This window comes from Rhineura floridana, chromosome 10 (assembly GCF_030035675.1).
Source record: "Rhineura floridana isolate rRhiFlo1 chromosome 10, rRhiFlo1.hap2, whole genome shotgun sequence".
Taxonomy (NCBI): Eukaryota; Metazoa; Chordata; class Lepidosauria; order Squamata; family Rhineuridae; genus Rhineura; species Rhineura floridana.
Genome location: NC_084489.1, coordinates 59,458,215 through 59,746,572, shown reverse-complemented (window position 1 = coordinate 59,746,572; position 288,358 = coordinate 59,458,215). Strand labels below are relative to the sequence as shown.

At 41.6% G+C, this 288,358-nt stretch overlaps 3 protein-coding genes and 1 long non-coding RNA gene across 18 annotated transcripts; 2 read left to right on the top strand and 2 right to left on the bottom strand.

Annotated features, from left to right (window-relative positions):
- Nucleotides 1-55,488: 55,488 nt before the first annotated feature.
- ARL5B (ADP ribosylation factor like GTPase 5B) lies at nucleotides 55,489-65,999 on the bottom strand. Of its 3 annotated transcripts, none has more exons than XM_061586359.1 (6): nucleotides 65,875-65,999; nucleotides 60,911-60,971; nucleotides 59,940-60,087; nucleotides 59,380-59,463; nucleotides 58,554-58,705; nucleotides 55,489-56,546 (listed from the first exon to the last, which is right to left on the bottom strand). In XM_061586359.1, exons 1-6 carry the CDS (start codon nucleotides 65,966-65,968, stop codon nucleotides 56,498-56,500), a joined length of 588 nt encoding a protein of 195 aa, XP_061442343.1. In that variant the 5' UTR covers nucleotides 65,969-65,999; the 3' UTR covers nucleotides 55,489-56,497. The 3 variants fall into 3 exon arrangements, with proteins under 3 accessions (XP_061442343.1, XP_061442344.1, XP_061442345.1); XM_061586360.1 differs by lacking the exon at nucleotides 65,875-65,999 and adding an exon at nucleotides 63,679-64,009; XM_061586361.1 differs by lacking the exon at nucleotides 65,875-65,999 and adding an exon at nucleotides 62,194-62,300.
- NSUN6 (NOP2/Sun RNA methyltransferase 6) lies at nucleotides 64,453-106,999 on the top strand. 9 transcript variants are annotated; one of them, XM_061586351.1, is made up of 12 exons: nucleotides 64,453-64,561; nucleotides 69,394-69,492; nucleotides 71,938-72,093; nucleotides 73,151-73,230; nucleotides 74,354-74,463; nucleotides 76,074-76,227; nucleotides 81,786-81,867; nucleotides 84,940-85,059; nucleotides 92,566-92,710; nucleotides 100,165-100,313; nucleotides 102,548-102,673; nucleotides 106,334-106,999. In XM_061586351.1, the coding sequence occupies exons 2-12, from the start codon at nucleotides 69,418-69,420 to the stop codon at nucleotides 106,535-106,537; spliced, it is 1,401 nt and encodes a 466-aa protein (XP_061442335.1). In that variant the 5' UTR covers nucleotides 64,453-64,561; nucleotides 69,394-69,417; the 3' UTR covers nucleotides 106,538-106,999. The 9 variants fall into 9 exon arrangements, with proteins under 9 accessions (XP_061442335.1, XP_061442336.1, XP_061442337.1 ...); XM_061586352.1 differs by lacking the exon at nucleotides 64,453-64,561 and adding an exon at nucleotides 64,635-64,698; XM_061586353.1 differs by lacking the exon at nucleotides 64,453-64,561 and adding an exon at nucleotides 65,955-65,976.
- Nucleotides 107,000-121,540: 14,541 nt separating this feature from the next.
- On the bottom strand, nucleotides 121,541-284,899 carry CACNB2 (calcium voltage-gated channel auxiliary subunit beta 2). 5 transcript variants are annotated; one of them, XM_061587867.1, is made up of 13 exons: nucleotides 284,806-284,899; nucleotides 241,100-241,219; nucleotides 183,731-183,853; nucleotides 181,426-181,562; nucleotides 179,598-179,674; nucleotides 163,941-164,074; nucleotides 160,234-160,314; nucleotides 159,900-159,958; nucleotides 138,928-139,037; nucleotides 127,736-127,887; nucleotides 125,960-126,055; nucleotides 125,017-125,202; nucleotides 121,541-123,635 (listed from the first exon to the last, which is right to left on the bottom strand). In XM_061587867.1, exons 1-13 carry the CDS (start codon nucleotides 284,836-284,838, stop codon nucleotides 123,150-123,152), a joined length of 1,794 nt encoding a protein of 597 aa, XP_061443851.1. In that variant the 5' UTR covers nucleotides 284,839-284,899; the 3' UTR covers nucleotides 121,541-123,149. The 5 variants fall into 5 exon arrangements, with proteins under 5 accessions (XP_061443851.1, XP_061443850.1, XP_061443853.1 ...); XM_061587866.1 differs by lacking the exon at nucleotides 284,806-284,899 and adding an exon at nucleotides 242,047-242,182; XM_061587869.1 differs by lacking the exons at nucleotides 163,941-164,074; nucleotides 284,806-284,899 and adding exons at nucleotides 163,775-163,794; nucleotides 242,047-242,180.
- LOC133365626 (uncharacterized) lies at nucleotides 126,624-128,639 on the top strand. Its single transcript, XR_009758263.1, has 2 exons — nucleotides 126,624-126,717; nucleotides 128,205-128,639. It is a non-coding gene; the product is annotated as an uncharacterized LOC133365626 (long non-coding RNA).
- Nucleotides 284,900-288,358: the final 3,459 nt, after the last annotated feature.

Below are 288,358 nucleotides of genomic sequence, written 5' to 3'. Positions count from 1 at the left end.
CTACTGCTGGGAGGAAGGGAGGGATATAAATCAAATAATAAATAAATAAATAAAGGAAAGAGGCTTCCCTTCTGCCCAGTACCCACCCACCCAATCTCCTCCCCCTCCCCCTCCCCATGCCCCTCCCCCAGGTCAGTGTTGGACTACGACCTGGGAGACCAGGATTTGAATCCACACACAGCCATGAAGCTCACTGGGTGGCCTTGGGCCAGTCACTGCCTCTCAGCCTCAGAGGAACACAATGGTAAAACCACGTCTGAATACCATTTACCATGAAAACCCTATTCATAGGGTCAACATAAGTCAGGATTGACTTGAAGGCAGTCCATTTCCATTTTCAAACAACACGGCACAGAAATAAATCCCATTGAACTCAAAAAGTATGCAAATAATCAAACCCACCCTCCCTTCTCCTCCCTCCTATTCCCTCCCTCTTGCTTCTTCCTTTCCCCTTCCTTTGCTCCTCCCCCCATCCCCAACCCCTTCAATCCCCTCCTTCCCCTTCCCCCTCCTCCCCCTCCCCTTCCTCCTCCTCATGGTCAGTTTTACCTATCTTAAGCATGATTGCACGGAAGTAAATACCATTGAACTCTATAAGCCTGAAACTGATCAAACTTGCCCTCCCCTCCCCCTTCCTTTGCCCCCTCCAATATGGTCCTTTCCCCTCCCCCTCACCCGTGGTCAGTTTTTCCTATCCTAACCATGATTGCATAGGAGTAAATCCCATTGAACTCAATAAGCATGCAAGTGATCAGACCTGCTTTTTTCCCTCCTTCCCCTCTCCTCTACCTTCCTCCTCCCCTCCCCTCTTCCTTCTTCCTCCTCCCCTGCCCACTACAGCCCTCCCTCCCTCCCCCCTGGTCAGTTTTACTATTCTAAGTATGATTGCATGGGAGTAAATCGCACTGAATTCAATAAACATGCAAATGATCAAACCTGTCCTTCTCCCCTCCCCATCCTGCCTGCTCCCATCCCAGTCCTCCCCTCTGTGTTTCCTCCCCTCATCCCCTGTGGTCAATTTCACCTATCCTAAGCATGATTGCAGGGCAGTAAATCCCACTGAACTCAATAAGCATGCAAATGATCAATCCATTCTCAGCAAACTTGGAAAGGATCCCATTTCTTACCTCCCAGATTAAAAAGCAGGGAAATTCACTAATAGGCAAAAAACCTTGCGGTTTAAGAACGTACCTACAGCCCACAGATATTTCTATCAAACTTTAAAAAGCAGGGAAATTGGGCAGCTATAGTGAATGCACCAGGGGAGCAGGAGACCTGAACTCCTCTCTGAGATATTGGACTGCCCTACAAATTTGTCAGAATGCAAACACAATTTGGGTTGGTTTTTCACAGTCCAATCCACTTGCTGTGTAGCTTGCAAGAATTTGGTAACGTGTGCTTCTGAGCATATGGTGAGTGATGGCAACACCTGCCATCTCCAAAGAATTATATTTGTGTATGTTGGTGTTCTTCTTACTTTGTGTCTTTCTTGTGTTACTAATGTTTCTACAGAGAATCTAAACTAGAAATTTTATTTCTCTCATTATTCATCCAGAAATCTGTGTCAAATTACTAGGATGTATAATATTCTAGACATGAGGTATGTGTATTCTATACCCGTATATACATTATAAAGACTCCAAGATGGGAAATTTACATACATTAGACATGGGGCCAGCCCATAACAAGTATTAGGTAGTCTAATGGATGTGGGGCATGAGCCCATTGGTGCTTCAGTGATGGCAGAGTATCTTATATGTGCATGCATGACAGCAATCCTTTATACGTGGGTTATAATATTGCTGAGTGGTTGGTTGATAGAGATGGTGTATAAGGCCATGAATGATTGTAGTGGTTGTGTGAAATGAATGAAGAGTGAGGTGGCTGAATGAATATGTGTTATGTTACGTTGGTTGGAATTTTACATCATGATGATTTATAATGCTCTCAGACATATTTGTTTTCTGTTTTTATGTAAATCATTTGACATGGTTTTTATTGTACTTATTGTGTTCATATTTATGTATTTTTGGTGTAAACTTCTTTGAGATATTTGGATAGTAAGGGGTCTATAAGTAGAAATCATAATAATCCAGGGTCCTAGGGAATCTTTGACCTCTTACTTCTTTGGGTGCAGGGTCCCTCTGTCTCTAACATCCTTTCCTGCTGATTGGAGCCAAACAGAGTGAAAGAAGGTGAGTCAGCCACTGAGAAGACTGTTCTCAGTAACTAACACACTTTCTTTTTATGCTGATTGGCTCCTGGGGACGAAGTGGGACAAAGAGTGCGCAGGAAAGACTGAGGAGTGTGGAGATGGCAGGCAAGCAAGAGAAAGTGGAAAATGAGGGGGAGCTTCTCCAACACTCTCTGTTGCATGGCCTACAGTTTGTTTAACAAGGATCTTATTCTCAACCCAGCAGCAAAAAAGGGGGAGGAGGGGAAGATGTGTGGCTTTGTTCGAGTACAAAGCTGGGAGGAGGAGGGAAAGAGAAAATATATGATCGGGGGGGGAGTGTGTGTGTGAGGGTATTTTAGCTTTTAACGATATACTGTGTGTGTGTCATGCAGATGAATACTCTGGACAGAGAAGGGGCATGGTGTGCCTTCTGAATTTGCCACTACGCTACTGATTAAAGATCATTGCCTATCTGGGTCTGTTTAAACAACTGTTTGCCAGGCAAGAGGGGTGGCAAAACAGATGGTTAGTCTGACTATGGAGGAAGTGTTTAATTTGTTCTGGATGGGATCACACTCTCTGCTAAGGAATTAAGTTCACAATTTCGGGGTATTTATAGATCCTGTGTTGTCACTGGATGCATCATGGCACATGCTAGTCCTACTCAGAGTAGACCCATTGAAATTACTAGACCTGACTAACTTGGATTCATTCATTTCAGTGTGTGTACTTTAAATTGGATTACCATTGGCTACAACCCTTTGGTGTGATCTAAATTGCTGTTTCTAATCTGTCATCATTTCAAGGGAGTGACAGAGTCTAAAACAGTTGTACTGTTTTGGAATCAAAGCACATGTTCTTATGTTTCCTTAATGTTTACATTTACATAAATGTTTAGACAAAATTAGTGCACATTGTCTTGTATCCAGAAATATGTTGTACGTACTTTCATGCATTCAATGAGACTTTGAAGTTATATTCCTCAGACAGAATTTGCCACATGGCAAATATATTTTGAAACTATGGGATTGTTAAAAGCAGACTGCAATATGACACAGAAATAAACCGTTGAAACAAAAGGATATCAACTTTTTGGTTGGTCAAGAATGCCATTCCACTAGACATGACAGTACATGATGCTGAAGTTAAACAGGCCTGGGTTTGGTTGGTGCCTGGATGGGAGACTTGTCTGTGAACCCTCTGTATGTTGCTTTTTCACATGCCGTTCAATGATGGGGAAAAAAGATAAACTGGAGTGTACCTAAAGTACCTAAACTAGCTTAGCATTTTTTCAGATAAATGGGAAATTGTTGACACTTCAATACGTCATCACTGAAATAATTTAAGCTAGTATTGGTATCATTAGTTATCAGGTTTGATCAGGGGGAAAGGTGGTCTTGGTTTTGTAATAAGAGGAAACGGTATAAATCATATTGCTCCAAATTTACAGTATTTTTCAGCAGGGAATAAATCTGCATGTCCTTTATGAAAGCATAACTCTTTTTCTTTTGCATTTCAAACACCAACACCATCCTCAGTTGGACATTTTTATGAGTCAAACACCATTAACAACATTCCAGATTCCCTCATTTATCTCTACATTAATGAAGAAGAAGACGAAGAAGCTTGAATTTTTGAACTAGAAATGGAAAACTGTCATGTAGCATTTCTAATCACATAAAGAGTTTAGGTTTAGTAACAGAATAGTTCCATTGCTTTATGCAGAAAACACAAACAAGCCATTTAATTATCAAATTAGTGAAAAAGCTTTTTGACTAATAACGGGTAAAATGTTATAACATAAAATAGCTAGAGAAAGTTATAAATGCAAGCAGCTGAGTCTGTTACATAAATGGATGCACTGAGCAAGATATTTTAAGGATATGTTACACTAAACATTAATCAAATTGATATTATATAGAAAACATCCATTTTATGTAAGGTCAGTCCTATTCATGCTATATATTATTCACTAATAGGCAAAAAACAAACAGCCCTGCGGTTTAAGAACGTATCTATAGCCAACAGATATTTCTATCAAACTTTAAAAAGCAGAGAAATTGGGCAGCTATAGTGAATGCACCAGGGGAGCCGGAGACCTGACCTCCTCTCTGAGATATTGTACTGCCCTACAAATTTGTCAAAATGCAAACACAATTTGGGTTGGTCTTTCACAGTCCAATCCACTTCCTGTGAAGCTTGCAAGAATTTGGTAACGTGCCTTGGTATGTTCTTAAACTGCAAGGGGTTTTTTTGCCTATTAGTGAATTTCTCTGCTTTTTAATCCGGGAGGTGAGAAATGGGATCCAGTGCAAGTTTGCTGAGAATGGGTTGATCATTTGCATGCTTATTGAGTTCAATGGGATTTACTCCCCTGCAATCATGCTTAGGATAGGTGAAACTGACCACAGGGGCATGGGGAAAGGAAGAGGAGGAAGGGTGGGGGAGAGGGGAGGACGGAAGGCAGAGAGGAGGAGGGGGATGGGAGCAGGAGGGAAGGGTACGGGTAAGAGGGCAGGTTTGATCATTTGCATGTTCATTGATTTCAATGGGATTTACTCCCATGCAATCATGCTCAGGATAGGTGAAACTGACCACAGGGGCATGGGGAAGGAAAGAAGGCAGGGTAGGGGAGAGGAGGGAGGGCAGACAGGAGGAGGGGATGAGAGCAGGAGGGAAGGGTACGGGTAGGAGGGCAGGTTTGATCATTAGCATGTTCATTGATTTCAGTGGGATTTACTCCCATGAAATCACGCTCAGGATATGTGAAACTGACCATGGGGGAGGAGGAGGATGAAGGGAAAGCTGGAGTGGGCAGGGATGAGGAAGAAGGAAGAAGGGAGGAGAGGGATAGAGGAAGGAAGATGAGTGGGAAAAGCTAACAGATCTGCCAACTCTTCCATTTAGTAATTAAATTCAGAACGTTTGTTTGAAAAGGAAGAATGGAGCCAAGTAGTTTCGTGGCTGAAAGTATACGAGAGGCAAAGGCAGATGGCATGATGAGTCAATGATGAGCGAACAGAGAGGTGAGAGAAGACAGTGATCACTGGAGAGATGAAGACTGACAAGTCCATTACCAAAATCTAGTCTAATTTGAAAGTAGGAAGATTTAGCATGACAAATTGGGGGCAAGGGGGAGGGAAGTTGGAAAATGCAGCTATCTGGAGAAGAAAATACTGTACAGACATTAAAAACCTGCTATAATACAATGAAGTTACTAAGTTAAATGCTGGACAACAGAACATTTCAAGGGTGTGGAATCTGGTCCTTCAGATGTTGCTGGACTCCAACTCCCATCAGCCCCAGCCAGCATGGCCAATGGCCAGGGATGATGGGAGTCGTGGTCCAGGATTCATTCAGAAGGCCACAGGTGTCCTATCCCTGCTTTAATTTGTAGGTATTGCACCTGACTTAACTTTTTAAATATGCACATCTATGTAAATAGACTTTCATATGAAACACCTGTTTACATTGTATTGGAAAAGTACAATCCTAACCATGTCTATTCAGATGTAAGTCCTACTGATATAAGTGGGGCTTACTCCCAGTTAAGTGGGATTAGAATTGCCACCTAAGTAAATTAGGTCCCATTTATATCAATGGGGTAAGTTAGCTGAGACTCAAGTCCCATTGATTTCAATGGGAACTAAATTAAACTAGCTTAGGCTGCAATCCTGTACACATTTACTTCGAAGTCTCATTGAACTCAGTGGGTCTTACCTCTGAGTAGACATATATAGGACTGTACTATTAGTCAGGATCTACCCATTATCAGATTAAAATAACAGCTCCTTAATTTAGCTTCAGCCCCTGTTTCAAGGGGTGGATCAGAAAATGAAGTAAGCTGAAAAGGATATATATGATCCCTGGCAAGGTCAATAGTTCTTAGCATATGTGGGCTTATAATTGATATCAGGTCTCTAAATTTTGATAAGAAGAGTTCACAGTTCCATAATGACCTATGAATGGCCCTAGAGGCTGTGATGTCATGCTTGTTTAGGTGCATAAAATTGATCTAAAACATGTTGATTGTAAAGACAAGCCTTTTCTGATATTTGTATTCACAATCTTCAGGAATATTGCCAAGTTACCTAAATATTTGGTCATCCTGTTGCACCTTGAAAAATAAGCACTTTGTTAGCAAGACAGATAATGGCCATGTGCATAGGTTTAATTATCACAGAGCATGGAAGTCTCTTTAGTGGAAAAAAATACCAATTAAATATGTAGGCTGATATCCACCTGTTCTTCTCTGTGGGTGGCTATAAGAAAGGAAAGATCTCATATTCTTATGGAACTTGCCCAGCATAAGCCTCTGGTGCATGTGAAGCTCTGGAACAAAAGCACTGGGTACATACAGGTCCTACTAAATTAATCTAAACTAAAACATTTCCTTGCAGTGAGACCCACAGGCTAATGGTTCACCATGGACTCTGGGGTGTTCCTTCATGCCTTAGAACTTGTCCCAAATGTGTATACTTTAAAGGCATACAAACATTTTGTTGTGATTTGTAGTCTAAAGAAGATACCATATATGACATACTGGAACTGTGGACATATATTTTATAGATTAGCAATGTCAGATTTTATAGTGGGATTTGATGTACATATTCCTGAAGATCAGTTTGACAATAATGCAATTAAATATTGCAACAAAGTAGTAAAGTTTTATAGGCAGTAGCAAATAAATTTCCTTTTTAAAGGCCAAAGGCATTGCGGAAAGCAATTCTGAAAAACAAGTTTGGCTGATATGATAGTTAAGAAGAGAATGTTCACTTTTAAGCAAAACAGGCTTTAGATCAGGATAGGAAAACTGAGAGATTAGAGCAGACTTTCCCAACCAGTGTGCCTCCAGATGTTGTTGGACCACAACTCCCATCAGCATCAGCCATTGGCAATGCTGGCTGAGGCTGATGGGAGTTGTGGTCCAACAACATCTGGAGGCACACTGGTTGGGAAAGGCTGGATTAGAGTGTTGCAATTAATATTTCTATTAATTATCATATATTTATTAGGAATATTTATAAACCACACTAATTATCACAATAATACAACAGTGGAATACTCATCCTTCTGGGAAAATCTGTAAAAATAAAAAAAGCTTTTCGCATCTGATGAAATATATATAATGCAGCAGCCTGTCTAACTTCAGTGGGCAGTGTGTTTCTCAGAGTAGGGGCCACCATGCTGAAGAACCTAGTCTGAGCCACCTTGAAATGAACTTCCAGCACATGTGGCCCCACAAGACCTCTGTAGATAACCGCAGTGAACGGGCAGATATATAGGGAGTAAGGGGATCCTGCTCCCAAGTTGTTAAGGGCTTTGTATACTAATTGTAAAACCTAAAATTTGATATGGTAGTACATTGGAAGCCTACACAACTTCTTTCAACTATATTTTACAATTAATGGGTGGTTCAGGGCTTGTTCACATGTATTATATTGCCTGACAGTGAGTCAGACCATGACTCCATCTAGCTCAGTGTTGCCTTCTAGGGATGGAAAGATCTGTCCATTTCGGTTCTCTCAGTTTCTCATTTTTCCAATGTTAAATTAAGTTTTCTACATTTCTACAGCGATCTGCAATTTTTTTAAAAAAAATCCTCATGAAAATTCTCCACCATTTTAGTGTGAATTTCTCCAAATAAACACAGTTTTGTAGGCAGTTTTGACAAAGGTACACATTTTTGCAAGCCATTTCTTATCATTTCATGCCTTTTTGCATGCTACTTTCACTCATGTATTCACTTCTATGCACACTTCCCCCTAATATATGCATTAGCATTTTTGCAAATGTTTAGTTGGTGAACTGCATCCCAAAATTGTAATAATGTGAATTTCAAAGGATGGCTGTGTTTCAGTTCTCATATTGTTCTGGAAATTGCAAATTTGATAAATTCTGCTTGCAATGTGAGCTGAATGGAAATTCTCACCCATCCCTATTGCCTACATAGGCTAGTAGCGGCTTTCCAGGGTTTCAGATGGGAGTCTTTTCCCAATCCCAACCTGAGATCTTCTGCAGGCAAATCAGATGCAAATCAGATGTGGCTACTGAGCCACAGCCCATCCCCACCATTCAGTCAATTTCAGAAGCTTTTGTGTCTGTTGCTTTGGGAATTCCTCCAATGTTTCAACATGTCCAATATAGAAGTGACAGTCCTGTGACAGCTCTGACCACTCTCAATTAAAAATGACATTGATGGAGTCATTCCATAACTGAATGTGTCTTTCTTTTTTTATGTGAATGTATATTTTCATAAAGAGTGTTAAAAAGTGACATAGTCATTGATGGAGGCAGCAGGGGAAAAGCCAGTCAACAAAGATTTGCCCTCACCAAAGCAACTGTGTGTCATGTTTTATGAATTCTGAAATGCATACTACCTGCTAAGAATCCTGTAAGCAAAAATATAAATTAAAAAAACTTCTAAGTGTTGTTAACATTGTCATATCCATGGTTTATGTCACAGAGGGCCTACACCATAGCTCCTGCTTTGTCAAGGCAAACTATCTTGTTTTATTTCTTTGTAGAAAATAATAAATACAAAATCATAGCAATAAGAATATGGCTTCATGTTACCTGACTGCTGCCTAAAAGACCACTTCTCCTTGTATAGACCTAAGTGTGAGATCATTTAGATCATCTGAAGAAATTCTAATTGTGGTAATGCTCCCTACAGAATATATTAACATGGTGACCTGAAAACGTGCATTATTCACTATTGGCCCTTTATTATAGAATTTCCTTTCTTCTGCCATAAGTGAATCAGCAACCATCAGTTGCTTTCAGGTGTCTTCTGAAGACACATCTTTCTGGTGAGGCTGTCCCTGATTTGACCCTGTCTTCATTTGTCTGAATTCCCTGGATTTTTGTTTTTGTTTGCTTTTATACTGCTGTTTTACTGGTTTTGTGTTGTATTTTTGTTTTAATTATGTATTTTATTTTTATGTTGTACACTAGAGATTTTTTAATATTAATAGGTTGTATTCAACTAAGTCCTACTGAGAGTAGTACACACATTGAAATTAATGAGCCTAAGTTAGCCATGTTATTAACTTCAGTGGGTCTACTCTAACTAGCATTGAATACCATTCAATATGTCTAATATCAATTGGTTTATAATTTAGAAAACAGATTACATACCAATATTAATAAGTATTATTATCATTTTAAAACCCATAGGTTAAGCCAGAGATGGGAAAGCTGTACCCCTCCAGATGCTGCTGCTGCTATTTATTAATTTGTGTATGTACCACTTAATGCCAAAATAGACTTCTAAATGGTTTACAAGCTGTGCTTCTTCAGTAATGCTGTTAGACTGTAGCTTCCATCATCCCTGACCATTGGCTATGCTGGTTGTGTCAATATCTGGAGGGCCACAGGTTTCCCACCTCTAGTTTCATATGGTGCTTATAATAAAGCCCAATTTTTTCTGCTTCATAAGGGCCAATATCAGATTGTTAAGAGAATAGGTCAGATTCTTTCCCCATATCTCAAAAGGCCAAGCCATGTTACCTGAATTCTCAACTTCTGTGTTGACTCTGCTGGTCAAGCAATACCTGTGGTCTACTTTATGGACTAGCAGAGGGGTTGTGTGGCAGTGACTTGTAGATATTAGATGTACTGTTGTGGTGTCACAGGGTCACAGAATTTTTAATGCTAAAGCATTCATGTGCTGATTTTCAGAACCTAATCATGATTCTTTGAGGCATCCTTCTTGGGCATCTAAAGGAATAAGAGCTTATTCTGATTGCCAGCCAAATGTGCACATTTGGTGGCAGTCCTTCTTCTCGCATTCCAAGGGGAACTTGCACGTTATGCAGATGGAGAGAGACTACACAAAGGTCCCATTCAAAGAAGAAATACCATATGCTGGCTGAAGACATGACTATACATTTGATGAGCAGCACTTCTGCAGCAATGTCTGAAACTACAGATTACTACTCTTCTCCTTACCCCTCATGCCTACAATGAATGCCAACCCACTGACTGCATTCCTTAAGTAATTGTAAATGGTGGTTTGGTGCAGAGTGCAGAACCACAGGCTCCCGGGATTGATCAGGCCCACAGAGTCTTCTGATCCAATGTAGGCTGCAATTTCCAGCAAAACAATCATTTGCTTTGTAAGTGCACCTCAGCTCCTTTCTCCCAAACCAAGAAAATTGTTATCCAGCTATTGACGTTGATTTATGCTGGAGCCATTCATTGTATGAACCACCACTTCCCTCCCTATGCTCTGAAAAGCAGAAAGAGAGTCAGTCAGTCAGTCAAGGTTATCCTTATCTATGCCCATCTTTAAACTCTGTCCACTTTTGTCTCTGCCCATTTTTGGCTTGGGCCCCGTTTGCTGCTGGAATATGACCAAGGGTGTAGTTGTCCAGAGCTGCTGGGGGTCTTCGACTCATTACTTTTTGGGGAGCAGGGTCCCAGCCAGGTCCCTATATACTGTATGAGCCAATCAGCATGAAAAAGAGAGCATGTTAGCCACTGAGAAGAGTCCTTGTCCTTTAATGGTGATTGGAGCCAAGCAGAGTAAAAGGAGGAGAGTCAGCCATTGAGAACCCTCAGCCTCCCTTTTCATGCTGATTGGCTCCTAGGGGTGTCTGTTGCAGTGGACTGTGGACTCGCAAGATGACACCTAGAGCAAGGGAGACAAGGGAAAGTGGGAAAAGGGGTGTGGCTATGACAGGGGCGTAGCATGACTATCATGAAGGAACCCTATGCTTCTGAATTTGCTAGTACACTACTGCATGTGACACTCAGAAGGTTACTGACAAAGGAATGTGGCCCCAGGACTGTGAAAGTTTACCGATACCTGGTTTTCGCATTATGAGAATTAGTCTCAGGTGTTCACGCATCTACATCCTCCTCCAACATTGCAGTAAGGAGATTGGAAGCTTCCACTTCCAGTTTTGATTAATCACAGTTTAGCATTACATTCAAATCCTAAACTGTGGCTTAATTATACTTTACTACAACAGGCCAGCTTCATACATATACCATGCTTTGAAGCTGGCTTATTATAGCAAATCGTTAATATAAAGACATTTCTATTAATTTAGTTTATTAACTCTTAGCTGTGGTCAGTTAAAAAAAAATAATTGTGAAAGTTTCCAACTTTCTCTTCATGTCTGTGCCAGAAGACAGGGAGGCATGCAAGCCCAGAGATCACACAGGCTCATTCTCATAACACAAAACCACAGTTTGACATTACATCTGAAAAAGGCCAGTGCGTATTTATCTGAACTGTTGACACTTCTCTGACACTTAAGGAAACCTCTACAGTACCCGAAGATTCACTATTGTTGCTACTACATCTGCCCATTTTTAATTAGAGGCAGCAGAAACATGAATAATTAAATATTAGCTTCCTTGTAAAGGAACAGAATAAAAATTAGAAGCCAATTAATTGCCACTAATAAGGTGACTATAATTTATTAACACAAATCTTGTAGCATGGGCTATTTCGTTAATTGCCTCCGACCTGGAAAGGCAATTGCAGACTGGGGAAGATTATATGTATAACTAGTAATAATTAGTTTCAAAGGCTTTCATTATTGAGCTGAACAATAAGATGAGTAGTTTAATAGTCTTACAGCAAATATACAAAACAGCAAAGATCTTGCAACTTGGATGTTCATAATATTTGGCACTGTGAAAAATATCCTGGGACAAAGAGAAAAATCCATATTTTGCATCTAAGTATTCCAAAATTCTGTGCCAATAAAACTAATCAATTATTTATTTATTTATTTATTTATTTATTTATTGTATTTGTATACTGCCCCATAGCCAAAGCTCTCTGGGCGGTTTACAGTAACTAATTATGTGATCAAAATTAGCTTAATTAAGCATTATTTTCATTTGGGGTCATTTGCATACTTGATTCTGCTTCTATGAGGCGGGGTAGAACATATTCTTATATACACCAACAGCAATATCAACAGCTTCCAAGACTGGACCCCTGCTGACAACCCCTGAAAAGACAAAAATCCTTGGTTTTACTTCCAAGCCCTTTCCCAGTTTAATCCCCTTCTGTTCTTTTACAGTAGCCTAACTGGTCTGAACTGGCTAGCTCATTTGTAAAGGAAGTTCAAAACCATTAAGATCAGGTCATTATTTAAATAAATGTCTGTTTGGGTACCTGGACCATTTGTACCAGGGATGGAACTTCCTTTACCACTGATTCATAAAACAGTCTAAAGCCGGCTTTTACTGGTCTCAGATAACCATAAATATGTGTACTCTCTGGGCTTTAGGAAAGTAAATCTAAAGCACCTTTCTTTTTTTCTAGAGCTGGGCTGTAGGGAGGGGTCCTTATGGCTTAGAAACCCCTTCCTCAACAGCTGGAGAGCTCAGAGTTTGTCATGCTAGATTTAATCTGACTGGTGGCAGCCTATCATTATAGGATGATGTCCCCTGCCCTGGCAAGTAACCAGATACAGGCTGCATACACACTTACCCATTTGCAGTGCAAAAATGCAGCTTTCCTCAGTATGGAATCATTCACACTCATCCTCAACATCCTGCTTTCAGTCTAGATTTATTATAGATCCTGCTGTCCACACGGGGTAAATCCAGAACACTGAGCATGTGTGTGGATATGCTCCCCATTGTTGGGACCACCTCCTTTTGTTTTCAGATGGACACACTGTGGGTTAGTGCAGAATCAATCAATGAACTTTTGTTTTTGGAATGAAGCCAGTGTGTCAAGAAGCGCTTTTCAGGGGCAAAAAATATGCAATAGGTCTAGACTATGTGTGGACTAGGCAGAAAAAACAAGAACTCAGTTTCCTTGATTCTAGAATAAAAGGTCATGTGTACGTAGCCACCAGAGCTGTGGAGTTGGTACGCCAAACCTTCGACTCCGACTCCTCTATTTTTCTACTGTCCAACTCCGACTCCGACTCCACCCAAAATTGCTTCCAACTCCACAGCCCTGGAAAGGGCTGTAAATGTCTTTAAATTGGAAGCTCTCATAGGAGCATTTTTATCGCTGACTGAATATGCGCTGATCTTGGCATCACAGCATTTGTCTTCATCTGGGTCCTGTGTCATACACTGACACACAAAATGTTTTCCATCTTGAGTTATGGTGAAATACTCAACTACAGCTGACTTCATGGGAAGCTTCTTTGACATTTTGAATTTATATTTTTAAAAAATTGTCAAAATTTATTTTGAAGCCAGAGTCGGAGTCAGTACATTTCTACCGACTCTGACTCCGACTCCACCCAAAATTGCTTCCGACTCCGACTCCACAACTCCGACTCCGACTCCACAGCCCTGGTAGCCACAAAGGGCAGAGAGCGGAACAAAGCACTAAAGATGCACTTCTTGCTGTCTAGAAGCTTAGCCCCTGAGGCATTGTGGTCAAATGTTTTTGATCTTATCTCTGCATTTGTAAGGACTAGAAACCTGGGTAAAAATGAAAACCCTGTGTTCAATACATATACTACATTTGTAACTGAGAAATCAAAGTCTATGAAAACCCTTCCTGTTTACCAATTTAATCCAGTCCTCTGTAGTGTAGGAATACTAAATATGGTGGTGGTTGTTTTTAAAAACACTATTTGAAACAAAAAACTGCCTGTTTTTAAAACCACTTTTAAGACTTAGTAAACCAAAGGTTTTATGCAACCCTAAGGTTTCCACCATAGAATGAGTGCAATATTATATGTACTGTTATCATAGGCCTCATCTGCACTATACATTTAAAGCAGTATCATATCACTTTAAACAGTCACAGCTTCTCCCAAAGAATCATGGGAACTGTAGTTTATGAAGGGTGCTGAGAGTTGTTAGGAGACCCCCCCGGTTCCCCTCACAGAAGTACAATTTTCAGAGTTTCCTGGGAAGAGGGACTGACTGTTAAACCACTCTGAGAACTGTAGTTCTGTGAGGGGAATAGGGGTCTCCTAACTAACAACTCCCTGCAGACTTAACAAATTACAGTTCCCATGACTGTTTGGGAGAAGCCATGCCTGTTTAAAGTGGTAGAGTACCGCTTTAAATATATAGTGCTGATGGGCCCATAGTGTTTTAAAAAATATAGGTAAGCATCCTTCTTCCTGGTTTTGCACACAGAGTGAGGCTGAACATTTTGCAGACTTATTGCCAGGGCAGATCAGTAGCAGTTTATGAACTCAGCCATTTTTTTAAAAAGATGCTAACACTTTGCAAATCAGTTCTTGGTTCTCTTATTCCTTAAGAGGCAGCCAAGCAGCCAGTGCCAGTGCCAAAGGGCTGCTAGGCTGAGCCCTGGCCAAGGGCCCCTGAAGGTCCCTCCTTAGGACGTGGGGGTAGCACTCCCCTTCAGTGATCCTTAGCAGGGTCGACTCCCAACCTTGCTGCAGATAGCAAAAATGGATCTCCCAGCTCCCTTCTACAAACCGTGCGGGCCCATGGCACCCACCTGCTCCACCTACCTCTCTTTCCTTTTTGTGAATGCGCTGCACGCTGTGTGCACAGCTGCCATCAACCAAGATGGAAGTAGAGGCTTCTCTAAGGGGCTGATGCTTCTCAATGCAGAACTTTTCAGCTCTGGAATGATTCTACTCACCCAGACTGGTTATTGGATCCTCCTGGGCAGGAACAAGCATAAAGGGCTTCCTGTTTCAATGGAGCCTTATTTGGGCAATAAGGCCTTCCTGAGCTCTGATGTGGTCTTCCACCCTTGGCTATTCTTTAGCTTTCTCCTCGACTCCGCTTCCCACTGTATTTATTTCTTTTTATTTAATATATTTCTAGCCCTAGCTCTTTATCAGAATTGATCTCAGGACAAGTTACAATTCCATTACAAATCCCAAAATTCCAATTAAAACCATCACAAATCAGAAATCTATTAACTGCAAGAGTAGGTAAAAAACAACCAGACTAAAAACTGCAAGTACTTAAAAGCTACAAAACAGGCTACATACATTCTGCTAAAATAAAATGGCAGCCTATGAAAGTCTGGACAAACACTGATCTTGGCACTGAAATGAAAGAAGAGTCAGCACCAAGCATACCTCTAAAGCAGAGATGGGGAACCTCTGTTCTGGGGGTGGAAGTGGTCCTCTAGGTATCTGTGTCTGTCTGCCACATAAGACTATCTCTGAGCCACATCCCCTCCTCAGCTGTACCCCACCTTTGCCCTACTTTGCATTGTTCTTGAATGTGTTTGCCTGGCTGGAGTGTGTCCTTGAACTGTGATAATGCCTCTTGCATGCCTGGATGGAGGACAGAGAGGAGTGTGTGTAGAAACTAGCCTACTATACCCAGAGCTTGGAAAAGTTACTTTTTTGAACGACAACTCCCAGCAGCCCCAGCCAGCATGGCCACTGGATTGGGCTGATGGGAGTTGTCGTTCAAAAAAGTAACTTTTCCAAGCTCTGACTATACCAAAGTAATATTTACATTCATTGCCCCACCCACTTTTGCCTTTGGCTCAACCCATCACTGCCATGTGGCTGTTGGACTGAAAAAGGATCCCCTTACTGCTCTAAGGGGATGGCATTCCACAAGTAAGGTGCCACCACCCAGAAGGCGTTTTGATGAATTACCACTTATTGGAAATTTCCCAGTAGTGGGGTGCCAAGAAAGACTTCCTCTGAAAATCTCAGGACTCCTCTGAAGGTGTTCGTTTTGGCCTTTAGTCCTGAGTTGCTCTTTGGTCTTGACTTCTGGCTTGTTCCTCAACCTTACTTTCTGGTTTATCCTTGAGTCCTGACTACTGCCTGATTCCATAGATCCTGTTGGTAAGAAGTGATGTCCCTCAAGGATATGTGTCAGGGCCAGTGCTTCCTAACTTATTCATAAATGGAGTTAGGGGTTAGCAATAAAATGATCCGGTTTACTGACAACACCCAATGTTCAGGGTGGTAAAAACAAAAAAGGGATTGGAAGGAGCTCCAAAAGGATCTCTCCAGACTGTGTGAATGAACAGGAATATGATAAATGTGGTTCAATGTAAGGAACTGTTAAGGGATGCACATTGAGACACAAGTCCTAATGTCACATATATACTAACAATGTACTTTACATATGCACTGGTAGTGACTGACCGGCATGGTCAATGGTTAAAGACAATGGGAGCTGTAGTCCAGCAACATCTGGAGGGTCTCAGGTTCTGTAAGGAGTTGTATCCAATGGTGGATGTGAAAAGCACTTCCACTAGGGTAAGGCTGGGCACCCAATTTCACCAGTACCTCCTATATGCTTAATCTCTGTGCATCCCCTCAAAAGTTGTTCTTAAGGGCTGGGGGACCCCCCGGGATAGAATGGGAGTTGAAGGAAGAGCTTTAGTAGGTAACACATGAATGGAAGCACTTTCTATTAGTGGAATTCACCACTGAATACAACCCAATGACATTTTTTTAAAACAACAACGCTGCTTTATTTACATTGCTTTCTTGACAATTCAAAATCACACCGTAATATGCAAGTTTAATAATAAATGTATTTTATTAAGCTGTCTGAGTAATTCTAATTTGCTGCCTCTTGTCTCTTTGGACTCTTGTGGAGAATTAACATCTTGACCACTTCCCTGCTGGCCTCCATAATTATTATAGCATTTTCTTATTTTAATTCCCCATGTCTTACTGCCAGACTCCATTGCCACCTGCTAAAATGAGTGAGGTGGGCCAGCTGAGAGCTGTTTTATTATGTTTTTTTAGACTGAAAGCATCCAGGAGTGCTATCTGTATATTTGTTATCATTATCATCCTGACATCACTTTCCTGGTACAAGGGCTAAGGCAGCCTCTTCAGAAAATGTCTCTGAGGCAGCTTTGCCTCACAGGAAACCAGTGCCAATTAAAAAGTGACAGTCCTCTCCATCTCTCTGAAATGAGCTTGTTTCTCATCCCCCGCTTCCATTCTCCTCTTTTCGCTCATTCCAGATAATTGAAAACTTAATTGAACTTATTAAAAATAAAACATCTGGGTTACAGGTCAGGAATTACAGTACTCTGTGCAAGTGATCATTGCAGCACTCAACAGCACTTTAAAATAGTAACATCTACTTCTCTTCGATCATTAGGCCCCTTTAGGAGAAGCCTTTTGATATCCAGCAGTGCTTTCTTGATGCTAGCACCAGAGAGGGTGAATTCGGACTGACACGGTCATCTGCTGCTGTTACTCTCAGGATTATTTATTTATGTAAGTCATTTTGTTTTTTACCCGCTCTTCAGCAAATAAAGCTCCCAGAGAAGGTTACATAAAACAAATACAAGTCACAGTAACAATTAAAACAACATTTTAAAACAAGTGGTGAACTGCTGGTCCATGGGCAGGGTACACCCTCCAGAAATTTCTATGCCTCCTCCACCCCCCAAAAATGATGCAGCAATGGTGAGTAATTTAGGAGTGCTGAGCTGGGTGGAGAGCTTTCAACCTTTCCGCCCAGCCCAGCACCGGGACAGGTTTCCCCTTGTCAGCAAAACTGCCTGGATTAACTGAGCAGCAGGAGGGTTTTGTGCATCTCTCTCTCTCTCCCCGTGTGTGTGTGTGTGTGTGTGTGTGTGTGTGTGTGTATGTTAGGGATGGGTGAGAAATTCAATTCACGTTTGAGGCCGAATCTATCAAATTCGCAGTTCCCGAAATAATGTGAGAACCAAAGCGCAGCCAATCCTTTGAAATTCACACTTTCTTTGCAAATCAACCAATGTTTACAAAAACGCATATGTTAGGGGAATGGGTGCATAAAAATGAATATATGAGTGATTATACAAAGATGCATTATATGACAAGGAATTGCTTGCAAAAATGTATACATTAGTCAAAACTGCCAATAAAAAATGTGTTGAGAAGAAATGCCCACTAAAATGCTGGAGAATTTTCATGAAATTGCTACAGAAATGTGGAGAACCGAATTTAAAATTGGAAAAATGAGAAATGGAGAGAATCAAAATTGATGGATTTTCCCATCCCGTGTGTGTGTGCATGTGAGTGTGTATGCTCTGATGTTTGCATTCATGTGTGCGAGTGTGTTGGTTGCCATGTCCAGTTGTTGGCCGCCCCTGCTGCTATCGTGCACCCCCTTCCTCCAAAGGAGTGCCAACAGAGCAACGTCGACCGAGGCCCTTCAAAAGATTAGCCACACCTGTTTTAAAATAACAAATGATGGGATCCAATTGGTGGCCTTGGTTTTATGGAACAGTTTTTGATCCAACAGATGTGCCTGCTAGAGAAGAGGAAGCCATGCTTTCCAATTTCCCCTTCCCCCTGGACTCTTCCACTCCACCTTCTACCCTATTCTGGCTTGTGCCCCAACTCTCCAGAGTGGATTGTCAGGAGGGAGGCACTGGTGACTGCAGGGGGAGGGGAAATCAGTCAAAATTGCCTCCCTTCCTCTTCCATGACCCAGTGTGGTGTAGTAGTTAAGGTGTTGGACTACGACCTGGGAGACCAGGGTTCAAATCCCCACACAGCCATGAAGCTCACTGGCTGACCTTGGGCCATTCACTGCCTCTCAGCCTCAGAGGAAGACAATGGTAAACCCCCTCTGAACCCCGCTTACCATGAAAACCCTATTCGTAGGGTCGCCATAAGTCGGGATCGACTTGAAGGCATTTCCATTTACCCCCCTCTTCCTTTAGCAGATGCCTGTGCTGTGTCAAAAGCCCTTCTGTGAGCAATACGAGCATCAACTGGATTCAACCTAATTTATTTATACCCTGCCTTTTCTCATACAGTTCAAGATAGCTAAAAAAAATATAGCAAATTACAACACTAGGAAAAACACCAATTTATAAAAGGAACAAACAACAAGATAAGCTAGCAATAAAGCAATTTAAAAGCAACTGTAGAGAGAAACATAATAAAAATTAGAGTGAAAAAATAGAGTATAAACAACCAGAGGTACTGTACATAATTATGGTTGGCAAACCATAAATTCAGCCTCTGAATGGCCTTCCTTAACAGGGGGGTCTTAACGCTGCTGTGGAAGGAGGAGGTTTTAAAGTGAGAACGTCTTGGAGTTCCTGGGAGTTTCAAAGGTTGGGTGTGGCAGGAGTGAAGGTCCACTATGTTATCCCAAGCAAACATACAGTGACATGGGAAAAGGTGTGCTGTCAGTAGGGATGGGGGACAAATTCGATTTCGTTTGCATTTCAAGGTGAGGCTATCTAATTTGCATTTTCTGAAACAATACAAAAGCTGAAACACAGCCTTCCTTCAAAATTGCACTTTTCAGAATTTTACAGTGTACTTCTCTAGCCACGTAATATGTACAAAAGGGCATATACTGGGGCAAAGTGTGCATGGAAATCCAAGTATTAGTAAATAAAAATGTGTACATGAGGAGAAATTTGCACTGAAATGCTGATGCATTTTCATAAGGAGGTTCTTTTTTAAAATAAATAAATTGCAAGCTGATTGGGAAATATAGAGAAGTGAATTTAATATAGGAAAAATTAGAAACTGAGTGCAACTGAAATTCTCAGATTCGCCCATCCCTAGCTATCAAATGTCCAGGCCATGTAAACCATGTCAAGCAGGGATGGGGAAACTTGTCCAGCTGACAGATTGGATCCTGACCTTCCCCACACCTTGAAGGTCACTTGGACAGGTAGATGGGTTTATCTTCAAAGGGGCCTGCTGTCAGTATCAAACAGGATTCAAATCACAGCTGCAAATGGACATATTTCTGCTGATGGTTGAAGAATGCAGTTTATACTTCTTCACCAGGTGGTACACCACCTTAGTGTGCATGGCGCAACACTGCATTATTGGCCATGGCCACCTTAAGCTCCTTGGAGGAAAGGTGGGATATAAACAAACAAACAAATTAAGAGTTGGGGCTGCTTCTGAAATTCTCCTCATCTGAATTTCTCTTCTTATTTTGGAATTTTGATTTACCTAGACTTGTAGACTTCCATTCCAATCCATGTTTGCCACATGCAGCATTGTTTCTATTCCTCTGCAGTTCAGCTTCCAACAAAAACAATGTTATTTGTCTTGCTGTCTGCTGTGGTGGAATTTTATGTAATTAATTATGTAATTAATTGTGTTATTACATTATCCCACACCATTCTTTCAATGCAAAGAAAAGACAGTGCTCATGGTGGGGTGGGGATAATAAATTATGTAATGTTTGTAGAATGAATACCAATTGTATTCGTTGGACTAATTTATGTTCTGGACATTGTTTGAATAAACAAACAATGGCAATTTCCACTCCTATTCCCATTCAGGTTGGGATTTCTCAACATCCCTTCCAAAGCCTTAAGAATTCTCCATTTTTCTGCTTGCTTGTATATGTTTGGTTTTAATTTACGGGTGTTTTACAGAGTGTTGCAGCTTTGATTTCCATCAGTTCCCCCTCTATATTACCAATACACATCTGCTCACTGATATAACATTGTGTATCATTCTCCTTGTTTTGAACTCTCCTGCAGAGGAGAACAACCAATTTATGAATGCTCTCAGAGCCCCACAAAACTCATATTTCCTTCAGAGAGAACTTGGTGAGTCCTTGGGTCCTACCATAGGAGAAGAGTTGGGACTCTTCTCATCATTGAGCTCTCCTTGGGGGCATTGTGTGCATTTCCTTCTCGCTACCCTTATTTCTCAACAAGCACTGGAGGCTGGTTCATTAGGGCAAACAGGGCACTGCCCCACCATCCTTGGTATTCCCTTAGCCAGCCCTCATCTGCCTGCTCAGTCTCAGAGTTTCCACTACAGAACTCAGTAGGGGAAAAACTAGAATTCATAGGCTCCACCTATCATTGGCTTTGGCTCCACCTACTGTTGGGCTCTCTGCTTTCTGCCCTGCCAGTCTCTATGGTCACCAGCCACCACTGTTAACAAGTAAACCTGTAAGGAGTTAACTTTTCTGGCTCACGATTGGTTGTAATGCAGAAATATTTCCCTATCAGTTCCTGCTGCATCTCCCACGGTAAGGCCACATGCTTCACTTTTTAAGTATCCTTTCCTTTAAAGAATATGCTGCTGCTGTGTCTGCTCTTCTCTTTGTAGCATGCCAGTGGGGGAGACAGCATCTCACAGAGCTGTGAGGCTGCATAGAGACAAGGTTCAGGTGCATCAAGCCTCTGACAAGTCCCAGCTGCAGCCAGCTTCTGACAGACTGCAAAAAGCAATCTGAATAGGACTGTATCAAGATTTTTGTTAATGTGTGTTTTTACTAGTGCTCAGGGTTACACATGTGCTAATGCACTGAAAGTTGTGGCAAAATGGTCATGCTCCAATTCCAGAATTAAGTTTGGAACCTCTGTTAGTTAAACTGGAATTTGGGAGAAGTGGAACTCTGAGACCCAAATGGTAAACACATGAAACAATAAAGGAATGTAACAGTGGAAACACAATCACTCCCTAATCATAGCTACCAAAGAAGAAGAAAAAGGCCCCTGGACTAGTATGTAAACCTAAGCAGAATTTTAGATCTTGTTCTATGGAACTATGTTGGTGGAGAGGAAGGGTCATAGGGATGGGATTAATTAAACTGGCCTGTATAGCAACGAAAGCGTGTAACAAGTTGTGTATTTTAAAGTATGAGAAATAGGTGATTCAAAAATCTTCAAGGTTTGCTTGCAATTTTGGGATGAAAGTTCCTCACACACTAACAGTATCACTCACTATTTTGGATGCAGACAGGTGATAATTGACCTTGTGAGTTGGAAATAACTTTGTCTCTTTCTTGCAATGTTTAACTTGCAGATACACTCAATTACCTTATGGTAATGGCCGCTTCAAGGTTTTTATTGCTTGGCTCCTTTGGAACAAGCCGCATATATTAGCCTAAATTAGGAGTGTTGTGTCTGAGTTCCCATGGTCTCTGTCTGCAGAATTATTGCAATCTTAGAATTTTTATTCAGACTGCTATTTCACTACATTAGCTTCTTTTTTTTAAAAAACCCTTTAAATTTAGTTAATTTCTGCATTACACTTTCAAGCAGACCCAGCCAAAACAAAAACAAAAAACCCACCCTGGCCATCTTTGGGGAATATCTGTACTACAATGAGATTTCCAATGAAAGGATGGGTAACTTTGTCCCCCAGAAACCGTTTTTGTCTGTGTTGTCAGCACAAGTGTGCTTGACAATACCAAAGCAGCTGGGGGGGAAAAACACTTATCCAGAGGAGGCAGAATTTTTCTGAGCAGTAAACACTGGCAACACAATTTCTGGTCCTTAAAAACTTTTTTATTTTCAATTTATTTTCAATTGCAAACAATAAAAGCTATGTTTTAAAGTAAAAAAAAGTCAAAATGTTATGAAAACACTGTAAACTGTGTAGAAAAAACTTTATTAAGCATAAACTGCTACAGTTATCATATTGCTCTGAAATAGTGTGCATTCATTCCTGAAAGTGAAACATGCTCAACAAGAAAATATTTGCCATGTTTATACCTATTTTAGTAATTTATTTCACAGGGCAGAAGTTACTCAGATACATTTACAGTAAGTATCCTGCTGTGGATACAGGAGGCATCCAATGTCATTACTTATAGCTGTTATAGAACATTTGTATGTCAGATTTTGTAGCTTTAGGGAACAATTTCAATACTGATTCTCTTCTAAGGAACTTCTATAAATCTGTCTGGAAGCATTTCAGGACACTCGTGTAGGGTGTTGATCAGGCCTGTTAAGGCCACATTCACACCATACATTTATTCCACTATTATTCTACTTTAAACAGTCGTGACGTTCCCCAAAGAATCCTGGGAAGTGTAGTTTGCGATGGGTGCTGAGCGTTGTTAGGAGACCCCTATTCTCCTCACAGAGCTACAGTTCTCAGATTAGTTTAACAACCAATTCCTCTTCCCAGGGAACTCTGGGAATTGCAGGTCTGTGAGGGGAATAGGGGTCTCCTAACAACTCTCAGCATCTTTCATATTTCTCAGGATTCTTTAGGGGAAGTCATGACTGTTTAAAGAGGAATAATAGTGGAATAACTGTATGGCGTGAATATGGTTTAAGTCTCACTGTGCTAATGCACCTTAGAACTCAAACTCACTCAATGCTGTGTTTTTAGGAGGAAGGGCCATAGCTCAGCAGCAGAGCAGCTGTTTCGCCCCTGGTTCAATCTCTGACAGCACCTGAAAGCCTGGAGAGCCACTACCAGTCCATGTCAATGATACAGGGCTAGATGGGCCTATGGTCTAATTCAATATATGGCAGCTACTTATCTTCCTGCTTCCCCTGCTCCTGGAGGAGAAGACCAGTAATGGTGTGCAAGCTGCCTTTCAAGAAAACTTATCTGTCCTTCAGAACCCAGTCTGAAAACACTAACCTAAAGGAAATTTGGCTCATGTAGGAAAAAAATACCAAAATCTGGAGAGGTAAAAGCAGAACTATGAAAACATGTTTCCTTGTCCATATCGGGTGCCAGATATCCAACTGGTGTCCCTTTGCTTATGGAAAATATCTGTCAGCAGAATGGAAGGAGAGGCAATTTTCTGAGATTCTCCTTCCTTCTTGCAGCCTCCATCCCTAAATCTGCTCTGGGAAGTTGGGGGACCCACTGGAACAGATTTAGGAGGGTAAAAGGGAAGGAAGAGTCACCAAAAATGGGCTTTTCCCATTTCCACTGATAGATGTTGAGCATCTGCGAAAGGACACTACAGGTCTCATGCAGCAGAATGAGATGGGAACAACTATGGTAGAGTGCTGAGGTGACAGACTGGGCTAGTACCACTCCAGACTGCAGTGGGGTGGAAATCACATTTCTGAATGCTCCTCTGTGTGAAAAACTCCCTCGTGGTAGAAAAACTAGAACAACAAAATGAACTGTACTAGAACCTATCTCTCTAATATTCTCATTTTACTTAGACGGAGTTGGGTTTTGAAACTAGTGCCCCCAGTCCACTCTACTGCCACTGTGGAACAGTCCACTGTACCACATCAGGATTCTTACTACCCTGTTCTGTTGCATGTGTAAACAGGCCTTACTGGAATCACTCAGATGTACAGAAAGGCTCCCTGTAAACAACAGGAACAGCAGACAGCGAAGAGGTTCTGCAGTGTTTATTATCATATTTGTTCATACATTTATTAAATATCCTTATCCCTTTCCATCTGTGTATCTCTCTGTGTAGCTAAGCCATCTGTCATAAAGAAACACTATAATGACAATAAAAATATATTAACATTGCAGTAAAACAACACAAGCGAGCAGTAATCAAAAAGGAGCAACAGAAGCAGAACTGCATAAAAAGGCCAGCCAATAATCAGTAACCATCCAGATAAGAGGAACGTTAAAACAGCCCTGTCTTGATATGGTGTCTACAACCAGAGGGGAGGGAGGGAGGGAGGTAACTGTATATCCTAGAACAGCCTTTCTCAACCTTTGGGTCCCCAGATGTTGCTGGACTACAATTCCCATCATTCATGGCTATTGGCCATGCTGACTGGGGCTGATGGGAACTGTAGTCCAACAACATGTGGGGACCCAAAGGTTGGGAAAGGCTTTCCTAGAACAAGGAAAAATGAGTTAGAGCCAGACAGTAGGCATGTTCATGTGTTCATCTGAACATACAAAAGTACAAAGTATGGATTGGAACAGGGGCAAACATGCAAGCCTTGCCCCAAAGTCCTTATGTACATCCCCATGTTTCATGAGAAAGGTATGCAGGGGGCTTCCATTCACACTTACTTGAATATGAGAAGAATCCTCCATGCAGTCAGGGATCCTAGTAAAGAACAGTCCTCAACTATGTGGGGAGTTTTCAGCTTGCTGATCTAGATCTGCATCTATCTGATGTGGCCCCTAACAAGTATAGAGCTAATATTAGAAGTGAGCTTGACCAAGATAAAGATGTTGGGGGTGAGGGGGGGAGAAGTTACAAGGCAGTAGGGAGCAGGAGAGAGAAGAATTCCACTTCCTTCATCCAGGTGCTTCATATGCTCTTTCCCAACCTGGTGACCTCCAAACGTTGCTCGACTCCAACTCCCATCAGCCCCAGTCTGCATGGCTAATGGTTGGGGATGATGGAAGTTGTAGTCCAACTGCATCTGGAAGGCACTAGGTTGGGGAAGGCTGCTTTAGAATGTAGACATGCCCCTTTATATATGACTGGTGCTGACCTGGGTTTAAAGGAACAAGTCTGCCTCTCTCATATCAACTTTGCCCCTTAATTTTACAGCATCAACAAGTAGTCTGATCACTGCATAATACAGAGCTTGCAGAATAGTTGGTCTAGAGAACCCTGGCTCAGTACTTAAAGAACTTATTCTTTTATTGTGAGAGGAAAAATCTGCATTTGGTTAATCATTATGATAAGTGCAGCACTTTGGAGGCTTTGCAAAAATCAATGGCTACTATTTACTTTATCTATCTGACTGGATGAAATGATTACAGAAGCAAATGAATTAATAGGAAAGCAATTGTCTTCTATTATTAAGGATCACAGTACATATAATCCATATAAGTACAAGATTTTTCTTTAGTTGAAGTCCAAGGGAAGGAAGTGAAAACCAAAAGAAACTGGATGAATTAATGCAGAGAGAAAGAGAGAAAACACTTGGCAAAGTATGTGGAACATCACCAGTACATGGAACTGCAAGCCAAGGTTGTTCTCATTTATGATGCAATCCTGTGCATGTTTACCCAGAAGTGAGTCCTATTGTATTCAATGGGACTTTATGCCATGCAAGTGTGCATAGGATTACAGCCTTACAGAGCAGTCCTATGCATATTTACTCAGGAGTAAGCCCTACTGTGTTCAATGGTGCTTACGAATTTCACGGCAGCCCTAATTTCTGTTACAAGGCATAATTACAGAATCAGTTCTGATGGGCTACTGTTTCCAACATTCCACCCCTCCTCTGTGTTTTTTTGAAGAGACCAAAGGAACTGATTATACAACAAACACTGCACATTTTACCCCTAATAAAAAAAGCCCATGTTGCCTCTTGCTGGAAAAAAATCATAAAGGAAATCATTGAGTTGGATTTAACTTGATTTCAATGGGTCAACTCCAAGTATGATTACACTGGGATCCCACCCAAAAGCTGTAGCTTGGTTCTTTGTCAAAATGTAAACTGAAGTCTTGCCTCAGATTGAGAAAGTTGTTGAAAAATGTCAAGTACATTTGGTTAATTTACAAATATATCAATCAACATCATTACTACCTTGTGCATCCTTCAGTTCATTTTTAAAAAAATCATCTATAAAAATATTTATAGACTGGAGATCTCTCACCTTTTGGAGACTGGGGTGGGGTGCAACAATATGAAAATTTTCTTCTTTCTGTTCAGTAGAAAAGATAATAATGCTGGGGAAAACAGAAGGGAGTAGAAAAAGAGGAAGGCCAAACAAGAGATGGATTGATTCCATAAAGGAAGCCACAGACCTGAACTTACAAGATCTGAACAGGGTGGTTCGTGACAGATGCTCTTGGAGGTCGCTGATTCATAGGGTCGCCATAAGTCTCAGTCGACTTGGAGGCACATAACAACAATAAATTCTTACTTTGTTGTTTTGTGCATTTGCTTCTCCTAGTTGGTGCCATTCAACAACATTTCACTGAAGGGACACATCTGAGTGACACAGAACTCAGCAAGGGTTTCTCCTAAATCTATGTAAGCTTTCAGTTGATGCCACCTGAAAGAGATATTCATAAATGTCCACCCAGCCATATGTCACCATCTGGGTAAAATGCAATGTTCTATGTAATAGTTTATCTTTTCACTACTAACCATAGAAATCTTGAGAGGTACTTATCTGTGTCGAACAAGAGATAAACTCCAGAATTACAGGGCAGCTTCAAACATTACAATTTTCTACACAGAGATCAATTTCTATGTAGGAAAAACAATGTGCACCATATCATTTCAAATATGACATAAGTGTTTTTTTTCCATCATAGAAAACAAGCTGGTTTACACATGATGCTTATAGGAAAATCTTTATTTAGGGGGAATGCATAAGCCATCACTTAGGAAGTGCAGCAGAAATCTTTTATATATTATTTATTTATTATTTATTACTTTTATAGCGCATCTTTCCTCCAAGAATCTGAGGGTGGCTTATCCTCTCAGTGTTATTACAACAAGGCTTTGAGGTATGTTAGGCTGAGAGTTGTCATTGGCCCATGGTCACTCAGTTACCTTCTTGGCCAAATGGGGATTTGGACCCTGGTCTCCTAGGTCATAATGCAACACTCTAACCATGAGAGCACATTGGCTCCCAGCCACATTGCTACAAGCACATGGATAGCTATGGCCATGATTTAAAGAATAGCCCATCCAGTTCAGTTTGCCTAAAGAGGCTTTGGGCTTATATTTTTCAGACATGCCCTATACCTTATGACAAATCTTATATGGTATGAAAAAGACTGCTGTTCAAAGAAAACTAAAAAGCTTAAAAAAAAAACTAATTGGGCATGCCCAAGTATTTAGGTGTGTGCCTGAAGTAGACAACCAATATACTTACAGCAAAAAATAAAAATAAAATAGTCATGTCATACTTCACAGCCAGGTGGGAGGAAAATGGAATGGAGTATTGTGGAGGAAAGCATGGCTGGCTGGCTTGCACAATGAACAAGAGCACTCTACACTGTACTTCTATTTGCAGGTGTTATTTTTTCTCCTTTGCATCCCAGTCATTATGGAAGTGTTGAATCAGTGCCCAACAAAAATAAAACAAAAAACAATAATAGTAAAATAACAACAAAATGATAATCAGCAGCAGCTTAAAAATATATTTTTTAAAAAAGCACACTGAAATAACATTGGACTGCGTGAATGTTTTCTGCAGTGTCCACACATTCGCATCATCAAAGTACCAACCCCATATTTTGTCTTCTTTTAATCCAGATTCACCTTTACCTCAGAAAATCTGAAAAGTAAAAATAACCCATTATACATCTGCAGTCATTGCTGGTGTGGAAGCTCCTTAGCACACTTTTATATTTTTGGTGAGCAGTTTGTCGCATGTGGGGATATTTCAGTGAATGGCCTCTATTGCCCCACCCCCTTCCAATTGCTCCTTGCATGGGCAGATGTGAACAAAATTAAATGTTTTGGGGTGCTTCATGCTCTGGTTGGAGGTGGTACATGACTGTGCTTCAGTGGTAGAGCATCTGCTTTGCATGCAGAAAGTCACAGGTCCATTCCTTGGCCTCTGCAGAAAGGACTGGGAAATGGCTCCTGTCTGAAATCCTGGAGAATTGCTGCCAGTCAGTGTCAACAGTACTGAGCTAGATGGACCAGTGGTCTGAATCACGATAAGGCAGCTTCCTGTATTTGCCAATCTCTCTGTAAATTAAGATAATTCCTCTCTCCCAGCCTTCTCCAACTGACATTCAACTTCGGGTTAAAGCACCTCTGGATCTGATTGTGGTGCTAAGAGGGAAAGCAAATCAAGCCTGAGCCTCTTCTCACTGTCTTTGGATGTAGGGGAACGGTCTTTGACCAGGAGCCTTATTTCTGGTGGAAACTGATGGTATAATTGATCCAATATCATGAGGTTTTTCACCTCCTCCACAGACTGAGCTTTTGCACTTGTCAGCCATTTCCCAAATATGTCCATCAGTTTTGCCCCCAGCTCCACGAAAGACCTCCCTGTCTGTATCTGGCAATTTCTGAAAAGCTTTCTAAAATAATCAGGCCCCAGTCTGAATCTTTTAAACACTGCTTCTTTGAATTCAGCATAGGTGACGGGCCTGTCTGAGGGGAAATATTGGTATACCTCAGCCAATTCCCCTTTAATCAGGTTTGATAAATACTGCATGTATTTATCTTCAGGTAGCCCCCACAACTGAGCTGCCTTTTCAAAGGTGCTGAGGTAAATTTGAGGATCTTGACCAGGCTCATAGACAGCAAAGTCCTTTTGGAGTAATTTTTATTTTTGCTCCATCTCTGTCCTTTCTTGTTTCATCAGAATGAAACTTCTCTCTTTCAAATTTTAACTTTTCTACTTGTAATTCGGCATCCACTGCTCGTTGCTTCTCCCTCTCCTCAAACCCCATTCTCATTCTCTCAGTTTCCATCTTCAACTTCTCAGTTTCCAACTCCCTCTGCTTGTCTTTCCCATCAGCTTCCATCCTCAATCTCTCAGCTTCCAACTCCCTCTGCTTGTCTTTTTCCTCAGCCTCCCATCTTAACTTCTCTCTCAAGTACTCTATATAAGCGGGATTGCTTAAATATCCTTCTGGGGTCTCTTCTCTGACAGGTTGTTTTTGCTGGGCAGTAGCAAATCCTATAAGTGCTACCCTCAATTCATCTACCCCTTTACCCTCGTGAGGTAAATTGAATGTTATGCACTTCTCCACCAGCTCCTCTCTTTTCATTTTTATGTATTCAGCCATGGTGTTTGAGTTCACTCACTCTTTGCCACACACTCTTTGCCAGTCACTCTCACAAGAAATCTTGTTTTGTTATTTCTGTTTGCCACATCACTGTTCTGGATTCTCTAGTATTCGTATCTGGATTCTCTGTTGTTTGTATCCCACCGCTACTGCCACCACGTGTGGCGCCCTTCCCTGGCTCTCCCTGTCAGGTTCCTACCTGCTCGTGGTTACTGCCTGTCTCTAGGCACCACCAGGGACTCCACCAGTCCGGACTGTCCTTTATTTTATTTTTTCTCTCCCCGCTCTAGCACAGATCTCAACAGATCCCCCTGCTAGGCAACCACCAGTCACGTCCTAATACTAGTATTCCCAGAGACTCTGAATACTGGTATTGTTATTCTCTTCACCGCTGCCACCATTTGTTACAGTTCCCCTTCAGCCTTGGTCATTACCTTACCCTCCCTTCTGGTCTGTGAAACCCCAGCCAAGGATCAGGCCTTTGGTAAACCAAATTAAGTATTTATTAAAGATAACAAAGCTAACAAGATTAACAAGATTTCTTCTTAAGGCACATAAGCATATGGTTTTACTCAATACTAATCCGAACTCCACCTCCCTCCTTCTCCACTCTCTCCTGGCAAACAACTCTCTCAAACCCCACCAAGCAACCCACTCTTTCTCTTCTCCCCCCAGATTCCACTCTCACGCTTCCTTTTATATGTTCAGCCATTTTAAACACTCAGTCAATCATCTAGCATTCTACTGCCCATTCACTCCCCCTCCTCTTTCACTCCACTTACCATGTATCTTCTAAACAACCAACACTTACCATATATACATTAATATAGGGACATCACATTTCCCCCCCCCTTAAACAACGGCAGAGTATTATTCCTGTTCCAGGATTTATACGTCGCGTTAACAAATAAAAGTCTCTATGGGGAAAATGTCTTTCTTTGTTCCTCCGTCTGGTCACGTCACTGCAGTCCCGGCCACTTGCCTGGAAAGTCCATCGGCCAGTACATTGTCCTTGCCTTTTATGAACTGGAAGTCCACTTGATAGTCCTGTGGGGCCCAGGACCACCTCTGCAGCATAGTGTTATGGTTTTTCATAGTCTGCAACCATAACAAGGCCCGATGATCCGTAGTCACTGTGAATCTTCATCCCCACACGTATGGGTGCAACTTGTTCAGTCCCCACATGACCGCTAGGCACTCCTTCTGGACCGACGAATAGTTTTTCTCCCTCGGCGTCAGCTTGCGACTCAGGTACGCCACTGGATGTCTGGTGCCTTCTCTCTCCTGCAGCAAGACGACTCCCAGCGCGAGGTCTGACGCATCTGTAGCCACGATGAATGGTTTCTCATAGTCTGGTGCTATTAATATGGGTCCTTGGCACAAGGCTTGCTTCAGTAGATCAAAAGCCTTCTGACATTCATCCTTCCATACCACACGCTGAGAACACTTTTTCTTTGTTAATTCATGCAAGGGGGTTGCTATTTCCCCAAAATTTCTCACAAACTTCCTATAAAATCCAGCCACACCCAGAAATGCCCTTACTTGTTTTTTGGTTAAGGGGATAGGCCACGCTTGTATTGCCTCCACCTTGCTCCATAAGGGGGTGATTTTCCCACTCCCCACCTTATGTCCTAAATAGATTACTTCCTTTAGTCCAAACTGGCATTTCTTAGCTTTTATTGTGAGGCCTGCTTTTCTTAAGGCCTCCAATACTGTTGTCAGGTGTTGGACATGCTCAGGCACCGACTTGCTAAAAATGGCCACGTCATCAATATAGGCCACTGCAAAATCTGACATGCCTCGCAACACAGTATTGATTAGCCTCTGAAATGAACTTGGTGAGTTCCTTAGTCCCATGGGTAAGGTCACAAACTCATATAACCCATCTGGTGTACTGAAGGCAGTTTTGGCTCTGGATTGCTCGTCTAGTTCCATTTGCCAAAATCCTTTACAGAGATCTAGTGTAGAGATAATGGTTGCTGCCCCCAATAACTCTAACATTGCGTCTACCCTAGGCATAGGATACGCATCTGGGACAGTAATTTTATTGATTAGCCGATAATCAATGCAAAACCTGGTCGTTCCATCTTTTTTCGGAACCAGGACAATACTTGAGGCCCAGGGACTGATGGATTCCCTGATCACTCCTAATTCCAGCATATCTTCCACCTCCTTTTTGATCTCATTCAAAACTTTCCCATTCACACGGTACGGAACAGATCTGATTGGGGCATGATCTCCAGTATCAATGGAATGTATAACTATACTGGTTCGGCCAGGTTTGTTGCTAAAAAGATTCCTATAGGTTTTCAAAACTCTCTGAATCTCTTCTTTTACTTTCTCCTTCACCTCCTCTGACCATTCCACTTGATCTACCCCTCCTTTGTCTTTGCTTTCCTGTACCAAATCTGGAAGTTCAGGCCCACTTCCCTCAGGGAATAAGGTAACTTGCAACACCTGTGCATCCCTGGTATGGTAAGGCTTCAACATATTTACATGAACCACTTTGCTTTTGTTTAATTGGTCTGTGGTGATTACATATGTCACTGTGTCAAGCCTTTCTCTGATGGTATATGGTCCTTCCCAGTTAGCCTGAGCCTCTTCTCACTGTCTTTTTGGTTTTTTTTACAACTTCTCCAAGAGTTTCCTGCAGCAGGAGGAAGCCCGGCTGCATGGAGCTATCTGAGATATTTCGAGGAGGAGGAGAAGAAAACAGGAAGAGGCAAGCATCTCTGCGCAACAAGAAATCTACTTGCTGTCTCTTGCTGTTGCAGGAAACTCTTGGAGAGGTTTGAAAAAACAGTGCAAAGAAGCTCAGGAATGATTTGATTCCCCCTCTCAGAAACATGATTGGATCCCAAGATGCTTTAAGCTGAAGTTGAACATCAGTTGGAGAAGGCTGTGAGAGAGGAATTAATTTACAGAAAGATGGGCACACATAGGAACACAGGGAGCTTTCTTATACCCACTCAGACTATTGGTCCATCTAAGTCACTGTGTATCCTTCTCGCATGCAGTTGTGCATGTGCTGCATATGGCAATGTGCAAAAATCTGCAGGTTTGGGGCCAACATTCTTGACATTGAGGGCTTGTTCACACGGCGACTTACTGTGAGATTGGTGCTACTTGCATCTCTGTTTAATTTGCATGGTTCACATGACGTTACAGGGAATCAGCAGCTATCACATGGTTTTCCCGTATCAACTCAATCCAATTATAATGCGAAAAGGAAAGGAAAAACTGCCTCAGGTTTGCTGCGCTCCTCTGTGTAGGCGCTTTGTCTCAATGTTTTTTTAGTGGGTGGGCTCTCTTATGCCCTATCGCCAGCTCTCTCTCTCTCTCTGCTGTTTGCAAAAGCTGCAGCAGCTGCTGCCTACTTTACCTTTCACTCACTCCTCCCTCTAGTCATTTCATGTCAGTTGCACCCCCATGCTCTCCTGGCTTCAGGAGGGGGTTTGACAGAGTGGATCCAGGGTGTGGTTAACGCATCATTGCAAGAGGGAGTGGTTTCAGCTGCCCTGAAAGAGGCGGTGATCCAACCGCTCCTGAAAAAGTCCACCCTGGACTCATTGGTTTGCGACAATTACCAACCGGTTGCAAAAAATCCCTTCTTAGGGAAGATGATTGATAGGGTTATGATGCAGCAATTGCAAGTACTCTTGGATGAAACATATTATCTTGACCCATCCCAGTCTGGGTTCAGGCCTGGTTATGGGACTGAATCGGACTTGGTCGCCCTGATGGATGACCTTTATCGGGAGAAGGACAGGGGGAGTGCGACCCTGTTTCTCTTACATCATCTCTCAGTGGCTTTTGATACCATTGACCATGGTATCCTTCTTGGCTGATTTGGTTAGATGGGTATTGTTTTACAGTGGTTCTGATCCTATCTCCAAGGTTGTTTTCAGAGATGAGCATTGGGTGATTGTCTTTCGGGCCCCTGGCAGTTGTGTTGTGGGGTGCCACAGGGTACCATCTTGTCCCCCATGCTGTTTAACATCTATATGAAGCCCTTGGGAGCAATCACCAGTAGATTTGGGGCAAGGTGTCAGTAGTACACTGACAATACCCAGCTCTATTTCTCTGTAACATCTTAATCAGGAGATGCCATGCAAGCCCTGGACTGCTGGACTTAGTGGTGGGCTGGATGAAGGTCAATAAACTGAGTCTGAATCCTAGCAAGATGGAGATGCTGTGAGTTGGTGGTTCCTGAGTTCGGATAATGGGTCAGTTGCCTGCTTTGGATGGAGTCGTACACCCTCTGAAAGAGCAGGTCCATAGTCTGGGGCTTCTCCTGGATCCATCTTTGTCACTAGAGGCCGAGGTGACCTCAGTGGCTAGGAGTGCCTTTCACCAGCTTCGGCTGATAAGACAGCTGTGGCCATTTCTGGACCGGGATAGCCTGACCGCTGTTGTCCATGCACTGGTAACCTCCAGGCTGGATTAATGTAATGCTCTCTATGTGGGGCTCCCCTTGAGGTTGGTCCGGAAGCTGCAGCTGGTGCAAAATGCAGCGGTGAGACTGCTCACTTTTTAGTATCGCCAACATGTCATCCCACTGCTGAAAAACATGCACTGGCTGCCCATTTGAGAGCTAGTGTGGTGTAGTGGTTAAGGTACTGGACTACGACCTGGGAGACCAGGGTTCGAATCCCCACACAGCCATGAAGCTCACTGGGTGACCTTGGGCCAGTCACTGCCTCTTAGCCTCAGAGGAATGCAATGGTAAATCCCCTCTGAATACTGTTTACCATGAAAACCCTATTCATAGGGTCGCCATAAGTCGGGATCGACTTGAAGGCAGTCCCATTGCTACCGGCCCAAGTTCAGGGTTCTAGTTTGGGTGTACAAAGCTCTATGCAGCTTCGGACCAGGATACTTGAAAGACTGTCTTATCCCTTATATATTTAGTCAATCACTGCACTCTGCAGGTGAGGGCCTACTGCAGATACCATCTTATCAGGAGGTCCGTTCTGCACAACATAGGAAATGGACCTTTAGTGTGGCGGCACCTACCCTGTGGAACTCCCTCCCCTTAAATATTAGACAGGCTCTGTTATCTTTTCAGCACCTATTGAAGACCTTCCTCTTTCAACAAGCCTTTTAAGTTGAGACCATGTCCAAGTCTGCATCTGTGTTGGAATTGCTTTTTAATATGTTTTTAAACCTTCTTTTTAATAAATAAATAAATAAATATGTTTTTAACCTTTTTAAAAAAAAAAAATGTTTTGAAAGCTTTTTAAAAAATGTTTTGAAAGATGTTTTGTTTTAATGTATTTTAAAATCTGTTTTTATGAAGTTTTAAGTGTTTTTAGTACTTTTGTTTGCTGCCCTGGGCTCCTGCTGGGAGGAAGCATGGGATATAAATCAAATCATAAATAAATAAATAAGAAACAATGCAACTGACAAAAAACCCTCCCCTTAAGTATGTAAAATTAGGGGTGTGGCCACAAGGAAAGGAAGACAGTGGATTTGAAGGTAGGAAGTGTGAACCTTGCAAATCTATAATAATAATAATAATTGCAATGGCAAAAGCTGCATCTTTACTGCTAAGTTTAGCTCCCATGTGAATGAGCCGCTGACAGTCAGTGGGGCCAAAATAAAACACTTCTGACACACACAGATCATATGGAGTGATGTGCCCCAGGAAAAATATTAGCAGCACTAGGCAAATTAGATTGGGATGATGCAGCATGCAGGAGAACAGATGCCTGTGGAAATCCAAGGTGAAGATCCTCTGCTAGAGTGCTTTCAACCCACCCATAGGAACATAGGCAGCTGTTGTATACTGAGTCAGACCATTTGTCCATCTAGCTCAGAACTGTCTAAAATGACTGTCAGTGCTCCCCTAGGTTTTCTGATTAGGGTGAGGAAGCATTCCCAGCCCACCCTGAGATTTCCAGGACTGAATCTGCACCCTTCTGCATGCAAAGCAGATGCTCTACCACTGCGCTATGGCCCTTTTAAAGCACTGGTATGGTGCTACATGATGTTGGCTCCAAAATTAGGGGAGGCACTGGGCAAGATGTCTTTTTGGGGGGCTTCCTAAGTGAGCCCATCTTCTTGCCACTCTCAGCACAGCCTACTTGCTTGCCTTTTTCTATATGTCCCTTCCCCACATCTTGTCGGATAGGAGGAGGAAGGCCTGCCTCAGGAGTGTATCCCTCTGTAGAACTTTGGGCATCCCCCTTCCAGGTGTGACTCCAGCCCTCCACTTCAACGCCAGCAACAAAGGCATAAGACAAACAGTAGATGCCTGCTCTTTGTCCACATCACATGTGCACATTTATCCTCTTCCTATCATTAATATTGGAACTACTGAGGAGTGGCAAGTGAGGAAATATTATGATAGAATTTTTCAGGGAACTTCCATTAAGAGAAACTACACAGGGGCGAAATGGCACAGAAAAGACAGTTGTGATTTAGAAACATCTTCCAGTAGGACCACAACACGTCTAGGACCAAAACATTTTTATTGCATGTATTTTATTGTACTTTTGGGGTTGGGCAGGGAGGTGCATGGGCGGCATTTTGCAGCAATTCCCTGCTTCAAAGCAGTTCATGTTGAAGAAGAGATTTTAAAATATGTGAATGGCAAAAAATAAAAAAGAATTATGGATGTTTATTTACATTTATATTGTGTTTTTCTTGTGTGGTTGCCGAACAATTTATACATATGTTTTCTAGCTAAGAACAGAAAACCATCTGTAATTACAAATGTCATTTGTAAAGCCAATAGGGAAAATTAGCCACTGAAATCTCTAAACTAGAGACACCCCCTCTATGCACCTCAAGCTCTGGGACCAGTTCACTTGCCCCTGCATGTTGACAGTAGGCACGAGTCTTTGCCATATTGTTTTAAACGCCTGCTGGAAACATTTTTTTTAATTGAAGCAAACCTACCTAGAGATATAATTTAGTTATGTATATTTGTTTTTAAAAGTTTTGCTGATTTTATCTTTTATTGCCCACCGCTTAGAAATTTTTCTGAATAAGCAGTCTATACTGTTGCTTGCAACCTAGTCTCTGAGCAATAGACTTCCAGGGGTTCCTGCACTTACCCAAGGTTTCCTTCTTTGAAAAGGTCAGCAGAGACTGTGGTATCATTATGATATTTGTTTTGTTTTTACATAGATACAGCTTGAGTGTAAGATGGGGGTGGTGGTTTTTTTCTCAGTATTAACACTCCAACAGATCTTGCTTCCTTTGAGAATCCCCCAAAGTCATAGCTTTGGGATTGAGCAGAGAGAACAGGCCTCTCTCTTTGTCTTTTCAGTTGCCAGCTTTACACCAGACTAATACTGACACAGACCCCCTTCTTGGCTTCAAGATGAGGGGGGTCTCCAGCCAGATGAGGGGGAAGGAGGGCCCCTCTCCTGAACAGGGCGACCATATTTTTATATGCAGATCAGCCCATCACACCATCAAAGAAACTAACATGGCCAGGACTATTAACTTATGGAAGGGACTAGTATGACTAGCTCAGCAGCTTCTTCTACTAAAAACTGCATGCTTCATGTCAGGGAGGCTTGGCTGCTATCTCTGTTTGAATCCCAAACCATGGCTGTGGGGTGCCCCCCTACAAGCCCGATAGGGAAGCAGGATCTGTGAATGCTACAAACCCCTCCTGCTTTCACTCAGATTATATATATGTGGAAATAAACTATATATCCTATAAGATACCACAGTTTCTGCTGACCTTCATTCCAAGGAAACCAAACCCTGGGTAAGCGCAATAACCCCTGGAAGTCTCGCACCACTTGGAGATTGGAGTGTGCACAACAATACATTTTCTAAATAAATAAATATTATGTTCTAGTGCTGGAGTGGGGAACATTTGGCCCTCCAGATGTTGCAGAACAACAACTCCCATAATCCCTGGCAATGGCTATGCTTGCTGTGGCTGACAGGAGTTGTCATTCAGCAACATCTGGAGGGCCAGAGGTTTCCCTACCCCTGGGCTAGCCCATTGAAGCACTGGCCCTCAATCACTATTTTCTTATCTCATCCACCAGCTTTGAACTTCTCACCTATACAACCTGATCAATTCTGCTGCTCGCAGAGCAAAGGATAATTGTTTTAATTTGAGAGAACAATGCAGATTCTAGAGCGGTGGGAGCAAAGCCAGGTGTACTCTACAGAAAAAGAGACAAGGTCAGGGGGGAAGAGAGTGATGGAAGAGATACAAAGAGAAATAAGATGTGAGGCTGGATAGGAAGAAGTCAGACATGAATGGCAAGAGATACAATGGGTTAGGTGTTGCTACTTTCATACAGCTCTCTAAGGGGAAGCTCCACATTAAGTGTTTTAGAATCAGGAAAAATGGAAAATAGGAAGAGGCCTTATACCCAGGTTAAGTTATATTATTACTAGAGTTGTCCATCTAGCCCAGTGTTGTCTACTCTGACTGACAGCATCTCTCCAGCATCACTTGGGAATGTTGTGCCTAGAATTGTACAGTAGTCCAAATGCGGCTACTTTCCCAAAATATCAAGGATTCTCTCTTCTCCAGCCCACATTGACAGAGCTCTCGTGGATGATTTGCATTGCCCAGGGGTTGTGCATTCTAGCTGCTGGAATTCCACTTGACACTGCTGTGCTTTGGCTCCTTGCCCATAGTCAGTCAGCAGCTCACATGCAGACATCACCATGCACAGAGCTGGGGGTTTTGCATGCTGCCACAAACTACCCTAAAAAATAGAGGCATGATAAAAATGTATGCCTGAATGTGACAAAACTAGGATGTCGTCAGAGAACAACTGGCAGGGAGCCAATTCCTGCAGAAAAGCCAAGGTATGGTGTCCTCTCACGTGCCATTTTATGAATAAGTCCTATGAGAGCTGCTATGGCATACCTGCATATCCTGAATCAAATCTAGTTATTACAACTTGTGTATATCCAACATCTCACCTGTGAACTATTTGCTTTCCCCATTCATCCAAAGGGGATAACTTGCATTTTCTTCCCCAGCCTCCACTTTTTTCATGTCTACACAAACAGAGAATCAAAATTGCTTTGGAAGACAATGTCATAGAACTACAGCAGATGCCATTACACGAATTACAAATCAGTTTATGCTGAATTTTCCATTTTAAATGCTGGTAGAAAGTTCATCTCTCTTTCCATCCTTTGTTCCTTCCTTCCTTCCTTGTTTGTTTGTTATGATGTTTGTTTGCCAACTCTGTGAAGAATGTGCAACAAATTTCTTCCTGAACCCTAATACACACACATCAGTACATTTTTTGTGCTTCTTGTGCACCAGGAATCAGCTCAAATAGATATAGAAATGGGAGAATCTGTCAATTTCGATTTCTCAATTTTCCAATCTTACATTTAGTTCTCCACATTTCCACATCAGTTTGTGATTTAAAAAAAAAAAAGTCATTATGGAAATTCATCATCATTTTTGTGTGAATTTCTCCTAGTATACACATTTTTGTATGCATTTTTCTCTAATATGCACATGTTCGCAAAGCATATTTTCTGTACTATAAAGCAATGTATATGTTATTTTTACTAAAATGTGAATTGTTTCACTTTAATTTTAATTTTTTAAACAGTAGGATGGCCATTTTTATACACACTTTACCTTAGCGTATGAATATTTATACATTTGACTTGGCTGGAGAACTGCATTGCAAGATTTGGAGAATGCAAATTTCAAAGGAATTCTGTGTTTTGGTTTGGATATTGTCTTGGAAAATGCAAATTAGGCAGATTTGCCTTTAAATGCAAACTGAATCAAATTTCTCCACCATACCTAAGCAGCTCACATACGAGGTGGCTATGGAACAGAGGAACACTTTTGTTTCCTGCAAATATATCCAAGGAAACCACTGAGCCCAGAGATCTGGGTTTATCTATAATCCCAAGTGAGCACATGCCAACAGCACTCCAACAGGAGATAATTAACAGATGTTTAGTTCTACTGCACATCAAGACTGGTGCTATTCCAGGGCATTCATTTCTTAGCATTTGGTACGAAATGCAAGCATTTTGTCCCCCTAACCAAGTGATGGGTTTCAGACATTGATCCAGCAGGTAACCACACAGGTGTGTGAAGTCACTGGCCTTGTGACAAGTTATATCTGAGACATCTCATACCTATCTGGGAATCTTTTGGCTCATCCCCCGTCTAGTCCCGATACATCCCTGGAATTAAGCCAAAGTATGTCTAATTGAAATAGCTCCATGTTCTTCTCCTGCCAGAAAGGGGATACAACTTGCTGGCTAGATCCTGAGCAGGAGCGCTCCATACTCTAACATGTTTTTGTAAGCCCCACTTATTCTCATGGACTGTCTATTGGAAGTATCTGCACTAACTAGCAATTTATCTATGGGAATAATTCAAAGTGCTGGTTCTTACATCTAAAGCCCTGATTCCATATGAATACCTTCCATCTTCTGATGGGTTCCTTCTCTGGATTCTATTTTATGGAAAGACCAGATTAGCATCCACTAAGAAACAGGGTCTTTCTGGCAGCAGCCTTGATGCTCGGAAACCCTGCTGAGACAAGTCCATACAGCAGAAGAGGGGCATCAGGTGGCCCTCAAACTACAACCCCCACCCTCTCCTACTACGTAAGAAGCTGCTTTATACCAACTGAGACCATTGGTCCACCTAGTTCATCATTGTCTACTCAGACTGGCAACATTTCTCCAGGGTTTGGGAGGAACCTGCCACAGCCCTAGCTGAAGACACCAGGGTTTGAACCCAGTGGTGGCTGGTGCCTACTGGGATTGGTAGGACGGAAGGTAGGGAGACAAACAACAAGGTGAGTCAGAACCAACGACAGGCAGAGCCCACTAATTCTAGTTTTGCTCTCATCCTCTTCCCTGTTGAGATACGTGATGAGGCTAAGAGGAGGAAGCTGGGACCCAGTGCCAGCCCCTGGACTGAACAGAAGAACTCAGACAGATGAGGATGGCTTAGGGCAGACTGAAGCTGAGACTTTCACCCTAATGGACCAGCCTACACTAGTAGAGCAGATGCTGTACCACTGATTTATGGTTCTTCCTATATGTCCTTCCTGATGCTGCAGCATGGAGTCCAATGTCCTCTGGAGGGCACCAAGTTCCCCATCTCGGCTGCACAGCCTCCTCCCTGTGATCTTTCCAAAGACCTATATAACTCTTCCTTTTCCAGTTAGCTTTGACTGGCCACTGCCATGCACCTGTGCCCTGGATTCTCATATTGACTTTCTTCTAACACCATTTCATCCATGTTTTGGCATATTGCATGACATTGGAAAAAAGACCCTTCAAGGGGGGCCAAACATGCCCCCCACATGCTTACTTGAGAGCTGTGCATGTGTGTCCACACCCTTCCTCTGCTCTGTGATCATTTGGATTTCCCCCTGCTTCCACAAGGAGGTGGGAGGTGGCATCCAGGTCTGCTGTGCTCCACCAGGCAGAGGCTGGCGGCTTTCTGCGGCTGGCCAGGTTCACCTGAAAACCCATCTAGGTCTCAGCTTGGTGCCCACTTGCACAAGGTCTTGTTTAACTATGGCAGTGTTGGTTGCCAGAATCTCAGGCTACACCCTCATAATTAGGGCCAGCAGATCTTAGTTTTCCTCGATAGCCCCATCCAAGCTTTTGCCTTCAGTGCTGTTAGCTGGACAGAATAAAGAGCAGAAATTGCTCCATAGGCATTCCTTGGTTAATGGTGGGTTTGTGCCTTCTCCAGTTATTCTCTGCTTGTATTTAACTTTTAGGTATACCTGTTTAAAGTTTCGCTCCCCACCCTTAAAAAAAAAAGATACACAGAATTCTTATCTTGAAATGTTGACTCTCAAACCGTCCCTCTCCCTGCAGTAAAATAAGTGTTTCAGTTTCTCTTCCCTCCTTCAAAAAATGACAGTCCAGATGTAATCACTTTTAAGTCCTGTTCTGGAAATCTAAAGCACATTTACCAATGCGTGTTTGTTTATTTTTAATAGATATGTCCCACTTTTTACCCTCTAGGTCTCAAAGTGGCTTACAATGATAAAAAATTATCCCAAATGATCTCCGCCATGCCCCCTCTATGATGAGCTGCTGCCGGGCCTTGAAGACCTGGCTCTTCAGGCAGGCTTTTGGGGTGGGTTAGGTTTTATTATTGTTGTTGAGATTTGCAATGTTTTAATGTATTTGTATGTTTTTATTTTGTACGTCTCCCAGAGTGGCTGGACAGCCAGCCAGATGGGCGACTAATAAATTTAATAAATAAATAAATAAAATAAAAAATATACAATATGCAAAGTTTAAAATATAAATTGCCTCCAAAATTTAAACACTCCAAAATTTAAAATCTTAAAACAAATTAAACAAAAAAAGTTTAAAAAATCAGAGAAGCATTATTGATGCATTGGCCTCCCAAATTAAAATGGTTTTAACCAGGTGTTTGAAACTCAGCAGGGTGCCTGTCTAACTTGTAGTTGGGGGGAGTTCCATAGAGTTGGACCGACAATACTGAAGGCACAACTCCTTGTTGACATCAGTCATGCTTCCAGGTCATCGGGGACTGCTAATACTGCTTCCCTAGACTATCTCAGTAAACTGGGGACGTATAAGGTAAGATGGTGTTTAAGCTATCTTGATCCTAAGTTATTCAGGGCTTTGTGTACTAGTATAAGAATCTTGAACCTGGCCAGGTAGCAGACAGGAAACTAATGCAGTTCTTTTAACACTGATGTCATGTATTACAATAGTCTGTTCTCATCACCAGTCTAGCCACAACATTCTACACTAGCTGAAGCTTCCAGACCAGACTCAAGGGCAATCCCATGTTGCAGTAATCCAGACTTGAGGCTACCAATGCGTGAACTACAGTGATCAGGTGATTCCTATTCTGGAACAGCCGTAGCTCATGTGCCAGCAAAAGTGATAAAAGGCACTCCAGCCACAGAAGCCACCTATGACTTAAGTGACAATGATGGTTGAAGGAGTACCCCCAAACTATGTACCTGCTTCTTCAGAAGGAGTGCAACCCCATCCAGGGCAGGCAACTGGCTTGTCTCCTAGATTTGACAGTCACTCACCCACAAAACCTGTCTTTCCTGTGTTCAGTCTCAGTTTATTGACCCTCATCCAGTCCACCATTGTGTCCAGGCACCAGTCCCAGTCTTTCACATATGAACACACCTGGCAATCAATTGCAACATTTTGCTGCTGGCAGATCCTATTTGTATATTATACATACACGTAAGCCATTTTGAAAAGCCAGCTATAAATTATGTTAAATCAAAACCACTGAATATTGGCATGAGCGCTCCAATAATCTCTCCCCCTCCTTAAATTACAATCTTGCCCACTGACATTTTCTTAATTCTGAATTTAAGGGGGCTTCCCGGAAGTGAGTGCTCAGCTGGTGACTGTCTCTGAGAGATCTCTGCCTCAGAGGAAGCTTTTTTCAGTTAAAAGCCAGCCAAGAGGAAACTTTGACTGGCTTAAATGTTCTCCAAGGTATAGGAGAACCGATCAGATTTTTCACAGGACTTCGTTGAGCTGTCGGCGGCTGGAATTGATCAGGAAATCCCTGAGATAAGAAGGCATGCCGATCGGCTGAAGACAGAGTCAGGACTTCCATGCAAGCTGTACTGGAAAAAAGCGAAGTGTTTTTTTTTCTTCTTAAAAACGTTCTTAAATAGCGAGCCTACTTCTGTCTAAATCTTATCATTTGGCTTAAATTACTACAATAAAAGGGATTTGTTTACGAATCAGCAATTGAGAAATCTGGGTGAGTCATACTTTTTCTCTTTTAAATATAATTAAGGAAGAAAGAAAATGTAAACAATTTATATATTTTTTACGACAAAAAGCTGGCCTGAATTTGGAGTTTTAAAGTTTAAAAACGGATGAGAGGTAATTATTATTTGATGGAAATATATTTTGGACTATTTTTCTCCTTGGACTATTTCTTTTTGGATGAATCTGCTGTTCGTATATGTTACTAATCGCTTGGTGTTGTGAACCAGAATTGTTTTGCATTCCTGGACGTAGATAAGAACTGTGCTGGCCGGACCATAATAACAGGCCTGGAATATTAACTCTTCTGTTGGTGGAGGAAAAAAAAAAGAAATAGACTGCATCTAGGTTTTGGAACAGTGGTTAATATCAGAAATTAAAGGCTTCTTATGAGAATGATAACTAGAAAAACAGCTAAGGCTCAGGAGCGAAGAGGTTCAATTGATCCACAGGAAGGGGCTATACCCCCAGATATGTTTCAAAAAATAATGGAAGGACTTAGTGATCTAAAACAGAAAATGAAAACTGAATTGATAAATATAAAAGACTATATTAAAACACAAGTGGATGAGATTAAAGGGACAATTGGGCAAATAAAGGAGGATGCAAAAAATACTAAAGAAAAGGTACAAATCTTGGAGAACAGAATAGATATATTAAATCTGGAATTAGAAAAAAATTTGGACTACATGGCTGTGATTGAATTGAGAAATAAAGAACATTGTTTGAGATTCCGTGCAATCCCTGAGGAAACAGGTGAAGACATCAGAGATAAAATTGTTAATGCTTTAGTAAAACTTCTGGATTTGAAGGAAGATCAGATGAAATTTGAAATAGATAAAGTTTATAGAATTAATTCCAGATATGCTACAATGAAAAAAATTCCAAGAGATGTGCTTGTTCACTTTATAAAGAAGATGACCAGAGATATGGTATTACAACAACATTTTAACAATACCTTTAAAATTGATGGTAAGGAAATACTGGTGATGAAAGAAATTCCTATTAGACTTTTACGAAAGAGAAAAGAATATGCTTTCCTTACAGAAAAACTTAAGCAATGCAAAATTCAATTTAGATGGGATGTTCCAGAAGGAGTGATTTTTACATTCAGACAACAGAAATATCGATTGAATACTGTTCAAAAAGCAAGGGACTTCTTGAGAAAAGCTTCAAAAGACATGGAAGAAGATAAACTCAAAGGTATGGATATAATTTCTGGGAAACAAAGTCAACAAGAACATGCAGAGGAGGGGAAGGAAGATGATGGATTAAAGGGAGCATCAGGCACATTTTAAAATACACGCTTAAAGATGGATTACAAATATCTAACTTGGAATATAAATGGAGCCAACACGGCGCAGAAGAGAAAGAAAGTGTTTCATTATTTGAAAAAATTAAAATTGGATATAATTTGTTTACAAGAAACTCATATTAAGAAGAAAGATTCCAAATATTTGATTTGTAAAAATTTGGGTGAAGAATTTATTTCGGCTGGACCAAAAAAAAAAAATGGAGTTGTTCTTTACATTAACCCACAATTGCTTCCTAAATTGGTATTACTGGATGATAGTGGTAGATTTTTGGGGGTTGAAATTACTTTACAGGGCACAAACATTTTGATAGTGGGTATTTATGCCCCCAATGAAGATAAAACAAAGGTTTTACACAGGACTTATGGAAAAATTGTCAGAGTTTTCATATGATCATTGGTGCGTCATGGGTAATTGGAATGGGGTAATCTCACCAAAAATTGATAGACTTTCTGAAAAAAATATTAAAGAGACACAGGGTAAATTACCGAAGATTTGCTTTGAACTGATCGAAAATTTAGAATTGGTGGATACCTGGAGATATATAAATGGTAACGCAAAGGAATTTACTTACTTTTCAGAAAGACATAAAACATTCTCGAGGATTGATATGATTTGGATGTCTAAAATTCTAGCGAAGGATATTTTTAAAATGGATATATTACCAAAAACTTTTTCGGACCACAATCCTGTGATATTAACTTTTTTAAAAAAAATCTTGGATTTAGATGGAGACTAAATGAATCTTTATTACAGAATGACAAAGTAGTACAAGAATGTAAGAAGAAATTAAAAGAGTTTTTTGAACATAATTTACATAAAGGAACAAATGAAAATATCGTTTGGGATACAAGTAAGGCATTTATGAGGGGATATTTTATTAAATGTAACTCTGAATTAAAAAAAAAGAAACGACAGAAAATGCAATTAATTTTGGAAGAAATAAAACAAAAAGAGGAAGAATTGAAAAAGAATCCAACTAAAGTTTCTATTGTAAATCAAATTAAAATGTTACAGAATCAAGTATCAACGCTGACAGTTAGAGAAATTGAAAGGAAACTGAATTTTGCTAAACAAAGGACTTTTGAATTTGCAAATAAACCAGGGAAATGGTTAGCATATAAATTAAGAAAAGAACGTCAAAAAAATCTTATATTAAAGATACAAGAAGGAGATGAGATGCTGACAGATAATGTAAAAATCAAAAAGATTTTTCATCAATATTATTCAACATTGTACAAGTGTCAGGAAATCCCATCTGAAAAAATAGAAGAGTATATATCTAAACAGAATTTGCCTAAAAGTACAGACTTTCAGAGACAAGCTATTAATGGCCCTATCACGTCAAGAGAGATATCTGAAGCTATAAACAAAATTAAATTAGGAAAGGCGCCAGGACCAGATGGGTTATCTGCAATGTACTATAAATGTTTGGAGGAAGAACTCTTGGTACCTTTACAGTATACAATGAATTCTATCCTGCAAGAGGGAAAGATACCGGATAGTTGGAAAAATGCTAACATAACATTAATACCGAAAGAGGAGCAAGATTTAACTAAAACAAAAAATTATCGGCCAATATCTCTATTGAATAATGACTATAAAATTTTTACAATGATCTTGGCAGAAAGAATGAAAATAATATTGCAAGAATTTATCCAGGAAGATCAATCAGGGTTTTTACCTAAAAGACAATTACGTGACAACGTCAGGAATGTTTTGAATGTGTTGGAATATTTAGAACAACGAAATGATAAACAAGCAGCTTTGATTTTTTTAGATGCTGAAAAAGCATTTGATAATTTGAATTGGAAATTTATGTTTCAGGTTTTGGAGCAAATGGATTTTGGAGACAATTTTATAAAATGGATTAGATCGATTTATACATCTCAGAAGGCTCAGATAATTGTTAATGGAGATTTAACGGATTCATGTGAAATACAAAAGGGTACAAGACAGGGATGTCCATTATCTCCCCTTTTATTTATTCTGGTGTTAGAAGTGCTGCTTAGAGATATAAGGCAAGATAAAAGGATTTCGGGATTAAAGATAAAAAAAGAAGAATATAAACTGAGAGCATTTGCTGATGATTTGATAATTGTATTAGAAAACCCTTTGGAAGGAATTAATGTATTGATGGACAAATTAAAAGAATTTGGACCGTTAGCAGGATTTAAGATCAACAAGCAAAAAACAAAGAAGTTGGTGAAAAATTTAACTTTAAGGGAACAGAAAGAGTTAATGGACAAGACAGATTTTACAACAGAGAAAAAGTTGAAATATTTAGGTATCATTATGACAAATAAAAATTCAAAGTTGTTTCATAATAATTATGAAAAATTATGGACAGAGATTAAGAAAGATCTGCTAAGATGGGATAAACTACAATTGTCATTAATGGGTAGAATATCTGTAATAAAAATGAATGTATTACCGAGAATGATGTTTTTGTTTCAAACAATACCTGTAATATCCTCTGATTTACCTTTTAAACAATGGCAAAAAGATATCTCTAAATTTGTATGGCAAGGAAAAAAACCAAGAGTTAAATTTAAACTACTACAAGACGCCAAAGAAAGAGGAGGACTGGGATTACCAAATCTGAGACTTTATTTTGCTGCCTGCTGTCTAGTCTGGATAAAGGAATGGATTTTATTGAGGAATAAAAGACTATTGGATTTGGAGGGCCATAATCTGAAGTGGGGATGGCATGGATATCTATGGTACGACAAAGTAAAAGTTAATGTAGACTTTAATAATCATTTTATAAGACGTCCTCTGTTGAAAATATGGAATAGATATAAACCAAGGTTTTATTTGAAAATACCATTATGTGTCAAGTCAAGAAGCGTTTTACAGAAGAGAAATGGCTGGAAAAGAGAAATGGTTAACTTATCAAGAACTATTAGAAAATGTACATGGAGAATATATAATGAAAGAGAGAGAACAACTGACAAAGGAAGGATATAGTTCTCAATGGTTTGCCTATTTACAATTGTTAGAAAGATATAAAATGGACAAGAAAATGTATGGGTTTGAAATAAATAAATCTGATTTTGAAATAGGTTTGTGTACAAATGATGAAAATATAATTGCGAAAATGTATAAACTCTCACTGAAAATGGATATGGAGGAAGAACAAGTAAAAGAGTGTATGGTAAAGTGGGCAAAAAATTTTGGTTATAACATACAAATGGATCAATGGGAAAATATGTGGAAAAAAGGCTTGAGATTTACACTATGCTATAATCTTAAAGAAAATTTCTATAAAATGATGTACCGTTGGTACATGACTCCAGAAAAGTTGTCAAAAATGTATAGTAATGTTTCTAATGTTTGTTGGAAATGTAAACAACAAGAAGGATCATTTTATCATATGTGGTGGCTGTGTAAAAAGGCAAAATCATTTTGGGCACAGATAGGTAGGATGATGCAAAATTTTTTAAAGATAAATATTCAGTCAAAACCAGAATTTTTTTTATTGGGTTTTATGGATAAACAAATAGAAAAGAAATATGGAAGAATAATATTATATATGATTACGGCAGCAAGATTATTATATGCACAAAAGTGGAAAATGGAATCAACACCAACAACGGAAGAATGGCTATTGAAATTAATGGACTTAGTAGAGATGGATAAATTAACATGTTTACTTAGAGAAAAATCGACAGATACATTTCTTAAGGAATGGAAGCCTCTCTTAGACTTTTTGTTGAAAGATCAAAATAAAATGATGATATTGGGATTTGACGATTAACTAAGACAGCCTATGGAGAAAAGTGATTCTGTATGTATACATTAAGGGACAGGTTTGATGTATATTATATACTTATAGCTGATCTGCGACAAATCGGAAGTCAACTATTTTATTTTTTTATTTCCTTTTTGTTTGTTTGTTTGGTTTTTTTGTTTGTTGTATTGTTATGTTTTTTTTTACTTTGTTTTGTTTGTCTTTTGAAAAATTTGAATAAAAAAAAATTATAAAAAAAAAATTTCTGAATTTAAGGGGAAGGATTGCCCCCCCCAAGCCGCCTTTAAATCAGTGCTGTGTAATTCGAATATTGCATAGCTAAGTCCTTTAATGCCATCTAGAGGTCACAGCCAAAGTAACAGGGTATATACAATTCACACACAAAAAAGCAACATTCAAACCATGTAGAAGCTGCTAAAATACTCCTGCCACAAGGCAATGACCTACCAGTTCACTTGGAACAATTTTGACATTAAACTGATGAGAAGAGAACAGGCATTCAAGGCAGCTGCTTTATACCCAGTTGGACCAACTAGGATAGTATTTTTTATTCTGACAGTCATCGGCATTCCAGGGCTTCAAACAGTCCCCCATCAGCTGCTACCTGATCCTTTTAGCTGGAGGTGCCAGGGACCGAACCCAAGAGCTCCTGCATTCAAAAGCATGTGCACTGGCACTGAGCCATGGGCCCTCCCTGCACGCATCACACTTACTGTTTCTCCATGCTGTTTCAGTGTCCAAAATACATGTTTCATGTTTCTCAGCTTGCCTGAATGTCCAGCCATGAATGTTAACGCCCATCTGCTCCTGACCGCTGGAGAGAAGGGCTCCTATGTTCAAAGCACTTGTCCCAAGCCAGAAACAATGGAGATAATGTGAGCATCCTTCCAGGTGGTCTGTTCACAGTGGTGTCATCAAGGCAGGACTTTGGGGCAGATGTGTCAGACCACACTTAGCAAAAACAGCAGGAGGGCCCCCAAATGCAGCAGGGCTGTCATCACATTTTGAAGTGAAACATATTACCAGTGCTTTTTTTGTGATGAACTCACCTGTATAAAGTATTGGCACTAGGGATGGAAGGATGTGTCAGTTTGGGTTCTCTCTGTTTCTCATTTTTCCAATCTCAAATTCAGTTCTTCACATTTCTGCAGCAATTTGTGATTTTTTTAAAAAAAATCCTAATGAAATTTCTCCAGCATTTTAGTGCAGGTTTCTCCTAATAAATGCATTTTTATAGGCAGTTTTGACCAGCGTGCACATTTTTGCAAGCAATTTCCCATCATATAATGCATGTTTGTATGTTATTTTTACCTGTATATTCATTTTTTGCACTTTACTCTAACATATGCATTTTTGTAAACATTGGTAGTTGGTGAACTGCACTGCAAAATTCAAATAAGTGCAGATTTCAAAGGATGGCTGTGTTTCAGTTCTCATCGTTTCAGAAAGTGAAAATCTGATAGATTCAGCCTGAAATGTGAACTGAATTTCTCACCCATCCCTAACTGGCACCTGGTTTTTTTGATGCCCACGGTAACCATTTTGTGCTGGCATTCACAGCACTTTTATGAAGGTATGAGTACTAGCATCTCATTTTTTTAACAAAAAAACCCATTGCATATTAACATCAAAAGAGCTCCCTCTCTCAAGTTCAAAGTCTACAACAGAGATAGGAAACTGGTGGCCCTCCAGCTATTGTTGGTCGCCAGCTCCCACCTTCCCTCTCTAGCAAGTTCGCCTCACTCCTTCTCTTTAAAGCTTTCAAGTTTGATTATAACTTTTTAAAGAGTTTTTTAAATACTGTGATGGTGTTTACTTCCTTAATGGAGTTTTTGTGCTTTTTTATTCTACTAATCGGTTAGCTTTGGTTGTGGTTGTTTTGATTCATTTTTTAAAAAAAACCTAAAGACAAAAATACAGTGTTTTGAGCCACCTTGTGGATCGTCATATCAAAAAGTGTGATATTCTATAGCAAGCACATTCTGTGTGTACTGATCATGTAGCCAAAACAGTATCATGCACACAGGAGGAGGTGGTAACAGTGTGCTTTGGGGAATGCCAAAATTTACAGAAGGAATAATAAGATCCCTTCAGGGGAAAAAAGCCTAAGGGATGGAAAACTCAGAACAGCCAATGGGGCTTAACGATCTCAGAATGTCTTAGAGTCTTCTGAGGCATAAAGGTGTGTGTGAAAGAGAAAGAGAAAATATGGAATGGAGTATCCTGGAAAGGGGCATGATTCATTAGCTTAAACCCTGAACAGGAGCAGTCCACACTACAAATTTTTTTAAATGATTTTTAAAAAAAAGTTATTTATGTTAAAATATTGTAAATATTAAAAATAGGCTTAGGTATGTACAGCATGCAGGGCTGAAAGCATGGCTGCTTCACGCATCCCTGTTCCTGCTACACTGGCAGAAGCTAAGCAATAGTTTGGCTGAGCTTTACACCACAACCTGGGCTCATGATTCATTTACTCACAAACCACAGGTGACAAGCCAAGAACAAACTTTGATTACAGTTCATGGCTTGTTTGGTGACGGACAAACCACAAACCCAGATACAACACAAAGCCAACCCAGTCGGAAGAGCAAATCGACCACAATTTTAGTTGTGTTGGACTATGACCTGGGAGACCAGGGTTTGAATTCTCACACAGCCATGAAGCTCACAAGCTGACCTTGGGCCAGTCACTGCCTCTCAGCCTCAGAGGATGGCAATGGTAAACCCCCTCTGAATACCACTTACCATGAAAACCCTATTCATAGGGTCGCCATAAATCGGAATCGACTTGAAGGCAGTCCATTTCCATTTCACTAGCATACTGCAATTGTTCATTTTTAAAAGACAGGAAAGCTTAACTATGGTTTAAAAGTGACGTGCAAACTGAGGTACTGCCTTCTTGCAGAAAGTGAAATTAATTCTCCCAGAAAGTTAGATAAATGTGCCCACACAGAATGAGTACAGGCTGTGGGGTTGGTGTGCAACTGATTGCCCCAAGCAAATGAAGAAATCCATGTATATCTATTTGTTACAAAAAACCATTCACATGAAATAGGTCCCCTCATCCCTGTGTCACCAACTGTCTCCTTCTGCAGCTTAGAATGATTGCTTCGAGTTTCAGCCTCTGTGCTTTTATTTGGTTTATTTGCCTTAATCTTGACTGATTATGAACATAATGTCCAACACGATTTTGTAGAATAATTTTTATTTAGAATTATGAGAGTTGTACAAGCCCCCAACACAGGGTTGGAACTTGTGTGTTTTATTTCTGTTCTATACACCTGGTTTTTGTAACAGCAGTAAAGCTTTCTCTCGAAGAAAGAAATTGAACCTAGACCATTTCTTACCACCAAGTGAGTTTTATTGCTCTCCACTCCTGGATTTGAAGCCCCGTTTCTCCAACAAGCACATACATGCAAATGGCCAACTTGTATTCCTTCTCTAGCCGACATTGACCAGTGTCACCCCAGGCTCCTTTGAAATGGACTTTTGCTTTATTTCCTAAGTCAACAAAATTATCATTTTGGAAAGACATCTACCTGGCCTTATGTTAGAAAAAAGCTGTAATGTTCATTCATATACTCTTAAAACAAGTTTACTTATTAATCCTTTTTAGTTGTGTCATGCATTTGCACTGCAGCAGGTTTTTGTAAAGGCTGCAACACACTTAACCTTTGCCGCCTTCTCAAAAAAGAAAGTTTGATGTTTACAAAATGGGTCATTCCAGAGTGTAGGACACAGAACCTTTTCCAGCCCGAGGTCCATATTCCCACATGGGCAATTGGCTAGAGGCATAAAAATGTATGGAACAACAGAGGCAACTTCACCTTTATGCTGTAGGCTACATTCCAGCCAGCCAGAAATCAAGAGATTCCCATGTACAACCTCCCCCTGCCTCACCTCTCTGATGTTCCTTATCTCTGATTTTGGATCTATAGGAGTTAAAGCAATGGTGGGGAACCTGTGGCCCTTCAGATGTTGTTGGACCCCAACTCCCATCAGCCCCAGTCAGCATGTTCAATGGTCAAGGATGATGTGAATCATAGTCCAGCATCATGTGGAGGGCCACACATTCCATAGCTTTGAATTAAAGATAAGCCACTAAGCAGCAGGTAGCTTGTTGTAAACCACTTAACCTGGTGCTCAGCATGTTAGAAACTACTTGGTTGAAAATAAAAGGGTTTTCCTTAATTCCTTGCCCTGGTAGTCCTCAAGATAGGGAAAAAATCCACCTTGGATGATTCTAAATCATGTATTTAAAGCTTAAGAAAGAGTATCACAGTACATAGGTAGGAAGATGAAATAAATTTACTTATACACACACATATAGCAGAATGATATCCATAGTGTGATAACAACCTTTCCAACTTGCTTCCATTTCTTTCGGGGGGGAAAGTTGCTTGAAGATGTAGAATTATCAAAGGTTACTTCACAAGTGATTTATTTTCTATCACTGAAATAGCTTCAGTGTAGGAAGGGCACATCTCAGTATGAAATGCAGCACAAGCAGCCATTTCACCACCAGTATAATAACTAAAGCTGCAGTTCACACACATTTACCTGAGGGTACATTTCACTGAACTCAGTGGGAGTAGCTTCTGAAAAAGACATGCCTGGAATTGTGTAGTCAGTTAACTGGTGCTTATAAAGGTAAAGGTGTCCCCGCACTTAGAGTGTGAGTTGTTTCCGACTCTTAGGGTGAAGTCTTGCGACATTTACAAGGCAGACCATATATATGGGGTGGGATTGCCAGTTCCTTCCCTGGCCTTTCTTTACCCCCCAGCATATGCCGGGTACTCATTTTACCAACCATGGATGGATAGAAGGCTGAGTGGACCTTGACCCCATTTACCGGAGATTCGACTTCCTCCTTTCGTTGGAATCGAACTCCGGCCATGAGCAGAGCTTCGACTACGTTACCGCCGCTTACCACTCTGCGCCAAGGAGAGTCTTAACTGGTGTTTATAGTAGCTGGTAAATTCATGGTCTCTTGCTGGAATGAAAGATTATGTCTTTGTTGGTGTCAAACAAAGCTACTCCAAACCTTAAACTTTACAACATTTTGTTTCAGCAACAACAAAAAACAGCTGAGTGCTGCACCCTCCCACTCACACACCCCTCAGCATAGTTTGCATAGGGAGGGAGTTGGAAACAAATCTCAGTTTCATACCCCAAATCCATTTTGCTTAATATTCAAAAGACAGATATGACACATTTTGGCTATAGCAACTCTCCAACTTTATTTTTTGTTCCCTCCTCCAAATCATGCCATATCTCTGGAAGACACTTTCTGACATACTATGCAAAATAAAACAATGCAAATTTATGAATAATAAGGCTGTTTGAGCCAGTATGCCTCTGAATACCAGTTCCTGGGAATTGGAAGCGAGGAGACTGCTGTTGTGCTCCGATTCTGCTTGTGGGCTTTGCATGGGCATCTGGTTGGCCACTGTGAGAACAGGATACTAGACTAGATTTTGGCCTGAGCCAGCAAGGCCCTTCTTATGCTTTTAGAAGTTAGCCCTCCAACTAGCGGACAGCAGCTGGGGCATGGTGACACAGGAACACTCTCCCTCATTGTGTTTTATTTTCTGCGCAGGCTCTGTGTTGTTTTATTTGGACAGAAATGGAAACAATTTTTTACTACAGAAATATCCAAACCGCAGTACACCCAAGTTAAAATGAATAGATGGGAACCAGTTTATATGCATGCAAAATGATTGCACATGCCCGACAGTGCTCTTTTACTGGCACATCAGCCCTCACTTTCCTTCTTGCCTCTTTCATAGTCAATAGTGCACTGCCAGCTGTTTTGCAAGTGTAAAAAAAGGTAAGTCTTGTTTTACATAGCCAAGCACGTTTAATTCCCCCAACAAAATAATTACAATGCAATACCATGCTGATCATTGTTATAAAAAGTGTGTAATTCCGGTAAGCCTCATGACCATATGCATGATCAAATGACATTGTTACCTTGACCAAAATGGGCCAGGTTTTTCCAACCCTGTGCCGTCATAAGAGCTACAGCTTAAAACACTGAATGCTCCCCCCCCTTTAGAAAAAGCTAATGGCAAATTCAGTTACTGTGTGGACTTTGAGTAAAGCCAAGAGGGAGAAGGGAAGGCAAAGTGGAGAATGGCCTCCTTCATTGAAACCAAGGTTTTCTCAATAGATACACTGTATCAGATTAAGAAAAACCTCCCAGTTTAGCAGACACTTCCCTGCAGAATTTTTTTTTAAAAAATGACAAGGGACTATGATCAGAAATAGGCTTTGGTTGAAATGTGTTTGTTAAAATATTAAAAAAACAGTTTCAAAGAAGGACCACAGCTAAACAGCGTAATATATGCCCTGCATGCAGAAGATCCCAAGGCCAGCCCATGGCATCTCAAGTTTAAAAGAGGATGAGGATGCAGGATGATAAGAAAGATCCATGCCTGAAACCCCAGAATGGATAGTACTGGGCTAAATGGACAAGTAAGATGATATGGGCAAGGCAGCCTTGTAGGCATCTACTTAAGCATATCCCAACAAAGGTCTTGAGTCTAATGCTTAGTTTATACCTCTTAACTCTTTTATCTGCTAAGGTCTACATGCTACAACAGCATGCATCAAATTTTACAGAAATATATGCTTGCATTCAACATTGTCAGTCAAAGGAGTTGACACCATTGAGAAAAAAAGTCAGATCTCACTGCATTTTTGTGGGGGGGGGGGAGACAAGCCATTGATGAAAGCTACCATTAACTTGCATGACATGCTAGGGCTGAACAAGAAGAGGGAGAACTTTCACCCATACAAATTTTGGCAACAGGGACAAACGATTTGCTTTCTTTCAAGTAGCTTTGCCGAGGGAGAGATCACATTTTCACAGTGAAAGTTGTTCTTGTCTAACAGAACATGGCTGTTTCTGGAGAAAACTTTGTCCCTCACTGAAGTATGTCACCTCCAGTGGGAGAAAATAAGCCTTATGAAAATTCAGTTTCAGCCCCAATTACAGTGTAACCTTTCTCCCCACCCCCATAAATCAAGCCATAAAGGGCAGCTGATATGTAGTCTCTAAAGTTGTTTGGCATTTCAGGAAATTGCTGAATACAAGAGCGTTCCTTTAGAGTTTTCATGTAATGCTAAGTGTCAGATCACATACATTACCAGCACTGCCTTAAGACAGGAAATCAACCAAGGAAAAATTGATTGACATTATTGAAGGCAGACAAATGGTATTTTAAACACACTACCGAACACTGTTATTGAAAAATAAATAGTGATTTTTTTTGGGGGGGAAAGCAAGCCAGTTTAATGCATTACTCAATGGTTTCTATAGAAAGGTTAAGCCAATTTGACAGTTATTTTCAAGTATACTTTTCAGTATGATTTTCTCCAATGGAGAAGTAATTAGGCCTCGCTTTTCAAGGTGTGTGTGTATTTTACATAGATCAGTTGTTTTCGAAGAACTAATTTCTGTGTTGCAATGATTCAGAATCAGATTGTAGAACCTCATTGGGTAGAAACACAATATCCAGGAGAGTTTGGCTTTCCCATGATCTCCCATCAGACAGTTTGGCTTTCACATAATGTTACCACACAATAATGTTAGAGAAGATATACCCCAATATATTTGAATAATTTTCCCTATTAAACTTGCATTGTTAAAATACAGTGCAATAAATTTGTTCTCCTTGCAGACATGCAGCATATTCACTGTTAATTTACAAAAAAGTTTTTCCAGGAAAACCCAATATATAAAACAGCAGTCAAATTAAGTTTTTACAAAGGTATATGTTCACCAAGACAAAAATATATAAACAAAAAGGCAACAACAACAACAACAAATAAATAACTGTTTCAGTGTTAGAGAACACCTGTAGTACGTATCAATATTTTAACTACCATCACCTTGACTTTAATACCCACAATCCTAGGATTCTTAAAGCTGTTGCAGCATAGAAATGGAAAGGAAGGAAACTGACCTACGTTAGAGGCTATTAAGCAGCTAATATAAAGAGCTTTTTTGATAGCAAATGTTGTTACAAGGCAGTCATTTAGCTTAGATAGGAGAACTTTCATATAGTCCCACTTGTTCATCCATCCAAGATTAGTGCATTTTAAAAAGGTTAAAAAAATACTTTTGAGTTTCACTTCAGCTGCACTTGATTCAAGTGTTGCTTGTGGAGGTTTCAGAAGTTTTAAGTTAAACATGTTGCTACCTCAGTAGCCAAGTGTACCACAAAAGACTTTGTCCATAGGATAAGTGTTACTTTGAATCCAGGAAAAAGGTTATCTTACTCCAATTCGGGAAGTCATCCATTCCAGACCTTGACACAATCTGAAGAGGGAAGAAAACCCAAGGCTTAACAAAAAATATTCATGTTGTCAAAACACTATCCTAAATATAATTAACTGTGCAGAGTTTGCTTTCCCCACTTTTATCTTGCCAAAATATTTAAAGCAAGTAACAAAGTATTTTTAAAAAAATAAAAACATTTGAATCAGATAAACTGAAATTTATAGCTGAAGAGACACTTGTGTATTCAAATGCATGCTAGTAACAAGGAAAATTATACTGGAGGCCTATATGAAAGCAGTAACAGCAAGGCAATTTTGCATAGGAATGCTGGTATAGAATGTATCCCAATATTGGCTTTAATCCAAGCAGATAGTTGTACAAGTGGAAGATACTTCTAGTGTGTGCGTAGTCTCTTGATTTTTGGAAATTCTTCTTCATGTTGCTACCTTTTCTCCCCACCATCAGGAGTAGATTTTCACAGGGGTGGGCAGGAAATTTCCAGAAACAGAAGCTGGAATCCAAGCCACTGAAGTTAAACTACTATAAGAATTCAGAGGTTAAAAAAGGGGCTCCTAAAACTGTGGTCCATGGAATTGTAATACAATATAAGAAATAAAAGATTGATACAAATGCAATTAATGATATCTAGCACCAAGCACTGCAATTGCTACAACTGACAGAAAAATCATTAAGTGGCTTTCCAAGACCCTCAGCAATTTTCAGTTGGTCAGTGGGCAAAGTTTCAGAACCACTGGTTTAAAGAATACACGCACACTCAAGTTCCACCCCTCCCCCAATTTCTCCCCTGAAATCTTCACTCCAGTATTCATGCACAGAAAACAATGACACCTCACTGGCACAGCACAATATTTTTAAGATATCCTGCCAATTCAGGATAGGCAACAACAGTTAGCTGTGGAAAGAGAGCCAAATGAGTGATTATTATAAATAGCAAGAAACTCAGTTTTTCCCCTTTCCAGAAAACAATTGCTGCTAGCCCTTTTGCTTATGAGGAAAAGTGTGATGGTAAGTTTTACAGAAAAGAGAAGACTGCTCCCCCCCCCCACGGTTTTCCAGTTATGCGGTCATTATTTTGAAGCCCATCTCTTGACTGCGGACTGATTACTTTTCAACATTTAGGTCCCGCAACACTTGGGGCCCAGAAAACAGAACAGCACAGCTGGTCAAAAGGGACTTGTTACTGTTCCCAGACCAGCAGGATTTGCTCTACATAGATCAGGCTTGAGACTGTGCCCTGACCATGTAACAGAACCCAGGGGCAATAGAATAAACTGTGCCTCTTCAGATTGCAGGAAGGGAATGCCATTTTTGAATGCTTCATAATATAAATTCTGCAAGTAAAAAACTACAACATGAGGGGGAGGGAGGGAAAGGGTCGTTTCCTGCTGTGCTGGATTCTTTTAGGGAAGCATTCAGAAACATGACCTACTCTCCATTCTATCACTATAGGATTTTATCATCACATTCTGATGCATGGGTAGACCAGGCCCCAATAACACAACAGATGAAGTTAAAAACCACTCTAAATTTGAAGATAATTTACTGGAGAGATTTACTAATTATGCAGGAAGGACTGCACATTAGGCAGACACAGACTAGGGGGTTAACAAACCCCACTGAACAAAAGAGTCTTCATTTGTGGATCACAGTTTATCACAAACTCTCATCAGTTTCAGAACAATCCAATGTCAAGCCATAGATTATGAAGGTGGTTTATATAACTAACCAGAATACGTTAGTATACAATACTTGGTTTGTGTACAACAAACCAAGATTAGAGAAAAATTAAACTAAATGTAGGCAGTCCTCCCAGCTGTGCAGGAGGAGGGGTGCATGAGCCTGAGGAATAACTTGTGCTCATTCTATCATTTACATCTCTGGAGGGCACCACATTGGCTATCCCTGTGCTAAACCATGGTTTACTGTTATGTGTGAACACAGACAATGTTAAATTTCCAGAAAGAGAAAACAACAAGTTGCCAGTTTCCCTACACATAGATTTTATTTAATATTAGGAATACCTACCCCTCTCCTGTTAGTGCACAACAAGACTGAATATGCCACGGGTGATCCTTTATGGAACTTAGGGTGAGGTACTTGGAAATTTCAGCCGCTGTCATACAGCCTTTCATATCTTGCTTGTTTGCAAAGATGAGAACTGCAGCTTTCCGCAAATCCTGTAAACGTGCATTTAGAAAACTTTTGTTACTAAGGTCGCAACAGCAGCTACATTATCCTTGATATTAAAAAAAATAATGTTATACATTTTGCAATATATTTCAGGTTGCTTTGGTTGTAATTCTGCATTGCTTAAGCTTGGATTGTAGATTTGTTCCTGCCAAATCAGACTCTATTGTAATGTACACAGAAAGAAGCACTAGATTAAAAAAAAGAACAATCCTATATAAGTTTCACTGAAGTCAATACAACTTCTAATGACTTCAGTGAGACTTACTCCCAGGTAAATGGCACTTACTTCTGAGTAAGCATGCTTATGATTGTAGCATTTAGCTGCTACTCTTTATTTCTGTGGGTTTTTTTTTAAAAAAAGAATAGCTTGGACCCAAAGGTGCTGCTGCACAAGCAAAAAGCACTAGGCTTACACAAGGCAAGGCTCCTTTTGTCTGTCAATTCCGCTTCTATTGCGGCCACCTGCACTTCCAGAAGGGCTATGACTGAGGGGTGAGGAACTTTCCACAACTGTCCGAGATGTGGTGAAAACAGGGGTTCTGACAGTTTCCACTTGTGTAACACTCTGTGTAACTTTCTACTTGTGTAACACTTTGTGTCCCAGCCAACATCTGCATTTCTAGAATATGCACAAAATATAGAAGAGCACAATGCAAAGTACCTCGTGTGCCAACATTCTGCACAGTTCTTCTTTTGTGATAGACAGTCTCTCTCGATCAACACTGTCAACTACTAGGATAATAAACTGTGGAAAGATAGAAAATAGTGTCTAATGATACATTTGTGTTGCAACAAAATGCCAAAACACTGAATTTCCTACTTATGCCTGAGGCAGGAGAGGGCAGGGGAATTGTGTTTAATCCAACAAGATGACAACAGCAGTGAGAGTGGTGTCTAGACCCTAGCTGCTTCCCCACATGAACTCTAGGAAGGGTCAAGAATGCCTCCCTGTGCAACCCTGCCATGCATATCTACCAGAGATGAACATCAAAAGCTCGTTCTTACAGTGGAACTAAAAAGAAAAGGGGTCACTTCCTATCACCTGAAAAGCCTTTCAGAGGCTTAAAGCAAAGAACTTTACTACTGCTTTCTCCTCAGCTACTTCCCTTCATCTTTCTCTGCTTTAAGCCATGTTGGCCAGAGTGATTGGTGCCCTCACACAACTGCCAGCGAAGCCACAAATCTCTTGACTTGCCTGAATTAGGAAGAATATCCACATACCTCTGTATTTGAATAATAGGTATTCCAGGATGATCGTAAGGACTCCTGTCCTCCAATATCCCACATGAGAAAATGGGTATTTTTTACTACTATTTCTTCAACGTTGCTCCCTATAGTGGGAGAAGTGTGAACCACCTCGTTCATTAGGCTAAAGGAGGTGAAAAGTGGCGTGTTTAGCAAGATAATCAGTTCACAAGTGCATCATAGAATGACTTCTGCCTTCTGGATTAAAATTAGAGTATCTAATAAGATTGATCAGGAAAGAACACTCATTTAGAGTTCATATTAAACAACTTGCCTTTAAGTTTTTTTAAAAAAATGCAAAATCAAGCATGTTTCTGGTTTCCACATGATCACAGAAAGTGTGCTCATAACTGTTGAGGAAGGTTCATATGAACTGGAACATAGAGTGAGCTCATAGCTTCATGAAAAGGGGTCAAAGAGCTGCCAGCTCACTGTGATAGCAACCCTACCTTTTATTAACATAGCTGCATATCCATGGACACAATCATGTGGAGAAGTTTAGAAGCAGAAGCTATCCTTTTCAGAAGGGCTCTGATTTGCAGCTTGCACCAGCCACAGTCTGACAGTTATAACAGCTATTGCACCATAATGAAGTAATACTCTCAAAGACATTTTGTATTGCCTACATTATACAATAAGCCACGGAGGTGATACAGCATAGGTCAGCAATAAGATTTTATCCCACCAATGGTAATAGCTAGACTAACCAATGGCTGATGAGCTCTGCATTTATGAACAACTCACAATTAGAGAAAGTCTGAGAACATATGAAAGCTTCCTTGGACAGATCAAGACTGGAAAACATAGTTTCAAGCTTCCAGAACATCATGATACCTAGATAACTGATGCTGAATAATTTATTTTTTAGTTCTAGACAGATTTCCCCAATTATCCAGGTATCAGCTTGATATCACGAAAACAGAATGTCATCTGGCTGAAATACTTACAACTGGTATAGAATGGTGGTTTTTCCAGCATTGTCAAGTCCCACAATTATCACTTTGTGTTCTACAATACAGAAAGGTGAACAGTTGTGAGCTGCTGCAAGCTTGAGGTTATCTCATACAATCAATAATCTGAAATTCTAATACAATTATTTATTTAGAGGGTTATCTAGTTGGTCACTTGAGATATCAGCAAACATTTTCCTTGCACTGCTACATAATACAAGCTCCTCTACCTATCCTTTCAAGAACTAATTTCTTCCCCAAAGCCTTTTCTGGTTTGCCATAGATTTGTTTTTATGTGTTCTTCCACTACTTCCCTCCCACATCCTTGCTACTCCAAACATGCCAAGAATCCTCTCCCCCCCCCAGTAAAGACTAGAAGATGTATCTAGCATAGAAGAGAACACCACTGATATTTTAAAGCCAATAATCCCTCTATAGCTGTTTTACATCAACAAGATCCGTTGGAAAGCAAAGATGAATTGCTTAGAAGCCCATCAGCTTATTACCAGCCAAGGCAAACACAACCTGGGGCCTACCTCCTTTGAAAGCCACCTTTCTAAATGTTAGTAACCAATAACAAAGATAAGATTGTGAGCTCACTATCAAGCACAGTGGTCTCCCCCCTTCCCCACTGCAACTATTGCAAAGTTGCGTCAACATCTCACGTGCTAACATTGCCAAGCCAACCTATCAATGCCACTCACCCCTTCATGTCACCTATTCTGACACAGAGCCAGCCTGTTGTTGTTTTTGTCAATAAGTTAGGATTGATGCTTACATTAGGTCTGCATATGGAAGCTGTTGAATGCTTTCATGTCGTGGCAAATGAAGCAGCAGCTCTCAGGTGAGAAATTAACCAGGACAGTGGTGAAGTTCCTACACCAGCATCACACACTGGTGGCTGACAATGGCTGTGGGAGAGTTTTGCACACATCTTTGTAATGAGCAGGAGAGCCAGTGTGGTGTAGTAGTTAAAGTGTTGGCCAGGACCTGGGAGACCAGGGTTTGAATCCCCACACAGCCATGAAGCTCACTGGGTGACCTTGGGCCAGTCACTGCCTCTCAGCCTCAGAGGAAGGCAATGGTAAACCCCCTCTGAATATGGCTTACTATGAAAACCCTATTCATAGGGTCGCCATAAGTCAGAATCGACTTGAAGGCAGTACACTTATATTTTGTAATGAGCAAGTCTTGCATGATAGCTGTTGCTACATGCTAGCATTTTTTGTTTCTTCAGCTCCGAGACCCAACATCAGCACCAAGATATTCAAAATGTATACCTGTGTGAATTCTTTGTGTAGTGCTTTCAAGGTAGCAGAATTATTGATTATGCCTCATAAAAGGTTAGCAGATATTCCATTAAGAAAGGAATGCACTAAGGCAACTTCACATGACTTCACCTCACAAGAGACTACATCAGAATGGCTTCATCATGCATGTATCTGGTAAGCTGTTTTAGATTAAAGGAGAATGAAAGCATACTTGCAAGGCAGATGTTGCATTGCCTAAGTTTTAAATTAAAATAGATGAGCTATATTAGAACAGCAATATCCAATATGCCTTGGAGAACACAGATGTATTTAGCTTGCAGGCAAAGCTTTTAAAATCCAAGAAAACTATGTCGGTATTTCCATTTTTAATAGTGAGAAGGAAAAACAATCAGCTGGCAAAATAACTGTTCCATGAAAAGGCATTCAACAGGGTGTCTTCCCAAACACCACAAAAGAAAAGTGACAGAATAATCTTCCCAAGTTGTTACAGACATGGCAACATTTTAGAACAGTATCAAGTTCTTGCAAAACATTTTACCAAGAGCTAAGGCCACTGGACACAGGGATATTTCCCTGCATTTTGGAAGCGGCCCTCCAACCCCAAACTTTAACTAAAGCTCCAACACACTCCTATTCACACGTTCTGTTCATTATGAGCTGAAATTTGCTGGCATGTAGCATTATATAATGACAGGCCAGGGCTTCCTGGCCTCTCCATTACTCATTCTTCTCAGCACACCTATTTCTTCACCTCATCATCTCAGCTGGCTCACAAACAGCCCTTGTTCCTCAGTTTAACTACAGATGTTTATCAGGCAGATAGTCCTATCAGCAACAGCTTTCTCTGCCCCAACTTTATTAACTTTTTTCACTTTGTTCCTTTTTCAGCCCACTATTTCTTCTACCTTGCTATGAAGGCACTCCATGACCCCTCCCTGCCACAAAAAACGACCCTGTGGAATGCCACTCTTGCCAGCTCAGTGACTTGTTCGCACTCCCCTAGAACACGGAGATTTAAGTCTCAGGTTCAGGTCCACTGAGTGACTAGTGGCCAGTCACTCACTCTCACAGCCTAACCTACCTCACAAGGCTGTTGTGAGGCCAACATAGGCAAGGAAAGAGAACCATAAACGACATCCCGGCTTCCTTAGGAGAATCGACCAAATAAATGCCCCAACAACCCAATACAAAGCCCGTCTTGTTACAGAAAATGAGGTCGTGGGAGAGGACAAGACCCAGTCAGCATTCCTCAGGTCTCTTATTATCATAACCCTCCCTCCCTCTTCTACCATACCACTCCCCTCCCTCAACACAGATCCCGTTAAACGTGAGCCCAGTGAATTCCCTCCACCAGGGAAGCGTTCCCCCAGATGAGCCCCTTCTCGCAAAAAATGCCACTAGAAGTAGTAGCAGCCCTAGTAGCGGAGGTGGTGGTGCTACTGCTGTCTGCTGCTGCTGCTGCTACTGCAACCGCCCTCTCCCCGTTCCACTCACCCTGGTTACAGAACAGACTCCACAGCTTGGCAAAAATTAAACCCATCCCGAACCGAGCAGAACTGCTTCTCTGCTGCTGACGAAAGACTTTCCTCCCTGCCGTTCGTCTTTCTCTTAGCCAACGCGGCGGATAAAGTGGGAGGGACCGAAACCAGCCCCGCCCCCTCTTCCTCCTTGCTTTCGACAACGGTAGCAGCAATCAAGAGTCCTTTCCCCATCCTTCCTTCGCCCGGCATCTCAACGTCACGACGTCCGCTAGACGCACGTTCCATGACTAGCACTGACGCAAGCCCGAAACTAGCATGAGTTTGTTTGTTTGTCTCCCTGCCTCCCTCCCGCATCGCTACCTAGAGATAGAAAGCTTATATAGAAACTTTCACTTCCTGTTTTCATTTGAACGCCGGCACGTGGAAAGCTTGCAGTTGGCGAGAATCGCTCTGCTTTTTGGCAGCGGTTCAATAAGGAATCGGAAGTGGCTGTTTCATTGCAGACTGTGTCGCTTTCCCTTTGAATGAGGGCGGTGGCCCCGGCAGGTCATCGTCATCTTTTAGTCTCGTTGTGAGTGACCGCGGGAGAATTGCTTTTCCCACGCCGTAGTGAATAGCTTTCCTCTTTTAGAAGTTTCCTTCCGGGCTCAGCAGGTTTCTGCCCAGAGTTAGGTAAAAAAACCAGTCTCGCGCATTAAATTTGATTTTCCATTCTAATTTCCAGAGTAACGTATTACAGGAATATCGCCATAGGGATACTGTACTAACGACACCTCTTTAGTCTCCTAAACCTACAGAATTTTGTTGTTATGTGTCTTTAAGCGGATCACGACTTATGGCGACCCTATGAATCAGCGACCTCCAATAGAACGTCATGGACCACCCGTTCAGATCTTGTAAGTTCCGGTCTGTGGCTTCCTTTATGGAATCAATCCATCTCGTTTGGCCTTTCTCTTTTTCTACTCCCTTCTTTTTCCCAGCATTCATTCACAGCGCTACTCGTACTTGTCAGTTGTTCTTCCCCAGTAGCTCGGTGAGTGCCTTCTGACCTGGGGAGTCTCATCTTCCAGCACTGTCTCGTGTTGCCTTTTGGATACTCTGTTCATAGGGTTTTCGTGGTAAGAGGTATTCAGAGGTCGTTTAACATTGCCTTCCTCTGAGTTTGGATGCATCTTAGTCTGGTGTATTAGTTTTGACCATTCTCCTGATGGCATTGCTCTCAGCTTTGACACTCAACCCCTCTCACCACGTTAAGGTGTGCATCCTAGAGGAGGAACCTAGGAATAGAGGAGGTCAAAGACGATTTTCACCAAGAGTTTAGGTTGCTAGCTTTTCAATCTTTGTAAGTTTAATTATGCATATGAACTACCCCGTCATAACGTTTAGTGTTCTGGAGTCATTACATTCGATTTTAGAAAAGCTGTAGGCAGATGCGTTGGACCACTAAAAAAAGAAAGTCCTAAAACCACACAGTAGTATCTCTATTTAATAGGGCTTAATAGAATATGTTAGGACCTGCTTAAATGCCACAAAAAAGTGAGCAAGCTCTCTGAATTTTTTCTGGATGATGACTGAAGAATAGTTCTGGTGAACTTTAAAGCTTGCTTGCTATTTTGTGACATTTTAGTTGGTCCTAATATAGGTGTGATTCCATAAATATAAAGAAATATTTTATCTTTTTGTGTTTGACATCTCGCTTCCCGGTGGAAGTTTTTAATAGCTTATTTATTACTGCATTATATCCCACTTCTCCAAGGAGCTCAAGGTGGTTTAAAGGCATGGTTCTCCCTCTTCCAATTTCACTCTCACAACAGGTGCAAGTGTTACAGGTACTGTGCCACTGACAATGCTTCCATTTTGCCATGCCCCATCCCCAGTATATTCACCACATCATCATCACACACAACATGCAAGACAACACCACAGCACCTTCTCCCTTTTCCAGCAGTTCTGTTGGGACAGTCAGCAATGCATCCAGTACAACCACCCTCTAAACATCTCTCCAGGATAGGGGTTGGTGTACAATATCTGGAGAGCCACAGATCTCTCCCCTCCCCCCCCACAACACAGTACCCACATAGCTCCTTGGGCAAGACACCTGTAGAAAGCACACACAGCCCTCTTAAGGGTTCAGGTATCACTCAGGCAGGAAAAGATAAGCAGCCAAGGAGCCCCTAACTGCAGTAAGGGCAGCCAAAGAAATACTCACTGCAGCAAACTCCAAAAGGTCCTTCCATAGGGCAAGGAGCTCTGAGCATATGCAAAGGTACATTTCCCTGACAGCTAAATAACCACGGACCCATCTGGAGAGGTAAGAACCAAGTGGATACGGCTTAACATTTCACACGGGAAGAGCATCCTGCTATGCTACTACAAGGTGCCTAAAGGGGCGGGGCGTGTGTGGGCGTGTTGGCCTAATACTTGATATGATTGGCATATGTAAATTGCAGCCGAATGTTCAAAAATAAGATTTGCACGTAAATTGCACCTCTCTTGTGGTCTCTGAAATTTGAAAAAAAAATCGCAACAATTATAAGGCTCGGTGACTGCCTCTGTTCCCCTTCGCGTCGGCACCAACATCCTCGTCTAGGAGAGTGAGACTGCTCTCCTGTGTTCCTGCCTTCTGGGGAGTAAATTCCACTGATCTCCACTGACCATCTGAGTAAACAGAAAGAATTGCGCGGCCAGTCCCTGTACTTGCGCTCGGAATCTTAGTGCTCCAAAAACACCGAGAGGGAGAAAGGTGGCGACCCAGGCGGGGCGGGGTTCGGCTAGGATAGGGTGGTGTTTCCTATCACTTCCCCGGATGAGGCCGACCTGGCTAGCTGTGGTGAAGGAGGAAGGTAGGAGACTAGGCGGAGCGCGGTTCGGCCCTGGGGTAGGCAGCGGGGTGCGGAAAAAGAAAGGGTGGGGGATGCCATTAGTCGTGTCTGTGCCTCTGTGCCGGGAAACGAGAGAAAACTGCTCCCAGTCAGCCTGGTTAGTCCCGCTTGGGTCAGTCTTGCCGCTCGGCAGCAGATGGCGCCCAGCCTGAGGTAGCCGGAACGGAGGCGGGCGGAGCTTTTCGCCTCGCATTGTGCCTGAGGAGAAAGGAAAACGGTTTTAAAATGGCCTTCGCCCCCCTCCCTTTTTTTTTGTTGGAAAAGAGGTGTGTGACAAAGAAAGGGTATAACTGACAGGTCGTATTTAACTTCAAAGGCGTCGTCGTTTTAATTCGGATTATGTCACCCTTTTTTGCAGAACAAAACGTTACATACAATCGGGTAGGGAAAGTAATATAGCGGGGAGTATTGGATTAGGACTGGAGAGACCCAGGTTCAAACCCCCGCTCAGCCATGAAGCTCACTGGGTGACCTTGGGCCAGTCGCTAGCTCTCAGCCAATCTACTTCGTAGGACTGTTGTGTGGATAAAATGGGGAGTGGGGAAGATCTGCTCCTTTGAGAGCCTGGAATGTCGGGGGATGCGTGAGGGTCAGGGCTTGAATCAGGTGTGGGGGGGGGGGAGTAGGGGACCCCGTTATGAGTCTTCACCCCCCAATTTTAGCCAAGTCTTGGGCTTCTCTTAGCATTCTAATGATATCTCGATACTACTGTGGAACCGGCAGGTTTAGTTTGAAAACAAGGATGACTTTTAAGTGAAATCTCAGGCTGCCCACGGACCAATGCATGTGAAACACATTCACCCCCCCCCAAGAATCCTGGGAACTAGTTTAAGGTTGCTGGGAGTGGCTTCTCTGTGACGGGTGAATTACTGTCCCCAGAATTCTTTTCTTTTTTTGGATGTGCTTTAAGAGTATGGCGTGTATGCAGCCACAGAGCGATTTGTACTTACAGGAATGAGGAATCTGTGAGACTTCAGATGTTGTTGGATGCCAATGTGTATCATCCCACAGATACACACACATTGACTATGCTGGTTTGGGCTGATGGGAGTTTCCCTAGTTGCTATCTGCCTAAGCTCAGAAGGTGGAAAGAGCCTTAGAGGAGGATCTCAAAAGTTTTAAGGACAGTGAACTGCTGGCTCAAATCCCCTAGAACAGAGAGGGGGAGCAGTTGTACTGGATACTGTGGGACTTTGAGTAACTCAGGGCTCATCCAGACGACTGTATAATGTGTGACATGATCGTTTTGTGTATTCATTTTTTGGTCGTCCATATGACGCCGCGAGCTTTTGCGCTTTTTTGCGCGGTTAAATCCACTTTGGCATTACTGCGAAAAATGCGATTTGCTTTTTTAAACCAGTAATCATCCGCTGCAACATTAGGGGCTCGGATGCAATACCACAGTTTATAGAGATGTAGGCGGTCCATGAGCGGACCTTGAACGTGTCCCAGTACCCCTTCCGTCATTACCATCCAATAATGGATTTTCACTTGTGCGCATGTGCACAAATGTGCTTGGAAAAGCCCGGGAAACTGAACAAATCAGAGCCATGTACTTCCCAGATGTGGAAATGCTCATTTCCACATTTGCGCACAAGCAGGCACTTCAGTGCACTGGGTAAGGTTTGGGATAGGAAGCGCCGCGATGTAGCAAGCGGGAGGTGGTGGTGGCTACATTTCCCCCCTTCTGGCAACATTGTTAACAAGCCAGGGCTTGGGGGAGGGGGATCTCCGCCTCCCCCCTCACACCCCCTCCCACCCAGCCCCCAGCAGCCTTTCCTAGCTAAGGAACCCCGTGAGGCTGCTGGATCCCTTGATTCTTGGGGGCTGCTGGTGGTGGTGCGAGTCCAGGGCCTCCCCGTGTTGGTCTCCACAACATTACGTGTCACAGTTAATAGGCTAATTTCTTTACCCTGGCTTGCTATGGCGCTCCTGTTGGATTCGAACCAAATGCGATTTGTCCTTATACATGTTTACCTACCTCCTCAATGGCAAAAAACCATGGTGAAAACTAATAGCCAGAAACTCGAGCTCTTCATCAATAAACTGATAATATCATTTCCAGAAGCGGTACTAGTGATAGCCGGAGACTTCAATGCCAGGCTTGGCATGAATGACAGAGCGTTATACACCCACTATCATGAAATTCCCCTGCTGATAGGGTGAAACAGATGATGAAGATGGAAACCCGGCGAGGGGACAGACAGCGGAGTGGACTCACAGGGCACCCTGACCCCCATCTTTGACAGCTCAGCCTCTGTGGCTCCAGACCGCCCTGTAGAAGTATCACTTGGCCCGTCGGATGCTGTCCAATTGGACATGCCCCTGCTGCCTGTGCCAGAGACTCAGCCTTGCATGTCAGATGTTTTCCAGCCAAGCGCCAACTATCTTCCCATGCCCAAACTGACAGTTACCAGCTCCCCTCCTTTGGAGCGGGAAGTTGAGGTCAAACCACTTTCACCTCGTGCTCGGAGGCGCTTGAGGTGGGACGGTCAACAGTCAGTGCTGAGGTACAGAGTGTTCGTTTGCACACGCGATCCAAGCCTACTTAAGCGGACTTGGGGGGATCTGGTTGCTGAGTCAACATCTTAGAGTTGCAAAGTCATGCTTAGTCAGTGATAGAGCAGAGCTGAGTTTCTAGAAAGAGTAGCTAGGTTAATAAGGCGCACCGCTTTGGATATATCTATCACTTTAATAAAAAGAGAAAAAGCCACAGCTGAGTCTGAGTCTGAATCCCTCGACTTTGGGCAGGACACAAAGGAAGCTTTCTAATTTGATTTTGTTTGGTTTTGAGTTGTTCATGACTAAAGTAATTGATGAAATAAATGTATTGTTATATTTTCCAGAAATAATAGTAAACAATAAGGACTATGTCTGTTTTCCCCAAAATCTCATTGATGCCAAAGGTGGAAGAGTATCTGAGGGCTATGTTTAAAAATGATGAGGTAAATACTACTTACTATATAGCTCTCAAAAATACAATGCAAAAAGCAAATTTTTGATTGTGGATTCTGCTTGTCAAAGCACTTTTCTCTGAAGCAGTATGTGAAAATAAGCTATTATGCTACCACACTTGGAATATGCAGCTCTCTACATAGTGGAAAGACTTTGCTCTAGCTTTTGACAGTGCAATCCTAGGCATGTACATGTCTATATAGAAGTAAGTCCCATGTACTTCAGTGATACTTACTCTCAGGGACATGTGCATAAAATTACAACCTAAATTGGTTTTATCTTCTCTAAGTAATTTTATGCTGCCATTATGTATATGTATCATATGTTTTTTGTACTTTGTTTTTATTTCTGATTATTTAAGTCATCCTGAGAACTTATTGAATGGTGAGAGCTAAAAATAAATAAAATTGTGTATACTACATAGAAGAGGAAGCCAGTCTAAGGAAGGAGATGTTTGGAAGAGGTACTTAAATGTGTGTGCGTGATGCCTGCTGTCAGGAATGCATTTAGTGCAGGGGTAGGGAAACCTTTTGGCTCTGGGAGTCCGATCTTTATCCTCACCTTGTGGGCCAACTTTGAAAGGTGGGTGGAGCAGTCCACCTGTCAATCACATGACATCATTGGGACATCACATGATTGGCAGGTAGGTTGCCTTACCCACTTGTCAAAAATCCCTTGGGAATTTAGGAATTTCCCCAAAGCTTGTGATCCCCATGTAAAATCCCTTGCATTCGGTTCCCAAGCTTGGGCACCACAGCTCAAGGGATGTAGCCAGCCCTGTGCTTTGCATAGCTGTGGTATTGGAGGTGCAAAGGAGAAGCTTGCAAAGGACTTTGAAGTTTGTAAAGGGTTTCAAAGAGCAATGGGAGGGAGAAGCAGTTTCTGTTAAATGGAAATAGCCGCCTCCTCCTCCTCCTCGAGCAAGGTGCGTTCCTGCTGTCCATCAGTTGATGAGTGGATGGGAACACGTCTTGCTCTTGCCAAGAAAGCCAACTTTAAGCTCCTGATTGTTCCTTTGAAGCCTGCCCTTACCCACCCTACACCTGGTGGGCAAGTTTGGCCCTTGGGCCAAAGGTTATTCACCCCTGATTTAGTGCCAGCTAACATGGCTAGTCAGATGAGATCCATCATTTTATTTCACAAAATTTCATGACTTAAATTTTATTTCTTACTTGCTATGTTTAGGGTGCAATCCTAACCCCAGCTGCTGCCTGACAGTGCTTAACCAAACCACAGCCTTCCTGCACATGTCAGCTCGGACTGAAGTTGGGAGGGGAGGTAGATTGCTGTAACAGCCATCTGAACCAAGCTCAGCCCCTCCTTGGAATTCTCAGTTTCAGGACTTTCTGTTGACCAGTGGCATTTCCACCCTCCTATGCATTGGTGGGCAGAAGCAAGAGCTCCATGTTGGCGGAGGGATGCTGGTGTCACTCCACAGGAGGAGGGTGACGGGGCTGAGTGGAGGGAATCCTCTGCCCAAGTCAACCTCCCTTGCAGCTGTGCACAAAAGGGGTTTGGATTGAGCCCTTTGATGTGGAAGATATTTATAAAAATATATTTTTTATAATTCATCCCAACCACAGAAACACGATAGGTAAAAACCTTAACAAAATGAAATTTCCAAACAATTTAAAACCTTCTAAAATCAATCTTGCTTATTCCCAACCATTAAATTCTTTCCCATTTTAGCTGTAGTTCATCAGTTGGTTAAGACGGTGTACTTTAATTTATTCTGAATTACAGCAAATCGTAAATGTATTTACTTACATCTTGGTAAGTATGTTTATGATTGCTGTCTTATCCAAATGCAGCCAGAGAGAGGTATCATGCTAAACTATGGTTAAGCATGATGTGAACGAGCCAGGTCTCCTCCTGGGCTTGCACATTTCTCCCCCATCCCTCTGCTCCTCCCACATGGCAGGGAGGAGAAGTTTGGAAGATTTTGCTTCTGCTTTTGGTTGACCATGGTTTGTTATGTCATCTATACCAACAAACTGTGATTTACATTAACTGGTTAATTTCAAACAAGCCAACTTCAAATCATGGTTTCTAAAGCGTTCTTATTTAAACTAAGCATATTTAATGTTAATCCCTGTTCCAGATAACACATTAGGCTGTGGTTAATCAAAAGTGGAAGCTTCCAAATTGCTCCTACCCATGTAGGAAGGTAAGAGGGAGGGAGGAGTGTGTAAACCAGAAAAAGGCTAGGCTTTTCCACATCAGGCTAATTCATAGTTTAATGTGACATCTGAACACAGTCACTGACTTCTATACATGGGAGTACTTGATTTAACCCAGTTTGACTCCAGCCAGTACTTGTATACTCTGGTTTAGCTGTTTATAGCTTGAGTTTGAAACAACTCTACTCTACTCCTGGAATTATAGCATAAGGCACTATTATTGCTGATCTAATGTGTTTGTTTTATTTTTTTAAGCTCGTAACTGCTTTGGGTCCAATGGAAGCTGAAGTGAAATATGAGTCTCTATTAAAGAATTTATCTCATCCGCCAGCTTTCACAACTGTTCGAGTTAACACTCACTTGGCATCTGTAGAATATGTAAGAAACCTACTTTCTGAAGAGATCCAGAAGGTATGCACAGTGTGTCCTCCCTAGTTGTCCCTCCATCAGTTAAGCCATTAAAAGTGGTTCAAATAAAAGACAAATATCTAAAATTAAATGATGATGGAAATAAAATTAATAGCAGAAAATAGGCCATAAATGGTTTAATAAATATATGAATATAAAATAAAATTGAAATGTTTTTAGAGGTATCATTGGAATATTGGTGTGGCTTTACACCTGAAAACATTGCTTAATCAGTGCTCTGCAACTGTTTCTACTTCTCTGTATTTTTCTTTCTTTTCCAGAGAAAACTAGCTCCACCTTATTATATTCGTATAGCAGGCCTGTATGAAATGTAACTATATTTTTTCCTTCCTGGGAAGATTCAGGGTTTTTTCCTTACAGATAAGTCACTGATGTTTTGGAATTTGGCGACAGTTGATGCATGGCAGGAGCAGAGTTACGTTAATAAGGAGACCATGTTAAAGCTTTTCTTGGCATGCTGGCTTTTGAAGAGCAAGGAGCTTTTCACATAGGGAAATGACAAACCAAGAAAAAAATGCAAACATAATTTCCCTCACATGCATCATGCAGTGCTTCTTTTTCTGTGTGTTTGAATTGGCTCTGTCAGTTACTAAGTGCACCCTAAATGCACACTCTTGCTGCAGTCACTAATAATGAAAGTAGATGGGTTGCTCATACCCATATAAAGATTAGTAATTAAAAACAATAACTGTATTTGGCAATCATTTCTGAATTTTGAAGTAAAGCCCTTCACTGCTGTAGCTGTTGTAAATATTTCTTAATTCATTAGGACTATGGCAATATTAAAGAGTCTATAATGTATTCCGAATATAAACATTTATGCCTATTGAAAATATTACTGTACTTTGTTTTAACTTATTTTAAAACTGTATTTTTAAATTATCACCTGCCCTAGGACCTCATGGTGAGGGTAGGTGAGAAATCTAATAAATAAATAAAAATAATTAAGGATGATGAATTAAATGCCTATAATGCCAGCAGGTGCTTTTCATTAAACAAAACTAGGAAATAAACCTTTTCAACTTTTTTCAATTTATAGCAGTATACAAGTCTTAATGTTCCTGTTCTTCAGCATCCAGAACTTCCTGACATCTTACTGATCCCTGTTATTGGGCCCAGGTCTGTGTATTTCAGAAAGTTAATGTTATGGAATTTATGTATATTTCATGTTCTGATGGCTGCAGCTTGAAAATGCATGAGATATGCAATAGCAAATATTTAGAACTGATGTATTAGTTATTGTAAAATAGAGAATGTTTTACAGCATGAGCCTAACCGTGTCTACTCAGAGGTAAGCCTCACTGAATTCACTGGGGCTTTTTTGCAGGTAAGTGGGGTTAGGATTGCAGCTTTAGTGTCTATGAGATGCCTGCCAATCAATTCTGCAATAATAATTATAGCATATGAGAGAACTAGATCCTAGAAGACAATTTGCTTTAAGTGTAGAAAATATATGTGATTAACTTGCACTCTAAATAAAGTTGCACTGAGCAGGGGGTTGGACTCAGTAGCCTTATAGGCCCATTATTCTATGATTCTTGTAAATACTGTTTAAAAAAAAGGGAAAAAGAAGAGGCCTTTAATGTTACTAAATTCACTTTTAGTTGTGAAATATATAGCTTCTGAGAACAGCTTTTCTAGCCCTCATGGACTTGTGAGGTACTTTTCGACATCAGGTGCACTTTTCATTGTGTAATTTACACATAAGCAGCTGTACAGGGATGTCCTTCTAGGACATTGTAACAAATTTTAATCTGTACAATGTCCTCAAATTTCAGCCTGTTACCGCTTACTGTTTTCCTTCTGGGGGAAAAAAAATCATGTTGGGATCCAAAAATACCCCAGCAAATATTTCTGCTTTTTATTGTGTAATTTACACATGAGTAGACCTACAGGATTGTCCTTCTAGGACATTGTCACAAACTGTCACCGCCTTGAGGACAAAGTTATCCTTCCATTGGAAATCTCATTGGGGTACAGATATACCCCAAAGTCAGTCAGTCAGTGTGATTTTTTTGCCCAGTCTGCATAAGGGGCAGAGTGGCATTTGGCCATTTGAAAGCTTACATACAATGGCCTCAGGTAACATAGAAGAAAAAAAATTGGATGCAGTGGGAAGAAAAAAGGGTGAATAGTAGCAATAGTTGTTGGAGAGGGGAGAAATCATCTGAGAACAGCAGAGGGGGTGTAAGTTAATATGCAGATTGTTTTTTCTTAACTAAACACCATTTTTTATTTTCAGAAAGGATCTACAAAAGTTGGCAAATCAAGTTATTGTTGGTGCACAGTGTGGGAATGCAGTGCTTCGAGGAGCACATGTCTATACGCCAGGAATTATATCGGCTTCAAAATGTATGATTTGTTTTTTCTTCTCTTTCTGTAGAATTGACAGAAAATAATACTTTGTAGTTGACAGCTACTATCTTTTTAAAATGTTAATGGTCTTTTAAACGCAGCTCTTTTTATATTCTGCAATCCTGCACCAAATTTATCTATTGAATTATTTTCCTGGGTATGCTTAGCAGGGTGGTAGCCCTGCCTTCATGGAGTTCATGTTTCAATGTTAAAAGCTGGCTTTTAGGGCCCCTCAAAAAACTCAAACCTCTCTGGTAGTGGTCTTATGCCTGTTGCCATGCATTTTTCCCAAGCCTGTTCGCACAGACTTGTTATTGTCAGACAGCTGTGTGATGCTTCTAATCTATCTATGGTGGCATAGCCAGAATTTCACCCTAATGAAGGTTAGTTTTGTACTGTAAATAAATATACCAATGAATGTGGCTTGTTGCCTTTCCCCTCATACGATCTCAGACTGCTTATTTAATAACTGTTATCTGCTTTTGAATTCTATTCAAAGTAACATAAGTGCTAATGGGCGGATGCATATGCCACCCTGGACACTATCTCTCTCTCTCTCTCTCTCATATATCTATCCTGTCTGTCTATCTGAATGCTTTGAATGGAATAAGCATTTGGAAGTGCATCTGAATGCACATCTCTCCATGCATTATGCCCCAGCTAGTCAGCTATGCATGACTGTGTTGGGAGAGAAAGAAACTTCAGTCCTGTTGCCTGTTGCAGACAGTTTTGACCATTTTGGTAAAGGATTGCAAAAAAAAAGAAGAAAACGGGGTACATTTATTGTAAAATGCATTTGTTCTGGAGCATTTGTTGGACCAGGCCTGCAGAATGTGTGATTCATCAGGCCAAATATAGCCAAATATAATAGCCGGCTTGACACTCCCACCTGTGGTTTACAATCTCTAGAATGCTTCTAGTGTCCTGCACTTGAATGAGTCAGAATTTGTACATTCCTAGATTAGACATAGGTGAGCTTCTCCTACTGTTAACTCAAGGCCTGGTGGGGAATATTCAGGAGGAGTCATTCCTTCAGATATCCAGGACCTAGATTGCTTAGAGTTGTAACTTGTTAATGCAAGACTGAAGGCAAACTGCTGTCATTGCCTATTTCTGTACCATCCTTTGTTCTGTTCTTTCTGTTAAGAGTCATGTTCCAGTTCAGGAAGTTTTAAATTATGCAATCAGTCTTTTAATAATTTGTTAAAAAATACATTTGCTAACAAATCAGATTATCTGGACCAAGTGTAAGAAAAGACAAAATCAAATCATCTCCCCACCAACAAACCATACATTACTGTTGCATCTTCTTAGATCCTGCCTCAGACTCTGTAGGTCATAAGTTGTAGTAACTACAATATTAACTATTTTTCCTTGTACACTAGATGCTAAGATATATCTTTTTTAAAAAGTCACAGAAAAAGCTGCCAAGTATGCATGTGGAATAGCCATTACTGAAATAGTTCCAGAGCTCCTCTTGACCTGAATGGATTCTTGTAAATAGATGGGGCTTGAGTATGTGGCCTTCACAAAGTCCCAAGTGATGGGATCAGAGTTCTTGTACCAAGTAAAATGTAATCTGAAATGCTCTCCTTTTCTTTCCTTAGACATGAAAGCTGGTGATTTTGTTTCAGTGTACTCTGATATTGAAGGGAAATGTAAAAGAGGAGCCAAAGAATTTCTGGGGACCAAAGTTTTTGTTGGAAATGGGATTTCTGAACTAAGCCGCAATGAAATTTTTAATTCTAATGGCCCACTGAAGTAAGTAAAAAATTATTATAAGGACTAAGAATCTATATAATAGTAATAATGATGATATCATTATGATTATTGTGTTAGAAAACTAATTCTTTAAACTGGTAAAGATGTTTTTGAAGCTTGTGTGGAAATGCAGAAGAAAATGCTCACAGCTTAGAGCTAGACTTGGTTTTTGATTGGATAGCCTGTTTTAGAGAATCATGAAGAAAGAAGACTTCTATTGGATACAATGCGTTCACTGGACTGCTTGTTGAAGTCTAGGATGCTTGGAAAGGATACAGAATACCCATCCATCCTGTGTATGTTTTAGGTGCAATAATACTAGAGACTTTTACTAAGTTTATGGGTTCGTTTAAGTATAAAATAAGTAGTTAGGTTTCTTATAAAATAAGTAGTTATGTTATTTTGATACAGAAATAATCAGTGTCTCTGGATGGACAAAAACGTTTTCATTTGAGTAACCTCATTTGTAGTTATAATTGTATTTATTAAAATAACCCTGGAGCACCTTTGATTTCCAAATAGATGAAATAATGCAATAATACTGTAGCTCTGTGTGACTATCACAGCGAATTATGTGAGTACAATGGTTCAGTCTGTTGTTTGACCTGGTTATGTTCTCATTTGTCTCTTGATATATTATCTCCCTTTCAGTGAGTAATATCTATTTTTGCTGATTGCAAATGTATATTATATACACTTATAAGAACATAAGAAGAGCCTGCTGGATCAGGCCAGTGGCCTGAAAGACTAGGGTTCGAATCCCCACAGAGCCATGAAGTTCACTGGATGACCTTGGGCCAGTCACTGCCTCTCAGCCTCAGAGGAAGGCAATGGTAAACTGCCTCTGAATACTGCTTACCACAAAAACGCTGTTCATAGGGTCGACATAAGTCGGAATCGAAGGCAGTACATTTACATTTTATAGCACTTATATTTTTAAATTGTACCATTTTTCCTCAGTTTTAGATGATTTTCTGAATCTTAGTGTAGAGAAAGATTTAAACCTCTTGACAGGGAGTGGTCCCAGGATGCTTAAAAGAGGCTACATTGAGACTGCTCCTTAAGATACCCTCCTGGGACCTGGAACATCTGAAAACTATAGGCCAATTACAGATATCCTTGGAAAGGTTCTTGTGCAGGTGGTCAGATGCTGTTAGTGCGTGGTTCCCCCCCCCCCCAAATGCATACTGTTCTGGATGGGGTCCTACTTCCCCTGAAGGAGCAGGCACACAGCTTAGGGGTACTCTTAGATCCAATATAGTTGTTGGAGGTCTTGGTAGCCTCCAGAGTGCCTTCCACATATTTGGCAGCAACATTATGTGGACTTGCTTATGCTCTGGTAACCTCTAGACTACATTGCTGCAATGTGTTGTGTGAGGAGCTCCCTTTGAATACTGGAAACTGCAATTGGTGCAGAATGCAGCAGTCATACTGTTAATGAAAACAAGAAGGTGTGAATATACAACACCTGTTGTGACTTGACTGCACTGACTGTCCATTTGATTATGGGCTCAATTCAAAATTCTGTTTTTTGACCTTTAATGCCATATATGGCTTGGGACCCAATACCTCTTTCCATATGAACCTGTCTAGACACTATCATCTTTTCATCCTACCTCCAAAAGGAACAAGGAGGATCAGAGAACAGGTTTTCTCTGTAATAGTCCTGTTTTTGAAACACTCTCCCAGGGAGACATGCCTGGCAGCAACATTTTTATTTTCCTTGGCATAATATGGGATTACATGTGTGCTTTTATAATTGTCGTTTGTTTAATATTTATTTATATGTTTATTTATCGCATTTATATCCCACCGTTTTTCCAAGGAGCTCAAGGTGGCAGACATGGTTCTCCTCCTTCTCATTTAATCCCCACAACAAACCTCTGAGGTAGGTTAGGTTGAGAGGTAGTTACTGGCCCAAAGTCACCCAGTGAGCTTCATGGCTGAGGGATTCAAACCCTGGTCTCCCAGGTCCTAGTCCAACACCTAACCACACTGTTTTTATTATTGAACATTGATGTATATAGTGTGTGTGTTTTCACTAATAGGCAAAAAACCTTGCAGTTTAAGAATGTACCTATAGCCATGGGGAGTGGTGGCAACATCTGCCATCTCCAAAGATGGACAATTACATTTTTGTATGTTTGTTGGTGTTCTTCTTACTTCGCGTCTTTCCTGTATTACTATTGTTCATACAGAGAATCTAATCTAGAAAATTTTATCTCCCTCAATATTCATCCTAGAAACCTGTGTCAAATTTATTTTTATTTCAAAGCCTTTTTATTGGTCAATGTCATATGATGGTGAATACAGCCTTTTGTGTTTCAAATTGGAGGTTATGTTCTATTCCCATTTTGAGTGTATTAATAGTTGAATCTGAAACTGCAGTTTGATGTAAAATCATACTGATTACAATATGTTGCTACTTAAGCAATGACACTAGCTGTTGGAAAAAACAAACTTGGCCTGCCCAAGATGTTTTCAGCCTGCTATGTTTAAACCATTCTACTTAAGAAAAGATGGCACGGTCAATTAAAAACATAGAGCACACCTAGAATTTTGCTAGAATATATTTCATCTCCCACTGTTTTATCTTGAGCAAACTGAGACACTCCGGATGTTCACTGGAGACTACTCTGCAGAACAATGAGTGCTATTATTCCACAATTGTTTTTGGAGTTTTTTAGTGTATATTTCGCAAATGTTGCTGTGCTTCACGTATTTACAGAAACAGAAGTAAAAGAAAACAATATACTATAGGAAACGTCACTAAAATTGCAAAGTAAATTAAACATATTTAAAGTGACCATCTGAACTATATCAACTGCATCTTAATATTGTTGCTTCCCCCCTGCTAAAAGAAGATCAGCACAGCACATACCTTGTTTCTATTATCTGGGCTGATTGCAGGTATTGCCACCACTCCCCATATGCTCAGAGGCACCTGTTACCAAATTCTTCCAAGCTGCACAGGAAGTGGATTGGACTGTGAAAGAGTAACCCAAATTGTGTTTACATTTTTACAAATTTGTAGGGCAGTACAATATCTCAGAGAGGGGGTCAGGTCTCCTGCTCCCCTGGTGCATTCACTATAGCTGCCCGATTTCTCTGCTTTTTAAAGTTTGATAGAAATATCTGTGGGCTGTAGGTACGTTCTTAAACCGCAAGGTTTTTTGCCTGTTAGTGAATTTCCCTGCTTTTTAATCCGGGAGGTAAGAAATGGGATCCTGTGCAAGTTTGCTGAGAATGAATTGATAATTTGCATGCTTATTGAGTTCAATGGGGTTTACTCCTCTGCAATCATGCTTAGGATAGGTATAACTGACCATGGAGGAGGAGGAGGGGGAAGGAAGAGGAGAGGGAAGGAGAAAGGGACGTGAGAGGGGAGCTGAAGGAGGGGGAGGGGGAAGGAGGGGATTGGAAGGGGAGTGGCAAAGGAAGGGGGAGGGAAGGAGCAAAAGGGAGGTGATGGGAGGAAGGAGGAGGTGAGGGCAGGTTTGATCATTTGCATGCTTATTGAGTTCAGTGGGATTTACTCCTATGCAGTCATGCTTAAGATAAGTAAAACTGACCATGGGGAGGAGGAGGGGGAAGGAGGGGATTAGAAGGGGATGGGGTTGAGGAGGGAGGAGAAAAGGAACGGGGAGGGAAGGGGCAAGAGGGAGGGGATAGGAGGGAGGAGAAGGGAGGGTGGGTTTCATCATTTACATACTTTTTGAGTTCAATGGGATTTATTTCTGTTCAATCATGTTTAGGATAGGTGAAACTGACCTGGGGGAGGGGCAGGGAGGGGAGGAGGGGAGGAGGAGGGAGAGGGGAGGCGATTGGGTGGCTGGGCACTGGGCAGAGGGGAAGCCCCTTTTCTTTCCAAAAGGAAAATATTCTGAACAGTATCATTGCTTTTCAGCATTTCCCCCACCTTTTTATTCTACAGCAGTCATATGTAGCCTCCCACCCAAATTTAAACCAAAGCTGTCCCTGGCCACATCCACACCAGACCTTTATTTCCTGTTAGACAGTCATGGCTTCTCTCAAAGAATCCTGGGAAGTGTAATTAGTGAAGGGTGCTGAGATTTGCTAGGAGAGGCCCTGTTTCCCTCACAGAGCTTCAATCAGAACGGCTGACTGTTAAACCAGTCTGGCCACTGGAGCTCTGTTAGGGGAATAGGAGTCTCCCCTCAGCACCCTTCACAAACTACACTTCCCAGGATTCTTTGGGGGAAGCGATGACTGTCTAAAGTGAAATCAAAGTCTGGCGTGGGTGTGGCCCTGTGATTAGCCAAGCAGCTATGAGTCTGGCTTTTAGAACACTGATAGCTGGTTCTTACTGAGGATGCCTGACGTTATCTTTTAGTTCAATGTAATTTTTCTTAAATGAATTAAAAATCAGCCGGGCATTTTTTTAACTTTTAAACTGCAGAAGATGAAGGTCAGAGTATGGGGCAAGGTCAGTTATAAAATTGCAGATACTCTGTGAACATGGCCAATTTTTAATTAATTTCAACAAATTATGAGAATTCTGACAGAAAAAAGTCCAAAAGGGGTCTGGTTTTTCTCTCTCTTTTTACACTTTAAACTCTCGATTCTCTCAGACTGTTTTGGGTATCGCCATGAAAATTGAGAGGGTTGTTAAGCAAGCGTTTCTGAGTTCAGGACTATACGTTTTGTAAGGTTTTGTTTTTGAAATGAGCTTATGGGAAGCATCAGAATGCATGGGGCTATTTTCAATTTAACATTGCGGAATGTGTAAAATCCATGCTGCCTGTAATATACAGCCACTCTTGTGGCTGTATATCTATATCTATCTAGATACCTATAGATATATAGATATATTGTACATTGCTTTGAGACTTTAAAATATTTGTATTAAATATTATCAAGCAAAATGTTTTCATAATACCTTTAGATACAGTCAGTTACAATATGCAGTACATCTTTGCTTCAGACAAGAGAACAGCAACAACAAAACCCACAAAAGAATACAATTGAACTTCATAGAGAAAAATTAAGTTGAACAAAGCTGTTACACATGATAGGCTTGTAAAACTTTGAAAATTAACGTAGCATTTTCTTTGAATCACTTGGAGACTTTGTTTAGTATAAAACAATATACAAGTCTAATAAATCAAATCTAATATATTAAACGAAAAACCTTAGTTTAGATTGCCTTAAATTTTAAACAATAATAAGGAAGCTGTTTGCAATCAATTATGGAATTTTCCTCAATCTTTGATGCATTTTTATCATAAGAACTGCATCACTACATTAACTTTGGAATCAGATGATAACTAGTCCACATAATGCCACACAAGACAGACAACTAAACTGAAAACAACTGTGCAGAGAGATAAAATTTGAAGTTTATGCTGAGTTTGAAGTACCTATTGATTCAATTTTTTTCCTCCTAGTTAGGTTCATGAAAGTAAAATCAGAATCTGTTTAATCACTGGCATATGTACATTGAAGTATCATATTTTCCATTTAAATATTAGTATAATATAGTTTTAGAAATGTAGGTTAGGAACATTATTTTTACCAGTGTGCATTATGTCTTTCAGAGGAATGGGAATAAAAATGACAGAACCAATTTACCTTAGTCCTTCATTTGACAAAATGCTATCCAGCTATCTATTTTTACAGGTAAGTCACATTAAAGGTTTCTGAACTTTAAGGCCAGAATTCTTTTGCTGGATTGTAAGCACCATTGAACATAGTTGGATTTACTTCTAAGCAAAGCACAGTTATTTGGGAGTATATTATATCAAGATGGGGATTTTCCATATGTCTTTATGATCATTCTTTAAGGATTTTTTATCTGCCAAGCTAGACTTGACTGTGGTGGTTTCCATTTCATTGTGCTTCTGTGAAATGAAATGATCTTTAATTCTGTTTTATGATTATAGTTGGCAAAGTTTTAATACAGGATATGGACATCTTCATTTATAAGTTCATTGTAGGTGTAATCGGGAGACAGTGGACATTAATGAGTCTAAATTAGAGGTGAGCCAAAACTATTCTTGAGCAATGTGTTGGCTCTAAAATGGTGTAGACAGAACAAAAGTTTTACAAAATCATATCTCCCTCACGTGGTTGGGTGTTTGTTGTTGTTTTTTTTTGCTGCTGCTGCATGATCCTATGATCCTGGTGGTGGTGATTATGCTGTCTGCTCGTGGTAGTGTAGCATTCATAGTCCCAGCTCCTACTGGGTACAGTTTTCTTTGATGCTTCCTCCCAGAAAACCCCAGGGTTAGGGCAGGAAGCATTGGTTCTTACCCTTACTGTTTTGCCCTCACTTAACATCTTCTGGGGAGAAAGCTGAATTTGCATTGAAGAAAAATGGTGCCAGTCAGCAGTGGAGAGCTTGATTACTGCCTCCAATAAGTTTGCTGCACTCCCAGTTTCACAGGTTGTGAACAGAGTGGCAAAGTTGTGTGTGTGTAGCTTTCAGCTGAACAGTAGTCTTGAATCCAGGCCCTCTGGATTTTTTAGATTGAGCAGACACACTAGATCAGCTCATCTATATTGTTTCATCTTGCAGATCACAAGTGATCGGTGCTTCCAAAGCAAAAGTCCCAATTTATATATATTTTTTCCAGTAAGGAAGGCCCTGCAACATGAAACTTTAATTTGATTTTGTTACATTTCCCAAGAAAGACATGTACATGTAAATATGGTGTCGCTAAGTTGAATTTGCATTTAAGGTCTCTATTTCTGTTTTGTTTGAAGACAAATTTTATCTGTTGTCATAATACAAGAAATTTACTTTTATCTTCTATTGCACTTTGGGACTTAATATTTCCATCATCCATTATTCTTTCAGCTATGGAACATGTTTTTCATCCCTCCTCCAGAAAGGTTGACTTTTTTACCCCTCCTCCAAAAATGCTGACTTTAAATTTTTCTCTAATTTAAGAATAAGATTGTTAGCTTGTTCTACTGAAACTGTATAATGGGTCTTAAATAGAAGATTTAAAGGACGTACACATGTTCATCACTTGTAGCATTAGGTGAGGACTTGCATGTATGAATGAGCAATCACAGATAATCATTGCAGACAGAATTGTTTATCTCCTGGTCAACTCACACACAATACTTTTAAATGAAGACTGTTCATATATTTGGCTGAGAGTATCGAGTGTTATCAAATGATGTGGTACTGCCCCCCTGTATAACTTATTTCCCATGCTTTACTGTTTGATTTATAATACAGGAACCCTTCAGCATGTGCATGTAAACTCATGTAGCTGAAGAACAAAACTGCCTGCTTAACTGAGAGTGTGGAAGAAATATATTGATGAACACTGCATTGTTAATGTTTTGTACTATTAAGCCAATGTTATTGGTTAATGTGTTCACCATGTGTGCTCCTAGGTTATATGTGTTTTCCCCCCAAAAGCGTTAACAATTTTTTTCTGTGTATATGTTTTAATGGGGAATTAATATAGCTGCTTGTTTTATATGTGACATAGATGTAGATATAAATTTCAGTCTGTAAGAAATGATATCTTGATAGTGCAATCCTATGCATTTCTGCTCAGAAGTAAGTACCACTTGGACTTACCCAGGTAAGTGTGTATAGTCTTGATGTTTTGGAAGCAATGAAGTAAGTAGGTTGTATTTGTAAGGGAGAGATTTACATTAAAGTGAGTTACATTTAAGATGTAAGCTGACCTGAATCTGTAGGACAGTTTGTGATATAACACATCATAGTGTTTTGCAAAATTAGGCACTGACTAACTTACCCTCGCCTCCACACAGGTAGTGAACAGCGTAGGTGTGGAGCTACGGGCTATTTTGCTGTAGTCAATACTGAGGTGATGGTAGAAGCCTCTGTCTTAGAGGTGTCTTCACTTCCATGCCACAGGACAAGACAGGGGCTGCTATGAACTTTCAGTCTCTGGGGCATGGGCCCAAAGCGATGACAGTAAAAGCTTTAATCACACTGTCATGCCCTTAGGGGGCTGGGCTGCTGGATATACAGAGCCTTACATTGCAGTGCAGCTGTGCATTTTGCTGCTTCTGTAGACTCTGTAGGGCCAGGTATTCACTGGCACTGAAGACTGTTGGTGGTTAGTAGCAGCATTTACTGTCTCATTCCTGTCCAGGGTTTCTACATTGCCCTTTGCACAGGATCACCAGAGTTGGCAGAGTTGTGTGCTACTAAGCGGAAACCTTTACATTTTTCTGTTTTTAACATTTATCTAGACAATATAATGTAGTGATACATAATATGTATTTTTAAAGTAATCTTTTGACAGTGCAAGTTTACGAGTTTGCTAGAAGATTTCCTAATACTGGAATAGAACACTATATTTTGCAATTGAAGGTTTTTAAATACTTAACAAATATAACCAAGTGTTCATGTCCTTTAAATACTTAAATGATAGCACAGTCATATGCAGATTTACTGTTGCATTCAACAAGACTCCCTCATAAGTGTTTAGGATTACAACCTCAATCAGTCTGGTTCATTATAACGACTTCTAAGAAATGCCTTTTCCTGTCAAAATAGGCTTTTCTTTCTTATGTGTATAGTCACTGTAGTCAACCATACTGTGAATGTTGTGATAATTGCTTACAGAATTAGAACACACACACACACAATTTTGTCTCATAGTGGAAGAAACAAATAATAGAATTAGATTTAAGTAAGATATTCCTCTGTTGGTTATCCCTGAAATAAACCTAGTTGTTTTTTCCCTCCTGTGCTAGAATCTGCCCTCTTCAGTTGTGAGCTATGTTTTAAATCCTCAGCCAGGACAGAGAGTTTTGGACATGTGTGCTGCTCCTGGGGGAAAAACAACCCATCTTGCAACATTAATGTGTGATGAGGTAAGTGAAGTCACTGAGCATTTTCTGTCTCAGTGAGGAAAGTTAGACCTGTGTTTCATTAGCATAGCTTGTTTCACTTGTTTGCCGAGACCCACAGATAACTCGAAGTAGCACACCATTAATATCTGAACACGCTGCTGATTTACTGACTGATTTTGCAGTACAGCACAATTGCTGAAGCAAACATAGATCTTTCTGGGTTACCTATCACAACATATTTAGAACAAATAGATTTCATTTCAGGGGACATGTGATAAAGAAAACAGAACAGAACAGTCTTGCAAGAAAGAACAGGATAAAAATTAATCAGGGTTATTTTTAGTAGAAGCCTGTTTTTACTCATTTAAAGCTTCAATACTTTCCATGCTGTAAAAACAATGCAATTCAAATAAAAGTAATTGAACTGTCATCATGGCAATTGTGGCCTGTCATCTTCAATAAGGTTGAATAATGGGTTAATCAGGAGTGCTTTAAGATCCGCTACATTCTGTGACTTTTGAACTATTAAATTGAGCTGAGCAACACAACAATTCGTGCCTTTCCTTTTTGAAATTGGCAGAATCCAATTTAAAGGGACAATTTCTGCTGCAAAGGGAGGACACCATTGTAGGATCTAGGATAGAAATGAAGAGGGACTCCTTAAGGCACCCAGCTTTCCTAACTAGGGGAACATACAATCACTTTCCTTCTCTCTCTTTCCATTTTTCCCTTGTCCAGTTATTTCTCCTTGCTTCTCCCAGTTGGGCTATCCTTTTTCACACCTTGACTTTGGGATTCAGGATTTCTTTATTTATCTCATTTTAAAGAATTGTATATGCGTCTGTTTAGCCATAAGCTCTCAGAACAGCTGAGAGGATTGAGAAACTTCTCAGGAGAACAGTTAGTTTCTCTGACTAGAAGAGACCTGCCTAGCCTCATTGGCGAGAAGAGGGCTGCTTGTTGTTGTCCCTATGTGGAAATTACACATATCCGAAGAAACTAAGGAAATTGGGCTCCTTTACAGTAGGATCATTTACTGCATAACGCTGAGCAAATGACACCCTCTCTTCAATATCCAGGATTGACACTTTGTTGCAATCTAGAACATACTTTGCAGATACTGGACTAAGAAGCTGGGGTTGGCCCCCACAGAGGAGGCCACTGTAATCAGGGCTGGATTATCCATTAGGCTTAGTAGGCTGAAGCCTAGGGGCCTGGAGCTTTTGGGGGCCCATGATCCGTGGAAGCAGGACAGGAGCCGTGGATTGGGGGACAAGAGCTTCCGAACCGCCCGCCATCCCCCCACTTCACTTACCTTTTTCTCCACTGTTTTTTGCAGTTTGCCATCAATCAAGATGGCAGCCAAGGTTTCCCTAAGGGGCTGAAGCCTCTGCCGCCATCTTGGTTGATGGCACGCATGCATGCTACATGTGCGCATTGCTGCCATCAACCAAGATGGCGGCAGAGGCTTCAGCCCCTTAGGAAACCTTGGCCACCATCTTGATTGATGGTAAACCTGCGTGCGCAGTGCATGCAACCACAAAAAAGCAGAAAGGTAGGTGAAGTGGGGGGGATGGGATGGGACGGGACGGTGGGCGGCTCAGAATCAGTCTAGGGGCCCTCCTCAGCTTAATCCGGCCGTGACTGTAATCCTCACTGCCCAGGGACTCTTGTGCAGCACTTTGCTTTAGCGGCCACCAGATGAAGATTACCTCTTTTTGTGTAGTCAACTCCTATCAAACTAAAATGTCCCCATATTTCAGAAGGTCTGTTTGTCTAGACATGGGGGAGGTATCTTGGTGAATATACCATCCTGTTGATACAACTAGGGTGAAGAAGTTATATTCTCCTCTACTTTTTCAAGTTAAACATTCCAAGAGAAATCCGTTTCTTCTTTTGATGCTCCAGGGTTTACTATTGCTGGAAGGAAGCTACCTTCTATTGAGTCAGAACATTAGTCCATCTAGCTCAGTATTGGTTATGTTGACTGGCAGCGGCTCTGCAGAAGTTCAGAGTGGGGTCTCTACCCAGCCCTACCTGGATATACCAGGGATTGAATCTTATTTATTATTATTTAATTTATTATTTATTATTTAATTTGTATCCCGCTCTTCCTCCCAGCAGGAGCCCAGGGCGGCAAACAAAGCGCTAAAAACACTTTAAAACATCATAAAAACAGATCTTAAAATACATTAAAACAAAACAGCGTTAAAAACATTTTAAAAAACAACTTTAAAAAAGGGTTAAAAACATTATTAAAAAACATTAAGCAATTCTAACACAGATGCAGACTGGGATAGGTCTCAACCTAAAAGGCTTGTTGAAAGAGGAAAGTCTTCAAAAGGTGCCGAAAAGATAGCAGAGATGGCGCCTCCCTAATATTCAAGGGGAGGGAATTCCACAGGGTAGGTGCCTCCACACTAAAGGTCCATTTCCTGTATTGTGCAGAAAGAACCTCCTGATAAGATGGTATCTGCAGGAGGCCCTCACCAGCAGAGTGCAGTGATCGACTGGGTATAGAAGGGGTAAGACGTTCTTTCAGGTATCCTGGTCCCGAGCTGTATAGGGCTTTGTACACCAAAACTAGAACCTTGAACTTGGCCCGGTAGCAAATGGGCAGCCATCTTAGGCCTTCTGTATGCAAAACAGATGCGTTATCTTCAAACACTCTTACCTTTTGCCCCAGCATCCCATTCCCATTGGCAAATGATGGCATCAGAACAACTCAATTGGTTTTGCATGCAGAAGATCCCAGGTGAATCTTTAGTACAAAGGAAGTCAAGTACCAGGGAATACCTGCCTGAGACCTTGGAGAGCCATTACCAATGGAGTGGACTAGTATTTTTCAGACCCTCCTTTAAAGTCAATCTGTGACATAGGACCAGAATTTTTTTAATAGGATAAATCTGTCTTCCTCCTCCTCTCTCTGATTTCACCTCTTAAAGATATTTTAAACAAAATAATAAAATGAGGGTGCCACTGGTGCAATCCACTTAGGTCGTTATGACATCAGCTGACAACTTTAAAGCGGGTCAGTGTCAGTGCTGATCAGCTGATAGGCACTGAGAGCAAGCCCTGCTGTGTCCATTTGCATGCACAGTTTGGATTAAAATGGACTTTTTCCCCTGCAGACTGGCAAAACAAACTGAGAACATCAAAGGGGCTAGCAGTCAGTGCTGATCGGTGCTACCAGCAAGCCGCAGTTGCCAAGGGACAACCAGGAGTGAACTTTAAGGTCCCATTTGGTCCTTTGCAGAAATGTCTTTATGTGCCTCACGTCTGGCATCTGGATATGGGGCAGATGGGATTGGTTTGGGGAAAACAGCATTGCAGGCCAGGTTAGGACTGCTGCCAGGCCTAATTTGGTCATTAGGCCAGCGGTTCCCCATGTCTACCTTATGTCACAGTGCAACCCACTTGTGGACCTTGACCCATTATAGAATTGGAGAGTTGGAGAGGACTGTGTAGTCTGTCTATTCCAATCCCCTGCTTGGTGCAAGAAATTCAGACCTAGAGCATTCCTGGCAGATGACTGTCCATCTTCTGCTTAAAGACCACCTGGGAGGGAGAGCCCATCACACCAGCTGAAAATCAGCAAAACCGACTCTATAAGGCAGTTTCATAGTAAAGCCTTAAAGGAGGAGAGTATCCTGCAGTGTGTATTATTCTTTTTTTTTATCATTAATTTTTATTCAAATTTTCAAAGACAAAAAACAAAACAAAACAAAAACAATTAAACAATAAAATAAAATGTTGACTTCCGATTTGTCGCAGATCAGTTATAGGTCTACAATATATAACAATCCTATCTCTAAAATTATATTATAAAATCACTTTCCTCCAGTAGTTATCTTAATTAATCATCAAATCTCATAAACATTACTTTATTCTTTCCACAAAAAGTCAAAGAGAGGTTTCAATTCCTTGAGAGATATATCTTTCAATTTTTCTCCAAATAAACATGTCGCTTAATCCATCTGATTCAAATCTATTAGGTCCAATAATTTCAATAGCCATTCTTCCATTATCTATATTAATTCCATCTTCCATCTTCAATAATCCTGTTAAGTCCAGTAATTTCAGTAGCCATTCTTCCATTATCAGTATCCCATAATAATCTTGTTGTCATAGCCATAGTCCAAATAAACATATCAATTAATCCATCTCATCAAATCTGTTAGGTCCAATAATTTCCATAACCATTCTTCCATTATCAATATTCCATCTTCCATCTTCAATAGTCCTGTTAAATCCAGTGGTTTCAGTATCCATTCATCCATTATCAGTATCCCATGATGATCTTGCTGTCATAGCCATAGTCATATAACAAGAGTCTGATGGGAATTTCCCCCATCACAAATATGTCCTTGCCATCAATTCTGAATATGTTGCTAAAATATTGTTGTAAAGTAACATCTCTGCTCTTCTTTTTTACAAAATGCACTGGCTCATCTCTTAAGAGTTTTTCCATTGTCACATATTTGTAGTTAATTCCATAGATTTTTTCTATGTCAAGCCCCATCACATCATTCCAGTCAATAAAATTATCCAAGACATTGATAACTTTATCACTAATATCTTCATTAATTTCTTCGGAGACAACGTTGAATTCCAAACAGTAAACTTTATTTCTAACATCCGTAAACTCCAGATCTTTTTCCAATTCCATATTTGTTCCAGTCTCCAGGGCTTGTATCTTCCCTTTAATTTTTCTTTTCTCATCTCTAATCCCATCAAACTCCTCTCTCACAGAATCCCCTATTTCTTTAAACTCCTGCGTCATTTTGCTAAAATCAATTTTCATCTCCTGTCTACCCTGTCTCAGGGTTTGTTTCGTTATCTCAATCTCACTCATTATTTTCTGAAACATAATTTCTTCCATGGTCTCAGTCACTTCCCTGGTTGCCATTCTTAGAACCACAAAAACAAAAAATTATTTCAGCCACAACTGGGTTAATATTCCAGGCTTGCTGACATCAGTGTAGACAGTACAGCCTGCCTTATCTCTTATCAGGAAAACAAAACAAATTTAGTTCCCAGCTTCAAACAGTTAGTGGCGTCGTGAACAAGCAGATTCGTCAAAATGAAATAGACCAAAAAAAAAATAGTCCCAGACATATAATACTCCAAAATTCATAAATCAAATTTATTTTTTTTTTCCCCTCCTCGAAATAGAAATCCCTCTTCCGTTAGTATCTTTAGAATGCACCTCCAGGCCAGCTTTTTGCAATAAAAAGAAGGATAAGCTTTTTTCGATTTCTTTCCTCCTTAATTTCGTGAGTAAAAGAGAAGAGTTATAACTCACCAGATGTTCTTTATAGCTGATTCATTGACAAATCTCTTTTTTGCTGCAACAATTTAAACCAAATAAAAAAAATATATAGAAAGAAGGATGCTTGCCTGTTAAGTTCCGTTTTTCTTTGAAGAAAAGATAAACGTGTCGCTTAATCAGAAAGAGCTTGATGGAAGTCCGTCCGCATTGCTGGCTGAACTTTCTCTCATAAATTAATGAAATCCAGTCCTCCCAACAAAAACAGGCTTTGTGGTTAATCTCTACGTTTCTCCCTGCCCGGGAGAAAATCTTTACCAGTCAAAAAGAACGTTCTGACTGATTTTAGAACTGAAAAAGCTTCTTCTGAGATGAGAGCTCGACTCAGAGGCAGCACAGGCTAAGCCACCCTTCCCGGAAGTCCCCCTGCAGTGTGTATTATTCTGAAATGCAACTATTTCTCTAAAATTGTTACAACCTGACACCTTCATTATATGGGCCTGTTCACCAAACCATGGAACAAAATAAATGTTGAGATACAAGGAAATATGGTTCAGCGGGAATAGTTGTCCCCTAGTGCAGTGGTCAAAGAGTTTGCTTTTCTCCCTTTCAAAAAATTTGCATTCTAACTTTCAGCCTCTCATGGGGCCCCAAGAAGCCCTCTTACCATAGTCATATGTCTACTGAAGTGTTCAGTCTTTCAGTATGGGATAAGTTCAGAAAATGAGCAGCAAATACGGAAGTTCATTTGTTGAATTTTTGCAGAATGTTGCACTGTAACATTTTAAATTTGTGTGTTTTTTGGGGGGATGGGCAGGAGGTTGCATGCCTTTCAGCTCCAGTAGTCTACTAAGGTGCTTCTCTTTTGGCTGGGAAGGAACAGAAGGCAAGAGCAGGTAGCAAATTTATCAGAATTTGAGCTTGCAAGAACAGCATATGTGAAACAAAAGTACCAATTGGAGCAGTTTGAAGTAACACAACATGCATTTAGCTGAATCATATTTCAGTTGAAAGGGGTTTGTACATAAAATATCAGGTAAGTTAGGAAGATGGAGTAGGCTGTAGCATGATGTGCTCCTAGTTGTGATCTGTGCATTAGCAGGGAGACTTTGTTGTGGCCAACCATGTGTATACATAAGAGCCATGGAATCTGTGATAAGTGACAGCTTCCTTGACATAATCATATTATGTTTACTGAAATGTTCAGTCTTTCAGTATGGAGAAATTGCCAGCATACATTATTCGTGAGTTAAAGTGATGAAGTTTTACAAGAAACAACTGTTAGCTTAATGGTATCACTGTGTGTGAGTTGATGTTGGTTTCCATCTATTTGCTGTATTTTAATGGACACATTTTTGCTAATTTAGCACATCAGCATACCCCATAAACATTTTAGTTAGCAGTTTGTATGGTTTTAAAACATACCTTGAGAAGTTGTTATTTTAAAAACAACCACAGAATGGGCTTCTGCACAAGATTTAAGGATTTGGAAGAGACTGGAAACTGGCTACGTATTACAAAGTTCACATGGAATATGCCTTCACCATACAAAGAAATCTGCATTTGCAATGTTTGGATTGAATTGTAACTATCTGGTCAAGCAGAGCATTTTTAGTGTAGGAATGGGAAACCTGTGGCCCTCCAGTTGTTGCTTGACTACAACTCCCATCATCCCTGACCATTGGCTATGGTGGTGGGGGCTGGTGGGGTTGGCAGTACAAAAAAACATCTGGAGGACCACATCTTCCCCATCCACAGCTAAAGGGTTGTAGAGAGGCATCCTGACTCCCTGATAATGTTGTAAAATATGCGTATATAGCCTCTTCAAGCAGCCCTTCATCAAGGAAAAAATTTTTTGTTCAAGCTTTTCAAAGTGTTGGGCCTTCCTTTCTCACAAGACCCCCTCAGTTCCAGGCTGGAGAGGGAGTGACACAGCAGGCTTTTGTCCAACCATGCTAGGATATAACAAACTAAATAATCTATACAAGTAAAAATATAATGTCTGAATCTGCATGTTCCTTCAGGAAGTCTACCCAGAGTTTTGAGAGCCACAATGTCAGCCACTCATCAAAGGAAAATAGCCATTTTGAACTGGGGGCACATCAAATAATATGCCTCACATTGACAGTGCTAGTAGATAGCACCATGGCCATTATTTGAAATTGTATGTATTTGACTGCTTACTAAAAAATCTATTAGCAATTGTACATAAGTTGTTTGTCATTTCTACCTTTTTTAATTTCCAACATGTTTTTCAGGGGGAAGTGATAGCCCTGGACAAGATAGCAGACAAAGTGAAAAAGATAATGCAAAATGCTGCATTACTGAAGTTGAATTGTATCAAAACATTTTGTTATGATGGTATTAAGGCACTTGCCACTGGCAAAAGGGAGGATGGGCAAGGTAATATGATTTTTATTGGTGCTATTTGATAGCCATGTTTCCTGTGGATAAGGACCATGATTTTTACAGCAATCCTTAGCCCCTGCGGTTACTATTACTACTGCTTTAGCATGTTTCAGGATCTGCGACTTTCTTAATATTGTTGACTCTACCATTTTATCGACAAATCCCTGGAACGTCAAAAATGCAATATAATTTATAAATGGCTGTTAATTGGTGCATCTTTCATAAGTGCCAGTGAGGGGTATGTCAGGTTTATTGTATATATGGGTCTCAGCACACAAGTGTTCACTTGACATCAGCGGTAAAGACTGGAAGAAAATGCATTGTACCGCAACAGCATGTGACTCTGAGATCTTTCAGTAATAAAGTGGGAGGCGGAGGAAATTTAATGGCAATTTATCAACAGTTACATAGACTTCGGGTACAAACCATCTGCTATTTATGCTGGGCCGAGGTGAGTTGGATATGGCGGACCTCTGGCTTGAGCTAGCTGGAGTCTGGCTCAGCTGGGCTACTTTGGCATAAGCCCTCATGCTGGCTCCAGACCTCCAGCCTGGCATAAGGGAAGCTGGTGAAAGGCCTGCAAACAGGGCGTTCTGGGGGTGTGTAGGAAGAGGGGCTGGGGGGATTTACACAATATCAATTCAGCGCTCTCCTCCTGCCATCTGTCATGGCAGCTGGTACGCTGGGAAAAGGGGTGATGGAAGGAAATACGTATTTTCCATAGGAGGTAGGCCATCAAAGCGGGTAGTGACTCCACCTATCGTCCGAAGGCAAGAATGTTTCTGAAGTCAAGACTAGGGGCGTCAGGCCCCTCCCACTCTCCAGTTCATTCTTGCCTTCGTACCGAACAAGTTTGATTTTTCTAGCCTAGAATCTAGCTAAGTCGTTTGTGTTTTCTGTGTTTGTGTTTTTTGGCTGACAGGGTGTGGAGGTTTCAGTGTCGCTGTGTATTTCACACTTCCCTTCCCTCTGTCTTGCTTTTTACGTCGTCTGTTTGTTTTCTTGGGGAATCCTTGGGGGAGGTTTTCCCTTGCCTGGGCCGTTTTTTCCTTTTTCTGTTCAGTTTTTAGTATCACGGCCCTCAGAGAGACCGCGGCTGCGGCTCTCTCTTCCCTCAACGGGAGCTTGCGGCTGCAGCTCCTGGCTGATTCGCCGCTTATTCACGTCCCCCACAGGAGCCTGCTCTTGCGGCTCCCTTTTTCCTGGCTGTTTGGGTCGCTGCCTCCCCAGTTCGACCGCGGCTTCTCCGTTGCGGCGGTTCATCCTAGCACCTGCAACTGCGGCTTCTCATTTTGTCACTCCCCCCCTCCCCCGGCTCGCTCTTCGGCAGCTTTAAATCTCGCCGCGCCCGTTGCCCGCCGCTGCGACTGAGGCTTAATCAGGCTTCCTAAGCCTTCAATCTACTGGGGATTCTGCCGGCCGTCTCTGTAGCAGACCCCTTGTCCTGGCTTTTACAGCCGCGATCGAGCCCTCCATACCCGCGGCTCCGGAGCCTTTCCTTTTTTCAACTTGGCGGCCGTTATTTCGTTCGCTAGTGCTCTGAGGGGACCGCCATTGCCTCTTCATCCCCACAAGCCTTTCCTGATTGGCCAATTTTCCCGCCCTTTTTCGCGGGCGCCATTTTGGCTGTCAAAAATTTTCCTGCTCTGTCTACTAGCCTATTAGTATTACAAAGGGGGGGTCTCCCTTCCACGGGCTGTGGATAGCAGAGCCCAGACCTTTTGTCAGCTTCCACTGTATGAAGTGCCCCTTGTGTGTGTGTGTGTGGCAGATAGGCTCCTATTGCCCATTTACTCTTCTTCTGCTGCTGGCCCTGACAGCTATTTGATTACTGCTGCGATCTGAACCAGTACAAAGACTGTGATTGCTACAGGGACTTTGAACCTGTGGCTGCTTCATCGAAGCCATTAATACTACACTGACTGTGCACCAGACCATCTGACACCTAGTGTGCAAGGTTTTGATACCATATTAACCCTGTCTGGACTGTACATTCTGCCCCATCCGTGGCCGTGTACAAGGCTGTTGATATCATACAAAGCTGTTTGGACTGTACCTTCTGCCCCATCCGTGGCCAAGTACTAGAGCCGTTGTTACTCTGCAAAGCTGTAAAAATATTACATCGCTATCTGGACGTGCACCCCATCTGTGTATTAAGACTGTTCATAGTGTACATTCTGCCCCATCGTGGCAGTGTACTTAGCCATCAGCCAGTGCATTCTGCCCCAGTCGTGTGCCGTGTACTGAGCCTGTTTGGGTCTGTGCATTCTGCCCCAGTCGTGTGCCGTGCACTGCTACCCTTTAAAGTATATGATGGCAGAACAGCCAGAGACAACTCAGGCAACCAAGCCGAAACAACAGCCAGAGACAAACCAGATGACCAAGCCTAAACCAACTAAGGCGGTCAAACATAAGCATGCTAAAGCGGCCGCCAAAACTAAGCATCTTTCCAGCCACAGCACAATCAAGCGGCCCCGCTATGTCTCTGTTCCAGTTCCAGAGGGGTCAAACCATGCACAGTTAACTACCCTATTTCATTCTCCTGCTGCTTCCTCGGATGAGGAGGATTTTCCTGGCTTTCCTGTACAACCAACGGTCAGCCAATCTGGGGCTTACTCTTCCTCACTACCTGTGGAGCCTTCCGCACCTCCCTACGTCCTTGACGGAGCCCCTCTACTGGACGTTTGAGCCGTGCTTCACAACTTTGTCTCAGTAGTAGCTGGGTTCCTCAGCTATTCGCCATTACTCCCTTGTCATATCGCTATTTTGATTGATATTCTTCCCGCTCATATTGCGGGCGCCATTTTGTCTGTCCTATTTTCCCGCCCTTTCTGTTCAGTCTATTCCGTACTAACCAAGGGGGGTTTAGCTGGCAAGGGCTCCTTACATGTGTGTTGCAGATAGGATTCCATAGTTCAACGGATTCCTCTACCACATGTCTCCTGCTGTTGGCTCTGGCAACCTTCGGATTAATGTACTTCTGTGACTGCTCTATCAAGGCTGTGGCTGTGCACCAAACTATTTGAACTGTACATTCTGCCCCACTCGTGGCCGTGTACTAGGCGGCTGATACTGCGCAAGCTGTTTGAACTGGACATTCTGCCCCACTCGTGGCCGTGTCCCAGCCAGTTGCCCCTGTACAAAACACAACTTATTTGAACTGTACATTCTGCCCCCCCCCGTGGCCGTGTTCCAGGGTGGTCTGTACTGTACATTCTGCCCCCTCTGTGGCCGTGTACCAAGCCTGAAGTCTAGTCTGCATTATATAGATGCTGTTACCATCGTACATTCTGCCCCCTCTGTGGCTGTGTACTTAGCCATCTCCCAGTGCATTCTACCCCCTCTGTGGTCGTGTACTGTGCCTGTTCGGGTCTCTACATTCTGCCCCCGCTGTGGCCGTGTACTGCACCCATAGTGAATATAAGATGGCGGAACAGCCAGACATGTCTCAGACAGCCAAGCCACAACCATCTAAGGCAACTAAGACTATCAACCTCTAGCTCGCAGGGTAGTTAACACCCTTGGTCTCCAAGCTGCGCCCCCAACAGCTGCTGCTCCAGCTATTAAAGGGGCCAGGGTTCTCACATCCCCTGCACCTACTGAGCATTACATCCCGGTGCCGGATCCCATCGCTAAACTGGCCACCGAAGAATGGTCTCATCCATTCCAAACTCGCCGCTTCAAAAACCTGGCTGACAAGCTTTACTCTCTGGCTCCTGAATTTGCCTCCAAGCTGGCCATTCCCAGCATAGACAAGCCGATCGCTAGCCTAGTTTCGCGATCTCTTTTGCCTAGGGAAGGAGAATCCCAACTAAAGGATGCTACTGAGCAAAGATTAGACTTCGCTCTCCGCAAAAATCATGAGGCCACTGCCTTCTCCATGCGAGCCTCCGCATCAGCTTCCGTCTTCTCCAGGGCAGCAATGATGTGGCTGGATGATATGCTAGAGGACCCTACCCCTGATCCTGTTTCTCTCAGACGATCATTGATTAAGTTGCGCAAGACAGCGGCGTTTGTGGCTAATGCCACTCAACTGGGGGCACGAGCCATGACGGCTCAAATAGTCGCTCGACGGAGCCTCTGGCTTCGCCACTGGCAAGCTGACTCTACAGCCAGAGTGCATCTTTCTAGAGTTCCTTACGCTGGATCTTTGCTCTTCAGCGAGGAAGCTCTAAAGGCAGTGCTGGTTGATCCCAAAGACGCTCACAAACCGGTCTTAGCCACTGTCAAGAACATCGATCATAGACCTTTCAGGTGATTTCCCTCTTTCTGCACTAACCAGCCCTTTCGAGGAACGCGGCCAGGAGGATGAGGCCACGACTTCCGATCCTATGACTCCAATTCTTTCAGGGGAACCTGGAACCGACGTTTCCAGGGCAGAGGCCTACGGCTGGCTTGTCAACTTCGACAAAAGCCATCTTCAACCGACCCAATGCCTACTACATCTAGGGGCAATGTTGGACACCCTGCAGGTGATGGTGTTTCTGTCTCCAGATCGCATAACTGCCATCACAAACATCGCGAGGTCTTTGATGCAACAAACAACCGCAGACGTCATGCTTCTAGCCAGGGTGCTCGGAATGTTCATCTCTACCATCCACATTGTGCCATGGGCGCGAGCCCACTCTCGCCACCTTCAGTGGGCTTTGTTGCCTTTTCAACAGGACATTGCCAACTCCAATCATTGCACAGTTCCTCTGAGCCCCACACTGCGCCTTTCATTCTGCTGGTGGACGAGGGTCCAACATCTTTCCAGAGGCACACCATTCAGAGAACCTCGCAGGACTGTTGTCACCACGGATGCCAGTCTCATCGGCTGGGGAGCACACTGCAACTCCCAGTACGTTCAGGGAGTTTGGTCCACAGCAGAGCAGACTCAGAACATCAATTGGCTGGAGCTCAAGGCAGTCCACCTAGCTCTACTTCATTTTCAGTCTCTGTTCCCTTTGGACCATGTCCTCATTCGAACGGACAACACGTGTGTAAAATCACATTTGAACAGACGGGGGGGGCACCAGGTCCCATCCTCTGCAGGACCTAGCTTCCCTCATCTTTGTCTGGGCAGAACAACATCTACAATCCCTAAAAGCAGAGCATCTCAGAGGGATTTGGAATGTGACAGCAGACTGGCTCAGCAGACAACAGCTCATTCCGGGAGAATGGAAACTTCATCCAACCATATTCCAGCGTCTCCAGCATCGGTTCGGTGTCTTCTCGATCGACTTGTTTGCTTCCAGTCACAATTACCAGCTTCCCAGGTACTTTGCCAGATACCTGGACACAGCAGCGGAAGCAGTGGATGCTCTGTCCATACCGTGGCCAGACGGTCTTTTGTACGCCTTCCCTTCCATACCGCTGTTAGCCAAAACACTGCGGAAGGCGCGGAGCGAGAGGGCACAGTTGGTTCTGATAGCACCATATTGGCCACGCCGACCGCGGTTTTCGGATCTTCTTGCAATGTCGGTGACAGATACCTGGACACTTCCAGTCAGGCCAGATCTTCTATCCCAGGGTCCAGTATGGCATCAGGATCCCACTTGGCTCAATCTAACAGCGTGGCTTTTGAATGGGGACATTTGAGGTCGGCTCGACTGTCTGACGCTGTTATTGATATTATCTTAGCCTCAAGACGGCCATCTACCACCCGTATTTATCAACATACTTGGGTGGCTTTCTCTAAGTGGTGCCAGGCTCAACACTGTGATCCATCCCAGGCCACTGTGCATCAGGTGCTGCAATATCTCCATAGCGGTTTTATGATGGGACTCAGACCCAACACTCTACGTCGACATGTGTCCACTCTGTCGTCCATTCTTTCAGTCTCCTCCACTGGTGCCCCTATTTCCTCACATCCGTTCATTAAACGCTTCCTCAGAGGCACTGCTTTACGTTCACCGGCTGTAGTCCATCATTTTCCTTCATGGAGTCTGTCCAAGGTCCTACAAGCTTTACAACGCCCTCCGTTTGAACCCATTAGGACTGTGCCTTTACGTCTACTGTCCTTCAAGGTTTTGTTCCTGGTCGCCATCACTTCTGCCAGACGAGTTTCGGAACTGGGCGCATTGTCTTCTGCTCGCCATCTCTGTGTTTTTCACAAGGACTGTTGTGTTGAAAACTGATCCTTCCGTCCTAAGGTCAACTCAGTTTTCCATTGCAATCAGGACATTGTACTCCCTTCATTTTGCCCGACTCCTGTTCATCCTCTAGAGAAGGCTTGGCATTCGTTGGATGTTCGGAGGGCTCTCAAGACCTACCTGTCTAGGACCCAAGAGATTTGACGAACGGAGTCTCTGTTTGTATCCTTTCATCCAAGGTCTATGGGGCATAAAGTAGCCAATTCTACCTTATCTTGCTGGCTAAGGGCATGTATTACCTTACCATATGAGTCCCTTAAACTTCCAGTTCCAGCTAGTATAACGGCTCATTCAACTAGGTCAGCGGCCACTACGGCTGCTTTTGCTACCAACGCTCCTGTTGGTGATATCTGCAGGGCTGCTGTTTGGTCTACCCCTCACTTGTTTATCAGGCATTATAAAATAGATCGTTATGCCTCTGCTGATGCCTCTTTTGGCAGACGAGTGTTGCAACAGGTTCTTAATGACGATTAGCATGTGGGTGGTCCCTCCCTGTTATGGGCTGCTTTGGTACATCCGGCTTTGATGGCCTACCTCCTATGGAAAATGGACCATTGGTCTCACCTGAAGGGTGATTTTCATAGGAGGTAGGCCATCATGACCCTCCCAGTTGGAGGAAACCTGGATGCCTAGATAGTCTTGGAGATTGTTTTTTGATATCCCCTGTTATGTTACACTATTTTATTACATTTATTAGTGAAGTCAAGACTCCTATTACGGTCATGTTAGAATCATATTATTATGAATGTTGCTATTGTGTTATGTTCTTGCTGGTAGGCCCGTTGGCCTTTTCCCCCTGCATTTTTAGATATCTCTCTTTGGACTCGCTGCGAATGAACTGGAGAGTGGGAGGGGCCTGACGCCCCTAGTCTTGACTTCAGAAACATTCTTGCCTTCGGACGATAGGTGGAGTCACTACCCGCTTTGATGGCCTACCTCCTATGAAAATCACCCTTCAGGTGAGACCAATGGTCCATTTTCTTTCCTTCCATTGCACCCTGCTGGTGCAGCCAGCGTCCTCCCCTCCTCCAAGTAGCAGCTGGATGTGGCAGCTACTTCTGCCAGCTCCACCTCCACTGGCTTTGCTCCTGCCGGCCTCCAACAAGTTGGATTGCTCTGCCCAAAACCACGGCCAACATGATTACATTGCCATACCAATTTAGCTATGTTAAACTGACACGCTATTTAAATAAATTGTTTTGTGACTTTTTGTTTGCTTTTGTTTTGTATTGTGACATTTCTAAACAATAGCAAAGTTAAATATGCAACATAAATTAGCTTTGATTTTTGAAATGGTGACCTGCCTCTTTGCAGAAGGACCTCCATTTTTACCAGAATCATTTGATAGAATACTTCTCGATGCTCCTTGTAGTGGCATGGGGCAGAGACCAAATATGGCATATTCCTGGTCTTTAAAGGAAGTGACTTCTTATCAGCCCTTGCAACGCAAGCTCTTTAGAGTGGTACGTATTTGTGATAAAAACTGCTAAATAAGATTGCAGATATGTAGACTTACGTTTGGAAGATGATGAGCAACCTGCTTGCTTCATCACATTAAATTGTTGCTCTTATGTAGTGCTAAGTAGAGAATTCATACATGCATTACTGTCTCCTCATTCAAGGCACCTCCAAAGCTTTCTCTGCTTTGTCTTGTTTTGATGTACTGGATTAAAATAAAAACATCCATCTATGGGTAATCTTAGTCTACAATCCAGGCTTCCCTTCATCAAGTTTCTTTTGAGGTTGGAATCACATCTGACCAGTAAACTGGAATTCCTTGGAGGTGGGGGATGGGAGAGATTCACAGCTTTATAGAGTACTATGATAAATTGCTGTCGATACCCACGTCTGCAAGCTACAACTAATCACCCTGCAAAAATTTCAGGCATTGACATATTGGCTCCCATCCTTGTCTTATCTATGCAAGGGAGGGAAGGGATGTGCACACAGTTGCTTATGTTGCAGATGTTGGCACTTTGGCCATCCTTTCTCCAGCACAACCAGATGATGGCATATGCAAAGGTTTGGCTGGTTGAGGTTGGGTTGAGATTCATTGCCCTCTAGCTAATAGCAACATCAGGGTAGAGGTGTAACTAGGCTAAATCTAGCTTCCTGTCTAAAAAAATCTACACATTTTTGTTATCCTGGCATCAGCTTATAGCAGTGTGGAGGCAAACCATGCAGAAAGGCTAGTTAGCTTTTTTAAAGCTGGAAGGCAGCATACTTCAAACAAAAATAAATCATGTTAAAATTAGTACAGGCACTCATCTCCAGTGGTTAAGATCCAGTTGATATGAGACTGTGTTCTCCTACCCTCTATCATTTTAAAATAGAAGGTGGCATATAATTTCTTCAGTATGAAATGAAAATGGACTGCCTTCAAGTCAATCCCGACTTATGGCTACCCTATGAATAGTTTTTTCATGGTAAGCGGTATTCAGAGGGGGGTTACTATTGCCTCTCTCTGAGGCTAGTCCTCCCCAGCTGGCTATGGCCTGCTCAGCTTGCCACAGCTGCACAAGCCAGCCCCTTCCTTGTCTGCAACTGCCAGCAGTGGAGCAACTGGGCTCCTTGTATGCAGCTTGCCCACGGCTACACAGGTGGCAGGGCACGTAACCCCTAAGCCACTCACTGTGGGGGTGATCTTTAGCTGGCCCTTGACACCCAGGAGACAAAAGCGAGGGTTTCAACTCACAGACTCTGGACTCTCAGTCAGGCTCTCCTCCCTACTGTGCTATACCAGATCATTTCTTCAGTATAATCAGATACATTTCTGGTAGTATAATTAGAGGTATTCCTGGCAGTTAGCTTAATTATTTATTTGGCTGTAGGGCTTGGTATTACATAAATGTGTATAGAAGAGCCCCCCCCCAAATCAAATAAAATTATACCATTGTTAAAATTTCAAATCCACTGAAAGTGTAACCCTGTCTACCAAAAGCCAGTCCAAATATTAAGTTCTTACGTTGACAGATGTAAGAAGAATCCATTTCTGTTGAATTGACCGTTAGCAGATCTAGTGGGAAGATGGCTTGGTGCCCTCTTTGCCTTGTTCCAAGACATCTTTAATATCACTGATGCTCAGATGGAGGTTGGGAACATCAACAATCAAGATTTATTCAGCTGTGTTCTCTTGTGCATTGGAATCTGCTGAGCCAAAAGGAAGGGGGCAATTTCTGTTCTGTCCTAGAGCCCTTTAAATGTTTGTTTAAAGAAGGTCAGTCCCTGTATATGCTTTTTCATTTTCCTAAAGGAGATGCAATTGTGGAAATGTTTGTTCACATTCTGCTAGAGACATGTCTTTAGAGAGTTTAAAACATCAAAGATACAAGATGTTATTGTTAGGTTCTTAGTGTTTATGTATACTGGCCACATGAACTGGCCCTTGCTTCATAACTTGCCTCCACGCCACCATAGGCTGCTGCCACTAGAGTTTGGCTGCAGAATACAGGGGAGGCAAAGCAGTGGAGGACAATCCACACTGGGACACTCACAGGGGTCACAGCACAAAGGCAGCTGCAAACCACCTCTATATGGTGACCATATCATGTGAAGGTGCCCTTAGTCCTGCTGAAATGACTATGGACTATGTCATTCTGTGCACTGAATGAGGAGCAAGTTGTCTGGGCAATGGACACATTAAAAATAATTTCGCTTAAGAAAAGCCGATCTCCTAAAAGTGAAATTGTTTCTTTAGGCAGTACAGCTGCTGAAGCCAGGGGGCATCCTGGTATACAGTACCTGCACAATTACACTTTCTGAAAATGAGGAGCAAGTTGTCTGGGCACTGGAGACTTTCCCATGCCTCCGGCTTCAATCACAGGTATGAACAAGTTCTTAAAATTCACAACTCTCTCATGATCATATTAAATTACATGCTTGCTGATAGTTGAAAAACTCCGTGGAGAAGAGGGAAGAAACAGTTATGTGGATCATTCTCAGCATCACCATTTAATTGCTGCCACTTGTAGGTCTGCTCATCCCCCTCTGCTTACTCTGCCATGGATACTATTATGATCCCCAGTCCCCCCCCCGAGTCTTCCTTGGCTTCCATTCTTGCTCTTTGCCACTACAGTCCATAGATAAATAAATTCTAAACCCTTTGAATCCCTGGATCTAAGAAGCAAAGTAAATGTATACAAAGTATACTTCATCTATGCAATTTCTTTCACAGAATTATTGCTGAGGTGCAGAACTTGGTAGGGCAAGGAAGCAGATTTTCTCTCAAATTATGAGAAACTCTTTATCTTAGTGAAGTTGGTTTTTTCTTGTAATTGGAGCACATGTACCAGCACAATAAACTAGGTTTTACAAGATTACTGTCGCCAGTCATCCAAAGAATTTGTAGCCTGGATTAGATGGCAAGTTTAAGAAAACTTGCATCTTCTCATCATGTGCGGGAAGGAAGGGTTGTGTATATGCACATCCCCATAGGGACAGAAAGGTCAGAGGAGCTTTCCAGAGCCTTACAACTCATCAGGCTAGTGAAGCAGAGATTTGATTGGAGAGCTGTCCCCAAACCTTTGCCTTCCATGCCATCTCAGGAATGAAAGAGTCATTGCTTGCCTCCATTTCTGTTCGGTGCTCTTGTGCTAAAAATGATTTCTAGGATCCCATCAACTATTAAAAGTTGGCCTTTGCTCAGTCTGGCAACCTTTAATAATAATAATAAAATTTTATTTAATTAGTCGCCCATCTGTCCGCCTAAGCGGACACTCTGGGCGACGTACACAATATAAATACAATATAAAAACATATGCATATAGCAAATTACAATATTAACAGCAATTCATAAACCATCCTTCAGTAATACAATATAGAAACCTAACCCACCCCAGAAATCCCATAGGCCTGCCTGAACAGCCAGGTCTTTAAAGCTTGGCGAAAAGCCATCAGGGAGGAGGTGTGACGAAGGTCAAAAGGAAGTAAGTTCCAGAGGGTGGGGGCCACGATCGAAAAGGCCCTCTCTCTGGTCTGCACCAGTCTAGCTGTTTTCACTGGTGGGACCGAGAGAAGGTCTTGTGAGGCTGATCTTGTTTGGCGGCATATTTGGTGATACTGGAGGCGTTCCTTCAGATAGACTGGGCCGGAACCAAATCCCAAATCTGCAAACCTATTTTGCAATTCAGATCTGCCTAATTATGCAGAAATCAGCTATATTTGTTTATTTGTTCACTGTGCTAGCGCCAGGAAAAGAAAGGGTCTTCCTAGGCTGGCAGTTTTTCTACTATTAATCTCAACTAGTATAACAGAAATTGACAGCTCCTCTGATCATAGTGCATATAGCACCTCAGGTACATGTCTTCCATTGGCTGAAGTGGGTGTACAGAACCAGAGCCCTATGAGATTGTAGAGTTTGTCAGGGAAGCCAGAAGCTGCATACCATGTTGAAAGAGAGGCCTGTTAAAACTTTTCTTTCTGTCACTGAGCATCTGTTTGCCCCCTATAAAGTGCACAGGGAGGAGCAGATGGATACACAATATGCCTGCATAGACTTATTTGAGGCTGAGCAGCCTGCCAATCCTGCAAGGAGAGTAGGCTGCGGAAACATCTGTGTGGATGAACTTTCATGACTCTGTTGCCCTTCGCTGTATAGGGTTCAGCAGGCTGTGCTGGTGCTTTGTGAATTAGCAGCAGTTTGGGAGTCATTAACTAATGCAAATGTTAGTATCGAATGTGTTCATATCAATGTTTACCAAATCACTGCAGATAGGACACAAAACTCTGAAAAGTTATATGCAGAATGCCTCAGATAATTGCAACTTTGAGGAGTTTAATTAGTTACACTTTGCTTCACCCAGACCTTCACTGACAGAATGGCTAAAGGGATTAGGTTTAATCTTACAGAATTAAATGGCTGAGACTAATTTGATAGCGAGTTTGTGTAATTTTCATAATCATGCTTATCTTAATGTATGCCTACAGAAAATGCTAATAATACTGTTATGGTTGTATGTTACGTTTGAAATTCCTTAGCATAAATTACTGAAGTGGTACAATGTCATCCTGAGATGGAGGGACTAGCAGAGGGACTTTATGAACTGACCTGGTTTGTACAAGGCTTTGTTTGGTTTAATAGCATTAAATGTCTTACTACTCTGAGGGAAAGATATGTAAAGGAAGCATTCATAAATCAGGGCTTCCATTTACAAGGTCCCAGATCTGCAAACCTATTTTGCAATTCAGATCTGCATAATTATGCAGAAATCAGCTATATTTGTTTATTTGTTCACTGTGCTAGCGCCAGGAAAAGAAAGGGTCTTCCTAGGCTGGCAGTTTTTCTACTATTAATCTCAACTAGTATTTTATGAAGCAGCAGCATTCTTCCTTGAACAGAAAGCTAAAGGATAGCTACATATTATCTCTATGTATTATCCGATGACCTGGACCCTTCCAGCAATGGACAGTTGCAGGGACTTGCAAGACCACGGGTAGTGGGTAGACACAAGCACTTCTTACAGAGCTGAAAGATCACAGGTGCTTGGTCTGCTGGAATCTGATGCTGGAGCCCCGAAGTCCTAAATCTTGTTTTTTTCTCTGTTCACATGGATAGCTTCTAAAAACATCTTGTTAGTTTCCAGCAATTTGGGAGTAGTGCTTAAGAACTTTAAATATTTCCCAACTCTGCTCAACCTCATAAGAGGTAGAAACAGAATAGCTCCTGTTACCACAAATGAAGGAAGGAGAGGGTGCCGGATGTTTCACTCTACCCAAAGCCCTGGGAATCCAGAACAGAACCTGCTGCTGACCAGCCCAATTATAGCAAGTCCAATTCAATCTCTGACTGTTCCTAGCCACTCTCCAGGCTTTTTGGGGTGACAAGAATATGGAGCAGTGGCTCTGCCCCACTATCAAATAGAGAAGCAGCTCCACCCACTCTTACAAAGGCGATCCTGTACATGTTTATTCAGAAATAAGACCCACTGAATTCAGTGAGACTTACTCCCATGTAAGTATAGGTAAGATTGCAGCTTGAGTCTTAATATTTTCTTGTCAGCTAGAATAGGGATTTACTTGCCCTCTGGGTGCTGGGAAAGCCCACCCCTTTTAGATAGCAAAATAATACAGTCATCTCCCTTCTTCAGTGCTCTAACACCTGAGCGTCTATGGTTAGTCTTCCATCGCTGGTTTGCTGACACAACATGGCAATCCAATCAAATTAAATATAAATAAATTGCATATGCTGTCTACTAAAAAAGTGTTGTTTGCTAGTGTAAATTTCAGTAGTGTAAGTGACAAGTTGTTTTCTTTTTGTGTCATTCATTCTCTTGTCTCCTTAGTTGGAGCTTTTCTAAAAAAACGTATTTCCTTACAGAGGGACATGTAAGGTAAACTCCAGGGCAGTTTAGTTGGCAGTAAAAATATTCCAAGGATGTGCCTTAGAGCACTGACCCTTGTGAATACTGACTTGCATTCTCAGTTAAATAAATAATGAACTGCAGAACAATTTAAACCTGTTTTGTTTTATTTTTCTCTCTAAAAGGAGCCCCATATTGGAGGAGAAGGCATGATAGGAGCTGGACTGTCACCTGAGCAGTTGAAACGGCTGCAGAGGTTTGATCCATCTGAAATAATTTTGCAGGGAATGGATTTTAATTCACTGCAAGAATTCAAATATGAAGATTTGATAAGCCTGGCAAATAAGGACTGTATAGGATTTTTTATTGCAAAATTTGTAAAAGTGTAGTGAAAATATGACTTAGAACTGAATGTAAAAAAATACCCTTTCTGTTAAAATGTGGAGCATTCTGAACTGTACTTCCATGCTGCTGCAGTGTTGCCAAGCCAACTGACTGACGACACAGTTACTATAGCAACAGTAAAATCTGTCAGCCATTTCCCTTGGGAGAGATCCACAGGTTGGAGAAACAAGTCTGAGAAAAGGGAGAGCTTCAATTTGCAGGGCTCTCTTTGGTTTTGCATTTGCAGTGGGCCACTGATTCTAGAAATATGCTTATTTTTTGGTCTATCTGGGTGATTTTATTTTTAAAACCCTGCAGTCATGTACAGTAGGAAGTCTGTTTTCAAAGTATATTATCAGTAATTAAAATATTCTGTTATGTTTTGTAATATCTTGTTTACTGAACTCTCAAATTGCTGTTTATGAAAAACAATTTTATATTATTAAATGACATAATTTCATACAAAATGATGTTAATTTTTAAGTGATATTGGGCATCTTTTTACTTATATTGATTAATCCATGCCTTTTAGCTTACATCCTACAAAGCCTAATTCTATTTTGCTTGTATTTGTCTTAACAGCCCATGCTTACTTATTCTTCCTTCTCAGGGAAAGCAGATTTGTGTGTTCCAAGATCAGATGTCCCACATTTTATTCTGAGGCAGATCTAAAAAAATACTACTGAGCTGAAGGATCAAGGCAAATGCCACTATCATCTGTGGTGCTTGAAGAAGTAGTGACTCACTAGCATTCCCATTACTTTTTACATCTTCCTATTATTACTGTTATTGTTGTTGTTGCAATCCTAGGTACCTTTCTATTGTCACGTTTGAGACTTTCAGATTTGATTATTCCGCTTCATTTCAAGAACTAACAAGATAACTGATACTCAGTTCCAGCACTTTTATAAATATTTATGCTGATGGAGGGGTCTGAGGTAGTGGGGTCAGGGGGATTAATCAATCATCCTCTTCATTTTGATCAATTTTGACAGAATAGACTGATATGTGGATGATGGTTGCAGGGGTCTGCTGTTGATCTGAGTGAAACAGTTTCTTGGACTCTGTCACTCAAGATAATTGAGGTGCTGCCTTAATTGCCAATGTGGCTGGAGATTAAGGTGGCATGGGTCTTTCATTTCCTCCCTTCATGCAAATGTTTGGCCCAGGTGAGCCAGGTGTTTTGTTTGTGACTTGGATACTTCAGATAAATATGGACAATCATGTGTGAAGTTGTAACAGTTTGCATGCAGCCACTTGAAATCCACTTCCCTATACCCTAATAAAGGGACCAAAATTTTACTACCAAGATAGCTCTTTGGAATCTTAGGGAAAAACTTGGGGAAACTTTTGCCTTCATGTTGTCTTTGTGAGCTTTCCACGAGTGTTTGTGAGCTGTTACACTCAGAATGCTGGGTTAGAAGGAGCCTTAGTTTGATCTAACATGGCTCTTTATGTTCTTTCTACACATCTACAACCATCAAAAATGTTGGCAGGATGCTACAGACAATCAGCTTACCAAACGGTTACGGGAATATTGTAAGTTACTGCCAGATAAAAGGCTGTCTGCACTTGCTCTTTAAGATGTACAATCTAATGCTGTTATAGGATTGTACTGCTCTACAATCAATTCATTTTTATTTCTCTCATCTAACAGTGTAATCCTAAACATGTCTGCTGAGAAGTCAGGAGAATTCTATGCAGGGACTCTTATTGTGGGGAGGATTGTAACCAGTTTCAGCCAAATTGGTTACACTCCCTTTTCAGATGTTCCTGTTCGGTGGTGGAACACCCCAGATATAGTGGAGAAGTCTATCCATGCAAAGGCTCCCCTCCCCCGACATTTGTGCTATGTGTGTGGATCCCGGGGAAGAGGCTACTCCCCTCTCATGTACGCTCCTTAACTATAAGATCTGAAGCCCATTTGTGAGGAAGAAGGTGGCTTAGGGAAGATGATTCTGAAGTAGATGACAGAAGGTAACCATGAAGTAGAGACCTTAAATGAATCAGATTTAGTGCTAGTTTTCTATACCACAATTTCTTGGGTTTGTATTCAATTAATGTCTTGCCACTTCTGTAAGGGTCTAGTGCAGGCTTCTGTCAGAACATGAAACGAGGTAATTTTCATTGCTTCTCTCCCCTCAGCCCCATCTGTTCTGGTCAGTTGGGGTACCCTTTGGAATAGTGTGGGAAGTGGAGCTGCCAAAAATAGCCTCCTCTTCTGGCTCTATCTGGATCAAAGAGCTTTCTGTCAGTGGGGATACAACCCTTTGTATCTTTTACAACAGATCAACTCTCTGGAAAAAAAGTCATGATTCAGGTGGGAGGCCAAGGTCAGGAAGGATACATTTCTTGGCTTTTAATATACTGACATTATTGACAGGAATTTAAGGAATGCACAACCCCTGGTTTCACACATAAATTAGGAATGCTTTCTACTTGACTTTTGAAAATATTTTAACTTAAAAAAAAAGATTTGAGCACCATCCTGCAAAATTAGTAACAAACAAGTTTCATTGAAAGCCACAGAATGAAACTTAGCCATGAACACACAACTGAAATATGAGCAGAAGCCATGTGTAATATATCTGCTGCTGGGCTGTATTGTTTTGGACTACAAGTGAGGGATCAAATGTCTAGATCTCCCACAGTTTTATGTGCAAAAACAAAACAAATCCCACAACCTTACGCAAAAGTGTAGCCTGCAACTTTGTCTCCTGACGTGTTGTAGATGCAGGAAGTCTTGTGTGTATGAGAGGAGGGATTCAAAAATGATCCTACACATTCCATCTGAAATGGCAAGGCTGGGCAACAGGTAACATCAGGTGGAGCTCTGCACACTTGTTTTCGCCTTCCACTTAAGTCCCGAAGCCCAGAGAGCTTTGGTTATGGGGCGGTATATAAATGTAATAAATAAATAAATAAACCTCAATTGGACTTAGGCTCAATTGACTTTTGCTGCATAATGCTTCAAGTTTTTCTGCTAGAAAATCTAATTCAATTTGTTTCTGAAATTAACTTGAACTTCAGTCGCTGACTTTAGACAAGGTTGTAACTTTCATGAACCAATCTGAGAGCTGATCTAGTAACTGTGTATGAGGGAGCTAGAGGTTTCCTGTTTGCCTGAATATCAGGCTGGTGCATTTGTATAGCGCACACAGAGTTACTTCTAGCGCTGAACATTTGTTTGAATCCCTAGGATTTCTTAAATGTAAGAAAACATTGCAGTTTCATTCATCTAGTATAAAAAAGCATTTGGTTTAAGAGAAAGTGTTTACTACTTGCCTAGATGGAAGTGAAGGCAGGCACTTAAAAGTCACACACTATTTGGTTCATGAATTTGTTTAATAACTTACCCGCTTTACCATATCACATACTCTGCTTGCTTACAACATAGCCTCCATCTGCCCACACTTGCCCTTAGTTTTCGGATCACATCTCCTCTTCAGGTTGGGGGCATCACTGAAGCCCAGGAGTAGGAGGGCAGTGGCCACTAACCTCCACACTGAACACCTGCTTACCATATACATTTTCATTTCTATTGGAGATAATGGCTTACATTACTATTGGCAGGCTGTATGTAAATCAGAGGGTGGGAAAAGGTTGACATGCTATTGAGGGGATGTGAGTGGAGGCAGACAGACACTGAATAAAGCATTTGTTTCATCATGAGTAACAAGAAGTCAGCAAGAAAATGGAGGAAATTACTAACTCCTGAATATGAATAAATATTCATAGGACTAGCCTGTGCAACCTGTTGGCAATGTTTAAAATAAACGTATTACATCTTTAGATTAAACAAGAGTAAGTCTCTAAACATGTTACATTAATGCTTGCTGGTTTTACATTTGGTTAAACAGGCAGAGAATTGGGAAGGAAAAAAAACTTGGACCCCAGCCTCAATGTTTCCTGCAGAGGAAGAGGACTGGAGCTGAAAATTGAAGGGAAAATGTGTGTTTATGGAGGCTAAAGTGTAACAGTCTATGACATGTAAGACATGTTTCCTGCTTACATGGCACAGAATGTGTAAGACTTTGTCACGGGGTGAGTGGATTTATAAGTGCCTTGTCTCGTTCAAAGTGAAGGGTTTTTTAAATTCTAGAATTTCCTCGGTATTATTTTTATTATTGTTTTTTAAACGGAAATTTACTCAATTATGAGTCCAGGGTAGGAATTTAACTTCACTGTAGTTGTAACTAGCATATATACTGCACTTCAAGGTTCTGAAAGCACTTAATGTGTTATCTCTATCTCCACCTATCTGAGAGTAAGCCACATTGAATTCAGTGGAACTTCTGAGTACTGTAGGTATATGTAGGATTGCATTTACTAATCTTAACATTAGGCTGTAGGCCATTATGCAATACAATGCTATGCATGCCTGCTCAGAAGTAAGATCCATCCAGTTCTTTGGGGCTTGCTGCCATTCAAGTGGGGACAGGACTGCAGCATTAAAATTATTGAAAATAAATGAGGACACTTATTTCTTGCATTATCTTCATGGCTTGTCCAGTGTTTCAACAAATACACTAAACATATATTGTAGTCTTTGTTGTTATTCCTAAATTGCCACAAAACATAAGAAGCTAAAGCTGAGATAATGACTTGATACCTCTAGAGACTGCTGTTATTGTCACAGAGAGCAAATGAAGTGATTATGGCAGAAAGACTGCAAAACGGATACAAAGCAGATACCTTCCCCTCCAGTTGAGGTGATACAGGGGCCCTCCTTGTTGAACTCTCAGTGGCTACTGAAGGCTTGTTGTTCCAACAGGCATTTTAACTGAATTTTGATTTTATAATTTTAAGTGATTTTTATTTTCATTGTATACGAGTTTTTGTATACTGCTTAGGATCTAAAAGTCCTCAAGTTCTGTAACTAGATCCAGGAGAGAAAGTGACTTGAGTGCATGCATGTGTACAAACCTCAAAGGCAGGAAACTACTCTTGCAACCAGATGAGGGAAGTAGAGACCTGGAGGCCCAGGAATCCTCTCTTCTCCTCCCCCGTTCATGAAAATCTCCTATTCCAGCATCAAAGAGGATGCATTTCAAACCATGGGGATGATGCCCACAAGGGTTTTAGCACAGATGTTGAGGTCTTCTGGAATGGGGGAGGAGGTTCTCCAAACTCTAGAGAACCTGCTTATAGCAGTGGAGGGAAAAGAGAACATAAGAACATAAGAAGAGCCTGCTGGATCAGGCCAGTGGCCCATCTAGTCCAGCATCCTGTTCTCACAGTGGCCAACCAGGTGCCTGGGGGAAGCCCGCAAGCAGGACCCGAATGCAAGAACACTCTCCCCTCCTGAGGCTTCCGGCAACTGGTTTTCAGAAGCATGCTGCCTCTGACTAGGGTGGCACAGCACAGCCATCACGGCTAGTAGCCATTGATAGCCCTGTCCTTCATGAATTTCTCTAATCTTCTTTTAAAGCCATCCAAGCTGGTGGCCATTACTGCATCTTGTGGGAGCAAATTCCATAGTTTAACTATGCGCTGAGTAAAGAAGTACTTCCTTTAGTCTGTCCTGAATCTTCCAACATTCAGCTTCTTTGAATGTCCACGAGTTCTAGTATTATGAGAGAGGGAGAAGAACTTTTCTCTATCCACTTTCTCAATGCCATGCATAATTTTATACACTTCTATCATGTCTCCTCTGACCCGCCTTTTCTCTAAACTAAAAAGCCCCAAATGCTGCAACCTTTCCTCGTAAGGGAGTCGCTCCATCCCCTTGATCATTCTGGTTGCCCTCTTCTGAACCTTTTCCAACTCTATAATATCCTTTTTGAGATGAGGTGACCAGAACTGTACACAGTATTCCAAATGTGGCCGCACCATAGATTTATACAACGGCATTATGATATCAGCTGTTTTATTTTCAATACCTTTCCTAATTATCGCTAGCATGGAATTTGGCTTTTTCACAGCTGCTGCACTCTGGGTCGACATTTTCATCGTGCTGTCCACTACAACCCCGAGGTCTCTCTCCTGGTCAGTCACCGCCAATTCAGACCCCATGAGTGTATATGTGAAATTCAGATTTTTTGCTCCAATATGCATAATTTTACACTTGTTTATATTGAATTGCATTTGCCATTTTTCCGCCCATTCACTCAGTTTGGAGAGGTCTTTTTGGAGCTCTTCGCAATCCCTTTTTGTTTTAACAACCCTGAACAATTTAGTGTCGTCAGCAAACTTGGCCACTTCACTGCTCACTCCTAATTCTAGGTCATTAATGAACAAGTTGAAAAGTACAGGTCCCAATACCGATCCTTGAGGGACTCCACTTTCTACAGCCCTCCATTGGGAGAACTGTCCGTTTATTCCTACTCTCTGCTTCTCAACCAATTCCTTATCCACAAGAGGACCTCTCCTCTTATTCCATGACTGCTAAGCTTCCTCAGAAGTCTTTGGTGAGGTACCTTGTCAAAAGCTTTTTGAAACTCTAAGTACACTATGTCCACTATATGCTTGTTGACACTCTCAAAGAATTCTAATAGGTTACTGAGACAGGACTTTCCCTTGCAGAAGCCATGCTGGCTCTGCTTCAGCAAGGCTTGTTCTTCTATGTGCTTAGTTAATCTAGCTTTAATAATACTTTCTACCAGTTTTCCAGGGACAGAAGTTAAGCTAACTGGCCTGTAATTTCCGGGATTCCCTCTGGATCCCTTTTTGAATATTGACGTTACATTTGCCACTTTCCAGTCCTCAGGCACGGAGGAGGACCCGAGGGACAAGTTACATATTTTAGTTAGCAGATCAGCAATTTCACATCTGAGTTTTTTGAGAACTCTCGGGTGGATGCCATCCAGGCCCGGTGATTTGTCAGTTTTTATATTGTCCATTAAGCCTAGAACTTCCTCTCTCGTTACCACTATTTGTCTCAGTTCCTCAGAATCCCTTCCTGCAAATGTTAGTTCAGGTTCAGGAATCTGCCCTATATCTTCCACTGTGAAGACAGATGCAAATAATTCATTTAGCTTCTCTGCAATCTCCTTATTGTTCTTTAGTACACCTTTGACTCCCTTATCATCCAAGGGTCCAATCATCTCCCTAGATGGTCTCCTGCTTTGAATGTATTTATAGAAATTTTTGTTGTTGGTTTTTATGTTCTTAGCAATGTGCTCCTCAAATTCTTTTTTAGCATCCCTTATTGTCTTCTTGAATTTCTTTTGCCAGAGTTTGTGTTCCTTTTTATTTTCTTCATTTGGACAAGACTTCCATTTTCTGAAGGAAGACTTTTTGCCTCTAAGAGCTTCCTTGACTTTGCTCGTTAACCATGCTGGCATCTTCTTGGCCCTGGTGGTACCTTTTCTGATCTGCGGTATGCACTCCTGTTGAGCTTCTAATATAGTGTTTTTAAACAACTCCCAAGCATTTTCAAGTGATGTGACCCTCTGGACTTTGTTTTTCAGCTTTCTTTATACCAATCCCCTCATTTTTGTGAAGTTTCCACTTTTGAAGTCAAATGTGACCGTGTTGGATTTTCTTGGCAATTGGCCATTTACATGTATGTTTAATTTAATAGCACTGTGGTCACTGCTCCCAATCGGTTCAACAACACTTACATCTCGCACCAGGTCCCGGTACCCACTGAGAATTAAGTCCAGGGTTGCCGTCCCTCTGGTCGGTTCCATGACCAACTGGTCTAGGGAATAGTCATTTAGAATATCTAGAAACTTTGCTTCTTTGTCATGACTGGAACACATATGCGGCCAGTCTATGTCCGGGTAGTTGAAGTCACCCATTACTACCACATTTCCTAGTTTGGATGCTTCCTCAATTTCATATCTCATCTCAAGGTCTCCCTGAGCATTTTGATCAGGGGGACGATAGATCGTTCCCAGTATTAAGTCCCTCCTGGGGCATGGTATCACCACCCACAACGATTCTGTGGAGGAGTCTGCCTCTTTTGGGCTTTCGAGCTTGCTGGATTCAATGCCTTCTTTCACGTATAGAGTGACTCCGCCACCAGTACGTCCTGCCCTGTCCTTCTGATATAGTTTATATCCAGGGATAACCATATCCCACTGGTTTTCTCCATTCCACCAGGTCTCTGTTATGCTCACTATATCAATGCTCTCCTCTAAGACCAAGCACTCCAGTTCTCCCATCTTGGTTCGGAGGCTCCTGGCATTAGCGTACAGGCACTTGTAAGCAGTGTCTCTCTTCAAGTGTCTTTGGCACTTGTGGTTTGGCCTGTGGTAATTTTGCTCTTCTGAATTTATATCCTGTGCCCCTGCTCTCACAATGCCTACTTCTAGGCCTACCCCTTTTAAAATTTCATCATTTCTTTGGTTTTTATCCCAGGGGGGAGGTTTATTCCGAACCGGACCTTCCTCAGCTCCTGTTGGGTTTTCCCCCTCAGTCAGTTTAAAAGCTGCTCTGCTACCTTTTTAATTTTAAGTGCCAGCAGTCTGGTTCTGTTCTGGTTCAAGTGGAGCCCGTCCCTTTTGTACAGGCCTGGCTTGTCCCAAAATGTTCCCCAGTGCCTAACAAATCCAAACCCTTCCACCCGACACCATCGTCTCATCCACGCATTGAGACTGCAAAGCTGGGCCTGTCTGGCTGATCCTGTGCGTGGAACCGGTAGCATTTCAGAGAAAGCCACCTTGGAGGTCCTGGCTTTCAGCATCCTACCTAGCAACCTAAATTTTGCTTCCAGGACCTCACGGCTGCATTTCCCCATGTCGTTGGTGCCAACGTGCACCACGACCACTGACTCCTCCCCAGCACTGTCTACCAAACTATCTAAACGACGGGCGATATCCGCAACCTTCGCACCAGGCAGGCAAAACACCTTGTGGTTTACACGCCCATCACACACCCCACTGTCTATGTTCCTAGTGATCGAATCACCCACTACAAGGATCCCTCCACCCCCTGGAGATATATCCTCGGCACGAGAGGATAGCTGCTCATCCCCCAAGGAATGGGTCCCTTCTAAGGGATTGTTTCCCTCTTTCTCAGCTGGATGCTCTCCTTCCCCGAGACTATCGTTCTCCATGATAGCAGAAGAGCTATCATCGTTGGAGTGGGACACAGCTATAACGTCCCTGAAGGACTCCTCCACACACCTCTCTGCCTCTCTCCGCTTTTCCAGGTCCGCTACCTTGGCCTCAAGGAAATGAAGTCGTTCCCGGAGAGCCAGGAGCTCATTGCACCGAGAGCACACCCACGACTTCTGTCCAACAGGCAGATAGTCGTACATGCTGCAGGCGGTGCAAAGAGGAAGACCACAAAAGCGACTGTCGAGCAGCCCAAGGCTTCAGCCTATCATACACAACTCTGCTCCCAGTGTGTAGGCCAAACCCATTAATGAGTCTACCCAGCAAGAGATAATTGACCAGAAGGAGACTGTGGCCATATCTCTCCTTTTGGAGAAGAATAATTTTTTTGCTGATGGGGAAGATGGTGGCCATATTCCCACCAGACCTTTTGTCTCAGAGGAATTTGCAGTAATGCTGCACAAGGCATGCAGGATCCTGAATATATATCTAGGTAAGGGAGAGACAGAAGTCAACAGAGGGAGCTTCATAGCTTTGGAAGCTGTTTCCTATGGTAAAAGTCCCAGACCATGAGGCTACATTCTTGACACCTTTAAGGAGATGCTTCAATCTGAGTGGACATGCCTAGAGGGTTCTAAGCCCTGTAGTGTCTTTTCTAAGCTGTATAACTTGTCTAAAGCTGTCATTGATAAATTGAAGGTGACAGTAATCAGTGTTTCCATTGTGGCCCTGGTTTCTGGAATGATACCGAGGGAGGCTGATGCTGTTCTGTAAAAATTCTGATGACAAAAACCAAAAAAACAAAACCAGGCTCATGAGGTCTCACCTCTGGCCATCAGGGCAGATGCTAGGATGGTTTCCCAGCAGAATGCTCATCTTAAACAAGTTCTCAGTAAGTTGGTCAATACCTTCATGGCCAATACCACCTTGGACATGTCAGTTCTCCGCCAGAGCATTGTTGGTGCATGTGTCTGTTCACTGCCACCTTGGTATGAAGAATTGGAATGTAGATTGCAACTCTAAGGAAAATCTAGTGGCTGCACTTTTTTAAAGGTGGCAAGCTGTATGGGGAATCTCTAGATCAGTGGTTCCCAACCTTTATGAGCATGGGACCCCCTTTATAAGCTGAAATTTTTTTGTGACCCCCTCTCCCCAGGGAGGCAGGCTGGCTGCCAGGAAGGAAGGGGGAAAGCAGCCTTTCTTTGCAGCCTTGCTTCTTTTTGCTTCCCAAAAACCCCTCTCCTCTCATTCTAAGTAAGGGTGTTGTCAGTAGCAGCAGTGCAAGGAGATGGGAATCAGTGATAGTAATCCCCTCTTCTTCCTGGTAGCCCCACCCTCAGCCTCCTTTGGCATCTGCCATGTATTTTATAGGCAGATGCCTGCCCTTAGTGCGCCTGAAAGACGCTCTGGCGCTTCAGCAAAAGGCCTTCCCTCTTGTTTGGAGCAAGGGGGAGGTGTCATCTGCAGTGCCAGTGGAAAGCAGACAGTGTTGAGGGAGTGAAGACTTTTTAAAAAATAATAAATAATTCATTTCTTTACTGTTCACGCCCCCCGCTGGATTACTCCGCCATCCCCCTGGGGGTCCCGGCCCCCAGGTTGGGAACCACTGCTCTAGATGATGTCATAGTGAAGATGAAGGCTTGTCATGTGGGGGCAAGAGGGAAGAAAGATGAGGACAAAGATAGTGGCCACTCCTTTTGCCCCTTCAGGACAGGTGGGCAAAATCCCAGTTTATGACAGAGATAGCATCTGGCTGGCGCTGCTAAGCTTCCACTCTCTGCTTCAGAGGAAACATGAGCTGGTCCACATGGACAAGATGATGGCCAAGGCATGAATTAATTAGCAGGGAGGCATCCAGTCTTGATCCAAGAGGCAGGTAATGCCTTGACTGAATTTGGCCCATCTAGAATCCCTACCAACAGAGTACAACTGTATTGTTGACAATTCCTGAGTGTCATTTTAGTATGCAGAAGCCATTCCCTTATTTTTGGTGGCCCTGTTTTGTTTCCAAACCGTTAGGGGGAATGATACAAGCAGTGTACATTTCACTTATAAATGTTCTCCACCCACCTTTCATATTCTGATTATTTAAGAACAAAGCTTCTTAAATGCAAGGCTGCATCAGTTGTATATAATCAATATTGCTAGTCAACACACACTTATTTGTATGTTAATCCTTTATCTTTTTTCTGTGTATGTTTTTAATCTCCTTAGGGCAAGACATACTATGTTTGCATTTCGTAACCAGCACAAATCCTGATTATTAGGGCAACAGGCATTTTACAATGCTGTTAGTAAAAGAAATTGCATATTCAAACCACTTCCTTCACAGGAGGCTTTTATGTATTGATTGGATTAGTTAAAAACCCTTACATTCTGTCAAGTTCTTGGTGAGCAAGTTCATAATACAGTAGGGCCCCGCTTTACAGTGCTTCGCTAATACAGTGGTCTCAATTAGACGCAATTTGACTAAAGCCCCACTCATACAGCGCTTGTTCCGCTTTTACGGCAGTTTTCGGGCATTGTGCGCCATTCAATGGGTTCTGCTTTACAGCGGTTTTTGGTTTACAGCAGGGGTCCAGAACGTAACCCGCTGTATGAGTGGGGCCCTACTGTAGAGACATAAGCCATCACCCTGCAAAATACCTCCTCATTTTTTCTGAATAGTAATTGGGGAAAATATGTAATGAATAGGGTTAGTAAGTTAAGCACTACATAGTAATCCTTAAGAGATGATGAGCAATGGTACTCACCTGACACTGACCAATTTCTTAGAATTCATCAGTTTCCTAATGTCAATAATGACAGTGCATACTAGGAACAAACCAATAAACATTGGGTTGAATTTAGGTTAACTTGGTTGTTTTTAAGTCCCATTGAAATCGATGGGATGAGTTAGTTGTCATTTTTGACCTATTGATTTTAATGGAAGCTAACAGTGCAATCTGATATATATCTACTCAGAAGTCATGTCCCATTGAATTCAATGGAATTTGCACTCAGATAAGTGTATAGAATTGCAGCCTAAGCACATTCAGTGTTGTGGGCCCAAGCCTGTGGAACTCTCTCCCAACTGAGATTAGACAGGCATCCTCATTGCTGAACTTCAAGTGCATGACAAAATACTTTCTTATTCTAGCAGGCATTTTAATGTAGTGTTAGGGTTTCTGTTTGGTTTTATGATGACTTTTTACTGTTTTTGGATGGTTTATTATTATGTACAACACTTAGAAATTGTAACGATTAAGTGGTATATAAATGTCTTAAATAAACTACCCACTGAGTGTCTAGGATTCTAATTAGATGATCACAAATGTAATCATATCTTTCATATGGATGCTTGCTGTAAAGTTTCCATTTATAGATGCTAAAGAATTTGAAATGCTGCAGAAGAGTTGCAAAATAGGACAAATCCTACCGCAATAAATATTAGGAAGCGCCAAATTCAGAATACCAAGAGTAGTAACTACAACTGGGGATGAAGGCGAGAATATTGGTGTTATAGCAGAAACATAATGAGTAGTGGAAAGAGGCCCACAAGGAATCATGGATGGAAGAGAGAGAATACCCCCCTCCCCATTGGCAGAATTTCAAGACTCTGCTGAACTCTGGGGTAAATAGCTTCTTTCTCTCCTAGTCTGAACATCAGTAGTCTAGAACTATACTGTAGCTCCTCCTTAATACTGACTCCTGTGGCCTTACTTCCAGATACATGTGTGTAGGATTGCAGCCCTTGTTCTGAAACTGTGGTACAATGCTGAGGTAGGGGTTTTCATTTACTTCTCCCTCCCTTCCTGTGGTATATGGGAGAGTTTAGAGTAGTGGTCTCTACAGCACACATCAATATACATTAATTTCTGTACTTCTTCAAGGACATTTTTAAGTTGTTAGAAGGTCTGATCCCATCACAACTTAAGAGTCCAAGGTATGATGCATAAGCATCCGACTGCTTGCCCTGAAAGGGGTTGAGCTTTTAGAAGAGTTCCAACTGAATACTTGCAAAGGCTTGCAAAACATCTGCCTCTGCAATTATAACAACAATAGAGACAAGTGCGGGGGGTAAAACGTAGGCATTAAATAAAAAAAAATTACCCAGCAAAACAAAGGCTACTTAAAAAAGAGGATTCTGCATTATGGTGAAACTCAATGAAAGAGGGAGCTTTATGAAGTAAACAATTTCACTATTTAGATGCGACCACAGAGAAAGCCCTTTTTCAACCCTGTAGGTCTTTCTCAGCTGTGTTAAAATGTGGCAGGAGATGCCAAAGACCTTGAAAGACACTGCCAGAGTAGAGTCTAGATAATGTTGGGCTAGGTGGACAAAGAGTCTGACCTGGCAGAAGGAAGCTTCCAGGGTTTCTGTAACACTCAAGTTAGTGGCTGACAGGTCCAAATGTTAGTGTTTTGTAGCTATACAGGAGAGGGAGATGGCTTCTGGAGTGTGTGAGAAGCGAAACATGCCCTCCTTCCTTCCTCCTAAAACACCCTGGTATAGTGCAGAGAGGGATGTTTTTACCCCATATCCCTACCCCTAGCCCCTGGAATACTTAGTATAAGCTGTTAGGGACTTGAACAGATTAAGACTGTGAGCACACTAGTTGCCTACAGCAAAACGTTTCCATTGGCTACATTTGGAAGGGCAATGGGTTGATCAGTTGTGCGCTGATCCCACCAGATTTACACTAAAAAAGGGTGGGGTTTGACTAATGTCGTGTGCCCTTTTTCAGATAAGAGGTGGAGACGAATTGGCAGAACAGTAAGAGTGTCTACCCTATTTCAGCCCCCTCCAGTTTTTCTAAAACTGACACATGAAGCATCTAAACCTGCTGAAAGTTCACAGCTCCTGGTCAGAAAATTTCATACACATTATTTTCATTTTTTGAGTTTATAAACTTTTGTGTACCTAGGAAATCCTCCAAATATGTAGAAACCCATACCTTATTTTTGAGTGGCCCCATTTTGCTTCCTCAGAACTGGCACTTGATAATTCAAGTTGGCTATTGGAGAGAACGATAAAGATGACATCAAATATGAATTTCTTCTGAAGCACTGAGACTTTCACATGTTAACATAGAGTGACTTTACAAAGTTTATTTAGTAATGCAACATGGAGTATCTATCTGTATTAAATTATGCAGGTATGCATAGATTCGGGCAATATAAAACTCCCAAACTATCAGAAATAAAAATGTGATATCCATGAAAGTGTTTCAACTTTTCAAAATTTTGGGAGTAATTGTTAAGAGGCATGTGGTATAGTGGTTAAGGTGTTGGACTACGACCTGGAGACCAGGGTTCGAATCCCCACACAGCCATGAAGCTCACTGGGTGACCTTGGGCCAGTCGCTGACTGTCAGCCTCAGAGGAAGGCAATGGTAAACCACCTCTGAATACTGCTTACCATGAAAACCCTATTCATAGGGTCACCGTAAGTCGGAATCGACTTCAAGGCGGTCCAACACACACCATCCCCAAGATGAACTTCTTTCTCAGGAAATATAATTTATGCAGCCTTTCCCAACCTTTGGGTCCCCAGATGTTGGACTACAACTCCCATCAGCCCCAGCCAGCATGGTCAATAACCAGGAATGATGGGAACTGTAGTCCAGCAACATCTAGGGACCCAAAGGTTGGGAAAAGCCTTATTTATAGTGTGCAATTTAAGTTTTTGACTTATAATTTTCTCTTATTTATCTTTTCCACAGTACTCACAACTTAATAAACACGCTGAGCCACTGTTCTTTGAAGGAACACTGAGCAGAATTTGATCTAGCCTGGCCCGTACAACAGGGAAGTAAAAAATATACTGTGTTAACTTGCACTGAGTACAAGTACTAGTTGTACAGTGCAAACCTGAAATTCCTTTTAGAGTCCTGTTTGCTTCTGGCAGGAATTTTGTTAATTGCAATAACCTGTTAGCAATCAACTAGCAGCTAAAACCCAGAGGTAAATGTCAGAGGGACATGTTAACCAGAATTGAGAGATTGTCAACTATAGAAAAAGTGCAGAAGCTACAAAAATTTATTTTCCAACAAAATAACTCTCCACAAGCGGTGTAAACTTTTCTTACTAAAACAAATACTCTAAAACACAAAAAGATTTTACATTTCCAGTGAAACAGTCACATTTGCCTGTGTTTTTAACTTTCCTGGATCTTCATCAAAGAGCCAGCAGATTGATGCTTTCCCAATTACTTGTAGCCATAAATTTCCTCATGTTGCTTGCCTGCAAGTTGGACCTTTAGTTATAGACAGAAGGGAAAAACTTACTGGTTTTTAGAAGAATCTGTATTCTCAGGATGGGCTGACTGATGTACTATGATTCAGCCTTAACTTCCACATTTAGAGTCCTAACTTCTGTGTTTAGCTGCTTAGATGAGTTGTCTGCTTACATGACTGGTGCGATGCTTGAAATGGAAGCATGGAAGATCTTGTGCTCCTTCTATAAGAGAGTCTCCTAAAAGTGTGGCAATCCCTTTTCATGGAAGTAGTCTCAAGGTCTTCTTTTGACATTGTACTAGATATGTAAATAGATCTCATGCCTAAGCAGCTAAATGTAGAAATTATGGTTGAATTGTAACATATGGGTTGCCCTTAAGAATCTCATGTGTATCCTTAACAACCACTCCTGTGATATATATTGTTTTACACACAAGCACACACACTCATACACCATGTCAAATGTGGCCTATCAAGTGACAAGAAAAAGTTATCCATGTGTTCACTGCAACTGGTGTGTACTGTGTAAAGCAGGACCACTTATAGTGTCACATTATTTTGTCAGATTTAAAAATGCAAAAATGATTATGTTTGCAAGGACAATCCAACCTTTTATCTAAAGTATTCATTCCTATTTACAGTAAGTATAAGCTTTCTGCTACTGAAGAAAGTGTGTCTAGAGTGAACACTGTTACATTTCCTGAATGAGGCTAGTTCCAGTTGCCAGTAATTCAAAAGCAAATCTGCTGACTTGGCATTAGGACTCTTAAACAGTGTAGTCAATGTTATGTAAGAAGGTGTTTGCAGAAATAACATTTATAAACTGTTTATACAGTACACAGTACCAGTACATAGAACAGAGATTTTGACATTATGATCCCCTGTGTATAAGGCAAAACTGAATTTTGTCTCCAAATGTAGAGGTACAATAAACAGAAAGTGGCTCTCAAATCAATGTGCAAATCAGGTGCCTACAGATTAAAAAATAAAAACAGATGAGAACTTCAGGTTTGGATTGCTGATTTTGGCTTGCTGAAAAACATGGGAAGTTAATAAACATCAACTGTATTTTGTCTGAAAACACTAACAACACCTTGATGGCAACAGATCTTGTTCAAGTGGCAGCTACCAAAAACAGCTTTGGGGGAAAAAAGCACGGTACAACATCAGGAACTTTGCAGTTGTACTATGCCAATACGTTATAACACTAATCAAAATGAATATTCTATTTCATGCTATTGCTGTGAAAGCAACAGCAATTTTAAAAATCAGCATACAGGATACCACATGTTCTGCAATGTAAATCCAGATTTGGTTTTTTTGTTTTGCTTTTTAAAAAAGGGGCTTTCTTATACACAACTCCAAAACAAACATGAAACTGCTGGAGGCAAATGTTATTGGTGAATGTACACATCCCTCTTCCATTCTGCTGTATCATTGCGTTTTTTAGATATCACTTCCCCATCCTTGTCACAATATTGGTCCCTTGATTTATGACGGCTACGCTGCTTGTTGCCTTCATTGTGGTCCTGCTCTCGATCCCTTTCCTTTGAGCGAAGCCTTGATTCTCGATGTCTGTGATCACTACTTCCATGGGACACATCCCTGTGACTGTGATCTCTGTGAGAATCATAGTGTTCATGAGAGTAATCCTCCTTTGGCTCTATGTATGTTGAATCTCTGCTGTCTTGTGTTTCTGAGTCAAAAGTTTCTTGTCTAGACAGGCCACGGCTAGTTCCACTGTGATGGTTATGGTGGCGACCTGAAGAGGAACAGCGGTGCTGAGATTTCCTGGTGGGTTCGGCACGTGCTTCTTCTTCCCCTTGGGAGCCAGTTCGTTCAGAGGCTGACTGCTCATTCCTCTGATCTCCTTGAGAGCCCTGATCAATACGATAGAATTGTAATTTCATATTGGCAAATATTTAACAGAAAATGCCTCAAATGGTCCTCAAACCTGTTACTCTTGAGCAGACACAATTATGTTCACAATGCTATTCCAGAGTAAGTGGTTTGAAGGCAACAACCTATGGCTAGCAATTTGGTCTAATCTAGGATTTTAGGAATTGAACTTTGACTGGAGATGTTGCTTTATAATACAAGTGAACCTTTATTCCAAAAAGAAACAAAGTTAGTCTTACTTTATTTTCAGTTAGCCCTGAGCTCTGGTGATCATATGAACTTTTAGAATATTTTGATTAGCCCCATCTCCCAGCACAGACACACCACACAGAAAGTAAAGAGTAGATCTGGCAATGAGGTGGATGAGTCAGGCATGAGATAAACCTGATAGATTTTTTAGAGCAGACATCAGTGCAAAAAGATCAATAGCAAACAATAGAATGTAAGTGAATCAAAAGAGTGTCCATTTTAAAAACAGGATTTTGTCCTTAAAATAAAGATTAATTAGAAATTCAGACTTGATAGCACTTGTATTATAATACCAATAATATCACTGTTGTACTGTTTTTCAAGGCAATTAAGGTTGCACATTCTAAACAAACCTATTAGGGAGTAAGCCCCATTGAATTAAATAGAACTTACTTCTGAGTAAACTTGGTTAGAATTGTGCTGTAAGTGCATTCTAGTTGTGGCAGGATGTCATTTTTTACTTCACAATTGATCTTTGCCAAAAGCAAACAACAACAAAAGACACAGTGACATTATTGTTTAATTTCCTAGCATGTTACTGAAAATAGAAATGAAAATTACCACGCTTAATCAAACCTAATCTTCATCGGCTCAATGTTTTGAAATCACTGAAAAATGAACAATTGTGATTAATTACCTTAACTTACCTATTTTTTTACCATTCTCACAACTGAAATAACTTAAAAGCAACAAAAATCGCAGTGACTGTTAATGAAATATTCATAGTTAAATATTATTCCAAATACTAGTATTTTATTTTGATTATCAAAAATAGTTAATTTAAGAGCAGAATTTTTTATGTTTTCTAAATTCACAATTCCTATGAAAAGTATTTCTCCTTAACCTTACCTAGACAGCATTTGGACTTCAAAGAACCATGCAATGTAGAACCAGATTCTGAGACCCATTACATATATTTTTTACGTATTTTAGGAACTGCCTATGTTACATTTCATCTGCATTGGATCTGAAAGCTAAGGGAACGTTAGCAATGTTTTTATATTGAGAATTAGATCCACTTTTGTAACACAGGAGCCACCACAGTGCATGTGCACAACAGGGGCTCTTAGAGCAAAGCCTTAAAAAACACAAACAAACCCAAAGCACCTTTACCTGTAAATTAACATTTGGGCCTGGGTTGATAGGAAGAGTGGCAGTTGCCAGTGTGCGAGTGAGAAGCTGGTTAGGAGGATGGCTGCTAGCAGGATGTGTGGACTTCCAATAAGCTTCCAAATAATCAGCCAGGTGTTCACAAGCATCTTCAAGCTGATTCTCATCCAGAATCACATCAAACATTTCCTACAAATGAGATTATTTCAGTCAAAGCCATGGCACTGAACAGCAAAGATTCACAAACCAAATCTAACAACACAAGCAAAGAACTGGAATTAAATCACATTTATTACATTCAAATTATGAAATTCATGTACTTCTTTTAAAATAACAAATTTAAAATCAGCCAAAGCTTCATGATACAGCATTAAAGTGCACTACTTCAGAAAAAATCAATTACTTCCACCATTCTGATGGAATTATAATTTCAATTGCCAAGAGAGAAGATTTCATAAACAGGGAAAACCCATTATTTACAATAGAAAACCAAAGGATCAGGCTATCCAATACATTCAGAATAACCAATACATTAAGAGAAAGAGACTATTGATTTAAAAGTTATTCAATGGTATCTTGAGCTGAACAAAGAAGTGTGCTACATTAACAGATGCTGCATGCACTGTTTGTTCCCTCAGTACAGCTGGCTGGGCTATGCTCATGGATCTACCTTTTAAAAACAGTAATTGCACCCATCAGGAGAGGAGCAGAGGGGGACTTGACTTCCCTATCACTTGATTGGCATGGTTATTGCTTTTAGAACAGAGGTTTGCATGTGCAGCCTAAGCTGCTATGTGCACAGACACTTGAACACTGCAGAGATTTCTGCACTTGTGGTTTGCTACAAAAATTAACACAGATTTACTTTCAAGTAGTTTTTGATCAGTAATGAATGGGATCAGTTATACTTATACAGTTCCACTTGTATATATTAAAAGTAACTCACTGGAGGGCACTGAGCCAGTTTGTCAGCTGCTACCATTTGAACATTAAGGTGCTTAGCCTGAGATTTGCCACGGGATTTTATCAACCTCTGTAAAACCTGTGGGGAAGAAGGCTGCAGTTAAAATATGAAAGAATAAAAATATAATGTAATCAACTTTGAACCATGTGAAAAAAGACTGCATACATAGATATCCTAATGAGTGAAGTATTTTAAAGCAGGGACACAGAAACTACCAATCAACCCCAGGATAGTGTTGTGCCAGCCTGCCAGCCTTACCCTGGCCTGCAGTTAAAATGGCTGAACACCAAAGCCTTGTGGGGATTTTTTCCCTTGACATCTTTTTTGTTAACCTGCTAGCAAGCAGTTAAACATTTGGTTCCCCTTCATCACTGTGACTTGGGGATTTTACAACACAGCTGTATCAGCTTACAGTTAGCTTCGCACCTTCTTATCAGCAGAAGGGGCCTGGCTCCGTCAAGGCCGTAAAACTCCTTGAATTGTTATGGGAAACCAAGAGGAGGTGCCAGGTGCTGTGGGAACATAGTTTTTTCATCCCTTTGATGAAAATGTTAATTGGTTAATTGTCTCTGGCTGAGAGGGAGATTTCTTCCATAAGAAGAATCTCAAAACTCTGGGTTAACTGTCCCACTTCGGAGCACCACCTTGTCTCTTTGGTGATGTTCTGTTGTGGCTCCATTTCCATCCTGACTCACAATTCCCTGGGGGAGAAGGCTATCCAGCTAGAAATCCTTTGGTCTGTAAGTATAGCTTAGGCCAGAGAGCTTTGTTATTTTGATTTGTGCCAAAAACTTACTTTACTGTTTTTCTTATCAAACCTTGCCCTGATTGGGGGTGTATGGTAACAGGATTCAATTTGTTGCTAAAACTTACTTTTGTGCACCTCTTTGTTTGTTGTAACATTTTTATACTTTTCTTATTTTTCTTTTTAATAAACTTTAATTACTTTAACCGGCATGTGTTCATTTCAGAGAGAGGGGTCAGTTCCTAAATTCAGTCCTTGCCATTCGACTACAACTACCGTGTAACAAAGGAACGTGGTACCTGAGACTTTAGAAGGGGCAAGGAGTATAGCTAAACTCTTGCCCTGAGAAGCTCTGGTGTTTAATTGGGCTCTGGAGTTCCCTTCGCCCCAGAGTAGTGAACCAGTCAGAAGGGTGGTGGCAGTTACTACCTTGCAGGGTTGGTGTGAGCGTGCACAACCTTGGCAAACCAGGATTTGCTGGGATCAATTGCCCAAGGCTGGGGATTGACTCCCGGGACAGTGAGAGCAGACGGGGAAGGGTTCCCCGCTTTCACTACAGATAGGTCATAGTGGACCATTAACCAGCCATGTTGCCCCTTTTAATTCTTTGAAATGTGTTTATTTTGTGCATTTGGGGAGAGATATTTTCTTTTACTGAACTCCTGGGAAGTTTGCTATTTGATATTGTGAAGTCAGATCCTATACAAAAGATGTCAGTGGTTCCACATGCCCTTTCAAGTATTCGATGCATCTATCCCCTTCCCTTCCCTGTGGACTGTAAACCATTCCACCCTTCCTTTGGGCATAATCAGAAATTCAGTGGCAAACTGCTATGCTGTGTACTGTTCACTGGAAACCATTAACTCATTAACAATATCCACATACAGTACTTCAAGATGTAATTCATCAATATTTTCAGGCAACTGGGTTAAAAAATACATAGTTTCCTACCCACAGCACAGGACAGAAAGCAAAAGTATGGCCAAACATTGAAATAACTGATAAATATTTACCTTTGGAGAAGAAATCTTCACATATACTATAATGGGGGCCAGAGAGGTTTTACTAAGTTGAGCTGGATGATTAATAGTATCGGCATCAAGTACTACCAGCTGTAATGTCCTTGCTAATTCAAATATTCGTTCAATTTCACTCTGAACCTCAGCTGTGGAAAAGTAAAAATACTCTATTTATGGCATTGTTAAAGAAGTATTCATTTTGTAACAAATAAAGAAAAGACACATGAAAGTGTGCAGCATCCACAACACTGTTTTCCACACTCACATTTTAAGTAGAATAAACTTTTTTAAAGGAAGATTATAGTCCTTGTGATTTCTGTTCTCTAAAGACAGTACTTTCAGCCTTCACATAACCTATTGGAGAAGCCTAAATTGCTAACAGGTTATTGCCATTTTAGTATCAGTCATGTGATCTATGTACATACATGAAATAACATTTTAGAATTTCCATCTCCTTCCTTAGAGGCAGGGATCTGGTCTACATTCACCGATAAAGTTTTTCATGCAGGTGGACTGCCTGATCCAGCACCATTCCTGGCATTCTTGAGGACCCAAGGATAACACTGGTATATGATCCATCATCAAATTGAATGCTTTGCACTCACATACCATGTTCCCTATGTGCCACTGCTGCTCTACAGAAGACCACCCACGATCAAGTAGATGGAAGAACAAAACCACACCCTCCATTCTCCCTCACTGCAGCTGCCAGTAAACCCTTTAACTGATAATAATGTCTGCATCTGTGTTGGAATCGCTTTTTAATATGTTTTTAAACCTTTTTTTTAAAACAATATCTTTTTTAACCTTTTTTAAGATATCTTCAAAGCTTTTAAAAAATGTTTTTAAAGTTGCTTTGTTTTAATGTATTTTAAAGTCTGTTTTATGATGTTTTAAAGTGTGTTTAGTGCTTTTGTTTGCCGCCCTGGGCTCCTGCTGGGAGAAAGGGCGGGATATCAATCAATCAATAATAATCAAGGAATGGGTTGGCCAAATCAAGCTCTCAGTGTTTCAGTGTTGGGACTAACTTTGTTGATTGTATGTACTGGAGGTTGGGCTCGAAGGGCAGTTTAGGGATCCTGCTCGTGTACCGCCCACCCCGCTGCACGGCAGACTCCCTGGCCGAAGTGCTGGAGGTGATCTCGGATGTGTGAATGTTGTCCCCGGAGCTGTTAGTTCTGGGTGACTTTAACATACATGCCGAGACCACTCTCATCGGAGCCCCTCGGGATTTCCTGGAAACCATGGCTTGCTGGGAACTGCGCCTTAGTAATATTGAGCCCACCCATGTAGCCGGTCATACTCTTGACTTTATATTTGTCCCAGGGGGGGAGGATAGTGTGCTGAAATTAGGGGTTATTTCTTCTACCCCCATGTCATGGTCAGACCACTATCTGGTAAAGATGGATCTCTCGATGCCACACACCCTCTGCAGGGATAAAGGTCCTATTAGAATGGTCCGCCCCAGGCGCCTGATGGATCCAGATGGTTTCCTGACGGCGCTTGGGGAATTGGAACCTGCTGAAGGTCGCCCGGTCGAAGCCCTGGTGATGGAGTAGAACGAGAGGATCGCCAGGGCGTTAGACCGAGTGGCTCCGAAACGTCCTCTCCCCCTGAACAGAACTCAAGTAGCACCATGGTACACACCACGGTTGCGTACTTTGAGACAGGAGGTGAGACGACTAGAGCGCCGGTGGCGGAAGTCACGCTCCGAAGATGCTCGGACACAGGTTAGAGCAGCAATAGCTGCCTACCAAGTGGCGGTAAGGGCAGCAAAGAGGGAATTCTTTGCTGCCTCTATTGCATCAGCAGAGTGCTGTCCCAGGAGGTTGTTCCAGGTGGTCCGAAGCCTGGTCGGTCCAGTTGCTCAGGAACCCTTGGAACAGTCCAAGGCCTCCTGTGACAATTTGGCAAAGCACTTTGCTGATAAAATCGAGCACCTGAGGAGCTCGATTCCGTGCGCCGTGGATACAGAGTGAGCTAGAGTTGGCCAGTTGCAAACTGGTCAAATGGGATCGATTTCGGCCTCTTCCTTCTTAGGATGTGGACAAGGTGCTCTCATCTGTAAGGCCTACCACTTGTCTACTTGATCCTTGCCCGTCGTGGCTCCTCATGAGCTGCAAAGAGAGATTGGGCGAGGGGATCAAGGCAATGGTCAATGCATCCTTGCAAGAGGGTGTTATGCCACTAGCCCTCAAGGAGGCTATTATAAAGCCCATCTTAAAGAAGTCCTCCTTGGATCCCCAAATATTAAACAACTTTCGCCCAGTTGTGAATCTACCATTCTTGGGCAAGGTCATTGAGCGAGTGGTGGCTAATCAGCTGCAGACACACTTGGATGAAACGGATTATCTAGATCCATACCAATCGGGTTTCAGGACTGGACATGGAACTGAAACAGCCTTGGTCGCTCTGGTAGATGATATGAGGAGGGCATTGGATAGGGGAGAATTCACCTTCCTTGTCCTCCTGGATCTCTCCGCGGCTTTTGATACCGTCGACCACGGTATCCTTTTAGATCGCCTGGAGAGTTTGGGATTGGGAGGCACGGTTTTACGGTGGTTCCATTCCTTTCTCTCCGATAGGCGTCAACAGGTAGCATTGGGTGATGAGGTTTCAGACCCTTGGCCTTTCAATTGTGGTGTGCCACAGGGTTCTATCCTCTCTCCCATGCTATTTAACATCTATGTAAAGCCGCTGGGAGTGATCATCAGGAGATTTGGGCTGCAGTGCCACCAATATGCGGATGACACTCAGCTCTATCTCTCATTCAAATCTTCACCGGAGAGGGCTGTGGAGACCGTATCCAAGTGCCTGGAATCCGTGAGTGGATGGATGGGCAGGAACAGGCTGAAGCTGAACCCTGACAAGACCGAGGTACTACTTGTGGGAGACAAGGGAAGGTTGGGAGATTTTGACCTGGTGTTTGGCGGGATGAGGCTGCCCCTACAGGACCAGGTCCGTAGCCTTGGGGTCATTCTTGACTCCAAGCTGTCCATGGAGGCTCAGATTTCGGCCGTGAGCCGGGCAGCTTGGTATCAGTTACACCTTATACGTAGGCTACAACCCTACCTCCCTGTTCAACAGCTCCCACTCGTAATACATGCCCTGGTCACCTCTCGATTGGACTACTGTAATGCGCTCTACGTGGGGTTACCCTTGAAAACGACCCAGAAATTGCAACTTATACAGAATGCAGCGGCGTGCTTACTTACCAACAGCCGCCGCCGTGATCACATTACGCCGGTGTTATTTGATCTACACTGGCTGCCGGTTGTTTTCCAGGCCCGATTCAAGGTGTTGGTCTTAGCCTTTAAAACCCTGTACGGTTTCGGCCCAGTTTACCTGAAAGAGCACCTCCACCGCCACCAATTATGCCGCCCGACCAGATCAGCCACGCAAGGCCTTCTCTCAATCCCACCAACCAAAACAGCTAGGTTGGTGGGTACTAGGGAGAGGGCTTTTTCTGTGGTGGCCCCCACTCTCTGGAACTCCCTCCCGTTTGATCTTCGACACGCCCCTTCCCTGGATGTATTCCGCAAGGCCCTGAAGACGTGGCTATTTCAACAGTCCTTTGAGATCTTTGGGATGGGTTAATCTCCATGATTTTGTCATCTATTATATGCTGTATATGTAAATGTTTTTATAAATGTACTGATGACTGTCCAGTATTTTATTTATTGAGATTAATGTGACTGCATTTGATACTATTGTATTTTATCCCATTTTAATGTATGTCGCCTAGAGTGGCTATCTGCCAGATAGGCAACACACAAATTAAATATTATTATTATTATTATTCATCTTCTTCTGTATGATAATTCTTATGTTCTTTAGGGGTAAGGCCATACTAAGTCACATGTGCAACTAGTGAAGCTGGTTAGTGGGCTGGAAGCCTTTTCAAAGCAGTACGAAGAGCTGACAGAAGGTCCTATCAGTTGCTATTTTTTTGATGTGTGTATGTGTGTGTGTTTGTGTATAATATGGAAGGTAAGGAAGGCATCCTTTATTCTTAGCCCCAGTCAAAGCACAGTATCTTCAATGGAGTCTATGAGCCAGTGTGTACAAAATGGCAATATTTAGAAGCAGCCTTATATATATTTAAAACATTTCGTTCTGGTTTTACCTCACATTCAAAGCTGCATCCCACTTCATGATGCAAAGTTACTTAAGAGTCAGGAAAGGTCTCCCAAATGCAACCTGTCAATTGCAATCTAGCTCATATACTAGCACATATGATTTAGCATCAGAGTGTTGGCATTTATTAAAATTTCAGGCAAGGATTAGCTCTTGCACACTTTCAGCATGGTTATTGTTTTATGATTTGTAATTACAATGACATTTTTGTGTTGTTTAAGAAAAGGCCCCCAAAATGTCACTTGTGGTGGATTTTCTGAAGATGCTTATTAAATGCAGCTCATTTTAATGCTAAAAGATGGTACAATTCAGCCAAAGATGACCTATGATTTCAATGGGAGAGTTAAGCACAAATTCCAACTGAAATCAATGCAGTTAATTAATATGCTTAATTTAGTTGGATTGTGCCCTATATCTGTAAAGGCGTTTTAAAAATATATGACTTTTTTGTTAAGCAAACAATTTGTCAGTTACAAAGAAAACTAGAGCATACAAGAGAGAGATTGTTGCATTTCATGAATTGCACAGAAACAGTTCCAAAAAAACCACCATATTTTAAGAAATATGACATCTATCCATCCAGCCTAAGAGCAGATTTTTAGATACTGATCAAAGGTGGTCCTTCAATGTAAAAACAAACACACACACCTTGGTTCTAATTGCTTGCGGCCCTGGATTCACACTAGCATACTTAATTGGGCCTATATGAGAACTTTGTCTCTAGATATAATTCACATTTCCTATGCATGGGAAGCTCGGCTGGTAGATTAGAGCATTATTTCTGTTTTGCAAGTGCAATGTTAACATGCTATACTGTAGTTTTTAAAAATAAAATCTGATATATCTTCCAAGATACTAGGTCTTCCATATGCTGCACATTTCTATTATATATTAATTTAACCAGTTAATTTCACATCAAACAACTTCTGAGATTCAAAGGTGATTACTGTTATAAGAGGAAATATTTTATGAATCTCAAGAAAGCTGCCACCTTGGCACAAAAGATCATATGACCAAACTGGTCTTTATCATTAAAAGGCATCACTGTAGCTTCAAGGAAAAAATGACAATATTTGACACTTCTGTGGAATGACAGGGCATTTTCTCAAAGCATATTTCAAAACATTGACTTTAACCCACAGACCAGGTTTTTTTAAAAAAAGGTCTCAGAGTGTTTGACAAATGAGAACTTGTCAGTCAATGCAATGAATGTCTTCCCAAAATAGGAAGCTATTTAGAAATGTTCAAAATAGAAAATGCCACAAACTCATCAAGAAAGATATTATGGGTTATGAACTACCAAGAAACCTTTCATAATATTGTTTGGCTATAATAAAGATGTGGTGCCCAAGGAGGATCAAGAAATGATCATTCACCTTTTAACAGTAGCCTGTATGACCATTATTAGGTATGGGGAAAAAAATTAATTAAAGCCTGGCTGATTAAAATCTGGGACTTAGTACATTTGGTAAAACTAACAAACATAATCAGGGTTAGGGAAGGTAGATAATGGTCAAGCAAAAAAAATAAAACAATATTAGATAAAAATAATATTTTTATCATATCATTTGGAATGAGAGAATGCAAGATGCAGCAAATCCATATATGTCATCAGGAGAAATACAGACAGGAAAGTTGGAGGTTTATCTTAAAGTTAGAAATCAATCTGATCTGTTTAATTTCTCTGGGATTTGTTGATCTTAACTAATTATTAAATCAAATGAAAGGATTTTCTTTAATTATAGATTATATTACTTGTAAGTAATTATGCATAATTATTAGTATGCCATTTTATATATTTAAAATCAACTTGCTCTTGACACTGTGCTACAGGATGCTGGTGGATGCCTTTTTTTTAACCCAAAAGGCTTCAGGGTGAGGGCAGAAAGCACTGAGTATACTCTGATTTGGCTTCATTACAATACTACAATTTGAAACCAAGTCAGTGTGCAATATCTTCTACCCTCACTGTGGAGTCTTGGGGGGGGGAGGGAATGGAACCCACATGCTGCCAGGAGATACTGTAACCAACAAGACCATGAAACAGGCTGTGGCAAATAGCCGAACCCCTTTCCACATTTTCAAGAAAAAAAAATCTAAAAAGATCTTTTGGCTCAGTTCTAGTCCAGTTTGTCTGGAGTGTTATTGATCTTTTCCAAGAGAGAAAGTTAACTGCTCTTAAGGTACAAAAAGAACTAATAATCTCTTTAAAATAGAATGAAAAGTGTTGCTGATTCTCAGCCTCATAACAGTTTTCTTTTTGAGTGTGATTATTTCGTTAGTTATGAGTCAGCCTTTTGGTGTTTTGGCCATGAGTGATGCAGTACTAGGGAATTAAGATGGGCGAAACTCTCATCACATGGATAGTTGTAGAGTGCAGTCTAATCCTTGGAATGGTGAAATCCTGATCAGCACTGCATTAGGTATGTGAACTGTTAAATCTCTGACTCTATCAGGTTATGAATCAGGTTCTGTGTACAATGCAGTAACATAGTTTACTATCAAAATAATAGATATGTTTTAAAAGCACAGAGATTTTAATTTCATACAGTGATAGATTGCAATGCTTCTAAGGACTATCACTGTACTATGAATTTGGCTTTCATACACATCTTTTGCTAGAAAAAAGGACATTGGATGAATTTTGAACACTCCTTAACTTTATGTTAATTAAAATATAGATTTTTCAAACATTTAGAGGCTGCTTTTTCTAACACAATGTACATGATACATGTAGCAACAAAACAAGTAAATAAAGCTTCTAAGGCAACATTTTGAAAGCAAAGCACCTCTAATAAACATGCAAAAATGTGTGCATATATAGTCCTTATTACACAATGGAGAACCGTGGTCACAAACAGCAGTATACAACCGTTTTTGTACATGCACATATACTATTTTGAACCAGTGCAGTACAGATTCTAGGTATACAATTAAGGCATCCAATTTTTTTTAAAATATAGTCACCAAATATTTTCTTGCCAATTGCAACTTGATTTCTGACATTTAAAATTGATAATATACTATCAAATACAGAATTCAGTAAAACTACTCAGTGACTTGTTTTTTACCATTACAAAACCAGCAATCAGAAACAGATAGTGGTTTTGTGAAGTACAATACATCATGAACACATACAATAGAGGAAAATAATTAGCAACCATATATACATACCCAAAACATCTGGAAAGGGAGGGCATTAATGAAGCAAAGAATGGAAAAACCCAAGACAATCAGGTTCTTGTCCAAAGCATACAGAATGATATAAGGTTACAACAAGAGCAGCTAAAAATGTAACATACATGGGAACAAACAAGAAAAAGGATTGGGCTCTTGAAATTGACAAAGAAATGAAGCAAAAGCCATAGATTTGGTTCAGCAGCTTATACAGATGTCATGTACACACAAAGACACATATACCGCTACCGAATTATAAACATGTGTTCTGAGTAAAGCCTCCTTTTTCATATAAACATACATTCAAAAAACTTTTCTTTTTTTTTTTTTTTTTTTTTCAATAATTTTTATTCAGATTTTCATAAAACATACAAGACAAAATCATAAAACATTCAAAGACAAAAAACAAGATCAAAAATAGTTAAACAAAAAGAAAAAAAGAAAAAAAAAACAAAAATAAAAAATAAAGAGTAAAATATTGACTTCCCATTTGTCAAAGATCAAATCAGTTATAAGTCTATAATATATAGCAATCCTGTCTCTTAAGTCATATTATAAAATCACTTTCCTCCAGTAGTTATCTTACTTAATCATCAAATCTCATAAACATTACTTTATTCTTTCCACAAAAAGTCAAAGAGAGGTTTCAATTCTTTAAGAAATATATCTATCAATTTTTTTTTCCAGATAAGCATATCGATTAATCCATCTCATTACTAATTATGATAATCTTATTGTCATAACCATAGTCAAAATAAACATTTCAATTAATCCATCACATCAGAATCTGTTAGGTTCAGTAATTTCAGTAGCCATTGTTCTATTATCTCTATTAGTTCCATTTTCCATCTTCCATCTTCAGTAGTCTTGTTAAGTCCAGTAATTTCAATATCCAATCTTCCATTATCAGTATTCCATAATAATCTTGCTGTCAAAGCCATAGTCATATAGTAAGAGTCTGATGGGAATTACCTCTATCCCAAATATTTTCTTGCCATCCATTCTGAATAGGTTGCTGAAATACTGCTGTAAAATCATATCTCTGTTCTTTTTTTCAAAATACACTGGGTCATCTCTTAAAAGTTTTTCCATTGTCACATGGCTGCAGTTAATTCCATAGATTTTCTCTATATTGGGCTCCATCACATCATTCCAGTCCAGAAGATAATCCATGCCATTGATAACTTTATCTCTAGAATCTTCATTAATTTCTTCAGAGATAACATTGAGTTCCAAACAATAGATTTTATTTCTAAAGTCCATAGACTCCAAATCTTGTTCCTGTTCCACGTTTGTTCCAATCTCCGGGATCTCCTCTCTCACAGGGACCCCTATTCCAGTCTCCAGGGTCTCCTCTCTCACAGGGACCCCTGTTCCAATCTCCGGGGTCTCCTCTCTCACAGGGACCCCTTCCAGGGTCACCTCTCTCACAGGGACCCTTATATCTTTAATCTCCTGCTTCATTTTACTCAATTCAATTTTCGTTATCTCAATCTCATCCATTATTTTCTGAAACATAGTTATTTCCAGATTCTCAGCCACTTTCTTAATTGCCATTTTAAAAGAAAAATATAGGAAAACCACTTCTTATTTCAGCAACAATTGGGTTAATACTCCAAACTTGGTGACATCACAGTATAAACAGAGCAGACAGTCTTATCTCTCCAATAGTTAAGTAAACAAAATGCAGTTCCCAGGATCGAAACAATTAATGGCAGTCGTCAAGAAACAGATTCGTCAAAATAAAATAGACCAAAAAGAGAGTAGTCTCAAAACAGTATAATATTTTTCAAAATAAAAATCTGGAATAGAAATCCCTCTTCTGTGTGTATCTTTAGAATGCAAATCCAGGACAGCTTTTTGCAACAAAAACAGAGATAAGCTATTAATTAGTGCGTAGCAGAGAGAAGTTACGGCTCCCCAGTGAGATGTCAAAAACCGATCAATCTGGCAAATCTCTTTTAAACAGCAACAATTTAAGTCAAGTAAAAGAAAAATATAGAAAGAAGGGTGCTTGCCTGTTAGTGCGTTCTCTCTTAGAAGATAAGATGAACGTTCGCTTTAACAGATAGAGCTTGCTGTTGAAAATCCGTCCCACCTTCGTCGGCTGGACCTCGTCCCATAAATTAATGAGATCTGGTCGTCCCAACAAAAATAGGCTTTGAGGTTAATCTCTTCGTTTCTCCCTACCCGGGAGAAGTTTAATCAGTCAAAAAAAAAGAAAAAACTGACTGATATATCTGAATAAGCTTCTTTTGAGGCAGGAGCCCGTCTCAAAAGCAGGCACAGGCTAAGTCACCCTTCCCGGAAGTCCATTCAAAAAACTTTTCAAGAGCTTTTTGATCTAGGAACTCAACATATGAAAGATATGGTACAGGTATGGCAATTTGTTCAGGTCCAAGGGGACTATCAAAACTAGGTTATGAACTGGAGAATAGCAGCTTATCTGAATTAACGAATTTGTTATATAAAGTCATGAACACAACATGTACAAGATAGTACATACTATACCTAGAAATATTTATTAGAACAAATCTTTGACCTCTAATGACTTGATGTGAACCTGGAATAGCGTATAAGAATGTCCATGGTCTCAGGACATGGTGTTGAGGAAACATGATGAAGATACCTACTGAAGCAAAGCTGGCCTGGGTCTGGTCAGTGCTTGGATAGGGGACCACTGGAAACTCCATGAACACTGTCTTGATTTCCATGATGGGATATAAATGTGCTAAATAAATAGCTCTACTAACTAATGGGACTAACAAAAGAATTAGTGATTGTCTACCCATTTAAGAAGCAGAGCTCAGAAGGACTAATAAAGCAACCACACGAGAATAAGAGGAGAGTAATAGTTGGAAAAACAAGTATCACAGCTGCATTGTGGCAAGAGAGGATTACATAATAAAGACTGAAAAGAAAGAGAGATTAGTTGTATCACGCTAAGCATTTATGTATATGGCCAACTTTTGTTTTTCGGCAGAATTGGCTGTGATCAGATGCCATGTTCACAGATAAACTTACTTTTGGTTGGTTTGTTTATCTTTGCTCCAGCCTTAGGTCTATGTCTACAATGTGCTAAAACTGAGATTTTCCCTTTTTCTCACATGTCCAGAATATATTTATGTTAACAATTATGTTCAACAATTTTCAGTCTCTGAAACAACTATGGGCCTCTTCCGAGTTTCCAGGATGTAATATAACAAAGGGATAGTAAAAGGGATAGGTTTGCTTGGATCCTTCAACCCAAACTAGTTTGATATTCTGAAATGCATGTAACTAAATTATTAGTGCTGGGACAGTACACAAACATTACTGCTTAGTATATATGAAAGCAAATCTATATTCATTAGGACCAACTGGATCACGCATATTCTCATACCTTACAGGAAAGATTCCTGAAACTATTCTAGAAGTTTGTGAGATGTACATATGAAGTCAGTCAGTACATAAGAATTTATATTAGTTGAATACTGGACCAACATCCGTAACACCATGGACATTTTATTTTAAACATTTTACATTCTTTTCAAGAGTGAAGTTACTCAGTATAGAAGTCATTTAGCCAGCAGTTATTCTAAGAATCATCTTGAAAAAACCTACTACTATTTTGAAACAGGCACACAACTTCAGATGCATAATTAGCCAAGAAGTACATGTGTTACCTCAGTAAGATCTATGGATGCACCAAAAATAACTTCAAAAGAAGAGAGATAGTGCCTGTATGCAATTTATCTGGTTAATAGTGCATATATATTACAAGAACTGATATGGTGGCACTGTGTTATTATACTGACTAATCCCCATTTAAATGAAAATGAACAGTTTTCAAATATTGGATTATGACTTGTGATGATATTTCATACACTTACCTAAACTTGACCTTGTATTGGACCGTTCTATTATCGCATGCTTGCTGGGATTGTTTAATACTGAGCGTTTGGCAAGCGAGATGTCTGCTGTGACCCGTGTGATTGATATACTGAACAAAACAAAAAGAAAAAGAGTAGTGTTGTGCTTCATTGTTGAGAAATCTGGGAGATGAAACTACATGTATAGCAAAAGAATCAGACGTAGCACAAAAGCACCCAGTGTTCTTTTAGCTGCTATCAGAATAACTTTTAGCTGCTGCTATCAGAATAAGGAAGACCAGCTTTTCTGTTCCTAAACATAATTTTTAACCACACCAAGTTTTTTGAATTTCTAAGTACCAATCCGAGGTTTTGGCCTCTCCTTTGGGTTTGTTGATGTTGCCCTTCTTTTTTCTGTCACACTATTCAAGATCTATGTTCAAATCTATTTTGTATTGATATATATCGCCAGAGTCCATTTTGAGAGTGCAACAAGCCCAAATGGCTCCCTAACCCCTTATGGGACCTCCCCCATATTTACTAAGTTTACCTAACCCTACCTAGAAAGCTCACAGTGGTGGCCTTTATTAGGTCCTTGATGTTCTTGGACAGTGTCACAAATTAGGAATCCATAGAAATTATATTTCTTGTGTTTTCTGGCATCCTGAACCCTACACAGCAACATCTAGGTCAGGCGTGGAGAATCTGTGGCCCTCCAAATGTTGCACTCCAGCTCCAAACAGCCCAGCCAACATAGCCAATGGCCAAGAGCGATGGGAGTTGTAGCCCAGCAACAATTGGAAGATCTCAGATTCTTCATGCCAGACCTAAGACCCAACAGAGGCATCCTCTCTGAGCACTCATTGCTGCCACCATGTAAATATGGATAGGAAACAAAGCTTAAACTCTAAGAAAACTTTAGGTCCAGTTAAAATGGGCTTGTGAGCTTCCAAATTTATGTGTTTCCATTTCACTTCCACACCCATTTTAAACTTTAAGACAGGAGTGGGAAACCTCCGGCCCATGGATCTAATTAGGCACATCAGGCCTCCCATTTGGCCTCACAGGCTGTTTCGGCTAAGGCATGCCCACCTGCCCTTCACCTGTATCATATACGACATCAGGTGTGGGCAGGTAAAGACATGGATGGGCCGAAAGGGGTTTGCAGACCCCTGAAAAGTCCTGTGCATAGCATTTAAAGTCTTAAAGTTTAAGTCAACATGACTAATTTTTGCTTATATTCTCCCATGTTATCCTTGTATTTGTGTGTTAGTTTTGACTATGAGCTACCTAGGGAGGTTTTTCTTTAAAAAAAATAAAAAATAAACAATTAAATATAGCCAGCACCAAGTACATCTCAGGTGCTGTAACAGCAGGAACAGCAACAATGACATAACCTTTGTACAGGTGATATTGCTGTAACATTACTTTTAAAACAATTATATAATATAGCTTTATCAAGTAAGTTGTCAATCACAATGGCAATCATACTTCCTAGAAAACCATGTAGCCAGAATGAACAACCAAGGAACAACTATGATAGAAGAAATTTGCCATTCCCCTAGAGTACCAGTATGCACTCCTAGAGGAGACCTATTTATGTTTAAGCAGGGTTTTTTGGGTGGTTGACAAACATTTTGCCAGAAATATTCAGAAGATAGTGCAAAAAAGAGATTTGACTTTCCCTTCCACATAGTTTACTACTTTAAAGTGGAGCCTAACTCACAGTAAATATCTATTTTATTTATTTATTTATTTATTAAATTTATTAGTCGCCCATCTGGCTGGTTGTCCAGCCACTCTGGGCGACGTACAAGATAAAAAACAATACATTAAAACGTTAAAATTTAAAACCATAACAGTAAAAACCTAACCCACCCCAAAAGCCTGCCTGAAGAGCCAGGTCTTCAAGGCCCGGCGGAAGCTCATCATAGAAGGGGCATGGCGGAGATCATTTGGGAGAGAGTTCCACAGGGTGGGGGCCACTATTGAAAAAGCCCTCTCTCTAGTCCTCACCAGTCTAGCTGTTTTAACCGGTGGGATCGAGAGAAGGTCTTCTGAGGCTGATCTTGTTGAGCGGCATCCCTGACGATGCTGGAGGCGCTCCTTCAGATAGACTGGGCTAAAACCGTATAGGGTTTTAAAGGTCAAAACCAACACCTTGAATTGGGCCCGGTAAACAACCGGTAGCCAGTGCAACTCCTTCAGCACTGGAGTGATGTGATCTTGCTGGCGGCTGCCTTTAATCAGACGAGCCGTCGCATTCTGTACCAGTTGCAGCTTCCGGACCGTTTTCAAGGGTAACCCCATGTAGAGCGCATTACAGTAGTCTAGGCGAGAGGTGACCAGGGCATGTACTACCGGTGGGAGCAGATGGTTGGGAAGGTAGGGGCGCAGCCTCCGGATCAGATGGAGTTGATACAGCGCCGCCTGGCTCACAGCCGAGACTTGAGCCTCCATGGTCAGCTGGGAGTCAAGAATGACCCCCAGGCTGCGGACCTGGTCTTTCAGGGGCAAACGTACCCCATTAAGCACCAGGTCCACATCCCCCAGCCTTCCCTTGTCTCCCACAAACAGTACCTCGGTTTTGTCAGGGTTCAGCTTCAGCTTATTCCTTCCCATCCAGCCACTCACCGACTCCAGGCACTTGGACAGGGTTTCTACAGCCAACCTCGGTGAAGATTTAAATGAGAGATAGAGCTGCGTGTCATCCGCATACTGATGACATTGCAGCCCAAATCTCCTGATGATTGCCCCTAGCGGCTTTATATAGATGTTGAACAGCATCAGGGAGAGGATGGAACCCTGTGGCACCCCACAAGTGAGAGGCCAAGGATCCGAGACCTCGTCCTCCAATGCCACTCTTTGGTACCTACCAGAGAGGAAGGAATGGAACCACTGCAATACAGTGCCCCCCATGCCTAACCTCTTCAGGCGGTCCAGGAGGATAACGTGGTCAATGGTATCGAAAGCCGCTGAGAGATCAAGGAGGACAAGGTGCATTCGCCCCTATCCCACGCCCTCCTCATATCATCTACCAAGGCAACCAAGGCTGTTTCAGTCCCATGTCCAGGCCTGAAGCCTGATTGAAATGGATCCAGATAATCCACTTCCTCCAAGTGCGCATGCAACTGCTTTGCCACCACCCGCTCAACCGCCTTGCCTAAGAATGGCAAATTTGAGACTGGGCGAAAGTTGTTCAGATCTTGGGGATCCAAGGAGGGCTTCTTTAAGATTGGTTTTATTACTGCCTCCTTGAGCGATGATGGCATTACTCCCTCTTCGAGAGATGTATTTACCACCATCTTGATCCCCTCACCCAGTCTATCTTTGCAGCTCATAATGAGCCACGATGGGCAAGGATCGAGTAAGCAAGTGGTTGGCTTTAAGGTTGAAAACACCTTGTCCACTTCATCAGATGGAAGAAGCTGGAACCGATCCCACACCACCAGAGCACCACTGGTCACCTCTGGCTCGCTCACTGTGTCCACAGCGCACGGAATAGCACTCTTAATATGATCGATTTTCTCCGCAAAGTGTTTAGCAAACTCGTCACATGAGGCCTTAGCATGTTCCATTGGTTCTGGAGCAACTGGACCGACCAGGCTCCAGACCACTTGGAACAGTCTGCTGGGACAGCACTCTGCAGATGCAATAGAGGCAGCATAAAAATCTTTTTTTGCTGCCCTTATTGCCACATGATAGGCTGCTGTAGCCGCTCTAACATGTGTCCGATCGTCGTCAGAGCGAGATTTCCGCCACCGGCGCTCTAGCCGTCTCACCTCCCGCCTCAGAATTCGCAACCGTGGGGTGAACCATGGTGCCGTCTGAGCTCTATTCAGGGGGAGAGGGCATTTCGGAGCCACCCGGTCTAACGTCCCGGCGATTGCGGCATTCCACCCCTCCACCAGGGTCTCAGCCGAGTGGCTGTGTGCATGCTCCAGAGAGTCCCCAAGCGCATTCAGGAATCCATCAGGATCCATCAGACGCCTGGGGCGGACCATCTTAATAGGTCCTCCACGCAGAGCCTTCCATTAGCAAACAGTGACTGAGGCAATCTTTGGCAATTCCCACTCCCCTCTACCCCTCCCCATCTGTACTGGTGGTTTGGGGTACCTGTGATGCCCCTGTAGTGTTTGTATAATATTTATGGTAAGTGCTGGTTTTGTAGGTTAAATATGGTAAGTAGAGTGAATTGGGAGGGGGGAGTACATGTGACGGAATGTTGAGGAATGCTGTGTTGTGACTGGGTGAGCTTGGTGGTTGAATATATATATGGGAGAATGATAGTTGGTCAGGGGTTTGGTTCGGGTTTTGGGTTGAAGAGGGTGACGGGTGCATGTCTAGATGGGTAGTGAGGCAGGTTTAGGACTAAAGTATATGAAGTAAGAGAAACTATAATATGTTTCATATAATAAGATCATGTATATGTAACCACAAGCATGACAACTGAATTCAAAGTAATCTTGTTCATTCCCAGGGTTATTTAATAAATCTGTTTGGTTTAACAACATGCCTGATCCTTGGTTGGGTTCATACAGAGGAGAAGGGTGGACAGAGCAAAAACCAAAGCTGGAACCAGTATCTATGGTGGCAGCGGTGAATGGTTAGTGTATCAGCAGCAGGTATCCAAAGGCAACCCAGGGCTGTAGTCTTTAAAGACAGAAAGATACTGGGTGGGGTGGCGTTGTGGCCTGAAAGCGTACCTAGACACTTAATAGCAATCTGTTAAAGGAAGAGACTAAGGCCAAGTCTCAGGGCAGCATTGCTTTCCAGTGTGTCAGGTAGTGATGCCTAGTGGTGGGATCATGAGAGATCCATGCCAGGGCCAGCACAAGAGAGGAGGTCTGACAGGACCTTCTGGATGAAAGTGTATCACAGTGGTCAAGATCACCCGAAGCAGTCAATTTATAAAGTATTCACTCTGGGACTCTAGTAAAGTGGCTGCAATTATAGGTTAGCAAATCAAGACCTTTACCTTATAATTTCATCATCTACAGCTACAGATGTAGGAGGAATCTGCTGAATCAAGTGGATTTCCTTCCATCCGCCCATTAGACCCCCACTGTGGCATGGACTCACACTGTGAAAGCTATTTCCCTTAGTTCTTTACAACAAATGCATTGTGTGTGCTTAACATGCACACATTATATGTAAATAGATATGTAAATTGCTTTGCAATGTTATTTACATATTATTTGATTGTAGTTGACGTATATACCTCTTTGTTTTTCTTGTTTCTGAAGTGTTGTTTTTTGCTAGAAGCAGGTGATACACACTATGATTGTGATCCTAACTGTATCTACTCAGAAGTAAATACCACTGAATTCAGTGAGGCTTATTCCCAGGTAAATGGAATTAGAATTGAGCCTTAATCTGCTTCCTGCTGTGAATTTTAAAAACCAATGGAATGCTTCACTCATTATCAGTATTTTCAAATGGAAAGAAGTGATCTCTTTTATTACCTGTGGATTTTATCTGTGATCTTCAGTTAAAGTCCTAGTCTCTGTCAGAATGATGGGGGAACCATTTGATTTTGACTGCCCATTTTGACCACCCAATATCTTTGTTTGAAAAGTAAAATTAAATTAAAAAATCCTTTTCTTCTCCCCCACCCACACCAAAGTTTTCCTGACTCATAACTAAACTGTCTCTTTCTGATGCCTAAGCGAGGGAAACTGAGACAAGATGACAAGTTTATACTGAACTATGAAATTGAGGTAGTGAGAGTATCTGCAGTCCTAACCCCACTTACCTGGGAGTAAGCTCCACGGTATTCAATGGGAGCAGACATGGTTAAATTTGCAGCCATAGATCACATTGTGATAGGCCATTAGCCACTTCCATACAGTTTACCACTAAAGGTGTCTGTCAGGGATTCCCATGATCCTGCATTCTTACTTCATATAAAAACAGACTTCCTTAACTCTTTGTTGCCACCAATTCACACAGAATACTTTTTAAACCCTCCAAGTACAGTAGGGCCCCACTTTCCGGCGTCCCGCTGATGCAGCGGCTTTCAATTAGGGGAAATTCCCCGTTTTAAAGCCGATCTTGCAGTTTCTCTGCATTTTTGCGTCATTTTCATGCAATGCAACCCATTATAGTCAATGGGTTCCGCTTTATGGCGGGGGCCTGGTTCCTAATCCACCGTATAAGCGGGGCCCTACTGTAGCATGTATGGAAGGCTTTACGTATGACATGACATCACCATAGAGAGATAGTATAAATCTTAAACTATGTTTATAGGTTTATTAAAGGGATATTATTTACAAAGGGGAATACAGTTACATATTTTGGGACTTTAAAGGTGCATGCTGATGGGTTCTAAAGACTTCAAGGATACCATTGCTGTCACCAGCCTTTAAGTGGCTCTCCCTTCAGGCCAATTTACCTTCAGGCCAACGTCCACCCCAGACAAGTACTTCCACAACACAGTCAAGCTACTGGGGCCAATCTGCCTCTGTACCCAAAGCTCCTCTGGTTGTGCTGCCAGCTACTCGGACAGTTTCGCCAGTGTAAAAGCCCCATTTATGTCACTTCCCTCTGGCAAGACCTTTCTTCAGGGCAGACTTTCAAACCACCTCAGTCACTGGCTCCTTTCTGATCTTCACCAGACTATTGTTAATGACACCCTGGGTATGGCTGTATACTATAGCCAGTGTGGATTTTTCACATTCCGCAATGTTAAATTGAAAATACCCCCATGCCATTCTGATAGTTCCCATAAACTCATTTCAAAACAAAACCTTACAAAACTTATAGTCCTGAACTCAGAAATGCTTGCTTAACAACCCTCTCAGTTTCCATGGCGATACACAAAACAGTCAGACAGAATTGAGAGTTCAAAGTGTAAAAAGAGAGGGAAAAAACCCAGAGCCCTTTTGGACTTCTTTCTGTCAGAGTTCTCAAAATATGTTGAAATTCATTAAAAAATCAGCCATGTTCACAGAGTACCTGTAATCCTAATACTGACCTTGCACCATACTCTGACCTTCATCTTCTGCAGTTTAAAAGTTAAAAAAAATCCCTGGCTGATTTTTAATTAATTTAAGAAATTTTGGTTGGAACCCTATGATAATGTCGGGCATGCTCAGTAAGAATCAACTGTTAGAGTTCTAAAAGCCAGACTCACAGCTGCTTGGCTTGGCTAATGAGGGGACCACACCTACACCAGACTTTGATTTCACTTGAGACAGTCATGGCTTCCCTCAGAGAATCCTGGGAAGTGTAGGTTGTGAAGGGTGCTGAGAGGAGACTCCTGTTCCATTGAGAGAGCTTCAGTGGCCAGAGTGGTTTAACAGTCAGCCATTCTGATTGAAGGTCTGTGAGGGGAACAGGGCATCTCCTAACAACTCTCAGCACCTTTCACTAACTACATTTCCCAGGATTCTTTGAGAGAAGCCATGACTGTCCAAAGTGAAATGAAGGCCTGGTGTGGATGTGGCCAGGGAATGCTTTGGTTTAAATTTCGGTGGGAGGCTACATGTGCCTGCTGCAGAATAAAAAGGTGGGGGAAACGCTGAAAAGCAATGATACTGTTCACAATGTTTTCCTTTTGGAAAGGAAAGGGGCTTCCCTTCTGCCCAGTGCCCACCCACCCAATCTCCTCCCCCCCTGCCCCCCCAGGTCAGTGTTGGACTATGACTTGGGAGACCAGAGTTCGAATCCCCACATAGCCATGAAGCTCACTGGGTGACCTTGGGCCAGTCACTGCCTCTCAGCCTCAGTGGAAGGCAATGGTAAAACCACCTCTGAATACCATTTACCATGAAAACCTTCATAGGGTCAACATAAGTCAGGCAGTCCATTTCCATTTTCAAACATGATTGCACAGAAATAAATCCCATTGAACTCAAAAAGTATGCAAATGATCAAACTCACCCTTCCTCCTATCCCCTCCCTCTTGTCCCTCCCTCCCCATCCCCATCCCCTTCCAATCCCCTCCTTCTCCTTCCCCCTCCCCTTCCTCCTCCCCATAGTCAGTTTTACCTATCTTAAGCATGATTGAACGGAAGTAGATACCACTAAACTCTATAAGCATGCAAATGATCAGTCCTGCCCTCCCCTCCCCCTTCCTTTGCCCCCTCCAATACGCTCTTTCCCCTTCCCTTCCCCCTTGCCCTCCTTGTCTCCCATCATCAGTTTTTCCTATCCTAACCATGATTGCATGAGTAAATCCCATTGAACTCAATAAGCATGGAAATGATCAGACCTGTTTTCCCCCTCTCCTCTCCCTTTCTCCTCCTCTCTTCCTTCTTCCTCCTGCCCTGCCCGCTCCAGCCCTCCCTCCCGGTCAGTTTTACCTATCCTAAGCATGATTGCAGGGGAGTAAATCCCACTGAACTCAATAAACATGCAAATGATCAAACCTGCCCTTCTCCTCCCCCCTCCTGCCTGCTCCCCTCCCAGTCCTCCCCTCTGCATTTCCTCCCCTCCCTCCTCCTCTTCCTCCTCCTCCCCATCACCTGTGGTCAGTTTCACCTATCCTAAGCATGATTGCAGGGGAGTAAATCCCATTGAACTCAATAAGCATGCAAATGATCAATCCATTCTCAGCAAACTTACACAGGATCCCATTTCTTACCTCCCCGATTAAAAAGCAGGGAAATTCACTAATAGGCAAAAAAAACCCTTGCGGTTTAAGAACGTACCTATAGCTAACAGATATTTCTATCAAACTTTAAAAAGCAGGGAAATTGGGCAGCTATAGTAGGGTTGCCATATTCCAGTTCCACAAATCTGGGCAAGCTAATTTGCATATTATGCAAATTATTTGCATATTAATATTTGGATTGTCCAGTTGTTTTGTTTTTGTGCCTAGGAATTACCACCAAAAACTGGGGAAAGATGTGAGAAATCTTTTTTTTAAAAGCAACATTTTCAGTCTTAAATGCCTAGAGTCTAGTTTCTAACACTATGGAATATTTGATTGATTAAGAGGATTTATATCCTGCTCTTCTGCTGTTAAAAACAGAGCTCAGCACAGCTTACAAATATAATTAAAACAATAAAAATACACAATCAATATAAAAACATAATAAGAACACAAAATAGCAACAAACATAAAGTAAGTCAGGGCAGCAGTACGGTTAACCATTACATATATGATATATTTCAGAGATGCGGTGGGTGTAGAAAAACAAGAAGCCAAAATGTTAGGAAAAGGAGTCTCACACCACATGCTCAGTTCTAAATACTGTTGCAGCAAGTTTTACACGTTCCTCCAGTATTCCACTGGTGCAGGCACTCAGACATTCAAAGTATCTGTATGTTTCTTAGGTTTTATAAAAGCAGAGCTTTGCTTAACTCAAAATTTCTTCTCCCTTTGATCAACCACATCTACACAGGTTCCACCTCCATACTCAAAATGAAACTGGGCTTGGAAGTGTGCAACAACCCCACACATACCTTGATAATTAGATTAGCAATGCCAGGATGTTTGTCTTATTGACTAGTCTCCTGCTCCCCACCCCCCACCGGGCATCATGAAAGACCCAGTCCTGGGCTCAGAAAGAAAATAATATCTGGTCCTCTTCAAAGTATTCATAAGCCTCTTGTTTTAATTAAAATAATATTTATAAATTCTTGCTCTTATCACTAATGGGAGTTAATTATCTTGCGTATGCTGCTGTTGCTTCTATGGCTGTAACGGAGTGAGGTTAAAGATAAGTGAAATGCAAATAGGAAAACAACAACACAAAAGGCAGTAACACTTTCATAAATGTAATACCATACCAACCACAAGATTCCTATGAGTAAACTCAGCATCCCACAACCAGTCAGGATTCATAACCAAAAACCCAAACTAAAAAAATCCTAGCAGCCAGTCAGCCAAGGTCACAGAAATCCCCATGCAGCACAACCTGACCTGGGGACTGCAGTTAATGCAGAATGCTGCAGCACAATTGCTGACATGAGTGAGATCCTATCAGCACATAATACCTCTGCTCTGAAATCTGCATTGGTTGCTGATTTGTTACCAGGCCAAGTTCAAGCTGTGCTTTCCATGTTATGGGTGCCACATAGTACTTGTTCTGCTTATGTGAGAAATCAGTCCTGTAAAGTGGCAGCACCTACGCTTTGGAACTCCTTGCCTATTGACATTAGGCAGATGCCTCTTTTCAGCACCTGCTAAAACCAGTTTTCTTGAAGCAAGCCTCTCCAGGCATGTGGAAGCTATTGTGTTTTTAAATCTGTTTTTAACTCATTGTTGATTTTATTATTTTGAATGTTTTTAAGTATCTGTCTTTAACGCTTTTGCCAATAATTTTATTGTTTTAATTCTTTCTGTAAACCGCTTTGAGATGTTTTACAATAAAGCGGTATATAAATGTTGTAAATAAAAATAAATAAATGTTGGAGTTACTGTGGCCCTTGAGTCTCTTCCCACTTTTAGGAACCAAGGAATCTGCCTTATACTGATTCAGGCCATTTCGTACCATGATTTCTTAAATGCAACACCATACCAACCACAACAAGATTCCTATGAGTAAGGCAGAAAACTAAGCATCTCACAACCAGTCAGGATTCCTAACCAAAAACCAAAAATATGATAAATGAAGAAATATTTATATAAGCATGACTATCAAATATATTTATTATTTACACGAACTGTAAAGATATTTATAGTGCAATCCTAGGTTTATTTATTCAGAAGCAAGTCCCAGTGTATTCAGCGGGGCTTACTCAAACAGGGATAGAAATGCAACCTCAAGTGATAAGCAACTTCATTCACACAACGCAAAATTCCGAATCATAAGACTCCATACACGCGCACACACACTGCAGATGTATAAATACATACAGCCCATATAACAGTTTATTGTCAAACCAGTTGGTCATTGCAGAAAAATCAGTATTAGTTTAAAAAAATCAGTATTAGTTTCCTACAGAATAAAAACTGTAATACCTAAGTAAGCCCTGCCTACTTGCTTTAAAATAGGACTGGAGGAGGGACAGAAAGAGTTAGAACACAAACACAATTCTTTTTTACATTCATTCCAAAGTCCCATTGATTTTCAGCACATTCATAACCATGTCTACTCAAAAGTAAGTCCTATTGAATTCAATGGGATTTACTCTGGGCATATGGGATTAGCATTGCTTTTACAAAAGCAAGTATTGGGAAGGTTTTCAAAACACTGCCCAGGATCTGACTCCTGCACACAAGAGGAAAAAAACCCTGAAATGTATATACTTACCCAATTTATGAGATTTTCAGATAAACAGGGGGGGAAACCACAATTTTCTGGCATTGCAGTGAGGTTTTCTAGACACTGCCTCAGGTCAACCAAATGCAACCCTGGCTTCACTGATTGGCTGCAATCCTGAATGGGCGGGGTTAAAGCTACGAAGTGCTATACAGTACTGTTTAAAGAAAGATTTAACAGTTGGGGGCGGCTGATGTTTTTATGTATATCTCGAGAACCGGACCACCTAGAAACTTAATTTTATTTTAAATTAAAGCTGAGAATCCAGGCCACCTAAGGGGCTAAACAGGCACCGGGTGGCATCCAAAGAATCTGGGTAAAACCTGGCTAACCGGGCAATATGGCAACCCTAAGCTATAGTGAATGTACCAGGGAAGCAAGAGACCTGACCTCTCTGAGATATTGGACTGCCCTACAAATTTGTCAAAATGCAAACACAATTTGGGTTGGTCTTTCACAGTCCAATCCACTTCCTGTATAGCTTGGAAGAATTTGGTAACGTGCCTCTGAGCATCCCTTGGCCAGTGTAAAAACCACCTCAGTCACTGGCTCCTTTCTGACCTTCATCAGACTACTGTTAACGACACCCTGCGTATTAATATACAGGCCTCAGTTCTTCCCTCACAGCTATTCTCACTAACAACCTTCTCACTCCAGCCATCACCAACTGCTCTCTTGACTGACAGTTAACTTCCTACTGCCTGGAACCTTCAGCCAATCAGAAAGAAGTTACCTTTTCTAGGCCCCATCTAATAGAATAGGATCATGTCTCTCATCTCTCAGAACCTTTCACCAAGCAACCACTGCCAAGCAGGCTTGCAACAATGAACCAAAGCAAGGCCTCATAGCAGTCACAGAGATCATACAATATTTCTTTAAACACCAACACATCTATATTGTTTCTCCACAGTATCACAAGGATCTTTGTAGTTTTTGCTGCAAAAGACCAACAGGGCTACCCCTCTTTAACTCTGAAAGGGAACATACAGGGAAGGTAAATGATTTGTAAATATCTGTTGATGACTGAGATATGTCTGTTGTGTGCTACATAAAAAAAGTTTCTGAATCAGACAAAATGGAACACATGCAAATGAATGAAATGGACTTGTGCTAAATAAACCAATTATAATGGAACAGAAAATGCCAGATGAACGTGCGAATAAAATCGGAATGATTGAGGCATGTTTGTTTATCCCTATCTACACCAAGGATGTAGAGAAGAATAGGAGTTTGGTTACAGGTAAATGTCATTTTGCACATATCATATAACTTGCCATTGGAGACATGATTAGTCATGGCTATTGTAAGATAGGTCTACAAGTGGTTGAAAGGAGCCAAAAAACCAGCTGCTTCTATATTAACCAACTTGTTTATTAAAACTATTTTCTGAGCTCTTTTCCAGGTGCCCCAACTGTTGGAGGTTAGGTGGAGGTGACTAGAAAAAGGGGCTTTTCTATGGTGGAACGGTCTTTCCCAGACTGCTCAAACCGATGGCCTGGTTGACTAAATTTTAAGTGCTAGACTAAGTCCTTTCTGTTCGCCATTTAATTAATTAATTTACACTACTGTTTAAGGTTTTGTTTTGTTTTAATTCTGCTTTATTTTGTGGTGTTTATTTTAATTACTTTTATTTATTTTGCTTGTTTTAAAAAGTTGAGAGTTCCCTTGATTTTTTTTAAAGTTATATGGCAGGACATTATTTTCAAAGCTAGAGTAATAAACCAATATTTGCAGAGTCATTATTGATCTATCCATGTCAAGTGAAGCAGAATTTTACACATGTGGTTCATTGGCAACCAATATTTTGCTATATTGCTTCGATAAAGCTTAGAAGATATGCTTGTAATATTTGAAAACAGAAAAGGAGATAAATTCTCTCACACTTGTGTAGCAAGTTGAATGCAGGATAAGGGCACTGCTGAGAACAAAACAAAATGTCCACTTATGCATATGAAGGCCCTAAAGGCTTATATAGATATAAATGGGAAACTCTCAATTGTGACCTGTTAGCTTAATTCTAGAAAGATGTCAACAAACTTGAGGTAACTCAAGGAAGAGCGAAAGCAATTAAATGACTGAAATATAAGATGTAGAGAATAAAGATTGGAAAAAAGAGGCATATTTAGTTTGGGAACAATACTTTTAAGCAGGAACATGGTATCAGCTTTCATATCTAAATGGCTTTGTTGGAGAGCACTGGCAAGCTGTTTCCCAGTGCTTATTTTGCCATAATTGTACTGGATTTAATGTAAATTAAAAGTTTAGGATTAAATTATATTTATCCTTCTTACTAGCAGAAGCCAGTAATGATTTGAAACGAATCCTGATGAAAGTTAAAGAGGAAAGCACAAAAACAGGACTACAGCTGAACGTCAAAAAGACTAAAGTAATGACAACAGAAGATTTATGTAACTTTAAAGTTGACAACAAGGACATTGAACTTGTCAAGGATTATCAATATCTTGGCACAGTCATTAACCAAAATGGAGACAACAGTCAAGAAATTAGAAGAAGGCTAGGACTGGGGAGGGCAGCTATGAGAGAACTAGAAAAGGTCCACAAATGCAAAGATGTATCATTGAACACTAAAGTCAGGATCATTCAGAGCATGGTATTTCCGATTTCTATGTATGGATGTGAAAGCTGGACAATGAAAAAAGTGGATAGGAGAAAAATCAACTCCTTTGAAATGTGGTGTTGGAGAAGAGCTTTGCGGATACCATGGACTGCGAAAAAGACAAAAAAAATGGGTGTTAGAACAAATTAAACCAGAACTATCACTAGAAGCTAACATGAAACTGAGGTTATCATACTTTGGACACATAATGAAAAGACAATAATGCTGGGGAAAACAGAAGTGAGTAGAAAAAGAGGAAGGCCAAACGAAAATGGATTGATTCCATGAAGGAAGCCACAGACCTGAACTTACAAGTTTTGAACGGTAATTCATGACAGATGCTCTTGGAGGTCGGTGATTCATAGGGTCGCCATAAGTTGTAATCAACTTGAAGGCACATAACAACAAACCCTTTTTCTGGTTTCTTAAGCCACAATCTTCCCTTTGGCATTGTTTTATCTTTAAACTTTCTGGCATATTAGATTTAAAGGAATGTCACATTCTTCTACACTATAGTATAAAATAAAACTGATCACATTCTTTTTTATTTCTTTGGATAATTTTTTGCTACTGAGATTGTTGTTGTTATGTGCCTCCAAGTCGACTACGACCTATGGAGACCCTATGAATCAGCGACCTCCAAGAGCATGAACCACCCTGTCCAGATCTTGTAAGTTCAGCTCTGTGGCTTCCTTTCTGGAATCAATCCATCTCTTGTTTGGCCTTCCTCTTTTTTGACTCCCTTCTGTTTTTCCCAGCATTATTGTCTTTTCTAATGAATCATGTCTTCTCATTATGTGTCCAAAGTATGATAACCTCAGTTTCATCATTTTAGCTTCTAGTGATAGTTCTGGTTTAATTTGTTCTAACACCAAATTATTTGTCTTTTTCGCAGTCCATGGTATCCACAAAGCTCTCTTCCAACACCACATTTCAAATGAGTTGATTTTTCTCTTATCTGCTTATTTCACTGTCCAACTTTCACATCCATACACAGAGATCGGGAATACTATGGTCTGAATGATCCTGAATTTAGTGTTCAGTGATACATCTTTCCATTTGAGGACCTTTTCTAGTTCTCTCACAGCTGCCCTCCCCAGTCCTAGCCTTCTTCTGATTTCTTGACTATTGTCTCTATTTTGGTTAATGACTGTGCCAAGGTATTGATAATCCTTCACAAGTTCAATGTCCTCATTGTCAACTGTAAAGTTACATAAATCTTCTGTTGTCATTACTTTAGTCTTTTTGACGTTCAGCTGTAGTCCTGCTTTTGTGCTTTCCTCTTTAACTTTCATAAGCATTCGTTTCAAATCATTACTGGTTTCTGCTAATAGTATGATATCGCCTGCATATCTTAAATTATTGATGTTTCTCCCTCCAGTTTTCACACCTCCTTCATCTTGGTCCAATCCTGCTTTCCGTATGATCTGTTCTGCATATAGATTAAATAAATAGGGTGATAAAATACACCCCTGTCTCACACTCCGATGGGGAACCAATCGGTTTCTCCATATTCTGTCCTTACAGTAGCCTCTTGTGCAGAATATAGGTTGCACATCAGGACAATCAGATGCTGTGGCACCCCCATTTCTTTTAAAGCAGTCCATAGTTTTTCATGATCTACACAGACAAAGGCTTTGCTGTAAGTGAAATTCCTTGGTCCGTTCCATTATCCAATGTATGTTTGTGATATGATCTCTGGTGCCTCTTCCCTTTCTAAATCCAGCTTGGACGTCTGGCATTTCTCGCTCCATATATGGTAAGAGCCTTTGTTGTGGAATCTTGAGAATTACTTTACTTGCATGGGATATTAAGGCAATAGTTCAATAATTACTGCATTCCCTGGGATCCCCTTTCTTTGGAATTGGGATGTATATGGAACGCTTCCAGTCTGTGGGCCATTGTTTAGTTTTCCATATTTCTTGACAGATTTTTGTCAATATTTGGACAGATTCAGTCTCAGTAGCTTGTAGCAACTCTGTTGGTATGTCATCTATTCCTGGTGATTTGTTTCTTCCAAGTATTTTGAGACCATCTTTCACCTCGCATTCTAAAATTTCTGCTTCTTCATCATATGGTTCCTCCGTGAATGAGTCTGTCATCCTGGCATTTCTTTTATAGAGTTCTTCAGTGTATTGCTTCCATCTTCCTTTTATTTCATCTCGGTCAGTCAGTGTGTTCCTATATTGATTATTCAACATCCCTACTCTTGGTTTAAATTTCCCTTTCATTTCTCTAATCTTTTGGAACAGGGCTCTTGTTCTACCCTTTTTGTTGTCCTCTTCTATTTCTATACAGTAACTATTGTGATAGTTCTCTTTGTCCCTACGTACTAGTCGCTGCATTGTTGCATTTAGGGTTCTGACTGTGTTTCTGTCTCCTTTTGCTTTTGCTTTCCTTCCCTCTTTAACCATTTGAAGAGTTTCTTCAGTCATCCATTGAGGTCTTTCTTTTTAACTAGAGGTATTGTCTTTTGGCATTCTTCCCTGATAATGTCTCTGACTTCATTCCATAGTTCTTCTGGTTCTCTGTCAACTAAGTTGAAAGCCTCAAACCTGTTCCTTATTTGATCTTTATATGCTTCTGGGATGTTATTTAAATTGTATTTCAGCATTATGATTGCTTTGTTGTTCTTCTTTAGCTTTACTCTGATTTTCGATACGACCAGTTCATGATGTGTACCGCAGTCTGCTCCTGGTCTTGTTTTCGCAGAAAGTATGGAACTTCTCCATCTTCTGCTACCAATTATATAATCAATTTGATTCCTATATTGACCATTTGGTGATGTCCACGTGTACAGTCGTCTTTTTGGTTGCTCAAAAAATGGCTTTGCAAAAACTAACATGAGGATTTAAGAGCCCTGCAGAATCAGACCAAAGACCTATCTAATCCAGCATCCTGTTTCCCACAATGGCTAATCAGATGCCTATAGGAAGCCCACAAGTAGTACATGACGGCAATAGGCCTCTGCTGCTGTTGTTTTCCAGCAACTGCTGCAGAGAAGGATGGTTTCTCTGTTGCTGGAGGTACATAAGAACACATAAATATAAAAAGAGTCCTGTTGCATTGGACCAGAGGCCCATCTAGTTTCCTACAGTGGCCGGGATGTCCACAAACAGGACATGAGTGTAAAAGCACTTTCCCACTTACAGTACCTTACAAAAATTATCAGACCCCTGACCAATGCTCTCATATTACTGAATTACAAATGGTACATTGTAAGTTCGTTCTGTATGAGTTTTTCAAAATAAAATATCATACAGAACGAAATTACAATGTACCATTTATAATTCAGTAATATGAGAGCATTGGTCAGGAGTCTGATTACTTTTGCAAGGCACTGTATGTACCCTGGGAACTGGTGAGGCATATAGTCTCTAGAGGCACATTAAAGGAAATATATAGCCATCATGACTAGTAGCCACTAATAGCCTTATCTATTATGAATTTTTCTAAGCCTCTTTTGAAACCATCTAATTTGGTAGCCATGTGTGAAGACAGAGCCTTTTATCTGTCCTGAATCTCTCACCATCCACCTTTGTGGGATGCCCCTGGCTTCTAGTATTATGTTGGATACAGAGAGAAACTTCTCCCTGTCTACTAGCTTCACACCATACATAATTTTATAGACCTCTATCATGTCAGTTGTAATCGACTTGAAGGCATATAACAACATCATGTCAGTTCCATTGCTACTATGAATTCTGTCCCATGATTATGCAAATTGTTTGTATCCCTTTCTCTTCTTTTGCTTATACACAAAGGGTCAAACTGGATATGACCATTAACTGTGAGAATACAATTAGTGTTCACATTTTTTGTCATGTGAATAGCAGTTGTGGAGAAGCCTGAGCAGCCTGTGGATGATGGGAAGGGAGGTTTAACTCTTTTTCTTCTTGCCATTTTCCCAACAAAAATCGCCCCTTTGAAGCCACTATTCACCAATGAGAGATTCCCTTGAAATGCATATAGCACCTTTGAGAAATGCAAAGAGGTGTAATCTCCAGTTGCTGCTTTTCAATGCCAGATCAGTAAATAATAAAACCTCCCTCATCCATGACCTAATTGTGGATGAGGCGGCCGATCTGGCATGTATTACCGAGACCTGGGTGAGCGATCTGGGAGGTATTAATCTCTCCCAGTTGTGCCCACCTGGGTATTCGGTTCAGCATCTGGGTAGATCCGAGGGTCGGGGAGGGGGAATCGCTGTGGTCTATAGAAGTTCCATCCCTCTTGTTAGGCACCCTATCCAGGTGGCTAATGGTCTAGAGTGTCTACACATAACATTGGGTCAGCGAGACAGACTGGGAATACTGTTGGTGTACCGTCCACCCTGCTGCCCAACAGCCTCCCTAACTGAGCTGACAGAGGTGGTCTCGGATCTATTGTTGCATTCCCCCCAACTTTTGGTATTGGGGGATCTCAACATTCATGCTGAGGCCGCTTTATCTGGAGCAGCTCAGGACTTCATGACCTCCATGACAGCCATGGGGCTGTCTCAATTTGCTACTGGCCCTACGCATGTGTTGGGGCACACTCTGGACTTGATTTTTGCCTCTGGATTAGGGGATGGTGATCTGAGAGTGAGGAATTTTACATCTATTCCTTTGTCATGGTCAGATCACCGCCTATTAAGGTTTAGACTCACATTGTCTTCTCCCCTCTGCAAGGGTGGAGGACCAATTAAGATGGTCCGTCCCCGGAGACTAATGAATCCTGAGGGTTTTCTGATGGCTCTAGGGAATTTTCCGGCTGATAGAATTGACGGTCCTGTTGAAACCCTGGCCACGCTGTGCAATACAGAAATGGCCCGGGCAGTTGACACGATCGCCCCGGTGCGCCCTCTCCGTTGCAGAGCTCAATTGGCTCCCTGGTTTACCCCGGAGCTAAGAGTGATGAAGCAAGAAAGGAGACGGCTTGAGTGCAAATGGAGGCGAACTCCCGACGGCTGTAATCATGCACTTGTGAGGGTCTCTACCAAACTCTATGTGAAGGCAGTGAGAGCAGCAAAGAAGCAATACTTTGCTGTCTCTATTCAGTCATCTCTTAACCGCCCAGCGGAACTTTATAAAGTTGTCCGGGGACTTTTACACTCTGGTCCCCAGGACGCAATAACACCATCAATTGCCCGCTGTAATGAGTTTGCGCGACACTTTCGTGATAAGATCATGAACATCCGCCGGGACCTTGACTCCATTATTGTAGCAGTTGATCCTAATGAGGTGTCCAGAGCACAGTCTTGTCCTGTTTTACTGGATGAGTTTCAGCTGGTACAGCTCGAGGATGTGGACAAGGTGCTTGGACAGGTGCGGGCGACCACTTCTGCTCTGGATCCTTGCCCCTCATGGCTAATAAAAGCTAGCAGGAATGGAACAGCCGGCTGGGCCAAGGAGGTGATTAATGCCTCTTTACGAGAGGGAGTGGTCCCATCCTGCCTGAAACAGGCGGTGGTGAGACCGCTCCTAAAAAAACCCTCCTTGGACCCTGATAATTTTGACAACTATAGGCCGGTAGCAAATGTTCCATTCCTGGGCAAGGTCCTAGAGCGTGTGGTCGCTCGCCAACTCCAGGCTCTCTTGGATGAAACTGATTATCTGGACCCATTTCAATCGGGCTTTCGGCCAGGGTTTGGTACAGAAACGGCCTTGGTCGCCCTGTATGATGACCTCTGTCGAGAGAAAGACAGAGGGAGTGTAACTCTGTTGGTTCTCCTTGATCTCTCAGCGGCGTTTGATACCATCGACCATGGTATCCTTCTGGAGCGACTTACAGATTTAGGAGTGGGAGGCACTGCTTGGCGGTGGCTCTGCTCCTATCTCGGGAATCGTCTCCAGAAGGTGATGCTGGGGGAACATTACTCGAGTCCCTGGGTACTCCAATATGGAGTCCCGCAGGGTTCAGTTCTGTCCCCCATGCTTTTCAATATCTATATGAAGCCGCTGGGTGAGGTCATCAGGAGTTTTGGAGTGCGTTTCCAGCAATATGCTGATGATACGCAGCTCTACTACTCCTTTTCATCTTCGTCAGGTGAGGCTGTTGATGTACTAGACCGCTGCCTGGCCGCGATAATGGGCTGGATGAGAGCTAATAAACTGAAACTCAATCCTAACAAGACTGAGATGCTGTTGGTGGGAGGGCCCTCTGCCCAGATGGTTGACGTTCGACCTGCCCTAGATGGGGTTACACTCCCCCTAAAGGAGCAGGTACGTAGTTTGGGGGTCTTATTAGATCCGCTCCTGTCACTTGAGGCTCAGGTAGCCTCGGTGGCACGGAATGCATTCTACCAGCTTCGGCTGGTAGCCCAACTAAGACCCTATCTGGACAGGGAGAATCTCGCCTCAGTTATCCATGCTATGGTAACCTCTAGATTGGACTACTGTAATGCACTCTACGTGGGGCTACCTGTGAAGACGGTTCGGAAACTTCAGCTAGTGCAAAATGCTGTGGCCAGAGTTCTCACTGGGACAAAGAAATTTGACCATATAACACCTGTCCTGGCGCAGCTGCACTGGCTACCGATATGTTTCCGGGCCAGATTCAAAGTGTTGGTTCTTACCTATAAAGCCCTAAACGGCATCGGACCGCAATACCTGGTGGAACGCCTCTCTTGCTATGTACCTACCCGTTCATTACGCTCGACGTCGAAGGCCCTTCTCCGGGTCCCAACTCATAAAGAGGCCCGGAGATCAACAACTAGATCTAGGGCCTTCTCGGTGGTGGCCCCCGAACTATGGAATGCCCTCCCAGACGAGATACGCCTGGCGCCTTCTTTGTTATCTTTTCGGCGCCAGGTAAAAACCTACCTTTTCGCCCAGGCTTTTTAAACATTTTAAATTTAATTTTAAACCTAATATGGATTTTAATTTATAAACTCATGGCAATTCTATTTCGGATTTTTATCATGTTATATTTTTCACACTTGCTCATATTTTAATTGTGATTTTATTTGTTGTACACCGCCCTGAGAGCTTTCTGCTATAGGGCGGTCTAGAAATGTAATAAAATAAAATAAATAAAATAAATAAATCTCTGGCTTGCAGACTTTGATATATATGCTTCAGGCAAAATTGGGAATGGAAGAGAAATATAGATTTCATTCAGATTTAGAAAACAATATTTATGTCAGTCTTAATTTACCTTAGTCTAGTTTCTTAAGTACTTACCGCCCTTCAAATCTATGTTTTAAAAAATCAAATAATGCTTTTTGCATCATGTCTGTCACCTGAAAGTAAAGAAGAAACAAATGGATGTAACGTGAGATTAGTTAATTAATATTTTAAATCTTACATGAACAAAATGATGCTTAATAACAGATGTGTGACGAGTTTATACAATTTTAGTACTTGGCAGTATCAAGATAGATTTTTTTTAAAAAAAGTTAACTCTATTCTGAATTAGGAAAAATATTTTTCAAACATTGAACTGCTTCTCTTTGTCACTCTCACCTTTTCACATAGAAAAAAGGTATATAGTTTTGAGCAAAATGAAATTTCTTACCTCATATCCCTTTAAGGAAGGCCCCACTAAGACTACTGGTCGCATAGAAGGCACTACATCATATGGAGGGATGTGCTCTGTCTGATAAAGAGAAAAAGCACTCAACATCTAGTTCCCACATAAAGGTTAATTTCTTCACTTTTTTTTGAATCTAACTGCATTTGCAATGGTATCACTGGGGGAACTGTGAGATGCATTTTTTCCAGGCCCCTTCCAGCATGTACTTTGAAAGTATCAAAAGAGTAATATTCCTATTTGGGAGAATGTTCTAAAGATGCTTCCATCCATCCTTTTGCATAGCCAGCTTAAATTATATTCTGAAATGGAACCAACATTCAGGAGTGCCAAAAATTCACTCCATGAAACTTTAAGATGACTGCCACTCTGAAAGAATGGCAAATAGACTGTATCTACAGAATTCTACTGCCATCAACTTTTGATATGTGAAAGATATAGTCAAAGCAGTTGTAAAATGGAATTATTATCATTGAGAAGAAAGGGACAAGAGGCAAACAAAAGGGAAAAAATATCAGCCCTCAATATAAATATATGATTCATTAAACCATAATGACACTATTCTGAATTCTTATCGCTTATCGGGTTTTTGACTTACATCTACTTTTTCAAATCAATATATATTAGCACAACTGGCATATAAATTCAAAAATATGATTATCACAGCAATTCCTGAATGCCACATAAACAGAATCTCGAACAGCAATCCTCTCTAAAAGACATCTACTAACATGAAAACTGTTTCACAATAACACATAATGTTTCCTAAATTACTCACTTGATGATCATGCAAAAGTTATGAATGGACAATTGACCATTCAATGTGTAAAATGTGTCATACAATTATATGTAAGTATGGTCAAAAGGGTTGTGTTTTGTGTTTTCATATATATAAAAAAGACATAACTAAAACCACCAAAAGTGGCTTATCTAAAACATTGTTTCAGTTTTGTTTGCTGTGGGCAATATGTTTCAAATTCAAAACCACCAACCTGGAAAAATGTTAAAAGTAGGTATGCCAGATCTATTTTTCAAGGGCCTACATAGTATAAATACATCAGTCAACATCACAGAATGTTGTCATTGTTCATTATTTCAGTATTCAACATGTCCCCGGTATAAACACAATAAAAGCAGTAAGGTAGAATACAAAAATAAGAAAACATAGACAAACATTAATACGGCAACAAAACAAAATGCCACAGAAGCAGCAGTCTAAAACATGGAACACATTTGTGTCGGTGTCTTTGTTTACATGTAAATTAGCCATATAATTACTAACCTATGGCAAATGAAGAACAGTGCCCAAGGCATCAAAAGCATGTGGATTTAATTTTTACATGCCAGATCTCACTTACTGCTTAGAAGCAAAGCCTGTTAACTCTGTTGTGTAATTATGAAGATATACTTTAAGAATTATTCTTGCTAAAAATTTAAATAATCTGATTCATGCATTAGTGTAGCAGCCCTCAAGAATAATGTTACAACCCTCTTATATTTAAGAGATCAGTCCCCCACTATTATATATCTATGTCTTATGGTGGCTGTCTACAGAATGGCCTCACAATAATTATAACCCTTGAAAATTAGGGTAGGTACAGATATTACCTTATTTGATGGAATACTGGTATTGGTTAAAATCTACTGTATGCCAGCCTTCAGCTTTCCCCAGCTCTAATTAAATACGCTGTCAAGTGGCAATATGTTAAGGGACTGAAATGGGTAACAGGAGACTTTCACCTCTATATTACTGTTTCAAATTCATTTCAAATAGCTAGTGAGAGAGATTTTTTCATCTGATGGCTGTGCTTTGACTGTTACAGTGAGTTAATTAGAGTGTCTATCCAGATTATTGTGAGCAAATGTCAGCACATGACAGGAATTACTCCTGCACTTGGCAATTTTGATTTTGAGAAATCTGTTTTATAAAAGTGAAAGGACTAAAAAAGAATGAATAGGTGTTGCTCTTAGAAATAGTCCTTCATTAATAAGAAAGATTTAGCCCAGTAAAAAGAAAGAACTTAACCATATTTAAGAGAAAATATAAATGCGATCGTGGTAGTGATGAATTAGAAAACTATTTTTATTTATTTATTAGATACATATCTTGCCTTTCTGGGGAGAAAAAACAGAACACCCAAGGCGGTAATTGCTTTTATGTACTAGTACTCTCCAAAGTAGTGGGCAATGTAACTTTATTATTAATCAAGGAAGATAAACTGGACAAACAAGTGATTTTTTAAAATTCAAGAAGAACAATATAGCTCTGAAGAAGAATGGACCATTGTGAAGATAGTGAAATTGTTTCAATGAGCATAGACCACACTGGCAAAACAATGCTCCCTAGAAAATTATGTATATGATGTATATACAATGCTAGGTGTGAATCTAAGTTAAAAAATAATTGAAGATGCTTTTGTAAGAAAAAGAAAAGAAAAAAGTAAATAATATTAATAGCTAGATTTACTTTCTACTTGCTCATAATTGGCTCCTAAATAACAAATTCTAGTTAGGCCTTTAAGAGCATATTGTATTTTCCAGTCATGGGATGAAAAGACTAGGACAATACACCACATTCGTCAGCCTCCCTATTGAGTAGCTTTTGACTATGAAGGGAGCCACCAGTTCTGTTATCTAATAGGCAAGATGCTACAGTCTGACTGCTGGAGGAGAAGACAAGAACAATGGGAAAGAATTTATATATGACAATAGGAAAAACTCACAGTAGACCGCCAAAACAAGCCTGCAGTTTTCCACTGGTCTTGCTCATCTGCAGATTTTGTACCTAGTGGATTAGAAGTTTAAATACTGACTAAATTAAAAATTGAAAGTTCTTTTTAAAGAACAAGATGAGTATCTGTTTATATTTAACAAAAATTATTATTATAATAAGACTGAATTACAGATAAAAAATCTGGAAAAAATGACAAAGAATAAGCATGCACTAGATAGGTCCTCCGTGGCGCAGAGTGATAAGCGGCGGTAACGCAGCCGAAAGCTCTGCTCACGGCCGGAGTTCGATTCCAATGGAAGGAGGAAGTCGAATCTCTGGTAAAAGGGGTCGAGGTCCACTCAGCCTTCCATCCATCCATTGTTGGTAAAATGAGTACCCGGCATATGCTGGGGGGTAAAGAAAGGCCGGGGAAGGAACTGGCAATCCCACTCCATATATATGGTCTGCCTTGTAAACGTCGCAAGACGTCACCCTAAGAGTCGGAAACGACTTGCACTACAAGTGCGGGGACACCTTTACCTTTTTTTAGATAGGTGCATTATCTGGTCTTGTCAAATTTTTAAAGATATTCCGTTGGGTGCCTATTATTCCATCAAAAAGGAAAAGTACCGTAAGCAAAATTTGACTGAGTCACTCACAGGGCCTAGTCTGCTTGTCTCTACTGCACTTAATTAGCTCGCAGTCTGATAAGTTTCTTCCTTGTTCTAAAGTGACCGCATTATTTCTGCTGCAGGTGATAATGCTAATGACGCCAGTGGCAAAATAAACGCAGCTTGTGTAAAGTAAACTTACCGATTTCTGCTTCTGCTTAGCTACAGCAGCATGGAAAAGAAACAAAGAATAACAAAAGCATGCATGTTATTGGCTTGTCAAAGGACACAGACAGTCAACAGGACTCAAAATGTGACGCAGTGCAGGTGAGCAGGTGTACAGATGGCAGCTTGGAAGTAAGTGTTACCTTCTTAAAGAAGGGCATTCTTTTCTCTTTGGAGTGGGGTGATGTGACACTGTTTGCACTGGGTTTGGGGGAGCGATGGTTTGCTGGAATATCAATTTCTTCTGCATCTAAACCAGTGGCATCTATGTCTATAGCTATATATAGATAAACAATGTAAAATTATCAGATGGCAGGGAGAGGAGAAAAAGGTTAATGAGAAACATTAAACAACAGTATCCCAGGTCAGATGTCCATCAGGAATACCAAACAGAATAAAAATAAAAAGAAGAAAATTTAAAATATATAACACACCAGAAGTAAACACAGGCACGCAGAAGGAATTATATACAATTAAATGTAATTTTTGTTCAATTTTAATTTTTCCAGCTTTACAAATACAAAAGTATCTTCCATTATACTGGAATATACACTTGAAAGAATGACTGGAGATGTATTTCAACATACTTAATCTATAACAAATCTCTCAAAACTAGTGGCATAGGTTGGGCCCTAGGAAAATCCCAAATCCACTTGGTAAATATTAATTAACCTCAAAGAAAAATGCATATTACACATGCTTATCCTGAGGTAGCATAGAGTACTGTTTTGTGGCCTATAACATTTTTTGCTGTTATTAAAATCTACTAATGGGCCATGGAAACATTATGAGCAGATCATATGGCCGTTAGTGGTCAGTGGCAACTAACCATAGGATTTTGACTTCTCAACAGGACTGGAACCAACAATGTTGGTTCCTCTCAGGAAAGAGATGTGAATCGCAAAGTAAGGATTGTATAGATCAGCGTTCACCTCTCGTGAAAACATTTAATATATCATACACAACAAATATTAAATGAAATAAAATTGTTTGGTTATTTGAAACATGCAGGAAACCAGATCTGTTTTATATAGTTGAAGTTTTTAATTCTTTTTCATGAAAGAGACCTACCTACAAAGAGCCCCACCTGATGAGATGTCTTGGTCCCAGCTTAAAAAGTGTAAAGGTGAGTTAAGCAGCAGAGTGACTTCAGCAGCAGGGCAAGGAGGTCAGGGCACACCACTCTGCCCCTCCTTTCCTTGACCTGAAGAAAAGCCAAGCTCTCAATAAAGTAACCCAATAAACTACAAAAACAATTATGCAGGTAGGAAGCCAGCAGGGGTGTGGAGGCTTTCCAGTGTTTTGCACTATGTGTCACATGTACAAGTGTCTGTCTGTTAGACAGAAGCCATGGGTGTGTCTGAGGTGCAATGAGCTCCCGGCTCTCTGGGAACAAGTTCGATCCCTTGAGATCAAGGTGGCTGACCTGGAAAAGCTAAGAGAGGCAGAGAGATTGGTGGATTACGCTTTCAGGGATGTTGTGGTATGTCCCACTCCCCCAACTATTGCTCCCCTGCTGTCAGGAGGAATGTGGGTCTTGGGCAAGGAGAATGAGGAAGAGGGATACAATCCTTTAGAAGGGGCCCATGCCTTGGGGGTTGAGTAGCTATTCTCTTGTACTACTTCTCTGGAGGATAGAAGTATCCTGGTAGTGGGTGATTTGATCATTAGGAACACAGATAGTGGGGTGTGTGATGGGCATAGAGACCACAGGGTTAAATGCTGGCCTGGCACAAAGGTTGCCGATATCGCCTAGATAGCCTTGTAAATAGTGCTGGGGAGGAGTTAGTGGTCATGGTGCATGTTGGCATCAATGGCATGGAAAAATGTAGTTGTGAGATCTTGGAAGCCAAATTTAGGTTGCTAGGTGGGATGCTGCAAGCCAGGACCTCCAAAGTTGCTTTTTCTGAAATGCTACCAGTTCCACATGCAGGGCCAGATAGACAGGAATATTGTGTGTATGAGATGGTGGTGGTAGGAGGGGTCTGGATTTGTTAGACATTTTGGGACAAGCAAGACCTTTTACAAAAGGGGCAGGCTCCACTTGAACTGGGATGGAACCAGACTGTTGGCGCTGAAAATCAACAAGGTGGTAGAGTAGCTTTTAAACTGATGGTGAGAGGAAAACTGACAAACTGAGGAGGGTCTGGTTCAGAACAATCTCACCCTGGAATGAAGATGATAACAGTGATGAAAAGTTAAATGGGAGAGACATAGAATTAGACAAGGTCTGAGAGGCCAAAGAACTGCAAGTCAAAATGTAAATCCTTTACGTTTCTTGAAGAGACACACTGTATACAAGCCTTCGAGCCAAGATGGGTGAACTAGAGCGCTTGGTCTTAGACAAAATCATTAATATAGGGGGCATAATAGAAATAGGGAGTGATCTCTCAAAATAAACCATATAGGAAGGGTAGAGAAGGACATATTGGAGGTGGTGTCACTTTGTACGTCAAATAGGGCATTGAGTCCAGTAAGTTATCAATCCTAAGAGGGGCAGACTCCTCCACAGAATCACTGAGCGTGGTGATACTGGGCCCCAAGATAAATTTAGTATGTGATATTGTCCACCTGATCAAAATGCTCAGGGAGATCTTGAGATGAAGAATAAAATCAAGGAGGCATCCAAAAAAGGAAATGCTGTAGTAATGGGTGACTTCAACTACTTTCACATAAGACTGGCTGAATACATGAATATTTTTCACAGCTACCACATACTGAGTGAAGATGTTGACCCAGTGTACAGCAGCTGTGAAAAAGGCAAATTCCATGGCTAGGGATTATTAGGAAAGGTATTGAAAATAAAACTGCTGATATCATAATGCCATTATACAAATCTATGGTGCAACTGCATTTGGAATACTGTGGACAGTACTTATTGCCTCACCTCAAAAAGGATATTGCAGAGTTGAAAAAGTTTTAAAAGGGGCAACCAAGATGATAAAGGTGATGGAGCGACTCACCTATGAGGAAAGGTTGCAGCAAATGAAGCTTTTTAGTTTAAGGAAAAGGCAAGTAAGAGATGACATGATAGAAGTGTATAAAATGATGCATGGCATGAAGAGAGTGGATAGACAGATGTTTTTCTCCCTCTGTCATAATACTAGAACTCGTGGACATCCAATGAAGCTGAATGGAAAGATTCAGGACAGACAAAAGAAAGTACTTCTTCACAGAGCACATAGTTAAGCTATATAACTTGCTCCCAGAGGAGGCAGTGATGGCCACTAATTTGGATGGCTTTAAAAGAGGATTAGACAAATTCATGGAGAATAACGGTATCAACTAGCCTCAATGGCTATGCTGTGCCTCTACAGTTGGAAACAGTATGCTTATGAATACCAGTTGCTGAAAATTGCAGGAGGGGAGAGTGCTCATATGCTCAGGTACCTTGCAGACATCTGGTTGGCTGCTGTAAAACAGGATACTGGACTAGATGGGCCATTGGCCTGATCCAGCAGGCTCCTCTTATATTCTTAAATTTATTTATAGTTATCTACGGAATGATACAGCTATCCAGGTTACCAGCTGAATTGGCACCAACTGCCTTTGTTTAATTAAAAAGCGTATTCATGTTATATAAAACCTCACACTTGTAAATTATAAATATCTTAAGGAAACAGGAAGAAGACAAGGAGGAAGGAAAACCTATTATAGATCTCTGTGGAGCACACGAATGCTTGATGGAAAGGCTTTACTAAAATAGGAAGTGGTAGTAAGAGGTAGGGTTTGGATGAAAATGAAAGCACTACAAACACTTGGCCCTCTCTTCATTCCCAAAGGAACAAAAATGTGCAGAAAATATGTCACACTTGCAAATGTTACGTTCTCTATGTTTAACGTTCTATCGCTTCTCTTTGTGGATAGCCTAATGCACACTGGTGTTTCAGTACTTTCCTACTGATAACACTGGAAGTAGAGCTCAACATTTAGTGGTTTAGGAAAGTGTGACTGAAAAAAACACAAAGCAATACAACTATAATTCTACAATGCAACAATAAGCCTGTCTCGAGTCTTCAGATTTGCCAGAGGTCCTCTCAAGTCTTGCCAACATCTGACACAAGTTTGGCATGGACAAAAGAAAGTGACTGTACCTAAGCCTTGAAACTCTCTTCTTTGGGAAACCCTCCTAGTCCCCTATTTGATGTCCTTCTGCCATGAGGCAAAAACATGTATTTAGAAAGACCTATTGCCTGTTCACCTGACTTGATCTTGTTTTATTAATGGCTCATATTAAAATGTTTTTATGTGGCTAGTGTTTGATGTTTTACTGCTGGTTAGTTTAGCGATGCCGTCGGGAGTCATGTACTCCCAGCAGGGTCACCCATGGCAGTAAGGTCAAGGGAGAGGAACCAGTCAAAGAACGATCCAAGAAAGTCCTCAACGGCAGAACAGGCAGAGGATAACAATGTGTATGTTACAACGGCTGTGAAGGCGGATGAAGGCTGCAGCTGATAAAAGACTTCCAATCATCATGGTATCCATGCCATGATCAGAGCCTTTTTCTCAAGATTGTGTGTTGATCGTCGTGCACCGATCTCCCCACATAAAACAAATTCACGCAGAGGCGTCTTCCAACCAAACCAAACCAAAAGTCCCATGGCGATCGGCGAATGGCAACGGGGGCAGGACTGTGAAATCCGGAAGCTCCTAGTCATGGACCAGTACATGGGCAGTGGATACAGACTCAATTGTCCTGGCTCAAGGACCGAGGCAGTTGAGTAGTTCGGCAGCTATATCCACGACTGAGCAGTCCTATTCAGGATCCACTCTGCTCACCCCGTATGGGGAGGGGGCTAGAAAAGGTGCCCTAAACATAGTCTGCCTCATCTCTCTCCCTGACTGGATCACCGCATCCAGTGGGGTCACCATTTTGTCGTCGCAAAAGACAAATGAACTTTGGAATGTGGGATATATGGACATTGCTGGACAATACAGATAGTGAACGTTCTGAACACAGGACTGCCATCATTGCGAGGGAGTTGAGATGTTTTAATATTGACATAGCAGCACTCCAAGAAATTTGAAGAGCAGGAGAGGGAAGGAAAGCCTTCCAGATATGGCAAAAAGACATTAACTGTGCTGCTAAGAAAAAAATCTATGCCAGTGCAAAGGCTGAGGTCCAAAGAAGAACTAGAGAACTTAAGAACGCCTGGTGGATAAAGAAAACTCAAGAAATCCAGCATTTTACAGATGCTCATGATGCATGGGGCTTTTTTAATGCCACAAAGGCCATCTATGGACCAACAAATTATGGTACAAATCCCTTACATTCAATAGATGGTACCAAACTTCTAAAGGACAAAGAGTCTATTGCACTGCATTGGAAAGAGCATTACCACAACCTCTTTAATTGTAACTCTATTGTGGCTGATGAGGTCTTCTCGCAAATCCCGCAACAACTAATTAGAAATGAGCTGGCTGTATCCTCTAATTTGGTTGAAGTCAGTAAAGCCATTAATCAAATGAAGAATAACAAAGATAGTGGACCTGATGGGATTCCTGCTGAAGTCTTTAAAGAAGGTGGGCCTTCATAAGCTCATTGAAAAAATCTGGATGAGGGAGGAGATCCCAGAAGACTTTAGGAATGCCATAACAAGAAGGGTGATAGAACAGATTGTGGGAACTACCGAGGCATCTCTCTTCTAGCTACCGCAGGTAAAATCCTTGCAAGGGTACTTGAAAATCACCTCCTACCTATCTCAGAAGACATCCTCCCTGAATCCCAAAATGTTTTCCGCCCTTCCAGGGGGACAGTGGACATGATCTTCACTGCATGACAGCTTCAAGAAAAATGCAGGGAGCAAAACCGACCTCTGTATATGGCATTTATTGATCTGACTAAGGCCTTTGATACTGTAAATCGAACTGCTCTCTGGACCATCCTTCTGAAAATTGGATGCCCTGATAAATTTGTGAATATTTTGTGACTCCTCCATGACAACATGACGGCAACAATTTTGGACAACAATGGCTCTCAAAGTGATCCATTCAAAATGGGATCAGGCATCAAACAGGGATGTGTCATTGCTCTGACCTTATTTGCTATTTTCATCGCCATGATTCTACACCTTGTTGAGGGGAAACTTCCCACTGGTGTGGAAATCACATGTTGAACAGATGGAAAGCTTTTTAATCTCAGTAGGATGAAAACAAAAAGTTAGGTAATTACAACCTCTGTCATAGAACTTCAGTATGCCCAGCGGAGCTGTTTAGGGTAGTATGTGGGCTGTTACATTCTGGCCCTCACAATACTAAAGAAACATCGGAAGCCCGCTGTAACGAATTCGCGGAGCACTTCCAGGACAAGATTGCATGCATCCGTCGGGACTTAGACTCTGATGTTATAACAGAATCCATTGAGGTGTCCAGAGCGCGGCCTTGTCCTTCATTATTGGATGAGTTTCAGTTGGTGAAGCTCGAGGAAGTGGACAAGGTGCTTGGAATGGTGTGGGCGACCATGTGATGTTCCTATATTAATGTATATATGGTAAGTGTTGTTGTTTTAGAAGATACATGGTAAGTGGAGTGAAAGAGGGGGAGTGAATGGGCAGTAGAATGCGAGATGATTGGCTGAGTGTTTAAAATGGCTGAATGTATAAAAAGGAAGAGTGAGAGTGGAATCAGGGGGGGAGAAGAGAAAGAGTGGATTGCTTGGTGGGGTTTAGAGAGTTGTTTACCAGGAGGGAGGTGGAGTTCGGATTAGTATTGAGTAAAACCATATGCTTATGTGCCTTAAGAAGAAATCTTGTTAATCTTGTTAGCTTTGTTATCTGTAATAAATACTTAATTTGGTTTACCAAAGGCCTGATCCTTGGCTGGAGTTTCACAGACCAGAAGGGAGGGTAAGGTAATGACCAAGGCTGAAGGGGAACTGTAACAAATGGTGGCAGCGGTGAAGAGAATAACAATACCAGTATTCAGAGTCTCTGGGAATACTAGTATTGGGACGTTACTGGTGGTTGCCTAGCAGGGGGATCTGTTGAGATCTGTGCTAGAGCGGATAGGTAAACCATAAGAGAGTGCGGTCCGGACTGGTGGAGTCCCTGGTGGTGCCTAGAGACAGGCAGTAACCATGAGCAGGTAGGAACCTGACAGGGAGAGCCAGGGAAGGACGCATCACAGACCACATCTGCTCTGGACCCTTGCCCATCTTGGCTGGTGAAGGCTGGCAGGACCGAAACCACCGGCTGGGCCAAAGAGGTGATAAATGCCTCCTTGAGAGAGAGAGTAGTCCCTGGTAGTCTCAAGGAGGCAGTAGTGAGACCTCTGTTAAAGAAACCTTCTTTGGACCTAGATGTTCTTAACAACTATAGACCGGTGGCGAATGTCCCTTTCTTGGGCAAGGTTTTGGAGCGTGTGGTCGCCGGTCAGCTCCAGGCGCTCTTGGATGAAACCGATTATCTGGATCCGTTTCAATCCGGTTTTAGGTCCGGTTTTGGCACTGAAACAGCCTTGGTCGCCCTGTATGATGACCTTTGTCGGGAAAGGGACAGAGGGAGTGTGACTCTGTTGATTCTCCTTGATCTCTCAGCGGCGTTTGATACCATTGACCATGGTATCCTTCTGGGGAGACTCGCGGAGTTGGGAGTTGGGGGCACTGCTTGGCAGTGGTTCTGCTCCTACTTAGCGGATCGTCGCCAGAAGGTAGTGCTTGGGGAACATTGCTCGACACCCTGGACTCTCCATTGTGGAGTCCCTCAGGGGTCGGTTTTGTCCCCCATGCTTTTTAACATCTACATGCAGCCTCTGGGTGCGGTCATCAGGAGGTTTGGAGTGCGTTGCCATCAGTACGCTGATGACACGCAGCTCTATTTCTTCTTTTCACCTTCTTCAGGTGAGGCTGTTGATGTGCTAAACCGCTGCCTGACCGCGATAATGGACTGGATGAGAGCTAATAAACTGAAACTCAATCCAGACAAGACTGAAACACTGTTGGTGAGCTCTTTACCTGCCCAGATGGTGGATGTTCATCCTGTTCTAGATGGGGTTACACTCCCCTTGAAAGAACAGGTTCGTAGTTTGGGGGTCCTTTTTGACCCTTCCTTGTTGCTTGAGGCTCAAGTGGCCTCGGTGGCTCGGAATGCATTCTACCATCTTCGTTTAGTAGCCCAACTACGCCCCTATCTGGACAGCGATGATCTCGCTTCAGTTGTTCACGCCCTGGTTACTTCTAGATTGGATTACTGTAATGCACTCTACGTAGGGCTGCCCTTGAAGACAGTTCGGAAACTTCAGCTGGTGCAAAACGCGGCAGCCAGGCTATTGACGAGGACCAATCGGTCTGCGCATATAACACCTGTCCTGGCCCGTTTGCACTGGCTACCTATTTGTTTCCGAGCCAGATTCAAGGTGCTGGTTTTGACCTATAAAGCCTTACACGGTGTGGGACCACAGTACCTTGTGGAACGCCTCTCCCGCTATGAACCTACCCGTTCACTTTGTTCAGTATCTAAGGCCCTCCTCCGGGTACCATCTCACCAGGATGCCCGGAGGATTGTTACCAGATCTAGGGCCTTTTCTGTAGTGGTCCCCGAATTGTGGAACAGCTTACCTGAAGAGATATGCCTGGCGCCTACGGTGCTTTCTTTTAGGCGCCAGGTTAAGACCTGGCTGTACTCCCAGGCTTTTTAATCTTTTTAATGTTTTTAATGTTAATGTTTATGTCTACGTTTTATTTTAATATTGTTGTTGATATATGTGATTGATTTTATTATAATATTGTATTTTTAATCTGTTTTGTACACCGCCCAGAGAGCTACTAGCTATGGGCGGTCTAAAAATGAAACAAATAAAATAAATAAATAAAGTATGCTGATGATAATGTGGTCTCCGCACATTCAGAGGAAGAACTTCAAACTATCCTAAATGACTTTGCAGAAGCATATGAAAAGCTTGGCCTCTCGCTTAACATCAAAAAACGCAAAGTGCTTCATCAGCAAATGCAAACCAATCCCTCTGTAGCACCATCAATCCATCTTAATGGTGCAATGCTGGAGAATGTCGATCACTTTTCTTATCTTGGCAGCCATCTCTCTGTAAAAGGTGACATCAATGCTGAAATTCAGCATCGTCTGAGCTCTGCGAGTGCTGCATTCTCCCGAATGAAGCGTAGAGTGTTCGAGGATCAGGATATTCGCAGGGAGACCAAAATGCTTATTTACAAAGCCATTGTACTACCGACCTTACTGTATGCCTGTGAAACATGGACCATCTATAAACGCCACTCCCAATTTCTTAAAAAATCCCACCCACGCTGCCTCCGGAAAATTCTGCAAATTACTTGGGAAGATAGGTGGACTAATGTTAGTGTATTGGAAGAAGCAAAGACCACCAGTGTTGAAACAATGATCCTCCAACATCAACTTCACTGGACCGGCCATGTTGTTTGAATGCCTGATCATCATCTTCCAAAGCGGCTACTTTACTCCCAACTTAAGTATGGAAAACGGAGTATCGGTGGACAGCAAAAGAGGTTTAAAGATGTTCTCAAAGCTAATCTAAAAAAATGTAACATAAGCATCGAAAACTGGGAAGCCTTGGCCCATGAGCGTTCCAATTGGAGGTCGGCCATTATCAAAGGTGCTATGGACTTTGAAGAAGCATGTGTACAGGGCGAAAGGGACAAACGAGCTAAGCAGAAGGCACGTCAAGCAAATCCTCATCATGACCATCTTCCATCTGGAAACCTATGTCCTCACTGTGGGAGGCTGTGTGGATCCAGAATTGGCCTCCACAGTCACTTACGGACCCACTGTTAGACCTTACCCTGGAAGACAATCTTACTCGGCCATGAGTGATCGCCAATGAAATGATTGATGTTTTACTGCTGGTTAGTTTTATCTGCTCTTCTTTTTAAAATCTTTTAATGTGTTTTATTATATTATTGTTGCTGTTATTTGCCTTGGTTGCTATATGTAGAAAGGCAGGATATAAATTGAAATAAATAAACAATAGCACAAACCTATAGACACAAACCTGTCTATTCAGAAGTAAGTCCCATTGAGTTAAATGGGTTTACTCCCAGGTAAGTGATGTCTAAATAACTGGTTCAGAAAATATTAAAGAGAATGAAAATGAGCATGTTCTCTTTATAGCTTGATATATCAAATCCCTGCCAACCATGTAAGTACCAATTACTTCTACTCGATTGCACCAATGACCGCAACTTCTCATCATAACGCTCCAAAGTATTTCCAATTGAGTAACCTGAGCTACTTCTTAGATGGACACATGATAAATACAAAGAGTGAACAGCAGAATGTGTTATTTACTTGTCATGTTTTGCAGAAACGTTGGCTGTAATCCTAAAAAGTAATATATGGAGATGTTTTGAAAGGTTTTACTACAGCCAGTGATCTAGCTGAACATGCATATCAATTTTAATTAGGAAAGAGACTAGCCCATTCTGCTGGATTATTGGGTGCAGGGCTGGCTCTACCATTATGGAAAGTGAGGTGGCAGTTACTGGGGGTCAGCAGTGGCACCTCCCCTGGCTGTTTCTCTAGAGGCCCATGGCTGCACTATTCTGTTAGAGGACAGAGTGATGCGTTCCACATGGCCTGTCCTGCACCCCCATTGTGAGCTTGTTGGCCCTAGTTATGCAGGTGGACACTATCCTTTTGCCATTACTGAAAAAAAAAATTAAACTGCCAGTCTAGTCAGTTTCTGTACATGGAATTGTGGGAGTGCCATCTTGTCTTTTGTTTCAGACAGCAAACTGTTTCTCCCTACAAACCTGTCTCAGAATAGAGGTGTCCAAAACGAGTTCTTCTATATCATGTTTTATTATTTATTGAGGAATGGCTCTAAAATAAAAGAGACATAAATATATGCAACAACATTTTAGAGAAGCCATAGCATAACTTTTAAATATTAAATTCTGGGAATTAATTTTGTAAATAAGCTTATGATAAATGGGTTACACCAGTCTCATCGTTTGTGAATCACAGAACAACCAGTTGTCCAAGCTCAGTTAACCAAGTGACAGTGCCTCCAACTGTCTCCTCAAAATGGTTGGCTGATTCCACCATGACAGTATATAGCAGTACACTGTTCTTTTTCATGGTCACAATATAATTTATACAAAAACAATAAATAAAATCTTCCACATCTGTGGTTCAGTAGAATTATTTTTCCTTATGCCTTTACCAGACATAAAAAGCGCAGCAACAAGATGTATATGCTGCCCTGGGCTCCTGCTGGGAGGAAGGGAGGGATATAAATAAAATAATAAATAAATAATATATTTATTTTGCTAAAGAAACACTTCATTTTAATCTGCTTCTAAAATATTTCTTTTAAGTGGGGTATAAAATGATATTATATGATTTGATATGCTTTAAAAGAATAGCCATAACAGGGCTATGAAAGAAGTGTGCAGTGTAGTATTAGGAATTTTCTCTATCTATGTTATATTAAAAAATCTGGATATATTGTAGTTATAGATTTAAGAAGTTATACAGTTTCCTCTCCACCTCTAGGATGCACACCTTAACATGGTGAGGGGGGTTGAGAGTGTCAAAGAAGCTAAGAGCAATGCCATCAAGAGTCTAGACCAAAAGGCTAGATGCCTAGCAGGGGCACCCAAGGCAGAATGGTCAAAGCTGAAACACCAGACTAAGATGCATCCAAACTCAGAGGAAGGCAGTGGTAAACCACCTCTGAATATGTCTTACCATGAAAACCCTATGAACAGAGTATCCAAAATGTAACATGAGATAGTGCTGGAAGATGAGACCCCCAGGTCAGAAGGCACTCACTAAGCTACTGAGGAAGTACAAAGGAAAAGTACAAGTAGCGCTGTGACTAATGACGCAGCTGGGTCAAAGCCGAAAGGAAGCCCAGAGGCTAATGCGCACAGATGTGAAAGGGGGGTCCGGAGTTGTACGACGCACACAATAGGAACATGGAATGTGAGAAGCATGAACCAGGGAAAGTTAGAAATTGTCAAGCAAGAAATGGAACGCATCAACATTACAATACTTGGTGTGAGCGAACTAAAATGGACGGGAATGGGACATTTTCAATCAGGCAACTACAAAATATGTTATTCAGGAAATGAGAAATTAAGAAGAATGGGGTTGCTTTAATAGTGAGAAGTGATGTAGCAAGAGCAATTAGGAGCTACAACGCAAGGTCTGAGCGAGTGATATCAATGAGATTAAATGGGAAACCTATCAATATAACCATCATCCAAGTCTATGCTCCAATGGCAAACACAGAAGAGGAGGAATTGGAGAGATTTTACACAGAAGTACAGGAAGAAATTGATCACACACTAAAACAAGATGTGCTGATAATCATGGAGGATTGGAATGCAGAAGTAGGGAACAGAAAAGAATTAGGAATTGTGGGGAAATGGGGCCTAGGAGACAGAAATGAAGCAGGAGAAAGACTTATTGAATTCTGTGAAGCCAATAATCTGTTTCCTGCAAACACATTTTTCGAGCAACCGAAAAGACGACTGTACAAGTGGACATCACCAAATGGTCAATATAGGGATCAAATTGATTATATAATTGGTAGTAGAAGATGGAGAGGTTCCATACTTTCTGTGAAAACAAGACCAGGAACAGACTGCGGTACACATCATGAACTGGTAGTATTGAAAATCAGAGTAAAGCTAAAGAAGAACAACAAAGCAATCATAATGCTGAAATACAATTTAAATAACATCCCAGAAGCATATAAAGATCAAATAAGGAACAGGTTTGAGGCTTTCAACTTAGTTGACAGAGAACCAGAAGAACTATGGAATGAAGTCAGAGACATTATCAGGGAAGAATGCCAAAAGACAATACCTCTAGTTAAAAAGAAAGACCTCAATGGATGACTGAAGAAACTCTTCAAATGGTTAAAGAGGGAAGGAAAGCAAAAGCAAAAGGAGATAGAAACACAGTCAGAACCCTAAATGCAACAATGCAGCGACTAGTACGTAGGGACAAAGAGAACTATCACAATAGTTACTGTATAGAAATAGAAGAGGACAACAAAAAGGGTAGAACAAGAGCCCTGTTCCAAAAGATTAGAGAAATGAAAGGGAAATTTAAACCAAGAGTAGGGATGTTGAATAATCAATATAGGAACACACTGACTGACCGAGATGAAATAAAAGGAAGATGGAAGCAATACACTGAAGAACTCTATAAAAGAAATGCCAGGATGACAGACTCATTCACGGAGGAACCATATGATGAAGAAGCAGAAATTGTAGAATGAGAGGTGAAAGATGCTCTCAAAATACTTGGAAGAAACAAATCACCAGGAATAGATGGCATACCAACAGAGTTGCTACAAGCTACTGAGACTGAATCTGTCCAAATTTTGACAAGAATCTGTCAAGAAATATGGAAAACTAAACAATGGCCCACAGACTAGAAGCATTCCATATACATCCCAATTCCAGAGAGGAGATCCCAGGGAATGCAGTAATTATCGAACTATTGCCTTAATATCCCATGCAAGTAAAGTAATGCTCAAGATTCTACAACAAAGGCTCTTACCATATATGGAGCGAGAAATGCCAGACGTCCAAGCTGGATTTAGAAAGGGAAGAGGCACCAGAGATCGTATCACAAACATACGTTGGATAATGGAACGGAGCAAGGACTTCCACAAGAAAATCACCCTGTGCTTTATAGACTACAGGAAAGCCTTTGACTGTGTAGATCATGAAAAACTATGGAATGCTTTAAAAGAAATGGGGGTGCCACAGCATCTGATGTTCCTGCTGCGAAACCTATACTCTGAACAAGAGGCTACTGTAAGGACAGAATATTGAGAAACCGATTGGTTCCCCATCGGAGTGTGAGACAGGGGTGTATTTTATCACCCTATTTATTTAATCTATATGCAGAACAGATCATACGGAAAGCAGGATTGGACCAAGATGAAGGAGGTGTGAAAACTGGAGGGAGAAACATCAATAATTTAAGATATGCAGGCGATATCATACTATTAGCAGAAACCAGTAATGATTTGAAACGAATGCTTATGAAAGTTAAAGAGGAAAGCACAAAAGCAGGACTACAGCTGAACGTCAAAAAGACTAAAGTAATGACAACAGAAGATTTATGTAACTTTACAGTTGACAATGAGGACATTGAACTTGTGAAGGATTATCAATACCTTGGCACAGTCATTAACCAAAATGGAGACAATAGTCAAGAAATCAGAAGAAGGCTAGGACTGGGGAGGGCAGCTGTGAGAGAACTAGAAAAGGTCCTCAAATGGAAAGATGTATCACTGAACACTAAAGTCAGGATCATTCAGACCATGGTATTCCCGATCTCTATGTAAGGATGTGAAAGTTGGACAGTGAAATAAGCTAAGAGAAAAATCAACGCATTTGAAATGTGGGGTTGGAGAAGAGCTTTGTGGATACCATGGACAGCAAAAAAGACAAATAATTGGGTGTTAGAACAAATTAAACCAGAACTATTACTAGAAGCTAAAATGATGAAACTGAGGTTATCATACTTTGGACACATAATGAGAAGACATGATTCATTAGAAAAGACAATAATGCTGGGAAAAACAGAAGGGAGTCGAAAAAGAGGAAGGCCAAACAAGAGATGGATTGATTCCAGAAAGGAAGCCACACACCTGAATTTACAAGATCTGGACAGGTTGGTTCATGACAGATGCTCTTGGAGGTTGCTGATTCATAGGGTTGCCATAAGTCGTAGTCAACTTGGAGGCACATAACAATAACAGTTTCCTCTAAAAGATTTCATGGATCTCAAAGAATTAAAATCTTTCTTCCTCTATTAGACAATTTGTCTTACTAAACGTGATGATGTCTTAAGAAAATATGACAAAAAACCATTCAAGACAACCATAGAAGGTATCAGAAATTTAATATTCAATTTATGGAGGCATAAAAATCAAACTGACAGTGATAGGTCAAGACATGGTTTACTACCTGAACAGCAGCAGAGGCGAACAAAATGGATGATACCACCAAACCCCTCTCTGTGATCTCTGAGAGTATAAAATCTTTGTTTAATAATGTAAGAACAACCCTGTAGGATCAGACTAAAGGCCAATACAGTTAAGCATCCTGTTTCCCACAGTTGAGAATATACTTTTGGGAAGTCCACAAGAATGATGTGAAGGCAATTACCCTCTCCCCTGTGTTGTTCCATGGTGACTGGTGTTCAGAGGTAACAGCCATCATTACAAGCAGTGACTTAACCTCCATGAGTTTCTCTATTCATATTTTAAAGAGCTCTAAGTTGGTGATCATCACCACATCCTGCACTAGCAAATTCCATAGCTTAACTGTCTAAGGTTAATGGTTGCTAGGGCTGACAAAGTTGAAGTTCAGTAACTTCTGGAGAGTCAAAGGTTCTCCACACCTGGTCTAAGAAAACATAATGCTCTATGTAAGAACAGTGTGGCCTTCGCATCACTTCTGCTGGCATGGTTATAGTGAATTAGTGAGTTACAGGCCTCTACTTGTTTTACTTGCCTTACAAAATTGCTGGTAGATGAGGGCATAGGCCTGTTACCAAGTGGGCTAAGGGGACTGTAGCCTTCAACATAGATCCCTCACTTACATCATCATTCTAACACAAAAATGTGAACTAGTCATAATGATGCTATTTAAGATTTGTGCTACTCCACTGTTCTAGTATTTGCATGAATGAGTCTTACTAAAATTATTCAGAGCCTGTTAATGAATCTCGTAAAAAAAAAAAAGGTAGTGATTTCTCACTTCACTGAAAAAGGTAACATGCAGGAAATAAGTTTTATTTACTAATTTATAGTTATGAAAAGAGCAATGACACACTTACCAGATGATGGAGGTGTAGACTTTCTGGAACTAGGTACTACGTCACCCAAACTGGATGATGAATTTCCTCCTGATTTACTAGAGTAAAGTAAATAGATACTCACTTTTCTCAACCACCTCTTATTTTTATTTACATCAGTGCCACCAAAGAAGATAATTTTCCTGGACTGATTATAGATGTTTCTGCCTTACATAAACCACATGAACATTTTGAAAATGGAAATTATACAGGACTATCCAATTTTCTCGTAGTTCAGCATTTAGTTTGGCCAATTTTCATGTGTACAACAGTTTTAAATGAATAATGCTCACAAAAACAGATTGCTTACCTGTAACTGTATTTTAAAGTGGTCAGCTGTGCAGGCAGACATACTGGTTCTGCATTTGCATGGAGAATTCTTTGGAATCTTCTAGAGCAGGGATGGATAACCAGATGTTGTTGGACTACAACTCCCATAATGTATTGGGCATTCTGGGTGGGGCTGATGGGAGTTGGGAGCACAACAACATCAGAAGGGACCATAGTTCTCCCTTCCTGGAACATTGGGGACAAGCAACAGATACATGGAATGGTTCTATCATATTACAAGTCTGACCTGACCTAGGAACATTCATAGTGGGAAAAGAAAAATGAATTAATGTGTACTACGTATCAGTGATATCAGGTTCATTGGGAGGGTAGAGAACTGCTGGGGAAGGGGCCCCTGCTCCCTTTCCTCCAAGGGGTCCTGAAGTTCCAGGTATGGGCAGAGCACCTCAGCCCTCCATCAGATCCTATTTGAGATAGTTGGTTCTAATATAATGCTCATGAGGTATGAGGATAGGTGTGTTGATGTTTAGTAAAAATGTTATGACTACTGGAATTGTTAGGAATTTTTATAGCACCCAAAGCTTGGTCCTGAAGGGCAACTGACATGGTATCTTTAATCTATCTCTCCAAAACAGAGACAACTACTTAGTGAGGGTCCTCAGAAACCATATGTGGGAGTGCACAGAAACCATGAAGAACATAAATATTTTATGAGTGGCTGTTAGTGGTGATAGTTGCCTCTAAAAAGTTATTAAAAGCCCTGCGTCTATGGTCAACCACAAGTTCTCATTTTTAAGCCAAATAATTTATAGGGGTCATTAAAATGGTACTTTCTCACCACTACTGGTTATTATTGTTATTAAGCTGCAATAATTAAAATGATACCAAATTTCAAGAAGATAAATCTTGTATTTTATAAAAATAAATGAAACAGCAAATAGCAGCTCATGAGAGTATCAAAGAAGAGCACCATGCTCATAGGGAATTAATAGCTAATCTTAGCTATTTCTATATATGTGGAAACAAATTCAAATCAAAAAGGCCAATTCACGCAATATGTTACTCCCAGGATTGTAGGTGGACAGTGATTCAGAGGAGGCTTTTGGTTTGTGTATTCCCTTCTGCCCTCATTCTCCATTCACCCAACAACAGGGAGATTGAACTAGAGATATCCTGTGTTTATTTAAGGATGGGTATCTCCTATCCTTTATGAAGGGCAGAAGGATCATGTAAGCTTGAAGCATGTTCACAGTCTTTCCCTTCAGAATACAACTCTGGGATCAAAGTATCACTTAAGTAATGGCTCTGGTAAGTAAGAGTGGAACAAAATAATACATTTTTCAGGTTTTTCACCCCCCAACAATGAAATCATGTTATTCAAAACATTTATTTGCAGCAAATACCTTAATTCAATAGTAGTTGTTTTTTAATATCTGGTCATTATCATACGACAAATCCAAGCTATATAATTTTAACTGACATAGATAAAAAATACCCCTGTGGAATTGTTATTTATTACCTGGAGTAAAATTTCCCTTGCTTAGCCTTTTGTTCATGCTGCAGCCTCATATTTTCTAATTTGACTGGACTTGGTATGAATCCTATTTCACAGCCTTCTTTTACTAGTCGTCCTATCCACCAGTCATTGTTAAATTTCTAGAGAAAGGAAAAGATGCATGTATTCAAATGTCAGAAAAATTTTTTGTGTGATTGACAATGAATTTTCCCTCTCATCCTTATGTATCACAAATATCATGCTAGTAATATAATGGATTGTATAAAACATGTTTACAAAGCAATTTAAGTTACATATCCAGCCACTGTAAAATACTTAAAAGAGGCTTGTATTTGAGCCTTTGAAGCAAATTTCTACATAAAATATCACTATTCTGTGTGAATGTGCATAAAGGGCTGAGACTTGTTAAGATATTACAGAATTTAGCCCTTAACCAAAGTGAGTATGAATATGGATGAAATGGGAAGATTTCTATTGGAAATAAAGGAGAAAGCTTGAAGCTAGGTTTAGCAGACTGTAATTCAGGGAGTCTCTTTAAATTACCCCATACAGCAGTACCGCAGAAGACAAAACAACCAAGGCTTCTTCCATTTATGCCTTCATTTCCCCTATGCCACTACGACTACCAGCTTTAATAAGAGGATTCCAAATATGCTACACAACAGGTGTGGAGTGAGGTGGGGAAGGAAGACAAACAATAGGACTCAGGAAGAAATGGATTGAAAAGTCATGTCTGCTTCATTCCGGATACATCAGGAAATTTAGAAAGATAAGGTGTGTATCTCTAGGTTGCAACCTGACAATGCCTTTTCAAGCTAACACTGAATGACTTTTATGTGTCAAAGAAAGTATTGTCTCTATTCAACCAAAATTAAATGCTTTTGAGTCTCATTAGTTTTGATGGAGGAAAATTAAGTGTACTTAACTTTGCCTACATAGTGTATGGTATTTTCCAAGAACTACACTACAAATTTTAAACAATGAACCATCATATGACTACCCACAAAGTGATCCAATTTTACTTAGTTATGCCACTAAATGCTTTAGAACTGCACAAGAGGTTGCACACTCATGTGTTAGAACACAGATTATGCTATATTTGCATCAAGTGAGGGTGAGTAATTTAAAATAGAAAGTGAGTAGTTGTAAAGAAAGTGCTGCATTTTGTCTTGATAATGCTTTCCCAGGCTGCTTCTCTCCTGACAGGCTCCAGTTTTGCAGTCCTATGGTGAGGAAAATGGTTGAGGGAAGAGGGTTGTGTGAGCACAAGGTTGCAGCTGGTGGGAGGATTCAGCACTCCTTCCTATCTGCTGTTTCTCACTTTGAAATCCGTCTCATCTCTCACTTCATACAAAGTTGGTTGTATTCTAACACAGAGGTCTAGTCTGCCCCTAGAAATCCACATGTTTTGTTTTGTTTTGTTTTCACTTGATTGCATACACTTGCTTATATCTTTTCTTTTGTAGAGACATCAGCTACAGTAAGGTTTAAACAAGCTCTCTTCTAATTCCCTGACTTAATCATCAAACTGAAAGGAGCTCAAAACTGCCTAAATTAAATGAAAGTTCATTTAATTAAAAATAAAATAGTCTCAGTTGAATAACTTGATTTAAGCCCCAATATACGCAGCATAACTGAAAATATCAACTTGGCGTACCACATACCTAAACATTTGTACCAGTGTGTCTGCCCATAAATGTGGCACCCCATAGAATGCTCATCCTATGCACTTGTTTGCTGGTAATGAAGACTTATGTTAGAGGGGTAACCCCCACATCATGCAGTACTCCCACTGTGCATGAATATTGCATTATTATTAAAGTTGTTATATTTGAAGACCAAATTCAAAGACTAACCTGCCAATTTTTGGTTTCCATAAAGTAACCAAACCAAACTTGTAGTTTTTTCTAGGTCTTTTGCAACAAAGGAACACCACATGCTGCTTATTTACAACCTCCCTGCTCAGATTTATGCATGATGAGTGATGACATTTGGCAACAATAGAATTCTGGTACATTCATTACCGATACCATATATCATTTTTGGTTCAAATGCATTGCATAGAAGTATATAGGGTTGTTTTCAACTAAGTTATACTCAGAGTAGATCCAATGAAATTAATGGGCCTAAGTTAGTCATGCCCATTATTTTCAATGGGTCTACTCTGTGTAGGAGTATCACTGGATACAACCATTTCTGGTTTATTAATGTTTCAGAATACTGGTGTACATACTATACACAATTTGCATATATTAAAGATTTTATAGTATTTCAATCACTGCTACAATTGCAACCTAAGCTGACTTACTTCTTTAACATGTAGAAAATCTTTTGCTTCAAATGAGATGGCCATGCCTGGGACTGGTACATCATCCTCATGGGCTGCACTGTAGCTAACATTTGTTCGGACTGCAAATGCAACAGGTTTTGTCTAGGAAGGAAAATGAGAGAAAGAGCGTTTATATTTCCCCATGCATATATTCTTGACCATAATGAAAACACTGAAAAGTCTAGTGAACTACTTCATAAGAGGCAATAAAAGAGTGATAATATGCTGTGGTGGATGGCAGTTTCCCAAATAATTTGGAGGTGGAAGATTTGGAACAAATTTTCTTATTTCAGAGGCATAGCACAAACTCAAGGAAAAGACTGTGTCTACTGTGTCTCCTGAATGAAGGGCAGGCCTGGTGCTAGTAGGTGGTCAGCTTGGGCACTCTGCCATGCCGGCTACCATACACATTCTCCAAACAGAGCATGCAGGTACCACCAGCGCTGCAGCCTGGGATCCCTGGCCAACAGGGAGCTTGCCTGGAAAAGCGATGTACTGCCACAGCCACTGGCTCCACAACCTCAGGCAGACCTAGGCAGTAGCAGCAGCAGCAGCAGCAGCAGCAGAGCAGGAAGAGAAGGAAGGAAGGGGGAAGGAAGCTGTAGGGACGCTTGGGGTGACGGGAGAGATAAGTAGCAGAAGCCTCAGGGGGAACTAGCCACGGAAGCTCTGGCCACTGTTCCCAGCCAGTCAGCTCTGGTGGGCACCTCCTTTGCCCCATGCAGCTTTTTAAAAAACAAGTTGGGGAAGGTAGGAAGGAGTGACGGAAATATCCCTACATGCTGAGGCTGCTAGTCTCCTCCAGCCAGCGGCTGCCTCCTCCTTCACACAGTGATGGGGCTTGCTTTAAAAAGAACACACACATTGGGGAGGGAAGGATTAACAGGAATATCCCCTTTACGCCCCTTCCTGCCATAATGGGCTCTCCTGATCTGTGGGAGCAAACACTCCCTTCAGCTAAGGGATTCTAAATTTATTTTTTGTGAAAGGAGAGAGGGAGGTGGAGAAATGGCAGAAGGTCTCCTTGGTGGCCTTGCCAATGCCTCCTTATGTGGTGGTGAGGAGGGGAAAGTGGCCAGAAATGGTGAACACTCCTTATGGCAGTGGAGCCTCTTGAACCCCTTAGTAATTCCTGCTACTTGCTCCATCCAGCGTCAATCTGCATTATGGGAGATTATGGTACGTATGGGGCTGTTCCCCCCCCCCAGTGAAAATAGTTTCTGAGTTATGCTATACAGTCCCCAGAACTCATGAGTCTCCTCTTTTGCTTCTTGGTTGCCAAATCTCTCTCTCCCCCCCATCCCATCCTTGTGACTTCAATAGAAGTTTTATCAAGTGTACACTGACGATACCCAGCTTTATTTCTCTGTGACATCTGAATCGGGAGAGGCTGTGCAAGCGCTGGACAGCTACCTGGACTTGGTGGTGGGCTGGATGAGGGCCAATAAACTGAGTCTGAATCCTAGCAAGATGGAGGAGCTGTGGGTTGGTGGTTTCTGAGTTCAGATTATTGGACAGTTGCCTGTTTTGGATGGGGCCGTACTCCCTCTGAAAGAGCAGGTCTGTAGTCTGAGGGTGCTCCTGGATCCATCTTTGTTGCTAGAGGCCCAGATGACTTCAGTGGCTAGGAGTGCCTTTTACCAGCTTTGGCTGGTAAGACAGCTGTGGCCGTTTCTGGACTGGGATAGCCTGACCACTATTGTCCATGCACTGGTAACCTCCAGGCTGGATTAATGTAATGCGCTCTATGTGGGGCTACCCTTGAGGTAGGTCTAGAAGCGGCAGGTGGTGCAAAATGTGGTGGCGGGACTGCTCACTGGGGCAAGGTATCACCAACATGTCACGCCATTGCTGAAAGAATTGTGCTGGTTGCCCATTTGCTCCCAGGTCAAGTTCTAGTTTTGGTGTATAAAGCCCTATACAGGTTGGAACCAGGATACCTGAAAGACCGTCTTATCCCTTATATACCTAGTCGATCACTGTGCTCTGCAGGTGAAGGCCTCTTGCAGATACCATCTTATCAGGAGGTCTGTTCTGCACAACACAGGAAACTGACCTTTAGTGAGGCGGCACCTACCCTGTGGAATTCCCTCCCCTTAAATATCAGACAGGTGCCATCTGTTATCTTTTCGGCACCTATTGAAGACCTTCCTCTTTCAACAAAGTCTTTTAAGTTGAGACCTTATCCCAGTCTGCGTCTCTGTTGGAACTGAACTGCTTTTTAATATGTTTTTTACCTCTTTTTTTAAAAAAGATGTTTTGAAACCTTTAAAAAATGTTTTTAAAGATGTTTTGTTTTAAAATAAAGTCTGTTTTTATGAGGTTTTAAAGTGTTTTTAGTGCTTTTGTTTGCCACTCTGGGCTCCTGCAGGGAGGAAGGGTGGGATATAAATCAAATAATAAATAAATAAATAAATAAATAAATAAATAAATAAAGTGAAACTGCACAATCCTTTGCATGTTAACTCATAAGTAAATTCTACTGTGTCCAATGAGGCTTAATCCCAGGTAATGTGTAAAGGATTGCAGCCTAAGTCTGGGGGAAGGGGGGTCAACTCCTAAGTTGCTGCTTATTGTGTGCCAATATATATTAATGTTTAACTGCTGCTGCATTATTAAATTTGGCTTCATTCTTGGTTTTCTGTTGCTGCCATTGTTGAACTATGTAGCCAACCATTCTATATTCATATGAAATTTATATAGCCCAGGGGGGGGATGTAAGAAGTATGGATTAACTACTATTCAGTTTAGATTTCTCAACACAGAGCTTACCCAAACTAATCTGTAGCTATTTGAACATTAATTTGAACATCTACCTGTGTGAGTTTCTGCAAGACCTGCTCCCTGCATTTCTGGCTGATTTCCACCTGACCTGGAAGGGCGGGGCCCTGTCTCTCTCCAGCTACAAAAGCAGCAACTGCTAAAGGGGCCAGAGACCATCTACCTGTGTGAGTTTCTGCAAGACCTGCTCCCTGCATTTCTGGCTGATTTCCACCTGGCCTGGAAGGGCGGGGCCCTGTCTCTCTCCAGCTACAAAAGCAGCAACTGCTGAAGGGGCCAGAGACCATCTACCTGTGTGAGTTTTTGCAAGACCTGCTCCCTGCATTTCTGGCTGATTTCCACCTGGCCTGGAAGGGTGGGGCCCTGTCTCTCTCCAGCTACAAAAGCAGCAACTGCTGAAGGGGCCAGAGACCATCTACCTGTGTGAGTTTTTGCAAGACCTGCTCCCTGCATTTCTGGCTGATTTCCACCTGGCCTGGAAGGGTGGGGCCCTGTCTCTCTCCAGCTACAAAAGCAGCAACTGCTAAAGGGGCCAGAGACCATCTACCTGTCTGAGTTTCTGCAAGACCTGCTCCCTGCATTTCTGGCTGATTTCCACCTGGCCTGGAAGGGCGGGGCCCTGTCTCTCTCCAGCTACAAAAGCAGCAACTGCTGAAGGGGCCAGAGACCGTGTGTGTGTATGTGTGCGTGAACCTGCTGCTCGGGATGTCTATAGACTACTGGGGTTTTGTTTTGTATTATATGTTATATTTTACTCTATGTTATATTTTAGTCTATGTACGCTGCCTAGAGTGGCCGTTAATTCGGCCAGATAGGCGGCCTAGAAATAAAATTTTATTATTATTATTATTATTGAAAGAAGGTTGAAGCTGCCATAGAAAATACTTGTCCCTATATCCCAATTTCTTCAAGTTCATCCTGAGGGAGTCAGACTATATGGCTATGCAGGGCCTGATGAAAGGCCATACTTCAGAGAACGTTAGGCACCTCTACACAATGGCAGACAACTGCAAAAGGATATAATGGGATATTTGTTATTGTATAATATAATTTTGCAAACAATAGGGAAGAGAAGAACAAGAGTTCAGACACAATTATCCCAACCAAGAATGAGAAGGGGGATTTCGACCCTCACCAATGGATCAATGGGATCTATTTTAAAGGAATCAAAGGTGTCTCTTTAAAAATCAAGGATTAAATAATTTTTTTCATCCCTGTTATGGCTCTACTAGTTTCTATGGAGGTATAAGTAGTAATTAATGATGGTATTTCCTTCCTTTCTTCTCTAACCAATTTTTTATTTTCCACTTCAATGACATTATTATCTTGCAAAGCAAGTATTTTAAGCCATATTTTCTCTTCCCCTTTTTATTAAAAGTTCATCACAAATTCAGTTGCAAAGGAGGAGGGGCGCAGGAAGAAGGAACGGGTAGAAGAGGCTTTTTACAATTTATTGAGACATGAGTATCAGCACCTCATTTTATTATTATTTTGTTTACAAAAAAAGCACTGCCTCTGCTCATATATAATATATTTGGCATACCACCTTACAAACTTTTAATGGCTTTTTTCTAAAGTCCTTCATTGCAAGGGCAAGCCTAGCCTTTGGAGGGAGAAGACTTTGAAAGCCCATTCACGTGTCCTTTTTGGTACTGTTGTGTTTGCTTTCAACATGTGCCTGGATAAGGGCTCAGGTTGGTGATGCTTCTCTTCCCTTCTCCCCCTAAAGAGGTGGAGTGGGTTTTGCTTTGCCAACATGCATGTGTAGAGGCAGTTACTTGGGACAAGCTAGAGGTGGAGGAAGCAAATTTGAAAACAAACACACACAAAATTATAGTCCTTAGTACCATCAGATGCCTGAGTTTCACAGGGCTTACACCCTCCCAGGCAAATGTGCATAGGACTGCAGCCCCAGTTAAAGGAACACAACACTTTTCATTGGCAGCTGTTTTTTCCTCTCTCACTCTCTTTCTAAAATTGGTATCTGTGTTGTTCCTTTATTACATGGTGAAGAGAGTTTTGAAAGGGGGCTGGATTCTTGCACTGGTTTCTTCTTGAAGTGGGTGGAGGTAGCATGCAGACGAACTTGAGGAGTTCTGTATTTGCATGCAGTATTGTTGTTTTCTTGTACTGTTCCTTGGAGTTGTTGTTCGTAGGTGGATGCTATCCAGTCCTCTCTTGTCCTGCCTGTCTCTGATCTGGCAGAAGTCCTTTGGTTACCTCCGCCTTGCTAGCCCAGCATGTGTGCTTTTCTCATGGTCTGGAGTAGGGTTGCCAGGTCCATGGCCTGAGACTGATCCTGTATCTTTAGGAGAAGAGAAGATCAGCAAAGTGCAGGTGTTCTTGCAACTCTGTAATGAGAAAAACCACAAGGTGGAATTCTCCCTCCCCCCTCCACAACTTTTAAAGATACAGAAGACCTCTTGGAGGCCGGGCCTGGCAACCAAGAGGTCTTCTGTATCTTTCAAAGTTGTGCAGGGGGAAGGGAAAATTCCACCTTGTGGTTTTTCCCATTACAGGGTTGCAAGAACACCTGCACTTGGCTGACTTTCTCTTCTCCTAAAGATACAGGATCAGTCTCAGGCCAAGAACCTGGCAACCCTAGTCTGGAGGCGAGCACTACTGAAAAAATTCGGTGGAAAATGTTTTACTTGCATATTAATTTTCTGAAAATTGCCGGAGAAGAGGTAAAATTTATTACGGTTGTTTAAGTTATGCACATTTTCTGTTTACATCTAAGTTCTGTCTCAAGTTCTGTCTCTGTCAGTGCAATCCTATATCTACTTGGATGAAAGTCCTAATCAGTCTGTTTTTTAACTTATTCAGTATGTATCACACCCTTTGTCCCAGGAAGCCCAGGGTGGCAGGTAAGTGTGCATAAAATTGCAGATTAAGGCTGCAATCCAATACACACTTACCTGGGAGTAAGTCATATTGAATCCAATGGAGTTTACTTCTGAGTAGACATGTATTGGATTGCACTGTATGTTAGACCAAGGGTTGCCAGGTTCAATCCCTGAGACTGATCCTGTATCTTTAGGAGAAGAGAAAGTCAGCCAAATGCAGGTGTTCTTGCAACTCTGTAATGGGAAACACCACAAGGTGGAATTCTCCCTCCCCCCGCACAACTTTTAAAGATACAAAATACCTCTTCGAGGCTGGGCCTGGCAACCAAGAGGTCTTTTGTATCTTTAAAAGTTGTGCAGGGGGAAGGGAGAATTCCTCCTTGTGGTTTTTCCAATTACAGGGTTACAAGAACACCTGCACTTGGCTGACTTTCTTTTCTCCTAAAGATACAGGATCAGTCTCAGGGATTGAACCTGGCAACCCTAGTTAGACCTCTAAGTTATACTGTTGACAAAAAAAATTAAAAGGCACCAAATGGGATACTAATGTTTTTGTTGTTTTTCTTTGACAATAAGGTGTTGTCATATCATAACTAAATTTTTGTTTTAGTTTAACCATGTTTTAAGTTTAAAGGGGAGGAGCCAAGATGGAAGGGTGTGGTTTAAGGGGTGGGGCCAAGGGGGCCTCTGATACCCTGTGCCCAGGGACCCCAAGAAACCTGGAGCCGGCCCTGATGAAGGGCATGGTCCTATAAACCATAAATTGCTGGTAGTCCATCAGGATTAGTCAAAATCTGTGAGCTTTATCCATGGAAATTATTCCAGCAAGTAGTTAACAGTTACCTAGACATTAGAAAACTAAGAAGGTTTGGTAGCTGATCTGTGGTACCAGATAAGCCTCTTTTGTAACTTAAGTGTATAAAGAGGATCAAATGCCCATTAACTGAAAGCCCATTAATTTATACCCATCCTTGTTCATAAGTGACAGCATTTTTTCTGTGGCAATCTTTCAATGAAAACATCTATCTGTCTTGCTGAGAGGAATGACTTTCCAATACCAGGATGAAACAAAAATAGTGGTGGTGTAATTCTCTTATTGTTAAATACAAGTGGAGCTCTGCAACAAAATGTTGTAGTACAGAGTTCTGTTCAGGTTCCAGTTACCTCTCCCCTGGTCCCCCCCCTCCCAACAGTCAGCCAGCATTCCAAGTCCACTGAGCATGCTCACTGGACTGATTTTGGGGTTTCCACACAAGTTTGGGGTTTTTACCTTCATTTTTTTTAATGGGGTGGGGTAGACACACATGTACCTAATCCCAGTTACATTAAAGTCTTGGATTTCTCCACTGATTCCCATGGCCAGTTCTCACTTCTGTCCCTGGAGACATTAGGTTTCCAGTGTGAACTAGGATGGTTCCCTCTAATCTTCTTATGTCTATGTGCCTCTTCCTGTTTTCCTTTTTATGGCTATCCCATTCCCACTCTTATCCAGTTTTCATTCCCCCCCATCCCCTTTCAGTGCATTCCATGGCCACTGAGCTGTTTTGGGGGTTGCGGTGTTTTGGCTACATTTGCATAAGCATAAGAAAACATGAATCAGAAATAGAGGGAATAATATGCAAACACATGTTTAAGTACAGACATATATGTATACATGTGAAGGTACTGCTTGGCAGTGGTTCCACTCCTATCTGGCAGGTCGTCTCCAGACAGTAGTGCTTGGGGAGCACTACTCGGTAGCCTAGGCGCTCCAATATGGAGTTCCGCAGGGATCAGTTCTGTCCCCCATGCTCTTTATCATCTATATGAAGCCGCTGGGTGCTGTCATCAGGAGTTTTGGAGTGCGTTCTCATCAGTACGCTGATGATACGCAGCTCTACTTCTCCTTTTCATCTTCTTCAGGTGAGGCCGTCAAGGTGCTAAACCGATGCTTGACCGCGATAATGGACTGGATGAGAGCGAACAAATTGAAGCTCAATCCAGACAAGACTGAGATGCTGTTAGTAAATGGATCCCCTCATCAGATGGATGTTCGACCTGTTCTGGATGAGGTTACACTCCCCCTTAAGGAGCAGGTGCGCAGCTTGGGAGTCCTTCTGGACCCGTCCTTGTCACTTGAGGCGCAGGTGGCCTCGGTGGCACGGAGTGCTTTTTACCAACTTAGGCTGGTAGCCCAGCTACGCCCGTATCTGGACAGGGAACATCTTGCTTCAGTTGTTCATGCTCTGGTAACCTTGAAATTGGACTACTGCAATGCACTCTACGTGGGGCTGCCCTTGAAGACGGTTCGGAAACTGCAGCTTGTGCAGAATGCAGCGGCCAGATTAATAACTGGGACCAATCGGTCGGAACATGTGACACCGATTCTGGCCTGCCTGCACTGGCTGCCTATATGTTTCCGGGTCTGATTCAAGGTGCTGGTTTTAACCTATAAAGCCTTACACGGCACGGGCCCGCAATACCTGATGGAACGTCTCTCCCGATATGAACCTACCCGTACACTACGCTCAACATCGAAGGCCCTCCTCCGGGTGCCTTCTCAGAAAGACGCCCGGAAGGCGACTACAAGAAAGAGGGCCTTCTCGGTAGTGGCCCCTGAACTATGGAACACCCTTCCTGACGAGGTACGCCTGGCGCCTACATTATTATCCTTTCGGCGCCAGGTGAAAACCTTCCTCTTTGCTCAGGCCTTTTAGAGTTCTTAGTATTTTTAGTATTTTGTATTTTTAGTATTCAAATATTTAGTATTTTGTATTTAATGCTGTAAAGATAGTTATATGTCATATCTTTTTAATTACTTTTGATTTGTATTTAACATGGGTTTAATTATGTTAATTCTTAGTTTTGTGGATGTTTAAACTGTTGATTTGATGATTAGGTGGTTTTTAAATTGAATGTAAAGTGTTTTTATTTGATGTACACCGCCCAGAGAGCTTTGCTATGGGCGGTATAAAAATTGAATTAAATAAATAAATATAAACATTCAATATATGAATTAGACTTGATTTCTATTCAGTGAACATTACTCCAGATGTTCTCCTTTCTCTTATTTTATTTCACACACGAGTAGATTCTGCAGTGCAGTTACATAGCATCATTAGTGTGACATGATCTGATAAAAATTCAAATACCGTGTCAGCATTTTTACAAGGATCAAAAGCTATATATGCCTATAAAAATATTCATGTTGGAGGTATCTGTGCTAGAAATGCATTATTTTATATCAAGAGTGGAGAACTTTTTTCTGTCAAGGACCACATTCCCTTGCAGGAATCCACAGAGGGCTACATGTGAGTACTGAGTGGGCCAAAACAAAAAAATGGCAGACCATCCCCTTTCTGCCACTCCTCCTTTTCTCTCCCTCTCTCAAAAATCCTCCCCCCTCCCTGGCCCGGAGGACTGCCAGGGTAAGGACAGATCACTTTTGTCATAGGTCTGAATTGATCACATCCAGACAGCTTTTGATGGCCACATGCAGCCCTAAGCGTGTAGGTTGCCTACCCACTTTATGTGAATGTAATTGCGGTGTGTGTGTGTGTTAAAAATACTTCTATGTTTGTTATGATGGAGAAAAAAATCCTAGTCTCATATATACTGATGGGGTCTAAAGTGGTAGTTACAGATTTGAAAAGGGATTGTGAATTGAATTTGGTGATCATATATTTCAACATATCAAAAATCTTGCAAATTTGTAAAATTTGAATTATGAAACTTTTTATTTCAGAAGAAGCAACAATCATGTATTCTTAAATTTGCACAGATAAAAGCTCACAGATAAAAGCTATTCATAAACTATGAATAAAGCATTTTATTGTTAGCAAGTTAACAGACATCATTATTATTGTTCTTAATGAAAAATCTACTGCTAAGTCCAAAACCTTTATAGATTGCTTTATAGATTACAGCAAAGCCTTTGACTGTGTAGATCATGAAAAACTATGGAATGCTTTAAAAGAAATGGGGGTGCCACAGCATCTGATTGTCCTGATGCGCAACCTATACTCTGAACAAGAGGCTACTGTAAGGACAGAATTGATTCCCAATTGGAAAGGGTGTGAGACAGGGGTGTATTTTATCACCTTATTTATTTAATCTATACGCAGAACAGATCATACGGAAAGCAGGATTGGACCAAGATGAAGGAGATGTGAAAACTCGAGGGAAAAATATCAATAATTTAAGATATGCAGATGATACCATACTCTTAGCAGAAAACAGTAACAATTTGAAACGAATGCTGATGAAAGTTAAAGAGGAAAGCACAAAAGCAGGACTACAGCTGAACGTCAAGATGTCTAAAGTAATGACAACAGAACATTTATGTAACTTTAATGTTGACAATGAGGACATTGAACTTGTCAAGGATTATCAATACCTCAGCACGGTCATTAACCAAAATGGAGACAATAGTCAAGAAATCAGAAGTAGGCTAGGACTGGGGAGGACAGCTATGAGAGAACTAGAAAAAGTCCTCAAATGCAAAAATGTATCACTGAACACTAAAGTCAGGATCATTCAGACCATGGTATTCCCAATCTTTTTTCTGTTTCCGAGCCAGATTCAAGGTGCTGGTTTTGACCTATAAAGCCTTACACGGTGTGGGACCACAGTACCTTGTGGAACGTCTCTCCCGCTATGAACCTACCCGTTCACTTCGTTCAGTATCTAAGGCCCTCCTCCGGGTACCATCTCACCAGGATGCCCGGAGGATTGTTACCAGATCTAGGGCCTTTTCTGTAGTGGCCCCCGAATTGTGGAACAGCTTACCTGAAGAGATACGCCTGGCTCCTACGGTGCTTTCTTTTAGGCGCCAGGTTAAGACCTGGCTGCACTCCCAGGCTTTTTAATGTTTTTAATGTTAATGTTTATGTCTACGCTTTATTTTAATATTGTTGTTGATATATGTGATTGATTTTATTATAATATTGTATTTTTAATCTGTTTTGTACACCGCCCAGAGAGCTACTAGCTATGGGCGGTCTAAAAATGAAACAAATAAAATAAATAAATAAAATAAATCTCTATGTATGGATGTGAAAGTTGGACAGTGAAAAAAGTGGATAGGAGAAAAATAACTCATTTGATATTCTTGATTTTAACAGAAGCAAAAGATGAGAGTAGTCATACGTGCACCCTGGACTCCAGGAAAGCTGATTTCAATAACTCAGAACAATTGTAAGTATGGTTCCATGGCAAGCGACCCGAATGAAAAAAGGAGTCCAAGATGGGTGGGAGTTTCTAAAAAAGGACATTCTAAAAGCGCAATGGCAAGCAATTCCAACAAGGAAGAAAGGGGGGAAACAGCAGAAGAAGCCAATGTGGCTTCACAAAAAGCTAGAGATGACCTGAAAACAAAAAAAGACACATACAGGAAGTGGAAAGAAGGCCAGGCCACAAAGTAAGAATACAGGCAGGTATCACGGAATTGCAGGGATGGCGTCAGGAAGGCTAAAGCTGAGAATGAGCTGAGGTTAGCGAGGGATGCTAAAAGCAACAAAAAAGCTTTATTCAGATACATCCATAGTAAAAGACAGAGAAAAGAAATGGTGGCACAGCTACTCAATGAGGATGACAAAATGATAACAGATGACAAAGAAAAGGCAGAAGTCCTCAATTTGTACTTTGGCTCAGTCTTCTCCCAAAAAAGGGCCTATGACCCTCCTGGGAAACATGAAGTAGAAGGGGCAGGATTGGAGCTTGAGCTTGACAAACGGTCAAGAAATACCTAATCACTTTGAATGAGTTCAAATTGGCAAGGCCCGATAAACTGCGTCCTAGAGTATTGAAGGAACTGGCTGAAGAACTCTGAGAACCGCTGTCTATTATCTTTGCAAAACTGCAGAGGACTGATGAAGTGCCGGATGACTGGAGGAGAGCTAATGTTGTCCCTATCTTCAAAAAGGGTAAAAAGGAGGAATCGGGGAACTACAGACCAGTCAGCCTAACATCAATCCCTGGAAAAACTCTGGAGCAGATTATAAAGCAGTCAATCTGTTAGCACCTTGAAAGCAATGCAGTGATTACTAGGAGCCAACATGGATTTATGAAGAACAAATCCCACCAAACTAATCTTATCTCATTTTTTGATTGCGTAACCTCCCTTGTAGATGGTGGGAATGCTGTGGACATAATATATCTCGACTTCAGCAAAGCTTTTGACAAAGTGCCCCATGATATTCTGATTAGCAAGCTAGCTAAATGTGGGCTGGATGGAACAACTATTAGGTGGATCCACAGCTGGCTCCAGAATCGTACTCAAAGAATGCTTATCAATGGTACCTTCTCAAACTGGGCGTAAGTAATGAATGGGGTACCACAGGGCTCGGTCCTGGGCCCAGTGCTCTTCAACATTTTTATTAATGACTTGGATGAGGAGGTACAGAGCATGCTTATCAAATCTGCAGATGATACAAAATTGGGGGGCATACCTAATACCGTGGAAGACAGAAACAAAATTCAAAGGAACCTTGATAGGCTGGAGCATTGGGCTGAAAACAACAGAATGAAATTCAACAGGGATAAATGCAAAGTTCTATACTTAGGAAAAAGAAACCAAATTTGCATAAGATGGGGGATACTTGGCTCAGCAATATGACATGTGAGAAGGATCTTGGAATTGTCGTTGATCACAAGCTGAATATGAGTCAACAGTGTGATGTGGCTGCAAAAAAAGGCAAATGCTATATTAGGCTGCATTAACAGAAGTATAGTTTCCAAATTATGTGAAGTATTAGCTCTCCTCTATTCAGCTCTGGTTAGGCCTCATCTTGAATACTGCATCCAGTTCTGGTCTCTGCACTTCAGGGAGGATGCAGACAAACTGGAATGGGTTCTGAGAAGGGCAACAAGGATGATCAGGGGACTAGAAACCAAGCCCTATGAGGAGAGACTGAAAGAACTGGGTATGTTTAGCCCGGAGAAGAGAAGACTGAGGGGAGATATGATAACACTCTTCAAGTACATGAAAGGTTGTCACACAGAGGAGGGCTGGGATCTCTCCTCAATCATCCCAGAGTGCAGGACATGGAATAACGGGCTCAAGTTGCAGGAAGCCAGATTTCAACTGGACATCAGGAAAAACTTCCTAACTGTTAGAGCCATACGACAATGGAACCGATTACCTAGAGAGGTAGTGGGCTCTCTGACATGGAGGCATTCAAGAGGCAGCTGGACAGCCATCTGTCGGGAATGCTTTGATTTGGATTCCTGCATTGAGCAAGGGGTTGGACTTGATGGCCTTATAGGCCCCTTCCAACTCTACTATTCTATGAGTCTATGAAATGTGGTGCTGGAGGAGAGCTTTGGGGATACTATGGACTGCGAAAAAGACAAATAATTGGGTGTTAGAACAAATTAAACCAGAACTGTCACTAGAAGCTAAAATGATGAAACTGAGGTTATCATACTTTGGACACATAATGAGAAGACATGATTCACTAGAAAAGACAATAATGCTGGGAAAAACAGAAGGGAGTAAAAAAAGAGGAAGGTCAAAGAGGAGATGGATTGATTCCATAAAGGAAGCCACAGACATGAATTTACAAGATCTGAACAGTTTATAACAGATGCTGTTGGAGGTCGCTGATTTGTAGGGTCGCCATAAATTGTAGTCAATTTGAAGGCACGTAACAAGAAGTCCAAAATCATATTTACAAAGGAAATTTAAAAATTGCCTCTGACAGTGACCACTTTACAAGCATATTTAAAATCCTTCAGATTTGCTCTTTATTTTAGTGCTTTCCCATAAAAAAACTAAAGAACAGAGCATTGTTAAAGAATTATTTGTCATCAAGGTCCCATATATTCCAATATTTCAAAGTTACCAAAAGGTTCAATAATTTTTTCTTAATATTAGAATATAAAGGGCATAACTGTAAAAAAAAAATAACGGTCTGCCATAATGTTCATGCCATATAGGCAGGTTCTTTCTCTCAGGAACAACATACTATCCAAACCAGGGGTGGGGAACCTTTTCAGTCTGAGGGTTGCATTTCCTTCTGGGGAACCTTCAAAGGGCCACATGCCACTGTGGATGGAGAGAGAAAAAAATAGGCAGTACAACAAACACAATTTTTACCTTTGTACAGTAGGCTGGTTCTTCACACTTACACATTTCTCTCTCCAGACAAGCAAGAAATATTGTTAAAGTTTAAGGACACATTCCAGCCAGGCAAAAACACTCGGGGTGCAAAGCAGGGCCAGTGAGGAGTGAGACCTGGGAAGAGGGGGTGTGATTTGGAGAGAGTTGTGAGATATAGAGGCCAGATATAGAAGCCTGGAGGACTACATTTGGCCCCCAGGCTTGAGGTTTACCACTCTTGATCTAAACATTTATATAAATGTTAACTAAAGCTCCACTCAGAAGTTGGAGATGCTTTTGTGGCTGCTGAAAAGAAGAAGACAGGGATACTAAGTCACACAATCAGCTACTTATATGAAGTGGCATCCAGGTAGTTTAGGCAGATTCATGAGGAAGAAACTCTGGTAGATAACAAAATGAACAACACTTCACACCAGTGGCTAACTGTGATTTGGCATCTGCATACCTCTAGTATAACTTGTGAAATGGGTGTACATTTCAGCAGATGGTAATCTTTGTAAAGTGGATATCACACATGATGCCATTCAAAAGAAAGGGAAACAATTTAAGAGATAGTTATGATCAGGTGAAAGGTACAAAGACCTGGAAAGAAACCAGGCAATCAGAATCTGGATCTGTATTAACTTAGGAAATAAAACTGGTCAAAAGCCATCAAATGATAACTATTATTCTATGAATCAAAAAATTTGAGATTGCCTTGTAAGCCATCTAGTCCAATCCCCTGCTCGGAGTCAGTGCCATCACCTCAACAACATGGCAAGGATCACCACTAATGCCTGTTCTGCCCTCCTCCCGTTGTTGTTTTTTTAAAAAAACTTCTGGCCATACAGCACTGGGAAACTAGGTCTAGCTGCCATACTCAGTTCTCACAATGACCCAACACAGCATCACTCTATTGCATTGTGAGGACAGTGGCCCTGGTGCTGCTTGGGGCAATGTTGCAGCCCACCACTGCTGCCAGTTTAGCATGCCAAGACTTACCAACTGGGGACTAGCACAGAGTCTTTTGCCCAGGGCACCCTCAAACCTGTAGCCACCTCTGGGAGGTTTGAACAGAGGTTTAGTCAGACAAGGAACACTATACTATACTGCCAAAAGGAAGTCACAAGAGTTAGTTGTTTTGCACCAGTATTCCTTTAAAAATACATTTAGCTTTATAGTCTCATTTCTAAAGTTTTAGAATAATAACCTCATCTTCTTAATTCACTCATCTTCACAAGAATTCTGTGAATATGGTCAATTTTATTATTTTTTACTATGTGTGTGTGTCATTCACTCAAGGCAGGACTGCCCTATCTAACACAAAGATGGTGATATGTATAATCAGCACTCTATAAAATGCTATAAACATCTAGAAATGCTCTAGTAGCTCCCTTTGTATCTGTGTAATAGCTGCTAGGGACGTTCAATGTCTCCTGTTTAAAAAAAAGGAAGAAAAAAAGATTTCTCCTACCAAAAGAGGACAGTTTCAGAGAGCTTTTGAAAAACAGTGTTAACCTAAATATAGGAGCCACTGTAGGTGTTGTTTCCACAGCTCTTCTTATAAATAATGTATATGAAAAAGCTGGAAAAGTGACTCAACCTGTAAAAAAGCAAGCTTATTATACAGCCACAAGAGTGGCTGTATACTATAGCCAGCGTGAATTTTCACATTCCTCAATGTTAAATTGAAAATACACCCCCATACCATCCTGATGCTTCCCATAAGCTCATTTCAAAACAAAACCTTACAAAACATAGTCCTTAACTCAGAAACACTTGCTTAACAACCCTCTAAATTTTCATGGTGATACACAAAACAGTCAAGAGAAAATCGAGAGTTCAATGTGTAAAAAGAGCCCTTTTGGACTTTTTTCTGTCAGTGTTCTCATAATTTTTTGAAATTAATTAAAAATCAGCCGTGTTCACTGAGTACCTGTAATCCTATTACTGACCTTGCCCCATACTCTGACCTTCATCTTCTCCAGTTTAAATGTTAAAAAAATGCCTGGCTGATTTTTAATTAATTTAAGAAATTTTACCTTGAACTCAATGATAGTGTTGGGCATGCTCAGTAAGAACCAACTGTCAGTGTTCTAAAAGCCAGACTCCCAGCTGCTGGGCTTGGCTAATCAGGGAGCCACACCCACACCAGACCTTTATTTCCCTTTAGACCATCATGGCTTCCCCCAAAGAATCCTGGGAAGTGTAGTTTGTGAAGGGTGCTGAGAGGAGACTGCTGTTCCCCTGACAAAGCTCCAGTGGCCAGAGTGATTTAACAGTCAGCCACTCTGACTGAAGTTCTGTGAGGGGAACAGGGCATCTCCTAGCAACTCTGAGCACCCTTCACTAACTATACTTCCCCAGATTCTTTGGGAGATGCCATGTCTGTCCAAAGTGAAATAAAGGCCTGGTGTGGATGTGGCCAGGGACAGCTTTGGTTTAAATTTCGGTGGGAGGCTATATGTGCCTGCTGTAGAACAAAAAGGTAGGGGAAATGCTGAAAAAGAATGATACTGTTCACAATGTTTTCCTTTTGGAAAGGAAAGGTGCTTCCCCTCTGCCCAGTGCACACCCACCCAATCTCCTCCTCTCCCCCTTCCCTCCTCCCTCCTCCCCTCCCTGCTGCTCTCCCAGGTCAGTTTCACATATCCTAAACATGATTGCACAGAAATAAATCCCATTGAACTCAAAAAGTACGCAAATGATCAGACCCACCCTCCCTTCTCCTCCCCGCTCCCTCTTGCCCCTTCCTCCCCATCCCCATGCCCTTCTAATCCCCTCCTTCCCCCTCCCCCTCCCGCCATGGTCAGTTTTAACTATCTAAAGCATGACTGCACAGAAGTAATTCCCATTGAACTCAATAAGCATGCAAATTATCAAACCTGCCCTCCCCTCCTCCTTCCTCCCATCAACTCCCTTTTGCTCCTCCCCTCCCCTTCCTTTGCCACTCCCAATCCCCTCTTTCCCCTCCCCTCCTTCCCCTCCCCGTTCCCCTTCCTTCCTTCTCCCCTCCCTCTGCCCCCATGGTCAGTTTTACCTATCCTAACCATGATTGCATGGGAGTAAATCCCATTGAACTCAATACGCATGCAAAAGATCAGACCTGTCTTTTCCCTCCTTCGCCTCTCCTCTCCCTTCTTCCTCTCCTCCTTTCTTCCTTCTTCCACCTTCCCTGCCACTCCAGCCCTCCCTCCCTCCCTGTTCAGTTTTACCTATCCTAAGCATGATTGCACAGGAGTAAATCCCACTGAACTCAATAAACATGCAAATGATCAAACCTGCCCTCTCCCCCTCCCCCTCCTGCCCTCTGCCCTTCCTCCCCTCCCTCCTCCTCTCCCCATCCCCTGTGGTCAGTTTCACCTATCCTAAGCATGATTGCAAGGGAGTAAATCCCACTGAACTCAATAAGTATGCAAATGATCAATCCATTCTCAGCAAACTTGCATAGGATCTCATTTCTTACCTCCCAGTTTAGAAAGCAGAGAAATTCACTAATGGAATTAGTGTAGTGTAGATGGCAGGTGTTGCCACCATTCCCCATATGATCAGAGGCACATGTTACCAAATTCTTCCAAGCTACGCAGGAAGTGGATTGGATTGTGAAAGACCAACCCAAATTGTGTTTGCATTTTGACAAATTTGTAGGGCAGTACAATATCTCAGAGAGGAGGTCAGGTCTCCTGCTTCCCTGGTCCATTCACTATAGCCGCCCAATTTATCTGCTTTTTAAAGTTTGATAGAAATATCTGTGGGCTATAGGAATGTTCTAAAACCGCAAGGTTTTTTGCCTATTAGTGAATTTCCCTGCTTAGTGAATTATCCTAAATCCTAGTTAATAGGTATTCAGAAACCAGCATTTCTGCACAGTAGTACAAAACTGGATGTTTTACACACATTGCTGAAGCTCTGATTTATTACTACTACTACTACTACTACTACTACTACTACTACTACTACTACTACTACTACTACTAATATCCCACCCTTCCTTCCAGTAGGAGCCCAGGTTGGCAAGGTATTGGCAAGGTAGATGGCAGAAACAGTGTCTGATAGGGCAACTGAGCATGTCTGGGCACTCTTTGGGAGGAAGGATGTGCTATAAATTTTATTAAAAAATACAAATAAATAAATACAACAGGCAGAAAAATCGTAAAGTGCTCCACCAAGGCCCTCAGCAATTTTCAAGTAGTCTGTGCAACGGAAGATTGGGAACCACTGGCACACAGTGTTATCTGTAGCTAATTATCAGAACTCAGGAACCTAGGCATTCATGTCCATAAGCCCAATGTGCTTATTGAAACTAAACAAAGGTTTGTTTCTCTGACTGATTCAAACAGCCCACAGAGTTCCATACTAGTACTGGATTCAGGATCTAAAAATAATGTAAAGCTACTTTAAATAGTCTAAGAGCATTCCTGTTGACAGATAAGAACATAAGAAAAGGCCTACTAGATCAGTCCAGTGTTCCCAACAGTGGCCGGCCAGATGCTTCCAAGCTTCCTTTCAAAAAGAGAATGAAGGCAACAGCTAACTTTCTTTTGACACTCAGCAACTGGTGTTGTTTGGCTCATTGCCTTTGAATGTGAAGCACCTATTTAGCTGCTATGGCTAATATGTATTAATTATTTTGATTATCCTTTTCTGCTCCTCTTCCAGCTCTATAGTGTCCTTTTTTGAGACAGGGCGACCAGAATTTTCCAAATTGTTTGTTTATACAAAGCATGATATTACTGAAGGTTTTATTTGCAGCAGGGTTACTTTAGGTTTGAGGAGCAAAATGTTATCTGGTGGACCATCTCTCATGGGGCTCCTTGGGGTCACTTAGCAGTGGCAGCAGCAAGAGAGCCTGACATAATGACATTCTGGGACAGTGAGAGAAATTAAGATGGAGGCCTCCAGACCTAACTGTCTGATATGGAGGCCTGGGGCGGGTGTCAATGCTGGTGGGTCCTACTGAAGCACTGGGGCCCTAGCAACTGCCTAGCATGCCAAGAAGTGATGCCAGGCCAGACTGGATTTTTAATCCTTTCCTAATGAACCTCAACACTGAATTTGTCTCTTTTTATACAATTCTACCTGATTTATACAAAAGGAGGACAGCACCAAATACAAGATGAAAAGGGGAAAGACCTCAAAAAGTGCAAAAAGACACTGTGCAAAAAGACAGTTTAGAGTTAAAACACCATCAGGGCCAACTCTTATTCATTTTTTCCCAAAACTGTCTTGTCTTCCACCATCTCAGAATAGTCTTAACTTGATATACATATTAAAAATACTGTGAATCAGGGAGATGGTATACAAGGTTATTAATTTATATGTTCCTGGCTCTTCAGGTTTTCAGACAGGAATCTCTTGCAACTTTGCCTAGAGATGCCAGGGGTTGCTCTGCCACCAAGTCACAGTTTTTCTAGAGAAGAGGCGTGGAGTTCTGAAGAGATTCTAGGGCCATGCCTTGTGTCAAATTAAGAAGACTACAATCTAGATTATAAAATTATAGAAAACGATAGGAAGCTCTGAGATTAGTGTGACACAGAAATCAGTGCATCTTTCCTAATCTGGTTTAGCCTAACATGGATGTGACCCATCCACAACATTTTTCTACCACCTCAAGAAAATGTTTTTAGCACTTCAACCCAATTTGCTCATCTGGTATACTATGCCCAGAAGTACAGGCTGCTTCTGCTAACTAACAGAAAGGGGGAAATTACAGAAAAAAATGGGGGACCTTTTTCCTTGGTTAATCAAGTATTGGAAATATTCATCAAGTACAATGAGGAAGGGTTGTAGCTCAGTGGCAGAGTATCGGATTTGCATTGCAGAAGATTACAGGTTCAATCTTTGGCATCCCCAGGTAGGACTGAGAGAGACTCTTGTTTGAAACCCTGGAGAGCTGCTGCCAGTCAGTATACTGGGCTAGATAGATGATTTATTTATTATTATTTATTTATTATTTGGTTTCTATCCCACCTTTCCTCCCCGTAGGAGCCCAGGAGCTATGGTTTGACTTGGTATAATACAGGTTCCTATGTTCCTGTGTATATTTCATATTCACCAAGCATTAGAGACTTTATGAATTTCTCTACATTCTCATTGAAAGTAGGAAAAAAGGGATAAATACTTAAGAAACATATGTAAGATAGCTGCCAAATGTTTTGACATTCATACTTATGGTAAAGTAAGTTAGCACTGGGATTTCTCTTCAGCTTGCCTATGGTATCATGACTGTTTGAATTAGGTTATTCTCAGTGGTACTGCTTGAATAAAACTGCTGATGAGCTATGATGATAAATTAATGAGCATTATAAAAAGAAGACTGAAATCTTTATAGCTAGGAGATCAAAATTTAAAAAACAAAACAAGGAACACTGTGAAGCTGTGGGGCATTCAGGACCCACTTGACTTCACCAGCAACCCAACAATATCTTAAGGTGTGCCAATGAATGAACAAAGACAATTTATTCTCCCAATTTGTCTTTACACGTTTCAGGCAGAATGATACATGAATGTCTAAAGTAACGAAAGCTGTTGAAATACTTAAGAAAAAATAAATAGAGGTCGGGAATGCACTGCAAGAGAGGCTCTGCAAATTATATTCCCTGTTATTTCTGTTCTGTTGAGACTGGAATCTGTTGGTTATCCAGATATCCATGTGATTTTACTGTCAACACTATCAAATCAAATCTCTGAACTAATTCTGTTGTTCTAGACAGCAGACTCTCTTGGAATACAAATGATGTTAGTTTTTGCAGTCACTTATCTGTCTTTATCTTTGCCTCTGAGACAACTGCGCACAATGTACTGCATAGTTAAGCATTATGCAGTGTAACCTTATGCGTGTCTAAGTTCCACTGCATTTAAAAGTGAGTGTGCCTATGATTGTAGCCTTAATGATCAATCAGTGTCTTATGTACTCAGGGATGTAGTTGTCCAGGGTCTCGGGAGGGTCTCAGACCCCTTACTTTTTTGGGAGTAGGGTCCCAGCAGGGTTCCTATGTCTCCAGTGTCCTACATGAAAAGGGAGTGTGTTAACCACTGAGAAGCATCTTCTAACATGCTTCCTTGTTCTTCCTGCTGACTGGAGCCAATCAGAGTGAAAGGAGGTGAGTCAGCCACAGAAAAGCCTGTTCTCAGTAGCTAACACACTCCCCTTTCATGCTAATTGGCTCCTAGGGATGTCCGCTGTTATGAGAGAAAGCAAACACAGAAAGGACTGAGGAGTGTGGAGATGACAATGGACAGCAAACAAATGAGTGAGGGGGTGTGGCTGTGAGGGGGAGTGGCATGACTATGATGAAGGGACCCTGTATGTACTTATGCTCATCATAACTGTACTCCTTCTGGGAGGAAGGGTGAGATATAAAACAAAAAATTAATGCTAAACATGAATTGGAATCCAGTGATGTTTTTTCTAGAAGAGGTACTACCAATGCAATGCCTGTGGGTGCCATGGCACCCACAAAGGCTTTCACTGGCATCCCTGGACAGGGACACTAAAGTCTGAGATTTCTTTTTTCCCTCCCCAAACTATGTCTCTAGCCCTCATAGAAAGAAAGTTTTGAAGCAAAATGTGCAGGTATCCATCTAAGCTATTTCAGACTGGCTGATCCTACCTTTCAGTGTACTGAGCCAATGAGTGAAGTCAGACCTGTGATTTATAAGTGAGTTGTTTGGACACCAGACAACAGGAGTCCATGGGGTCCCAATGAGATGCTGTTTTCCCCTCCTCTTTAGTGCACTTTTGCTGCTTCCGTCTTATTTTCTAGTCCTTGGGATCACCGTAGTTTGCCCTTCCTTTTTCTCTAATAACCAGGATGCATCTTTCCTGTGGTGGGTTCATCTGAGATCAGGTGGTCCCTACAAATTACTTTCTGCAAATACTGGTATACTAATGGTTCCCAAAAACTGCTGAGGGTCTTGGCAGAATACATAATAATTTTTCTGCCTGTAGTATCAATTGTAATGTACTGTGCTATTTTATTAAACAATAAGTGTGTGGATGTTTAAGAATTCCCTTCCCCTCAAAGACAAATGTGAAAACTTTGTAAAGAGGCTTAGGCATGGCTCCTGCTGTGTCGGAGTTAAAGACTAGGCAGTCATTTTGAATGCAGGGGCACAGGATAGCTATTCACAGAGATCAAAGCATCACAGACCAAAACAAAAGTGCCAAAGCCACTTGAACAGGAACACTGTATAGAAGTGTTTATATGTTAATGCCAGAAACTTCCAAGTCAAGATGGGAGAACAGGAGTGCTTGGTCTTACAGGACAGCATTAATATAGTAGGCATAATGGAAACGTGGAACACAGTTATCTTTGGATACAAACTCTATAGGAAGGACAGAGAAAGATTACTGGAGGTCGTGGTGCTCTGTACATCAAAGAGGTTATTGAGTGCAGCAAGCTGGAAATCCCATATGGGGCAGACTCCTCCACAGAATCATTATGGGTGGTGATACTGGGCCCCAACAGTAATTCAGTACTGGGGACATGCTAAAAATGCTCAGGGAGATCTTGATATGAAGAATGAAATCAAGGAAGCATCCAAAAAAGAAATGTTGTAGCAATGGGTGACTTCAACTACCTTCACATATGACTGGCTACATATGTTCCAGTCATGAAAAAGAGGTAACATTTCTAGATACCCTAAATGACTGCCCTAGAACAGCTGGTCATGGAACTGACCAGAGGGGTGAGATGTAAGTGTTGTCAAACCAATTGGGAGCCACAACCACAGTACTATGAAGGAAAGGTTGCAGCATTTAGGGCTTTTTAGTTTAGAGAAAAGGTAAGTATGATAGAAGTGCATAAAATTAGGCAATGCATGGGGAAAGTGGTCAGAAAAACATTTTTCTCCCTCTCTCATAACACTCAAACTCATGGACATCCAGCGAAGCCAAATACTGGAAGACACAGAACGGAAAAAAGAAAGTACCTTTTCTAACTATGGAATTCCCACAGGAGACAGTGATGGCCACTAATTTGGATGGATTAAAAGAGAATTAGATGAATTCATGGAGGATAAGGTTATCAATGGCTACTAGCCATGATGGCTATGCTCTGCCTCCACGGTCAAAGGCATTATGCTTTTGAATACCAGTTGCTGGAAACTGCAGAAGGGGAGAGTGCTCTTGTGCTCAGGTCCTGCTTGTGGGCTTCCCATAGGCATCTGGTTGGCCACTGTGAGAAGAGGATGCTGGACTAGACGGACCATTGGCCTGATCCAGAGGCTCTTCTCATGTTCTTAAGAATTAGTTAAGTTACAGCACAATGATATGCATGTCTACTCAGAAGTAAGTCTCTTGGTGTTTAATGGGGCTTACTCTGAGGTAAGTGGGTACAGGGTGGCAGCCTAAGGTTTGGTTTAGGATTGGCACTGTGGAAAAACAGGGCAATTGTGCGTTTAATAGCTGTATAAGGCATAAATTCAACAGATTAAGTATGGAAATAGAACTATGGAACAAACTTCACAATGACTGTACTCTCTCTAACTTTGTGTTATGCCATGCCCACAACAATAGCCATGTTGTGGTATGTCATACCCTCATGGCAGCCGTTTTGGAACACCCAGAGCACCCCCTCAAAATTCAAAATTAGTCCAATGGATATTGGATGACCTAGAAAGTTGACGATCTCTGTTTTAGAACATCATTATGACAATGATTATGCTGAACATTTTGTTACAACGTTCCTAAACGTTTTGTTTGTAAAAAAGGATCCAAAGATAAGCTGTCCTTAGATGGCTACTAATTCATTTATTATTTGATTTATATCCCACCCTTCCTGCTCTCAAAAAAAATCTTGCCGTTAGATCCTGAAAATTATCATCAGGTGTAATGATACTACTGAATACAATATATCTGGATGGAAGAAGACATCTTTAATGAGAGACACAGATGGTGCAATATTTAGAAACTAAACCTATGTCTTTCAGAGCTGGAGAATGAATCAGTGTTACATACAGTACCTGTGCAGCTGAATCCTATGCACTCACAAGTAAGCCCTTTGAGACCTAACAAATGTGAATAGAATTGTAGTGTTATTCTGATTTAAGAGAAGTGTAGTAAAACTGGTCCCTACAGAAAAGAATCGATGGACACAGATCTGACATCAGAAATGGCAACGTTGAAAAACTCTGTAGGTGACTATTTTAGTCCAGGAGGCACATTTCAAATTTTGAGTGAGTGCTGAGGGCATCAGTCACAAAATGGCTGCCATGGAAGGCATGGAATAAAACAAAATTAGAGAGAGGACAGTTATTTTGGCTTCTCCCCCTGCCCTTCCCAAACAACTTCATGTTTACCATAAGATGTCAGGTATGTCCTGCTGGTCCTGGTTTTGGAGATACAGCTGTTTAAAGGCACAAGTACCCTGTTTTCCCCAATGCCAATCCTAAACCAAAGCCTAGGCTGCCATCCTTTGCCCATTTACTTGGGAGTAAGACCCATTAAATAAAAGAGACTTACTTATTGTAGACATGTATACCATTGTACTGTAAGTTAACTATACAGTGAATTTTTAATGAGTGCCTGGGCTCCTGCATAGCATGTGTCTAAGCCTCTTTGTAAAGTTTTCACATTTGCCTTTTGCGGGGAGGGGGGATTCTTTAACATCCACCCACCCTTATTACATAGCACAGTGGTTCCCAAAATGTGGTCTGTGGACGAAGTGTAGTCTGTGAGCTTCATTCAGGAGCTTCTGCAGAGTATCTGTGGATTTGCGGTTGAAGAGAGGAGATGGCATATCAATCACATTAAATATTCATATAGATTTTTAATTGCATTGTTATTGTTTCATTTATTTCTTATCTTGTATTTTATTGTATTACAGTTTGAACTCTATGAAGTTCAAATTGTAATACAATAAAATGCAATATATTAGAAATAAAAGACATCAGTCCTACTACTGATGTTAATTAACCCAGCATTACTAAGCTGTATGCTTATTTTGCATACATTCCAGCTCCAGCTGAATTGTCACTCTGTACTTTTTGCCTTTAATTTTCTTCTTACTGCACTGCTTACAATCCCATCCCCTATGTATATTCTCACACATGAGGATTACACTTCATGCATCTGATGAAGTGCATTCTAGTCTATGAAAGCTATGCCATAAATATTTTATTTATTTATTTATTTATTTAATTTGTATCCCACCCTTCCTCCCAGCAGGAGCCCAAGGCAGCAAACAAAGCACCAAAAAACTTTAAAACTTAATAAAAACAGATCTTAAAATACATTAATACAAAACAGCATTAAAAACAATTAAAAAACAAGCTTTAAAGGGTTAAAAACATTATTAAAAACATATTAAACAATTCTGCAACAGATGCAGACTGGGATAGATCTCAACTTAAAAGGCTTGTTGAAAGAGGAAAGTCTTCAATAGGCGCTGAAAAGATAGCAGAGATGGCGCCTGCCTAATATTCAGTATAATAATTCGTATTAATCTTCCCTGAGAAAAAAGGGTATATTAAAACAAATGTTTTCCCTTGGTGTTGTACCATCTGGTGTCCTTGTGCAGCAGGAGCTCTGTAAACTGCATCTTCACCACATTTAATATCTGAATATTTGTTGCTGATTATATTTTTTTCAATATGTATGGATTTTAATTCTGTAATGGCACAGTGTGCTCCTCAGAGTAGAATGTCTGATTTATAAACAGACTATTATTATGTCTCAGAATGTTGAACTAATATTTTGACAAATCTGGTAATATTTCTTTATGAATGAATGAATCATTTGTTACGGTCACAGACTACCACAGACTATCACAGGATACTATAAAAGAAACAAATTTGCCCTCAGATCTGTTGGACCATTTAATCCTTTTCTCCCAAACTAGTGAGGAAGAGTCCAACAGTGGGGGTCCAATCAGAAGACGAATATAGGTAAGGGGTTTTATTAAAGTAACTAAAGGGTAATGATTACTATCTATTCGATCGTCAACATAAGAGGCTTGAATCATTCTTCTTAGGGCAGCCTTTCCCAACTAGTGGGCCACCAGATGTTGTTGGACCACAACTCCCATCAGCCTCAGCCAGCATTGCCAATGGTCAGAAAAGATGGGAATTGTGGTCCAACAACATCTGGTGGCCCACTAGTTGGGAAAGGCTGTCTTAGGGACTGAGAAAGAAGGACATAGTCTACCTCACTACTTCCTAATAGAGAACTAAAAGTGAACTCACTCAACAAATCACCTGGGGTGCTTTCAATCAAAATAATTTTGTTATGCCGGCATGCTAAAAGAGCTAAACATGCACCAGCAAAATTTGTAACATCTTTAGAATGTCTGATATAGGGAGATTGACCTATTGTATGATCAATTACTTGAAGATACTGAGATTCTGCTAGAACAGCATCATCAGGTCCCAGGCGGACATTGAAGTCACCAGCCATGAGGACCTGTGCAGATGGGAACTTTGCCTCAATGTGGGTAATATATTATTCCAACTCATCCCACGGGCATTCTTCTCTAAATGACTTTTTACTGGGGGCATATAGATATTAAATAGTATAACTTGCAAACAATAATTAGGGTTGCCATGGCAACCATTCCACAGCTGGAGTGCAGCAACTTTCAGCTTATGAGATGTCAATACCAGACACAGTAATCCTGCTCTGGACCTACCTCTGGTTGAGGACTGGGTTGCAGTCAAAGAAGTGGCAATGTACCCTTTAAATATTATCTGATCACAGACCCAGGTCTCTTGCAGCAGAACTGTTACAACACGTACTCTTGGGAACCTGAGTGTGTGAACTCGCCACCCTCATGTCCCATGAAACACACCTCCTTGAGAGGAGAGGTTCTTTTGCTAGGGATAAAACAAGCGCTTTGCCCTGAAATGTGCCTAAATGGTGTATCTATATTTTCCCCAAGAAATGCAGGTCCAAACCAAAATAAAACAAAGCTTTCTTTTATTGAGAGAAAGAGTACAAAAGCATTACAGAATTCTTTGGGTGCATGGCAGCATTAATCATTAATATCCTAACCCATTCATAACTTTAAACTAAAGAAATGAAAGGACCCTATTACTATAAGAGGTGAAAGGTAGGAGAGATTACCTATCCTATGCCCGGAGTGGGTGGTTGAATACAGCTGAAGCTATGTGGAAGAGCTCTGATCCAAAACCAGGAAGGAATCTCTTGGTCTCAAGGTTTTGCACCGAGCCCCAGAGTCTCCCCGGTTCTGTCCCTGCAGTCCTTGATGCGTTCCTTGAGAGCTCTGATGTTCCTCGGCCCCCCTTCCTCTTTTCCCCCTCTCCACTAGATTCAAGCCTGGGTTTTAAAAGACTTTTTCCTCTCTCCCCCTCCTGCCAAGGAGGGGTCTGAAAGTCTGGTGATTTGTGTGTGTGTGTATGTGTGTGTGTGTATCAAAATGTATATTTCTGACCCTGAAAAACTAAGGCACTTAACGAACAATGGAATTCACTGTGGGTGAGAGAAATCTGCCAAAGGAAGAGATAACATTTATGCAGAACATTTATGCAGTTAGTTACTTTTTGTGTCTCAACAGCTGTCCTTGTTACCCTTCGCACAAACCTCTGGAACGCATCACCAGCGTCATACCATCAGGTGGGGGTGTGTGAGAGTGGGGGTGGGAGTTATAGTTCCTGGCCTTGCACCTCCTGGGTTCTACTTGAACCAAAATGGGGTTAGCCAAGCAATCGTAACAGAACAATATCAAAGGATTTGATATAGTTAGTAAATGATCCATCCCAAAACTTCCCCTTCCATCCCGCTATATTCCAAGAGATACACCTAATTATGGACGGCGTGTTACGTATCTTGGTAGTTTAATTTCTCTAGCACACCATCCTGATCTAAAAAACACTCTTAATTGGTAAAATCTGCTTATTTAGGGGTTCAGAGCAAGAATCAGAGATGGGAGATGATCCTAATTCATGTGGTTCCAGGAACTGGCAAGTAGCCATGGAGCAAGCAGCACCTACATTAGTTTTAACAATATTTAGTTTATTCACTCTTACTTCCTGGGGAGAGGAATCAATAGTTTGAAATACTCCAGTTTGCTTAGGTTTCCTGACTATGTAAACTGGAGAAAGAACTTTAGTGGTTGGCATCAGTGAAGCTATTGGGACCTCAGAGGATTTGGCCAGATTTTCATTATTTGAAGAGAGACTCAAAAGTTTAGTCTTTACCATACTTAGTCTTTGTATGATGCTTGTCTGCTCAGCCTGTTGAAGTACAGAGAAAGAAGCAAAGAGATGGCACTCATCTGGCACCCAAAGGTCACTACTGGCCTGAGGTAGTGAGTGAGATGAAGAAGAGTAGATTTTGCCTTCTCTGGTTCCTGCTGGGATGGATTTAAAGGTGAAGATGTCAGTTCATCCCATCTAATTAAGTCAAGGGGGTTCATTATTTGAAGAGGAAGAATCCTGTTGTGAATTAGGTACTAAATGTTGGGTAGGCAAAGAGTATAGGGTGATATGTTTGACACATTTAGTCCCTTTAAAGTCTGTGCTACCAGACAGATTGCCCTGAGCAGATTGTTTCTTAATACTAACAGAGCTCTTCCAGCTGACACCCTTACTATTAGTACTAAGCCGGGATCTCTTCTCGATTGTCCCAGAGTGCAGGATATGGAATAATGGGCTCAGGTTGCAGGAAGCCAGAATTCGACCGGACATCAGGAAAATTTCCTAACTGTTAGAGCCATACAACAATGGAACCAATTACCTAGAGAGGTAGTGGGCTCTCCGACACTGGAGGCATTCAAGAGGCAGCTGGACAGCCACCTGTCAGGAATGCTTTGATTTGGATTCCTGCATTGAGCAGGGGGTTGGACTTGATGGCCTTATAGGCCCCTTCTAACTCTACTATTCTATGTTTCTACTAATACCAGAGTCTTTTGTAATGTCGCTATGTCTCTTAGTGGGTACGAGAGGCTTAAGGGAAAAGGCCTTAAAAACTCTCACAGGAGAGATACCAAACAAGTTAAGCAATAACCTTTTCCTAATTAAAGAGGTAGGAATGTTTGATTTGGTAAAACTAAGAAGCACACTGCTGTGAGTTGGAGAAACATACAACAGTTCTACTGTTCTTAAATCTATAAATCTGATTCCAAGTAATTGCCTTAAATGATGTTTGGCCAGTTGGACTGTATCCCAGTGTGGCATGCCTCCCTGAAAAGGCCTAATATTTAAAACCACCTGATAAGCCTGTAAAACCAAGTGGTATCCTGCCCCCCCCCAATGGATGATCATTATCTTTAGTGATGTGACCAACAAACAGGCTGGAGAGAAGCAGCTGAAGAAGTAGCTTTCTCTACCAGTACAGGAAGCTGGTTAGACTCCATAGAATTCCTGGAATCTAAGCTTCTGCTTGAAGTAAGAGCACCTAAATGATTTAAAATATCCACTATTTCTCCAAGTTTGGAATAAATATTTTGTGTTGTATTGGCCACCAAGAAACACTGCTTTGCCAAGTGTTCAAAAAGGGATGTGTCAGGGGGAGTGGGCTCAGCTGTAATCTTGTCATTAAAAGGTGGAAAAGGAGCATCTTTAGCTCTGGGGAAAAGATTGTTGACCTCAGCAAGTGCTGAGAATCTATTTGTAACTGGGTTAGTAAAGGCCAAATTGTCTGCTTGGGCTGTTTTGGGAGACAGAAATTCATCAGTTCTGCACTGCTTGAAATGTGGTTCAGATGAATCAGACCACTAAGGGAACTGCATTTTTTCTTTCCTCTCATAGTCACCACAGATCATTCCTACTCCAAAGATGGGGGGGGGGGAGAGAAAGAAAAAACCAAGATCAATAAATCTAATCTGTAAAAGTTAAAGGGAAGAGTAAAAATTTAAAAATGTTAAAAAAGGAGCAAAGTAGAAGCTAATGCTGGCCTAGTCAACTGGGCACCAAATGGCCGTTGCCCAAGGCCACTGACTTAGCCTTCCTGCCCCTTGCAGTCCCAGGTGGATGAAGTTGATACTCAGCAAGCAGACAGCACTCTCCATCAAGTACAGCACCTTCACTTAGCTGCCTTAGCCTTCTGGCAAGTTTGTAGCCAGTAGCCGGTCTCCATCCCTTGCAGCCCCAGGTGGGTCCCAAATGGGTAAAGTTGATACTCAGCAAGCAGGCAGGGTCTCCTCCAGGTACAGCACCAAAAGTTTGCAGAAACAAGCAGTCTGTTAAATATAACCCTTTCTTCCCAATACCAGCAACAAGTGGGGAAGCAGGGCAGGCAAAGTTCTCACCAAAGCGTGCTCTCTCTCTCGTCACCTCGCTCTAGTCAATTGTACAAAAGAATCCCAAAACGGATGCCAAGCCGTCCACTCCCTTTCTTTCAGCTTTTCATCTGTTGTGCAATAAATCTCTTGGAGGCAGAGTGTGTGTGTGTGTGTGTGTGTTTCAGTCTCTGGCAGCCTCGCAAAGAAACACAGAGGCTATGACTATTTTCTCTTGAATTCTCTTGAATTCTGTGTCCTGACCTAGACCTTATGGGAGGCCATCAATTTGTTAAAATGTTAAAACCATAAAACCAATAAAACAATAAATTAAAATAAATAAATTAGGAGCAAGCCACGGAGCTCACAACAAAGCAGCCTCCTCTGTTGCCATTTTGAAAAGGTCCATATTTCTTTATTAGCAAGGAGATAGCCAAGACACAGGTCTAACTCAGATGACTGTATCTCAGCTTATTAGGGCCAGATATGCACAAGCATTTTGCCTGGGCATGCTGCCTCCACCTTTCCCACAAGCCATGATTAAACCAATAAGGCTGCAATCCATGATTAATTGCTTCATCCAAGCTGGGAAATTATGGTTACCAAGATAAAAACCAGAATCTTAAACCATGGCTTTATTTATTTATCATATCAAATTTATATCCCACTTGATTGTAAAAAACTTCAAAGTGGTTTATGAAACATTAAAATTGTCAATAGAAGACAGTTAAAACTATAACATACAGGTACTGTTGTTCCTTCTCTGTTAATTCTATAATTAAAAATAGTATACATGCTGAATATGCATTTCCTTTAACAAACTGAACCATGTACTTAAAAATATTACTTTTGCTGACCTTAATTTTTAACTCAAACTCCTCAATATCACTGTTACCACTGAACACAAAAATGTTGACCATACCAATTATAATTATAACAAAAGAGAAATGATTACATTTTTAAAAGCGATGTTTCCACATTTGCCACTTGTCAGCACACATTTTTAGAATGAATTCATCCTTTGTAATCTCTCCACTTATTATCATGGTACTTGTTAAAATGTCTGTACTGTATAATTTGTTAAATAAGTAGTGTATAAACATGTTAGAATAGTATGAATACAAAAGTAAGAGTTTAAATGTCACAGTGTTACAAGGCTTATGAATTCTTATGCACATGCTGCATCCTTTTGAAAATGCAAGCAGTATTAAAGATAAGGACAGAACATTTAATAGTTTTCTAAGTAAATAGGAAGGTCCAGTATTAATAGTTTACTAGCATTGCAAGTAAGGTTGGTCAATTAAAGTAGCTTTAATAAGAATTGTTAGTATTGTTAAGCTATTAGCTTTCAGGGTTTTGTTTTTTTTACCAGCATCACAAAAATAAACTTGTAAGCACTTAGGGTACAGTTTGGCATGTTATTACATAAATACTGTCTTAAGATGTCACCCAATGAGAGCTTTACATGATAAAAGAAAGCTCTTGGAAAGAGAGGACTACTTACCACATTATTATATGTAATGTGTAGTTCAGTCCTGACATTGACTACTTGAATATAGTAATAAACACACTTAGTTTAGCATGTATCATTTGTGATGAAAGTCAAAGCTCCAACCCTCTTTCTCTTTAAGAATATTATGTCTTCTAATAATTCTCCTTTTTTGAGGGTAAGGCAAACAATGCACATATATACTGCACTTTAGTTGAATACACACAGGGATGTTTTCACTCTGTGTAAAGTGTTTGACAGGAACCAAAGGGAGCTCCTTCTCAATTCACACCTTCTAAAGCTACATCATTGGCATAAGGATAGGGATTAACTGGATGCTGGCTTCCCCCTTGGCAATCATAGCCTTTTCTGGAACACATCGAGAGCTTCAGCAGGTCCTTGTCTCAGTGTATATCTTGTAGCACTCTTTTCTTGAACTGCTGTACTTCAACAACTAAAGCTGCAATAACCATGGCTTCCTGGTTTATCCTACCATCTACCAAGCACTTGACATGTAGACTCTCAAGCAAATCAATACAAGCCCTCAAGTGATCCCTAATGCCAGCATAGTAGCCAGATTTCAAGTTGTCTGTATACTGTAGTTATCTCTCCAACCATACTCTGGGCCCCACAAATTATAGTTTATTATCATTTCAGCAATGCAATACAAGAAGAAATGAATGACCCTACCAAAAATTTCCATTTGTGTAAGTTCCACTGAAATCAAACAAGACTAACCTTTAAGTAAATGGTTTGGATTCAATTATTCCATTGTATGGGTCGAAACTATTTCTCCTTTAAGGGCAGGGGCATCCGTTAGGAAGCTGTTCTGGAGGATGTCTCAAGCCTGTCTAGTCAGTTTCGGGAGCAGAAGGGGTACAGGGAATTGGCCCCTGATTAGAGTGATCTTTGAATCCAAGCCAATTTGTTTATGATCAGCGTGTTAGCATCAAGCACTCTACAGCACGAGCTTTACATTTTTATAGACAGGACAGAAAAAAAGCTGTAAGATAACAACAGCTCTCAGTGTCTCCTGCATTATGTCTATTAAAAAAACTAAATGCTCCTTAATGTTCTGGATTCAGTGCTGGGCAAAACATTTGGGATTTCTGACACATGCTACTAAGAAAAGAGAAGAGGTGTTTGCAATTTTCTAGATGGCTTCATGTGAGTAGTTGCTGGGCAATCTTCCAAATATTTTCTGTTGCTTCCATGTCCTCCAGGTGTACAATCAGTCAAGAGCAATTCTTCACTATCGTTTTCCCCAGCAATAGCAATTATGCCTAATAGTTCCTAACAGTTTAAATTAAAGAAACAATTACAGTCAGTGGATGCACATGTATGGTACTGCTGATGCGCAAATGGGGTATGTAATGTTAGGTCTACTGAGAGCAGACCCATTGAAGTTCATGGACATGTTTAACTTATGACCATCAGTTTTAATGGAACTACTCTGAGTGGAAATTAGTTGGATGCAACTCATGGTACTTTTCCTAAGTTTAAATAGCTCTTGCTCAGATTTTCCAAACTGCTCACTGAGCTAGGGGGAGTTCAAACAGCAACTGGGTGGCTCCACTGGGCAACTTCTAAATAGCAAACCTGCAACAACAGCAAAAAAGGGTGCATGTTTCTCTTTGGATTATGGCAACTATAACTGTTGTGATTACAGAATACAACTGTTGATAAAATTATAAGAAAACTCCAATCAATCAATCCATCCATCAATAAATAAATATTCTATATTTTGGCTATGATAAAAGGAAGCCATTCTTTAATTAGTAAGGAAAACTACTCAGAGGGAAAAAATAATAATTTCAATAACTTAAAGGGCCAGACTACCTTGAAATCCCCAATGGAGATATGAACTCAACAGAATTTAAGAGAAGACTTTTAAGGTTATTAAATATTGAAGCAGTAGAAAGCATTTTTGCAATAGTGACCCTCTCTGAGGAACATTCAATTTATTTTTTTCAGCTTTGCTCAAATGTATCAATCTACTTCTGATATTAAACATTTTACAAATGGTTTTAATATAGGAAAGTTGTAATAAATTATATAATTGAATTTCAAAATTCATTAAATATATGGCTCACAATCCAGACTATATCAGGCACAGTGATTTCAATGAAAGAGTTAAGCACTTGCTCAAAACCCTCCCACTTAAATTAATGGCCCTCAAAAATGCTTAATGTGGGGCTGAATTGTGTTCATAGCAAAGAGTTTCTATTCCTTTAATTCTGAACATTTAAAATATGTTTAGAAAAGGCCCTTAATTCGGCAAAAAAATGATTTAGGGTTTACTGGACTCCACAATGTCTCTATATAAAGGTATTACCGAATTCAAATATATGCTGGAGGTGTAATGCCGGAAATGACTCATTGAGGCATGTGATGTGGGCACGTCCAATGATTTTTTTTTTTTGTCTGAAGTGGTTGTCCATATCAACTTTGTGTTAGAGAAATCCTTGATACTTGTGGATGTTCGTGCACTTTTAAATCATATACCTATGCTATGGAGATTCCTGGGGGGACAACAAAAGTTGATTTTATGAGCCCTTGTGGTTGCTAAGAGACTTGTACTTCAAGCGTGGAAGGAAAAATGCCCACCATCTATTACACAATGGTCTGAAGACCTTAATGCACTTGCTACATTTGAATGCAGAAGATATGGCCCTCCAGATGTTGAGCTTCAACTCTATCAGCTTGGCCAATGGTCAAGGATGATGAGAACTGAAGTCCAGCATTATCTGGAAGGCTAGATGTTCCCTACCAAACCATGGTTTAGCATTACAAGGAGCAGCTGCAGTAAGCTGTTTCCCCCCTTCAGAATATATTAAAAGGTAATACATTTTGAACCCACAGTTTGAGTTTGCCTTGATTGAGAAAGGAGGGAGATATGAGTGGTGTAGTGGTTAGAGTGTTGGACTATGACCTGGGAGACCAGGTTTGAATCTCCACACAGCCATGAAGCTCACTGAGTGACCTTGGGCCTGCCACTGCCTCTCAGACTCAGAGGAAGGCAATGGTAAACCACCTCTGAATACCGCATACCAAGAAAACCCTATTCATAGGGTCGCCATAAGTCGGAATCGACTTGAAGGCAGTCCATTTCCATTTCATGCATTCCCTACCCTTTCCAATCATGCCAGAGGCATTTATTAGTGTTTACCTCCTGTGTTGATTAATAAGGCAGCCACATTCAGTATAATTTTTTATAGGCCTTTTGCTACTGCCTTGAAGTTTCCTTTCTTGGTCAGGCTAGCCCAATGGTGTGAATGGGATATTTGACCCACATACTGGATTGGCAGAAAGTAGAAGTCATTCAGCTTATTAAAGCATCCACCATGGTTGTTGATTCCAACTGCATAGCTACAGCAGGCAACAGCATTATATGTTACCGTAGTCACATGAACATGGAACAGGGTACAGAAGATGTCCAAACAATACCACAGAAGGACAAAGAGAGGGAAAAGACACGTAGTGTAATGCAGCCAGATAAAAGACTGGGCAGGGGGAGTGAAATGAATCTGATGAGCGGAACTAATCCAAATAATAGGAGAAGGTCTTGTCCCCAGAAAAAAACAAAAAGATGCAAAGTCTAAAACTGGTATTCAAAAATGATTGATATATATAAATTGCTCTTTATTTATTTATTAGATTTATATCCCGCCCTTCCTCCCAGTAGGAATCCAGGGCAGCAAACAAAAGCACTAACAACATTCTAAATCATCATAAGAACAGGCTTTAAAATATATTACAAAACATCCTTAAAAACATATTAAAACAAAACATCTTTAAAACCTTTTTTTTAAAAAAAGGTTAAAAACATCTTTTTTTAAAAAAAGGTTTTAAAACATATTAAAAAGCAATTTCAACACAGATACAGATTGGGATAAGGTCTCTACTTAAAAGGCTTGTTGAAAGAGGAAGGTCTTCAGCAGGAGCCAAAAAGATAACAGAGATGGAGCATGTCTAATATTTAAGGAAAGGGAATTCCAGGTGCCTCTACCCTAAAGGTCCATTTCCTATGTTGTGCTGAACAAACCTCCTGATAAGATGGTATCTGCAGCAGGCCTCACCTCCAGAGCATAGTGATCAACTGGGTATATAAGGGGAAAGATGATATTTCAGGTATCCTGGTTCCAAGCTGTATAGGGCTTTGTACACCAAAACCTTGAACTTATCCTGGTAGCTAATAGGTAGCCAATGCAATTCTTTCAGTAGCAGGGTGACATGTTGGCGATACCTTGCCCCAGTGAACAGTCTCACTGCCGCATTTGCACCAGCTGCAGCTTCTGGACCAACCTCAAGGGTAGCCCCACATACAGCGCATTACAGTAATCCAGCCTGGAGGTTACCAGTGCATGGACAACAGTTGTCAGGCTATACTAGTCCAGAAACAGCGGCAGCTGTCTTACTAGCCAAAGCTGGTAAAAGGCACTCCTAGCCACTGAGGTCACCTGGGCCTCTAGCAACGAAGATGGATCCAGGAGCACCCCCAGACGATGGACCTGCTCTTTCAGAGGGAGTACGACCCCATCCAAAGCAGGCAAGTGACCAGTTATTGGAACTTGGGACTCAGTGTCTCCGTCTTGCTAGGATTCATACTCAGTTTATTGGCCCTCATCCAGCCCACCAGGCACCAGTCTAGGGCTTGCATGGCCTCTCCTGATTCAGATGTTACAGAGGAATAGAGCTGGGTATGGTCAGTGTACTGCTGACACCTCACCCCAAATCTCCTGATGACCACTCCCAAGGGCTTCATATAGATGTTAAATAGCATGGGGGACAAGATGGTACCCTGCAGCACCACACAGCACAAGTGCTTGGGGGCCGAAAGACAATCACCCAATGCTATTCTCTGAAAATGACCCTGGAGATAGGATCAGAACCACTGTAAAACAGTACCTCTGATACCCATCTCACCAAGTTTGCCCAGAAGAATACCACGGTCAATGGTATCAAAAGCCATCAAGAGATCAAGTAAGCATAACAGGGTCACATTCCCCCTGTCCTTCTCCCAATAAAGGTCATCCATCAGGGCGAGCAAAGTAGATTCAGTCCCATAACCAGGCCTAAACCCAGATTGGAATGGGTCATGATAATCTGTTTCATCCAAGAGTACTTGCAGTTGCTGTGCCACAACCCTCTCAATCACCTTCCCTAAAAAGGGGGTATTTGCGACCGGGCAGAAGTTGTCACAAACCAATAGGTCCAGGGTGGGCTTTTTCAGGAGTGGTCAGATCACCGCCTCTTTCACTCGCCAGAACCACTCCCTTCTGCAATGATGTGCTGACCACACCCTGGATCCACTTGGTCACCCCCGCTTGGCAAACTTTAATAAGCCAAGAAGGGCAAGGGTTGAGAGGACACATTGCTGGCTGTATCATCCCAAGCACCTTGTCCATGTCATCAGGCCACATTAACTGAAACAAATCCCAAGAAGTTGCAGCAGACGCTGTACTGGATACCTCACTGGGGAGTACAGTAGATGTGCATGGGGCATCAAGATTGCAACAGAGGCGAGCAACTTTACCCTCAAAGTGCCTTGCAAACAATTCACAGTAGGCCTCCAAAGAGTCTAAAACTCCATTTCCTGGAGTTGATGTCAGCAGACCCCTGACAATATAGAAAAGCTCCATTGGAAGGCTACTTGAGCATGCGATGATGGCACCGAAGTGGGCCTTCTTCGCCTCCCTCACTACCACACGGTAGGCACAGTTGTGATTTTTTTACTTGTGCCCGATTAGCCTCACAGCACTTGTGCTCTTGCCGTTGTCCAGCCTGTTGTCATTGCCTTTAGCTCACTGGTGTACCAAGGTGCAAACTGGGCTCCACAATGGCGGACAGGGTGCTCAGGAGCAACCATGTTAAGAGCCCAATGCGTCTCGCTGTTCTAGGGCTTCAACACGGTTACTTGCTCTTATCTACTGGGAATTCCCCCGGGGCATTCAGGAATCCAGTGAATTCCATTTGTGTTATTAACCTTTAAGTTAAGTTTTTTTTGGGGGGGGGAACTTCAAGGACAAAAAATTGTCCCTACCCAATAAAGTAGCTAACTCAGTATTCTGTCTCATGTCCAGTGGTAAAGGCAGCATGACTTTTTTGTCAAGAAATTCTATTTCAGTATTAACTGATTTGGATATTCAGTTTCACAGTGAACTACTTTCCCACCCCACCCCTTCTAAGGATAACTCTACAACAAATCAGCTAGTCTTTAATGTATTATAGCACTTTTTGGGGGTCTATTTTCCTAGCGAGATCTAAAACACTAATGATTAAACATAATAGTAACACATAAGAACAACTACTGCTATTCGGTAAAGGCTTCACAGTGGCATCTGGGTGAGTGACTAACGAGTTTAGAAATATGACTGTTAATTTATAATCTCTCACAAATGCATGGTGCATATTTTTGGTAGGCAGGTGGCAAGAGTTCCAATTATATTCACTTTCAAACAAATAGTCACCTGATCTCTCTTTCAAAATGACAATTCACAATACTAGAGGTATTAAAGTACTTTGTATGATTGTTTGCCTAATTTGCTATTCTAAGTATCACTGCAAACACTTATGTGATAACATAAGCAATTCTATCTCAACAGATTTAGTATTAAAGCCACTGCACTGCACATTTTAACCTTAATGTTCCTATACAGGGCTGGGAAAGCCACTCATAGATAATATAGAGCAGTCTTCCCCAACCTCATGTTTGGGATGACAGCTCCTATCATACCTGATGTAATGCCTAGCCCTGACTTGGTACCAGACATGGAGTCCTCAGAAGATGAATCAGGCGTCCCACAGGTCAAGGACTTTGAAGAGCCGAGGGTCCCCTGAATCCATTACTGAGGATTTCCTTCAGGGGTCATCCATGTAGATACCTGATGAAGAACCCCTGGAACTGATGGAGGATCCCCCAAGCATCCTGGCCTCAAGGAATTTGGGCCCTTGAAAATGATGAAGGAAAAATGGATTTCCCCTCCTATATTCACATACAACAGGCATTTAAAGCAGGCCTGTGTGTAGGGAAAGCAGGAAAATGGTCAAGTTTACCTTGCTATAAATTCCTGAGTTCTTTCTGTGCCAAGATTGGCTAATGCATGACTGTAGATAATTAATTTGGTATTGTTTTAAGCAAAATGTGTACAGTCTTTTCATTAATATACTTTTTACTATTTGATCTTGGAAAAGAGGTTTCTGGTCTTGTATACTGCAGAGCAATGGCCTCAGCTAAGGGAAGTCTTCATAATAGAATCAAGGTAGAAAGGAGATAAAAATTTGAGCTTGATACTGATTTTTTACAATAGCATGATGTGTATAATTTTACTTCATAAATATAATAAGTGTGTTTTCGAGATGAGAGGTATTCTGAGGTGGGCTACCTTCTTCATCCCTCTGTGTTTGATGGAGAGTGGCTGGCTCTGAATTACCCCTTTTCTTTACTGCGTTCCCTAATCACTTTTTATATTGTGTGGCTTTCAGCTATAATATGGTGATTTAAAATTAATCTTTCTCTATAGCAGTGTAATTATAAGTGGAATTTCATATAGAACTTCCAGTCACTCTAAGGAGAACCAAAGTTGGCCTTGCATCATGGTATCACTTAAAAGAGCAGGTTGTAATGTCCTAGAGATGTCCCTGGCCAGCTTGGCGGATCAGAAGCCATGATAGAAAGGAATGTACGGTACATATTGGTTTCAAAACGGCCTAAAATCATTAGTAATGTATGACAACAAAATAGTGGTAATATCAGTCAAGGGGACAGATTGACATCAATCTGGAAAGACAACAAGACAATAAGATGGGAGGTAACTGTAAAATTATGAATATACATGAATTCATTTTAATAAAGTTTTCTGATTGGTTTGGAACGATTGTAGAGACGAGGAACTGTGATGTTGGGTGGGCAGGAACTCTTGAGATTGGTGAATCACTGTCACATGCTATAACTGTACTCTATAGAAGAGCTTGCACACAGTGTCTCAGTGCAGTCTCTCCTGGATGTTTCTGGGAGGTTGACCCTGCATATGCTTGTAAGAATAAAGGCCGACCTTTTCACTTAAAACCTGTGTCATTGATTACTTAAAGGACCCCCAGCAAAGATCCCACAGGAGAAAATAAAAATTCTCCCTCAGTTCTGTCACAGAAGGAGGTGGAGTGGCTCCCAGGTTTCAAGATCAATGCCAAAACCTCAGGTCCAGGCTGTAACTGCATAGTATGCATCTATGGACTTGTGAGTAAGGGGTCTATTCATGAGTAAGCAATCCCTGATACTCCTTCACTGCCTGGAGCTGTGGTTTGGGTGTGCTTTAGGAGAGCAGAGTATATAAAGCCGCCCTCTTGAGCCTTCCAGTTGTGGTAACAACAGAGGTTTCTGGTCTCACTGTGGTGTACAACTTCCTGTGAGATTGATCTTTGACTGTTACAAGATTTTGTCTCTGGATCATGTTTGGACCTTGATGGATTCTCTATGCTTGACTTTGGTTTAATTGGATACTGCTGTGTCTGTAACCCTGGCCTCATTGGTAAGTACTTTGGTGAAGGCTTATATTTCTGTAACTAGGATGCTAGTTTTTGAGGGTCCCCTGAAGTGTTGTTGAAAAACTGGAACCGGGCAACATTTTATCTCTCAGCATTTTTTTCAAAGGTAACACAGTGGGCCATTTTTCTGACATGTGGGCTCTTTGTAATTTCATTACTGAAAAATGGCTGAAAGCTTAAAAGTAGAAGAAAAAAAGTAGGTAACAGATTTAAGGAGACAGAAAACTGTCAATTTCTATTTTCAAAGATAAGCGATGACAGATGTTAATTAAAAAATCTAGTTTCAACTTCAACAAAAACTGAACACAGCAACAAAAACCTAGGACTGCATAAAATGTATGCATAATGTTTACAATTGTATCTATTGCATTTAAAATAATTTATATATTTCTTTTTTAATATATTTTATTGAATTTTCCCCAAAATATAAACCATCAAACCACAACTACATATGGAGTAGAATATTCAGAACCATCAAAGCCAATAAGAAAAAGGAAATTGATCCAGTACATAAAAGAAAAAGGCTCAGATCACATTATCCATAAGAAAAAATGGTTACTTCCCACAGAAAAGTTTGCACTAAGGGGTAGACAGCACTGGTAAAAAAAAATTAAAATATTTTTATTAGTTTTCAAAAGAAGTAGCAACAAATAACAAAATACACTGTTACAAAAATAAGAACTTGAATACATATGCCTACATGTATCCTACTCATGGATACAGGAAGGAATGTCAACCATTAATCAGATTAGTACATAACCTTTTTGTGGTATCATATGAGAGGAATAGGTGAAATGCTTAGAGAGGTCATAGAGAAGATTAACATATTAGTTCCTGATTACTGCCCCCCTGACATACCCTCACCCTAATTGTATGTGAACTGAAGGTGGTTGCAATAATTGATCATCCCGACTGACACAGAACAGAAAAGGATACCATATAGCATCAAATTGATATTTCTTGGCTCGCCCATATATCATAGAATCATAGAATAGTAGAGTTGGAAGGGGCCTATAAGGCCATCGAGTCCAACCCCTTGCTCAATGCAGGAATCCAAATCAAACCATTCCCGACAGATGGCCATCCAGCTGCCTCTTGAATGCCTCCAGTGTTGGAGAGTCCACTACCTCTCTAGGTAATTGGTTCCATTGTCATATGACTCTAACAGTTAGAAAGTTTTTCCTGATGTCCAGTTGAAATCTGGCTTCCTGCAACTTGAGCCCATTATTCCGTGTCCTTCACTCTAGGACAATAGAGAAGAGATCCCAGCCCTCCTCTATGTGACAACCTTTCATGTACTTGAAGAGTGCTATCATATCTCCCCTCAGTCTTCTCTTCTCCAGGCTAATCATGCCCAGTTCTTTCAGTCTCTCCTCATAGGGCTTGGTTTCCAGTCCCCTGATCATCTTTGTTGCCCTCCTCTGAACCCGTTCCAGTTTGTCTGCATCCTTCTTGAAGTGCGGAGACCAGAACTGGATGCAGTATTCAAGATGAGGCCTAACCAGAGCTGAATAGAGGGGAACTAGTACTTCACATGATTTGGAAACTATGCTTCTGTTAATGCAGGCTAATATAGCATTTGCCTTTTTTTGCAGCCACATCACACTGTTAGCTCATATTCAGCTTGTGATCAACGACAATTCCAAGATCCTTCTCACATGTCGGGCCCTGGAGATTTGAACTCGTTCAAAGTGATTAGGTATTACTTGACCATTTGTCTATCAATCCTGCCCCTTCTACTTCATGTTTCCCAAGAGGGTTATAGGCCCTTTTTTGGGAGAAGACTGAGCCAAAATACGAATTGAGCACTTCTGCCTTTTCTTTGTCATCTGTTATCATTTTGCCATCCTCATTGAGTAGCTGTGCCACCATTTCTTTTCTCTGTCTTTTACTATGGATGTATCTGAATAAAGCTTTTTTGTTGCTTTTAGCATCCCTCGCTAACCTCAGCTCATTCTCAGCTTTAGCCTTCCTGACACCATCCCTGCAATTCCGTGATACCTGCCTGTATTCTTCCTTTGTGGCCTGGCCTTCTTTCCACTTCCTGTATGTGTCCTGTTTTGTTTTCAGGTCCTCTCTAAGCTTTTTGTGAAGCCACATTGGCTTCTTCTGCTGTTTCCTCCCTTTTTTTTCTTGTTGGAATTGCTTGCCATTGCGCTTTTAGAATGTCCTTTTTTAGAAACTCCCACCCATCTTGGACTCCTTTTCTCATTAGGGTGGCTTGCCAAGGAACCGTACTTACAATTGTTCTGAGTTTATTAAAATCAGCTTTCCTGAAGTCCAGGGTGCACGTATGGCTACTCTCAGCTTTCGCTTCTGTTAAAATCAGGAATGCAAATGGTGCGGTCAGTTCCTGTAACTGCCACTTCATCCACCAAATCATCTCTATTGGTTAGAATCAAGTCCAGAATAGCTGATCCTCTGGTTGCTTCTTCCACTTTCTGTAGGAGAAAGTTATCTCCAACACAAGTCAGAAATTTCTTGGAAGGGGCCATGGTTGGCAGAATTTGTCTCCCAACAGATATCAGGATAATTGAAATCCCCCATTACTACTACATCATGCCTCCTCGAAACATTGGCAATTTGCTTTTCAAAAGTTACATTCTTATCTTCTCCTTGATTGGTGGTTGGTAGTAGACTCCAAGCACCACATTCCTTTTATTACTTGCCCCATTAATTTTAATCCAGATACTCTCGGTGGAACTACCAAGCTCATCTTCCTGTATTTCTGTGCAGAGATATATATTTTTAACATATAGTGCGACTCCACCTCCCTTTTTATTCCTTCTGTTCTTCTTGAACAAGTTGTATCCTTCAATTGCTGTATTCCAGTCATGGGAGTCATCCCACCAAGTTTCAGTTATACCTATCAAGTTGTAATTGCCCTCCTGTATTAAGAGTTCAAGTTCGTCCTGCTTGTTTCCCATGCTCTCCACATTAGTATACAGACATCGAAGACCATGTGATTTATGGCTTGGCTTCCTTACTACATTTTTCTGAGGGCTGTTACTGGGCCCTATTAGAGCCAATCTGGTCCCGCTACTGTGCATAAGCTTTCATCAGTCGTTACCACCAAGTTTACGTCTCCCTCCCCTTTAGGATTCAGTTTAAAGCCCTCCTGATGAACTTCTCCATGCTGTGGCCAAACATATTCTTCCCAGTCCTTGTGAGATGCAACCCATCACTTGCCAGCAGTCCTGTTCTGATACGTTAGGAGCTTTGAAAGAGCCATGTCCCAAATTTTGTCCAACCACCCCTTCATAGAGAAACCTGTAGTTTTTCAGTGGGAGGCTAGTTCCCATCTTGCGATGGTAAGAAGAAGTGCAACTAGCTCCCAATGTATCAACGAAGGCCCATCTGAAAGATCTAGCAGCAAAAGAGGCAATGATGGTTCTGGGACTAATATTTGTCCAGTAATACCAGAAATTTTACTAAACACATTAATCCAGAATTTTTTTGGCAAAGCTGCATTCCCACCATAGATGAATGAATCAACCAACTTCCCCACAGCCTCTCCAACATTCACCAGAGATGGTTGGGTTAATCCTGTGTGCAAAGCTGCATTCCCACCATAGATGAATGAATCAACTAACTTCCCCACAGCCTCTCCAACATTCACCAGAGATGGTTGGGTTAATCCTGTGTAAATTCAATGGTGTCCAGTGCCATCTATGAATTATTTTGAATGACACTTCCTGAATTTTAGCTGACATTTTAAATGGAGCTTTTCTCTCCACAGAGTTCCATTTTTCTTCAGGTATTACATAACCCAGATCTTCAAGAATATATTGCAGTTAAATGTAAATGTACTGCCTCCAAGTCGATTCCGACTTATAGAGACCCTATGAATAGGGTTTTCATGGTAAGCGGTATTCAGAGGTGGTTTACCATTGCCTTCCTCTGAGGCTGAGAGGCAGTGACTGGCCCAAGGTCACCCAGTGAGCTTCATGGCTGTGTGAGGATTCGAACCCTGGTATCCCAGGTCGTAGTCCAGCACCTTAACCACTACACCACACTGGCTCTCATATATTGCAGTTACTAGTACTTAATTTTAGTGCTGCTCAGTGTACTGTATCACGTGTATCTTTTACATAAGGAAACGTGCCAAGTTAATAAACTTAATTTTACAAACAACTTTATTCTAACTTTAAAAACAAAATAAAAGTTACAGGCACCTACCCCTCACAAAGGTAATAACACAATCCTACACATTTCTACTCTGAAGCAAGCTCTGCTAAGTTAAACTGGGCTTAGGCAAGTGTGCATAGGTTTAAGTAGCAATCCTATCTTCAAAAGAAAAATCTACACTCTGCTAGACCAGAAAAAATAAGTCACTTAAGCTCAAGTTGTATAAAATAACAAGTAAAAAATCATTTTAGAAAATCTACTTTGGAAAGCCAAGACATTTGGAATTTTCCCTTTCTTGGCATCAATCTCAATAGAACTAATACAAAATGTATTATCAAAACATACTATGCTGTTTAAGTCTCCTCTTTCAACATAATATAAACCAAATATTTAATGTGGAATAAAGTGTTTAGGTTTTGAATTGCACCTGTAAAATTTGTTGGCAAATCCACTGAAGTGTATCTTTTTAGATTGCATATGTCTAGCCCCAAAGGTCCTATACTGATGAATTTCACAATAAACAGCTACAGACGTGGCAAATGTATCCACCATAAACTGCTTTTTAATACATGGTTCTGGTACTGCAAAACATTCTTGATATTAGTAATTCTTAAATATTAAACACAGAACTTTTAGCAGAGGACTTTATCCAGCTTTGTCTAATATCGTACAAATATGAAACCTCTGATACAGCAACACTGAGTCAGCACTAACCTTCCTTTCCCCAAATGGACACACACACACAAAATCTTATAACAAGTTGCTGGATGCTACCATGTCTTAATTCCTAGACACCTTGGACAGTGACTTCAAGGCACATGGGACCTCTACAGATTTGAGTCAGCAGCCCAATTAGACCCACTCAAAGTGAGTGTACTCTAAGGTTGGCCAGCAGAGAGGACCAGGCACATGAGTCTGCACCTGAAACTAGGAATTCACACTCCCCAAATGAGGAACCAGAGTCTATAGCCCCATCACTACAACAGCCACCCAAAGTTTCTCACCCCCTTAAAAGCTCTTAAGCAAAAAACAGAGGGAATATATCTGGGGGCTTTCCAGCAATAGTAGGGTGCATGGCTCCAAACAGGAGCTCTGCCCGCTCCCTGCTAGCTTTGAGCTAAGGGTCAGTGCTTGAGCAATCAGCAAGCCTGTTTTGCAATTTAGGTTCTCAGTTGAGTTCAGATTATTATCAAAGCAATGGCTACCTTCTTAGGAGTTCTCACTGGGGGCTTTCACACATCCTGTAATACTGTACTTGATGTCTCCCTACTATCAGAATCTTGTTTGCAGCCTCTCCGCTGACTGGTGCCAGGTTACTTCAACTCAAGCTGAATCTCATTCAGTACTTTTTCAGGGCCATTATGGGCTTTCGGCTACCCAGTACTGAATAATGTCTCATAATCCAAAACTCCCAAGTTCTTTTGGAAAACACACTTTTATTTATTTACAGTAGTCTAGATGCAGAGGAAGGCAAGGCTCATCTACCCTTAAGAGTTCTGCAGGAGGAGGATTTTTGGCAGGTGCTGCTAGAAGTGGGCAGGCACTGGCTTGTTTGGCCCATAAATCAATTGGGCTGCTTTACAATCAAGTATCCTAATTTCCATCTTTGCCTTGAAGCAGGGAGTCTCCTAGGCTCAAGCAGGTGGGTTTCTGTATCCAGGAAGGTCCACAATATCAGGCTGCAAAGAAATTCTTGCAAAAGGCAGTCAGTCCCATGCAGCCCAAGAACCTGTAACTTGCAAGTCTCACAGTCTCCAGCTGCAAATAGTGGAGTTGGGTGCCTGTCCCAATGTGAATAAAAGCAAGCTTGAAATGACTTGCCCATAATGAATTCAACCCACTTTAATTATTCAGGCAGGAATGTTTCCATTTTAAAAAACCTCATCGCTAGTTGCCATGCAAGTGTCACTTGTTAGAATGTCCTCTTTTATACAACTATTAAGAATACAGGAGCTATGTCCTCTTACATCAGGCAACTCTTATTCTTTAAAGAACAAAAAAGTACTATTAATGTTTGTTATCCCAGTCTGCTTCTGTGTTGGAATTGCTTTTTAATATGCTTTTAAACCTTAAAAAAAACCCAGTATATTTTTTAACCTTTTTTTTAAAAAAAGTCTTCAAAGCTTTTAAAAAATGTTTTTCAAGTTGTTTTGTTTTAATGTATTTTAATGTCTGTTTTTATAATGCTTTGGAGTGTTTTTGGTGGTCTTGTCTGCTACCCTGGGCTCCTGCTGGGAGGAAGGGAGGGATATAAATCAAATATATAATAAATAAATAAATATTACAATGCTGTATACAATGCTGTTAAGTGTTAAAAATGTTTCTTCACATGTGATGCCAATGTTCCTATCTCTGGGGTCACCAACATGATACACAAGTGCAATGGCACCCTTGAGGACTTCCACTGGTGCCTGCAAAGCCTCTGTGCGCATGCAGCACATGAATTTATTGCTGCTTCATTGTGAGATGGTAAGGATAGTTACCTTTTTTCTTCTTGAGAAAGAAGTACATAGTATTGGGGGAGAAAGTTGCAAGAGTGACATTTTTCTCACTTCATCTTTCACCTCTGCCATCCCCAAACCATTCTCAAATCAGAGATCGCATCTGTCTTCTGAATGAACTGTAAAATCACATAGCATAGCTATGGAACAAAAATATGGATCCCAGGCACAGATCCTTATGGATCCTTATCATTTTTTCAAGGAGTCTCCTCAAAATCATAATGAAATGATAAGCCACTCATATGTCCACAGACGTGTTTTGTTACCATCTTATGTAATAACTATGAGGATCCAAGATGATCAATGTCTTCGATCAATGTTTTTGTGGTGTTGACCATCACTGGAGCTGTGACTTTTACTGTACAGTTCTCAATTTAATCTTTCATCTGATTTTTTTTTTTTTGAGGACTCCTTCTAAGATAATGCGAATTTAAGAAGATGTGCTTATTTCTACTGGAACAGACTTTTACCTAGACCCCATGGAAAGAGAAAGGGAGAGAGAGCCTGAATGTGCACATGTTTCCTTTCTGTCTGCTGTGGGGAAGATGGGAGACTGTGCTCCAAGTTAACACTCTAGGAAGGGAGTTTGGAAACCTACACAAACAGCATTATTATTATAAAAGAGGGAAGGAATAATTTTTCTCCAGCATATAATACCATTTGTTAAAAGGCTGTATCCTGTCTTGCAGGGTCGGCACCAGAGGGCGGCAAGGTCAGGCCCTGGCCGAGGGTCCCTGTAGCCCAGAGGGGCCCCTCCTTAAGGTGGGAGGGTAGTGCTCCTGTTCCGCGATCCACAGCAGTGTTGGCTCTTGACCCTGCCACAGATTGCAGAGAGCGAGCTCGCAGGCTCCTCCCCAATACAGTCAGTGTGGGCTTCATGCAAGCCCCACAAGCCTGCATGCAAGCCCCACCTACCTTTCCTGTTTCTCTGAATGATGTGTGCGCTGTGCACATGTGCCTACCACCAAGCAAGAAGGCGATGGAGAATTCCCTAAGGGATTGATGTCCCCGCCACCATCTTGGTTGATGGCAGGCATGTGCACAGCGCACATATGCCTGCCATCAACAAGATGATGGCAGAGGCTTCCCTAAGGGACTGACATCCCCACCGCCATCTTGGTTGATGGGAGGTAGATGGGACATGCTGGCGGGCTTATTAGCCCTGCACCACCTGTATGGATGAGTTGAGCTACGGAGCCATGGGCCCAAGGCAAGCTGGTGCCCAAGGGCCCAGTCATTCCTGGCACCAGTCCTGCTGACTTGTACAGTGAACCAACTTCTATAGAAGTTTTTTTTTCAGTTGCAATACAAACATTATTGTATATGCCACTACATGGCTGTGTATGTGAATATGACCACTAGAGCAATAAAAATTAGAATATGTGAATATAAAAATTGTATTAAAAAATCAAAGGATACAAGCTCCTCTAGTGCAGGGCTTTCTGGAATATGGATATAACTGAAATTCTGTTGTCTGGCATGATCAAGGCCCAGCAGTCTCAGTTGCATCGCAAGCTGTTGCAGAAGGAATTGTTTTGGATCCACACTCTGAAGACCAGGTCTCCAGCAGGTCTTAGTGATGAAATGGACTGGTCATGTATTAAAAGTCTGTCAGTGTTAACTGTATTAATGATATTGAATCTGTATTTATTGTATAGCTCTCTGTTTTGTCATTATGATTAATGGTATATTTGTTTTCTTACCTGCCCTTCACTACAAGGTTCCATGTTATATAATTTTGTTTTATAATTTAGTATTTTACTTTTGGATTTATGCATTATGTATCAGTTTAGACTGGGACATGCAGGGCTGCTGACAAATGGGTAAAAAGGGCCCAGAGCCACCAGGGGCCCCAGACTTCTTTCTTTCTTTCTTTCTTTCTTTCTTTCTCTCTTTCTTTCTCTCTCTCTTTCTCTCTCTCTTTCTTTAAAGGAAGTTTCTAAGTGCTCAAGAGATATACACCAACATGTCAGCTGCCCTGCCACAACTTGCCACAACTTCTGCTAAAAAAATGAGCTAATAGCTGCCTGCTCCAATTCCTGCCCTTTCAAGTGTTTAGCCAATAAGTGAAGGCAGAGTTGCAACTGACGAGGGATTTGCTGACCTCTAGGCAATAGCTAGAACACCTTGCAAGTTCTGAAATCAGTTACCTTTTCCTGCATATCTACACATCACATGAGTTGAGAAAGCTTAGAGCAGTTTGTCTACTGGCTCATGCCCAGTGTTCTCTCTGTGTGCACATATCCAGCATGAGGTCCAGAAGATCACAGCAGGATCTTGGTAGGCATTCACAGTACACATAAAAGCCTACATGCAGGTTTTTAATTACTTGCAAAAAAATCATATTATACATTTTATCTATCAAATATTTTTTGAATAGAAATAAAGTGTACATGCAGCTCATGATGCCATTATAATGTGCTAATTTTCTAAATATAAGGAGTCAAACAAATCAAATTTTCCTGGGCTGCTGAAGAGGGCAGTTTATTTCAGTTCTGGACACCACACTTTAAGGATGCAGACAAACTGGAACGGGTTCAGTGGAGGGCAACGAGAATGATCAGGGGAGTGGAAACAAAGCCTTATGAGGAGAGACTAAAAGAACTGGGGATGTTTAGCTTTGAGAAGAGAAGATTGAGGGGAAATATGATAACACTGTTCAAGTACTTGAAAGGTTGTCGCACAGAGGAGGGCCGGGATCTCTTCTTGATCATCCCTGAGTGCAGGACACAGAATAATGGGCTCTAGTTGGAAGAAGCCAGATTTCAACTGAACATCAGGAAAAACTTTCTGTTAATTTTTTTTGGTTAATTTTTATCACCTGTGGTAGAGTTAAGGAACATAGAAGACAGCCAAGTTTCCCAGCCTTTTATTATTAGTCAGCTTTAGCTTCAGCAGGTGCAGCTTCTTTAATTGGTTTGGACCATTCTAGTTAAATATGTGTGCATTTATCATTCACATGAGAATAAATGTGTGAACTGATAGTATTTTGAAAAGGAATGGTTAAACCTCTTTTAGGATCATCACAGTTCTGAACTGTCTCAGAGGTCCTAATCTGGAGGACTTTTTGAGTGAACTGATTGCAATCAAGCATACACTCTTCTTACATAGTCTGATAAGGATTAAAAGAATAACCTTATCTGGTGAGATTTGCTTCATGTATACATACATTAGTTTGTTAAATAGCGTGTTAGTTATTTTTAACATTTTAATCCTAACAATTTATTGTTAGGTGTTGCCACTCAGATTTTAACTTACTTTCTTTTTTATGGTATGAAGTATTTTGAATTGATGTGGGGAACTTAACATATGCAGAAGACTTATGGTCAAAACCCATTTAGTTCATTTATACTCAGGTTGATTTGTACTCTTAATGAGTATTTTAAGAACATGACACTGTCAATTTGTTTATACTCATGATAAAGTTTTCATATAATTCATATTCTATTTTGTAGAATATTTATTGCTCTTTTTGTCTGTTGGGTTGGGACATATTTCTTCTTAGATTTAGGCTGCAATTCAATATGTCTACTCAGAAGTAAGCTCCATTGTGTTCAATGGGACTCATTCTCAGGTAAGTGTGTATTGGATTGCAGTCTTAGTCTCTTAAACTAGGACAAGAAAGCTCCTGTCTTCAACTAAGTGAAAACCAAGGCAGAAAAAAAATGCATGTAATAAACTGCCACAGTTTTCTGTTAAGGTACCTTAATGGTCATGACTCTGCAACTATTTTGTTTTATGTGTGTAACACCCCTGTGAGTTAAAGATGATGATTGGATTTTTTATCTGCCTATTACAATAAAGTCCCAGGGCAGATTACAACAAGAGAAAAATATAAGGTTTGAAATATAAGAAAAATATAAAATATAAGATTTGAAATATAAGAAAAATATAAAAAATTGGGAGCCCAGGGTTCAGATCTCTGCTAACCATGAAGATCATTGGGTGACCTTGGGCCAGTCACTATCTCTCAGCCTAACCTACCTCACAGGGTTGTTGTGAATATAAAATCAGGAGGGGGAGAACCACCTTTATATACCACCTTGAGCTCCTTGGAGGAAAGGTGGGATATAAATGTAATAATAAATAAACAAGAATAAAAACAATTAAAATGATTTATTTATGTATTTATTATTTGATTTATATCCCACCCTTCTTCCCAGCAGGAGCCCAGGGCTGCAATCAGAAGAATACAATGGTGTGGGTCTCTCTCTCAATAAATAAATAAATAATCAGGTGTCAAAGGACAAAGTAAAGAGGTCCATCTCAGTGTACATAATAAAAGCTATAGCAACAGAGGTGCCAAATATACCTCTCCACAGCTTTGGGGCTTCCCTAGAAAATGCCTTCTCCTAGGATGCCACACCCCACAAATGTCTGAAGGTGGTGGGGCTCTCATGGCAGTTCCTCCTACTGATCTTAACACCTGAGACAATCTGTAAGGATGGAAGTGGTCTTCCAGATACTTGGAACCTGAGTCATTCAGGGTTTCAAACCAGGTGTAGGGGATCATGTTGCTCAATTACAACTCCCATCAGCCCCACCAAGCATGGCCAATGACCAGGAATAATGGGAGTTGTAGTTCAGCAACAGCTGGAGGGCCAAAGGTGTCCCATGCCTGCTTTAAAGCACCTGGAAACAAAGTGGCAACAAGTGCAGCCGTTTTAAAATGGGTTAACAGAACCCCAGTGAGAAACGTGGCTGCTTTTTTGGACCAGATGATATTTCAGAGTTGTCTTTAAGGGCATTCCCTCATACAGCGCATTACAATAATCCAGTGTAGAAGTACCAGAGCATGGACTACAGGGGCCCAACAGAGTGTAGCTGGCAAACCAGTTAGAGTTAGAAATAGGCCCTCCCACCCGTCAAGAGCATCTGAGCTTTCAGTGACAAAGTTGGGTTTAGGAGTACCCCAGCTATGGAACTGCTCCTTCCAAGAGAGTACCGTACTATTTTCATTACACCCATAGGGAGAAAGGCACATTGTATTATGATTTCTCTAGCAAAACTGCCAGTAACAGGGGACATAGATACTTCTTCATAGACTGAGAATGATAAGATGATAAAGCAACAAAATTAGTATTTTAATCTTAGTTTTCCTCTTATATTATTTGTGGTTCATTAGTTTACTTACAACTTTATACGTTTAGTACACATTAACTATTCAGAATCCAGTAGTTAGTGGTTTACATTTTTTTTCATTAAAGCAGGTCTTTGGTTTGTCAAACCCATATGAAGACCCTCTCTTCTTAAGCAGCATTGGCACAGATATTGAGGCTACTGAGACGGAAAGTCCTTCCCATCCACAGATGCAAAAGACATTTTGCCTGCCTAAAAAAATAAAAATATTGCTGTAGGCAAATGACTGCCTGTGGTGCAACATAACAAAGCATGGTATGACAGTGTTGTTGCAATGTAACACTGCTGTCACTGGCAACGATGCTCCCACAAATATTTATTAGTGAAGTGCTATTTTTTTCCTTCTGTATAACGTGGTATAGTCTATATTTTATATACATGACTTTATTAGCAATAAAAAATCAACAAAAGAATCTTGCACTGTTAAACAGCTTAATTTTGGAATAAGCTTTCATGGATGAGATCATTTAAAGAAGTGCATGCCATGTTACCCTCAGATGGCAGATACATTGCTGGCATTACTCTTATTGTTGGTGAACTCTTTAATTTGTTTATTGTTCACAAGTGATGTCCCAGTGTTATTACATGGTAGCCAGAAGGTGAATTTCTTTCATCACAAGAATATTGTACCAAAAGCTGTATAAAGATAAAGTGGGGACTTTTTAAAAACCAACTTGCAGAGAAACTTCAGTCAGTCTTTCCTAGAAGTAAAATAATTAAAAGGTGGAATTGGATTTCCACAATTAATTCCAATCACAATAGCATCATGTGGTATCCTACTTGTTTTGTTAGGCTAGGTAGCCCAGCTTTATATACACACTTTGATAGTCCAATCTACAAACAAGTTGTGGATTAAATTGACTTGGGACCAAACTAGAAGTAGCAAAGAATTTTGTTTCTTTACCATCTTTTTTTAAGAAAATCACTTTGGAAGATTGTAATTGGAAGTGGGAGACTGGTGAACAGGAGATTCTGCTTAACCCTTCCCCCTTCTTTTTGCTTTTGCTTTTGTGCAAAAACAAAACAAAATTTTCCATGACTGTTTTTCTCCTCACAGAGAAAAGATACCTCTATAGGTGGGAAAATATCTAGGGTCAATTTTTACCACACTTTTCCCCACTGCTCTTCTGTTTCTGATGGCAGCCTTTTAAAGTTTTTTTTCAAAAAAGGTAGAGGAAATTAAGGTCGTCATATTCCAGTTCCACAAATCTGGGCAGACTAATTTGCATATCATGAAGATTATTTGCTAATTATGCAAATTAAGCATATTAATAGTTGCACTGTCCAGTTCTTTTGTTTTTGTCCTAGTTAATTACCACCAAATACTGGGGAGGATGCAAGGAATCTTTTTTTTAACATACATTTTCAGCCTTAAATGCCTAGACTCTAGTTTCCAACACTTCGGAATATTTATTTATAGGATTTATATCATGCCCTCAGGGCAGCTGACAAAAACAATAAAAATACACAATCAATCAATTAAAAGCAATATTGTAACCGAGAGGTTGTCTTAGCAACAATTAGGAAATGTGAAATGAATGCTACAACAATGTCATGCAGATAGAAATCAAGATTTCGATATTATCAGTTCAGTCAATAATCTTATCTAATTAGCTTCAAAGCAAGCAATGCTGTCACAGAATCCTTTCCAGCACCAGACTATACTCCCACATAAGTTTGAAGTACCTGAAGACATCCAGCTTATGCTAAGTAGTACACTGAAGATCAGCAAGTAAATAGGAATGATATATCCTATCTTTAGACTATTTAATGTGCCACTAGAAAGAACAGACCCTTGGTGTGCAGTAAGGTTTGCCTGAACTTCAGGCTATTTTGAGCATACAATGTATAGGAGTCATGCAAAAAATAGCAGTAGTAAAAATATGTATATACTACTTTTCAACAAAAAGTTCCTAAAATGGGTTACATAGCAAAATATATAATGTTTGAAATTTGGTTGTATAAAAGAAGATAGCTACAAACCAATCATTTTCATTTCAAATTTTAAATAAAGGAAATTTTCCCATCCTTGCAAAAACAAGAGTTGGGCTTTTAATATGTGAAATAGCAATAAAGAAAATGGATCCTCTAAATTTGTGCTGACTGCATTCTACAGCACTAAATTCTAATATTGTCTCTATTAATTTGGCATTAGGAATAAAGGTTTTCAGCCACTGTTAGGGGGCAAACATGTAGCACCAAGAGCAAAATATACCCATAGTAAGCAAAACATTTTCCCCAAGCTGGTGAACGTGGGGTGGGTTGTTCCATTCCTATTGGTCTTAAGGGGGGGAAATGTTGCATCCCCCACTGCACTGAATATATATAGAGTCTGAGTATGTGTATATGTATGTGTACACACACGCATACAGAGGAGGAAATGAAGCAGGGTGATCTTTGGTGGGGAGATGCCTGCCAGTCATTTTGAAGGATATGCATTAAAAATACTTTTTAGCCTTTTCTGAATTGCTGAACAGACGCTCTGACAGAAAACAGGGTGAATGAGGCAACTTTCCATGCAACTTTACTTGGGAGTAAGCACCAATTAACAGGGTTGGGGCAGGGCTGAAAAATGCAAATACTGACACCTCAGCCTTTACTACAGAGAGGCTTACTTTTATACTTTATATTTTTCCAGGGGAGGGAATGTTTGGTGGATGCAAACCCCTTTATTCCATGCTCCATGATGGCAGGCAGACCCTCCCATTTGCATTCACCACTTAAGTCACACACCCTGAAACACAGAGGCAATTGAGGTGAAGGCTGCTTCTCCTTGCTGACTCAACCAGAAAGTCTATGGGTAAGGGGTGGAGCTGCATGTTTTGATCAAGTGAACATGTGTAGTTTTCTAAACTGCTAGATTCTGCATATGCAGCAGGCAGACAGGCAAAAATTCTTGATTTTCCCAGGACAGCTGTGATGTCCCCCATTGGCTAAGAACAATGGAAGGTGGGAATAAGCTGATTTCTCACATAATGGGCAGAAAACTGCCTCCAGATTTTGCCTTGTCCCTCTGGATCCACAAGGGATACAGACTTGCTTTTTTTTAAAAAAATGAAAGCTGGGAATCCGGGTCACCCAATGGGCTAAGCAGGCACCGGGTAGCATGGATAGGATCTGAGCAATATGGCAACCCTAGGGGAAAGAGGCATGGAACATAGGAAAAGATAACATAGAACTTTGTATCACACATGATTTGGCCTTTAAATCCAACTTTAAAGTCATATGTCATGCTGGCAATCTCTCTAGCAGTTTAATACGAGTTAAAACAGACTTTACCATTCAAGGAAACTTGTTAACTAACACTGAAAAGAGAAACAAAGCAATTTTTTAAAGAGCTAAATGTTTTCAAAATAAAAATAGTTTCCTATTTACTTATATCCATTCATGTAAATCACTGCATATCATTAGGGGGAGGTGCGATTTATGTATTCATTAATTTTTTTGTAATTTGCTCTTAGGTTTCCATCAATTTATTCTTCATTATTCATGTATGCCATCATTTGTATCCACAGTGTTAAAAATAAATACCTGCATGCAAATATCTTAAGATGGCTAGAAGTGGTCAAATATGTATATCAGCCAATATACATTTTCTTTATCATTGATTTGGTTAAAGTAAAAAGATTTTTTTTTGGTGTTTGTTCAGTTATAATTTTTATTAATGTATCTATTTATGTCTTATAGACTGTTTACCATCAAACATATCTCAAAACGGTTTACATCAACAAAAAAGTAGAAATTATTTAAACATTAACATTCATGCAGTACTGAAACATCAGCTTAACACTGCCAGTGCCGTCCCATGCCCACTGTTTACAAGTTGTCTCACAGTCAGAGACGATGTCAGACCTGGAGATTATTCCTCAGCCAACTGAAGTGAGAACACTTGATGCATGGAAATACAGTTTTAAAAAGTCAAGGTCTGCTAGCACTGTCTCTGTGAACTCCTATGGCAGCTTTGCTAGAGGTCATGAACATTACATAAGGGCTGTCCATGCATTCAAGGCAGCATTGCTAAGCCAAATTCCCATAGCAACACTCACATAGATTTACTCATCAGTAAGAGATGCATCAGCTTAGCATTAATGCTATTTCTATTTTTCCTGTAAGTTTATATTACCTGTTTTCATTGAAAGTTTAATTTTATTGATAGTCTTAGTAAAATATGTACTCTTTCTTAGAATAGTTGATTTACATAATGCAAAAGCAGTCTTCAAGAGTAGGAAGAATCACATATAATTATATCTATTAATCTGACAACCCACACCCACTAGTTGTATCACAGGGTGGTCATGATAGGAAGATGTGACCATTACCGATCTAAACTGTGCTACTGTGTAAACTCTTTAGCAGCTTTCTACCCCTAAGGTTTAGAATTAAAGCAGGGCAGCTGACAGCACAATAGTATTCCTTCAGTTAACAGATTCAGTAGGAAAACTAAAAAGAGAATCAGTGCAAGATCTCTTAGCAGACCATCTGAAAAATGATGCTAAAAGGCCAGTACCTCAGTTCTGCCATCTTTCAAAAGGTAGCTGGCTGTGACTATGAACTAAAGTTATCCAAAAAAAGGCCCATTATTCAAGATGTCATAGCATGAGCAAATTTTATTTCAGAAATCCAATGTATCTTCACAATAAAGTTACCACCACACTAAAATACCTCAGTTTTGAAAACTGAATCTGGCCAGCAATTTAAAATGAGATGAACTTTTGTTCCTGGAATCAATGCATAACCATCATCCCTTAACTGTCATAAATGTACTAAAATGAAAATATACAACTTCTAGAAGGAGAAAACATAGACAAAACCTATACACACGCATGCTTAAAATGTCAGAAAAATATTGCAAAGCCTTTCCATAGGGGAGAGGTTTGAATGTGGAAGACTAATGTTGTTTTAGTATGACATTTTAGATTTTTCATTTGGGTGATGTTTTTAACACGTGTTCCTAATGGGTTGTTTCCGAAATTAGGTGGGATATACATTTTCATAATAAATATATACACACATGCATAGACAATGAAGAGAAAGAAGGAATATGATGAACAAGTACATAGGATGCTAGGGAAGAGTTTTTTTAAACAAACTATCAGGTAAGGAGAAGGCTAGAGAGCATAGATATGAAGGTCTACATTCTAAATAAAGAAAATAAAGACACAGACAAGTCTGATAAACAAATTCACATCAGAAATATTACATTAAGAAGGGAACAAGAAGAGTCAAAGGATCAAAGAACAGCAGCAGTATAAATGAGTTGATGCAAGAGTTTCTTTCTAACAATATCCTTTTATCAAGAATATCATCACACACATCTTTGTTACCATATACTCATAATCCAAAATCATCAACAAGAAATACTAGTCTTAATAATAGGGATTCTGGAATATGTCTATATATTTAAAGGAAGGCAATTTTTCACTAGTTTTTTAACATGAAAAAATCCAAGTACTTTTGAAAAAAAATTGTTAAGAGAACTTAAAAGCTATGCTACCAACACTACTTTTTCTATAAAAAGTACCACAGGAGTTAGAATAAAAAAGGGCAAATAAGCTTTGTGCTCTACCTTTTTCATACATAAGAAGTCAATAATAATTTAATGACCCCAGGTTCTACTAGAAACAACATTTCCATGAATCAAGAAACTGAAGAAGCACCCTACCTTTGCCTTTTCCAGCTGTGTCTGGGCCTGTCGCTCTGCCTCTCTCCGCACTGCTTCTCTGTCTTCCTCAAGAGAGACATCTGAATCAGATGGACGGCTAGTGTAGGAGTCTGCCGAACCCTGGACAAAAGGAAGACAAAATATTACACAAAGTAAACTGTTACATTTTTAAAAAAAGAAACACATTCATAAAAGTTCAGAATGCTTCTGTTATCTTTCTTTACAGCACTTTGACATAATTCCTAGTTTAATTAATTTTTAAAACTTACAATTCCTAATAGCATCAATGAGAAAAACAGTGAGTATGTAAATTGTTTTAATCCCAGGGCTCTTCTGAAAATCAGCATTCTTTCTTCAGCTCTATACTTGCTGTTTCTCCTTCATGGTAATCAGTATATACCTTTTGCTATGCAGAGCTGGTTTATGTAAAATAACATTAATGGTGTAGTGCAGAGCTGAAGGACATGCAGCTGTTTCAAGGATAGCTTTAGAAAAGCAAGCCACAAATAAGGCCATTTGAGTCTCACTAAAGACAGCATTCAGACTAAAAAATACCAAGTTTTTGTAAGAGCAATCCTTACTCCTGAAAAGGACATAAGTGTCAGCTTTAAACTGTTAATTCTATCTTAACTGCAGAACACTTCCTCACCTGACACTCTCTTTTCCCATCAGAAAAAATAACATGGCACAAATCTATCTCAGCCCTTCAGCAAAAACACAGAAATGACCACAAATCAAATAGCTGCTGACATAATATGTCTGGAGTCTAGCACATGTCCAACCACTGGTCACAATGGCAGAATAAGTATGTAAACAACTTACATCTCTGATTTCCCCCCCTCATTGCAATCGAAAGAATGTAAACTGCCAATTCAGAGAGAATGAAAGCCTTCCCCCTTCCCACCTGCAATGCAAAATATGCTACTGAATTGAAATTGAGAGCTTACACAGATATCAGAATTCTTCAGCCGCCCTCCTTTGGCTCTTTTCAGAAGCCTGATCCAGGTGGCCTTCATTAGCCAAACAGCTTAGTTATTGTCCGCAGCTGCACAGCCCGGCACTGATTCTCATAAAACATGTGCACACTGAACACCGCAGAATCACTGTTCTTTTCCTATCCATGCTCTGCTGCAAGCTCTTTCCTCAATTTTGCAAGTCCTCAATGTCTCTGTTCTACTGTAAGTAAATTTTTAATTTTCCCATGGCACCGAAAAGCAAAGATGTTTAATTAATACAGGGGTGGGGGAAATTCCAGATCCGTTATATTGTAAGAGGTGCTACACTGATGCAATCATCAGCATACTAAAAAAAATCCTGCCTTTGCTGCTATTTTTTTAACTGCCTTTGTTGCCTGTCATTTTTTAAAAAAACTATTTAAAATACAGTGCTTATAAAAGAATATACAAATCCTGTGCAAAATGTAACATTTGCAAGTACAAAGTTCATTTCATCTCTTCAGAGCTCGGGTGTATAGTGGGGGTGGGGTAAGGAGCTTTTCACATCACTGAGCATGCTCCACATGTACAGCCTTTTACGCAGATGCTCACATCACACTGTGTTGCTAGCCTATGTCAAATTACCATTTACTTCTCAAGGGTAAACAGTTGGAAAACAGCAAGGTCTCTGGAAATCTGAAATAGCTAGTATTGTATTTTATTTTTTGTCATTAATCCGTCACAAACTGTATTTATTTCACTGAAAGTCTAGGCTATGTCACATACTGCTCATTCCTGAGGTTTTTTTTTTAAAATGAGTTACAATCATACTGCAAAGATAAACCCCATTTATTCTGCCAGATTAAGAACTGGATTCCCCCCCCCCCCGGTCAACAGCAATGTTGATAGCACATGAATGGCCACTATCACATGCTGAAGGACACATGCTGAAGGATTACAATGTATTTAGTTTTGGGTTTTCAAGTGACAGACAGAGGGAGAGTCCCCTATTACTGATTTCCCATCCATCACTGAGGCCACTGTCACAGACAGAACATGCAGCAGAGATCTGAACAAGGGGCAGAGACCAGAGTTCTTACCCCTGTTACCCAGAACCAAATACGGTTCCCACCTTCAGGCCCTCAGAATGCAATAAGGAACACTTCCAACACCATTCTCCACTATAGGCTCCAGGTTTTTAAGATGGTGGACAAGTCACTCTCAGGGAGATCCCTTTACCTAGAAGAGATGAAATATGTAAACTGAGCATTTTCTCATAAGAATATAAAAAGCTGCTGGATCAGGACAGTGGTCAATCTAGTTCACTATTCTGTTCTCACAGTAGCCAACCAGATGCCTATGGGAAACTTTCAAGCAGGACCTGAGTGCAACAGCACTCTCTCCTCCTGCCATTCCCCCAATTGGTATTCAGATGCATACTCCCTCTGACTATGGGGTATATCCATCATGGCTAATAGTGACTGATAGTGTTATCCTGAATTTGTCTAATCCCTTTTTAAAGCCATCCAAGTTGGTGGGCACCACTACCTCCTGTGGGAATGAATTCTATAGCTTAAGTATGTGCTCCTTGAAGAAATACTTTATCTGTCCTGAATCTTCCAACGTTCAGCTTCACTGGATATCCATGAGTTCTAGTGCTATGAAAGAGGGAGAAAAACTTCCCTCTCTCCACTCTCTCCACACCATGCATAATTTTCTACACTTCTATCATGTTGTCTCTTACTTGCCTTTTCCTTAAACTAAAAAGCTTCAAATGCTGCAACCTTTTGTCATAAGGGAGTCGCTCCATCCCCTTGATAATCATAGTTGCTCTTTTTTGAACATTTTCCAACTCTGCAATATCCAACTCTGCTGGCCCCTGCTTTTCCGACTAGGAGGAGTGCTCGTGTGCATGCACATTCCCATTTTGTTACACCTTCCTCACACACGTAGTAAGAGCCCGCCCGAACCTACTTAAGGGTTGTAAGGGGGTGTGTCTAAGTGCTGTAACAATGTCTTAGTTTTGTGTAGTCATACCTAGTTATGCAGTTTGCAACCTTTATTGCACAATGTGAGCTGTACATTAGGGTGCGCCAAGCAGACTTTCCCAATGATAGGTTAAAAGTGACCTTCATGATCAGTTTGTTGGAGGGGGATGCAGCCAGATGGTCTACCCCTTTGTTATTACAAGATGATCCAGCGTTGGGACAATATGACAATTTACTGCCATGGCAGAGATTTTTCATGATCCACAACAGAAAATAACAGTGGCCTGCCAACTTGGAGTCCTGCACCAAAACAGAGACTCAGTCGGGACTTATACTAATGATTTTCAGATTCTGGAGCAGGAGGTGGAATGGAACAGCATGGCTTTGATGTTTCAGTACCAAAGAGGCCTACATGATGAAGTGCTGGATGAATTGGCTCGAGCTCCAGTCCTCAACTCTTTATTAGAGCTCATTCGGCTATGTCTGCAAATAGACAGCAGGCTTGAAGGTCGCTGTATGGAGCAGAAAGTCTGTTCAGCTCACATATTGCCTCCTGTATCTCTCCCCCACATGTGCTTCTCCAGCAGCGTGGGAACCTCGGCTCAGCCGGGGGTGGAACCTAAATAGATCGGAGGGACGTGGCCATGTCTGACACAGGAGGAGAAAGAGAAATGCCAAAGAGGGGGGCTGTGCAAATCCCAGCTCTCATAGAGGTCCACGAGGTGGGATCCACTGTGAGCAATGGACTTCCTGATAATCCAACCCCACCAAGACTAGCTCTACATCTGCCCCTCTGCTTGAGTTTGCCATCAGGACAAAACATCCATATGCAAGCCATGATGGATTCAGGAGCTTCCAGTAACTTTATGGACTAGGGCTTTGCCAAGCATCACAATATTCCAGCCATCTCATTGGATACGCCATTGGTAGTGAAGACCATTGATCGCCACAATGGTCGGTCACCCAGGCAACTGTATTATTGTGGAGTTACCCAAGCATAATGAACAGCTGTTATTTTACCTTGTCATGCTTCCCTGTGGTCGTGGGAATGACTTGGTAGGCTCCACATTGTCCTACCATTTCCTGGGGGGAGACTTCAGTAAAGTTCCAGTCTGAATATTGCCAACATTACTGCCAGCCTATCGGAACTCCAGCGGTGATAGGAGTAGCTGCTACCACTGGACCTCTTGCTGAAGTGCCCACATTACCAGCCAAATACCAAGACTTTCATGATGTGTTTGACAAGAAAGAAGCTGATCCGTTCCCTCCCCCATCATCCTTACAACTGTGCTGTTGACTTGATACCTGGAGCTAAAATCCCCTCAGGCCGCATGTATTCATTGTCTGAGCGGGAGCTAGCAGCTCTCAAGGAAGTCATTGATTAGGGATGTGCTCAAATTTTGCAAAATTCAAATTTGACACTTATTTATTCACTTTTTTTGCCCTAGCGGTTTTCCTTGGCTGAAGAGGATTTTTTTAAAAAAATCACCTCAAAAATATCAATATTAATATTGATATTTCTCTCAAAATATCATTAATATGGATTTGATATTGATTTTTTAAAAAATCTATGAAAACAATATTTTTGAAAAAAACATGAATAAGTATTACAAATAGCAAACATTGATCCCTTATGAAACAGTACTGGAAGAAAGGTCAATGGAGCGAAAACTGAACCTGTACCAAAATGCAGATCCCATCCCTATAATTGATGTCAACCTAAACAGAGGGTTTATCCACCCTTCCACATCCCCAGCAGGGGCTCCTTTGATCTTTGTGAAGAAAAAGTGTGGTTCACTCCATCCATGTAATGACAATAGGAAATTAAACAAGATCACCATCCCTAATAGCTATCCACAACCCTTCATCAATGAAATGTTAGAGGCTGAGATCAGCTAAAATTTACACTAAACTGGATTTGAGAGGAGCTTACAATCTCGTCAGAATTAAAGTGGGGGATGAATGGAAAAATTCCTTTCAAGGCCAGGTATGGACATTTTGAGTATGTGGCCATGCTGTTTGGCTTAATGAATGCTCCAGAAGTTTCATGAATTTCATTTTTTGAGACTATTTGCATCAATTTGTGATTGTTTATTTAGATGACATCCTCATCTACTCTGACTCCTCTGAGCAGCACGAAGCCCATTTGTGGGAGGTGTTACAGAGCCTGAAAGAGTATCACCTGTGTGCCAAACTGGAGGTGTGGGTTTGATTTTAACCATTCTGAACTTTTTAGGCTACCACATCACATCATCGGGGGAGGAAATGGACCCTGGTAAGGTGCACTGTGTACTTTCCTGGTACCTTCCCAGAACTAAAAAGGATCTTCAGTGCTTTCTGGGATTTGCCAATTATTATAGACAATTTATAGGCACCTTCTCCAAAATGACTGCTCCTTTAAAAGACTATCTCAAAAGTTCAGGACCTTTTCATTGGACTGAAGCAGCTCAACAGGCTTTTGAACACCTTAAAACGCTGTTTGCCTCTGAACCTACCTTACAACATGCTGACCCTCATCTCCCCTTTGTTGAAATGGACATGTCAGATGTGGCCATTGGAGCAGTGTTATTATAGCCAATTCTGAGCAAAATTACAGTCTGAGAGAAGGAACTATTAGCCATTTGTTGTGCATTAGCTGCTTAGTACCATCATCTGGAAGAAGCACAATATGTGGTGGAAGTTCACACTGATCACCAGAACCTTGAAAGTCTCCAGACAGCTCGTATATTGAATCTGCGAAAAGTACGCTGGTCCCAGTTCTTCACCCGTTTCTACATACATTCCAAGCACTCAAAAACACAGAGCTGATGCACTCTTCTGTAAGTTGGAATGCAATGTGCCTAGGCAAGAACCTCCTCTTCATCATATTATACCCTTGGACAAAATCATAGAGGCTGCTTGTACTGATACCTGTATAGAAGAGGTGCGAACAGCCCATTTGCTCAAGATTGAATGCGAGAACTACATGGAAGCTGCCCAGTTGTTTATTCCACACATATTCCAGTTGCATGACCTTCCCAACAGTCTTGGATCGAGACCCTTAGTTTACTGCCTGGTTTTGGTATGTCTTACTCCAGTTGCTGGATATTGAACTTTGCTTATCTTCTGCCCACCATCTTCAGGCAGATTGGCAAACAGAGAAAATTAATGGCACTCTGGAGCAATACCTCCGCTGTTATGTCAACTACTCAGTGCATTCTTCCACTCTTCCACTCCACAGACACTTTTCTTTGCCAACTATGGATATCATCCATGGTCCTTTCAGAATCTCACCTTTATGTTGGCTGTTGGCAGCTGACCAACATTGGCAAGCAGGTCCAGAGATCCAGGTGGGAGACTGAGTATGGCTCTCAATGCATTATCTGTCAACCTCTTGTTGACCATTGAACCGCACTGTCACTGAGTCTGTTTTCCATCAAGTCTGAAAAACTGTAACTAGGGGGAGTTATGTCTTTGCCCAGTCTGGGAACGGACTGCGAAGGCCGTTGCTATGGTAGCCATCGCGATAAACTGGGAAAAGTTCTAGCAGCTATCTGTGTTAAGCTGAGTCTTCTGTGTACTGCCTCGGAACTGAGAGGTTGTCTTCTGTGTTTACCTTTGGAGAGAGATGTCCCAGAAGGGGGGGTGACTGAAGAAACTCAACATGTATTTACTCTTAAGCCTTTGGCCATAATGTCTTAATAAAGACTCTTAACATGCTCTAATGCTTTGAAGAAGTTTCTTGCTCAACTTTACTCCAACGTAATGTATGCTGTTTCACGCAACAACGGACACACGTCAACACCTCTACCCCATGCCACACACTGGAAGCAAGATGAGTGGGGCCTTTTTGAAGTGGAGGCACAGATCAACCCAGTGGCCTATTGACTACGTTTGCCGGCCTCCATGCAGATTCACATAGTGTTCCACTGACTCTAGATGAATGACTTCGCCTCTATCAGGAGTCTGAAACTCCTCCAGCACCAATACTGAACGCTGGACAAGAAGAATGTGAGGTGGAACAAATCCTTGATTCTCGCCATCGCAGGAGGAAGCTGCAGTACCTGATCCATTTGAAAGGCTTTGGACCAGATGAAAGATGCCGGGAAGCAGCTTCTGACATCCACACTCTGGACTTTGTGACAGAATTCTATGAATGTTACGCAAATAAAGCTAAATGTCAAGACTGGGGGGAAGACTTGCAAGGGAGGGGGATGATGTCATGAGCCCTGCAGAGCAGTCATGGAATGATGATGAAGAAGAGAACGAAGATGCAGAATGGGACCCAGGGGAGCGTCCAAATAATTTGCAACCAGGAAGTGTTGAGGCAGTAGGCTTCAGTACTTTTGACAGTGACGTCTCCTCCCCCTTAGCTCCAGTTACAACAGAAGGAAAGTCAGCTGAGCAGGAGCCTGTCGCTACTTCTTCCCTCCACCCTCCTCTCCTCTCAAGGCACTGCTGCTGTGCACACCTCCTCTAGAGGAGGAGGATCTCGATGAAGTGCCACTGGCCCCATAGCCCTTGGCATGCAGGCAACATGCGATAGCAGGCGCAGCTGGCCCCCACTTTCCCACCTCAAAGGAGTGCTCACATGCAGACACACTCCTGTTCTGTGATGAGATACGCCTGGTGCCAACATTATTATCTTTTCGGCGCCAGGTGAAAACCTTCCTCTTCTCCCAGGCATTTTAGCATTTTAGCTTTTTAGCATTTTAGCATTCTAGCACTTTAGTATTTAATATGCATTTACTATATGTTTACTTATGTTTTAATTCTTGAATAGTTAATTTATTTTTAATTGCTAATATGTGGTTTTAATTGTATGGCAGTTGTTTTGTTTTTGTTGTGCACCGCCCAGAGAGCTTCGGCTATGGGACGGTATATAAATTTAATAAATAAATAAATAAGACACCTTCCTCATGCAGGTAGAAACAGCCCACCCGAACCTATTTAAGGATTGTAAGGGGCTGTGTCTAATTGCTGCAACAATGTCTTAGGTTTGTTTGTTTATTATTTGATTATATATCCCGCCCTTCCTCCCAGTAGAACACCACTGCAGCAAACAAAAGCACTAAAAACACTTTAAAACATCATAAAAACAGACTTTAAAATATATTAAAGCAAATAATCTTTAAAAACATTTTTAAAAGCTTTTAAAACATCATTAAAAAAATAAAAAGTTTAAAAACATATTAAAAAGCAATTCCAACATGGATGCAGATAAGGTCTCAACTTAAAAGACTTGTTGAAAGAGGAAGGTCTTCAGTAGGTGCTAAAAAGGTAACAGAGATGGTGCCTGCCTAATATTTAAGGGGAGACAATTCCACAGGGTAGGTGCCGCCTCATTAAAGATCTGTTTCCTATGTTGTGCTGAACAGACTTCCTGATAAGATGGTATCTGCAGGAGGCCCACACCTGCAGAGTGCAGTGATCAACTGGGTATACAAGGGGTAAGATGGTCTTTCAGGTATCATGGTCCCAAGCATACACCAAAATTAGAACCTTGAACTTAGCCCGGTAGCTAATAGGCAGCCAGTGCAATTCTTTCAGCAGTGGGGTGACATATTGGCAATACTCTGCACCAGTGAGCAGTCTCACTGCCACATTTGCACCAGCTGCAGCTTCTGGACCAACCTCAAGGGTAGCCCCACATAAAACGCATTACAGTAATCCAGCCTGGAGGTTACCAGTGCATGGACAACAGTGGTCAGGCTATCCCAGTCCGGAAACGGACGCAGCTATCTTACCAGCCGCAGCTGGTAAAAGGCACTCCTAGCCACAGAGGGCACCTGGGCCTCTAGCAACAAAGATGAATAAGGAGCACCCCCAGACTACGGACCTGCTCTTTCAGAGGGAGTACAACCCCATCCAAAGCAGGCAACTGATCAATTATCTGAACTTGGGAACAACCAACCCACAGCTTCTCTGTCTTACTAGGATTCAGACCCAGTTTACTGACCCTCATCCAGCCCACCACCAAGTCCAGGCACCAGTCCAGGGCTTGCATGGCCTCTCCCGATTCAAATGTTACAGAGAAATAGAGCTGGGTACCATCAGTGTACTGCTGACAGCTCACCCCAAATCGCCTGATGACTACTCCCAAGGGCTTCATATAGATGTTTAAAAGCATGTGGGACAAGATAGTACCCTGCGGCACCCCACAGCACAAATGCCAGGGGTCTGAAATATAATAATCCAGTGCTATTCTCTGAAAACGAACCTGGAGATAGGATTGGAACCTCTGTAAAACAGTGCCTCCAATACCCATCTCACCAAGTCGGCCCAGAAGGATACCATGGTCAATGGTATCAAAAGCCGCCAAGAGATCAAGTAAGAATAACAGGGTTGCACTCCCCCTGTCCTTCTCCCGATAAAAGGCGACCAAGGCCTATTCAGTCACATAACCAGGCCTGAACCCAGATTGGAATGGGTCAAGATAATCTGTTTCATCCAACAGTACTTGCAATTGCTGTGCCATTACCTACCCTAAGAAGGGGGTATCTGCGACCGGGTGGTAGTTGTCACAGACCAATGGGTCCAGCATGGGCTTTTTCAGGAGCAGTCGGATGATGCATTGACCACACCCTGGATCCACTCGGTCAAACCCCCTCGGCAAGCTTTAATAAGCCAAGAAGGGCAAGGGTCAAGACAACACGTTGCTGGCTGCATCATCGCAAGTATCTTGTCTACATCATCAGGCCACATCAACTGAAACCATTCCCAAGAAGTTGCAGCAGACATTGTACTAGATATCTCACTGGGGACTACAGCAGATGGGGATGGGGATCAAGATTGCTATGGAGGCAAGCAACTTTACCCTCAAAGTGCCTTGCAAACAATTCACAGTTTGCCTCCAAAGGGTCTAAAACTCCATTTCTTGGAGTTGATGTCAACAGACTCCTGACAATACGGGAAAGCTCCACTGAATGGCTATTTGAGGATGCGATGGTGGTAGAGAAGTGGGCCTTCTTCACTGCCCTCACTGCTGCACAGTTATGTTGTTTCACTTGTGCCCAATCAGCCTCACAGCACGTCTTTCACCATTTGCGCTCTAGCCATTGCCAAGCCTGTTTCATTGCCCTTAGCTGACTGGTGTACCGAGGTGCAAACCGGGCTCCACAATGCCGGAGAGGGCGCTCAGGGGCAACTGTGTCAAGAGCCTGATGCACCTCGCTGTTTCACAGCATGACAAAGGCTTCAACAGGGTCACCTGCTCTATCTATTGGGAACTCCCCCAGGGCATTCAGAAATCCTGTGGATTCCATTAGTCTCTGGGGCGGACCATCTTAAGCAGTCTACTACCCCTGCAGGGGAGGATCAGAGCCATAAGTCTCAGCTTCAGCAGGAAGTAGTCTGACCATGACAATGGGGTGACATCCCCCCATCTCCAGACCACCCCTTCCTTCATCTGGAGCAAAAACCAAGTCAAGCCCTATGTGTCGAGCATGTGACAACCCCATGGAGGCCATGAAGTCCTGAGCCAGAACACTAGAGGCAGGCTCAGCATGGACATTAAAATCACCCAGCACTATCATTCTGGATTCCTCAAATACCATAGCTGAGATGGTTCCCACTAGCTCGGTCAGAGAAGCTGCCAGGCAGCAGGGTGGACGGAACACCAGCAGCAACAGTTTACTGTCTCCTTGGCCCGACACCAGGTGCAGGCCGTCACAGTCAGCTTCAGGACAGAGTGGTTTCCTGGTGGCAAGACCTGGAAGTTCTGTAGACCAAAGCAACTCCTTTCCCCCCCCAGTCCCTGCAGCCTGTGCTGATGTTGCACCAAGTATCACAGTGAGCAAAGCTGGGTCAGATCAACTCCTCCCAGCTCATCCACCCAGGTGTCAGTAATGCATACCAAATCAGCACCTTCATCCATGATCAAATTATGGATGAGAGTGGTCTTATTGTGTACTGATCTGGCGCTAAACAACAACACACAGTCCAGTGGGCACAGCAAATGATCAACAAGGAACCCATCCATGAGAGGAGTGGGAGCAAGGAACAAGGTGTAGATAGACTTGCCCTCGTCTTTTATGGTTGTTCACCACCTCTCCATGGCTATACATCCCTCTACCCATGATCACTGAAATTGGGATGGCATCACCCATATTCTTCCTTACTAAGACTCCTCCTAAACACCTAATATGGCCCCAACAAGAGCCCACCAACAAAACCTGCCTGAACCAGCTATCCCAGTAGGCCTCTGAGAGAATTGGGAACAGTTAGACCCACTCAATATCACACAGCACACCTACTCCCCCCTGTCTCACACCCAGGGAGGGCTAGCCTTCTGCCAGTTACAGACTCTCAATCTGAAGGGATCTCGTGACTTTCTCCTATCATTCAGTTCACTGCACAGGCTCTCACCCTGCACCAGAACTACATATGCACCATACAACCTCCCCACTACCAATCTCCTCCAGATTGGTTAAAAAAAATAGCCCTCAGGCCTCCCCAAAGGGACATTCCCTTTGGTGTCACCCCTTTGGTGATGACCCCACCAGTGGCAGACCTGCTGTCCAAGGGCAGCCAGGCTTTTATGTCCCCAACCCAGCCAGGAGCTGATGCAAGAGGCTGCAAGATTAACTGCAGCCTCTCTCTGGAGTCAGGGTCAGGCAGGGGGTCCCAGTCCTTGCGGCACTTACCAGGGACTTCAGCTGACTCAAGAGACAGCAACCCAGAGGAGCAAGCAAGCAAGCACCCACATCTATCCTCTTATTCCATGACTGCTAAACTTACTCAGTTGTCTTTGGTGAGATATTTGTTGAAAGCTCATGTTGCCTCTGACCGTCATGGAAAGTGAGAATGATGATATTGTTGGAGAAGCACACCCTTTACTGATCTTAGGGTTCTGGCAAATGTCCAACCAGTCGAGCTTTCCCTGCCAATCCCTAACCACATGCTGGAAGCAGTATGCAAAGAAAAGAGGCAATGCTCTGTATGACCTTCATCCCCCTCCCCTTCATGAACTCTTCTAAATATTTCATTGTTGCCATGAAACATGTTTCCATGTTTCCGCTAGTTCTCTAATTTACTTTTTCCCTTTCAAAGCAAATAGCAGCCATGTACTTATTTACATGTGAAAAGGTAAAAGGGCTGCACTGGCAACTGTTGTTGTGGAGACTAAAGTTGTTCCCTATCCCTAGTGTCTCTAACCATGAAGAATCAAACCTACCCCTTTTGTTTATTAAGAAGATTTATATCCTACCCTTTCAGTACATTTGCAGTGTTCATAGGAGCTTACAACAATTAAAACAACAATCTCTTAACAAAACAATACAACATAATATACAGTAAATATTCTCAGCAGCTAAAAGGCTTAACTGAGTTCACCATATAAAACATCTGCTCAGAAAGACAAAAGGTTGCCAGAACAGAAAGATTTTCACTAATCAACAAAAAATGGCAATGAAGGGGGCCAGGTCAACCTCATGGGGCAGCCTCATTGCCGCCCTGGGTTCCACCTGGGAGGGTAGGATAGAAATCAAATAATAAAATAAATAAATAAATAAATAAATAAATAAAATACAAAGGTCTACAGGTGGGAAACAAAAGAGGTCTCTTCATCAGATCTGAGGAAGCGGTCCCTAAGGTACTCTAGACTTGAGCCATTTTAGGACTGTAAATTGTGCCTGGCAACCATGGCAACTTTTGCAATTTAGGTCAAGAAGCATCCTTGGTGCCACATTCTGGACCAAATGAAGTTTCCAAGCATTCTTTAAAGGGAGCCCCATGTACAGTGCATTGCAAATCAAGTTTGGATGTAATGCACTAGCAGGCAGGTTTCACCTTCTCAGCAGGGCTGTGGAGTCGGTACGCCAAACCTTCGACTCCGACTCCTCTATTTTTCTACTGTCCAACTCCAACTCCTTCATAAATGGCAAATGTATATTAACTAGTAATAACAAATTTACTGTAGTAAAATGGTAGCACAAGGCATTTCATCACCACCACGTGAATCATCAGGCTAGATTGATAGAACATAAAATATATTTATTTGATTAAAATTTCTGAACAAGAAAACTTTCCTAAATTCCCATGAAAGTTTTTATTTTGAAGCCGGAGTCAGAGTCGGTACATTTCTACTCCAACTCCACCCAAAATTGCTTCCGACTCCAACTCCACAACTCCAACTCCACAGCCCTGCTTCTCAGGAATAGGTGCAACTGGCACACCAGCCTAAACTGGGCAAAGACACCTGGGGCCACAACCACTATCTGGGTATCCAGATGCAAAGCTGAATCAAGGAACACTCCTAAAGTGTGAACCTGATTCTTCAAGGGGAATTCTACCCCAGCTTGAATTACTGTTCTAGAATCTGCCACTCTACTAACCAGGAGTACCTTTGTGTCTTCTGGACTAAGCTTCAGTCTATTAGCCCTCATCCAGTCCATTACAGGCACTGATTCAGGTTACAAGCAGCTTTTGTTGTTTGGTGAAAAGCAGTACAGCTGCATGTCATCCGCATATTGGTGACAATGCATGCAAAGTCTCTGGTCACTGTCTCTCAGTGGTTCCATGCAGTTGTTTAATAACATGGCAGACAAAACTGAACCTTGAGGGGCACCATGCACCAATGGCCAAGTTGCTGAACAGGAGCCTGTCAATGCCATATTCTGGAACTAACCCCCAAGGAAGGACCAGAATGACTGTGAATGGTGTATCCCAAGCCCATCCCAGGAAGACAGTCCAGAAGGATATCATGGCTGAAGATAATGAATGTCACCAAGAGGTCCAGCAGAACCAACTGTGACATATCCATCTATCCAGCTCCTGACATAGATCATCTACCAAAGCAAACCAAAGTTTTCTCAGTCCCAGACCTGATACTGGACTGAAATGGAAATACATATTTTGTTTCATCTGGTACCTTGTCCAGAAATAACAGACTTCAGACTGGCGGGAAATTATCCAACATGATGAAATCAAGAAATGGTTGTTGTTGTTTTAGTAAAGGTCTCACAGCTATCTTCAGGGTGGATGGAATTACACCTTCTTCCAATGAGGCATTTAGGACTCTCCTTAACTACTTTACTAAGCTGTCTCCTGGCTGCCTTAATCATTTTCCAACATGATGCACAAATAACACATGACTATATATTTAACTACAATAAATATTAATACAGTTACAAAGTTTCCTTAGCTGATGTCATTCTTTGATATAAACTTAATGGAGTATGGGAACTGCTATATATAATGGCTAGTAAACTAAAATCCTAAAATTAGAACATTCTATATTCCAAGTAGAATTAGAATATAGCTTTATTGTGACTGTCTAAAACAAATTTGCTAGCATCTGCCAATGGAAACTTCCTTCCAAAGCTTCAGAACCAAACAGAGGAATTTTTGGGGTGGGGGGTGGGAGGTACAGCTGGAAGAAAAAGAATAACCTCTCCTCCTCGTGCACTGTGTTCCTGATGGAAATCACTTCCCACATCTGTAATTAACTAAAGAAAACAAGCAACATAGCTGCACGCTGTGCATTGTGTAATTTAGCCTTTACTACTTCTGAACAGTGACGCTCCATTTAGCTATAGCAGCCAAAAGCCATTGAAAGAATTCCTCTTTTTTATTTAAGCTTGTGGCCATCACCACAGCTGTGCCCCATCATAATCTAGATGGAGGGCACGATTTGGAGTGCTCATCCAATGATTTGGAGTGAAGTGTCACCAATATGCTGATGACACCAGGCTCTACTTCTTCTCATCATTTGAGTCAGATGAGGTTGTGGAAATCCTGAAGGCTAACATTTGGTAATAAGGTGGATGAGAGCCAATAAACAGAAGCTTTATGCTTGTCTTGCTACTAGATGGTTCTCTAGTTCAGGGTGATGGTATTTAACTAGTTCTGGATGGAGTTACACTCTCCCCACTAGAACAGTATTATTTTATTGATTGATTGATTGATGTCCCGCCCTTCCTCCCAGCAGGAGCCCAGGGAGGCAAACAAAAGCACTAAAAACATCATAAAAACAAACTTTAAAACAGATTAAAACAAAACATATTTAAAAACATTTCTTAAAAAAAGCTTTCAAGACATCTTCTAAGATTAAAAACATTTTAAAAAGAAGGTTTAAGAACATACTAAAAAGCAATTCCATGCACTGGTAACATCCTATCTGGACTACTGATCAAGGTTTATTCTAATGTGCAGCTAGAAACATTTTGTGTAATGTCAAAAAAACTGTGATGTGAAATAAGTTTTTGTGCAGTTGATCATATGGGATTTAATAAGGAGACAGGTAGTTTCTAAAAAAGAGATTAAGAAAAGATAAAAAGAAATAGGTCATTATCTTCATTAAGTACTGGTTCCTTTCAAATCTTTATAACCTTATACTACTAGTCAGTGCTTTTTTGATTAAAAAAATGAGGTGCCAGTAATAAATTGATAAAAGTACTGAGGGGGGCAGCACAACATGGCTAGCATAGGCAGCAAAAAAAGAGTTGCAGGTACTCCGTATTGATGAATACTATCATAAAAAAGCTCTGGTAATAGTATATTATGGAATAAATTACTTGACTAATTTGGGGGTGGGCAGTGTGCTGGCTGCTTGTGTAGTAGGGAAAAAAAGCTTTGGAATAAATTCTGCTACTAATATGTTTTATATGTGGGTCTGCTTTTGAAAATGATCCAGAAGCTTCAAATTAGAACCAAATGCAGTGATCAGATTTTTGGTGTCACTTGGATCACATTTCTCTAGTTTTAAGAAAACTTCAGTGGCTCACATTCACTGTCAGGCCCAATTCAAAATACCTGTGCTTACCTTTAAAGCACACTAAATGATTTGGGACTAGGATTGCCAGGTTTCTGGTTTTCACCAGGAGACTCTGGTTTTGGGGGGTTCTCTCTGTCTGTTGAAGAGGGCAGTTTATTTGTCTAATGCATAGCCTATTTTGAAAACCCTCCCAATATGGAGCTTTATCCTATACTCACTTTTCTGGGACTAAAGCTGCAACACTAATCCCACATTCAGGGAGTAAACCCCACTGAATTCAATAGGACTTTTGAGTAGCCATGGTTAGAATTGTGCTGTAAATTAATGGGACCTTTGAGTGAACATATCAAGTGATTGTGTTTGTGTTGTGAATCTTTCTCTCCCCCCTCCAATCTTATTTTTAAAGCAATTAGGCAGGCCTTACTTAGGTTATCACTGCTTTTATTATGTAGGAAACTAATACTGATTTTTTTAAATAGTTCTGTAATGACCAATTGGTTTTGACAATTTAACTATTTTATGAGGCCTATGTAGTTTTACATCTCCAGTGTGTATATGAAGTTTTCCCAACAACTCTGTGAGGTACGGTTGCCGACTGGAAACCAAGGCAGCTCACAACAAAAAATAAATCCATTTAAAATCCAATAACCATAAAAACAAGTATAAAACAGTTGCAAAACAGCTTAAAGGGCATGATTCTGAATTTTGGGTTGGGTGAGTGAAGTTCCTTATCACTTTAGGTTGCACACTCCCTGTTTGAGTAAGCCCCATTGAATACGCTAGGACATGCTTCTGAGTAAACATGCATAGGATTACACTATAAATATCTTTACAGGTTGTGCAAATAATAAACACCTTTGACAATCATAACACTGTAATATCTTAGATTGCCCAGAAAGTGATCATTTACCTACACTCTTGTCCATTTTTATACAAGTTCCCCTATTGTGTCCTATACTCATTGACATAAGAGCGAACAATTAATAGTGGGAAACGATTACGATGGTCTTCCTCTGTCAGTGAGTCAGTCCAGGATCATTTGAATGGTTCTTATTTTTTGGAAGTGCGTCATAATATTGCAGAAGGTCATTTAGATCCTATAGAAGATATTTTGGTTATTTCTAATGCTTTAAGGCCATTTAACAAGAACAGCTCACCAGTCTAGAACGGCCTCCCATAAAGAAGGGTAGTATGATACTGAATGCAGACAAGCAAAAAAGAATCTTGCTTAATTAACTAGGAGGGTAAGGCAGCTGAAACTGGAAGATGACCTGGAGGTACTGGCTATTTAGCCTATAAGGACCTTCTTAGAAAGAAAAAAAGGAGATACATGGCAGATCAATGGAAAGAGATAGGGCTGGCAGCCCAGGAAAAGAATGAGAGAAAATGTTGGGATATGATCTCAGTTAAGGGATTAAATCCAATATTGGAGGCATGTATTTCAGCAAACGCTTGGCATACCTACTATAGTAACATCTTTGGAAGTGATAAAAACAATGGTACTAACTACCCAACTCCTAATCTGGATTTGCTGGCAGCACTTCCAGAATGACCCCAGTCACAGAACAAGTGAGCAAATGTATTCACACCCTAGCAGCAGGTGAAGCACCTGGTGAGAATATGATCCCACCGGAGGTTTTTAAGAGTAATTCTGAATAGTGGGCTCCTCTCTTGACTAAATTATCCTCCTGTATTAATACCACAGGGGTTTTCCCCAAGGGATGGAAATTGAGTATAATTCTTCCAATTTATAAGAAAGGAGATAAATCTAAACCTCAGAACTACCGACCAATTAATTGATTGGATGTCAGCTCTAAGATTTATAGTTGCTTCCTCCTCCTGAAGTTGACAGGCTGGGCAGATGAAAATAATATTCCTCATCAGGAACAAGCTGGATTTAGGAAAGGCCATAGCACACTAGACCAGATCTTTATGTTACATCATTTAATTCATAAATATACCAGCGGCCCTTCTAGGAGGCTTTGTGCTGCTTTTACTGACTTCTCCTCAGCCTTTGACTCAATCAATAGGAACCAATTGTGGGATAAGCTTGTAGGGACTAATATTGATAAGAGACTGTTGTTTCCGATTTGGGAACTTTACACAAATATAATTACAAGGGTAACAGTCAACACAGACGGAAGGCTGACGGAGGAAATTTCTATGATCAAAGGAGTTAAACAAGGCTGTTTGCTAGTACCCCCCCTGTTTAATCTTTATATTAATGACATGTTACCTGAGTTAAACTGCCCAGAGCATTTCCCTCCATCAATAGGTAACCGTAAAACTGCTATGCAGATGATTTGGTACTGTTATCTATGAACAAAATTGGGCTGAAGAGAAGTTTGAATAAACTTTATGATTATTGTCAAATAGAACAGCTTGTAATTAATTATGCTAAATCTAAAGTGATGGGTTTTGGCAGACACCCCCGCAAGAATAACTGGAGTCTAGGTGGAAACAAGCTAGAACAGGTTTCCTCCTTTAAGTACCTTGGGATATATTTTGATGAGAAAAATTCTTGGACCATTCACCTACAGAATGCTAAAATTACAGCACAGAAAACAATCCAAGCTATTCTATTTTTTATTATTATTATTCTAGGGGGGAAAGGTTGATAAATCCAGCACTGAAAGCATTCCTTGGGACAGTGGCCACTCAAATCCAATATGGTATCAAAATCTGGGGGATAAGGCAGAACAACTTGAAGGAGTTGGAGGTCTGCCAAAACAAGTTTCTGAGATATTTATTAGCAGTACCCCCAGGGACCCCAGCCCCATTTCTTAGGACACAGACAGGCATGGTATCAGTTAAAGTTAGGGCTCAGCTTCTGTATTATAAGAGCATTTTGGATATGACAGAAGACTGCCTTCCTAAGCTCTGCTTGAGAGAACAATGGAAGAAGGGTGGATAGACCAAGTTATGCCAAGAGTTGCTGATCTCTAAAAACCTCCCACCAGATATTTTTATCATCCTGGGAATCAAAAATAAATTGAGAGATTGGATATACAGGATGGATAGCAATAAGAATTTAGATTTAATCAAATCTTCATTTTTTCTTATTTTTATTGTTTGTTGAAAACAAACCATGAAAGAGCTCAATATCTACAAATGCTTACCTTTGCTTCTCTGAGGATTGCATTCACAGAATTACAATTTCAGCCTATGCCCTCAGGCTTTTTGGATGGAAGATATATGCGTGTTCAAGAAATCTATGGTTCTGTATTTGTGGTGGGGGAGATGTAGAGGATATTTCACACTATCTACTATACTGTCATTTATATCAAATTCCCAGGGAGAGATTTCTGGGACAGATTTTGACATCTACAGGGTGAGACTACCTTTGTGAAAGTATGTTGGTTACTGTCAGATTGTGATCCATATGTTACATACAAAATAGCTTTGTTTGCTAAAGCAGCAAAATGTATTTGTGCAGTTATTTTGAGTGCAATTGCAGTGGATTGTACAAGGGATTTGTTAAATTGAATTTGTCTGTACTTCATTACTGTACACATATTTTCTTACTTGGTTTGTAATGGCTTTTAGTCAAATACAATAATACATATATATATATATATTCCTTCATACTATGACTGGATATGTATCTGATTTCATACTATGGTTGTACATTATTATTTCCTGTACATTTTACGTGTGCCCTTTTTCCTCGAGGTGGTCATGGTCCCCCTCTGTTGTTTTCACCCTGAGGGGCAGTTTAGGCTGAGTGATGGTGAGTAGCCCATGGTGACCTAGTAAACTTTGTAGTTGATTTCCATTTTAAAAAATTAATTAAAACAATTTACTTGCAGGCAAAGTTTATGAAGTAATGCAGATCCACACAATGCATTTAAAGAACATCCAACTCACATTTAAAGTGCATGACTTCCCTTAAAGAATCCTGGGAAGTGTAGTTTCCCCCTCACACTTACAGTTCCCACCACCCTTAAGAAACTACAGTTCCCATGATTCTGTGGTGGGATTCATGTATTTCAAATGTGTGTTGAGTGTGCTTTAAATGAATGGTGTGGATCTGCCTTACGTATGATATGCATTTATTAGTGAATTGAAAAGGACAATTTTAAAAGATACTTTTTTAAACAGTGGAAAGGCTTTCGCTCAGTGGTCAGGCATATGCTTTTCATGCAAAGGTCCAAAATCCAATCTCTGGAAAAGACTATTGCCTGGAATACTGGAAAGCCAATGCTATTGCATGTCATCAGTACTGCTAGATGGTACCAAATGGCCTGAGTCGGTATAACACAGATTCCTTTGTTCTCCCTCAAAAGAGGAAAGAGACCCAAGGGCCACAGTGACTCCAAATGTATTTATGTATTTTATTTACAACATTTATATACCACTTTATCAAAAAAAACCCACAAAACAGTTTACAGAAGGAATTAAACCAGTAAAATTATTGACAAAACAGTTAAAGACAGGTATTTAAAAACATTCAAAACAATAAAACCAACAATGAGTTAAAAACAGATAAAAAACAAAATAGCTTCTACATGCCTGGGTAGGCTTGCCTAAACAAAAATGTTTTTAGCAGGTATCAAAAAGAGTACAATTAAGGTGCCTGCATTATGTCTATAGGGAGAGAGTTCCAAGGCACAGGTGCTGCCACACTATGTGGGACACAACATGGAAAGCACACCTTGAATTTGGCCTGGTAGCAAATTGGCAACCAGTGCAAATTTCATAGCAGCCACAGCATTCTGGACAAACTGCAGCCCTCAGGTCAGGTTGTGCTGCATGGGAATTTTTGTGACCTTGGCTAACTGGCTGCTAGGATTTTTTAAGTTTTGTTTTTTGGTTAGGAATCCTGACGTTGTGGGATGCTGAGTTTTCTGCCTTACTCACAGGAATCTTGTTGTGGTTGGTATGGTATTGCATTTAGGAAATCATCACTGTCTTTTGTTTTTGTTTTTCTATTTGCATTTCATTTACCTTTAACCTCATTCCCTTACATCAATCGAAGTAACAACAGTGGTTCCATGTGCTCAGCTCAACCCCCTTAAACTCTCTGATGATACACTTTGTAGGTTGCGTGATGGTTTGTTTCTTGCCCAATAGAGGCAAAAGAGAACTCGTATACTGGGAACTGTGGCTGCAACTGCTGTTCCCAAGCTACTGCCTGTGAAGGTAGACCAAACCATGTGTGTTTTCTCTCTGTTAATTATTACTCACAGGACTTAGGTTGGCTGTCAAAGTGAGTTTATAGCAGCCCACACAGTAGGCAGAAAAGAGTAGAGAATCTTCTTACTCTTACTCATTTCTCAAACCTCTTTGAGAAATGAGGGGTCAAAAGGTTTGGAGCAGCCATGTTAAAAGGTAGGGACAGGGTATTCCAGGCAGGAGGTTGCCAATCCTGCTTGGATATGGATATCTTTACGGAGGATCCCTAGTCAAGCAAACAGTACGGTCCTAACCCTATCTACTCAGAAGTAAGTCCCATTGAGTTTTATGAGACTTAGTCCCTTAGTAAGTGTATTGAGAATTGCAGCCTTAAGGGGCATCCATCTTTACTCCTGAGTGCTCCCAACTAACAACTCCACAAAATTAGGCTCCCTTTTTCCTACAATGGCCTACTGGTGACTGGCTTGGTCTGAAGGCACTTATCAGAAGCAAGTAGGCTAGATTAAATGTTTGCTACCCAGGCAAGTGAGAAGGAATGATTCCATCATTTCAGCTGGTCCTGAAAACACCCTCATTTAGCTAATATTTCTATCTTAATTTCCAATAAGAGAATTTTTTTTGTTTGAATGGTATGTTCCAAGCAACTGTGATTGATGCTTAATGACATCACTTGGGCCCACCCCTGAGACATCACTAGGGCCCATCCCTGAGATTCTTCTGACCTGACAACCTTACTTGGGACCCAAGAAACTGAAGGCCTTGGTCTGATCCAGTAGAGCTCTTCTTATGTTCTTGCACAATCATACGCTCCACAGACCTTGGGAAACAGTAGCAGTGTCCCAGTATCACCTTCTGATATTTTGTATCTCAGGAATAAGCTGAGCCCCAACATGCCCCAAATTCCCCTCCCTTCAAGATGATAAAAAGGATACCATGGTCAATAGTACCAAATGCTACCAAACGGTCCAAAAGAACATTCAGGGTCTCCCCCACTCTATTCATTTCACAACCACAGATGGGAACAATTTCTGTGCCAAATCCAGATCAGAAGGCACCTATCTAATCAGTTTCAGCAAATTACTGTGGAGTAAAACTCTTCAGGTGAATAGCTCATTTTCCTGATTTATATTGAGAAGCTATTTTAAAATGTCCCAAGGGACAAGCTGCCCACAAAAATCAATGGAGAAATCAAATATGTTAATGTAGCTGGGTGTAGGCACAAATGTGTCTACCTCCCCAACACTAAATTGATTTTAAAAAATAAAATGGAGAAAAGAAAACAACATAACAGATCAATGAGGACTCAGCCTGCTCAGTGGACATGGAATGCTGATTGTCTGTTGGAGTTGAGAAAAGAAAAACACTGGGGTGAAGTGCGGTAGGACAAATGGAACGGCTGGGAATCATAATTTTGTTGCAGGGCCCCATTTGTTAAATATAAAAAACATTCTGACATAATTTGCTCTGAAAATATAAATGGAAAATGGAAAAAATATTAAAATTCTTATAATAAATGAAAAAGAAAACTGCAGTGTTATCAAAATATACACTTCCTAGTCTGCACATTAAATGGCAAATCATTCCAAAGCTAACTAATAACACAATGCCTTTTAAGAATTAAAATGCAGGGATTCATATCCAAAACATATGTGGTTGCAAACAACAGTATACAAACAACTCAACATGGGAAGTGAAATCTCTCAGAGCTTTTATTCATTTCTCAGTGAGAAGATTCTATAATTGCAGGTTCCAATGTCTTAGTAATTACATTAGTCATTACCACGAGGTTACTTCAGTGTGCCCTTACCCTGAAACAGCTGATTAGAACAGTCTATCTGCTGACGGTTGCTTTAAACAAATCTAATATGTCATGATACCCATTAATTGGTTCTACGCAAAGAGAACCAGTTTTTTTTAAATACAGAATTTGGAAGTCTTGTGGGAAATCATCTAAACTCCAATGGCATTATGCACCAATAATTTTAAAGTTCAGTTATTTATTGGTGGAAATTAACAGAAAGTATATACTAGGTGATTGCCAATGGGTAAGTGGCATGCATTAGACTGCATTCATACCAAAAACAAGATACTTAGGTTCTTATGAAACAATTATTTATAGCCAGCCATATCCACAGGTTTAAGGTGAATTACCACAATTTCACACAAATTAGATAAATCATAACCTACAAAGGACTCTCAATCTACGTAATGAATCAAGAAATTAGAAAGCTTTATATATTTTCCATCATTTAACTTCAGTACCAGGAACCTCTGCAACAACGTTCCATACTGCTAGTAGTTAAAATGGCTAAAACAATGTAAAATAGATCACCAGCATTCCTCAAATGTGTAATACTTCTCAGCAGAAGTGTGGGCACAATGGATGTTTGCTTTGTTTTTCCTACAAAGGCAGCTGGTCCCAAGATAACAAGACAGTTGACAAATGTCTTCTTTTTTTATGTAAACCTTTGGCGGTTAAGGATTGAAGAACATTTTTTCAAAGTCAATGTGGTGGTGAGGTTGAAAGCTTGTGAAGACACTTTGTATGTCAAAGTTACTAACACTTCCCCACTCTTCCAGTTCAGAAACAGCTTTTTGCAATCCTAGCCAAAATACCTGTACATTTTAATGAGACTTGGAAATAACATCAGGCCGTTCTGAGTATTTCCTCACACTCTTCTACTTCTAAGAGGGTTAGAAATTGGAGAACCATAATCCAAGCCAAAAGGTGCATTTACATGTCATGGTAAACCAGTTAATGCTTTACCATGATCATGCAGATTGCTTCTGCTTTGTTCCTAGCTAAACTACCTGGAAACTGCTCAGAGGTTTTGCTACAATCAAGCTGTATATAAATGTTGTTTAAATAAATAAATAAAATAGATATACAGCAAGTGGTAGCGGCAAACCACAATCCTGGATTTAGCATGACATTTGAACCAGAATTGTGGTTTGTTTCACCCCAAATTAACCATGATATGAAATGTGGTTTGTTTTGAGATTGTGATTTGATTTTAGATGCAACACTAAGCCATGGATTGTTGCTTGTTGTTCCTGTTTGCTAGAGAGGGAGGAGTGAAACAGGGGTAATTTGTGTGTTCATGGTAAATCATTAGCCACAGCTTACCATGAAGTAGCACAGTGGCGAATTCAGAAGTGCAGGGTCCCTTCATGACAATTGCAGCCACACACCCTCCCATCCTTTTTTTCTCCTGCAAATGAGATCCTTGTTCATGCCTTCTCCCACAACTACTGTCCCTAGGAGACAATCAGCACAAGAGGGAAAAGCTCCTGAGAAGAGTCTTCTCAGTGGCTGACTCCCTTCTTTCACTCTGATTGACTCCAATCAGCAGGAAAGGACAAGGAAGCATGTCATAAGGTTTTTCTCTGTGGTTAACATGCTCCCCTTTCATGCTGATTAGCTCATAGGATATTGGAGACAGAGGGAACCTACTGGGACCCCACTCACAAAAAAGTAAAGGGTCCAAGACCCCGAGTCCTCAGATGATTGCACCCGTTACCCTGAATATGTGAATATAGCCTATATTTTTGTTTTCCTATTAAGCCTTCTCTCTAGTAATGACAAGAAGCTGTTGGCAAATTACAATTCTCAAAGATCTTTGTACAGGGAACTTCCTTTAGAAGCTAATGAGGGCAAGAAGAGAAGACCACTCCCTCACTGGCTGCTACTGGTGGAACATTAGTGTGCAGGAAAGGGAAGGAAGGAGAGAAACCAGCTGCAAGGGAGACAGGACTGACAAGAAAGCATTTGATATTGGTCAGGTCTTTCCAAAATTTCAAAGATCTTTTGTACTGCAGGAAAGCCCAAGTGTCCCATGGTTTAGGCGCTATCAAGACAAGCATGACAGGACCATGTATATTTGTTTTTAATTAAACAGTGGATTTTAGCTGTTTTCTCTCTTATTTCATTTGAACCATGCTTGGAGAGCTTTTTTTTAATCAAGTGGTTTAGGTTTATTAATGTATACATCACTTTCCACTAAGAAAGTCCTGAAGCAATTTACAATCACAATAAATAATAATAGTGAATTCACATAACATTAAAAACAGATTTAACAAATGTCTGGGAAAACAAATGCCTTTGTCTGGCACTGAACTGATGGCAAAGTTGGCATCAGGAGAGCCTCCCTGTAGAGAGCATTCCATATACAGGGGGCTCCTACATTGAAAGTATGTTCTCTAATTGCAACCCTCCAGACCTCCCTCAAAGGTGGCATGCAGAGATGAGTCTCAGACTATGATCTCAGGGTCTGGGCAGGAATATATTGGAAGAGGCAGTCCTTTAAATATAGGGGTCCTGAACTGTCGAAGGCTTTAAAGTTCAAAACAAGCATTTTGAATTGCACCCATTAGTAAAATGGCAGACAGTGAAATCAGGAAAGAACAAGTATGATATGTTCATGCTTTTTTGTTCCAGTTAACAATCTAGCTGCAACATTCTGTACTAGCTGTATTTTACAAGCCATCTTCAAAGACAACACATTGCAGTAGTCTGACCTGGAGGTTACCAGAGCATAGATAACTGATCCCCATCCAGATAGTGTCACAGCTGGGCTACCAGGCAAATCTGGTGGAAGACACTCAGTGTCACTCAGATCACTTGTACCTCTAATGACAATGTTGGATCCAAGAGTTTGCGGCCTATTGCCGAAATAAACACAGACACCATTCATTGGGTTAAATCATGGGCCACTTTATTAAAACAGAGTCAATTATAACCAATGAACCTGCAGAGGGACAATCAAGTGAGGGGGAATTCTGCTGATCCAGGCGAAGCCTGCTTGCAGCTATAGGGCAACCAAACCTTGCCTGAGCCTGAGCCTGGGGCTGCCCTGTGCCAGGCCCCAGCTCTGGCCACACCCTGAAGATGTGTAGGGGGTCCAACCCGCATCACTGCCCCCCGGAGCCCTGAAACTCCGAGCGGATGAGGCACGTTGGCCCCAAAAGCGGCCCGTGTTCTGCTCCCGGGCCGTATAGCCCTGAGGTGCAGGCTCCCGGACCGCCAATCACCCCCAAAGGTGCCTAAAGGTGTCACCTAGCTGCCTTTCCCTTTTAACCTTTCCCCCACGCTTCCTTGCCACAAAAGGGGGACAAGCCTCTGCTTAGTCTCCCTTTACCCCACACCCGATAAGAATCTGGTGCACATCAGGAAGATGTCATTGCCCACGTCAGTCAAGTGCACGCCATCTGGCCTGAACAACTCCAGCCTATCGTGCTTGATCTCTGGGTGGTGTATGACAGAACCCCCCAGGCCCTTGATGGCCCTCTGAATCTGTCTATTAACCTTCTTCCGAGCCCTGCCCATTCCCCGTGGGTCACCAGCACAATTCCACGTCCTGTGCGGCAGGATGTCAGACCATACCAAGTGCACCCCCGGCCAGCGCAGCGCAATGGCCTGGAGGTCACTACATGCCTGTTCGATCAGGGCCTTGCCCTTCAACAGGCCCAAGTCATTACCTCCCAGGTGGATGACCAGCACCTGGGGCACCGCCTGGTCCACAGCCGACTGGAACAAGGTAGGCAGGAGACCGTCCCAACGCATCCCCTGGCGCCCAAGCCACCACACTGAGGCCCACTGACTGAGCCCCAGCTGCGTTCCAATGCGGGACTTCGCCGCTCTGCGGCCTGCCCAGGAAATCATGCTGTGACCGCAGAGGAGGATGCTCACTTGCTCCGATCTTTCCCAGCAGCCTGCCAAAAATGACAACAATTGCCATTAGCTGCTGGCCTCCTGCATCTCTGTTAGTGGTCTAACATAAGTCTTATATGCATCCGAGGACCACCTGCCCACTGCCTGTAGCTGCCCTTTGGAAAAACCCAGGTGGGCGGCCGTGGAGGCTGCTCCTATCCGGAAGGAGTGTGTCCCGAACTTGCGGGCATCCACACCTAGCCTATGGAGTGCTGCCTTTGTCACTGACCAAAACTGATACTTGGTAAGGGGCTGGAGGTCCCTATGCCTGAATAGGTACCCTGGCTGCAGCCCCCGGGCTGCCAGAAAGATGCGCAGGGCCCTCACCGGGCAGAGTTCCTCCTGTTGGCATGGGGATAACACAATCAGACGACCCTTGTGGTGTTGGTCCGTCTTTGACTGCCTGAGTCGCAGGCGGACCCCCTCTGGCTCCCAGCTGAGATCAGAAACCAGAAGGGCCCGGAGGGAGCCATCCGTCTTAGAACCTGCCACTACCTCCCCTATTCGGAAGGCCCCAAAGAAAAAGGTGAGGGCCGCAGCATGGTATAGCAGTGCCTCAAAATGGGAAGAACACAGAACCCTCCACTGTCCCTGCAGACCCAACAGTAGCTCTGGGGAAAAGGGGGCGCGGGCATCAGGTGTGTGTGGGTGCTCACGGGACCACCCCTCCAGCATCCGGCAGACCCTAAAGTCACCGGAGTAGTCCTGGAAGCCCTGTGCTTTCCCTAGGAAGGATAGACTGGAGAGCTTACCTCTGATGGTCCTGAATGAAAGTCCCCTCCACTTCCCTTCCACGCAGAACTCCATAAGATGCTCCACGGGGATGGGCCACTCCTGGGTGTAGCCTCTGGACTCCCTGAAGCTTGCCAGGTCCCTACCTGCCCCCTGGTAGCTGGCCAAAGTGCTGGGTGCCACAGACAGGCTTATGGCCCGTTCTGATTCGGTCCTCCAATCTCCCATAGCACTGGGGGTACCACGTCCGGCTGAGCCCTTGCCCACGGCGCCAGCTGGTGAAATCTCTCCATCTGGTTCCGTGATAGAGCATCAGCAATACTATTATCAATACCCGGGACATGGCGTGCAAGGAACTGTATATTATAGCAAAGACATTGGAGCACGAACACACGAACCAGCCGCATAACGTTGGGGTTTCTAGAGGACAGGGTGTTGATGACATGCACCGTAGGGAGGTTGTCGCACCAAATGTGGACTGAGGAATTGCCCAGCTTGTCGGGCCAAAGGTGTACGGCCACGACAATGGGGAAGAACTCCAAAAAGGCCAGGTCTCTGGTCAGGCCAGCCTGCGCCCAGTTCTGTGGCCAGCTGCCATGACACCATGAGTCATGGAAAATGACCCCAAAACCGCAGGAACCTGAGGCGTTGGAGCTCACCTGTAGCTCCGCTTCCAACAGGCGATCACTTCTCCATAAGGAGACCCCATGGAATTCCTGCAGGAAGGTGGACCAAACTGCCAGGTCCTCCCGGAGAGCGGCAGTAGCACGCGTGTGGTGGTGGGGGCGTGATAGGCCCTCCATGGCATCGTACACGCGCCGCAGGAATGCGCGCCCGGGTGCTACCACCCTGCATGCAAAGTTCATATGGCCTGCCAGCTGTTGTAGTGTGGCCAATGTCACCTTCTTTGCCCCAACCACCTCCGAGAGTTTTCCCTTAAGGGCCACCAGCTTATCCTGTGGGAGCCTACAGCATTGGGCCACTGTATCGATCTCTATGCCCAGAAAAGTGAGGGTGGTGGACAGGCCCTCAGTTTTCTCAGCCGCAAGGGGAACGCCCAGTTCCCCGGCCATCCCTGCGAACTGCTCCATAAGAGCCTGACAGGCGCCCGAGTCTGCAGGGCCCGCAAACAGGAAGTCGTCCAAATAGTGCACCACTGATAGCTGGGCTGCCCGTCTCCTGACTGCCCACTCCAAGAAAGAACTGAAGCGCTCAAAAACCGAGCATGAGATGGAGCAGCCCATAGGCAATGCCCTATCCACATAATATTTGCCCATGAAGGCAAAGCCTAACAGCTCAAAGTCCCGTGGGTGCACAGGGAGGAGACGGAAGGCAGATTTGATGTCACACTTTCCCACGCGGGTGCCAATCCCGCAGTTCCTAACCATACGAACTGCGCAGTCAAATGACGTGTAGCGGACAGAGCAGAGGTCTGATGGGATGAAGTCATTTACTGACCCACCCTGGGGAAAAGACAGGTGGTGTATAAGGCGAAATTCGCCTGGTGCCTTCTTGGGCACGAGGCCCAGCGGGGAAACTCTGAGTGAAGGGATGGGTGGTGCAGTAAAGGGGCCCAGAACGCGGCCTGCCATGACCTCCTTTCCAATTTTCTCTCCCACGACTGATTCCATGCCTGCCACTGATTTGAGGTTGCGGGACATGAAGTGGTGCCTGGGGCCCGAATAGGGGATCCGAAAACCCTCTGTAAAGCCCTGGAGCAAAAACTGGGCATCTTGGACTCGGGGGTAAAGGCAGAGCAAGTACTGGAGTTCAGGGAGTTTAACTGGACTGGGGCCCCTTTCCTTGAGCTGCGCTAGCAGCTCCCGGTCTCCTTGCGCCGGCTGAGTCCCTGTTCCCACCTCTGAAAGGGCGGCCCCTGGGGCAGGCAGTGCAGGAGTGCGGACCCCCGCAGATTGCGCACTCGTGTCGCAACCTGCAGGGGGTACGACCACAGTGGCCTCGGGAGCTGAACTCCCAGCAGAGCAGGCGGGGTTGAACCCCCTGCCCCGCGGGCAGGAGCTGCTGCCGCCTGGCGGGCCAAGAGGTCACCGCTGTCTGTTCTATCCCCGGCTATGGGCTTGGAGTGAGACATAAACTGTAGCCACAGATCTGCTTCCTTTTTGTCCCAGGGGAGGGAGGTATCAAAGGCCGCCCTCATACGAAACGATTTGTCATAGGCAAGCCATGCTGCCCCCTGGAACTCAAAGTAGCCCCGATATACGATATCGAGGTATTTAATCAGGATAGGGCCCTTCTGTGGCTGTTTCTGCATCACCACCCCCATGTATGTCAGAAATGCAGGCAACCAATTGGCCCAAGTGCGCTCTATGTGCCACCTCTTGGGCTTGTCTGGTTCTGCCTCTTCGCCCTTATCCTTCTCCCTCCTAACTGGCTCCCTGTATAGAAGTGGGAATAAGTCGACATACTCCCCCTTCCATATTTTTTCCTTTGTAGCGGGCAGCAGGTGAAAGCCCAGTGGGGCTGATGTCTCCCCAAAAGGTATAGCCCCGTCCCTCACTGAACCCAGAGGGTCAGTGTCCTCTGCAGGAGGGGGTACCGACCAGGAAGGCTGCACCCCCACTCCCATCCCTGTCCCGGCAGTGGACTGCCAGACCTGCTCACAGGCCAACCCTAGGGGAGGCTGTTGTTGTGGCGTTCCATGCCCCACACCCATGGGGATCACAGCTTGCCCATACCGCTCAGTTTCAGCTGGTGGGGAAAAAGGCCAGTATGGGAACCCCCACGGGGGCCAGCCCCACTGGGGCTGCCCCTGTTGTTGTGCTGCCCAGGGAGACTCACCCACTATGTTGTCTGCTGAGGGGCCATGCATGGGCTGTGGTCCCGGGGCTGCATGTGAAGACAACGCTGGTCCTGCTTCTGCTCTGGGCGCTCTTGCTGCGGCCCCATTAGGCCCTGCCTCCAGCGCGTCCAGTCGTGCTAAGATAGAAGTAATAGCTGCAGCGTTAGCCCCGCCGACTGGACGCAGCGCTTTATCCCGGGGCCGCTTGGGGGGTGGTTCCTTTGTTCTCCCAGGTGCCGGATGGGCTGAGCCCCTCTCCAGGGCTTCTAACCTGGCCAGTATAGCAGTCCATGGCATGCCTTCCCCTTGTCCCCCATCCTCCGCCGCTGGGGGTGGGCGCCTACCCTCTGCCCGGGGGGCCCTTCCCTTCCCTTTTGGCCCACCTTGACCTTTTTTAGGTGGCATCCTGAGCCAGAGTGTAGCCGGGTCTATCCAGCAGAAATGACCCCCAAGGCCTATGCCCGTTGTGGAAGTGCCTCCTGGCAAAGTGAGAGGTGGTCAGCGTGGGGATACCTATAAGGGGGGGCAGCACCCTCACAGCCCAGCCGGACTGTGTCCCCTGCTCACTCCCCTCCCCTGCTGATGGGCCCCTTTATCTCACCCCCCAATCCTGGCAACCTGGGCCACCAAGTGAGAAATGGAGGGCATGAAAGATGGGGCTGGGACCCACTTCCCTTGCTATGGGGTGGATGAGGGGCAGAGAACCTTCCCACAGGGAGCTCCTGGGTAGCAATCAAAGAAAAAGAACGCGGCCACAAGGCCGCCTCGCCTGAGATCCGCCGCTGCCGTTAGGCCGTGCTGCCGCTGCGCTTTGCTCCTCTGGAGGGCCTCCCGAGGCCTAGGGCTCTCTCTGCTGCACCGCCGGGTCTGCAGCTGCCTATTGCAGGCTTCCCTGGAGAGGAGCCACATGGCCGCTGCCACCGCACCTCCGCCGCCGCAGGGCCTCCTGAGGCCTAGGACTCCCTCCACTGCTCCGCCGGGTCTGCAGATGCCTCCTGCAGGCTTCCCTGGCGAGGAGCTCAACGGCTGCTGCCGCCGCACCTCCACCACTGGAGGGCCTCCAGAGGCCTAGTCGCAACTGCCCCTCCAGGGTGCCAGGGCCTCTCCGCCGTCCTCGCCACGCCGCGATCAAGACGCGCCGACCGCTCCTCGCCGCCGGCCAACCAGCACCAAGGCCTGGCCCGTAGGAGCCTTGAGGAGCCGCGTGAGTCAGCGAGCGAATCGAGCTGAGTCGCGCCGCCGATGCTGGAGCCTGCCGCCGTTTGAATTTGCCGCCAAGCTTGCAGTGAGGGAGGGCGGCTGGCGGCACGGCCTTAAATGGCCGTCTGCCGCCCCGCCCCCTCGCTGCATGCTACGTCAGTGCCTGCGCGCTGCGTGCACGCACACCCCCCAAGATGGCGGCCCGGCTTCAGCGGCGGCCGCAAACACGCCCCTTCGCCCGGTAAGTGGGCGCAGAACGGGGATCTCCAAGGTGCGTACCTGCTCCTTCAAGGGGAATGTAACACAATCCAGAACAGGATGCATTCGACTCATCTGGGCAGAGGAACCACTCACTCTGTCTTATTTGGACTGAGCTTTGCTGGCTCTCATCCAGTCCAGTACCAAGCTGGGCAGTGATCTAGCACATCGGCCATTGAACCTGACTGAGCTGTAAAGGAGAAGTAGAATTGTGTGTCATCAGCATACTGATGACAACATACTCCAAAACTCTGGATAAGGGTCAAGAATTCAAGTGGTCATCCGCATCTACCGAACTATCTAGTTCACATCCTCATGCCTTATCAACTGAAACTCATCCATTAACACCTGACCAGGCAGTGCTCTGGACAACCCCAGAAACTGTCCGCTACAATAGTGAAGCCTAGATCCTTATGGATTCATGTGATTTAATCCTCAAAATACATTGCAAATCACAACAGGCTACTGAGGTTCCCACCCCCTCCTTCATGTCAGAATGTAAAAGGCCGCTATAAAACTCTGCTAGATGAGATACTGAGGATACAATAGAGGCACAGAAGTATTTTTTCTTCACTGTCATGAAGTAGGCTCAAGAATGGGTACACACTTGTGTTTGATTGAGTTTCTGAGGAACTTGCATTCTAGCTATCTTCTAACAGGCTTCATTGCCCTCATATCTGGGGTATACCACGGTGTCACCTGGAGTTGGGGAAGTGGAAGAGGGTGCTCAGGAGCAATCATGTCAACTGTCTGAGTCATTCAGTGTTCCACAGATTGACCAGAGTTTTGACAGGGTCACCAGACCTGTCAGTTGGAAAAAAAACTCAGAGCCACCTGAAAACCAAATGGATCCATCATCTTCTGAGGGCAGACCATTCTAATGCCCCACACACCTTTGCAGAAGGGAAAAGTCACTGAGAATCTAAATCCAGCCAGAAAGTGATCTGACAATGTCAACAGAATGGTGGTAAGATCCCTCTCCTGCTGCCCCACTGACAAAAGCAGCTCTGAGGTCCAACCAGCTACATGCATTGGACTGATGATATGTTGGGACACTCTATGCCTGTCATGGTAGCCATGAAATCCTGAGCCACCACAGGAACCAGTGGCCTCAGTGTGGATGTTAAAATTACCCAGAACTAATAGTCTGGGGAATCTTAATACCATATCTGAGACCACTTCCATCTGCTCAAGAAGAGAGACAGTTGGGCAGTGAGGTAGGCAGTGCACCAACAAATCCTGTCTCATTGGCCCAATACCAAACACAAAACGCTCTGAACCATCACTCAGTTAAACAGAAAGTTTAGAGATAAAGGTTGAATTTTTATTGATGACAGCAACTCTCCATCCCTGACCCTCAAGTCTGCTCTGGTGCTGCACCGAAACATATGTGGGCATAACTGGGAGAGACCAACCACTCACTGCTCTCCCACCAGGTCTAGGTTATGCAAGTTAGGTTAGCCTCCTCATCCAAGTTTAGATCATGGATTGGGAGTTTTTATTTAAAACTGACCTGGTACTTAACAGCAACACTCGTAGACTTGAGAGCTGGCTAACAGGGCAACTCCTATACACTTGCTTGGAGAAGGGGCAAGGGAAGGGAACAGCATGCAATTGTCTGTGTCATATTGCCCTTCCCCCACATACTTCCTCCAGAACCACAGAAATAGGAGCTCCCTCTCTTTCCCCCAGCTGACTCCTCCTCCCAGGCACATGATGCAGCATCCCACAAACCAAGGTGGATATTAAGATCATAAGCCTTGCCATTGTGTCCCCAACCAAAGCAGCTCTATCCAAAGGGGGAAACCCCCCCACTTGGGGGCTATCATCTCCTCCCAAATTGGACCCAGCAAATATAAGCCTCTCCCGGCAACAGAGCTCAGCTGGCCCAAGCTGACAATTCTTATAGGGCAGGCTCTCTCTTGCTAACGAATACTAGGGTCTGCAGGTAAAAAGTGTCGCAACAGCATAAAGCAGGGAACAAGTTGGAGAAAACAGCTCCCTTGCGCTACAGAGTGTCCCAGCTGCCATAAATCTTCTCAATAAGCAAAATAAATAAATACTATATTCTACTTTTTTCAGGGTCCCTGTTAGTACACCAACTCTTTACAGAGGTTTGGCTGCACAAAAGAAGGTCAGGGGTTGAGCCTGTCATCATGATTCTTTTATGTCCCTCCGAGTGTTCAGAGAACCTTGTTGATCATCCAGATAAGCTCAGTTAACACACTGGAACTTACTTCCTTAGGAAAGGACAATGTCTGCTAGCCCGTGAATCCACTAATGCTACAGTTACCTTTATATTCTCCACATGTATACCCACAGAGCTTCAATTTGGAGTTGTGCACCTTGGATATACACCAAGATGATCAACGGAAAGTCATTCTAAACTTCCAAGTTTCAACATTTAAAAATTTCTGTCTCAGGTAGCAGGTGAATTGTACTTTAGAATTATTGCTACATTTCAGATGAGAGAACTCATTAGTCTAAAGGAACAGTTCTAAATTGTAAAAAAAATGTGAGTCAACTGGACTAATTTGTAAAGATGACTAATGCTAAGCAAAAGTACATATTTCATTTTTGTTTCCTATTAATAAACAAAAATATTTTGTTTGCTTGTTTGTTTTGCTATACATTATAAAGCTACTGGCTGAAATCATGCTGACAGGGAGACATCCCGATCACATTCTACCACCCTATGCACAACCTGCCAGATATGACACTACAGCACTTTCTGCTGTGTAAACCACTGTGACACAGGCAGAAAGACACGAGCATTCAAGAACCATAGGCATCCTTGCACACAGAAGTTCAGTTACTCTCACACTGCTCACAAGACCTTTTTTAAAAAATCAAGAGAGGGAGAGGCCATATAACACAGTATTCAAACAGCACCCTTGGGACAAGGGTTCAAGACCCACTGAGGGAGCAAAAGAGTATTATTGCCAAGCAGAGAAAGGGAAAAATCAGGATAGGCAACAACCACACACTGACAACAGCAGCATCCATAACCTCACTGCATAGGGCACATCTCCATTAACATCAAACCTTCCTACCAGTTTGTCTTTTATACTGTCATCTTTTGGGCAGGGCTCTTCATATTTCCAATTGTGAAATGCTTAGCTGTAGGCATTTTAAATAATTATTTAAATAATAATAAAACATTAATATGAAATGTCTAGACATTTTGCATATTTCTCCAACAAAAAAGAGGAAGACAGAAAATATGGGCCATATTTTAGATCAATGGAAGCAACATTTTACTACATCTTCTTTATTCCCATTTTAATGCTGCCCTTCAGTGGATGGCTTTAGGTGTATCAAAGTGGGCTTCCATAAACCTTTTGATCTTGTGATGTTTTTTCTTGGAAAAGTTGTCTCCCACACTAAAATTGTATAATATGGTAAGAGGACAGGCTCCTGTGAGAGAAACAAAAATCACAAGCCCTACTGGAGATCCAATTGTAATGCAGCCTAAATATTTTGGAAAATAAATAAATAAATAAATAAATAAATATATTGAAACTGTTCTGTCTAAACTAGCATGGGGCTATGAATTCATCAAAGCTAAGCTGTTTTAAGTCCCACTGAACATACTGAACTTATGCAGGGGGTTGGACTTGATGGCCTTAAAGACCATTTCCAACTCCATTATTCTATGATTCTGTGAACTGTACCAATGAAACAAATGGAACTTAGAAATGTTTGATTTATGGCTGAATCATGAAGAACAGATATGAAGAAATGATACCAATTTAGGTTCTGGGTTAATAACTGTTCTGTAGTTTTCTAATTTAAGAGTGGCATATAAACGAACTAATTAACTAAATAAATAAAAAGTATTTCCCCCACTTCAACTTCTACATCACCAGTACTTTGAGCATTCAAAATAATAATATAGTAATGTGATTACAAGAGGAGGAGAAAGGTGACATTTAATAGATATTAAGGGAAAAAGCATTTTTTTTGTTTCATCAAGAGTAGTATTTTAATGAGTCATCTGTTTCCTAATTAGGGCAGTGTCTGTCTTCTCTGATACATATGTGCCTTTATCACAGAATCGTAGAGTTGGAAGGGGCCTATAAAGCCACTGAGTTCAACCCTCTACTTAATGCAGGAATACGACACATATCTCAACAACACATATCATTTGACAGCTTTAGAAAGTGAACCATCACCTTCGGAAAGTGAAATATTTGCACTAACCATTTGTTAGGCAACTGCATAATTTGAAATATGGTGCTTGGACAGGTTCGTGCAACCACTTCTGTGCTGGATCCTTGCCTTTCTTGGCTAATAAAAGCTAGCAGGGATGGAACAGCCGACTGGGCCAGGGAAGTGATTAATGCCTGTCTGAGAGAGGGAGTGGTCCCTGGCTGCCTGAAAGAGGCGGTAGTGAGACCACTCCTGAAGAGACCCTCCCTGGACCCAGGCAATCTTAATAACTATAGGCCAGTAACAAATGTTCCATTCCTGGGCAGGTCCTTGAACGAGTGGTTGCGGGCCAGCTCCAGACACTCTTGGATGAGACTGATTATCTGGATCCATTTCAGTCGGGTTTCAGGCCTGGTTTCGGCAAGGAAACAGCCTTGGTTGCCCTGTATGATGACCTCTGTCGGGAGAGAGATGGGGGAGTGTGACTCTGTTGATTCTCCTTGATCTCTCAGCGGCTTTCAATACCATCGACCATGGTATCCTTCTGGGGAGACTGGCTGAGTTGGGAGTGGGAGGTACTGCATTGCGGTGGTTCCGCTCCTACTTGGCAGGTCGCCTCCAGAAGGTGGTGCTTGGGGAACATTGCTCGGCATCCTGGACTCTCCAGTATGGGGTTCTGCAGGGGTCAGTTCTGTCCCCCATGCTGTTCAACATCTACATGAAACCACTGGGTGCGGTCATCCGGAGCTTTGGAGTGTGTTGCCATCAGTATGCTGATGATACGCAGCTCTATTTTTCCTTTTCATCTTCTTCAGGTGAGGCTGTCAATGTGCTGAACCAGTGCCTGGCTGCGACAATGGACTGGATGAGGGCTAATAAACTGAGGCTCAATCCAGACAAGACTGAGATGCTGCTAGTGGGTGGTTCTTCTGACTGGATGGTGGATGTCCAACCTGTCCTGGATGGGGTTGCACTCCCCCTGAAGGAGCAGGTTCATAGCTTGGGGGTTCTCCTAGAACCATCTTTGTCACTTGAGGCTCAGGTAGCCTCGGTGGCATGGAGTGCCTTCTACCAACTTCAGTTGGTGGCCCAACTATGACCCTATCTTGACAGGGATAACCTGGCTTCAGTTGTCCATGCTCTGGTAACCTCCAAATTACATTACTGCAATGCACTCTATGAGGGGCTGCCTTTGAAGACTGTTTGGAAGCTGCAGCTTGTGCAAAATGCAGCAGCCAGGTTGGTAACGGGGACCAGACGGTCCGAACATATAAAACCGATTCTGGCCCGCTTGCATTGGCTGCCTGTATGTTTCCGAGCTCGATTCAAGGTGCTGGTTTTGACCTATAAAGCCTTACATGGCTTGGGACCACAATACCTTATGGAACGCCTCTCCCAATACGAACCCACCCATACACTACGTTCAAGATCCAAGGTCCTCCTCCGGGTGACTCCTCCAAGGGAAGCTGGTAGTCTGGCAACAAGGGAGAGGGCCTTCTCAGTGGTGGCCCCCAAATTATGGAATGATACTGTCGACGAGGTGCGCCTGGCGCCAACACTGTTATCTTTTTGGCACCAGGTCAAGACTTTCCTCTTCTCCCAGGCATTTTAGCATGTGTTTTAAATTGTTTTAAATTTTTAAATTGTTTCAAATTGTTTTTAAAATATGTGTTTTTAAATTTGTATATTAGTTTTAATATTTTTAGTTACTGTAAACCGCCCAGAGAGCTTTGGCTATGGGGCGGTATATAAGTACAATCAATCAATCAATCAATCAATACTGAAGGACGGGAGAGGAATCTTCATATTTGTTTCAAGTTAAGCAGACCATATTTTGGTACAATCATTATGAGCATATTTATCATAATGTTGCCTCCATAAAGCTACGACGCTTTAAATTTTTGTGCACACCCTTATTTGTTTTATGGGAATATATACACAGGTACTGTGAACAGAATTATGGTGTATATACAGATTCACTTCTCTGGAAAATATAACTCTTATAGACATTTAGATCCTTGAAGTGACATCTCCAGTCAAGTCTAGTCTCAACCATAGTTTTAATGGGCTGTCAACAGCAGTACGGAATAGCATAAAATGGTCATGGGATGTTCAATAGGCCTTTATGATGTTAATCCATTTTTTTTTCTGTCCCAAGACTGTCAAAGTCAGGTCATGTTGTTTTCTGGTCATTTATTTCTCTGAATCTAGTACCTAGATCATACATACTTGAATTGCAACAGAAAGCTGAATAGCACAGAAACAGAATTCTGAGTCATGATGGGGATAAAATATATTTCCTATTCTTCAGATAATTAGGGACTATCACAGCACAGCACAGCTGAATGTAAAATAATATTAATTAAACTTCTCAGAACTTCTGGGTACTCTCAAAAAAATTCCAAATGGGCTTTTTCATTTGGAAACAGGGATGTTATCCATGGCAATACGAATGTATTCTTGTATTTTCAGTTTTCTGATGAAAATCACCTTGACTGGAGTAAAGACATTGCTTTAGTTCTGTTTTTAGTAGCAGACCTCTGTGGACCACTTGTCTCCAGAACACTGAAAGACTGATACATCTGCATAGTTTCTGTCAGCCTTATTTGGTTCGTATGACGTTGGAAACATCCAAAGTGGCATTTAAACACAGTAAAAGATAATTTGGTACAATCTGCTTTGGATATGCTCAGTGAAGTAAATTTGCTCCGCTTTATGAAATTTTAAGCACAATTATACATATAATTTAACAGATCTTTCTAAAATTCCTATTAAAATGTTTTGACTTTGAAATACTTTAATAAATTGGATGGTCAACTTTTTTAGAAATAACCAGAGGCACCATACATCTGTGGGAAGGTTATAGCTGAAGACAAGTCCACGTTACTTGTTGAACTTTTTTAACTAAGGATACGAGATTGGATAATTTTCTTATAGGAATTTCACATTGGCTCTATAAAATTGAACTCCTGGCAACAGGAAATTTATTTATTTATTTAGAAGAATTTATAAATGGCTTAATAAAAAAAACCCTAAGTGGTGTATATAAAACAATTATCAATAATATAAAATAAAAATAGGAACATTTAAAAACAAGTACTGTATACATAACTAAATTATATGTCCAGATAGGCTTGCTGAAATAAAAACATTTTTAGCAGACATTTCAAAGCCGTATAACAATGATGCCTGCCTAATGCTAACAGGCAGGGTTTTCGCAAATGCAGAATGAACATCATATGGCACTTGTAAAAGTGTATGTTCCACAGATCAAAGTGATTGAACAGGCACAGAGGAGCAAGGCAATTGCTCCAGTAAACTTGTTTCAAGCTATTAAGGGCTTTCTATATTAATGGTAAGACCTTGAACTTGGTCTGGAACCAATTTGCGTAAGTACACCCTTGGTATCTTTACAGGATTTATCTATCTTCCCATCTTGGCCACCCGTGTCCATTTTGGAAATCCTGGATTTAATTTCCCAGCTCCGCCCTGGCAAGGCTCCGGGTGAGGATATGATTTCCCCCAAGGTTTTTCTCTCAGACGCTAACTGGTGGGCCCCAGTTTTGGCTACCCTCTTTACATACATAAATTCCACAGGTGCCATTCCCTCTGGCTGGCGAACTAGCATTGTTGTTCCTATTTTTAAGAAAGGCGATGCCTCGAACCCGCGGAATTACAGACCCATCAGCCTCTTAGATGTCACCTCTAAATTATATGGACGGTATTTATTAAATAAGCTGCTCAAGTGGGAGTCTAGTAACTCTATCCTGCATGAAGAGCAAGCTGGGTTTAGAAAAGGCAGAAACACAGTTGATCAGGCTTTTGTGTTGCAGCATTTAATACACAAGACTACAAAGGGCCCAAATAAATCTTTGTTTGTGGCCTTTGTAGACTTTACTTCTACTTTTGACCTCATAGACAGAAACCTTTTATGGTGTAAACTGGCCCAGACCAATATTGACAAGAGACTGCTTTATCTTGTCAGGTCCCTTCATCAGGCCAACACTCTGCGGGTGTGGTTGGGTCTGCAGGGCATTTTCTCCAGAGAGATCCGGATAGAAAGAGGAGTGAAGCAGGGTTGTATTCTGGCCCCTTTTTTATTTAATTCTTTTATAAATGACATTGTTCCCGCAATGGCCTCCCCTTCCTTCCCCCCCCTTCAATTGGCAGCTGCAAGATTCCACTACTACTTTACGCGGACGATTTGGCCCTGTTATCTTTAAACAAAATTGGTCTCAAAAGGATGTTATCACACCTTGGCTCTTATTGCACGGAACATCATTTGGCTATCAACTATGCTAAAATGAAGATACTGTCCTTTGGTAAGAAAAGGGCAATCTCAAACTGGGCCCTCAATGGACGCACACTGGAGCAGGTCCATTTATTTAAATATCTGGGCATATGTTTTAGTGAGAATCTTTCCTGGAAATCTCACATAAAGTCAACTAAACTTGTGGGTGGTAGATCCCTAGCGCAACTTAGAAGTTTCTTTTACGCTAGAGGGGGCCAATTGGTCAGCCCCATGATTAAGGGATTTCTCTTTCTCGTTGCCAAATTTTTAGCTTCTATACTTTACGGGACTGAACTTTGGGGGGAAATGGCAAAGCGGGAGATAGAACCGCTGCAGAATAAGTTTCTAAGACAGATTCTAGGGCTGCCTTCTGGAACCCCGGCAGCGCATCTTAGAGCAGAATTTGGGCTACCCTCACTTGCGGCAAGAATTGACCTAGCCTACCTCAGATATTGGGGTAGACTTCACCGCTTGGCTGCCCACTCTCTCACCAAACTCTGCTGGTCAGAGCAGTTAGCGAACAGGGGTTGGGCTTCTAGAGCTCAAGAAATGTTGAAGCAGTATAACCTTCCACTGGGGGAGTTTTTGAGTCTCAGTCCACGAGCTCTTAGGAATAGAATCTTTGATTATGCTGCGAACCAAGACCGGGTATCCATTTTAGTAGCCCCCTTCTCTCCTTGGTACCCTCAATTTAAACTGAATCATGCCATATCCCAGTATTTCCATGTTCTTACACATGCACCTTTACGCAGAGCTTTTTTGGAGCTTAGATTTCAATCAATGCCGTCTGCCTACTTAGAGGGGAGATATTTGGGAACTCCACTAGAAGAACGGAGATGTATCTTTGGGTGTAACTCTGTAGAGGATATTATCCACTATTTGTTATACTGCCCACTGTACGATGACCCTAGACGGAAATTTCTGGCCCAATTTATTTATTCTTGCCCAGACAAATGCCCACAGGAGCTTGTGGTGGAGCTTCTAAGCGATAATTCGAAGCAGGTGTTCACTTTAGTAGCTAACTTCGCGTTGGCTGCTAGGAAGTTGTGTGTGACTTATGTTCAAAATCATAAAATCCCATAATGTTTTATTATAGCACCTTGGTCTATTTTAATTAGTTCGATGTTTTAACTGTTTATCTTGTTGTATTTTGCAATGGCCTATGGCTAAACGCAATAAACGTGACTTGACAATATGATAGCAGGATCTCACTATTATCAACTATTGTGTTGCAGCATTCTATACTATCTGCAACTGCCAGACCAACTGCAAGAGGAGCTTCACATAAAATGCATTGCAGGAATCCAGTCAAGTTACCAATACCTAGACTACTGTGGTAAAGCTATCCCAGTCCAGGAAGCTATCCCAGTCCAGGAAGCTATCCCAGTCCAGCTATCCCACCAGCCGAAGGTAGAAGGTGTGCGTAGGCACAGAAGTCACCTGGGCTTCCACTGACAAGCTTTATTTGGGAATACCCACCGACTATGTATCTGCTACTTCAGAGGGAGTGTAACTCTGTCCATGGCTGGCAACTGGGCTATTTCTCAGACACAGGAACTACAAACCCACAGGATCACTGTCTTCCTGGGATTCAAGCTCAGTTTATTTGCCCCCATGCAGCCTACTACTGCATCGAGGAACTGGTCCAGGATCTACACGGCTTCTCCTGATCCATATGTTATGGAGAAATAGAGCTGACCTTGTCCCAAATCTCTTACTGACCATTCCCAATGACTTTACATAGATACTAAATAGCACTGGGGATGGAATATTGCCACGCAGCACTCCGTAACTGCTAGGGGCTGAACAGCATTCTCTTAATGCTTCTCACTGAACTCACCCCCATAGGTACGACCAGAACTACTGCAACACAATGCCCTGCAAAGGTAGATTCCTTTGCTTCTTTGGCAGCATATATGCAAAACTTGTTTACAAAAAACATAGTGGATTGTTTTAATGATAAACCACTGTTTTTACTGTTGTGCTATTCTTTTAGTAACTAGTAGGTTTGTTATGACTTATGGTATAAACAAATTATTATTACTTCCCCTGACACCTTCAGTATGATTACTATTATTTGAATTTATATCATTGTGTTTCTAGTCTACACTACTGAGATTCAGAATTAATATTTCCCTGTAACTGTAATTAACAACACATTTTGAATTTAAAAGAAAACCCCTAATTTCTCTGTCACACTTCTGGATGTACTTTGTTTTGCAGTGACTCAGAAATAATTGCTTGTGTGGGATAATATGAACATATTTTCTTCAATGGGGAAATTTCTTATACACCCTGAGTTTCCACATTCCAACACTAAAACAAGAAATGTGCATGCCTAGAAAAAATAAATGAAAACAAATTCATTAAAATAATACGGAAAAAATAGAAGTTTGGGGGAAATTGTAAAACATTCAAAATGAATACAATATTTTTATATATGAAAAGTTGTATTTTGATAAATGTTTATCATGTTACTGCAAAACCCTTATGCCAAAGAAGCAAGGGTAGTATATTAATGTTCATATTACTGTTTAAAGTATTTATAGCCCAGCTTTACATTACAAAAAGCAAGCAAAATAAAACAATACATTGAAAAACATGACAAACTAAGACAGTACTTGACCATCTTGCCCAAGAATGGTATACTGGAAACCTGTCGGTAGTTTTCCAGTACAAAGGAACCCAGAGCCCCCCTCCCCCCAATAAAAAATAATTACTGTTTCTTTTGAGGTTCTTGGAAACACCCCCACCCCCGCAAAGGTTTGAGAGCATTTCTACTGTTCTTCACTGGATTACTAGAGAAGTAACACACTTCAAGCATAATGTCAGAAAAGTAGCTCCACATATCACAAAATACAGAAGAGATTCAGGTATTTGGTTTAGAGCTGCACTTTGAGAGACTGCTGAGCATATTTCTCCTGCAGCATGGGGGCAAAGTCTTTCTATGACCCTCATTTATCTCTGATTCCTCTTCTGTCATAAACAAAATAAATTGATGGCTGATTTAAATACACACATACAATCAAGGGACAAACTAGCATATGAAAAGCTGAAAAGTTTGCTTCAGTTCATGGAAACCATCCATTTTCTGAAGTGCAAAGTGCAAGAAAGAAATCAGAAGTTATGGACACCAATTCTGATTAATGAAATAAAGAGTTATATTATTAGGACATACCATTTACCATAATGGAACGGGAAATAATATTAATAAATATGATTTCAATATAGTTAATTTTGTCTACAAGTATTTTGTCCACAATTATTATGACACTTGATATGCATAATTATATTGCACTATCATTGCTGCTGGTTAAAATTATTAGATATTTTTTTTGTAACTTGTCTCTAAAAATATGATTTGTTTCTGCATAATAATGCTGGTGCTCTAAGCATGTGTAATAAAATATTCCTTTTAAAAGTTTTTTTTAATTTGAGCCTCTTTTCATAACCGGTAAAATTTAAGGCATATTTAGATTCCTAAGGGTGCAGCTCCTTGTGCCTATAACAATAGAAAGGCGGCTTAGAAATATCTGAAAAATAAATAAAATATTTGCAATTATTGTTAGGGGAAATTAAGCATATATGATTCTAAATTTTATAAATATGCCAAACATTATACACTAAGTTTAGGCTGGGTTTAAAAAGTGAGTCTTGCATGTATTTCAGTTTTCACAAAATCTCCATTTATCCCTTCCCTCAAAAAAACAGGGGGCAGGAGATTTCCCTACCCATGGTTCAGAAATTATCATAATTTTTTCCCATCTCTACCCAAACCTCTTACTAACATACAACATGTTCACAGCTTACCCTTTCATAATCTTCATTGTCATAAAGGTACATATCTTTGCCTATAAAATTTTACAGTTCTCCACCGTGTCCATATATTCCTGCAGATCTTTAGTTTTCTCTTAAGCGTTCACCATCTTGCTCTCCACAGCTTGGAGAGAGAGCTTCAGTACTTGTTTCCCACGCTCAAAATGGTCTTTAAATATTGCTCTCCGACACAAAAACAAAACCTCTCGCTGTAGGCAGTTAAGGAAATGATGATTTGGCAAGCTGCACCAGTAAAAATATTCCATAAACAAGGAAAGACAGCCACAAAGATGTGTTATCTCAATCCACTTCTGTAAGTAGACGTGTACTGTTTAAAGGCAGGGGTGAGATACTCAAAAGTCTCATGCTAATTGTATATTGCTAGCTCTGCACTGATTGGTTCTAAGTATAGGATAGTGCTTGAAAACCAGCAAGAAACCCTGGACATCCAGTAGGAACAGCCAAAGGTTGTTACGTTTAATTTCACTATATGCATACTTTTCTTTCTATACAGTCACTATGTACAAATAGGTTGAGGGAAGAGATAACCATATGACCAAGCATAACACTGAAACATTAATGAACCAGGAAAGAAGTTCATTTGGAAATTAAAAAATAAAAATAAAATTCAGACTGATACCACGTTTACTTGGAAGGAAGTCACATTAAATCAATGGGGTTTACTACTAAGTCAATGTGATGGATAGGGATATGAGTCCAAATTAATTTTTGATGTAATCCTAGTGCTGTCTAAAGGTTTTGGGGGGCAAAATGCTCTCAGTGGACTCACTGCTTCCTCACTGCTGTTGCTGCTGCTTAACTGCTTGCTCTCTCCCTTTTGGCCCAGTCAACTCAGCCTCCTAGAAAGAGATGACAAGTGAGCAAAGGCTGTTCTCCTTGCTTCTGTCACCGTTCACTTTCTTAGAGGGGACAGGCAAACAGGCAACAACAGCAAGGAGGAGAAGGAACAGGGCCAAGAGACCAGGGATTGACAGTGGTCCCCCTGAAGGGGTGAAGGCATCTGCAGGTGCTCCCAAATGCTGACCTTCTGTAACTGGCCCTGTAAAGCCATTGATCAGAATGGAGACATATATACAAAAGTCAGTTCAGCCCACAGCTCTTTATGTATCTTCCCACAACAAGGCTCAATTGGATGTGTTGAGATCACATGAGGGAGCACATGAGGAATGAGAACATGGAACATAGCAGAAGTGCCTGTCTCCCCACCATAAGCCTGACTCTTTAAGAAGCTTTATCTCTCCAAAATGAGGAGGATTCTAAGAGAGGTAGACTGGAGGCAGAGGCTCAAAAAGGCAGTTCGGTGCCAACCTTTGTTGAACAAGTTGCTCACCAGGAGCTCTCCATGGTGCTGACACAACTAAACTGATTGCTGCCTTGCCCTGTGGGCTCCTGCACAGGACCAGAACAGGGCATCGAGACTGAACAACTGGCTCCATTAACTTTTAACTCAGAAGAAAGTGCTTCAGGTATCAAAGGTTTGCAATGCACTAATCTACACAGGAACATGCATCTAAGTACAAAGTTCTCAATGGCTTTCAGGATCTACATTGAATATTAGTTTTGATACAGAATCATAGAATAGCAAAGTTGCAAGTGGCGGGGACGGGAAGAGAATTTGTGCTGATTACTATGGCCTCAACAATGAACAGGAGAAAGGTATCTCCTTGGGGGAAACCCAGAGATTTTTAACATACAGATTCTTATTTATTTAATTAATTTTTTTTATTTATATCCCACCCTTTCTCCCAGCAGGAACCCAAGGCAGCAAACAAAAGCACTAAAAACACTTTAAAACATCATAAAAACAGACTTTAAAATACATTAAAACAAAACATCTTTAAAAACATTTTTAAAAAGCTTTATAGACATCTTTAAAAAAAGATTAAAAGCAAAGTTCTTTTTTTAAAAAAAAAAGGTTTAAAAACATATAAAAAAGCAATTCTGACACAGACACAGAATGGGATAAGGTCTCAATTTAAAAGGCTTGTTGAAAGAGGAAGGTTTTCAATAGGCGCCAAAAAGATAACAGAGATGGCGTCTGTCTAATATTTAAGAGGAGGGAATTCCATAAGGTAGGTGCTGCCACACTAAAGGTCCGTTTCCTATGTTGTGCTGAACAGACCTCCTGATAAGATGGTATCTGCAGGAGGCCCTCACCTGCAGAGCACAGTGATCGACTGGGTATATAAGGGACAAGATGGCCTTTCAGGTATCCTGGTCCCAAGCTGTATAGGGCTTTGTACACCAAAACTAGAACCTTGAACTTGGCCTGATAGCAAATGGGCAGCCAGTGCAATTCTTTCAGCAGCGGGGTGACATGTTGGCGATACCTTGCCCCAGTGAGCAGTGTCACCACTGCATTTTCCACCAGCTGCAGCTTTCGGACCAACCTCAAGGGCAGCCCCACATAGAGAACATTACAGTAATCGAACCTAGAGGTTACCAGTGCATGAACAACAGTGGTCAGGCTATCCCGGGCCAGAAACAGCCGCAGCTGTCTTACCATCTGAAGCTGGTAAAAGGCACTCCTAGCCACGGAGGTCACCTGGGCCTTTAGTGACAAAGATGGATTCAGGAGCACCCCCAGACTATGGACCTGCTCTTTCAGAGGGAGTATGACCCCATCTAAAGCAGGCAACTGACCAATTATCCGAATTTGGGAACCAACAACCCACAACATCTCCATCTTGCTAGGATTCAGACTCAGTTTATTGGCCCTCATCCAGCCCACCACCGAGTCCAGTGATCCATGGCTTGCATGGCCTCTCCCGATTCAGATGTTACAGAGAAATAGAGCTGGGTACCATCAGTGTACTGCTGACAGCTCACCCCAAAGTTCCTGATGGCTGCTCCCAAGGGCTTCATATAGATGTTAAACAGCATGGGGCACAAGATGGTAGCCTGTAGCACCCCACAGCACAACTGCCAGGGGGGCGAGAGACAATCACCCAGTGCTATACTCTGAAAATGGCCCTGGAGATAGGATCGGAACCACCCTAAAACAGTGCCTCCAATACCCAGCTCACCAAGTCAGCCGGGAAGGATACCATGGTCAATGGTATCAAAAGCCACTGACAGATCAAGTAAGAATAACAGGGTTGCATTCCCCCATCTTTCTCCCCAAAAATGTCTTCCATCAGGGCAACCAAGGCCGATTCAGTCCCATAACCAGGCCTGAACCCAGATTGGAATGCATCAAGATAATCTGTTTCATCCAAGAGTACTTGCAATTACTGCACCACAACCCTCTCAATCACCTTCCCTAAGAAGGGGGTATTTGCAACGGGTCAGCAATTGTCACAGACCAATGGGTCCAGCATGGGCTTTTTCAGGAGCAGTCGGATCACCGCCTCTTTCAGGGAGGCTGGAACCACTCCCTCCCATAATGATGCATTGACCACACCCTGGATCCACTCGGTCAAACCCCCTCGGCAAGCTTTAATAAGCCAAGAAGGGCAAGGGTCAAGACAACACGTTGCTGGCTGTATCATCACAAGTATCTTGTCTACGTCATCAGGCCACATCA

Bases quoted from the DNA above. Each gene is read 5' to 3' on its own strand.
- ARL5B (XM_061586359.1), bottom strand. From the start codon at position 65,968: ATGGGTCCGTGGTTATTTAGCTGTCAGGGAAATGTACCTTTGCATATG. The intron at 60,088-60,910 runs GTAAGTATTTCA...CACCTCCTTTAG, and splicing joins ACCACCATTCTATACCAGTT to CCTAATGAACGAGGTGGTTC. The intron at 58,706-59,379 runs GTACTTTGCATT...GCACGTTTACAG, and splicing joins GCAGAATGTTGGCACACGAG to GATTTGCGGAAAGCTGCAGT.
- NSUN6 (XM_061586351.1), top strand. From the start codon at position 69,418: ATGTCTGTTTTCCCCAAAATCTCATTGATGCCAAAGGTGGAAGAGTAT. The intron at 74,464-76,073 runs GTATGATTTGTT...TTCTTTCCTTAG, and splicing joins AATTATATCGGCTTCAAAAT to ACATGAAAGCTGGTGATTTT. The intron at 100,314-102,547 runs GTACGTATTTGT...TTGTTTCTTTAG, and splicing joins AACGCAAGCTCTTTAGAGTG to GCAGTACAGCTGCTGAAGCC.
- CACNB2 (XM_061587865.1), bottom strand. From the start codon at position 241,446: ATGCTGATTTTCAGAAGAGCCCTGGGATTAAAACAATTTACATACTCA. The intron at 181,563-183,730 runs GTAAGTCAGCTT...TCCTTTCTCTAG, and splicing joins ATTTTCTACATGTTAAAGAA to AAATTTAACAATGACTGGTG. The intron at 159,959-160,233 runs GTAAGAAATTTC...CTTTACTTTCAG, and splicing joins CTTCCTTAAAGGGATATGAG to GTGACAGACATGATGCAAAA.